This window comes from Microcebus murinus, chromosome 3 (assembly GCF_040939455.1).
Source record: "Microcebus murinus isolate Inina chromosome 3, M.murinus_Inina_mat1.0, whole genome shotgun sequence".
In the NCBI taxonomy this organism is placed as follows: Eukaryota; Metazoa; Chordata; class Mammalia; order Primates; family Cheirogaleidae; genus Microcebus; species Microcebus murinus.
Genome location: NC_134106.1, coordinates 44,497,500 through 44,742,608, shown reverse-complemented (window position 1 = coordinate 44,742,608; position 245,109 = coordinate 44,497,500). Strand labels below are relative to the sequence as shown.

The 245,109-nt window shown below is 38.4% G+C and overlaps 2 protein-coding genes, 1 long non-coding RNA gene and 1 other non-coding gene across 6 annotated transcripts; 2 read left to right on the top strand and 2 right to left on the bottom strand.

The window, feature by feature from the left end:
* Positions 1-31,741: 31,741 nt before the first annotated feature.
* On the bottom strand, positions 31,742-54,515 carry CIMIP6 (ciliary microtubule inner protein 6). 2 transcript variants are annotated; one of them, XM_012777809.2, is made up of 5 exons: positions 54,375-54,515; positions 50,276-50,486; positions 42,180-42,333; positions 34,490-34,605; positions 31,742-33,516 (listed from the first exon to the last, which is right to left on the bottom strand). In XM_012777809.2, the coding sequence occupies exons 1-5, from the start codon at positions 54,398-54,400 to the stop codon at positions 33,148-33,150; spliced, it is 876 nt and encodes a 291-aa protein (XP_012633263.2). In that variant the 5' UTR covers positions 54,401-54,515; the 3' UTR covers positions 31,742-33,147. The 2 variants fall into 2 exon arrangements, with proteins under 2 accessions (XP_012633263.2, XP_075856880.1); XM_076000765.1 differs by lacking the exon at positions 50,276-50,486 and having other exon boundaries at positions 54,375-54,509.
* Positions 54,516-79,251: 24,736 nt separating this feature from the next.
* On the bottom strand, positions 79,252-242,343 carry ACYP2 (acylphosphatase 2). 2 transcript variants are annotated; one of them, XM_012777806.3, is made up of 5 exons: positions 242,074-242,343; positions 225,557-225,573; positions 223,845-223,954; positions 98,156-98,321; positions 79,556-79,707 (listed from the first exon to the last, which is right to left on the bottom strand). In XM_012777806.3, the coding sequence occupies exons 1-4, from the start codon at positions 242,204-242,206 to the stop codon at positions 98,168-98,170; spliced, it is 414 nt and encodes a 137-aa protein (XP_012633260.2). In that variant the 5' UTR covers positions 242,207-242,343; the 3' UTR covers positions 79,556-79,707; positions 98,156-98,167. The 2 variants fall into 2 exon arrangements, with proteins under 2 accessions (XP_012633262.2, XP_012633260.2); XM_012777808.3 differs by lacking the exon at positions 98,156-98,321 and having other exon boundaries at positions 79,252-79,707; positions 242,074-242,329.
* LOC105878418 (uncharacterized) lies at positions 195,922-197,829 on the top strand. The gene is made up of 3 exons (XR_012918560.1): positions 195,922-196,074; positions 196,594-196,757; positions 197,704-197,829. It is a non-coding gene; the product is annotated as an uncharacterized LOC105878418 (long non-coding RNA).
* On the top strand, positions 203,450-203,511 carry LOC142870335 (U7 small nuclear RNA). The gene has a single exon (XR_012918749.1). It is a non-coding gene; the product is annotated as a U7 small nuclear RNA (small nuclear RNA).
* Positions 242,344-245,109: the final 2,766 nt, after the last annotated feature.

Below are 245,109 nucleotides of genomic sequence, written 5' to 3'. Positions count from 1 at the left end.
TTTCATATTTTACATAAAGAGTATCATGCTGAAAATGGCCTTTTGTAACTTGCTCTTTTCATTCAACTTTGTTTTAGATTAATCTGTATTAAAATATGCATTAGGTTGGTGTGAAAGTAATTGCAGTTTTAGCCTTATTGAAATTTGCCATTTGATACTGGAATACATTCTTAAATAAATGTGGTTATGTTATACATCATTTTAATGTGCATTTCTCACTTTATGGTTTTTTTAGTGACTTATTATTACTTGCTGTTTGTTTTATATTTATTTTAGACTATGGAGATGATGTCAGACAAAAAGCAAATTCGAGTGATTTTCTTATTCAAGTTCAAAATGGGTTGTAAAGCAGCAGAGACAACTCGAAACACCAACACTGCATTTGGCCCAGGAACTGCTAACAAACGTACAGTGCAATCGTGGTTCAATAAGTTTTGCGAAAGAGACAAGAGCCTTGAAGATGAGGAGCACAGTGGCAGGTCATCAGAAGTTGACAATGACCAGCTGAGAGTAATCATCGAAGCTGATCCCTTTAGAACTACACGAGAAGGTGCAGAAGAACTCAACATCAACCATTCTACAGTTGGTCAGCTTTTGAAGCAAATTGGAAAGGTGAAAAAGCTCCATAAGTGGGTGCCTCAGGTGCTGACTGAAAATGAAAAAAAAAAAATCGTCATTTTGAGTGTTGTCTTCCCTTGTACACAACAACAACAAACCATTTCTTGATTGGATCATGACATGCAACGAAAAGTGGATTTTATATGACAACCAGCTCAGTGGTTGGACCCAGAAGACACTCCAAAGCACTTCCCAAAGCCAAACTTGCACCAAGAAAAGGTCATGGTCACTATTTGGTGGTCTGCTACTGGTCTGATCCACTACAGCTTTCTGAATCCTGGCAAAACCATCACATCTGAGAGGTATGCTCAGCAAACTAATGAGATGCGCTGAAAACTGCAGCACCTGCAACCGGCATTGGTCAATACAAAGGGCCCAATTCTCTCCACAACAAACGCCTGACCTGCTTGTCACAAAACCAACGCTTCCAAAGTTGAACGAATTGGGCTCCGAAGTTTTGCCTCATTTGCCATATTCACCTGACCTCTCGCCAACCGACTACCACCTCTTCAAGCATCACGACAACTTTTTGCAGGGAAAATGCTTCCACAACCAGCAGGATGCAGAAAATGCTTTCCCAGAGTTCGTTCACCGACTTTTACACTACAGGAATAAACAAACTTATTTCTTGTTGGCAAAAATGTGGTAAGTATAACGATTCCTATTTTGATTAATAAAGACGTATTTGAGCCTAATTATAATGATTTAACATTTATGGCCCAAAACTGCAATTACATTTGCAACAACCTAAATCAATATTTATCCATTTTAACTGAGATATATTTCATTGTATGAGGTTGAAACCACAATTTTCTGGATATTCAGCCGTCCAACCTATTCACATTACAAACAATGCTGCAAGGTATACCCTTGTATATACCTCATTCTGTACCTGTCTGAGCATCATATAACTGAAGGTTATATTGTTTCCTTGAAGGGTATGAGCATATTCTACATTAACAGATATTGTAAAATTGCTCTTCTAAGAGGTTGTGCAAAATAACACCCTGTCATATTTCAGAGTTACTATTGTTCAACATCCTTGCTAATATTTGGTATTACCAAACTTTGCAATTTTAGTTAATCTGGTAAGCATGAAATGGTGGCTCATTTGTGATTGGCATTTTCCTGACTACTAGATAATTTTTTCATGTGTATTTGTCTTTGGAGGCTGCTCTTCTATTAACTGACAGTTTAGATCTTTTGCTCATTTTTCCATTGGGTTGTCTTTTCTTATTGATTTGTAGTATTTCCTTCTGTTTTGGGACACGAATCTTTTCTTGGTTGAAAATATGAGTTACAAATATCTGTTCTCAGGCTTTGGCCTTTCACTTTATATATGGTGTCTTTTGTCATACAATAATTTTACATTTTAATGTAGTCAAAAACCCATCTTTTCGTTTGTGGCTGGTACATTTTCTGTGTCGCTTAAGAAACCCTTCCCAACTCATCAGACACGGAGACGGAGGCAGTTGTGTAATGAACGAGAGTCTGCACTTAGAGTCAGAATGCTTAGATTTGAGTCTCATATTAGCCTCTTAAATGGTGGGGACACTCATTCTTTTCTAATTCCTGGAATAGTTTGTATTGAATTGGGGTCATCTATTCTTTAAAGATTTGGCAAAACCTAATTTATAAAGTCATCTGGGCCTTGTACATTTTGTTATTGTTGTTGATAGATTCAACCAACAGCTTTATAGAAGTATCATTTATACCATAAAATTCACCTACTATAAATGTACTGTTTGATTTTTAGTAAATTTATATATTGTGCAATCATCACCACAGTCCAGTTTTAGTTTAGTTTTAGAACATTTTTCATCATCCCTAAAAGTTCCCTCATGACCATTTGCTGTCGCTCTTAGCTCCTCTTCTAGCCTTAGGCAATCCCCAGATAGAAATTTGCCTTTCCTAGAAATTTCTCAAAAATGGAGCTATATAGCATGTAGTCTTTGGATTCTTTTACTCAGCATAATGATAAGGAGGTTCATCCATGTTGTAGCATATATCATTAATTTATTCCTTTTAATGCTGAATAGTATTATATTATGGATATTCCAGATTTTATTTACCCATTCAGCAGTTGGTGGACATTTGGATTGTTTAAGTTTTTGGCTATTATGAATAGTGTTGCTATGAATGTTGGACTACAACTCTTTCTAATTGTTCTTCCTTCACAGGTAATTCATATTTTCTTTCTGATTGGTTTTAAGATTTTCTTTTTATCCTTGGCACTCTGCTATTTCATTACAGGGTTTCTAGGGATGGATTTACTTTTGTTTATCCTGTGTGATACTTGCTATGCTCTTGAATCTGAGCCCTCGTGTCTTTCTGTAATTCTGTGGCATTCTCAGTTACTATCCATCCAAGGTCCAATGTTCTCAATTTTTCTCTATTCTCTCTTTTTAGAATTGCCATTACGCATGCCACACTTTTTCATTCTACTCTCTACATCTTCTAACTTTCCTGGGTTGCAGTTTAGAAAATTTCTTTGCCTCTGTCTCTTCTAGATCAAGAATTTTCACTTCTGTTAGGTTGCATTTTCTGTATAACCAGTTCATTAAATTCTTAATTTCAATGACAGTAGTTTTTATTTCTAGTCAGTCTCTTTGGTTCATTTTCAAAACTGCCTTTTCTTTTACTCATTATGTCCTGCTCTCTCCTTGTGTCTATTCCTTTAAAACAAGCAAGCTTTTTAATCACTTTAAACATATGTAATAATCTCTTTACGGTTATCTTATTACCTGCTGTTCTGACAATGTGACTTCTTCCATTTATTGTCTCTCCTGACTCTCCCTTATTATAGTTTATTATCCTGAGTGGTTTATAAATTTTTATTGTGAGCCATTTTTAGCAGATGTTAATTATCATATTTGAGATATTTGTGCCTCCCGAGTTGTGGAATATCACTTTGGGCCAGTTTGGTATTTGTTTCTGTGGACTAGGAGTTTCATTCCTCCTAATCTAGTTTTCTACCTTTATTCCTTGGCTTGGGATTCTGACAACAGACATATGATGTAATCTGGACCTCAGACCTCCACTGACTTGTGGTTTTGATTTCTTATTCGAGAATTTTTTTTGTAATCTTGATTTTTTTTTTTCCTACTCAATGCCCCTGGCAGATGACAAGCTTTCCTGTTGCATCCCTGACCCAGTGAGTAGTTTTTCTAAGCCCTTTTGGAAGGAAGGGCAGCTCTTTGAGGTCCTACTTTTGTGCAAAGGTCCTGATACAGCTTTCCACTGCTCTTAAGCCCCAGGCCACATCTCCTGACCCTTCACTTATCTCCAGGGCCATCCCCTGGCTCGGTAGTCTCCAGGCCCACCATGGGCCAGTTCATGGGCCTGCTCCTCTAGCTGTAGAACCCTTCTCAGTTTCTAGTTTCAACTTTTTCCCTTTCGAGTTTGGCTGTGTATCAGAATTTCCTTTTGGCTGTATCTTACTTAGTGGTCCTATGTGTTTGGGGCAGTGTCCAGGTTGGCTCTAGTTCGGTTGTGCCATGGTGCTGGGTGTCTCTGTCTCTTCCCATCCCCTCCTTGCTCACGAATGTCTGTGATTCAGCCACAGCAGTGACAGGCTGGAGGCGTTACCCTCTCTGGAAAAGGCTTAGGCTTCACTTCTGTTCACCACCCCCCTCCACCTCATTCTTTCTTCCTTCAGGAACCTGGAGAATTCAGGCGTGGCCTGGTTTTCTCAGGGAAGCCCCAGCTATGTCTTCATACTCTCCTTTCCTCTTCCAGGGTGAAACTGTACGGGTACAGAGGAGCACCCTTGAGGGCCAGCATCCCTCTGCACCTTTCCGCATCCTTCTCGTCACTGTCTACCCAAGAGAGACCCAGGCCACCGCCATTCCTTGAGAAGGACTCTCTGATTTCTCTTGTGTTCGTTCTCTTGCCTCTTGCTGAGGGGTGTGGCTGTTCCTCTTATTCTAGTGGCAAAGAACTGAGGCCTGGGTTTGAACTTGGGGATGGAGAGGAAGAGTCAACCCTTCAGTCAGCTTTGGCTTTGGCTATTTAGGCACATGTGAAGCATCCTTCATTAGGTCCAGCCTAGCTCAAGGTAGTGCTCCAGTGAGATTTGGGACAAAAGCTCATTATAAAGGGTTGCTTGTGTTGTTTCCTTCTCTGTGTATCTCATAGGAAGGGGTGGTTATTTAGGAAGGAATTAGGATCCCAATGATCCTAAATCCCTTAGACCCGTGTTTCTCACATCTACCTGCACATTCAAGCCACCTAGGAGACTTCTAAAATAATATGGGTAACCTGCTCTCAACCCAGAACAATCAAGTCAGAATTCCTGAGGGTGGATTCCAGGTATCAGTGTTTTAAAACTCTTCCAGTGATTCTCATTCGCAGCCAGGGTGCCAAGCCACAACGTTAGACAAACACCATCTTGATCACATCCATTGTTATTTCTGACACTTTGAAGTTTAAATCAAGACATCTGCTCTCTTTAAGAATTATTAATTAGCTATGGGGAGAGGTTAAGAGAACTCTATGCAGATATGAAATAACTATTAACACATGTATTTTTAAAAGGCCAAGAGACTGATTATTATGTGATACAACAAAACGTCCAAATCACATGTTTTGCTAAGGTCAGCGAGTTAGGGAGTTCTATATTCCCACTGCACACCCCCTCAATTATTTGATCTTTGTTTTGGTCTCTTTGGAAGACAAAGATACTCAGTCTGTAACATTTTTTGCAGCTGGAAGGGTGGTCCCAGGGGCCTGAAGCCTTTGCTTTATTCTAAGGGTTGCAGTAATGGCCTGGCAAGATGTATAGTATTTTTCTGCCTTGATTACTCCCTTCTCTATTTTCCAATTAATCCTTCCACTCAGGATCTTCACTGCTATGTTGTGCTACACTTTGGGTCCCACAGGGGACCCCTTTGGCACAGGACACCCTAGATCCTATTCTCCAGTGCACCTGTGAGCTTCCCTTGGCTTTGAAGCCTTCTTGAAGGTTGGACCAAATTGTCTCCTGCACACATCACAGAAGAGAACATAGGTTTTTTGAAGATGCTAGGTCTCAGTGGACAGACTGTTTCAAGATTTTCCTTTTAGGCCATTCAGTTCCTCTCTCCAGGAAAGAGGGATGCGATTTCGTTTTTGCAATGGCAGAATGTTCAAATGCAATCTCAGGGATCCTTAGGGTATATGAGCCGGAGGTAACTGGTCTAATTTCAATAGGACATGTGCCAAAGCTCTTGCGAGGAAATGCCTGTTGAAATGAACTCCTAGGTGTTTGCTATCTCTATATGGCAATTAAAATGTACCGATCAATTATGAAAAGCCTGAAATTTCAAATTTTTCCCTCCACCCTTCTCCCAGGTGTACACTGACGTGGTTCGTTCACCATTCCTACCTCAACAGCATCAATTTAAAAATTCAACTACAGCCATGCTATTGACCCTCTTTCCATGTTGAGGACATGAGTCTTTCCTTTATCTTGTTTTCCACTTCATTTCTTATTTCTTTTCTAGAAAGAATGTTATTCTTTATCTCATTCTAATCAGTTTGAGACTTAGGTTTCTTTTTAAAACTTTTTATTTCTTTAGAATTCCCCTCAGAAGGCTTACCTCACATTGGCAAACACTGGTAAACATTGCTGTTACCTCAGGAAGATGGACTTGAAGGAAGACAAGATTATTCACTTTTTCTTTATAAAACTTTGTTTCTTTACTTTATTAAATGGGCAGATATTACTTCAATTAAAAACATTAAAAAATAAATTCAGGCCGGGTGCGGTGGCTAATACCTGTAATCCTAGCACTTTGGGAGGCTGAGGCGGGTGGATCGCTCAAGATTAGGAGTTTGAAACCAGCCTGAGAAAGAGCAAGACCCTGTCTCTACTAAAAGTAGAAAGAAATTAATCAGCCAACTAAAAATATATAGAGAAAAAATTAGCTGGACATGGTGGTGCATGCCTGTAGTCCCAGCTACTCGGGAGGCTGAGGCAGCAGGTTTGCTTGAGCCCAAGAGTCTGAGGTTGCTGTGAGCTAGGCTGACGCCACGGCACTCTAGTCCCGGCAACAGAGTGAGACTCTGTCCCCCCAAAATAAATAAATAAATAAATTCAATCACAAACAAACTAAAAAAGTGTTCCCTTTGTTGGAATTTATGCAATCCCTTAATATGTACATCTTGTTAAAATGTATACATTATTTCTATGTACCTTTATAAATATATACATTATATAGATGTATAAATATATAATATATAAATACATTAATGTATAAAAAGAACTTAGGACACTCTCAGCACATAGTAAACCCAGCATATTGTACCTTAAGAATCAAATATATGTGCCATCATTTAACAAAACAAAGGATTTGCATTAAATCTGTAAGCGAAAGGAAATTGTGAGTTAAGGGTGAAAATACAGTACATGGCCAAGTGTGGAGCATATTCTACTGCTGATGGATAACTTCTGATGTTTTCTTTGTTCTCATTTGAGAAACTGGAATGAGTTAAATTCAAGGAGCATGCTGAGGTTTAACTCATTCCATAGCTCCAGAGCGACACAGGCGTGATTTAAAGCCAGCGAGCCTGCCGAGGTTTTCATTCTTAGTGGAAGTTGTCTGTCTTTGATTGATTATATAGGACCAGGGGTTCTGAACACCTATTGTGACTGACCCGGGGCTGGATGGTTTACTGCATTCCGGTAATTTTTCTGGTTCTAGTCAAAGTCCTTGGATTTGAGCAGCTATTGAATTGATCCAGGACTCTCTGGCTGGTCCTAGACCCTGCACCCACTCCTATGGCCCCAAAGGATCTCAGCTATTTCCAGGTCATTCCAGGGCACCTCAAACCTTGACATGGGCTTTGCTCTAAGCAAAGTCTGCTAGAGTGGGAGGCAGGGCCCACTAGGTGCCCCCACAGCCAGGATGGGCTGAGGCAGACAGAATCCCACTCAACCCCCCACTCCAGCAGATAGGCCAGGCTGCCCTGCCCTGCCCTCAACTCAGTGGGTTCAGCCAGCCCTGAACCAGTTTTGGTTTTGGTCCAATAGGTTGGTGACAATGCTGCTCTTCCAACTTAACGTTTTCCTTGAAGACAACCAAAAATTAGGAGAGAATTACATTTCCAATATATTTTGCAAATGTATTTTTCGGATCTTAATGCTTTGTAGCTATAATTTTTTTTCGTTATTAGAAAAAGAACATCTTTCTGAATTATAAACAAAAAGCTGTATTAAGTGGTTACACATTGGTGGTTGGAAATGGTGATCTTGCTAAATTAAAAAAAAAAGTGTAACTTGCTTTCATTGGAATGGGAAAATCCACAGAGACCTGTGAAAAAGTGCAGGGGCTTCTTTTGTGTTCTTAGGCACTGATTCAAAGAATTCAATTGTTCCTGGATCAATAACGCTACAACTACTATGAATTCTGAGAGAATTCATCCTGCTGAGGTTCTTTAAGTTTAAGGGAAAATATTTTCATGAGGCCCACTTTAATGGGGGGAATTAAGTGTGGATTCGTGACTGCTTAGGGACGGATAGTTTGGGAACTTTCCCAACGACTCCATTCCGAATGAGGAGCCAAGTCCAACCCCTGGGACCACACACTCACATCCTTCCAGCTATTCTGGATACAAAGGGAAGTCCAGAGCACTTCCTGTCCTGAGACAACTGGTTAGGGTGGGACCAGTCAGAAATTACAAAGCGAAAGTACCAGAAGCCCTCGCCACCCTTGTCCCAGGCCTAAATTCTTTCTTGTTTGGCTTGTTTAGCCTCTTTTAGTCCCTTGAATTGGTGCCGTTTGAGGACCTGGCTTTCCCAAAGAGGTAGGAGTTTATTTATAATTACAGAACCACAAAATCAGCCACCCTGGAAATTAACTGAATGCGCATTTAGTATATAAGGAACTTAAACATTTCAGTCTCATTCTTATTTCATTTGGGTTCTCAAAAGACATATCCTGACTAGAATATTGATTGTAATATTCAGAAATGGACACTTCTCTTTATGATTAAGAACAAGTATGTTCATGGTTGAACAGCCATCTCTCTTAAAGCTGTGTCTATCTGATAGCACAGAAGAGATTTAACAAATATTTATTAAATAAATGAAAAAAGAATTGGGGATCAATTCAATTCCATTTTGTAGCATTTATCAAGTGTCTTGCATGTCCAAGAAGCACAGACATAAATACCTGCCCCCCAAATCTGGCCAAGCTCAACCTCACATTGGTGTGTCATCCAAACAATTGAGAAATGATTGTCCCCTCCCCATCTTATTCAGCATAAATTTAGGGTGAATTTCTATGTATTATATAATGGACTCATTTTATCTGTATTAGGGTTTCTCAGCCTGGGACTATTGACATTTTGGGCCCGGTAATTCTTTGTTGTGGGGACTGTCCCGTGCTCTGTAGAATAGTTAGCAATAGCTTCCCTGGCCTTTAACCCTAGATGTTGGGAGGACCACCCCCTTCCCTTGCCCAGTTATGAGAACTAAAAGTGTTTCTAAACTTTTAGTTTAGACATTCTATCTTTAGAATTCTAAAAATGTCCTCTGGGGGGAATCACCCTTAGTTGAAAACCACTGATCTATATAAAAGAATAATATATGGTTATGCCATTTTAAACAATACTAAAATTATAAAAAACCAATAACCTGGGGTTTCCTTTCCAGTTTAGTAAAGGTGTTCTGTAGTATTCCATTCTAAGAAACGTGCACCGAATAGTCTTTTTCCCTGAGAAATAAGGCTTTTTCTTATGAGAACAGTAATCATTGTTTGGGGGCAGAGATTTATAATTATAAAAGTTTCAAAAACTATTCTTTTGAAACAGAATAATAGAAAAACAAAGACCCAAAGATGGTCATAACCATCACCTTGATGAACTCTGATATTAGAAAAGTAAAATTAACAAGCGCTCGTGGTAAAACACTGGTACGAGCCAAGTGTTGGTATGTACCGACACTGGTACGAGCATGAGAACAAACGTCTCCTTCCTCCTGCTCTGGCACCCAGTTCTCTCCCCAAAGTTAACTACTTCAACATCTTTCATTTCAGAAAAAGTGTTTAAGCTTTCCTTTGGGAGAACTGGAATGGACATAGGCCTAAACGTGAAGTGGGGACAGCATGATGTCTTGGGGCGAATAATACCAATTCTGAGCAAGTCAGAAAGGAAGGCCTGGGCTTTGCTTTCATTAAAAGAGTTTGAGACTATTCATTACTTCTCTACCCTCCCTAGGTAGGGATAGTCTCCTTTTTCTCATGGTGCAATGGCTGCATAGTTTGGAAACTTAGCTTTTTTTTAGCTTCAATCTGATAGAGTTTTAACTCCTAGAGCAAGTTTGCTGAGACCAGTTTTTGGCAGCAAGTGCCGTCGTGTCTTTGTCAAGGCTGACCTGCTGTGGTGGTGCCAGAGACTCATTTACTGCCCTTTTTCCTCAGTACACAGGGCACCCACTCTTTCACTGCATTATCATGTTGTTCTGGAGAGAACAATTCAGCCTTTGTCATGCCACTGAGGTTCTCCGGCCAGGCCCTGTGAATGGACACAGGTTACTAGTGAAACCAGCACCTATTGGTGCTGTCACTGTCCTCTCCTTCAAAGGTACCTGCAAGATTTCAGCAGCTTTCCTTAATGAGTCGACTTTTCAGAAAAGTCCTGAATTTCTTTGATGTCCTGAAGCACTCAAAGCTCTTGATCTAAAAATACAGACATTACGAAGAATTTCTTCATGCTCTCCAAGCATGCTTTTCATCCAGTGAATGAGTCTCTTTATGTGTTCTCGCCACTAATACCCTAAAGTTCAGATGCATGCAAGTAAAAAGGGCCATTTGTATGAGGAAAAAAACATTTTAGAACAACAGGATTTTTTGATTCTTTGTGAACTTTCATGACATTTCCACTCAACATATTACTGTGTTCATTCACTTACTCATGCAGTCACAGACGTTAATTAAACAACAGCGGGATGTGAGACACTTTGTCAGGCGCTGTGGGGGATACTGGGATAACTGGGAGGGAGCATATCCCAGTGGCTGAGCTCCGAGTTTGGGAATCAGGACATTTGTCATCTTGACCTCTTCTGGGATATGAGCAAGTCATTTAGCCTCTCTTGGGCTCAGATTTCACCTCTGAAAAATCAGTCATAATGATGTCTACTTTACAGGGTTATTGTGAGAATTAATTGAGATATGTTGGTAAAGCACACACTACCAAGCATCTTGTAATCTCTCATTTGATGTTTGCCTTAGTCTGTCTTGTGCTGCTATAACAGAATTCCAGAGACTGGGTAATTTATAAAGAAAAGAAATTTATTTAGCTCATAGTTCTGGAGGCTGGGAAGTCCAAGATTAAGGGGCTGTTTCTGGTGAGGGCCTTCTTGCTGTGTCATCTTATAGCAGACAGCATAAGGGCAAAAGAGTGCAAAACAAAGAGAGTGTGAAGGAGGCCTAACTCATCCTTTTTAAAATTTTTTAAATTTTTTTTGGGTAAATTTCAGAATATTTCAAGGATACATTTTGGTTACATGAAATGCTTTTTTACAGTTTAAGTCAAAGTTATAAGTGTACCCTTCACCCAGTTAGTGTGTATTGTGCCCATTAGGTGTAAATTTACTTATCCCTTCCTCCCCTCTCCTACTGGCTTGATTTCCATTGAGTTTTACTACCATATGTGCACACTAACTCATCCTTTTATATGAGATCCACTCCTGAAATAACAAACCTACTCCTGAAATAATGGCATTAATCCGCTCATGTGGGCAGAACCCTTGTGGCCTCATCACCTATTCAAGGTATCACTTCTTAATACTGTTACAATGGCAATTCAGTTTCTAACATGTGCTTTTTGGGGGACACATTCAAACCATACCAATATTTCATTTTAAAAAGAAAGCACGTTGCAGACTAGAATAAAAAATATTTATGCAAATAATTATAGATGGTAAAGAGCAATAAATGATATGAGAAGTAAAAAGGAAAGTATATTACAAGGAGTAAGTAGCACTAGCTACTGTAACAAACAAGCCCCAGTTTCATGGTTTAACATGATTGGGGTGGCTTTCTAGGGTGCTACTCATCCAAATGACGCAGGGGTCCTGGCTCCTTCTATCCTATGGCCTTCTAGAGCTTCATAATCATCACTTCAAGGTACAAGAGTAGGCAAAAAGAGTTTGTGTGAAATATTGCATGGAATGTTTCGTAGCTATATGTTATTTATTGATCTATTAGCTTAAAACAACAAATATTTATTAACATAGTTTCTGTGGGTCAGGAATTCAAGGGCAGCTTAACTGGTTCTGGCTTTGCATCTCTCGTGAGGCTGCAATCAATGTTTGCCCAGAGTATAGTCATCTGAAGGCTTGAATGAGATCAGAGGATTTTCTTCTAAGAGAGCTCATTTATGTGGCTATTGGCACAAGGTCTCAGTTCTTTGCTGGCGGTTGCCAGGAGGCCTCAGTTCCTTGCCATGTGGACCTTCCATTGTGCTGATTGAGTGTTCTCACAACATGGCAGCTGGCTTCCCCCAGAGCCCGTTATCTGAGAGGGAAGGAGGGAGGGAGGTGTGGGGAGGAGGGAGAGAGAGAGCACATGAGAGCACACACACAAAGTGGAAGCTCTAATGCCTTTTATGATCTCGTCTCACAAGTCATATGCTGCCACTTCTGCCATATTTTTTTCATTAGAAAAGAATCACTAAGTCCAACCCACACTCAAGAGGAGAGGAATTAAGCTTCATTTTTGAAAGGAGCTGTACCAAAGAATGTGTGGACATACTGTAAAGCCACTATAGTCTGGAAATGACGAATATCACTGCTGTTCACATTCTACTGGCATAAATCAGCCATATGGTCCAATTAAATGAATGTCTGTGAAATGTGGTTTATTTGTGAGCACAGAAAGGAGACGAGAATGGAATACTGGGTAGAAAACATCTGTGTGTTTATTAGCATGTGTGGAGGGGCTAGCTAGAAAACGGGGAGGAGAAGGAGGTTAAGGAAGACTTGATGGAAAAGTGACATTTGAATATAGGTAGGATTTGCGTGGGTAGAGGTAGGGGTGGGGGCATTTCAAGTGGAAAAATAAATAAACAAAAGGGCCTGGAGGCAGGAGATGTGAGACAGCTATAGCATGGTCAAAATGAAGCAGCTGGCCGGGCGTAGTGGCTCACGCCTGTAATCCTAGCACTTTGGGAGGCCGAGGCGGGCGGATTGCTCAAGGTCAGGAGTTCGAAACCAGCCTGAGCAAGAGCAAGACCCTGTCTCTACTATAAATAGAAATAAATTAATTGACCAACTAAAAATATATATACAAAAAATTAGCCGGGCATGGTGGTGCATGCCTGTAGTCCCAGCTACTCGGGAGGCTGAGGCAGTAGGATCGCTGAACCCCGGAGATTGAGGTTGCTGTGAGCCAGGCTGACGCCACGGCACTCACTCTAGCCTGGGCAACAAAGTGAGACTCTGTCTCAAAAAAAAAAAAAAAAAAATGAAGCAGCTAAAGATAAGGTTGGAAAGGCATGCTGGGACCACCAGGAATTGGGCAAAAATGGAGTCTTGTGATAAGTTATAATGCTTTATAATTACTTCTTCATCATTTATGTTGCTTTCCAGGGCATATTTATAATGCTATATTATCAATGATTCTTATAAGTGAATATCTTATTGTACTGGCTTAGTTTCATTGTTCTCAGTCTCCATTGAATATTTACTCTTAGAGCTCTTTGGACATTGATAACAATATAGTGATTTAGAATATTGGGAATTGAATACCACATGGTACTGATATTTAGAGGAATGGTTAAAAGAGAAAGGAAATCATAATGTTTGTTGGCCTTCATTGTTCAGATTTTTATAGCAGGGAATTTGTGCTTTGTAATCAGACTGACTTTGTTAAGTTCTCTTTGGCCACTTACTATGGAGTAAGCTACTTAACCTCTCTAAGCCTCAGCTTCCTCATTTATAAAAACGAAACTGCTCATACTTTGAATATGTTTCAAGGAGTAAATGAGATGACATGAAAAGCACCTAGGCTAGCACAGGTGCCAAACAAATGCCAGCTATCTCTCTGTTCCTTCTCTGTCTGCTTTCTGTGGCCCAGGACCAGCCAGAGAAATAGTCATCTTGGCTCCCTTCCTCAAAGTTTCATCTGGAAGGGAGACAAGAAGAACACCCACTGAACAATTATGGGAAAGTGTCTGACGGTTTACATTCAAGTGTTCAATCAGATGGAGTGCTGAGATGGGCAGATTATGGAAGAGTCATTCAAAGCCTCCAAGGCGTATAAGCTGGAGGGAGCAAAGGTTGGGAAGGTTTCATAACATCATGGATTTTAGGGTTGGAATGGTCTTTGAAGAACAGCATGGCAAGTAGTTGAAAAGAAGGGGTTTAAAATTAGGGAAAGCTGGATTCTAATCCTTTCTTTGCCCCTTACTAGTTATATACCTTTGAGCATTTCACTTGGTCTCTCTCAGTCTCAGTTTCCTCATCTGGAAAATGGGGATAATAATGTCCCCTTGAATGGGTATTAGAAGGATTTGAAACATGTAAAACCCTTAGGGCAATGGGTACAAGGGAAGCCTTAGCAAATGGTAACTCTTATGAGCAATGGTGCCTATTTATGGGGAGTGAAGAAAAAGGCCTAGAGAGATTTAACAACTTGCTCAAAATCACTTAGGGGGTCCATTAGGAATCGGATTAGAACCTAGCATTAGAACCAGCATAAACAGAGGCATAGAGGTTGGAAATACCATCTCGCATGGGTCTGGAACAGAGGTGGCGGGGGAAGGTTTGGGTGCAGAGGGGTAGGGCAATGCCAGCCCTTGAAAGCAGAAGAGGGGCTTGTGCTTGGTGCAGTGAGGAGGGGAATATGATCCTAAATTCTTGGATGGGGAGATTTTATGCAAACATATTCTGGGATTCTGTTGCAAAGAGATGAATGATACAATTAATAGAATAGACTTTGACTCAGGAATAGAAATATAGTTATTCGTCACCAAGCCCAGTGGAGAAAAACCTACTAAAAGGCACCCAGAGGCTTTTCATCATTCTCAACCTGTAGTCAAGGAAACAAGGAGGCTAAAAAAGATATTGCTACAGAAACACTGTTTTGAAAATATCTATAAAGGAAAGAGGAGAACCAGCTACGTATTCCGTGCCCACGTTCCCATGGTAGCACATGTCTGTGCAGAGTGCCTGGGAAGGCAGGGTGTCATTGTGTGTGTGTGCATGTGTGTGTATTGGGGGCAGGTGTGTTGGGAGAGAGGGTAGAAGCACATGGTCTCCCTGTAGCATCCACAGGTGGATGAGGAATTCACAGGAGTTTTTGGAGCTTTTTAACTCTGTGTCAAATGAGCTGCAGAGTGGCATCTCAGAGGTCACTTTGGGTCAATAGAGAAAATTATCAGCTGGAACCTAGAACCTCAAATACATGTATGCAAATGAGAGGATCCTCTGGGTTGGAATGAGGTAGGCAATGTGATGTCATGGGAAGAACTGAGGTCGTGGCATCCGATGTGCTTGCTTTGGAATCTAGGCTTAGGACTAGGAGCCTTAGGTCTGTGGAGCCTTTGGCAACTCGTCTCATTAATATACTAGTGCCCAAGACCCATCACTGAAAGAGAATAATAAAGTCTACCTTTAGTGGTAATGTAAACCTCAAGGTAGGTATTGTAAACACAAGTACCTTGCCTATAGGAGGCACTTGGCACATTCATTTCCCTTTCCTCTTTTCTAAATAAGAGATTCTCATACCTTAGAGTACATAAGAATTACCTGGGAGATGCAGGCCTTGTCTCACCCCCAAAAATCTGATCCAAAAACCTGCAAGAGGGGCTCAGGAATCTGCATATTAACTAGGGCCACAGGTGACCTGTTGAGGTGATGTAACAACCTCACATTACAAAACACTGTCCTAGAAGAGTGAAGGACAAGAGAAAAAAAACAGAAGTCAAAGGATAACATCTAAAATGCATACCAGGCATCCTGTCTTGGCTGTTTTATTATCCACATGGATGATGACAGGTTGTTAGGAGCAGGCAGGTCAATTTCCAGAGATGTCAGTCACAGTGGACCAGGCCAATAAGCCACAGTTACAGCAAGAGCCATGTTTTTAAGTTGCATTAATGAAATTTCCTAGTGTGAGACCAGGCGAGGAAACTGAGGGCCCCAGAATTTGTGTTTTGCCCATATCCATGGTTGTTCATTCATTTGTTGCTTCACTGGTTCATTGACTCATTCACAAGGGGGTGCCTCTACTGGTGAAGCTTACGTAGAAGCTCGAGTGCCTGTCACCTGAGGCTGATGGTACATGCTCTCTGCCCTCAAAACAGAAGATGTTGAAATATGACAATTTAAATCTCTACGAAGGACAACAGTACAGAATGTGATAAAAGTACGAACCTAGGAGTAGAGTGAACAAGTTCTACTGATGTGAAAATTCAAGAGACGTAGGTCCAAAAGGCTTATTGGGGCCTCCAAGAACGAGGCTAGGACTTGCAAAGAGATTTCGATTTGAAATAGAGTGTAGGGGAGGGCATTCCAGTTTCCTCCCCCCGTTAAATTTCTTTTGCTTTATTGTATTGTGAGTTGTTATATATGCCTTAGTTATTTTTGTTGCTGTTCAAACATAATATGCTGCTTCCTGGGAAAGCTTGGCATTCCTCTGTTGCTGCTTTTCTAAACAATTTTTTTGGTAATTTCACCTGCATATTTTCCAAAATACATTTTAGAATGAAATTTTAATGTTCTAAAAAAACCCATTAACGTGTATAAAGCATGTGGTTTGGCCAATTAATTAAGGAAGAATTCAAATTGCTGCAATAGATAGTTTTCCTGTTTAAAAATTTTGTTTTAAACTCTTTTGGGTAGCTTGTGTACAGGCCTAGGACCTGGCTAAGCCACAAAGCTGGGTGAGAATGGGATTTTCCCCAAGAATGCCTAGCACTGGGTTTATAACCTTTAACCCAGAGGAATAATATCACCACAAACCCAGGACAGTTCTATCTGTTGAACCTTCTGCCCTACGATGGCAGCTCTAATTGAGAAGGTTAAACTACTGGCCGTTGCTGGGCACCAGGATGATAAAGTCAGGGTTTCTCCCAGCCTGATGCCCAAATCAGGTGAAAAGGAAAGGAAAGCTGGATTCACCTGCTGTGTTGGGATGCTGCTGGCTTTCCAGGTCTTTCCAAATAGCTCCCATCAATTAGCTGGGGATCTATGGGCGCTTGTTAAAGTGAGAAGGTACTAACATGATTTAAGCTCCTGCTCTCTGCCAGGTGGTTTGCGTGTATAAATCCTTCTACTTCACGCTTGCTCTATGTTTAAGTATAGTCTCTGCCTGCTTTATCTCGTTTTCTTTTTATAACAATCTCACAGGTAGTAAATATTATTACATTATTAAAGTCCAAGGTTTAATTAAATTATATATTGTCACTAGTCTATTGGATTCCAATATCCTTGCCTTTCCTTGTCTGCAACACATTGCACTAAGTCCAAGGAGCCATGAATACAGACACCTCCTGTTGCCATACAAATATATATATATATACTGTTGAAAACAAAGGGAGAGCTGGATTTTCATTAAGAAAATGATGACTGTGATTTTCCCAGGAAAAATAATAGCTATAGCATCTTGCAGTGTAGCAATCTCAGGGGTGTGCTGAAGCTGGCTTCTATTGGCTTGCAAAAGCCAATTGTTAAATTTTTCAGAAATTTTGTGAGGCAGCTGTTAAACTAGCTATTATTAAAAATTAAATTATATAAATTTATGATTAAATAATGTTTAAAATAGTCACAATTAATCTCTTCCTAATCATTTTACTGTACTTTACTATTGCCTCTTGCTCTCAAGGTAGATTAACTATGTAATGGTCCTATATACTATACACATCTCTTCCCAATTGATATTCAGTGATGTTTGGTTGATAGCTTGAAATCTACCATGGGACTTGTAGCTACACTGTGGAAATAGGTAAATATTTCAAACCAAGGTGTAGTTTCTCTAGGGAGCCAATTGTTAAACTTTTACCAGCACACCACGGGCAGTCAGCAGACAAGTGTTTCCATGAATTTCCTTTATAAGGAAATAAACAGTCCACAAGGACTAATGGATATTTTCTGTAAGCCCAAGAATACTCTCTCTCCACTAAAGACTTTGCCAAGAAAGTGAAAGTCAGGAAAACTGAAAGTGTTGGCACATTGCTAAGGTGAGAAGATTCTATACATCAGAAGGACACTTGACCATTCACAAAATTCTGGCATGCAGACTCTTGTGTGAGCTTGACAGTGATCCTAGAAGGTAGCGCTTTTGCCCTTAAGGAAAACCAAACCTAATTTCTTGTGCTTAGAGTGCTCAGCTGACAGAAGTCCTGGGGTGTGGCTAATGCTTTTTCTGGAACACTCCAGCTTCCCGGGCCTCGGTGCAAATGACCAAGCAGTGGCAAGCCTGGCTGGTGAGGTTGTGTGAACACTGTTCACAGCAGGTGGTGGGGTGTAGTCTGCCAGCTTTCTTTATCTCACTCTGTATTACTTTAGACACTGCAAGCCCATTGCCCCGGTGAGTGTGTACTGTTTCTTCCAGTGACTGCCACCAAAGGTCAGATTTATCTCCATGGGAACAGTTGTCTGGAAATGAGTAAGACAGAGTAATTGGGAAGAGGGTCCAAAATGAGACTCGTGGCCTCAGTGTAAAACCATATATCCTGTCCAGTAAAGGAATCTCTATTCCAAGAGAAGGCCCATGAAGTGAATTTGAGATTTTAAGGGAAATATGATATTTTAGGGATCCTTGAGACTTGGGTTGGTACTCATAACAGGAATATAGTTAGAGCGTCTTTGGATATTGTTTTTCTTTAGTTGTTTTCATTAAAAATTCTAAAAACAATTCATGTCATTATAAAAATTTTAAATAATATTGAAAAGCATAAAGTTACAAAGGAAGTTGCCACTTTATCTCTACTTTCCAAGGATAATTCACTATGGTGAGTAACTCTCCAGTGCATTATCTACACACACACATACACACACACACACACACACACACACACAATTTGAAAATTTTAAAATAAAAAATTGGAACATACTATCTATATAAATAGTTTTGAGACTTGCTCTGTTTGTTCACAATATATCTTGGAGAAGATCTAGCCAATGCTTTGAAAGCACACTAAAGAATAATTAATACATTGTGCAGGTGTACCGTAAATGCATTTAAAGAGTTTCATATTGATGATCATTGATATTTTCTTCAATTATTTGCAATTTAAAAATATACCAAGTGAATGCCCTCATAAATATGCTCTTGTTTACTTGTGCAGTGATTTCTGTAGGATAGATATGGAGGAGTAAAACTGTAGGGTAAAAGTGTATGTGCATTTACAATTTTGATCACTGTTGTCAAAGTGCTCTTCTAAAAGGTTGTACCTATTTATACTCCCACAACATTATAGTAAAGTACCTATTTCCTCTCTCACTCTTGCCAACATTGCAAATGAACAATCTCTTCAATTTTGGCCCATCTCATAGGTGTAAACTTGCAACTTATTCTTATTTTAGTTATTTGACAGTATTTACTCTGTATTTCTTCTGTGAATTGCCTGTTCATGTCCTTTGCTGATTTTCTCATTAGTTTGATTGGGTTTATTTTACTGATGAGCTCTTTATATAAAACTCTTAATATCTTTCTATATTAGGGATATTAATAGTTTGTTATGTATTGCAAATATTTTTTCTCTGTTCCCTTTACCTTTCGCTTTTAACTTTATTGAAGTTACATTTTTCTTTGCCATATCAAATTTATTTTTTTGTAGATAAATCTGCTGTTCTGTTCCTTCATGGCTTCTGGGTTTGGGGTCTTGTTTTGGATATTTTTAAATGCTCATAAGGTAATGAGAAAGCCTGAGGGAGAAAAGGAAGCCTTGTAAGATTGACTGATTAATGTCATAAAAAGATAACCAGCATTCATTTAATAATTCACTAGATATTTTATTATGTGTGGAAGCAAAACAAAAATTTCTCCATTAAGATTAAGAAATGGTTTTTGCAGATCAGGGAAGAAAATGCAGGGAGAAAGCTGTGCTGAGCCTTCTGTGCACTGCAAACGTGCAGGGGAGTGGGGTGAGGGAGCCAGCAGGAGACTGAAAGGGTGTCTTGACATGTGCATTTCATCATTTACTCTAGAGGCAAAATTTAGCACTGGCTGATTTTGCTTTTAATTTGCCAAGAAAAAGAAAAGAAAAAGGATTAGGAATCTGTCAAGTGCTCTGCTTTTGAAAAGTGACCGTTATATCCAAGCTCAGGCTTATTCCAGCTTTTTCTTTCTGACACACATTTTGGATAATGTATATCACATTCCTCTGAAGGGACCAACATGTGAACAACTGGTTGATGTTTCAGTTCTTTAAATGGAGACAAACCATCCGGTTATTTTGGAGGAAATGTGCTATTGTTTCTCTATGCATTATTTTACCTTTACTTAAAATTTTGAAATCTTTATGCTCCTTTTGCCCTGAAATAGTTTTTCTTTTTACTTTAAAATGTCAATGACTAAAGGAAATGTCTAATTTTTAAAATCTCATCTCTCAATCAGATAATTCAAATTCAATTACCCAGAATATCTTGTTTTAAAAAGGACTCCCAGTACTTGGGTATATAATTGCTTGAAATAGCTTATAAAAGAATGAGAGAAAAGGAAAAAAAAAAGACTTCCATTTTCAGCATTTTAGGATTCCATCTGTAAGAATTACAGAGTAGAGCAAGAAATGCTCAGCTAAAACCAGAAAGCCAGTTACTATGGAGAGTATGGAGCAGAAGAGAGAAAGGAACATTACAGGCAGGCAAATTGCAGACAAATACAGGCTAAGGTAACTGGAAAGGAGGTGAAACACAATACTGCTGATCTCAGGTGTCTAGACATCATTGCCTAGGCCATGGATAATAAAGCAAGTGAACTTGCCATTTTAATACCAAGAAATAAATAGAACCTTGTGGGCATTTTTGAGACTTGATGCAGACATTCAATGACAGAATAGAGCAATGGAAGAATAGACTGTGTCTAAGAGAAACACACTATTAGGAACATAAATATGTGAGTAGAAATGCACAAACTGAGAACGGTGCCCTGCTGGAGAGTAATGGGTACAGACGAGGAAGGAGGGTCAGAAGCATACAGAGGCCAGCAAGGTGCCAACTTACGCGACTTACTGGGAGACTTCAACTATTTGACCATTACTCAAACCTCCTTCAGCCCAAAGACACAGGTAGGTCACTGATGCCATGCCAAGAAGTTCTGTCTTTATTGAATGGGCAGTCACCTAAATTTTTTAGGGTAAGGTTATCTCTTTGGGGCTGTATTTTAAAAGACAAATTATATTAGGGTGAAGGTTACTGTCTGAATGAGGGCAGCAGCAGAGGAAATCTTGGACGCAAAATCTGCTCCTCAATCTGGGGCCTTACCTGGAGAGACTGGGGTGACTCTAACGGGTGGGACTGAACAGCTGGAGCTGCAACAGCCACTTCCAAGAAGATGTTGTCACTCATGTGCCTGGCACCTTGGTGGGGAAGTCTTGCAGGGTGAGCTCAACCATCACGGCTGGTTACAATGACCACATGTGACCTTCCCTGCACAGCAGCCTCAGGGTAGTCAAACTTCTTCACCTGATGGCTTAGTGTGCCAGACAACAATGCCTTTTATGACCTGGTGGGGAGGGTCGTACCCTCTCATCACTTCTGCTTTACTCTATTGGTAAGCGGTTACAACCCTGCACAAATTCAAAGGGAGGGAACATAGATTTCATCCTCCTCTCCTCCCCTCCCCTCCTGTCTCCCCTCTCCCTCCTCTCCTCCCCTCCTCTCCTTTTTTTCTTTTTTGGCAGTGTCTCACTCTGTTGCCTGGGCTAGAGTGCTGTGGTGTCAGCCTAGCTCATAGCAACTTCAAACTCCTGGGCACAAGCAATCCTCTTGCCTCAGCCTCCCGAGTAGCTGGGACTACAGGCATGCACCACCATGCCCGGCTAATTTTTTCTATATATTTTTAGTTGGCCAATTAATTGCTTTCTATTTTTAGTAGAGATGAGGTCTTGCTCTTGCTCAGGCTAGTCTTGAACTCCTGAGCTCAAATGATCTGCCTGCCTTGGCCTCCCAGAGTGCTAGGATTATAGTCATGAGCCACTGTGCCCAGCCTAGATTCCACCTTTCAATAGGAGTGTCAAAAAGTTGAAAGTCATGTTTTAACCACCACAATGAATGTGAGAGAGTAAAAGCAAGAGGACAAATATGAAACAGACAGACTCTGCAGATCTCAGTGACTGACTGGATTAGGTTAAGGAGGAAGGGAGCCTCAAAGATGCATAGGAAATTTCCCACATTATAATAACACTTTTAGTGGTGGGGTTGGACTCAGACTGCCTGGTTTGAATACCACCTATGCTGTGTGTTTACAGTTTGACCACAGGCAAGTTATTTAATCTCTCTCTGCCCTACTTTCTTCATCTGTTATCCCATTTTCATGGGCATAATGATAGTCACGTACTTTAAAGAGTTGGTGAGGATTCTAGTTAAGACACACACAGTTCACAGAGCAGTGCCAGGCTCGCAGCCCCATTCCATAAATATTGGCAGCTACCATGGTTTACCAAGCACTCCAACATGCATGATCTCATTTATTCCTCCCTGGAACCATCTGATGTAGCTGTTCCCATTATCATCATTTAACAGATAAAGGATCGTGACCCCGAGAGGTCGGGTAGCATTCTCAAGGTCGCACCTCTGGGAAGCGACTGAGCTGTGACTCGGAAACCTGGTTTCCGGCTTCCACGGACTCAGCTTTCCCCACGGCTGCGGCTGCGCAGCTGCTCCCCAAACCGGGGCAGACCCGGACCACTCCTGTGCCCACCCACATTGTGGGATTAGCTTCCTGGCCACCACGCTGTGTTTTTGGCGCTGAAGTCGTCCTCCCGGGAGACGCCGCCCTGGCTGCCTCTGCCCTCGCCCACCACCGGCATGTCTGAAATTTACTAGAAGCAAGATGGGGACAACTGCGACAGCAGGTGTGACGCGACGCCTGCAGGCAGCCGGCCTCCCTGCTCGGAATCTCCAGACTGCTGCCTCTGCTGTGCAATAGGGACGGGGGATAGCCCTTTCCCAAGGCCACGCAGAACCCGGGACCAAACCCGTCAATGCACCTCCCTTCCCCCGGGAGGCGCCAGAGCAGATGCGGGGCCGGACGCGCCCGCCCTCGGTGGTGCGGGGCGTGCTGAGCACGGACAGGCCCGCCATTCCCCTAAAGACCCACTAGGAGCCGGCGCCCCCGTGAGGGGTGGCAGTCCAGGGCCGGTGCCCGCAGGGCCACACCTCTCACTTCCTGGGCCCTCCTCTACTGCCAAAGCTTAGAGCTGGTCCTTCCCTAACCTCCCCAGCTTCCTGTCTGGGGGCGCAAATCAAACAAGGAAATGTTCGGAGCGGGGACATGTGTTCTCTTCCTCCTTGAACAGCCTAAAACATGGATCATCTCTGAGAAAATTAATCTATCAACGCTTCAGCCCCTGCAACTGCCCGGAAAGGAATAACGGTGTCTGCTGCTTTCTGGTGACCCTCTAGGCTCTGAGGAATTTTTCCTGAATTACAAAGAAGGAACAGATCAGATGCCTGTCATAACACACTTCAGAAAACAAGGAGCAACCAGAAGTTCCCATTCATCTAAGGAATCTGTGAAAATCCTGTCTTGGGCGGAGTGACATTTGCTAACAATAAAAACAGTCGGCTTGGCAGGCCGCCCTGGGCATGGCCAAAGCTGACGGGGGCAGACTGTCCCCTCCAGGGACTGTGTCTCACCTATCAAGACTTCCAGGAAGTTCCTGAGAACGTGGGGAACTCTGCGCTGGCCTGGGCAGGCCCCAGAGCACCCCTGCATCCAGGCTTCCTCCCCACCCACATCGCAGGGAGTGGGCTCTGCGGGGAACGTTCTCCTGAACACCAGTGTGGCCGCTTCACCTTTTCCCACGGTTTAAACTGACCAGGGTCAACTTAGGAAGAGCCCCTGGGCAGAACTGCTCACAGGTTTGTGTTTCCAACAAGTCATTTGGATTGCTGCCCAATTCAGATTCTGAGGGAATAGCTGAATAGGGTTTCTGAAACCCTGAATAGCTGAACCAGGAAACAGCAGCTGTGCCGCTACAGGGCTGCATTTCCAAGTCTGCTAGAACTCTATATATGGCTTTTTAAAAAAGCACAAAAATAACTAATATTAGTAATATACCTTTAAAGGAATTTGCAAGGTACTTTTTATAATTAAGATTTTATAATTTCCATAACACTCTGGTAGAGATTGCAGGGAATTTTACTTTCTTCCCTGCTTTCTTCTCTGAAAATGTAATTTTGACTTTTAAAAAAATAGCTGGTAACAGCAAAATATGATATAGGACTAAAGTAGTATAGGATTACTAAGTGTTTTCGTGCTGTATAAATTCACTGGCGATAATAATAGAGGCAAGGTGAAGGAGGGGATACCACTCAGCCATTCTGCAGTAGGGACACCCTTCCTTGCTGTCCCTGAATTCTTTTAATAACTCCAGCAACTTTGGTGTGATTGGTGTAATGAGAAATGTCAGCACACCATTGATTTACAAACTACCCTCTAGGCAAATTATGTATATATTAGAAAACTGTAGTGGTATTCTTTTTCCTCCCTTCAAAACAGTGCTTCACTGTAACCAAGAAATTGTCCTAGTTATTTAACCAACCATTTTCATTTGCCTATTAAAATTTTCCTCGGATCATGACTTCAAAGGCAAAATAATGAAGCCCTACATCTTTCTGTCTGTGGCTTTACAAATTATAAAGCACTTTCAAATCAATTTTCTTTTCCAATTTGGTCCTTATGATCACCCATGACTTAGGCAGAGCTGTTATAATTGTTCTTGCTTCATGGATTAGAAAACTGATGTTTATGTAGATAAGACTGCTCCAAGACTGTCTTGGGACAGATTTTTCAACAGTGTTTGGTCCAAGCTGCCTCCCCAGTGATTTTCAAGATTTTTTTTAGCCTCTTGAGAGAGTATTACTGTTAGATGATATGAGTCAAAACATCTATAAGTTCAGGATCATTCCACTTCAGACACACATACAACCCACATAAATTCCTGGAAGGTTTTGCCTATGCCATTTTTTTGTTGTTGGTAAACTGAGGATTTAAGTGCTTATTATGAGAAAAATAGTGTTCTATGACCCAGTGTGATGGCCGAAGGTTCTTGTGGCCAGGTGTGCTTTGTGCATGACATGTATGCAACACCAACTCAACTTTGAGGTCCCCAAGAATACCCTCATGTTTGATAATTTGCTAGAAAGGACTCCAGAACTCTCTACAAGCACTTATGCTCATCATATGGTTTACTATAATAAAAGGACCAGAATAATATCAACAGGGAAATGAGGCATATAGGGCAGGATCCCAGAGAGTTCCAAGTATGAGCTTCCAGTTGTACTCTCCCAGCAGAACTGTGGTTAGTGCTAACTTCTCTCAGCAATGATGTGTGATAATGCATGGGGTATTGCCAATCGGGGAAATTAGCTGAGCCTTGGTGTCCAGAATTTTTATTGAGCTTTGTCATATAAACATGGTTGGCTGCCACGTGGCTGACCTTAATCTCCAGGCCCTCTAGAGATCAAGCTGACCTCATGTGGCCCAAGACCCCTCACTATAAACCACATTGTTAGTATAGATTATCTGGCATGGCCTAAGGCCCCTAGGTGAAGAAAGATACTCTTACCAGGCCGGGTATTCCAAGGTCTTAGAAGTTACCTTACAGGAGCCAGGGGCAAAGATGATCTCTCTTTGGGCAAGCTTAAACCTTTATTGCAAAGACATGCACCAGGATTATAGAAGCCTAATATTCAAACAGAATGGAGGAAACTTTGCAGGCAGACAGACATCTGATAGGGATTTTCCTTTTGCCTCCTAGCTCCAGTGATATTTTCTAGCATATATAAGAATTACTGTACACAAAACTATGTATCCTGGACATCATAGGCTTTGTAAAGGTACCTTCCCACTATCCCCAACTCCCACCACAATACATAAACTGCTGCTGAGTCTACTATAAAGAAACAAAAACAAAAGTAAGTAAACAAAAACACCCCCCCCCAAAATGAAATCATTTTTACAGAAGAACTAAATCTAACAATTTAGTTTCTGTTATTGTTACAATCAATATTGTAGCCATGAAAATTGTGTTAGTTCATAAGTTTCTTTAAGGCTTTTGCTTATGATTGTGAAACAAAGAGCTAGCAACTCTGGGGACCATTCTTGGGGTGATTCCATCTAGGGTGAAATTGACTAGATAACAAGGAAATTATGTGACCTATAAAGTTACTAAAGAGTAAACTAATGCTTTCTCAATCTACAGAATTAAAAGAGATAGTTTGCAGAGTAATTTGGAGAAATATTTATGATAAAATTATTACAAGTAAGTAGAAAGTAACATGTTTTCTCTGTCTGATGAAATACACCTTGAACTTTGGTGAGCACATAACAGCACTGGGCTCTGCCTTCCTGGCAGAGAAATTGTAGATCATCTTGATATATTTTATCAACCAACGGCACTTTCTCCATAAATCTTTAAGTTGGCAATGAATTTCTGTAGTGGAAAGGGTTTTTTTTCCTGTGTTTTTTACATTTTGATTTATAGCATTCCCTTTGCTGAGGCCATGTTCCTAAGAGAACAGAGATTCAGAACAGAGATTCATGGTTTCATGCAGCCTGTCCTCCTTACATCATGAATACAAATACCCACCCCTCCCCAAATTCTATTATCAATAAATATACATTTTTTGTATGACACAGTAATAAACCTTGCAAATCTATTTTTTTCATGAAAACCTTTGTTGCACAATAGATCCAACCGGTAGTTTCCAGACTTTGGGATTTCACAGACCAGGAAAATTACCAAATTTTGGCAGAGAATTGACATAGAGTTGTCAAATATTTTCTTTTGCCAAACAAAGACACTATAAGGGAAAAAATCTCCTAGATTTTTTCTGTTACCAGAATCATTTCATGAAAGAACATTTTTGTAGTTAATACATAGGTTAATTTGTATGATTTATTTGCCTTCCTTTTCTGCTTACATCCTATTTTTTCTGTCTAGATTTAATATCAGTCTTTTAAATGACATCTTTTAGTGGTTATTTCAGTGGAGATCTGTGGGCAGCTAACTCCATTAGTCATGGAGACAGTGTAACATAATGATTTCCAGGGAGTCTAGCTGGGTGACCATGGGCAAGTTAATTAACCTCCCAGTATCTTTGTTTCATCATCTCTAAGATGGTTACATTATCTACCTCAGAGGGTTGTTGTGGGATTACTAAATTAAAATATATATAGCACTTAGACCAATGCTGTATACAACTGTATTATATAAGTGCTTGCTATTATTAATCTGTGTATGTCTGGAAAAGTCCATATTTTATACTCCTTCTTGAATTATAGCTTAGCATTGAATTTTGTGTTGATCATAATTGCTTTTACCACTTTTGACTCCATTGTTTCCTTGCATCTATTGTTGTAGATGAAAAGTCTACTGACATAATTGTCTTTCCTTTATAGGTTGTCTCTTTTATCTCTGTTTTTAAGTTTTTCTCTTTACATTTCATATTCTGTGGTTTTACTATTGTGTGTCTGTATGTGAATTTAATTTCATTTTTCTAGTTCAAAATTCAGTTTGCTGCTTCAAATCGAAGATTCACATCTTTCTTTAATCCTAGAAAATTCTCGGTCATTGTATAAGTTAGGAGTAGAATCTGCTACAAGTAATTAAAAAACAACAACAACACAAAATCAGAGTGGTTTATATAAGACAAAAGTTTATTTCTCACACCAATTAGGCATCCAGGTGGTGTTTGATAATGTCAGGGGCTCAAAAACCCTTATATTTTATTGTTCCTCTATTTTCAGCAAGATGGCTAAAATCTTAAACTATCACATCTGCATTCCAGCTACTAGGAAGAAAAAGTTGCAGAGAAGCACCTCTCTTCAAAAACATTTCTGGAAGTTGCACATGCTGTTCTGGTTATATCCCACAACACAATCCTACAGTCAGCCCAGCTGCAAGGGAAGCTGGGAAATACTGTCTTTATTCTGATCAGCCAAACTTCCAGCTAAAAATACGTGATTCTGTTAATAATGTAGAGGGGGTGACTGCCTACTGGGGAACAAATAGTAGACTTTATCCTTTTTATTTCATATTTTCTCTCTCATGATCCCTCTATTATAGCCTTCTGGAACTCTTAGTGACATTCTTTTCTCTGTTTCAATATTAAAAAACATCTTTTTGTGTTTTATTCTATGAAGTTTCTTCAGCCTTATTTTCAAACTTACTGATTTTCTCTTAAGCTATGTTTAGTCTAAGTTTTAAAAAAATGATATATTCTTATTTATAAAATTTCCATAGCCTTTTATACCCAGTGTATCTATTTTTTATGGTGTTCTGTTTTTTCTGTATAGTTTTGTTCTTTTTTGTCTTGAGTCTTTCAAAGCATACTTTCTTTAGAGGCTGTTTATTGTCTGTAATTCTTGGTGTATGAATTCTGCTAACTCTCTTCCCTGGAAGTTTTTGTTCTTGCCTCTTGTGTTTTGTTTTGTTTTTTGTTTTTGACCACGACATCTTGGGATGTCTTCAGGATTTCTTTCCATGGTGTCTCATGCATGCAGGATTATTGTCACTATGGGGCAAATTTCATATTTGTCTTTACCAGGGTTCCTTCAAGTTTCCCTTGTTCAAACCAGTTTTTGCATTGCTTTCTTGGTTTGGGTTTCCCACACTACTCATGAATGCACATTTGGACCCTACTCCTGTGCATAGCTCAGTTTGGTATGAGGGCCATCTGGGTGGTAATCAGTCAGCTTCCCCCTCTAAGTCCCAAGTTAATGGGAGGATATAGTTCAAAATTCTTTTCATAGCAGCAAAGCTCTTCTAGGATCTTGGCTCTTTGCTCATCTCCAACCCCACTGCCTATGGGGCCTTCACTCCCACTCCAGCTCAGGCATTAAAATCCCAGCTCCTAAGTGAAGTATCCCAAGAATGGAAAAATAAGCACCACATATACTTACCAGCAAACTGGTATTAACTGAGCAGCACCTAAGTGGACACATAGGTACTACAGTAATAGGGTATTGGGCCGGGGGGAGGGAGGCGGGTATATACATACATAATGAAAGAGATGTGCACCATCTGGGGGATGGTCATGCTGGAAACTCAGAGTTGGGGGGGAAGGGCATTTATTGAAACCTTAAAATTTGTACCCCCATAATATGCCGAAATAAAAAAAAAATGTAAAAAAAACAAAAAAATCCCAGCTCCTAAGTTCATCTTCTCATTCCAATTCTCCAGTTGCTTATTTAGTCTCAACTTCTTGCTTGCTGCTTTTTCACGTTCTCTCTGTTTCTGGCACCTGAGGACTCTAATTTCTTGTTTTAGTGCTTGGTTGTGTATTTCAAATATTTTTGTTTTATTTTATCCAACATTTATCTGTGTTAGGAATGATGGGTGCTTCCTACATCAACTGAGTCCACCATAGTGCTAAAGAACTAACAAAGAGCATTAAATCCCCCAAATCAGTTAAGTCACAGTCTCTCAATAAAAGTGTTGAAATTATTTGCCTTGATATTTCTTACACTATCATTTTTTCATTTATAATGAGCTACCATTGCCTTGTGGGTTGACATCTGGGAATTAATGGAGCGGGCACTGAGAAACTTAGGTTCTAGTCCCAGCTTTGTTCTTTGCTAACTGCAGACTTATGTTCTCCGAGCCTATTAGTAGCTGTAAAATTGAAATATTATTTTCCCTGCTTCCTAGGATTATTATCAGAGTCCCATAAGATAATAGATTGAAAATTCTTTAACACTTAATGCACATTATACAAATTTATGCTATCATTAATAGCAATGTTGGGGTTAAAAGCCATTACCACATTCATTAAGGTATTTTTAAAATATTAAGTTATATGCAGGATCCTGGTTTTGTTTTGTTTTGGGGTTTCTTTTTTTATAATTTAAAAGAAAATCCTATATCCTGGTAAAGGCTATCATTCTACAGAAACAATGAGGGAACTACTTGGAAGCATTCAAATATTGTCGTGAAATTTAAGAGCACTATTTGTACAGGCGGTTATGACTTTAATAGACTATGGAATTCATTTTGGAGAGACACACCCTTAGCATGTAACAGAGACTTAAACCTGGAAATCATCATTGCATTTTATTATGCATTTTCTCAAACAATGGATTCTAAAAGTTCAATTAATATTTTGTGAGGAACCATAAGCTTTTTTTTAATACAGAAAAAATGTCCTTATATTTGAAAAGATTGAGTACCAACTTAGCCTATGGTAGGAGCCCCACTAACTGGGCTATTTGACCCCAGCTCTTCTGCCTCTCAGTACAATATAGTCTCTCTAGAGCAGAAGGACTGTGTCAATCCTCAGTGATGTTTGTCACTGAGGATGTTATGAGGTCTGTTGCAGAGAATTTGTTATTTACTAATGGTTACAGTACTAAGTTTGCAAATGATTTAAAAAGGAAATCAGAGATTAACTCAAGATGGCAGACTGATCATACACATCTGCTGCTTACTGTCTCCTGAAGTCCATAAAAATGTGCATGTAGATAAATATAGACAATAAAATCCATTTTAAAAGAATTGGAAAACAGGGAATTTTATGATCAGAAAAAAACATTTTTTAATAAATTCTGAAAGCTATTGCCAGAGAAGAAATGTTTAAAGGAACAAAACTAAAGGAAACAAAAGCCCAACCTATGTATGGAGATGACCTGGAGGTAGATCCAATAGAACTACAATCCTAGAGTGGATGGATATGAACAGTTGGAGAAGGCCCCGGGGCATTTGTCAACTTGAAGAATTAGGGAACTGCAAATCGGTCATCCCTCCCCTGTTCTGCTTGTGTTAAGCAATGGGCAGCTGTGTCATGAACTGAATCATACACTGGGGCTGGAGAAGCAGGACAATGCCTAAGTAGCTTCTACTGACCCCTAGGTGGATCAAAGAGCCCATCAGATCATTCTCAGATCCTATCTGTCTACATATTATGACCTTGTCTAAAAGTCAAGTTATAGTAAACAGAAATGGTTTATATTGATGATGATCTGGATATCTTATAATCAAAGAGTATAATTTTGATTCACCAAGCATTTGAGAAAAAAATACAATACTAATAGAAGAAAGCAAACAAAAATTTTTAAGCATAACTATAACATTCTAATAGGGAGAAGAGGGGCTATCATATCTATAATATAGGAAGAGTCTTCCTATATAGGAAGAGTATTGAGGAAGCATGTATAGATCTTGGACATTAAAAATAAAATACTGAGTTCCATAAAGGGTCCTTTAAGTTTCAATAAATGGTCTGGCATAACAATGGACATGGCTGAATAGCAAATTAGCTAGAAGAAAGTTAGTATCAACAGGATTCTTATCATTACTTAGTGATAAAGTACCATAAGAAAGAAGATGAGAGAAAAGTTGACGATAGAAGATAGATCCAAATGTCCCAACATTCAGCTAGTAGCTGTTCTGGAAGGAGAGGAGACATAGAGAGAATGGAAGGGTATGGAAATAACAGAAAAAGCAACATGATATAATTTTCTACAGTAGAATAAAAACAAGAATCTTGAAATTGAAAGTGTTTTAATTTTATTATCTCCAGTTTTAAAGTTTCAATCATTCTTTGTACTGCAGACTCTCAGTCTGGTTTTCTTCTTTGTGTAATTTGTGATTTTTGTTTGTGACCTATCTTTAGCCAGGATTACTTTTTTCTTGAGATCATGAAAATATCTCTGGAATGAGGGGTTGTATTTGATTTTGTCAGGCACTGCAGAGTTATCACGAGCAGTGATTTTTGTGTTAATTTTGAGTCCTATGAGAAGTCCTGCCTGTAAATTCATATTCCAAACCATAGTGTGGCACAAGCTTAGGGTTCTACTTTCTCACAAAAAGTTTATTCACTATCTATAGCTCCAGGAAGAGGCCAACTTTCCTGTTGTTTTCTGGGTATATGAGTGGAGAGGAGTCTGCCTTGTACCAACAGGCTAGCCTTTCCAGAGTTCTAGCTTTATGTAGGTTTCAATTCTATCTTTCTACTTCAGAGGCTGTCCATCTCTGTTCCAACATGGATTAGAATTCAAGTCCCTCGCCTTTAAGACCTCTTTCCAAATCTGCTAACCACCTTTCCCCTCCCCACCCTCACCAAAACTTGCATTCTTATTGTTCCTATTATATAGTAACACATCCAAACTGTGGAGGACTATGAAGCTATTAAAATAATGAGGGAGTTGACAAGGAAAGAGCTTCAAGATATACATTGATACACAAATAAACAAGTTCCCTATTTTGAAAGATGAGGGTTTTTCTGTTTTGTGAGCTTGGCTGTATATTTGTTTGGTGTTCCATCTTATTCAGCCTTTCAAGGTGTTTGTAATGCAAAGGGTTCACTATTAGCCTTAATCTGCCGTGTTGTAAGAACTAAAAGTTCCCAACACACAAATATATATAGTAATGACATTTGTTCTTTTGCAGTCTATTTAAGTTTCTTAGCTGTAGTCTTATCAATGCTGCAGATAATAGTGAGCAACTGATATATGAGTATTCCCATGGAAATTCGTAAATACTCTTTACAGCAAAGGAATACTCCATCCATTTCTACTTGTATGTAATATAATGTATCTTATATTGGACACATTGTAGCACACCAAATATACAAAATTAGAATAACTGGTGCAATTACTTCTTACCAAACTTACTCAAAAAGCAAAGGTTGAGTTAGTGCTAGAAATGATCTAAGTAAAATAGAAAAAAATTTAGAAAATATTTTAATATTCTAAGTATCCCTATGTCTTTGAATTAAGTGTGTGTGTTTGTGCATCTTGCATCTTGCACTGGCAGAAATGTTTTTCGATTTTCACACTTTTGATTATATATGGAGGGATTCTAAGTTTTAGAATAAGATGAAAAATTTAAATTTATAAAGGAACATTATCCTTAAATTGAAATTTAATTATACCAATAGTGATGATGTGATTACATTGATAACTGATTGATCAATATGCATAATCTCATGGTCAATAATCTTGCTGTTTTCCTATAAAGTTGCTATTTTCCTAATTTTATAGGTCTAGAGAAGTCAAATAACACCAAGGTCACATGGCTTGTATGAAGTGAAGCCAACATTCCAACTCCAGTTTGTTTGATTCCAGAGCTGCAATTCATGACTGTCTAATAGGGCCTCTCTTCTAAAACTTTTCTTATATTTGTTAATTATGTTCATTTTTGTGCCAGACAACATTGTGTTTTATTGTAAGTAATGTGACATAGCAATAATGTCTCAATCTATCACTCACTGGAGACAACTCTTAAAATTTGGGTGTATTTTAATTGCTTTTTTCCAATTTATGTAAATTGTATGTTCTGAGATTATTGATACCAAAAAGAGCAAGCATGAGGACTTGTGTGAGGATTATGAAATTTCTCTACATTCCAGGGATATTTTTATCTAAAGAAGGTAATTTATCCTGATTTATCCTGATTTTTTATTGGTGGATTTAAAGGCTCAACCCTAGTGAGAAGAGCATCTCCTACAGTTGTTTGAGAGATGCCTGCAGTCTTCTCCCTGCTCTCGGGACTTCTGGGGCATGCCTTGGCTGCCTGTCTGACGTCTGTTTCTGATAAGTGAGTTTTAGTCTCTAACAGCTCTTGGGAATTTTGTCGGCAGAGACCTGGTGAGATCATTTTGCTTTCCGCTGAATTTCCTTTCTCTGTTTTTTTGGACTGTTCTGATGAACATGACCCTGGAGCAGTCAATAATACCTCTGTTCCCTTAGGAACTGTTGGCCCACTCCCTGGTTTTATCTCTCTCTGCACAAAAACTCCATGTCTCTGGAAAGGAAAACAAAGTTGACATTAACCAGGGGAACACAAATTGCTGGAAGATGCAGCTGTGAACTGAGTTCATGGGTTAACTCAAGTTCTAGGGATGCAGGCGCTTATTTTCTGCCTCTTTGCTGGCTGTCACCTTGGTCCAAAGCCAAAGACACCACCATGATAATTACTGGTGAACTTTTTTTAAATTATAAAATAAGGTGCATAGTAAAATTAACAGGAAGAGAAAAGCGGAATGTCAAAGAAGCAGCATCTCATTTACCTTCCATTCTCAACTTTTCTATCCTTTGGTTGTATAAGACTAGTCATATAAAATTTAATTTCTTGCTTTATGGGTTTTGATGAATACAACAGAAACTATAGTTCACAGGCCTAAGGATTTATGATTGTATCCCAAGTGTCTATTAGTTTCAACAAAAGGCTAACTAATAATGAAATATGAAAGCAAACATCTGTAATTGGAAAACTCCAATAATTGACGATTACATTTCTATTTGGCTTCGTAAACTTTTTATGCATCTCCCTGCCACACATGTATATTAAGCATATAAAAAAGTTTACCAAACTGCTTTGATACTACTATTATTATTCTTGTTATAAAGATAGGGTCTCACTATGTTGCCGAGCCTGGACTTGAACTCCTGGGCTCAAGCCATCCTCCCACCTCAGCCTCCCCAGTAGCTAAGACTATAGGCACGAATCATTGTGGCTGGCTATGCTTTGACATTATCTTATTATACAAGTGATTTCAATAATTTAAGTAAACCAAATTCTAAAGACTGATTCAAATTATGATATCATTCCTTAGTTTTACTATGGCATGTGGCTGAGATTCTATCCTTACTAATAAGTATGTTAGTTTGTTTAAATAGACTTTGAAAGATGATTATGACTTGAAAAAGCTTAAAGTTCTATCGTAAGTCTACTTTGTCCTAAAGTATTAAATAATTAATTCTAAATATTGTCTCACCTTTCCTCGGATGGGCTCGTTAGGAGTTTTCCTGGCATCATATTGATGAGTAAAAGAGATGTATTCTACAAAACTGCTTTGAGGTTCTGCTGATGCATCAGGAGAGGCAAGTGGAACTAAGAGAAAAAAAGATTTTGCAAAGTCAGGACAAAAATTAGATTTGTATAATGAAATATAATCAGTATTCATAATATTCATGCTTTATAAAAGATGCTAACAAGGCTGGGTACAGTGGCTCATGCCTATAATCCCAGCACTTTGGGAGGCCAAGGTGGGAAGATCACTTGAGCCCAGGAGTTTAAGACCATCCTGGGCAATACAGCGAGATCCTATCTCTACAAAAAATAAAAAAAATTAGCCAGGTGTAGTTGTGCATGCCTGTTGTCCTAGCTACTGGGGAGGTTGGAGTGGAAGGATCACTTGAGCCAGGGAGGTCAAGGTTGGGTGACAGCCTGGGTGACCGACCAAGACCCTGTCTCAAAAAAATAAATAAATAAATACAAAATAAAAAAGCTAATGGAACCAAATTCTTTAAGTATGCAAGACTATGTATACACATCTACATAATAAATATACTGGATTCACCATTCTTTCTCCATATAAAGAACTAAATCAAAACAACCAAATTAGCCCTACTTGTGGAATTTTTAAAAACTAATATTAAATTAGTATTAATATTAATACAATAATATTAAAAGTCTATTTGTCTTAAAAATCTGTTACATATGCTTTTTACACAGATACCAATAAGTTTTAGGGAAAGCATAAATACAATTTATTTGACAACTTATGTTTTACTACTAGAAAGAATATGATAAATTCTATGCTGAATCTGTAGTTATGGCCAACTGGTTAAGGCAATGGACAAGATATTCTGTGTTGAAGTTACTTCCAACTAGCATTAACAATGCATTGGAAGACTCTAAGGCTGCTGTAATTATAGCTGAACACATAATTCTTTTTACCTTATCCAATGACAAAGGTTCTGAAACTTTGCAAGAGTATCAACAGTATTAAACTCTTTATTTTATTTTATTTTTTGAGACAGAGTCTAACTTTGTTGTTCTGGCTAGAGTGCTGTGGTGTCAGCCTAGCTCACAGCAACCTCAAACTCTTGGGCTCCAGCAATCCTACTGCCTCAGCCTCCCGAGTAGCTGGGACTACAGGCATGTACTACCATGCCCCACTAATTTTTTCTATATATTTTTAGTTGTCCAATTAATTTCTTTCTATTTTTAGTAGAGACAAGGTCTCACTCTTGCTCAGGCTGGTTTCGAACTCCTGACCTTGAGCAATCCGCCTGCCTCGGCCTCCCAGAGTGCTAGGATTACAGGTGTGAGCCACGGTACCTGGCCAGGAGTATTAAACGCTTTAAAAATTACTTTTAAATAACCTTTCAATCTGGGTGATGAGTATATATAGGAGTTTATTATATTGGTCTCTCTACTCCACATATATTTAACATTTTAAATAATTTTAAAAACTCACTTTAGTTTTACTTTCAGCAGACAAAGTTATTTAAAGATTGATAAGGTTTATAAATTTATAGATTTATAAGGTTTTAATTATTAGGTTTTATAATATTTATTAGGTTTAATTCATTGAATTTATAGGAATTATTTAAGTGTTTGGGAAGGTTTTAATTGTCAAAGTTTTAAGTTTTTCTTATAAATGTATTTAAAGTGTTTAAGAAGAAAAACAATATAATTAAATCAACACACTTGTGGTTTCAAATGTAAGTAGAATTTAATTGATGTTTATGTTTTGTAAATGAGTCATTAATAATGATATATGAAGGTATATATCATTTATTCAACTTGAGTTAAAGATCAAAGAAGAAGTGAAAGTTACTGTTATTATTTTATACAATATTTTTAAAAGGCTTAAGGAAAATATTTTTGAAATTTATGTTAAAACTGGAATATTAATTTAAGTCATAAGTAACTATGAATAACTATACATAAAGGCTCTGTTTCAAATTAAAAATCTTATACTGAAACAAATTATTCTCAAAGAATTAACAATTGGACTGTCTACAAACTTGACAGAATAGAATACAGATGACAATGGAGTAAAATCTTCTAAGTGTAAAGGGTAAATAATTGTGAACCCAGAATTCTATACCCAGCTATACTTTCATTCATTAAAGAGTAAGTGTAAAGACATTTTCAGACAAAGGAAGGTGAAGAGTTGGCCACTCCTAAACTCTCAGTGAAAGAGCTATTTAAGGACATTGTTATAATCTGTTACATTGGTGGCCCCATTGAATAGGGCCTCTTCAGTATTCAAATCCTTATATAGTCCCCTCCCTATAAATAGGTTGTAGCAGATGTAACACTGTGCCAGCACCAGGCACAAATCTTAAGAAAGCCTTGCAGCTTCTGCCTTTACATTCTTGGGAGCCCTGAACTGCCAGGTAAGAAGTCCAGTTAGCCTGCTAGAAAAACCACATGGAGACCATAGGGAGAAGGAGAGGCCAGTCATTCCACCATTCCAGCTGAGCCCAGTCCTCAGACCACCTGCCAACTGAATGCAGCCACATAAATGACCACCACCAAGACCACATGAAGATCTTCCTAGCTAAACCCAGCCCACATTGCAGATCATTGAGCAAACAGGATAATGTTTGCTTTAAGCAACTCAATTTGAGGGGTCTTGTCATGCGGATAACTGAAACAGTAATACTTGAGATGGAAGTCAATTAAATATATTAAAATGACTCATCTTTTAAATAGTGATGATTCTAGAACGTCCCAGAATCTCAAAAATAAAAACTTAGAAAAGCATTCATTTTTTCATGGGAACTAATAAAGGAAGAGGAAAGTAATCTGAACTATCACAGAAATTCCTTACCCAGACACTACACTTACAAAATTAGACATACCTACCATGTTCGTTTATGCAAACATATGAGACTTTTAAAGAAGCCCACAGTGGTGAGGAATATCTAAGTGTGAAAACATCAAAGAGGATATTCAGGTTCTTAGTGGTTATTCTACTTAAGAATTCAAATTGTGCCCAAAGTAATTACTTGCAAGAAGCCTTGTTAGATGAGAACTACAAAAAATAATACAAAGTCCATGAAGAATGTTTGAAATCCACTCTCCGTTTCTTGGAAACTTGATCTAATTAAAATAAGAACTTTCCAAACAAGTTGGTATCTAGCCATTTATATTTTGTCAACAAAGCCAGGATTTATTCAGACACACAATTTGCTCCTTATATTGGTGAGAACGTAGCAGTTTTACTTTGAGAAATTTTCTTTTAACTTTTTGTATCTGCTTAAAAAACACTCATCAGTAATATTTTTCTCTTAAGCCCCATTCTTCTTGATGGTGTTTATTTTGATCTTATATAAAAAGATTAATAATGTAAAAATAATAGTATAGATTTTCAAAATATAGTAAAAAAAAAAAGTAACAAACATAATTATAGCAAGAAATTGTTGTTTTACTAGACCTTGGTATAAAAGAAACAACACAAACTAAAACCTATTTTAGAAAATGAATTTTACCACAGTATCTGAATTTGCAATTCAAAGCAACATTAAAATATCAAGTAGTTGGTAAACAGCCAAAGTTTTGTTTAAGTATGAAATATCCTCTTCACAAATTAGATCAGCCTTTCCAATTTATAAAGTTTTATTATAGAAAACCAAATGTGAACACTTATTCTTACAGGGCCTCAGATACAATGGAGCACAGCCATTTGTTAACTGACTGTGGATGGCAGCCAGAAAATTGTGTGCTGGTACAAGACATAAAGGGCACTTTGAATTGTCAGCGCAAGATAACATTGCTGAAATGCCAAAGACCAGGCGTAATGAAGTGGGCTGATGGAACAGAATGACTATGACTTTTAATTGGTATTGGTGTACGTTTATATGCACAGTTTTCTGTTTGTATGCTTATATTAAAAAGCTGGCACATATAGAGTAGTTTATATACATATTTTAAATGCTATATTAAAATATATATTTTAAAAATCATTTTTCATCTAGTACCCAAACCCCACCTAAAATTGAATAAACTACAGGCCTATATTGTGTTGTGCATGTTAGTTTAAATTACATTATGACTTTAAGTTAATCTATTGAATAACATATAATTATCATCCAACTAATTAATAAATATATATTGATTCTAAGCATTATACTAGACCCTAGGATACAATAATGAACTTAGCAATGAGAATACCAATAAAAGAGCAAACAGAAAGAGAATGAGAGACACCATGCCAGGTCCCAAAGCTAAAGTTCAACCCAATACCTAACTTAGTACAATGCTATAATTAATAATAGAAATAACCATAATTTATTATCTACTATGTACCAAACACTGTGGTAGGAACTTATATGTTATTTATTTCTCATAACAATCCTGCAAAGTAAGAATTATTCCCATTTTATAAATCGAGCAAAACAAGATGACAAAATTTAAGTAATAGGCCCAGGATCAAACAACACTAAATACTAAATCAATATTAAATTCCAAGGAAAGTGTTGATGGTTATAAAGCTACTATGATTTCCAGTTAAACATGGCAAATTCAATATGTGAATTTCTCCTGTTCCTTCCCAAGACTCCAGTACAATGACAGTAAAGACATTAAGCGGGCTTAAACCCTTAAGGAGAAAAAGCACTAAATGAGAGCAAAATGTTTATAAATTTGGAAAGCAGATGGATAAGTGGCAATTGACTTGAGTAGACTACAGAAAACCGGAAGCTAAATGCTGTGGGGATGGGGAGGTGGTAAAAATTGAGCCAATTCATGCCTCCACCTTCCAGGAAGGCTCTGGAATTGGGAAGCATCAGATATCGCTGATGCAGGGAGCTTGGGGTAGGTACAAGTTGAAGTTGCAAACAGAGGATTGCTTCAGGGACTTTCTGTCCTCCGCCCGAGGATTGCTTCAGGGACTTTCTGTCCTCCGCCCCAGGTAGGGGTCTGGAGAATTCCTCTCAAGGAAAATTAACTAGCTGAACAGATCTACAGACCCTGATTTGGGGGGATCCCTTACGAAATGGCCAGGCCCTGCCTGATCAACATAGAACAAAGCCCATCTTGCTAGTGTCATCTTCCACCACTCTTCCACATGCCTTCAATTGAGTAGAAACAACTGCTCCTTGTGCAAAAAGGACTGGTTGGTTAACCAAAAAAGTCAAAGCAAAGAATCACATACCATATGTACATATGTTCACTTTAACCAGTTTATTCACCAAATTTTTATTGGAATGACAAGCCACTTTCTTTAAGGAAGTATCCGCTGATTGGAATTCCACTTTGTGTTTCTTATACAACCATACCTCTAATGCATCCTTTCCACTTTCTTTTTCTTTAATACAGAATGAAAACGTAAAGACACACTCGAGGCAAAATGAGTGCAGAATCCTTCAAGATTTTAAAAATTCACTCCAGCTCCTTTTTCCTAGTTATTTTGCCCACACCTAATTGGCATTTTATTTAAAGTTAGTGATTGATCTTTTATCAAGTCTTTGGGCATTCAACTTTGACTATTTTATAAAAACAACTGTTTTCTTTTCATATTCAGATTTTAATTTACAAAAATATGAAGTTATGGAACTATAATAACAAGTTCACAGACACAAATGGGTTTGGAAAGAAGCATGACTTTCAGAGAGCATCACTACCTCCCTGATCTGAGTTATGAATACATGCCCCTTCTCTAAATCCCCATATTATGAACAACAGAAGATAAAGTAGGCAGATTTGGCAGATCAAAAGGGGCCATGTAGGCCACAGTGAGGAATTTGAAATTTATTCCAGGAACAATAAGAAGTAACTGGAAAACCCAGGAGGATAATGACATGATCTGTGTTTTAAAAAGATCCTTCTGATGATGTGGAAAACACCTAATAGGAAGAAAGGCAGCAGGATGACCGTGGCTGCACTACACTGGTTACAGTGAAGATGGAAAGGAATAGCTTGGGGTATATTTTGGAAATAGAGGTGTCAAGATTTGCTGATGGATTGCATGTAGAGGGGGGGGAGGGAAAGAGGAGAGTTTTAGAATGACTTCTAGGTTATCAAAACTTCAGCACCCTGGGGGAATAGAGGAGGCATTCACAGAGATTGGTCGATTGGCTGGGGTTAGATTTGCATGGTAGAAATGAAATGTTTTATTCTAGCCATATCAAGTTTGAAAATGTGATTAGCTATCCACGAGGAGATGTTAAGTAAATGGTATGTGAGCTTGAAGCTCAGTGAAGAGGCCAGGGTTAGAGAGATAAATCTCATTCTTATACTGGTTCCTTTGACCGTTCGCTTTAAACTTTTATTCCTTGTTTCATCCACATTGAGCAGTAGCTCTTGATTACCCATATGTTAAATAATGATATTAGCATCCTTCTCTTCTACTCCCCATCTTCTATCAACTGTGTATTTACGTTTCTTATTAAAACTGTTAACATACATTCTGTTCTGTAATTATCTGTAAACTTTCCATATTATGTCTACAGATTGAGCCTAAAAGTTGAAAACTACTAAACAGCATTTATAATATTACCTAATTACATGAATTTTGTTCACTTAAGGGCTAAATATTGTGCTAGGACTTCATTTCCATCCCAGTGGGTCCTCTGAGATTATCTAAGAGTTACAGATTATCTAATAGTTAGCCCTCTTTATTAACTACCTCTCTTGAGGTAGAAATCATGCTGAATATGACCATTTTCTAAAGTCCTGACCTTCAATATAGCTTCCCTTTGTATCCTTAACTAGACTGACCAAATCACAGAAGCCAGAGGCTAAAAGTAAGTGAGAAACTCTTGACCTTTAAAAGCAATCCTTTGTTGTCCAGTCATATTTTACAGTGGCTTATTTGAAGTTTAGCTTATGAACTTTTATAAGGGGCAAGGACCAGAGTGGGTGCTCAATAATGTAGTTTTGTTTTGACTAGATCCTGCACTTGCTAAATCCTATTCCGGAGAGAGAGAGAGATGACTAGGATGTGGGTTAAGAAACATATACAACTTGAATAAAAAGTGACTTAGTTTATTATAATGACATTGTTAGGTAAAATCAATTTTAAATCTGAAAGTGTTTTATTTAATAGTTTATAAAACAGTGTTTCCTAAATAATGTTTTGGGGGACACCAGTCATGTGTGATGATCAATAAGTGGGGGAAATGCAGCATTCTTCATTCCCCTTCTTGGAAATTCATCATGCTTATATTTTGAATAAGAATTTTGAAAGTTATTCAGCAAAAAAAAAATCTGTTTAACTTCTTCAAGTTCGTTTTCTGCTAAACTTATTTGACCACTTCACCTGTTCTTTTAGGCAGTGTCTGCAAACGCCCTACAAAACTTGTATGACATCAGAGTGCACTTTTAGAGATCTTGCCATTTATTGTCACCTACCATTTTAATAGTTATAATTATTAAAGTTTGGTGTCAACGACAATGAACAGAATACTACTAAGTTTCTAATTTGGAGGCTGGTGTTATTAATGATTGGTACACTTTTCATTACATTATATTAAAAATGTTTGGAGACAAGTTGTCCATGAGGAAGAGATAACAAACTTTTCAAAGGCTGTACTTGCTGTGCATATATTTTCAACTTCTGTCGAAAAGTAATTTTTTTTCAGGAGGTGTCAGCACATCTAATACATCTTAACTTGAGGGCAATAACCCAAAATAATAAAAAGAGGTTTCACCACTGCTAACCTTACCTATTCCACAAGAAGGCTTTTGCATCTTGCTGTGTTTGACTGGCAAAACCAATGGACATGTTGGTTTTTGGAAGTCACTCCTCTGGACGCTCTTAGTGTCATAAGGTGGTCGAAAGGCAGGTTCCAGTGCTTTACCATGTGGCCACCAGTCACCCTTTGTAAAAAAAAAAAAAAAAAAAAAAAATCGGAAACACAAAATTGGATATTGTAGGATGTTTTCATGTGTTTCTTGATGTCTACGAATGTTCAGTAATTCAATGAGTTATTGGATATTCTAGTACTAAAATATAGTTCTGAAATCTAGGAATAAATACCTTTTCACAAGACTTATTTTCTTAAAAGCCACCTAAAAATGAGCTGTCATATATTTTTAGCTAAAATACAGCTGTTAAATTCTTAAGCTACCAATAGCTAGACTAATAAAAATCAACAAAAGTTTGATTTCTGTTTTGTACTCAAATTTTATTATATGCGCACATGTATGTATATGTATATATAATATTAAATATGATATAATGTAAAAATTATATTTTATACTTTTCATTATGACAATACAAATAATGTATTATCATCTAAAATGGTTTCAGAGTTTTTAGTCCATGACCAACACAATGAAATACATTTTATGTCATGCAAGGGTATATAATGCTACACATACATAAAACTGAAACACAAGTTTCACAAAATACTTATTCTTACTATATATTGATTACAGCTCATGTTGATTTATAATTCATTAATGACTCAGCTTGATAAACTTTGTTCTAAAGGGAAATATCTCAAATGTTACTGAATTTTTGATATAAAACCCTAGTACTCAAGAAAGGGAGAACTGATGGATTCTTCATTAGCATGCATGACAATTTGATCTTTCAGAAGTTGAGAAAGCAGTGAGAAGAACCATTGTTCAACTTAATTTTGTTCAACTTAAATCAAAAATTTTAAAACTGGTCGATCAGGTAAAAGTAAGAGAGCCTTGAAGAAAAGCCACTGTGACACCTAGGAGTTCTTGGATATGATCAGGGAATGAAAGTAATCTTCAGTATAATCAAACATCTATTTTGGGCTATAAGGCAGCAGTTCTGTCTTAAAAAAAATCAACTGATTCCATAGTCAACGACTTTTAAAATATGATTCAATGGGGATGAATATGTGGTTCTAAGAAGTAAAAAATTCTGACAATACAATTGAAGCTACATTGGTACAAAAAAGAAGAGGCATCTAAAGAAATCCATGTGGCATAGGGAGTCAGCTCTCAAATGAGCTTATTTTAAAAGACAGGCATACATAAAAGAGATATACAATATCAAATTCAAAAAAAAAATCAATGGAGACAACTTGTCAGAAGATTGTCAAGAAGCTTAGAAATAGAGGAAATTTATGAAACATGCCAAAGGCAGCAAAAATAAGATTTTCTGGAAAAAGAAGTGTTTGTAGCAAGAAACCAAGGAAAGACTAACAATTGAGCTGAAAGTCAGAACTACTCAACTTTAGGTTCTTTGTTAAGGGAAATTACCTTCATACTTAAAAAGATGGGACGAACATGTACCAAAGAGAGAACTAACACCTGAATAGCTGATGAGAGAGTTAGACCTCACTTTCTCATGTTAAATGAATGCCAGTTTTTAGGCCAATGACAAATTGTAACCAGGGGCAATGGAATAATGGGTCATTGTAACCAGGGGTATTTTCTGCAGAGATACAGAAATTTAGGAACTAGGGAATTTTGGAGAATAGATCAGCTAATGCCTCATTTTTCATAATGGGCTAAAAGGTGAGTTAAAAAAAATTAAGATTACTTGATATAGATCCTAGAAGAATTCTAGAACAGATTACCAAACAGATGGTGTCTTTTTACTATCTGGCTGAAGATAGTACATCTTGCTGTTGTCAGAGCGCCTGCTTCTGGCAGCTCTCCTCCATCCCATTTCACAATTCTGATAGTGCTTACTATGCCCTGGGATCTAGGATTTACAGGCCTCATCTCACTTAATCTCAACACAATTCTATGAGGTAGGTAATTCACTTTACAGATGAGAAAACTGCCGATTAAGTAATTTCCCAAAGATATATTACTAGCAGGCAGCAGCACTGCCACCATTCAAACCTCCACCTCTCTGTGCATACCCCCTGATTTCTGTGCTGCACCACTGTATCAAATCTGCTATGGAATGCAAAATCAAATCAGCACAAACTTAATTATCTCCAAAGTAAAAGTAAAGAGGCCCTAAGTAAGTGTCTTAGTCTGTTTTGTGCTACTATAACAGAACAAGTTAGACTGGGTAATTTATAAAGAACAGAAATTTATTGGCTCACAGTTCTAGAGGCTGGGAAGTCCAACATCCAGACACTGGCGGGTTTGGCAATTCTGATTCCAAGATGGCACCTTGAGCACTGTGTCCTCATGTGGTGGAAGGCAGAAGGGCCAAAATAGGGCAATAAAGGACCAAACCTGACCTTTCACAATGGCATTCACTCTACCCATGAGACTGGAGCCCATATGGCCTAATTGCCTCCTAAACATTCCACCTCTTAATACTGTTAAAATGGCAATTAAATTTCATCATGAGTTTTGGAGGAGACAAACATTCAAACCATAGCAGTAAGTGTCCTGAGAAAGTTCTTCTATAATAAGGTTGTGAGGCATACACTTTTTATCATCTACTTTTGTTGATCAGAAACTTTTGCTAATACCCAAGTTATAGGAAAAGCAATTCTGGATAAGTGAACCACTGGGAAATGCCTGGTGGACTTTAATTTTTTTTCTTAAACTGGAGTGTAATACAAAGCTATCCTTAAAGCAGAGATAGTTCACCCTTTGAGCAAACTTTTGAATTGAGAATTTTACCAAAGTGGTCTCTTCAGTTTTACAAAAATAAAGGAAATAATGAACAAGTTTTTTCTAAAAGTATGATTGGTGACTTTAAGACCCTGTAGTTTGTAAAAATGTTCTGATGAGTGTTCTAAATTTCAGCTGAGTGAAATCCTACAGTTCAAAAAATATTATCTTTCTTGTTTCTGGATAATCTTCAATGCCTGAAAAGTATGGCTTGTTCCTGGAAGAGTGAGAGTGTGTACGTGCCCATGGAACATGTGCATGCCTTTTTGGTCCAAGAATTTGCTCATAAAAGATTATGAGATTAAAGAGATAAATGGAGGCTTGTTTTTATCTTTTCTTCACATTGAAGAGAAAAACTAACAAAAAATTTACTGCCTTATGTACCATCATTTGCACTGGATTGTGGGGGGTTGGCATGGAGTACTTTATGATACAGTAAACCAAATTGGGGAAAGTGTGATGGCTTTTTCTAGGTTTTGGCGACAGACCATACCTGGCAGGTTGTAGACACGGTTTTCCCTAAAGAGATAGTTGTTCCCAACTTAAAATTTTGGAATGAGAGAGATAGAGAGGAGGAAGTCCTCCCTCCTGTCTTCTTTCCTGCCCCAGGATATTAGTCCCTGGGCCCCCATGGTCAAAGATGCCTGGAGATTCCTGATGATGGAGCTCCTCCTAATCCTCCAGTCCAGGAAGGCCTGATGGTTGTTGCACTGTGGGCCTCTTAGTCACATTTTAAAGCTGTTATAAGACAGTCTCAATATTATACTCCTGTTATCCCTGAGCTTTCAGAAGTGTTTTAGCAACCATTACTTATTTTCCATTCTGTGGGAAATTAAGGGAGAACCCTCAGAGGAGAAGTAGTAATAGCAAGAGAAGCATCCTGGGGAAGTGTAAGAGATGGTAAGCTGAGCTCCACGGCACTAGCCACAATGGCCTGACCAAGGTAGCTGGTGGGGGTGGTGGTTACTTGGAAACAAAATCATACTTTGGGGATTCCTAGGAAATATGGATAAAACCTACACACAATCACATTTTATTAGTAGAGCTCAGTGGCTTTAAAAATTGAAGTTCTATCACAAACACTAGGCAAGGTCACATTGGTTACACTGTACCTAAGTTCATCTCTATTTTGCTGTGAATATCATGAGTGCTAAAAAATATCTCTTTTGGGCCGGGCATGGCGGCTCATGCCTGTAATCCTAGCACTCTGGGAGGCCGAAGTGGGAGGATTCCTCAAGGTCAGGAGTTCGAGACTAGCCTGAGCAAGAGCGAGACCCTGTCTCTACTAAAAATAGAAAGAAATTATCTGGACAACTAAAGAATATATAGAAAAAATTATCCAGGCATGATGGCGCATACCTGTAGTCCCAGCTACTCGGGAGGCTGAGGCAGAAGGATTGCTTGAGTCCAGGAGTTTGTGGTTGCTGTGAGCTATGCTGACACCACAGCACTCTAGCCTGGGCAACAGAGCGAGACTCTGTCTCAAAAAAAAAAAAAATCTCTTTTGAGGAAATTCATAATGTCCCCCATAACAATTCCAAATTGTGTTCTTTGGAAGCCTAGTTCTCTAGCATATTAATAGGTGTTATACAAAAGAGGTTTCCATAGTTAAACAAATTTGGGAAATAGTGAGATAAGCAAAGTTAAATACATTTATCACAGGATTTCTCAGAAACTTCATATTCTAATGTGAATTATGAAGCTCTGAGAAAGGTATATAAAAATACAGTTTTCTAAAACGTATTTGGCTTTGGAAATTTATTTTAAGCAAGTAGGCAAGGGCCATTGCTCTGAAAAATAAACTTTGTAAAATACTGATGTAGTATAATCTTTTAAAGTACCAATATTTGAAAATACAAGACAACCAAACTAGTTTTCTTTTCTTTAGAAATGACTGTGCTAAAACTCCTTTTGACTTTTTTCTAGCATCCCCAGTGTTCCCAGGTAGAAGTGGATAGGTAGTAGTTTCACTTGAAAATCTTATAAATAAAACCAACCAATCTGGTGTTGCATTCTAAAGATATCTTAGCAAAATGCAAAAAACAACAGATGTCATTTAAAATCTTTAGGCAACTTTATTTTCTTTACTCTTTTTCTAAAGCCAGCATTATTATAAACCAGTTAATTGTTTTCTTAACCAAGCTAACCTTTAAAAAGAAACCTGTCATTTTAAATAAAGGAGCAAAATTTACAAATGTGAAATAAGCATTCTTAACTGCTCCTTGGGTACTTGGAAGTTTGTTGGTTTTCTTTTTTAAACATGAATCTTCCCTTCAATCCACACCCAAATGAAACATGCGTTTAACTCTTCAGTGTCTCTCTGTAACTCCCCACATTCGTATTCACTGCCAGCCTGCCTTAGATGAGCTCCTATTTCACCTCAAACTTATTTTCACCATCTCTTAAGGGTCCAGCACTGGATTCTACTACTACTCTGTCACTTAGTCTTGCTGATAGCAGCTCCTAACTGCTTTGTTCCTTTATTTTTTTCTCAAGACACCTTACAGACTAGGAATGAGAGAAAGTTCGTTGAGAGTAATTTTTTAAAACTTTTATATCTTATATTTGTATTCTTGAACCAGTTTCTTTTCCTTAGTATCTCCAAGATAAGGATGGGCTTAGTTAACAGTTTCTTTTAGATTCAACCCTGAACTTAGGAGAGCCATTCGTTGGCTTTTGTAAGAAATATGAGAATTTCACTTATCTGGGTATCTGTTGCAAATTTACGCCCCTGGTATAGATCTGATCTAACAATAACAATGGATGTCTTTAAAATCTGATAGAATTGGTACAAGAGCACCTACCAGGGCAATTTTATAAAATGATATAGCCTTAAGACTGCCTTTGTAAGGGTTTACTTCAAAATACTGAACATATTTAACCAAGGGAATTCCTGCCCTGAGATGATCTCACACGCATACAGTGCCATGGTGTGCTTGCTGTCTTATGAAAAGAACAGATGTTATCAGTGTGAAGAGAGCTCACAAAAAGCAATCTGCATTTAACTGTTAAGTTAAATCAGACACCTAACTCATGCACTAGCAAGGATGAGGGAAGAAGTGGAGTAGGGCAAGGGTGACATTGCCACAGTCGTCTGAGACCAATCAGATGGTGCACGTTTCCTTTTCCAAATGTCATGCTGGAAAATACCTACATGAGAAGTTATTATTACCTCTGCTGTGGCATATTTTGAATACCATCTGTTGAACACTCACCCGGCCCAGCACCATATAAGGTCCTCTATCATAGAATCTGCTCTCAGCTAAATGAAGATGGTGGGGTCCTCGGTCCCCACAACCGTGCAGAGAGCAGTAGCCTGGGATTCTGCTACCACTGAGAGCTCACGTTTGTGAGTGATTCCTTCGCGTATTAGGAATGCTCTTCTGCCAGGTCCCTCCCTCACCCTCTCTCAGGTCTTTCACTAAAATTTCACCTCAGCGAAGACTTCTCTTTAAAATTGCAGCTCATTACTCCAGTGGATGTGAAGTTAAAAAAAAATAAATAAAATAAATAAATAAAATAAATAAATAAAATTGCAGCTCAGGTTGAGCATGGTGACTCATGCCTGTAATCCTTAGCACTCTGGGAGGCCGAGGCGGGAGGATCGCTCAAGGTCAGGAGTTTGAGACCAGCCTGAGCAAGAGCGAGACCCTGTCTCTACTAAAAATAGTAAGAAATTAGCAGGACAACTAAAAATACATAGAAAAAATTAGTCGGGCATGGTGGCGCATGCCTGTAGTCCCAGCTACTCGGGAGGCTGAGGCAAGAGGACTGCTTGAGCCCAGGAGTTTGAGGTTGCTGTGAGCTAGGCTGACACCACGGCACTCACTCTAGCCCAGGCAACAGAGTGAGACTTTGTCTCACCAAAAAAAAAAAAAAAACAGACAGACAATTACTATCTTTATTATATAGATAAGGAAACTGAAACTTAGATAGAATGACTTACCCAAAGTCACACAGCAAATGTGTAGTTGCTACAAAAAAGAATAAACTAGTGATATATAACACAACATGGATAAATCTCAAATGCATTATTCTGAGAAAAAGAAGACTGATTCAAAAAGCTACATACTTTACAATTCCATTTGTATGACTTTCTGGAAAAGGCAAAACTATAGAAAATAAATCAGGGGTTGTTGGGTAGGGGAAGGGGATGACTACCAAGGGGTATGGGGGGGACTTTTGTTGGTGATAGAATGTCTCACAGCTTAGTTATGGTAGGTAACATGAGTAAACCTTTGCCAAAACTCACGGAATTGTACATTAAAAAAAGTGAATTTTACTGTGTAAATGTGGTAGGCAGAATAATGCTCCCTCTGTCCCCAAAGATATTCATATCTTAATCCCCAAACCTGTGAATATGTTACCTTACATGGCAAAGGGACTTTGCAGATGTGATTAAGGATCTTGAAATGGGAAATTATCCTCAAGTATCTTGCTGGGCCCAATGTAACTACAAGGGTCCTTATTAGAGGGAGGCAGGGAGTCAGAGAAAGATTTGAAGATGCTGTGCTGCTAGAAAGAAAAAGGTGCCCTGAGCAGAGGATTGTGGGCAGCCTCTAGAATCTGAGAAAGGCAAGGAAACCAATTCTACCTGTAGAGCCTCCAGAAAGACCAGGCCTGCTAATAGCCAGTGAAAGTGATTTTGGACTTCTGAGCTCCAGAATGTAAGAGAATAAATTTGTGTTCCTTTGAGCCAGCATTTAAGTTTGTGGTAATTTGTAACAGCAGCAACAGGAAACTAATACAGTAAATTATACCTCAACAAATTTGACTTTTTTAACATCTGTAAGCTATTTCCAATAATACCTCGTAGAAATTGTTGCAGAGATTAAAGGATATAATTTATATAAAACACTTAGCTCATTCCTAGCATTCATACACTTTTAATAAATGGTAGCTATTATTGTACAGAAAGTATCTGGATTATTGAGTAGAATGGAAATTTTTCATATTAGAATCTATGTCACAAATATTATATAAGAAATTTCTTTAGTAACTCCTAAGCACTACTTAGTGGCTATAATCTGACCCAATCCAGAAAAATTATTATTTAGATTCCTTCCCTGTATACATATTGTTTGTATGCAAAAGTTATCTGCCCAAATAGTTCTAGGTTACTGCTGTTAATTATTGGCTTATAAACAGTATTACTCTGAGATGTGTCATATCCTTTAAATAGTCTGTGACCACATTGCCCTGCCAAAGAGCTTCTGAATCTAAATCTGTATTTATATATAATGAACATCTGTCCAACCTGCTTTTCTGGCCCTATTTTGAGATCTATGTAGGGAATTGGTTCATTGTATATTCTTGTATTTGTGTTAATGAATTTAGCACGATATACACGTCCTCTCCCAATGCATGGTTTTGACTGTTGTATGCTTTTTCCAGGGTTTTTTTCATCTTTGATTTCTTCTTTTTTTTCAGTTACATAGACTATACCAGCATCTTCTATTTTATGCTGTCTGAAAAACATAATTAAATAGTAAATCATTCACCCCAATAACCATTTCAGTACTGAGACATATTACATAAAATAAAATTTAAATATATTTTAAACATCAGTCAAGATAATTTAGGCTTTAATAGTTATAAGGGTCTGTGCTATTAAAATTTGGGAGGTTATCTTCTAATTCTAAACCATATAAAAGAGATTTGTGTTAATAGTGATTACTCATATAATATACTAGTGTGGTGCACCAACTCTCATTCGCTTGGAGTAAAGAAAGAATAGTGGGGCCTGGCTCGGTGGCTCATGCCTGTAATCCTAGCTCTCTGGGAGGCTGAGGCAGGCGGATTGCTCAAGGTCAGGAGTTCAAAACCAGCCTGAGCAAGAGCAAGACCCCTGTCTCTACTATAAATAGAAAAAAATTAATTGGCCAACTAATATATATAGAAAAAATTAGCCAGGCATGGTGGCACATGCCTGTAATCCCAGCTACTTGGGAGCCTGAGGCAAGAGGATCGCTTGAGCCCAGGAGTTTGAGGTTGCTAAGAGCTAGGCTGACGTCATGGCACTCACTCTAGCCTGGGCAACAAAGTGAGACTCTGTCTCAAAAAAAAAAAAAAAAAAAAAGAGTAGTGATTTGACATGCTTACAAATCATGTTTTCGGTATTTATGCATGTGGATAAGTTACATGCTAAACTTAATTCATCTTCTTTAAAATTTTATCACCAAAAGATGACTTCCCCCTCTTCCCTTACCTAGGAAATAACCATCTGAATGAGGTGGTTTAAATAATTAAACTATTTAATTTTAAAGGCTCACCTGGCAAACTTTAAAACTACCAAATAACCACCATTATTTATATTTTCAAGGAAAGGCCACTGTGCAGGCAGTAAAAATCAATTCAATTTCATCACTTTTTGCTTCTAGTAACTACACTGCTACAAAAATTAAAATTATTAAAATGAAAAAATATTTTTAAAACGTTTAGAAAAGCTTATCAAATTTTTATTTTAAAGAGAAACAGACATTATAAAAGGCAGTATTTTAAATTTTCACATACTTGAAAAATAATGAAATAAATGAATTTGAATACTTTTTACATTAGAAGCTGTTAAAAATCAAAGCTGTGATCCCACAGAAGGTAAGCCAATAAGATTCAGATACATAAAGTGGATAGTTCTGTTTAAGTTTACACATAGCTCTTAAAATATAACCCCTACCTTCCTTCAAAACAACCCAGGTCTATCTCTTCTATCATGTCATCTTTTCAGTTAAAACCCTCGAGGGGCTTTCCATTGTGTTTACAATAAAATACTGTCTCCCAATTGTAGCTCTAAGGTCCTGTGCAACCTTCTCCAGCTAATATCTTCAACCTCACTCAAGCGTCTTTCCACACTTCTGCAGCCAGCCTACCTTCTTTCAGTTCCTGGAACACACTAATCTCTGTTCTCCTTAGGGCATTTGCACATGTTGTTCCCTCTGCCTGGACAGCCCTGCCCCAGCTCCACCGACACAGCTGGCTTATATTTAGGTCTCAGATTGAAAGTCATCATCTCCTTGGAAGCTTTTTCTAGAGCTCCCTCTCACTGCCCTATGTGTTCTCTATTGTAGTACTTGGTCCATTTTTTTTTATAACACTTACCACAGTTTATATACCTAGTTTTTTGTTTACTTGTTTTTAGTAAGCACTACAAATATCCTTTAGTAGTCAACAAGTTCCATGAAGGTGTAGATTGTTTTATGCATCATTATGTACCCAACATCTGGACAAGTGTCCCATTCATCCAAGGTAAATGGATTGTCATTATAATATTTACATATTTCTGGTGAATTTCCTGGAATTGTTTGTTTTCCCCCTCTAGCTTTGTTTTAGTTGTACACCCTCAACCCTCACTCCAATACACACCAAAATAACATTCAGAATCATTGCATTCTAGTTCCCTGCTTCCCAAGAAAATCACTCTCTATAAAGGATTTGGAAAAACTGATTACCGGTAAAGTGTAAATAACTTCTAAGCCTTTTCTATTAGCTTTCCAGAGATGTAAGTATTTAAAGGTGGAGATTTTGGAGGTCAGTTAATTTATCACTGTGGACTTCTGGCATCAGATTTTTCCACACCTGTTTCTCATAGTTGTAAACCAGCAATACACCAGTACTGGAAACAGGTCCTTGAAGAAAGGACTGTGGTTATTTGCTTGCAATTTTACCCCTTCATTTGGATAAGCCAAGCACTTGTGATGTGCATGGCTATAGACTGATATATGTGAAATACATATTGATAAATGTGAAATACATGACTCTGTAGCAATCTCTTACCTGAAGGAAAACACAGATAAAAACACTAATGGGCTCTGAAGTTGAGTCAGACCTGGATTGAAATCCCAGCTGTACCATTTAATATCTGAGCCTTGATTACCTCATTTGCATGATAAGGACAATAATACCTATTGTGATAGATGTGAGAATAACACGGAATAATTCATTCTTTTAACAGATATTTATTGAGTTAACTATGCCAGGTGTGTGGGAGGCACTGAAGATATAGCATTGACAAAAACAAAAATTCCTGCCCTTACAGAGCTTACATTCTAGCGGGGGAAGGCAGATGAGAAATCAAATAATACAGTCTGTTAGATGGTGTTAAGTCCTAAGGACAACCATAAAGCAGGGAATAGGAAAAGGGAGTGCATGTATGTGGGAGGTAGGATGCATTTTTAGGTAGGGTGGAGGCTGCATTGTGAAGGTGGCAATTGAAAAAAGAAAGAAGGGAGGGAGAGCTAAGTGGATATTTGAGGGAAGGGTAGTCCAACAGAATGAACTGTAACTGCCAAAGCTTTGCAGCAGAAATGTGTCTGTCCTTAGCACAGTGCTTCTCAAAGTGTGGACGCTGGAGTAGCAGCACTGGCATCAATTGTGACCTTGTTATAAATACAAGTTTACGGGCCCCTTTGCAACCTACTAAATCATAATCTTTGGGACTGGGTCCCAGGAACCTGTTTTAACCAGCTGTTCAGCTGATTCTTATACACCTTAAAGTTTGAGAACCACTGTTCAAGGGACAAAAATACAGGGTTTGGAAGCAGGAACCCCTGGTTCTACATCACTCTTAACTAGCTGAACTACTTCGGCTCAATGGTTCTCAAAATTAGGGACTATCAGAATCACCTGGATGCCTTGTTCACCCAACCTCCCCCCTACCCCGAGTTTCTAATTCAGTATGCCTGGGGCGGGGAACCCCCAAGGATATTTATTTCTAACAACACCGACGCTGGTCTGAAGCCAGTCTTTGAGAATCACTGAGATGATAGCAAGGAGGCCCGTGTGCTGTAGCCGAGTCCTGAGAGGGAGGCAAGCTGTAAGGTAAGGAAGGAAGGGGCAGGTTGTGCAAGCCCCATAGGCGTTTATTCTACGACGTCCTGATGGAGAACAGTGACCTAACTTAGGCGGTGAAGACCACTCCACCACTTGGAAGACTATTGCAGCTTCCAGGTAAGAGAAGATGGTACTTGGGATGGCGTGGGGTAGATAATGGAAGTGATGAATAGTGGTGGATTCTGGATAATTTTACAGGTAAAGCCTACAGAATTTGCTAATAAGTTACATGGGGTGGTGGTGGTGGTGGTGGTGTGAGGAGTGGATGATTTCAAGATGACTTCAAGAATGTTAGGCCAGGTAATGCATGTAAAGTGCCTGATACACAGTATGTGCTCAGTAAACGACGTTTTAACAGATTATTGTAAGTGCTCAGCCCCTAGAAATCAGAGGTAGCATGGGGGCTGTCTGAGGTTTGGCTCGGAAGGTCTGGGCTGAGGTCCCATGCCTCGGTTGTCACCTACCCCTCCCACTGAAGGAGTAAAATATTTTTCGAAAGGGGAAATAAAAACCCAAATCCCAGCACTTACTGCTGCGTGTCCTCCTCTCCTTCCATGGGCCCCTAAGGCCTGGCACGAGGCAGCGAGGAGCCTGCAGGAAGAACAGGAACGCAGCCCTGCCAGGGGAGAGGTGAGCAAAGGAAGGCGACTGTGACTCTCGCGTTGCTAAGCGACGGCGGCCTCCAGGCGCTGCCTCGGAAAGGGCGTAGGGCCCGGACCCGGATTGCGCAGGCGCAGTCACCCCAGTTGGCTCCGGGACGGCTGTTGCGGTGCGCGCCTGCGCAGCAGGGCGGGCGGGGGCAGCTGGCTGGGTCTGTAGACGCCCAAGCTTTACACCAGCGTTTGAACTTGTCCTTCCTCCCGTAGGGCTGGGAGGGGTATTTACCAGGACCGACTGGGTCCTCGGGGATCAGCTAGGGGCGGTTTCCGGAGCCTCCCCCGCGGCCCTCGGCTCTGGTGCCGGGGCGGTGCTGCTGGCGTCTCCGCGTCGCCCGCTCTCCAGAGCCCCGCAGGAAGTCGCCCGGCGCTGCCACTGCCGCCCCGGCTGGCTCCACAAGTGCGGGCCGGCAGGAAGGAAACTTGTTTTCTCTTGAACCATTAAATACTGTGCAAGTCGTGATTCGCTGCTCGTACTCACGGGCTGCCTAGCCTTTGCATGAGAAAGCTTGGCTGTCACAGTTTTCCACCATTTCTGACAAAACCTTCCCCTGGCTGGGCGGCGAGGATTAAAATAGAGCAAGGGAACACTCATCTCCTGCAAAGGAGGCTCCCTGTGGCGTGCGCATCTGTTCCAGCCTGAGCCGGTTCAGAATCGGGGTGGCTTAGGCGGCGGGTTGGGGCTTGTACATGTAGCACTTACCAAAAAGTGCAAGCTCCTGGGAGAAGCCGTTGTTGCCTTGAGTCCACCTTCTGGCCTGGAATTTCTTACCTCATTCCACCATTGCCTCCCAATTTCCACTATCGGAGCCAAACGTCTTTGGCATCTGTCATGGTAACTCATGCATTTCCTTGGATAATGGAAAAAGAAAAGTCCTTATTGAGTTGAATTCTGCTGTCCATTAGGCTCTGTTTTGTAATCCAGAGTCAGTATTAGTGTGTATATTTACACTTACCTTGGAGAGAGATGATAGTGGTCCTAGGACTCACTTTACATATGTGGGCTGACGTCTATCAGGAAGAATAGAGTATACGAATAGATTTAACACTTGGTGACCTAAATACCTGAGTGTGGACCTTGTTAAAGATGAGTGTGTGTTGCATGTGTTATTGGCTGTGTATGTTTGGTGAGTAAGGAGTGGGTGGGTAAACAAATATGGGGAGAGTTGGTTGAAAACCTGAAAGCAGAAGGAACTAACATTTATTGTGTTCCCACTTGGGAACCAGGCATTTGCTAGGCACTGTATTAAACACCACCTACTTATTTGGTCTTATCCTAACCATCAAACTGCGATTAGGAGCTTATGTTTGAATGATGGCTCTACCACTTACTAGCTAGTTCACTTGGGCAAATGATCTAACCTCTCTGAGCTCCAATTTCTTCATCCACAAAATGGAGAAAATACCTAAGGTGGTTGTGTGGTTAGATTTAATAAAGACAGAGTGCTGAGGGCAGTGCCTGATACTTAGTAAGTGCTTGGTCCTTAGTAGCTATTATTTTTATTGAGCAATTTTTTCTTTTTTTTAGACAGTCTCACTCTGTTGCCAGGACTAGAGTGCTGTGGCATCAGCCTAGCTCACACCAACCTCAAATTCTTGGGCTCAAACAATCCTCCTGCTTCAGCCTCCTGAGTAGCTGGGTCTTTAGGCATGTGTCACCATGCCCAACTAATTTTATTTATATTTATATATATATAAATATATATAAATACATATATATATATAAATTTTTTAGTTGTCCAGCTAATTTCTATTTTTTTTAGTAGAGACAAAGTCTCGCTCTTGCTCAGGCTGGTCTCAAACTCCTAAGCTCAAACAATCCTCCTGCCTTAGCCTCCCAGAGTGCTAGGATATTGAGCAATTTGATCTACACATGCTGCCACACGTCCTTGAGGCTTAGTCAACTCCTTCATCATTCCCTCTAATATCTATTTCAACCTTGCTAGGGCTCGGAAAACAATACCGTAAAATGAAGGCCTCAAAAGCAGCTTTGGAAGTAAACGTTTTGCTCTGACTTTCCTGCTCTCCTGTCTTTTGGTCCCATTTTCCCCGAGGCTAGCCATAGAAACTAGAATCCTTCTTTCCCAAGGTGGGTCATAGAAACTATGGCCTCTTTTCCCCCAAAGCCAGCCATAAAACCTAAAAATATTATTCTAACATTCCCCTCCATTTCTAGCTGTAAAAAAATTATCTGATATACCTTGTCATAAACCCCCATTCCAGAGAGGGTCCTGTCCCGTGTCTAGAAGGAAGGAATGCATGCTCAGGCCAAGAGGAATCTAGAAAGGGCTTGCTGGGTTTCCCCACTCAGTCTATTAGCATTAGGTCACACCCTTTTTGTGTAGTCATATTTCTACAAGGCTGTTCATACTTTCTGTTAAACCTAAACAAAAAGGACAATTTCCCTTATACCATTGCATCTTCATTCTGAAGGCTCCCACGTACACCTTAAATAAATTTGTATGTTTTTTCTCCTATGAATCTGCCTCTTGTCAGTGAATTTTCAGCCAACTTTCTTCAGCAAAGGGAAAGCTTTTCCTTGGCTCCTATAACCTTCACCAATCTCTTAGAGCTCCTAAAACCACTTACCCTGAGGGACAGTTTCAACTACTTGATAAGAAGAAATGAAGGTGTTTTCTCAACCTTCTCCCCTCAAACCAACAAATTCACCTGGATCCATACAGTATGAGAATTGTTTGCCTCTGTTTTGAGCAATATAGTATTAGTCTAAAATATAAATATATGTATGTCAGTCTCTTTCCAACTGTTAAGCAGTTCTATATATCTAAGATTTATTAAAGGGTATGAGAAATATTAAAGACAGAAATTGGTCCTACTGCAAGGAAATCACAATCTAGTTAGGGATATAAGACATACAGAAAAGTGAGTAAAACGACAATGATATATAACAGCAATATATAAGTAATAGTCACAAGTGTTAAATTTCAATAGTGATAATTAATCTTGGCACCAATTATTCTTGTGCATTCTCTGCAGAGTACTACATAATAAAATGGATTTTATAGTAGTTATTGACTTTGTGTACAGAAAAGCACTGAACTGCTATTAGTGGTTTTTACTGCCATCTGAGTTGGGAGAAAAACTTCTTTGTGCTGTAGATTTTTACTTATAAAAAAGAGGTAGCTTTAGATAATCTTTATGATCTCTTCCAGGTATAAATTACAGTGATTCTATTGGGAAATTTATGTCTGGAAAAAAATCAATGAACTCACTAGCCTAAATAATACATGTAATTTTCTCATTTGTGACAAGTAGCTTGGATACTTGTCAACAAAGTATAATTCAAAGTAGTTACTAATATTGTGCAAGTTAAAAATACCAGTGCTATTTAAGCAAGAGCACCATATGTGAGGGAACACAATAAGATGGAAGTTGCTCATCCAAAATGTTATAGATGCAGAAAATTGTCAACACTTTTTTGGAACCATAGGAAAATGCCAAGAATAAAGAATGGCACAGTTGTATAACCTGATAGGGAAACTGAGGCTCAGGACGATCTGGCTTCCTCTCAGCCCTTCCTCTCAGTGATGTGCTGGTGATTCAGGTGAGGATCTCAAAAGTATGATATAAACAAAAGCTAGCCCTAATTTTCTTTTTTAAAAAATAGTCTCTTTACCTTATATACATGTGTTGTGAGGATTAATGAGAAAATGCATTCAGAGAATTTATCCTGGCACATAGCTCTCATTAAAAGTTAGCTGTTGGTGGGGTGTTGTGGTTCACGTCTGGTCTGTAATTCTAGCACTCTGGGAGGCCGAGGCAGGAGGATCACTTGAGCTCAGGAGTTGGAGACTAGCCCAAGCAAGAGCAAGAGCCCGCCTCTACTGAAATAGAAAACTTAGCCAGGTGTCATGGGCGCCTATAGTCCCAGCTACTTGGAAGGCTGAGGCAGGAGAATCCATTGAGCCCCGGAGTTTGAGGTTGCAGTAAGCTATGAGACGCCACTGCACTCTACCCAGGGCAATGGAGTGAGACACTGTCTCAGAAAAAACAACAAAAGAAGGAAAAAGTTCACTGTTAGTATTCTTCCTATTTTTATAATTAGTAGGATAGAACGTTCATCATATTCATGCATTACGTTATCTTTCATTACCTTAGACTATAACATTTTTTTTTTTTTTTTTTTTTTTTTTTTGAGACAGAGTCTCGCTTTGTTGTCCAGGCTAGAATGAGTGCCGTGGCGTCAGCCTAGCTCACAGCAACCTCAAACTCCTGGGCTCGAGTGATCCTTCTGCCTCAGCCTCCCGAGTAGCTGGGACTACAGGCATGCGCCACCATGCCCGGCTAATTTTTTTTTTTTATATATATATCAGTTGGCCAATTAATTTCTTTCTATTTATAGTAGAGACAGGGTCTCGCTCTTGCTCAGGCTGGTTTTGAACTCCTGACCTTGAGCAATCCGCCCGTCTCGGCCTCCCAAGAGCTAGGATTACAGGCGTGAGCCACAGTGCCCGGCCTAGACTATAACATTTTTATCAAAGCAAAAGAGGCATTAATTTGAGGGCAGTGGAAATGAGAAATGTTAGTGTTAGGTTTGCATATATTTGAGGTCCAAATAAGTAACAGAAAAAAGGGGACCCTGAGTTTTCCTGTGGTCTAAATTCAAAGCTAATTGATTTATATTATTTTTGTTTATTCTTCCATTCATTTATTTATTATTTCAGCATATTATGGGGGCACATATGTTAAGGTTACGTATATTGCCCATGCCTTCCCTCCCCCCTCGAGTCAGAGCTTCAAGCGTGACTATCCCCCAAACATTTCACATCTCATTATGTTTGTATATACCCATCCCCTCCTCCCCCCTCCCACCTGCCCGACACCCAATAAATGTTATTTCTATATGTCCACTTAAGTGTTGATCTGTTAATACCAATTCACTGGTGAGTACATGTGGTGCAAAACTAATTGATTTATATTACACTTTTTTTTGAGACAGAGTCTCACTCTGTTGCCTAGACTAGAGTGCCGTGGTATCAGCGTAGCTTACAGCAACCTCAAACTCCTGGGCTCGAACAATCCTTCTGCCTCAGCCTCCCAAGTGACTGGGACTACAGGCATATACCACCATGACTGGCATATATATATAAAATTAGTTGTCCAGCTAATTTCTATTTTTTAGTAGAGATGAGGGTCTCGCTCCTGCTCGGGCTGATCTCAAACTCCTGAGCTCGAACGATCCTCCTGCCTTAGCCTCCCAGAGTGCTAGGATTACAGGTGTGAGCCACCACGCACAGCCTATATTATACTTTTAAGAGAGACATATGACAAAATAAAAAAGTATGAGTAGTTATATTTCCTAAAAGGTAAAAATTTCTAGTGTAAATTATATAGATCACTTCTGATGTAAATGATCATGGATATATGCATGGGTATGCTTACATTGATATAGATGTATAAATTAAAATCTTAAAAAATGTTATGAGACCTTTTGAAATAACAATTATAGACAACCTGGGTTACTACAAAATTGTTGGAAATTACTAGTTAGGAAATTTACCTAATTGAATGAAGAAACCTGTGTTTTATGAATTTGGAGTGCCCTAGCCGCCTGTATGATTTCATAATTCAAGGTTCATTTGTAAATAATTCCAACTGTCTCGTTGCCTGTATAGAATTTGTATGACTGAAGGATGAATGAAAAGCTGGTCTTGGGTGGGGAGAGCAGTGAAGGGCCATTTTGGTACTGTAGTGCTCATAAAGTAAAGATTGGTTAATGAATGGTTATGAAAACTTAGCTTTTTGAAGAAAGGAATGTTGCAAAATGAATCATGGCCAGGGTGTTGCCACTCTCAGAAGGTTAGGAATCACTAGCTTAAGCTATCTAGTTTTGAAGGTTTTCTGTGTCTCCTAGCTTCTCTTTTTTTTGTTGTTGTTGTTGTCATAGAAAGTGATGAATTAAGTAGAAATTTTATTTCCAAGCTCTTCAAAGATTATGACTAGCACAAATAATGTATCCCTCTAAAAGTGTTCCAATTAAATCAAAGGCACATCATCAAAGTAAAACATTTATGACATTATGAATTCTTTTAGGTTGTAATATTTTCACATTATGTTGTTTTTAACCATTTACAAGGTTCAGTAGGTCACATTTAAATGTTTTTAAAGACATGAAACAATGTAGTATTCTTTTTTTTTTTTTTTTTACATACAACTAGAAAGTAGAGGAACATTAAGAATACAAAGACTGATTCTCCTTCATATACATGATGGGGCAACCTAAAACACAACATAACTTTAATCTTTCCAGACAGGTTTGCTAAGAAATAGCTCTCATGTTTAGTGTTAAAAATAAAACAATCTTCTCATTTAGAAAAATCAAGACATCATTTGATTAGTAAAGCCTATTCTTCTACCCCAATTTTTACTTGTTTGTTTTCATTTAGAAATTATAAATTCATGAGAAAAGAACAAATTTTGTTATGATATAAAAATCTTTGTCAGAAAAACAATTACAAATATTCAATTTTTTTAACAAATGAAAATGTTTTCCTTCCTAAAATGTAAACATCCAGTAAATAAAATATACATGATATTCCAGGTATAGAAACACCAGAAATTCACTTATGAAAGACATGCATTTTGGTATATTTCATGGTAAGGTTTTTGTCTTAAGTATAAAGCACTTCACCAAAAAAAAAAAAAAAAACCAAGCCATTATTATTTAAAACTCTACTCCTTAACTCAGTTTCCTTATTTTAGAGAAACTCATCAATTCCTATAGAATTTTGGCTATAGGAAAGGACTAAATATCTAAAAGTCATTTGGCTAGGGAAAAGTGTTTTCTTGAGACTTGGAGGCAGTCATTCATCACTTTGTACTTGAAGGCATTCCTCAGAGAACTTCTTCCCTAGAGTCTTCAAAGTAAAGCACAGGATCTGGGCTCCCGGAAGGGGTTGCTTCCAGCTGGAACGCCAACCAGCAGGGCATCCTTGCAGGCGTTCTGCATGCAGTACTGCTGAAGCTCTGCAGCCGCCTGAGAAACCGTCAGCACTCAGATCCCTGACTGGTCAGATGCTTGATGCGCTCCACCCGGCCTCCAGCTTGAGCTGCTCCACCAGGCGCTGCAGGGCGCTCGCGCTGGCGCCGCCGGAGGACATGGCGGCGGCGCTGGGCTCCCAGGGCGGCCGGGCCGGGCCTCTCCTAGCTTCTCTTTAAAGCTATTTTCCTTGTTGTATTTGAGGAATTCCAGAGATGTGATCATCTTCCTTACTGCCCATTATGTAATCTTACTATCGAACTGTTGAACAGTCCAGCAAATACTGTGAGTACCTTGTATATTCTAGCCTATTCTCACCGGAATGTGAGGTTTTAGTTTATTCGTTTGAGATCCCCAGCACCTAGAGAAGTACCTTGCAAATAATAGCTCCTGTGAATGAGATAGACCCAGAAAAATCCTTCCTTATATCCTATAAAATACAATACTATTTATTTTTAAGTGTTTCTTATGAACACAGATAATAACTGTTCAACATACTCCTTAGAGAATCTTATTTTTGAAATGATAATTAGAACTTCCTTTAAGCAAAACAAACAAAAAAACCCAAAAACTTCTTCAACTTCTGCCCATAAAATCTACTTTTGATCCCTTTGATAATAAAAATTGCCTTTTTCTGTACTTTCCCTGGGGGAAGAGAACTAATATTTATTGAACTCTGGGGTTAGACCTGAGTTTAAATCCTAGCTCTGTGACATTGGGCAAATTATTTAAATTCTTTGAACTTTACATATTGAATATTTCTCTTGTTAGTCTTTTAAAAACACACAAATAAGACCCTAAAGCATAGGAATAAAAGAACTTAGAGTTGTTGTATTAAATAAAATCATATGTGTAAAGCCCCCGGCACAAAATAGGCATTCAATAAATATTATTTCTCACCACCCTTCCCCACGTTCACCCCTTGTCTAAGAGGACCCAGCTGGAAAGTGCTACAGCCAGCATGTGTTTTTAGATCAGTCTACCTCTCTTTGTCATACATCATTATCATTGCCCCCACATCTAGTTTCTCTAGCTCTTGTTGTAAACCATGGCAATATACATTGAACATAAAATTCTGAATAGCCTTTCTAATGTAGACTAGAAAATATTAGGAACACATGGCATAAGATTGGGCCAAAATAACTAGCAAGAATAAAATTGGCTCAAGTTATATGAGCCCATGGTGAGTGGAAGGCTTCATGACGGGGAATCTGTGATGGGAAGGAAAATATGACAGCCATTCAGCAATGGGGTTGGTGTGAAAGTGAGTGCTCCATCTACTTGTAAAATGTCATCATGCACAGTGCATTCTGACAAATGTGCAGCAGTTAATGTTCCATGGTTGGCAAAACAGAAACAATAACAGTCCAAGAATAAGCACATAATCACCAATCACCACGACTCCAACTCATGACTTTATGTGGTGCCACAGTTTTGAGACTCGGCCACTGAACTGGTAAACAATGGTCATTATATTGATATGGATGGATGGGTAGACCTATGATAAATTTAAAAATGCTTTCCTTCTGTAGCAAAAGTGAACAGTTAGGAGATAACTTAAGATTCCATTGAAAGAACATGAAGGTTTTGACCTAAAAGTTAGAATATACCTAAAAAGAAATCACAGTGAGGTTTTAAATAGGAAAGTGCAACACTTTTAATCAATACAGATTGGTTTAGTTTACCTCAAATATCTCCTCTGGACCTATGTCATTCTTTTCAAAATGGTATGGCAAATAAAGCTTTTGCAAGTCATCGCTTTTAAACTATTATTCTACCCTTTTTTCCCTTATATAATTATAATGGTATTATGTACTTCAAGTTATAGTTAATTACTTCAGCATTTATAAGCTTTTTAAGAGTTTGGAAACTTAGCCATGTTTTTTTATCCTCTTACAGTAAGCCTGGGAGCGAACTATTTAAGTGATTTAAGTTTCCTGGTTGTTTTTTTTTTGCTTTCCCTGCCAACCTCTAAGGCTTTAATAATGAGATTCAGGAAAATAAATTTTATAGTACTTTTCCTATATTTTAAGAAGCATCAGAAAGAAATGTGGCATTTTTGCACTTTTCTTTGCCATGCGGAGAATAGATACGGGAAGAGTGACAGTCTTGACTTCATCTAGCTCATGCATGAATAGGCAACCTCACAGGAACTGCAGGGAAGCCTTGCAAGCTGTCCGTTGCCAAAGGTCTAAGCCTCTCTCTAGCCATTGTTGTCTAAGCCACCACAGTGAATACGGCACAGGATCCCCTGTTGGAAATCCAAATTTGGGGCCGGCCGGTGGTTTTGCATAACATTCCTGAGACCCTTGACAAGTCTGACCTCTTGAGCCTCTTTACGCTGTGATGCTACTAACATCTACCCTACCTACCTCTTCTGTGTGAAAGGAGCAGTTGCATACGAAAGAGCTTTGTTAAACTGCCCTTGGTTAACAAGTGTGAGGCATCATCATTGTTAAATGCAATAGTTGGGCTAATGTCCTAACCTCACCCTCTTGGGATTAGTTTCACAGACGACAACTCCCCATGTATAAAATATAGTTCCCATCAGCATGCACTTTGGCAACAGCCGCCTCCTGCAAAATCTTTACTTGCCTTTGTTTATGTTTTAGGTTCTGTATGTTTGTTGAGTCTGTTATTAATCCTTATTTTAAACCAGATTTTATCTCTGTAGGAATAGTAGGCTGAGGAGCCCTCCCACAAGATAATCTACTCCAAACTCATATTTCTCTCTGCAAAAATGGGCCTGAATTATATAGAAGACAACATAACTAATTTTATACTTTTGCTGTAACTTGATTATGTTTGATTATGAGAACAGAAAGTCTCACCAGTGGGAAAATATAACGATTCTAAGTATTTTATCTTCCTGATGACTGCGTGAGGTTACTTAAAATATATAGAAGTCATATAATTTTATCTTGGACGTACTTCATGGCCTTATAACCCAAACATACTATCTTCTTTCTATCACTTTGTGTTCATATATAGTAATGTGAAAATCATGTTACTTCTTATGGTTACTACTCTTTAAACTTTTTATTTTTACTTTCTCCATGAACACTTTTCACACTTTTTTACTTAGTCTTTTTTTTTTCTGAACCGAATATAGATAGAACTGAGATCTTACTTCCTATTTTTAGTCTCTTCTCATTCAGTATTTGAAGGACTATAGCATATTACCCTGGAGTTGCAGCCACTTCTAGCTACATGATCTTGAGTACGTTTCCTGTTTTTGATAATTCCTTATCTGTAAAGTGATAATAATTATAGTACCTGCCCTCCTCATAGAGTTTTTGTGAGGATAAAATAAGATGGTCCATAGTATCCTTCCTGGCACATAGTAAGCACTCGTTTACGTGTTATCCAACAGCATTATCATCAGAATATAAATGCTTTACAAGTTGAAATTGTTTCTGTTCCTCTCTGTTGTACCCAACCCCGGGCATGGTACCTGGCAGATTCTCAGTAGATATTTCCTGAAGTAATGGCAATATCTAATATGTTTTATCCAGACTCTTTTTTCCCCCCTACCAGCTCACTGGTATCTACCTGCTTCTGGAATTCTTCACTGGAAGTTATGAGTACCAGAGATGGGACTCACCAGGGTGTCCTGAGACCTTGGTGGTAGGCAAAAAAGACTTTGTCTTTTTGATCAGACTGCATATTTTTGGGGTGGTTTTTCAGCCCTTTTCTGGCTTCAGACTTCACACTTGAAAAGTATGAATCTATCTTGACACTGGCCCCACTGGTCTCACAGCATTTGTTTTCTGCAAACCCTTCTGTTTTACTCTGTTTGCTGATCTAATTCAACTTATCTGGAATATCTTTTGTCCTATTTGGGAGAAGGAACTTAGTTTTGCCTTAGCTCATGGATTAGAGGGAAACTGTCACTCCATTTCTGACATCCCTCTCAGATTGTCAGAAGTGGATGTTGATTAAGACCATTTTATTAGAGGGGGGACCATCATATTGAAGGTCAGAGCTCAGGGGTGGTACCCACCCTTGCCCTGTCTTGCACTGCCTGTCTCCAGGGATCGGATGAAGCAGGCAGGGCCTGTCTTAGCTGGCCTTGCCATCTCAACACTCTCTGTTCCACCTGCACCTCGTGGGATCTGACAAACCACTCATCCATAATCATGAGCTATTGGTAGAGGGTATAGAATTCAAGGGAGAAGATACAGGATATCAGAGGGTTCACTTTGGCCTCCTACCCGCAGTCAATTTCTGTAATCTAGTTTTTCCTTTTGTTTCCTTTGTGGAACTGGGTTCTTATTCAGCTAATGAAATCAATGCTTTGTTTGCTATGTGGCTATCATGTCTTGTCTATATGCTCCTTCTGCTGAGAATTCCAGAAGACCAAAGCCACGAGCAAAACCAAATCCATAATGCCATTCTCCATCCAGACCAACCTACTTCACAAACCTCTTCAGACAACCATTATAAGGGTTTTTTTTCTAAAATTGGACCTCTTATAGTATTAAGAAACAGCCTGCTTTAATCACTTCCTGTTCACCCATTGATGGAGGGATTTCTGCCTTAGAGTATGGGAATGGCTGAACACACAACACCTGTCTTTGGGCGGATGTGATTGGCAGTGGTTTATTAGTCACATATGCTAATAGTCAAGGGGAAGAGGACACCATACCATGCAGGGACCACATGGGGGTTGCACTTGAAAATGGAATGAACAACTGGAGGCTATGGGAAGCAGGCTTTGTGGTATCAGGAGGATTTCTGCCATAGGATGTGATTGGCTTGTTTGAATTATTCTGCAGGCTGGCAAGGAACGGACACCTGGTACTCAGTAATAAGCAGGAACTGCATCTGGTCCCTTGATAAGGAGCACTGTTGGGCTATGGGAAATTTTTCTTGGGAGCAGAATTGAAGAGAGGAGACTTGCAGTTAAGCCATTTTTTTTTTTTCCTTCTTCTTTCCTTTTTTGAGACAGGGTCTCACTCTGTCACCCTGAGTAGAATGCAGTGGCATCATCATAGCTCACTGCAACCTCAAATTCTTGGGTTCAAATGATCCTCCTGCCTCGGCCTCCTGAGTAGCTTGGGGCTACAGGCGCCCGCCACCATGCCTGGCTAATTTTTCTGTCTTTTGCTCTTGATCAGGTTGGTTTTGAACTCCTGGCCTCAGGCAATCCTCCTTCCTTACCTTCCCAAAGTGCTGGGATTACAGGTGTGAGCCATCGCACTGGGCCACTTAAGCCATTTGAGACCCACCTGATTTCACCCGATGTCAAGGCAACACATAATAGTGGGCCTTAACTTTAGGATTTGCACCACAAAGATTATAGCACCATAACATCATTTGTTTACTACCTTGGACCTTTCCCCTAGATGTGTGTTTGTGAATGTCTTGTTTCCCAAACTATGGACTATTCAGGGACAGCTAGCATTCAAGTCTTTCACTTAAAAAACAGTGCACATGAAGGTTTGGACAACATGATTACTATTAAAATGATCTGTTTTGTTATATCTCACAGTGACACTTTGAAATTTAATAATATCAAAGCCTTTAACATACCCAAGTTTTGTCTTTGCATACAGTTCTTAAAATGTAGTGAAAATTCTATTACTAAAAAATGTGTGAGGTAGAATTTAAACTTGTGTGAGGAGTCTGAACTGGTCTGAACTCATGGCTGGCACTGATGCCCACTGATACACGTACTGCTGAATTAATCCTCTGTGATGTGCCATGGATTGACAGCTCTAAACATTTGGAGTCACCCAGGTTTGCTGACATTTGAAAATAGCTAATGTTTTTTCCCCCACTCTGTTTTCAAACAATGGGTGAAACAATAAAATGAATGGGACGTTGGCATTCTTTTTAAAACCAGAGTTAAGCTACAGCCTCAAAACCAGAATGCTGATGTCTCAAATGTATTATTCAGATTGCGTATGGTAGGCACTAATGGGACCCATTAAGAGAACTCTTGCTGTTGCTAAATTCAAGCAAATTCATATGGGAGAGGGACGGTAAGGAGGTCACAGACAAATTAGAAGAATTTATAGTATATCCTCCCAATTTTCTAAAAATTTAACATTAAATCTTTTATTCATCTCGAGTCCATTAAACCAATTTTATTTCGTAATCTATAAAATATTTGCTAAATTATATGCAACCACAAACTCAAAGCTCTTTCTCTTTAAAAATTATGATACACTCATTTCACAAATGAGTGAAAGTTTCAACATTTTTGTTTGTTTTCTTTTTATAGATAGAGGGGGTACAAGTGCAATTTCATTACATGGATATATTGCCTAGTGGTAAAGTCTGGGCTTTTAGTGTAGCTGTCACTAAAAAAGTTCACTATTACTATTCAGTGTACATTGTACCCATTAAGTGATTTCTCACCCCCCCTTCCACGTTTCCAATGTCTATGATTCCAATCACAACATTTTAACTTATTGTTATACTTTCAGAGTAATCTATTATGTCTGAGAATGTCCTTTCTTGAATGTCTTACAAATAATCCTATCTAGATTCATCACAGTGCAAACAAAATATTGTAAAGAAACAATTTCATATATGAAAACTTTGATTTACTTTAATTAAAATGAGGTTTCCATTGCCAAATTTTGTTGGCATAAAAATATCCAGAGATAAACACTAATTTTAAGGATTAAGTGCTAATTCAGTTTATATACTATTAAAGTTTAATTCTAAAAGTTTTCTAGTAAAATTATTATTTCAAATTAGTTATTAGGAATTTAATATATAATTTTTCAATAAGCTTTTTTCATATTATAAAAGGAATAAATGCTTATTATAGAAAAATTTGGTAAGTAGAAATATAGCAAAATTTTCCCAGCTGGAGACAAACACGGTTCAAGTTCAGTGAATTCATTTCCATTTCCCCCCATTGATCTATAGCTGTGTGTCCAATATGATAGCCACTAGTCACATGTAACTACTTAAATTTAAATTAGCTAAAATTAAATAAAACTAAAAATTTAGTTCAAATTTAAGAGCTCAATAGGCACATGTGGCTGGTGGAAATAGTATTAGCTCAAATATAGAACATTTTTTTTGTCACAGAAAGTCCTATTAACAGAGCTATTTAGATGTATACATAGACCTACATATCCATATGAAACTTAATTCTATGTATATATATAGAATTCTCTCTAGATATATTCTAAATCCTATACATATACATCTTATGCATGTATATAAAACTACACACACAAAACTACATAGAGCAAAACTATATATAATTTTGATGAAGACACAGTTTTATCTTCTGCTTCTTAACAAAATATACAGGTTTATGATACCAGATTTTAGTTTTCTGAAAATCTGTTTATTTTTTTTCTCTCCCACTTGAAAAATATAGTTCTGATTGATAGTTACTCCCTCCCTATTAATACCTTGAGGTATTATCCCACTTCTTTTCTTGCACAATCAGCTGTAAAACCAATGGCTATTTGGTGACCTATCTTTTCTCTCTGGCTACTTTTAAATATTTTCTCTGTTATTTAAGCTCTACAATTTCATGTTTATGTATGAGTTTTTAAAATATCATTTTGGTTGGAGTATGTTGCACTTTCTGTGTAGATTAGAGGGGTTTTTGGGTCAATTTTTTTCAGTAATCACTATGATTTTTGCTGCTCCTCCTTTCTTACATTTTTTTCTCCCTGAGAATTTGATAAAACATTTTTAAGACACTTCTATCTTCTGCATCTCTAATTTCTTTCATATTTTCAATTTCTCTTTATAAAGTTTTTGGTAATTTTTTCAAATTTGTTTCCTGCTTACTAATATTTTCTTTGGCTCTATCCAATCTTTTGTTTAACATGATCTCTAAAAGTTTATAACTTTGTAATTATATTTTTTCAGTTTTGAAAACTTTATTGTGTTCTTTTTCATATCTGCTTGGCCGCTTTTTAAAAATTAAACATTATTAAGGTAGAATTTACATACAGTAAAATGTACATATTTTAAAATTATAAATTTTGACAAATATTTATATCATATACATCCAACATATATGCATACCTGTGTAAACTTCACCTCAATCCAGATATAGAACATATAGCTGTACTTTTTTTTTGAAGTTATTGCTGTACAGTTTACAGTGTATAAATTTAATTTATCATAATCTGCATTCAAATTATACTTATGTATAATGCAAGACCCTTGCCACCAAATACTTACATTTCTCACTCCTATCCTTGGCACTATTATTGTCATACATATTGCTTCTATATATGTGACAAGCCTATCAATAAATTGCTGTTATTTTTGTTGTGAGTAGTCAACTGTCTTTAACAAAAATTGTTTTTTAATGAGAAAAAAATGTCTTCTTAATTTACTCCCGTGTTTAACATTCCTAGTACTCTTTATTTCTTTATGTAGATCTGAGTTTCCATCTGGTATCATTTTCCTTCTGCTGGAAGAACTTTATATAACACTTCTTGTAGTGCAGGTCTGCTGCTGACAAATGTTTTCAGATTTAGTTTATCTGAAAAAGTTTTTAATTTGCCTTAATTTTTGACTCTCACTGGATGTAGAATCCTAAATTGACAGTTTTTAGTTTTTCATTCAGAATTTTAATGCTGGATATTCTGAAAGTTAAGTTCCTCAGAATCTGGATTTTTTTTTTTTTTTTTTTTTTTTTTTTTTGGGCCTACCTTTAAGGAGTTGTTGCACTTTGTTTTGGCCAGAAGTTATTTGGTAATCACTTTGATCCCTTCTAGTGCTACTTTTATGCTTTCCTAGGGTGAGTCTAGAATGATCACTGAGAGCTAGTTACTTATAGCTTGAACTTCTTGTAGCCCCCTGTTAGCTCTAAGATTTTCTTCTTTTTACAGTTCCCTGGGCATTCTTTGCACAACTTTGTGGACTTTCAGTCTATATATGCATGGCCTAGAATCCAGGAAAAACTCAAGAGAACCCCTGTGCAGATTTCTGGAGCTTTTTTTGTTGTGTGTAGCTTCTTTCTTCCCAGAATTCTGCCCTGCAACTTCCAGCTCTCTTGGTCTCACTGAACTCCATTCTCTGTCTCTTCTCTAGAGCAGGATCTCTAGGCACCGTTTTGACTCTCCCTTCCTGTTCCCATAGTCTGGAAACTGCCACTATGCAGAAAACTAGGGCAATCCTAGGACTCATTTGTTTTATTTGTTTCCCTTTTCTCAGGGATCATAGTTTTGCACTGGCTGTTTTCCAGTGTCTGAAAACAATTGTTCCATGTATTTTGTTCAATGTTCTACTTGTTTACCACGGAGGTTAAATCCAGAGTTTGTCACTATATCGTGGATGATAGTGGAAGATTTTGTCACTTTTTGGATTATGTGAGGAGTTATAATAGAGGCATTTTAGCCATTTTCTATTTATTATAAATATGTGATCTGACTTGTGTCCTCTTAGCTTAAGCCCTTGGAGAAATATTCTTCTCATATTTAATGAAACAAATACTACTGAGCACTTACCATGGCCATGAGCTGTTCTAGGCGTTGCAGATGTAGCCCGGCACTAACTTACGTATTCCTGCCCCAGTGTAGCTTATGTTGGGGTGAGAGACAATGAATAGGGAAACTATGGAATATTACTTCGATGGTGATATGCACCATGGAGAAAGTCAAGGAGAGAAGTAGAGAGTTTGGGGAGTGAGTGTTTGATAATTTAAATAGGGCGATCAGGTAGGACTCATTGATAAGGTGACATTCATCCAAAGACCAGGAGGAAGTGACACAGTGATGATATCTGTGGCTACCTGGGAGAAGAGCATTTAAGTGAGAGAAAATAGTAAGTTGGAAAAGGCCTAGGGGCAGAGCATGCCTGGGCAATTCAAGGAACAGCAAGGAGTTGCACGTGGCTGGGGCAGAGTGAACAGGCGAGAGTAGGAGGAGAGGAGGTCAAAGACAGAGGGGAGGCCAGATCGTACAGGGAGTGGTAGGCCATTGTAATGCTTTTGGCTTTTATTAAGAGTAAAATGGATTGCAATGAAAGGGTTTTTTTTTTTTTTTTTTTTTTTTTTTTTTTTGAGACAGAGTCTCGCTTTGTTGTCCAGGCTAGAGTGAGTGCCGTGGCGTCAGCCTAGCTCACAGCAACCTCAAACTCCTGGGCTCGAGCAATCCTTCTGCCTCAGCCTCCCTGGTAGCTGGGACTACAGGCATGTGCCACCATGCCCGGCTAATTTTTTTTATATATATATCAGTTGGCCAATTGATTTCTTTCTATTTATAGTAGAGACGGGGTCTCGCTCTTGCTCAGGCTGGTTTTGAACTCCTGACCTTGAGCAATCCGCCCGCCTCGGCCTCCCAAGAGCTAGGATTACAGGCGTGAGCCACAGCGCCCGGCCCAATGAAAGGGTTTTGAGCTGGGGAATGACACAATCTGGTTTCTGGGCTTTTGGTTTATTTTATGTTTTACTTTTATTTTAGGGTCTCATTCTGTCATCCTGGCCTGAGCATAGCTCACTATAACCTTGAGTTCCTGGGCTCAAGCAATTCTCCTGCCTCAGCCTCCTAAGTAAGCGGGACTACAGGTATAAGCCACCTACCCAGCTAATTTTTAAATTTTTGTATAGATGGGGTCTCACTATGTTGCCTAGGCTGGCCTTGAACTCCTGGCCTCAAGCAATCCTCCTGCCTTGGCCTCCCAAAGTGCTGGGATTATAGACATGAACCAGCATGCCTGGCTGGTTTCTGTTTAACAGTATCCTTGGATGCTGTGTGAGAATAGACTGAAGATGGGCAAAGGCAGAAGTGCAGGGTTCAGTTAGTGAGGAGGCTACGGCAGTGATGACGGTGATGGGATCAGGGATCTTCCTTAGGGGTAGTGAGAAGTGGTTGGATTCAATGTATATTTTTAAACTTATGGAAAATGTAAACATTAACAGAAGAATAGGGAATAGTCTAATGAACCCCTGTGTATCCACTTTAGAAGATGAGTTATCAACTCATGTTCAATCCTGTTCCATCTATACCTTTGTCTACTTTGTACCCCTTCTCCTCCCAACTCAACCCCTCTGTCTACTGGATTATTTTTAAGCAAATTCCACACATTTGAGGACTGAGAAAACAGGGGCATGAATGCAAGAGAAAAGTCAAAGTTGACTTCAGAGGTGCCCTAAACATCTCAAAAGGTGGCACTGGCATCAGCTGAGGTGGAGAAGTCTGTGGGAAGGGTCATTAGCTCAAGTGGGGAAGCCTATGGGAGGAGCAAGTTTGGAACAGGTGGCAAAGTTTGGGATGTTGAAATTTGAGCTGCCTTTTAATTAGATGTCCAACTGGAAATGTTGAGTAGGCCGTTGGTTATCTGAATCTGGAGTTGAGGAAATAAGCCTGGGTGGGGGATGTACATTTTGGAGTTGACATGTCCATGATATTTAAAGTTATGGGATGGATCGTACTGGCAAAGGGTACAGATGGAGAGGGCCCTGAGCTCTGGGGCCCTCCAACATCAAGAGGTTAGAGAGGTGAGGAGGAATTATCACCAGCAAAGACCAAAAAGGTGTGAAGACTAAGGCAGGAAGGAAGACAGGCAGGAAGGCAGAGCAAGTGCTTGGGCACAAATGCAGGTAGGTGGGTGGATGCAATGGTAGGAGCTTGTGGAAGTTCTCTTCTGATGGAAACAGGAAGCAAGGGCATGGCTGAGACTGCAGATTTGAGGAGTAAGGAGAAAAGTATGAAATGGGCAGCCTGGGGGTGAGAATGGGTTAGAGAAACGGAGCAGTTGATGTGCAGCAATTAGGTTCTTCTTGAGGTGAATGATGGAGCTTTTTGTTTATCTCAAGAAGTATTTTTCAGCCAGGGTTTATGTATGGGCTTCTTTTTAGTAGTTTTCGCTTAAAGCTTAAGTCCTTGCTAGGTTTGTACTTTTGCACTGTACTGTATACTTCAACTCAAGAAAGTCTTCTATCACTACTGATTTTTTTTTTTTTTTCCTTCTGAGTCAATTATCCTGACGTTTTCCCCAGGAATTCCTATCACTGATTTATTATTACTTTGGATATGTGCTCTTTTTTCCAAATTAATTATTTCCTTCCTCACATTTTTATTTCTTTGCTTCTCCCTCTAGTCTCCTGATGAACTTTTTAGATTTATTCACTACACCTGCATTTCCTAAACCTAAGCCTGCCTGGTTGTCAAAATCATCTGGGTATTTTTTTTTCTTTTTAAACATTCAGATTTAGGGACAAAAACCATGGAGGATTCTGATTCATGAGGTCTGAGGGTGGGGCTTGGTAAGAAGTATATTCAAAATGCTCCCCAGGAAATTCGGACAATCAGCTGGGTTTGGCAACTACAGCTCTATATTACTAATTCAATTTTGTGGCTACTAATTCCAGATTGGAATTCTCCTATTCTCTTTCAGGTTTTCCAGTTTGTCCATATTTTAAGTGTGTGTGTTATGTGTGTGTTGCCTGCTCTTCAAACTGTGACCTTTACGTCTCAGCTAATTTTCCTTAATCCATATGTTTTATTTTAATCTATATATAATTTCCCCAAAGGCTCCCTGCTCTTTTATAGAGATCAACTTTCATTTTATGCTCTGAGGACATTAGCAGATGTTGCCTGAAATTTTATTTTTTCCTATAATAAATAATTTTTAGAGGTATGTACTTTCTCTAATTTTAAAGGACAATGTACCTTTTACCTTGGGCTACAGTGTTTTTCATGAATTACAAGGCTGGCTCTTGTTTCCTGTGTATATTCATCTTTTAATGAGGAGTATTTGGTTATATGCTGGTGTTTCACAACAGAGGGTATTCTTCTCAGATCTAAAACCTTAGAATGGTCAATCTGCTGTAATCCAGTATTTTGTTGTTATTTTGCTATATTTCTAGGAGCCATAAATTTTTTAAATTATGAAATATACATATGGAAGGATATATAAAGTATTTTATGGAGTTTAATTATAAAGTGAACACTTATGAAGCTCCCACACAGCGAAGAACTGTCAGATCAACAGCTGGTTCAGGGCCTTCATGTGCCTGTCCTGGATCACAACGCCTTTCCTCTAACCTGGATGTTACCACTATCCTTGTTTTGTGATCATAACTCCATTGCTTGTGTTTATAGTTTTGCTATTGCTGTTAGCACCCTCAGTGCAATTTCTAGCATGCTTTGCCACTGAGGCTCTTTGCTTCCAATTCTAGGTTTTAAGAAAGGGACTACAGGTATGCCACCACCTATGTCCTCCTCATTCCTGTACAGTATGACTTAGGAGTCATATGATCCCAATTAATGGAGAAATAGAGGTAGTTAGGATCAGGAAAGAGAGAGAAATGTTGATTCTTCTTTTGCTGCCTGAGAAAATCATCCCTGAGCAGTAGCACGATTTCTGTTCCATTTTTTTCTGGTAGATGTAGAAACTGCATCTCAAAAATACTATAGGGTATCTACCCACTTTATGCCAATTTCCTGGTTAAGCATTGTGGGCATGTTTTTAATACAGATTAATCTGCACTGAATTTGGTAGAAATTCTGCCTTAATGTTTGCAAATGACCAGATGACTGTGATTCTTGCTTTGTAGAATTGTCTTAAAATAAAAACTACATTTTCAATGTAGTGACTCTCCCGTATCTTCTAACTCTTTCTCTATTGGTCTTCCAATATTTGTAACAAATGAGAACAGAGAGAGAAAAACCATATTAGAGGCTTGTATCCACTGCTACTTGCAGAGTCCATTGTGCCAAACATGAAAAATAAAAAGAAAAGAAAAACATAGTTTGAGGATAAAAGAAGTGTCTTCAACATCTAACCAAGAAAAAATATATACTGGTATTTCCAGCAGAGGAGAAAGCATAAATCAGGCTCCCTAGAAGGTGAAAAAAATCCCACTAAAGAGATCAAACAGTGATCAAACTAGATTTTTTTATTTCTAAAATTTAAAATTTTTATCAGACTTCAGTTTTGTTCAAAACCATTTGAACCAGTTGAAAAAGAAAATTACTTCTTATACATGATTCTAAATGTTAGGTTAAAATCTCCAAGATATTCTTACAAATACTCTTCAATTAAATCATTAGTTATATATTTGTATTTCCTCTTGCATATTTTTCATCTTGATAAGGTAAAAATAGAAACAAAAGACAACAGAAAATCAACTTCAGAAATACTTTAGCCACCATGAAACTTTATGGAAGCCACTATGAAGAATAAGAATTTATTTCCAATAGTATTTTTTTTTATGAATTATAGGTGTTTCCAACAGAAATGTCTTAAGTATAGATATACCATGCTGACTGGACAGGGGTGATCAAGAGAATAGGAAATGCATTTGAGATAAGCATTTATAGAAATTTAGAAAACACCCCAGATATTAAATTCAGTGTCTTTGTTGTTGTTTTTGTTTCTTTGAAGCAGAATTTTTCTCAAAAGATGTGTTATGGATAATTCTGATATATGAAAGAGATGAGGGCAGAGCTACGCTGGCTGCAGCACGGACCAGGGTTCTGGGCCAAGACCAAACTGCCCATCTTTCTCGTTTCTTATTGCTCTTTTTTTTTCTTTTGAGAGTCTCACTCTGTTGTCCTAAGCTGACACAATCATAGCTCACTGCAGCTTTGAACTCCTGGGATCAAGTAATTCTTCTGTCTCAGCTTCCCAGGTTGCTAGGTGTACAGGCATGTGCCACCACAGCTGGCTACGTTGCTCTCCTGGTACTGCTTCCTAGGAGTCCTGGCTCACTGGAATCCTTTTGAAAAGTCCTGATTCAGTCTAACTTCTTGACTTTGCAGTTGAGCTACTGAGACACACAGCTAGCTAGTGGAAGGGATGGGCCCGAAGGCAGGTCTTCTGTGTCCCAGAGCAGAGCTGTCTCTCTTCCCTTACCATGCTGCCTCTTGTCAGCTACTGAAATTAGCTCCAGATGTAAAAAATTTTCCTTTTAACCAAATAAAGAACATTTGTCAATATCTACATCAACAGAGACCAGGGAGAGTTACTCTATAAAATATATTTATAGCCTATATACTTTCAAATACGAACTAATTTGAGGGAACAAATTCTGTTTTTCTGTTGTCCCTAATATTGAGGTTAGAGGTGATGTGCTTCTGAGAGAATTTCCTTTGGTCGACAAAGTTAAAAATATTTGGTTATAAAAATGATAACTGGCTTCTAGCAAAGTCAAACTAAGGGGTATTTTTGCCCATCTCCACTTGCTACCTGTTGATGCTTCCATCAATGTTTTTCCTCATGCCACAAGGACCCGCACTGCATTCCTCAGGCTGTGGGGTACTTCCCCTGCACTCAGAGATCCCCAGTACCACAGGAGACTCTGGGTTGCTGCTCCTTAACCTTAGAAGCCCACACCCTTCCTCATATAAAAATCTCATATCTTCCCACAGCCCTGTCACCCTGATTTGCCCCACTGGGTAAGGAGTCTGTTTTTTGCACATTCCCTCTAGCCAAGATTCCATTGAGCTTTACTTCTTGGGTTGGCGTTTCAAAAAGACATGCATTTTTATACAAATATGAAAATAATAATGTGCTCTTTAAAATCACACCCCTACCCCCAATTCTGATATGTTGCTTCTTGAGGAGGGGCAGTGTGGCCACGTGGAATATTGAGACCCTTGTTTGATAGTCACTGAAGTAGGTATCTATTTTTTGCTTAATTTTTTTCTTGGTTTTTAGAATGTCTAATTCTGACAAAAAGAAACCTTTCAAGTTTTGTTATAATCTAAAATATGTTATTGAAAATTTCCTGTGTAAGTTCAATATGAATTTTGAAATATTAACTTTAGTGTTGAGATGTGTTATCTGGTCTCTACAACACATTTTTATATGGCTTTATGTCTCTTGCTTTCTACTCATTCATGAACACCTATTTTTCATTCATTATCTACATTTTTATGCAGTAATAGAATTCAGTTATGTATTAATCATTAAGTAATCTTGACTAGTGTGATTCACTTTGTGCAGTTAGAAGACTGTTCTAACAAAGTGTGATTTTCTTATAAAGAAAGCTTTGAGCTACCAAAGGATATGAGGATAATAAAAAGTGACATATTGGTGTCACTTCTGAGATTGTATTTTTTTGTAAATCCCTTAGCCTTTCTATGTGTAGAGGGATACAGATTTTGTTTTCAAACTTGAGTGTAAAAAAAAGTCTATTTTATTTTCTCTAAATCAAATGGAGCCTGTTTCAAGCCTCATCCTGTCTAGGGGGTGGATATCTTAGCACTCTCTCTCAGAAGGATCACGCAAAGGTCTTATTCAGGGAGAACATTAAGGAAAGAATTCTGTGATCTCCAGTTACTAGGGGCCGTGGTCCAAGCCACCATGGTCCCTTGTAGCCACCCTGATGCTTGCTGGATGCTTTGCAGCACATTTGGGGACAGGAATCTTGCTAGAGCTGGGAGAGTTGGGCCTGGAATTCAGCTTCTCTGGGTACCACAGCTGCTTCCTTCTCAGATTTAGCCATCCCTGGAGGTGCCCCTGGGGGAAAAGGTGCAGGTCTTCATGATGTGGGAAATCCACAGCCTTTGTTCCCTTTCCAAAGTCTTCAATAATCTCCTCATCCCCTTGGCTGTCACCACTCTGCTTCTCTTTCCCCCCCCAAAGACTCAGTGTTTATCTTTCTCCTCAACCCACAGCATAATTCCCTCTTTAAAAAACAATTTTTGCAAAAAAAGTTTGTCTTCAGGGGGATATGGCACCACAAGCCTCCCTGAGGTAAAGGAACACAAAGACCTACCTACCTCAAACCAGTAATGGGGAGCAAAACCCAAGTGAATATGTCAATAGATTCTCCTATATAGTATTTGACATATGTAATACTTAGTATGAGCATGGTATTAAAATAAGAAAGTTATTTATTCCTTTAAGTATATTTGGAAAAGTCATTCCCTAATGTTGTCTTGGTTTATGTGTATTTGATATCAATATTATCATAATCCATAGAGTTAACCTGTCAAATGAACAAACTCAGCCCACCCTTCTCCACCTCCTCTCAAGTCACACCTTGCAGCAGGCAGATGAGACAGGGGGTTGGAATTTTTTCTCCACATTTAGAATGGTAGTTTCCAACCTGTGCTCCCAGATGATTTGAAATTGTCCACAGACGGAGGGAAAGACCAAGTATGCAGGGCTCTAGGGACTTCCATCCTCATGTCAATTATACCAGTTGTGCTTTTTTTGTTTTTTATTTCTTATATATTCATTTACATATAAAATTTGTTTTAATGAAGGGCTTTATTACTATAAATAATTTAGAAATCTTTGAAGAATATATGCAAGTATATGCCTACAACATTTGAAATTTCCCAGTGCTTTGTATTGAAGATCTTTTTGAATGTTATAACTTTATGATATAGAAACAAACCTTCCCCTTTAAATACTCCATTGCTTAATTATCATTTACATGTGAAGATCTCCAAATGAATAGGCCAAGTTTAGGGGATAGTATTGTATAATTTACTTAGACTCTCAGTTCTGGTTAATGGAACATGTATTTGGGTGGTTGTTGATAAAAATCTTGCTGCTTGCTATACTGAAATAGGGACTTCTTATTAGCCACTGTCACTCAGCCTGAATGTTCACTATACAAAATAGTATAGTTTATGGAAGGTATTAAGTAGCTCCAACCTAAGTATTGCATCATGTTCATATTTAACCAGAATTATAAAATTTTATCGATAAAACTCTATCGATATTATTTTATGGTTATATTGATCATCACATATTTCTAACCACTGGTTCTTTTTAAAGACAAATTATTCAACTTTAAGAACAAATTATTATTCAGAAGATTTTATAGTTCATACAGACAACTGTATATAAAAATAATTTTAAAATGTTAACTTTATTATTTTATGTCTCACCAAATAACATACATGCTATATTGTTCATTGAAATTAAAGATTCCATGAGACAAGTTTAAATTGCATATTAACATTAAGTATTTGTAATGACATTTATCTTAGAATACTATGTTTTTGCTTGTTAAAAACACAGTTGAATAAAATTATTTGTGTCAGACATTTTTAGTGACATGATTTGTAGCTTTCAGAACAGAAAGTTCCCTTTTTTCATCCTACTCTGCTACTATTATTCTAGTATATAGACTTAAGAACATATGGTATCTATTGCACAGTAGAAGCATTACAATTTTTATTTATCTTCTATTAGTATCGAATACTAAAATTAGAGTATTCAAGTTTAGAGATGGTTTTTTCATTAGAAAAGTTGGTGCGGTCAATGCGAGAACTAGGACTCCCAATTTTGCTCAGCCAGGATTTCCTAGAAAAGAATAAATAAATAAATAAATTAGCATATAAAATATATCTGGATCAGCTGAAATGATCGCATAATAGGTATTAATGGGAATTTACTTTATACTATGTAACTTTTGCATAGTGATATATAAATTTGTTTACATTATAAATATCATTCTAAGAGTACCCCAGAGTATAATATATAATTATAGACAAAGAAAAGTTATTAACAAATTAAGTCAATTCCTGATAATTTCATATTAGAATTATCCTCCCTCTTAAAACACTCCAAGGCCATTATTACCTAGCTCTTACACTCAAAAGGATCAAAATATTTTTATAAAGAGGTTAGTGATAAAAACAATTCACCATTGCTTTCTCATTACCCAGCACATGGTAGATGTTTTATGTATTTACACACACACACACGGGGGAAGGGACGGAGAGAGGTCAGAGAGAAAGAGAATAACTGAAAGAATAAATAAAGAATAAACATGTTTTTCCAAAAACATTAAAATAAGAGAAAATGTTTATTTAATTTTATCTATATAAGTATGATTTATTACCATATAAGCAAAGTGACTGCATTGAAGGATGTTAAATGTTTTGAAAATATTTTTCTGCTTATTTAGTGCAATGGTTTATCTTAATTTATTAGCAACATCCCAGTATCTAATTGATGCATTTGGATGCTCACCTGAGATGCTTCCTATGTAATTCAGACCTATCATATATTGCTGACACCTCAGATAATACTGTTGAAGATTTTCCAGAATCTTTCTACCTATTAATAATTAGTTGCGCTGATAGATTTAGGGGGACTACAGGTTAATGATCCAAGGTAGCTTTATACAAATGATGGCTGTTATCCCAGTTGCTGTCGCGGAAATATCCTATGGGTTTTCTCATATCCCAAAGTTATTTCAGGTTGTGAAGAGCTGTATACAGCTGTGCAATATGATGTGTGACAATCATGTATAGCCTTGGATTAAAATATTTTCTAGGCCAAAGTTTGCTGATTAGCTGAAAATTACTCTTAATCAGACTAGATAAGAATTCCAATGGTTCAAATGGCCATTTAACCCTTTCTTTGGTTCTTTTTTGGGACAGTTTTAATGGATGAGGTTAATTTTGACTTTTCTTCTTTTACTTTAACTCATTTAGTTGAAATCTTAAAAATGGAAATTTCATGTGTTGAAGACTAAAACTCAGTTTCTATGAAAAGGAGTGGATGGCTTCGATTTTACTAGTTGAATCTCCTTGAAGCCTTCTAGAAAATGAAAGCCACAGATAATAATGAAAGCACATTTATTAAGCACTATCTGTTCAGCACCATGCTAAGTTCTTTATATATATTATTCCTTTACTCCACAAACGAACTTTGTAAGTCATAGTCTACCATTATTCCCGGTTATCGACGAGGAAAGAGAGAAACATGAACGTTAAGTAACTTGTCCAGGGTGGTTACAGTGGTGGTGGTGAGAGGGAGTCAGATTCTAAGTATATTTTGAAGATATAGTAAGTAGATTTGCTGCCAGATTGACTGTGGGTGTGAGAAAAGGACAGGAGTGAAAGATGACACCAGAGTTTTTGGTTTGAGTAACTAATTAGATGAGGTTGTCATTTCCTAAAATGGAAAGACCGTGAGAGGAGCACATTTGGGGGAAGGGGAATGTTACATTTGAGATGTCTGTCAGACATCCAAGTGAGATGTCGAGTAGGCAGTTGGATCTACAAGTCTAGCTAGAGGAAATAAAATTTGGAATTTGTCAACATAGACAGTATTCAAAGCCATAAGATTGGCTGGGACCATTAAAAAAAAGAATATAGATAGAAAAGATAAGAGGTCAAATGTTAAGGGCTCAGGAAGCAGAGGAAGAACCAGCAAAAGAGGAGAAGAAAGCATCCGGTGTAGTGTGAGAAAAACTAGTGTCCAGGAAGCCCAATGAAGCCCTCATGAAGCAGAGAGGGATCCGCTGGCAGGTCACGTGAGGTGAGAACTGAGAATTGACCGTTGTGCAGGTCACTGGTGACCTTGACGAGCAGTTTTAGTGGCATGAAAGCCATATTTGAATGGGCTCAAGGGAACAAGAAGAGGGAAATTGAAACCAGTGATTCCAAGACTAGGATTAGTAGGCATAGGAACTGCAGTGACTCGCCTACCTGAGCTGATAACTTAATGTACTGATCTAGCTGAAAGACTGACTACCTCCCCGTGTCTCATCCTCAGCACCATCAGGAACTTCTTCACCAGCCAAACGCATGGCCAAGGAGGAAACTATGCCCCTGATGGGGAGAAGGTCATGGTGTTGGCAGACCGAGCCCTGTTTAGCGTGTGGGGAGGATGGCCACTTTGTGTCATGGCTCCAAAGGTTCCACCCCTGTTGCTAGGAGTCACCTTGCCTGACCTGCCTACTCACCTAGGAGTGTCCTAGTCCCCTATCACTTGGCAAGGCCTGAGACCTCACTTTCATGTGCTGCTCTTGCAGTTAGACCTCGATTGGTGTGGCTCAGGTTTAGAGATGGCGGAACTAAATGTTCTGGTGAAAAAATAACTAGTCAAAATATTTCACAAAAAGTTATGTCTAATGAATGAGGATGTATACAGAATAAATATAAGGGTTATTAAGTATGAAATGTCTGATTTCCTTAAATACTAAGTTGGCAGTTGATATCTCTGATATTTCACTTTGACACATTTTATTTTTATTGTGAAGGTACATGCTTAGTCTTTCAAACACACATTTTGGCTTGTAATTACATTTCAAACTGTTTTTAGAGTAATTTTTATGAAACCATGGGTAAGTCAAAATTTCGTGTTATTTTTTAATGTGAGTCCTGTCATGGAACAAATACAGTGCTCATAGCTGGAAAAATCAATGAAGTGTTTGAGAAGGATGTGGCTAATGAATGCACAGTATGTCAATGGTTTGAGAAGTTCCGTTCTAGTGATTTTAATGTTTGGCCACGTGGGTGACCTGAGACCAAGGTGGATAATGATGAGCTGAAAGCTGCAGTGGAACCGAATCCATCTCAACCTATGCGTGAATTAGCAACAAAGTTTGACATTACTATTCTAACAATATTGGACCATTTGAAACATATCAGCAAGGTAAAAAAGCTGGATTAAGTGTCTCTTTCTCTCCAAATCTACACCAACATAATCCTGAAATTGGGAAAAAAAAAACCTGGATAGATGGGTTCCATATGAATTAAATGAGTGTCAGCAGAGAAATCAACTTGAAGCTCGCCTTTCTTTGCTGTCACGACATAAAGGCCAATAATTTCTACACTGTATTGTTACGTGCAATGAAAAATGGATTCTTTTTGATAATTGCAAGCATCCAGCAAAGCTGGATAAAGATGAAGTTGAAACATAGTCCAAAACCAAATATTCATCAAAAAAAAAAAAGCTAATGGTGTCTGTTTGGTGGTCTGGTGCCTGTATTATCTACTATAGCTTTGTGAAACCTGGTCAGTTGATTACAGCGGATGTCTGCTGCATCCACTGGATGCAATGATGGAGGATGGTTGTGATTAAGCAGCGGAGATGGGTCAATATAGACAGGCCAAACCTCTTGCAAGACAATGCTCAATCACGTGTCGCACGAACAGCACTGCTCAAACTACAGAAGCTGGACCTGGAAACTCTGTCATCTACCACATTCACCAGACCTTGCACTAACTGACTACCACTTCTCCCAAGCTTTGGACCACTTCTTTCGAGGAAGAATATTCAATTCTCAAGCTGTGGAAAACACCTCTTGCGATTTCGTTGCCACTCACTCTCTCCAGGCTTCTTTGTTACTGGCATAAACAGATACCATTAAGATGGCAAAACTGTGTGGATAGTTTAGGTGCATACTTTGAAAAAGGTACTGCTTTTTGTTTGAGATATCATAAACTACACTTTTGATTTGAAACCAGACATTTCATATTTAATGACCATATATATATTTTTTCTACCATCCTTAGTGTCATAATCAAACAGTACCAGTTAATTCAATCCAATAAATATTTAAGTAGCACTTTATGCAAGTGATATTCTAGATCCTGGAGGGCATACATAGAGATTTAAAATGGAATTCTTGGCTGGGCGTGGTGCCTCACACCTGTAATCCTAACACTCTGGGAGGCCGAGGCGGGCAGATTGCTTGAGGTCAGGAGTTTGAAACCAGCCTGAGCAAGAGCGAGACCCCCTCTCTACTATAAATACCAAGAAATTAATTGGCCAACTAATATATATAGAAAAAATCAGCTGGGCATGGTGGCGCATGTCTGTAGTCCCTGCTACTCAGGAGGCTGAGGCAGTAGGATTGCTTGAGCCCAGGAGTTTGAGGTTGCTGTGAGCTAGGCTGACGCCATGGCACTCACTCTAGCTTGAGCAACAAAGCGAGACTCCGTCTCAAAAAAAATATATATATATATATAAAATAAAAGAAAAAATAAAATAGACATCTTCCCTTAGTATCTTACAATCTAATAGAAGACTTTGTGAAGTAATAAAAATGACTGTAAGGCAGACCATGATAGGCAAGGTGATTTATATAATGGAGAGAGCAATTGGGGGATTAACTCTGCTCAAGGTACTCAGAGACATCTTTGTGATGGCAATGGCACTTGACCTAAGTTTTAAAGAAAATATTAGTGGTTTTTTCAAGCATTAGAATAGGGAATGCCAATTTAAGCATGACAGAAAACTAAGAAACATAGGAAAAATATTGATAATGGTAACTAATTAAAACATCAGCTGGATGCAGTGGTTCATGCCTATAATCCCAGCATTTGGGGAGGCCAAGGCATGAGGATAGCTTGAGGTTAGGAGCTACAGACCAGCCTGAGCAAAACAGTGAGACCTCATCTCTACCAAAAAAAAAAAAAAAAGAAAGAAAAATTAGCTGGGCATGGTGGGACATGCCTGTAGTCCCAGCTACTTGGGAGGCTGAGGCAGGAGGACTGCTTGAACCTGGGAATGTGAGGTTGCTGTGAGCTAGGATCATGCCACTACCCTCATGCCCAGCAACAAAGTGAGAGGCTGTCTCAAAACAAAAAACAAGTAAAACCTTTGAATGGCCAAAAGAAAGTCTTAAAGCTAAAACAAACAGAAAACTGAAGAACTTATATAGAAGATAGTCATGCAATAGAAAAATGGGCAAAAACAGCAGCAGATGAAAGGGAAATCTAAATAGCCAATAAAAATATGTAGAAACATTCTCTTATCCCTAGTTTAAAAAAGTACAATAAAGCAAGAATAAGATACCATTTGTTACTTATGAAATGGCAGAGATTTAAAAGCTTGGTAATATCTAGTAGTGGCAGTTAGGGCATAGGAAAAGCGGCACTCTTCTACATTGCTGATGAGAACGTAAATTTGTACAGTGTCTTGAAAGAGGAACTTGGAACTACCTAACAAATTATTAAATGTCAATGTCTTGCTGTCATAGGGAGGGTACCCTGGGACATGGGCTCTGAGATGATTAGCATGCAGAAGTTAATTAGGGAGTGCTTTTAGGCTTAACAACTTGTGGGAGGCAAGGAAGGGAGACAAGATAGGACTGAGGGGGGAGCTGGGCAGTGATGCACTCTTGATGGAGACCTCAGCCGACACATGAGGCACTCTGAAGCTGAGAAGACCCTGCAGAGTTGACCTGAGTTAAGGTGAAAGGGCTGGGTTTTCATATCGCCCACGTCAACCAGTCATTAGGGGCGAGGTACTGAGGGAAGAGGATGTGGCCTTCAATGAGGTGACTTTCTTTTGTAATTTCTTCAGAGGGCTGAATGCTGAGGGCCCTCTTTGAGCAGCTCTCCCAGCATTTGGGAGAATGAGTCCTCCCATCCCGAAAGGGAATCTGAGTGGCAAATCACAGCATCCACTACACTACTCTGATGAGTGGGCAAAGGAACGAATTGAGGATGCAGGTAAAGGAGTGGTAATTGGTGGAACAAGACCCAGGGCAGTTCACAGGAAGAGGATCGAGAGATAGGTAGACTCACTGGGTGTAGATAAGAAAGGGGACACATCTCTGTATGGAAGAGAAGACAATGGGTTAAAATATTGGACCATAATTTGGAAAGGAAGAAGCATTCAAAGGAAGCTTAACATAGCTTCCATTTTCTCAGTATGAAGGAAGTAAGGTAATTTCCTGAGAATAAGGGGGGTGGAGAGTGGAGGTATAGTTGAGGGATTAAATAAAGTGAAAATGTGGAATAATTGCTATAGAAGTTAACAGATGTTAACTGAAATGAAAGAATTGCTAAAGAGCAATGAGGGCCCTTGAAGTTAGACCAGATGGCCAGAGAGCAATGTGTTCCTTAGACACCTGTCCTGCAAGCAGGTCCAAACCAGTGTGCCAGGGATCAATGCCTGGGCCAGAGGTTTCTCAGTAGGGACAATCCATGTTGGAGGGGCAGATTTAACAATTCAATCAAATGTCTCCTGGCATGAGTGATGGAGCATGAGACTCCCCATCCCCCAGTCTGCAATGGACTTTTCTTTTGCCCTGCTGCTGAGCTTGGCCTTAGGTTTTCTAAGGTGAGCAGAATAAATCACTTCATCAGGAGCCTCTGATGTTGGTATCTTGATATCTTTTCTCTTGGACTAGTCATATTCTCCAGGGAAGGCATATCCAATTTCCTGCCTAGAGGATCTGAGTCTGGCTATACATGTTCTGAGAATCTGGGAAGAAGGTTAAGGCCTCAACATTCAGCGATTTCACTGAATCCCTGATTTCAGCACTATATCTTTTTTTCAACTATGCCTGTAAGACCATCTCCAGAGGGTCTGAAACTCTGGCTTCCGCCCGGGATGAACAGAATAGCTGCTCTCTAGGCAGGCGTGGGGAAATAACTGCTTATGAAACAGATTTGGAATCAGTCCTGTAATGTTAGCCTCACATTCATGCCCACTCCCAGTGGCCTGAGCCTTGAGGGGTCTCCACTGTGATAACTGGGCCAGTCCTTGGCCCTCCCCACTCCAGGCTTCTAAGTCAGGTTTGCATTACCACCTGCTCATCTGCTTTCTGGTTTCCACGGTTTCATTGCTGCAGCTTTCTCTCCCATTCTTTGTCCTTGTGGGTGTTTAAACCTCTTAAAAAATCCTTTCCACTGATATTTAAGTGGGGTTTAGGAGAAAGAAGAGGTGAATGTATGTGTTCAAAATGTACGATCTTTAACTGAAGGATAAAGTATGGCTTTATCCTTTATATTTAAATCTTTGATACATCTGAAATTATGTGATTGCATTATACGAAAAATTAATTTTGAATGGTTAGACATTTTCCTCAGCATCTTCCACTGAATAACTTACCCTTTTCTGCAGAATTCAAATTCAACTATTATCTAACTATATATTAAATCAGGTATATGCCTTAGTCTGTTTCTAGACATTCTGTTTGGTTCCATTGATATCTTTAGTTAATCCCTAAACCAGTACCAAATCATTTTAATTATCATAGCTTTAGAATGTATTTTAACATCCAATTGTCCCTATACTTCCCTATACGCCCGTCTCCTTCTATTTAGGTGTCCTTGTTCAAACTCTTCACAACCTCTTTTAAATCTAAAAATAATTTAGAGAGAACTGACATTCTAACAATATTTAATCTTGTCATCAATAGCAAAAATTTTCTCCACTTTTCCAATTTTTAAGTTCATCACTAAAATTTTATAGTTTGCTTATTGAGGTCCTATATATTTCTTGAGAAACTTATCGTTATAGTCTATTTTTCTTGCTATTTTGAACAAAATGCTTTTTAATCATTAATGTTTTAAAACTGGCATATAGAACACCAGTGATCTCTTTATATTGTAATCAAGTGACTTACTGAATTTCCTTAGTAGAATAATAGTTTTTTCTTTTCTTTGGAGTTCCCAGGTAAACTATCCCATGAGTTTTTCCTGAATTCATTCTGTTAGTTGATTTTTATCACATTAACTGGATAATTTTAAATTGCTCTTTATTTTAAGCTATCCAGCCAGTTTGGCTACTTTCAGAAAATTGCTGCAGTAACCATATACAGAAGAAGCTACAAACAGTGTTCACCCAAGCCAAGTGGCCAGCATGACCATAATACACTGTTATGGTTCCAGCATATTTTACCTATTAGATTAGTAGACTCAATAAGTATTGAATGGATGAATTATATTTTCTTGAAACAGACTGAAGTCTAACACTTGTGCTATGAAATCTGAATCTGTTTTGTGTGCATATATCTTTCAAGTATTTCTATTTAGAAAGATGACCTACTGATAAGTTTTAAAAAGCAAAAAATAAGAAGGTTCAACTAGTAAAAACAAAAGAATAAATAGGTAAATGGGAAAATTCCATTGACATCATCTTACTTGATAACTATGTTTCCCCCTTCATTCTAATATATTTTCCATGTCTTCTGTAGAGGTTTTGAAAATAAAACTAATTTTTATAATGGTCTTTTATTCCTTTACCAAAATCATGTTGCCTTTAACCATCATAAAGTAAATATATAAGAAGAAATTTCATTGTGGATGCATTTTGTACATGTTCGATAAGGATCATAGCTGTGAAAACAATTTTTTTAATGGAATGACAAAGGACAATGATCTTGCATATATTACTTTTAAGTTTCCTTCAGGCCATCTTTGCATTAAAAAATAAATAAAACAGTGCTGATAAATGTTAAATGACCAAGGAACAATTTATTTGTTTAATAAGTTAGGTATGCTGTATTTTTTGGTCTCCATTCAGGCAGTCACCAACTATTGGTCCCCTGAGGGTTTCCACAGCATTTTCTCTAATTCTTTGGTGCAGATGGCACATATTTAGCCATCAAATATAGTAAGTGCCACATGTTTATGGCCTTGGCAGCCAGCAGAGAGGCCAGCTGTGGCCTTCTAAAATGCACTTAGGTTTTTACCCCGCCCCAGGGCCCCTTCTTTGAGTGCCCCTTGGTGAAAAGGGCCCCACCCCCACTCTGTTGTGTGCATCGTGACAACTATCACTTTCTATAATTACTATGTTTATGTAATTGTTTATGTATTCATTATGTGCCTCTCCACATTAGAATGCATATTCTAAGGAAGCAGGTTCAGAGTTATACAATTAGATTCCCAACATCTAGCATGATGCCTGGTGATGGTACTCAAAGAATACATATCCATAAATAGGTATAATTATTATGTGTCAATCAAAAATAAAATAAAACTTAGAAAAAGGAAAGAAATGAAGACCCCCATCCCCAAAGAAATAAATACTTAATGAATATGTCTTTGTCCCCTGCATGCCTTCTTCAGCTCTATAGCTTTCATGTATGGGAGGAAGGACATTTCTAGGTTCCTATACTGTCTGCACACAGAAAGGAATCCTGAGCATGGCCTTTTAAATCTTTGATTTTATCTTACACAAAACAAAACTGTCACTTTTCTTTTATACTCTTTGCAAGTTAGAGAAATAATTGCTCTTATTACAGAAAATGCTAACATATTTTTCTCACGGTAGTCCCCTATGAGATAACACAAGTAATGACTATATCCATTCTCTTAAAGGACACTGGAGGCCTATGGATCCGACCTAACAACCTGATTATATGCATGTGAACCACGTTTACTTGTACAATCAGTTCATTTATTTTTACTAGCCCCAAATTTTACTGCATTTTGTGATTGTGAGTTTACTCATTATGTAAATAAACATGGTAACTGGCTTCACCCAGAGTTCAGGATGATTCTTAGACACTGCAGGAGGCCCAAGTCCACCCTGCACGCCCAGTCATATGACATGCTGCTACATTCCATCAAGTCCAGTGCACAGTTGTATATGCTCAGATATATTGTGTAAAAATCCTTAGACATTTTTTCTTAGTATGTCAAAGATATACAAACACCTACTATTGTACTTATTGTATTAATTTTGTGATTTTCAAGCTTTTTAAAGAGAAGAATCCTTTCTTCCAACATAATCTTGCACAAAAGCTTCATGCTTATAGCATAAGAAGTGAAGTTTTTCTCTGAAGCAAGGGAATGGTTGGGGTGTGTGTGTGTGCACGTTCAGACACCACCCCACCCAGCCTTCCCCGTCCCCTAGCTACACCTAGAGCACCTCTGGGTAATTCCAAGGGCTTTGAGGAGCTCCATTTTAAAACTGCCCTCTTAACCTATCACTGAGCAAGGATGTGGGGGAGTGGAATGAATGGAGACTCCAGCATATGTAGAAATGAAAATCAACATAGGACTGTCTTTTCTATAATTCAAGTCAATTAGTGTTTCCTACATAGTAAGCTTCTAGGATGATACAAAAAATTCCATTTAACTAATATCCTTGTCTGAAACTGAGGTGAAATTAAAGCACTAGAAAGCCAACACTATCAATAATTCATAGGAGTTCTATTTCCTGAGACTAAAGTGGGGCAGCATAACCCTTTCAGATATCTCTGCAGCACCACTATAAAACATAGACCATAGCAAGAAAGCAGACTAAGAAAAGACAGCTAATGAATTAAAAGCTAATGTGGTGCAAGTTAGAAAGTATTGAGTTGTCTGCCCATTTCAAGCTTTTAAACTGGCATTAATAATGGAAGGATAGTATATAACATTTTTTGCTATTTTTCCTTTAATAAGTTTCCTTATTTGGTTACATGTGGGCAAATAATATCATAGACTTCTTTATTATCAAAACAAATGTTTTAATGGTATTTTGATATAGTGCCTAAAATATGTCAGATATGTAGGTTATGATTAGTGAAGAGTTCAGTGATTATCCAGGGAATCCCAGGACATCCATAATTAACCTAAGACAAGATTCTTCATCTTTAAAATGGTGATACTACTACTCACCCCACTGAGCTATTGAAAGGGCTAGGGAGAATGTATGTAAGTCACTTAATGCAACATCCGGCCATTAATAACCATTGTTACAGCATAGTGGTTCTCCACCTTTGCCAAAGATGGTGGACAGCCTGTTTAACAAGCTCTGTGCCCCTTGGAGTCGCACACTTCCAGTGCAACTCCACCAGTAAGACTTCTTGGTCTTGGCAGCAGTGCTTCTCAGCTGCAGTGGGAAATGGTCATTTGGCCTCCGCATTTGTGTGTGAGAGTCTGAAGAGCCACCCAGGCATGAACTATGCCCAGGATCCTGAGACCAGCCAACTACATCAAAGCAGAGAAGGCAGAACAAGTGAAGGCATAACTATAACCTCCAGCTTTCCTGCCATACCACAGCTTCTAAGTCAACAAAGTGACAGATACATCCTTCTTTCTATTTTATTTAGTGGAACAGAATACTGGCACAATGGTAATGGAAGTGGACTTTGGAATCGCTGTGCTTAGGTGTCAATATAGCTACCACTTTCTACTTGGTTATCTTGAGCAATTTTTTTAAACTGTCAGTGCCTCATCTGTAAAATGGACAGTATACTGCCTACCACACAGAGTTGTGGTGAGGATTAAATTAAATAATCTGTGTAAGTGCTTAACACGGCATCTAGAAAATAGTAAATGCTCAATTTTAAGCTATTTTCAGTATACTCAGGGTACAGTAGCAGGTAATGAAAACCATCTTAGCTATTTTAGAATGGAATTTAATATAGAGAATTAGGTCTTTACAAAATCATTGGAAGAACTAGAAAAACAGATTTAGATTGGGCCTGTTGAAGCAACTCTGCAAAATTGGCTAACGTATAAAATGCTAAAATTGTGATTCTCATGCAAATATAAAATGACATGTGTCAAAGTTTTTATTCAACATGTTAATTAATGAGGGAACCTGTAAGATGTTAGGTCCAGTTCAAAGGAGAAGTTAGACATGTATACATGTGTGTACACATGGATACATGTACATACATGGAATCAGAAATTCTGAAATCAGCTTGCTAATAGATGCAAAACTGGCTAAAATTCCATAAGGCAGGCAGCACTGTCTGATAGAACTGTAATGCAGGCCTCATCTGTAATTTGAAGTTTTCTAGGAGTCACATTTAAAAAATTAAAAAGGAGGCTGGGCGCAATGGCTCACGCCTGTAATCCTAGCACTCTGGGAGGCCGAGGCAGGAGGATTGCTGAAGGTCAGGAGTTCAAAACCAGCCTGAGCAAGAGCAAGACCCTGTCTCTACTATAAATAGAAAGAAATTAATTGGCCAACTAAAATATATATAGAAAAAATTAGCTGGGCATGGTAGTGCACGCCTGTAGTCCCAGCTACTTGGGAGGCTGAGGCAGCAGGATTGCTTGAGCCTAGGAGTTTGAGGTTGCTGTGAGCTAGGCTGACACCACAGCACTCTAGCCCAGGCAACAAAGCAAGACTCTGTCTCAAAAAATAAATAAATAAATAAAAAGGATAGATTAATTATATTGTATTTAATCTAATATAACCTAAATATTAAATATTATTTCAAGATGTAATCAATATAAACAATACATGAAATTAATCATATATTTTATATATTTTTTCATATTGAGTATTTTTAATCTGGTGTGTATTTTACACTTAAAAGACAATTCAAACTTGCCACATTATAAGTGCTCATATCACCACATGCCCATTAGCTCTTATATTAGACAATGTAGCTTTTGGGCAATTAAAAATGTTTGGGTTATCTTTTCTTCAGGGCAAAAATCAATTGTATATCTATCAGAAAAACATTAATTGGCTTTGCTATGGACAAGAATTATTTGCATTTCTACATCTTACTGCAAGCGAATTTCTACCTTACAGAGTTGTAAAACAGCCTAGATGGTAGGAAATTAATCAAAGGTGCACACCCCTGTGGAATCAGAAAATTCCTCGTTTCCACTAGATAATACCCAGAAATTCTCTGAACGACACTCCCGTATCTCTGTCTCCCAGTTCCATGCCGCGGACAATTTTTCCTGAGAGGCCTGTTAGGGGAACTGCTGGGAATCAGGAGCCATTGAAATCACTATGAACACACCCCTCATGGCAGTCCAGGCATCAGAAAGTCACCTCCAGAATCAACCCCAGAGCCAAGTGCCCTAGACCCTTACACCAGCTAAATGTATACCTCAGGCACGGCTGCCTCTCTCCGCACCACACTCGGTTCCAAATTCAAATTTCACGTGAGTCCCTCTGATTGCCGATGACTAAGTCACATTGGAAACCCTTGCTGCAAGGCAGTCAGAAACAGCTCCTTGCTCTGCAGTGTAGGAAGCATGCCAGAAGGAGTTTAGAACAGAGGCTGAGAGAGCCAATGCACCGTGTGTACCACTGCTATTGTTCAGTTAACAACTTCGTGAAATTCTACACTATGGGATTTGGGAGTACTAAAAAAGATTTTAAGAAGAGAGCAGTCAACTTAGTAAAATGACTGAAAAGTATACGTTGTCTCGATGGGTACACTTATAACTTTGATTCAAGCAATACAAAAGTCCATGTAAACCAAAGCATTTGTACCCCTATAATATTCTAAAATTTAAAAAAATTGCACACAGCTCCCTGCCCACCTGTTACCACTGTCCCCACATTCCCTGCCCCCCATTCTACTTCACCCCCTTTTTAGAATTATCACCTGTAACACATTATACTGATATCTATTCATAAGATTGATGATAGATATATTATCTTGTAGAATGCAATCTCCATCAAGGCAGATATCTTGAGTATTTTGTCCCATGATATATTTCAAATGTCTAGAAAAATTTCTGATACCTTTAACTGCTCAAGAAATATTTAATGATTTAAAAAAAAAAAGACTGAAAAGTGCTTTGGGGACCTTAGCGAGATGAGCTGCAGTGAAGTGGTGGGGGAGGAAGCCAGATTAGCAGGGTTTTAGGAGTGAGGGGGAAGTGAAGAAATGGAGACAGCAAGAATAGATCCATCTTCTGAGCTGCCTCTGAAGGGGAGGGAGACACAGAGCAGCTTTATGCATTTTTAAGGTCTTGTTCTTGGCAAGTCAAGCCTGCCTAGATTGTGAACTCGATGCCTTCCGATATTTACAACCGCCTTGTCTCTGAAGAGCAATATTGGAGGAAAATTGTTTTAGGGACACACGGTCCAGGACGCTCTCTAGTCCAGATATGTTGGAATCTACTCCCACGTGGAGCCAAATGCAAAGGGAGCTGGCCAGACACCCCTATAATTTCACCCCTTACACTGACCTGTCCACCTCCCCTCCAAAATGCTCATAAATAAAGAAATTGGGTTCGGGGGAGGGGATGCCATTAGCTGGTAAAGGGCTGCTAGATAGTTTAGAGCCAAACGTGACCCATCCCTAGCAGAGGTCATTGTTAGGCATTGTTTAAGCCTTGTTCCTGGCTCTATTTTATGTCTCCACCCTTGTTTTTAATTCCTTTTCACTTTTAAACGTCTGCTCTCTTGTTTTACATACCCTTTAAATCCTGCTAGGAACAAAGTGAGGTACATACATAGAAAGCTGTGGTTTTTCTCTCCCTTGTTGATACAGTTTCTTTGATTTTTGTAATGGAAATTGGGGGGGGGTGCGTATGTATTTTTGCTTTACAACCGACTTTGCAAGATACCTTTTCCATTAAAGTGAGGCATGTAACGTTCTGTGGTCACAAAAAAGTATCTCCCAGGCAGCTGTCTCTGTCTCCGGGCCACCATTCTGTCTGTGACCATGGACTCCAAGACTGAGAGTGCTCAGCTGGGGGTAGCAAGGGCTGGGTCACTAATGAGCAGAGGCCACCCACGGGCTGTGACCTCCTTGCAGACAGGTGCATGCACAGATTTCAAGAGAAATTCGTGAAATGTCTCCCTGACAGTCCCTTTGAAAATAAATTTGTGCACAGTTGAATCAAAAGAATATTTCAAAGGTAGAATGGAAAGGCAGCTAATGACACAAGAACCACTGGAAGAACGGGAGATTTGCTAGATGGAAAGTCATTAAATTTTAATGGAAAGAAGACTGTTCGACTGTGCTTTAAAGACATCTTCTGTGACAGAATACATTGCACTACCAGTTGTTAACCCTGAAGATGGGGGCTCTCAGAATGCCTTTAAATATTTGACTAGAATCAAAATAGTGAAGATCTTCTTTATGGATATGTCTCATAGATGGGGAAATGGTTTATCTTTCGAATGTCCCAGGATTTAAAAAAAATTACTGTTCTTTTTAGATTCTCATTTTCCCCTAGGAGAGTGTTTTGTCTTTAAATCCAAGAGTGTGACTCAGTTCCACAGGGAGGCTCATGACAGGAGGTTAAGAATGATGTAATAGTTTCAGTTTGTAAGCGGTCGCCTGTAAATGGTACGTTTATGTGAATTATAATACTCTCAATATTTTTTCAGCACTAATGCGTTAAGTGCTCACAAGCTTCAGTCTTTTATGTAGACAGAGATGGTCATAAAAATGTTTTCCTATTTTTGTACTCAAAGCCAGTTTATTTCCTTTTTTAAATAAAAATACAAAACAAAATAGAAAGGAGAAATATGTATCTTCCTAATATTATTATTTTTTGAGACAGGGTCTCATTCTGTTGCCCAGGCTAGAGTGCTGTGGTGTCAGCCTAGCTCACAGCAACCTCAAACTCCTGGGCTCAAGCGATCCTTCTACCTCAGCCTCCCGAGTAGCTGGGACTACAGGCATGCGCCACCATGCCTGGCTAAATTTTTCTATATATTTGTAGTTGTCCAGCTAATTTCTTTCTATTTTTAGTAGAGACAGGGTCTCGCTCTTGCTCAGGCTGGTCTCAAACTCCTGAGCTCAAATGATCCACCCGCCTCAGCCTCTTGGAGTGCTAGGATTACAGGCGTGGGCCCTAATAATTTTTTGGAGGCTATAAAACGAAGTCATTGCTAAATCCCAATAAACATGTTTCTGTCTAAATTCTGAAAACTAAAATTGAGTGTAGTGTCATCCTAGTAACAAAAAATGTAAATAGTCTGGGCCTGTTGGATGATGTAAATCTGCTGTACTTTTCATTAAAAAATATAATTTATTAACAGCTTGATGAGTATTAGACAAATAAAAGGACCTCACAGTATATCCAAGCTGCCCATCTAGTGGGAGGTGACAAAGGGGAAGGAGGAAATATTAGAGGCTGGAAGGGAGAAAAGAGAAAAAAAGATTTAATGGAAGTGGTTGACAGACATGTAATGACCCCCCCTCCTCTAAGGTAAAATTCTACATAATTTTAATATCGCACTCTAAAATGTGCTCAATTTCCATAACATCATTAATAAAATGACCAAAGAATATCTAGTAACCAGAATCAAAATGCAGTTTACATTATATTACATCTCCCTCTTTTGAATTGAAAGCTACTCTTATAGCAGATACCTGTCATTCTTTAGTTTTCCAAATGACTTTTAGACAAAGTAGCTTTAGGCATATAAACCCGAACTCAGAGTCACATCTTTGCATCTCAATAGAATTAAAAGTCTGTGGTCTCAGAAGTTACAACTACAAAGCTAACACCAGAAGATGGGTCCTGCTGTGGAAGAAACTGGGCTCCCTGACGTTGGGTCTAGAAAATGCGGTTTGGGCCTGGCAGTCAGCCAGACGAGTCATCCTTAATGTTTGGGAGCCTCTACTAATGACACACTATTTCCTGCTACTGCTACACTTACATCAAAGAAAGAAAGAATAACTGACTAGCAGCATCCTGTAGAATCCTATGAGGCACCATTGCATTGGTGGAATCGCCAAAAGTTTTCAGTGGTCTAGGAAATTGATCTTAAAAGCATTCTCTGAGATGATCAAGCTTAGGAGAACAGAAGTATGCTAACCAAATTCACAGAAGATCAATTTATAACCTAGAATATCATGTATCACTTCTATTAGGTGTTGTGTGTTTGGCAAATAAATCAGCCATTTATATAAGAATTTTTCTATTGAGGAAGTGCACTAATGAGACCAGAATCACATTAGATTGTTCTCTAGTCTAGGGGAAATCTGGCCTAGAGAGTATTTAATGATGGTACCCTCTTCCTTTGGAGGCACTGAAGAAATGGTGATATGGATCACCTTTTAAAAAAACACACCACCTACTGCTTTTCACTTAACACATAATTGCTTCAGACAAATTAATGAGGCTATAGGTTTTTTTTGTTTTTTTTTTTTTTTTTTTTTTTTTTTTGAGACAGAGTCTCACTTTGTTGCCCAGGCTAGAGTGAGTGCCATGGCGTCAGCCTTGCTCACAGCAACCTCAATCTTCTGGGCTCAAGCGATCCTCCTGCCTCAGCCTCCCGAGTAGCTGGGACTACAGGCATGTGCCACCATGCCCAGCTAATTTTTTGTATATATATGTTTTTAGTTGGTCAATTAATTTCTTTCTATTTTTGGTAGAGACGGGGTCTCGCTCAGGCTGGTTTCGAACTCCTGACCTTGAGCAATCCGCCCGCCTCGGCCTCCCAAAGTGCTAGGATTACAGGTGTGAGAGGCTATAGTTTTTTTATAGTTGTATCGTTCCTGTCCTGATGATCTCCTGGTCACCTCCATTATATGGAAACACAGTCCTGTCTATTAGTCTGTTCCTGTTTCTAGGGCAGAGACAAGGGAAAACCTATCATTTATTGTATTCGATTTACAAACCGTATCTTAAGGCAGTTTGCTTTGAAAGAGGTGGTTTTTGTTTGTTTCAATTTTGGAAGGCAACATTTCTGCTATTTTCCCTAGATTCCGGAAAGCGAGCCCTTTCTAACTCGCAGCTATAGGAGTAGCAGGAGACTGCAGGAATGCCCCTTTCCCCAGAGAGTTAGTCCCAAAGGGAATGAGCAGAAGGGTCATAGTGCTCTCTAAGACAATCAAGGAGCAGCACGTAGAGTCAATAAGCTTATTAGGGCAGGCACTATGGCATGTGCCTATAATCCCAGCTACTCAGGAGGCTGAGGTGGGAGAATTGCTTGGGGCTAGGAGTTTGAGGATAGCCTGGGCAACATAGGCCCTATCTCTAAAAAAAATTTTTTTAATGTTTATTAGGGAATATTCCCATTACTATAGTTGTTCAAACTACCCTTAAACCTAGAGGCTTCAAACACTATCCTGCCTACAAGTCTGCAATCTGGGCAGAGCTCAATAGGGAAAGCTCATCTCTGCCACACAATATTGACAGCAGCTCTAAGTCTGAGGACTGGAATAACTGGGATTCCCTAGAGGTCTGGCAAGTGTTGCTGGGAAAAATTAATCAACTGGGTTCTAGACCAGCTGGGGCTCCCCAGGCATCTCTTTCCATCCCTACATGGCCTCTCCAGCGTGGTGGCTTCAGAGTAACCAGACTTTTTATGTCAGCGTTGTCTCAGGATACAAAAGCACATGTCCAATAGAGAGAAAGAGCCGGGCAGAAGGTGTACTCCCTACTTAGTCCTGGAAGACACTCAGTGTCACCTCTACCACATTCCATTCCATCAGTTAAAAGCCAGTCACTAAGGCCAGCCCAGGTTCAAGGTGAGGGGAATTAGACTCTACCTGCTATGATCTGAATATGTCCCTCAAAATTCATATGTTGAAATTTAAGTGCCAATATGATAGTATTAAGAGGTGGGGCCTTCAGAATCTGGTTAAGTCATGAGGGCATAGCCTCATTCGTACCTTATAAAAGTGCTAGAAGGTGTAATCTGTTCCTTCTGTCCCTTCTGCCACATGAGGACCGAGCATCAGTCTCCTCTGGAGGAGGAAACAGTGTTCCAAGTGCCATCGTGGAAGCAGGCATTGAATCTGCCAGTGCTTTGGATCTTGGACATCGAAGCCTCCAAAACTGTGAGAAATTCATTTATTTGTAAATTACCCAGTCTAAGGTATTTTGTTACAGCAACATGAATGGGGTAAAATACTACTGTTAATGAGAGGAGTGTCAAAATATTGGGAGACATGTTTTAAAATCACCAGAGTAATTTTATATAAAGAATGTGAGAGTATACCATTATTTATTCGTTCATTCAAAAATACTTATGAAGCTTTTATCATATACTACATAAACATGGCTTTTTAAACTTTAAAAAAGATTCTAGATATTCTAGTTGAGACAACTCACATTTGGACATGGTTTTATACATGGAGAAGGTTGGTTTTAGTTTAGGCCTGCCTTTGAAAGTGCTGAAACTAGCACGAGATATCAGATGATGACAAATCATCCATTTGGAAGAGTATAATCTAAATAGCATAAATGGATTTTTATAAGAACTCATTAAAAACCTGAGAAAATGGAAGTATAAATCCTTATTCAATATAAACATTCTAGAAAAGTTATTTGTTGAATAAATTACTATAGAAGAAAATCATTTTTTCTACCAATTTTATACTTTCAGTGACTGATACATAAGAAAAGTTTTCCTTTAGTTCTAAAATATCTCAGGTTGCCCAGTATGAAAAGAAGATTGTTTTCTGATAAAGAAAAGGTAAAATATGAAAGACACAGATGAGTATATTAGTTAGGGTTAGATTCAGCTTTGAGGCACACTAGTAGTAGCTTGAACAAGGTAGTTTACAGACAGTCCCTGACTTACAATGGTTCAATCTAATGATTTTTCAATTTTCCAATGGTGCAAAAGTGATGGGCATTTAGTAGAAATCTTCAGATTTTGAATTTTGATCTTCTCCTAGGCTTAGCACTATGTAGTATGATTCTCTCTCATGATGCTGGGCAAGGGCAGTGAGCAGCAGCTCCCAGTCAGCCATGTGATCACTGATCACGAGGGTGAACAACTGACACTCTACTATGGTGTATGGTGTTGCCAGGTGATTTTGCCCAACTGCAGGGTAAGTGTGCTAAGCACACATAAAGTAGGCTAGGCTGTGCTCTGATATTAGGCAAGTTAGGTGTATTAAATGCATTTTTGACTTATGATATTTTCAACTTACAATGAGTTTAGTGGGAAATAACCCCCTTGTAAGTTGAGGGGTATCTGTATTTCTCTTTATATGATAATATGAAGGAAGCCCGGAGGTGGGTCATCCAGGACTGGTGTGAAGTGTGACAGCTCCATGACCCTTGAGACCTTCCCAGCTCACCACTCAGCTATTTCTAGGATGTCATCTTCCATCCTAATCACCCAAGATGGACCCACCAGAGCCCCAACCATCACATCTGTAGTCCAGGCAGTGGGATGGAGGAGGAGCAACAAAGAGGAAAAGCATGTGTGTCTGCAGTATTTTGAAAAGATTTTCCAGCAGCTGCCATACTATACTACTGATTACCTCTTATTGGCCAGAGTTCAGCTACAAATGAGGGTGGGAAATGGAATCAATGTAGGCTTTATTCTGAGTGGCTACGTGCCCAGTAAAATCACTTGTATTACAATAGAAGGGGAGGATGGTTACTGGAGGGCAGCTAGCAGTCTTAGCCACAGTGTGGAAATGCAGTATTCTGTTTTGGGCACATTAAGCATGAGATGCCTCTTAGACACCCATGTAAACAATAGGATATATGAGCCTGGAATTTAGGGAAGAGATTTAAACAGGTTATAAATTGGGAATTCATTAGCCTATAGGTGACATTTAATGCCATAGGACTAGACAGCAATACATGGGGAATGAATGGAGACAGAAGAGAAGTGGTCAGCAAGAGATGCATCCAGCAGAACAGACTGTGAAGACGTAGCAAGTGAGGCAGGAGGAAAGCCAGGAGGTCATGGTGTCCTGAAAGCCCAGTGCTATAGTCTGAATGTTTGTGTCCCCTGAAATTCATGTGTTAAAACTAATACCTAATGTGATAATATTGAGAGATAGGACTTTTGGGAGTTGATTAGATAATGAGGGTGGAGCCCTCCAGACTGGGATTAGTGCCCTTATAAAAGAGGCCCAAGAGATCTCTTTTCTGCCGCATGAGGGCACAACTAGAAGGTGCAATCTTTGCAGCAGGGAGTGAACTATCACCAGACGTTGACTCTGCTAGTGCCTTGATCTTGAACTTCCCAGCCTCCAGACCTATGGGCAGTATATTTACACTGTTTGTAAATTATTCACCCTGAGGTATTTTGTTACAGCAGCCCAAACAAACTAAGACCCACAGCCAAGGAAGTGTTTCGAGAAGGGAGATTCCATAGTCAGGCTGCTGAGAGTCTGAGCAACATTCAGCCTGAGAACAGATCAGTGGGCTTGGCGAGGAGGCCTGAGTGGGCTTGCTGGGAGGGAGGGAGGAGAAAACAGGAGGATGAGGAAGTGGAAACAGTCACTATAGACAGCATTACCAGGGAGGTGTGCTACAAGGGGCAATAGCTAGAGAAGAATGTGGGATCTAGATGTGGAAAACAATTGTAGATATCAGGGTACGTTTGTATGCTTACGGAAATGATCTAACAGAAAAGGAAAAGGTGACAATGTGGAAGAGCAACAATAGCAGTAGCAAACCAGGACCCAGAGTACAACTGGAGCAACAAGAAGAGAAGACGAAGAAAAGGAGAGAGACTGAGACACACAGAGTTTAGACAAGAGAATGGGATAAGAGATAAGAATTAGAGAGACCACGAAAAAATACTAGGTGAATATATTCCAGCAGTGAAATTGACAGTAGTAAATACTCAAAAGACAAAGAAGACCCAGCTCAAGGGCCACCTGAGTTTGGTGGTGGCTGCTTGGGGCTCTATGTTGAGGACACAGGTGAAGACTTATCCAGGCTCAGTGGGACAAAGTGCAGTGATCAGTGACATGCTCCCTCCCCCTCAGTATTCTGACTTGAATAGCTCATGTAGCCTACTTTGACCTACAAGTGTGTGGATGCCTTTTATGTGTCCAGCTTTGGCTTTTAAGTATGTATTTGTTGGGTTTTTTTTTTCCTAGTTTAAATAACATTATAAGTACAGTTATAATCTTTTCCACTTAATATAAAGATAATTTGTTTTTATGTCAATAGATCAATATCTATATCATTTTAAATGCCTTTCAAGTCTTTCATTATAAAGGTGGACTCATTGTATTTAATCAACTTCCTATTCTTGGAAATTCAAGTTCCAATTGTTAAAATACACTTAAATATTTACTTGTAAACCTCCTCCTACTAGATTATACCTACCTTATGATCTGGAAGGCACTGTGAAGTCATGGTTTAAAAGCATGGGCTGTTGAGAGAGACTCAGCCCTCTGGGGTTCAGATGACTGCTACCCTAGTTCCTAGCTGTGCAGCCTTGGGTAAGTTACTTAATCTCTGTGTCTCAGTGTCGTCTTCTGTAAAAGGGAGTTATAATATTTCTACCTTACAGGAGTATTGTGAAGGTGAAAGGAGTTAATCTATGTAAAATATTGCGCACAGTGCCTGGGGCATGGAAAGTATGCAGTACAGGTTAGCTCATATGACTGAGGGGGGCTTGTGTCTCCCCACCTCTGACCTCAGTGCCCAGCCCAAGGGGTGATAAGGAGAAGGTGCTCAATGAGTTGCTTGTTGAATGAATGATTTGCACAGATCTTTGATAACAATATTAAAAGATTATAATCCTAGTTGTAAAGACAGGACTAAATTGGAAATCTTTAATCGGAATTTTGAGTCAAGATATTAATCCCTAACAGAAGGATTGTAGATAGCAATTGGGATAAATTTCATCTTTTTGTTTATTTTCAGTCATTTATTCAGTGGAAGGATAAAGCCCAAAATGTGTCACAAATCATTGAATTGAAAATGCCACTGTGAAAATTATTTTTTCAAAAAGATTTTCAATTAACCATGCTGTGTCTTAAATTCATGACTTATCCTCCTAAATTTGTCACCTTAAATTTAGGAAAAATCATTTTATTATTTATTAATTAAAACAGTAACATTTGCTCATTGCACAAATTTAAACAGCATAGAAATATGGGAAGCAGAAAGTGAAAGCTCTCCCTTCTCACCTCCCAGCCCCTCTTAGATGTTGCCACTCTTTGAGGGTGGACTCTTTCACACCTTTCCTGTGCATACACAAATATGAGTATACACGTAACTATTAATACATGTGAGCTCACCCATACAGAGGATAATCATCACTTAATTATAAGTCACACCGCTCCAGTATCATATTAAAAAAAAACAACTTCTCAGCAATTTCTATCAGAAAAGATGGTCACCAGTCTGGTGTTCTTATCCACCAAATCCCAGTGATTTCTCTGGGAGTGGGTAGCTCAGCATAGTTAGTTAATCACTTAAAAGCAAATGTTTTTGTTCTACTAATTAGGAAATGAGAATTTAGTACTTTTTCTTAAACATTCATAGGAATAGATGGGGAAAAACACGTGACCCTAAAGTAAGATCACATCAGTCAAAAAATTTCCAAGATCTTGATATTTGACCATAACAGTGATCTGCCTACGGCAGAGCAAAGCAAGTATGGAACAGGGCGAGGACACAGAGGAGGACTGGGAGACAGGCTGGAAATTGTCTGAAAATGTTAAAACAGATTTTTAGCTTCCCATCATCCCTGATGGCAAGATTTGTTGATCATTTATTCATTTTATTTAAAGTCCCCAATCCCTAACTCCAACAGACATGGAAGTATAAATCTTAGGATTTAAAATTGTATTCTTTGAAGGATTTGGAGAAATCATATATTCTTTTGTTTTTTCATAAGAGGTTTTAATTTACTACTTAAGTCAAACTTCTGAGGCAAAAATACTTAAATTAAGATATATTTCATTACCAAGAGAACTGGGGTCTCCTGGGTAATGAATTATGAATAAAAGCACCTAAAATGAATAGCAACAGTCACTTCAGCTCCTTCATGGAGGGATGCAGTAAATAAGTAAATGTGAAAAGAAAAATGGAAATAAACAGTAATGAAGCTTGCTAATTGTGTAGCTTGCTTCTGTTATAACTCATTCATTCTAAAGAAGAAAATAATTAGCTGGTAGGGTATAATTACTATTTTTATAACTCTCATTCGAATAGATTTAATTGAATTTGTGTAGTGGGAAGAAAGTGGAACTTGGTAAAGCATTTTCCATAATCATCTAGGTTCTACGCTGCTGCGATCTATATTTAACTCTTTACAAAATGATCCCACAATTAAGATCTCTTTCCTGGTTCTCTCACCAGGAGTTTTAGGACTCCCCTGTACAAGAATAGTGTTTTGATTTGGACCTTTTAATTTTATTTCATAACATAAGAGCCTAGAATTAGCTTCCACATCACAAAAAAATGGAGCACAAGGGTCTCACTAGACTCTAGCTCTGATGATCACATGGTATCTTTGCTTCTCTAGTTCCAAGGAGATGGGGATTCTCACCCAACTGAAGTTCTGTCTAGCCACCATCATCAGCCCATCCTTACCTGTCCTAGGCATCGGGCAGGCTTATAACCTGCACCTCTCACCTATTGACTGAGACATATGTATCCCCTATATCATCCACTGTGCCTGTGCACTGTGGTAGCACCAATGATTTGCTTTATATGTGGTTCTTAATTTGATAGCTGAATTAAATAGATAAGTTATCTGGCATTCAGGGTGTCAGAATATACACCAATGTCAGGAAAAGGAAATTGAGCCTTGACTTCTGAGCTGCAATGACAAGGTTAATTATAACTAGATTCTAATATTAAGTCACCAAGATTGAGACTAATCAGGTGTTGAGTCAAGATAATAAACTAGAGTTGATAATACAGAGAATAATCTACTTTTGGATAGTGCTTTGCTGTTTTCAAAATGTTTTTAATTATGTTATTTCATTTAAACCTCCAACATTTCTGAGGAAGGTATTATTATTTCCATGTATAAATGAAGAGACTGGGGCTCACAGAAATAAATTACTCTCCCTTGTGGTGATGTTTCCTTTTCCACCTGACTTTAATGCACATTCTATGATCTTGACACCTGGTAGATTCTTTTCAAAGAATTAATAAATCAATGAAGCTAACCACTCAATAGAACATAAACCTACTTTCCAGTTACCATCTCATTTATTTTTCTCTCAATTAAGTTTAAGAGTAAAATCTACTCAATGTCTCTTCCCTATGTCTCACTAACTCTTCAATCCATTGATTTGGGTTTCCAAGCCCACCCCTCCACTAAAACTGCTCTCAGAATGTCACAGACCTCTAACTCCCTAAAGGTAAGGCATACATTTTTATCATCTTACTTGACATTTCTCCTCCTCTCTGCCCCCGGCTTCTGAGACACCAGTCTTTTGTTTCCCTCTCATGTCTCTAGGTGAGCCTCTCAGTGGGGCTTCCCTTATTGTTCAATCCCTTTTGTGATCTCTAGGCTTAATCCCTTGGTTTTTTTAATCTCTATCTACTCTCTGAATGATTTCCATCTAAGTCCAGATTTAGCCCCAAAGTTCCAGATTCATACAACCCACTGCTTGCTGGGTCTCCCCCATCATGCCTCATCCACCTCCACCCACCTCCGTGTCCCTGCCTCCTCTATGGGCTCTTTCTCCTACATTCTGAAACCTGATAGTCTGAGTAGTTGCAGACTTTCAAACATCCCTGCACAGTCAATCAACCTTATGTTCTCTTGACTTTACTTGTCTTTGATATATCTTTCTTCTTCTCCATCCTTATCACCCCTGACTTACATCAGGCTCTTGTCTGTTTGCTGGGAATATAGATCCAGATTGCCTCTGAGGTTTGGGGCCATTATTTAGTAGGTGCAATGAAAAAAAATTGAGATTTGTGTCCTTCCTGTCACACTGTTTGGCTATGGACATCTCCTATTGGATCTCAATGAGGGGTCTTGGTCAGGAATGATGGAAAATTATAAACCACAACTTGCATGTTACCTTCACAGTGGTTGAATTTTATCTTAAAATAGCTACAGAAAAAGATGAGGTGGCAAATGCAAACCATTTAACAAACAGGTATTAGATATGTACTCTGTAATCTGTGCTAGGCCTCTGGGCTACAAAGACAAGTATGGCATGGCCCCTGTCCCCAACCCACTCACAGTCGAGTGGGAAAGGTAAATGCTGACAATCGGGCACGTAAATGCTGACAATCGGGCACGATAAATGTGATGATGAAGGGTATGAGTATTCATTCTGTCCTCACTGCAGTAAGCCTTGGAGGTGGTGGGGGAGGGCGGGCAACCTGCCTGAGAAGGTAGAGGAGGGCTTCCAGGAGAAGTGAAAATGCTCTCTACCTTGCAAAAAACTTACGAGTCCATAGCTCTGGATCCTACCATTGGGGATTCTGGGAATTCTGCTGGTTGTTTTCTCAGATGGCAGAATTATCCCAAATGAGTTACATAACCTCTGTGATACCCAATCTCCATATCTCTAACGTGAAAGGTCGGTTTAAATCAGGGGTTGGCAACCCTTTTCTGCACAGGGCCAGACAGCAAATGTGTCAGGCTTTGTGGTCCATACAGCCTCTCTCACTTTTACCCAACTCTGCCGCAGTAGTGAGCAAGCAGCCACAGACAACACGTGAACAAGAGGGCCTGGCTGTATTCCAGTACGACACTGTTTACGAAAACAAGCAGCAGGCTGGATTTGGCCCACTGGTCCCAGTGACGTCATGATGTCTTCCAGATTTACCATTCTATACGTTCATGAAACAGCAGTCCTTAAGTACTTGATATACTACTTTTATGTTGGTTTTTTAAATACACTTTTGTTGTGGTTGATTAGCTCAGTAAATTTAAATGTGGCATTAAAAAATGGTAAGATTTGGGGTTTGATCTGTCATGGGTCAGTTAGCATCTCTGTTCCATGATCATACACATCAAAGACTTCAACAAATTGATGGCCCTGCGTGGAGCCAGATAGAGCTGTGTGCCTGGACAAATGCCATCCCTCCCTGCTGCTAAGAACACAATCCCAACACACGCCCCCCTCTGATAATGGTACAGCAGTGTCCTCTTTACATACAGACCAACAGCATTTAGTTCCTTTCAAAAGAGCAAATTATTTTTAAGATAAGTTGTCAATATAATATCTGGCATTGGAAACCTATAAGTAAATAGCTATGTCTCCTTAGGAAAACTTAATAAATCAAATTGATTGTTATGGCTACTGAGCAAAAGAAGAGTAAAAAAAAAAATTATACTTTTATACACATAAGCTAAGGCAGAATCAGCAAACTTTATATGTCAAAGAAGCCATCAATCCTCCTTTTCCAATGGTAGATGTTGTTAATCAATCCTAGCACTTTCCCCCACAGCCCCTGAATGTGTTCTCATAATTCTTCCAAACACATTGAACCAGGAAGCTATGCCAAGTTGACTGGCATTACAATGCTAGATGAAGTCTATTGTTATATTGCAACAAAAGTTACTATGCCTTATTTTTCCTATTATTTTCTATTCCTACCAATAAGTTATTCTAACTAAAAAAGATACACATGTAACATTGGTGGCAGCAGCTATAAAATTCAACAATACAAAAATGAAGATAGTATAAATCTCATACATAGAAGACAAGAGTATAAATCACTAAAAACCTTTTATAGACAATAACTTGGCATTGTTTATTAGAAGCCTTAAAATGTGCATACCAGTCGGGCACTTGGGAGTTTATTGTATTCTCCCTCCTTTTTGGGGTATGTTTGAAACTTTCTATAATATGTTTTTAGAGGGTCCAATGAAGATAAAATACCATGGTATATGATAAGTGATATATTATTACATAAGGTAAAATCTAAAGTAATAAAACAGAACTGAAATAATGAATGTTGCTTAACTGTAGAAAGCTTTAAGCCTGTGATGATCTAGCATATGAAATTATCAAACAGATTTCATTATTGAAATCATTTTACTAATTTCTTAATATGCATATTAAAGGATTTATATGTACATACTTATAAATGCATTAAATATCTCTGGAAAAATAAATGGAAACTAGTACAAACAGTTGTCTCCCAGGCAATTTAAATATATAACAATTAGGAATTGTTTAAATAAGTTATTTCCATATAAAGGAATAATAGCCACTAAAATTATGAAAATGAATTTTTAGTAATATACAAAGATGTTTGTAAAACTGCATTAGGTTTTTTAAAAAGCAAGTTGCAAAACAGGATGTATAGTATGGCCCCGCTTTTGTAAGAAAATATATATGGACAGTAAAATATGTGAAAGATGTGCATGAAAGTGATAATAGTGGTTATCTCCTGAAACATGGATGGCTTTCTTTATTCTTTTCTCTTTGCTTATTTTCAAAATCCTCCAATAAATATGTATTAATTTAAAATTAACAAAAGATTTGAGAAAATGCTTAAGGGAGTAAAAAAAAATTTTCTTCCTTTTTGCATATGTGAGAGAACAATCTGAACACAAAGAGAAATATAAAATTTGGCTTTAATGATCAAAGTCAAATTTCAATGCTGAAATTTTATCAACAGTATCAAGTCTTTTCAATGGGTTTAGCTCCACCATGGTAATGCAAACAGTGATTTTTTTTTTCCCCCAGTGTGTAAATAAGTTTTATAACAGTGAAAACTGTTTAGACTAACATATTTAGAATGTGGGTAATTAACAAAGGAGAATGGTGTCTGAAATACCCGGACTAACAACATGGAGACATCAGGCATTTTGAGTGGGAGAGTCTCATGAATTAAAATAGGTTACTGGGGCCATCACTGGGTGGTGAAAGGTCTTGCATGGCTTGCTAAGGATTTGGACCTTTTCTGTAAAAACCCAGATGAAGTTGTATTTTGGGATAAAAACTGAAGATTCCCCCATAAACGATAGTTTAGAGGGGTGGAAATTAAAGACAAGAAGTACACTTGGGGCATTTATTATAATTGTAATATCTTTAAAGGAATTATCCCAACAAGGAAAGGATGAACATGTAAGGTATTTAAGTTCAGCTTTAATTTTTCTTTTCCAGAAAAGGATGTATGATATATAAATGTAAATATAAAGCCCATTACAATTGCTTTGTAAACTAGTATGATATACATATTTAGGGGTATGTTTAATACTGTGTTTTACTGATTAAATAATTAGAAATTATATTAAATCAGAACTTATTTTGCCCTTATCAACTATTCTATTAGGCAAATCTAGTAGGACTTGGATGTTCATCAGAAAACAATACATGCAGACATTCCAAATGCACCTAAATGTAATTCGCTTAATATGTTAGATTCTATAAACCTGCACAATCATTTCTCTGTTCCTGATATTCCTTAGCAAGGGAATTCTTAGATACAAAGTCAATCCACACTCTGATAACCCTCAGTTTCCCCCATGAGAGCCTTGGGAAGCACATCCCTGGGGGTGCTGAAACAAAGCACTAGAATATTTCCCCATTCCTAAATTGTTCCATGCTTTAAAGAATGTTTTCTCTCCTGATCTAATACCAGAAGCTATAAATAGTCAAAGGGTACTATTCTCCTTTTCAAAATAGAAAATTTTTGAAAATGTACTTATGAGATTTTCACCTCTGTCCAATATTCCAATAGCCAGTCCTCAGTCTCCTGTGGTTGGAGGTAAGATAGTGAGAGGCAGTGCAGGTAAATTCCAAATAGTCAGCTGTTCCCAAAACGTGCACCTGGATTTAGGTTCACACTATTCTGTCTCTTTTAGAAATTATAGTTGAATTCATGCAATTTAAGGGTTTACATGAAATTTAACTCAAATACAGAAGAGCAGCTTCATAGTCATCCCGTAAAGCTGGATCATTTTAACTCAAGATCCAAATAAATTTTATTAGAGCTTTTGTTTGAGAAAGGGTTTCACTCTGTTGCCTAGACTGGAGTGCAGTGGCATGATCAAAGCTCACTGCAACCTCCAACTCCTGGGCTCAAGCAAACCTCCTGCCTTGGCCTCCTGTAACTGGGACTACAGGTGTGCACCACAACACTCGCCTAATTTTTTTATTTTTTGTAGAGACGGGGTCTTGCTGTGTTGCCCAGGCTGGTCTCAAACTCCTGGCCTCCCAAAGTTCTAGGATTACAGGTATAAGCCATCACGCACAGCCTATTGGAGCATTTATTAAGACCAAAGTTGGCTGGGCACCATGACTCACACCTGTAATCCCAGCACTTTGTGAGGCCAAAGTGGAAGGATCCCTTGGGGGAAGGAGTTTGAGACTAGCCTGGGCAACATCAACCTCATCTCTACAAAAATTAAAAAATTAGCCAGGCATGGTGGTGCACCTGTGGTCCCAGCTACTTGGAAAGCTGAGGCAGGGGGATTCCTTGAGCCCAGGAGTCTGGGGCTGCAGTGAGCTATGATTGTGCCAGTGTACTCCAGCTTAGGGGACAAAGCAAGACCTGCCTCAAAAACAAACAAAAAAACCCAAAGATATTTAGGTAAGGAGGTTCTTATTTCTTCTTTTTTCCACTTTAAAATAATCCTAGGAAGTCTGAAAGAAACATAGTCTAGAGAATTCAGGACCATCTTAGTTCAGGGTACCATGGCATTTTCTATTAAGTGAGCCCTGTACATTCTTTGGCAGCCTAAAAGAACACTGAAAGTATAAAATGATCCATACTATGAACAAGTTATTACTCAAATTTAATTAGCATGATGTTTTCTTTTTCCTGTACTGGGACAATAAGTTAACCCCATTACAAAGTGGTAAACAAATTTTTGAAAGTAAAGACATTTGTTTGTGACTTTCTTGCCTGTTTGTCAGGTTGAACTTAACTGAATATTTTGATTTAGTTAAATGATATCGAAAGCACCATTCTTTCATGTGGAAGCGCAAACCTGCAGCTGCTATTACATCATTCCCCTTTGTATCCATGTTAGAGAAACTGTCCTTGGCTTATGTAATGTTTTCTCTTTTCCTGCAAATACCATGGCTCATAAGAAACAGTTAGATTTTTTATAGCTTTCCCTCTATGATTCCTTTTATATAAAACTTGGTAAAAAATTTTGACATTCTAAGGTTAAATGATTTTCAACAAAAAATATTTAATTTCCCCCAGATTTTCCTTTTAGTTTCAGAGAATAATTTTATAGTCTCAGTATAATGCTGGTCTTTGTGAAGCTCAAGAGACAAAACCAGACACTTGTGAATGCTGCAAATTCCTGTTTTTAATTCCAAAAATAACTGTTGTAACTATTGGTAGTGTTGGTCTTCCTTCTCTCCCCTCTTTGGCTGGGGATGAGGTGGGGGCAGGAAGTTTGTTGGGATATCTTCTCAGAATTATTCAGCCACAAATATCTTAACTAATGACTTCAATGAGATTTTAAGTTTAAAAACAGCAATTACAAAATCCATAGATTCAATGCCTCTTGCAGGCTGTGTACCTTCCTTTGGTGTTTTGTTTTGTTTGAAAAGTAATATTCTTATTAGATAATGTACTAGTATTGTACATAATTTCTAAGGGTGCATTTAAGCATTGTATGTTTATGTTAAAGACAGAAATGTAAGACTTAGTTTCTTATCACATGCCCAGAGATGTTAAGATACATGTACTATCGTCAGTCCTTTATTCAAAATTGGGTTTGGACAGGCTCTAGTTCATTAAATTTGAACAGTCAGTTTTGTCATACTGTTGCTATAACAGCAGCACGAAGATAAAAATAACCCAAACAGCTTTGTTAGAGAAAAGTCTACCTACCACAGTTCCCACCTTGATCCTTCCTAACAGGGTGAAAATAAGCTGAGCCTGTGCTAAGCATCTTCTTGTGAAAAGGCTCACGACAAATGCAGTATTTATAAAAGATTCCACAATTGAAATGTGCAATGGATGAGACTTTTAGGAGACCCCACAGGGACTTGTGTCTGAGCATTAAAAATCTCTCTTGTGGGAAAAGCATTAAGACAATTTTGTTTCATTCATTCATTCTGTATCTACAAATATTTATTGAGCACCTGTTATGTGCAAAGCAATGTGAGCAATTCAAGGATTCGGAAAGTGTAGTTTCTGTCTTTGAGGAATTGGCAATCCTGAAGAAAAGACAAGATGTGTATAATACACATTCAAGAACAGAGTCAGCCTGTCAAAACTGGACCATCTTATCTGACTCTTCCATATTCAGATGGGAAAACTACAGCTCAGAGAGACATCGCTAGTAGAAGGGAAAGACCACCAGTTATGGAGAAAGCCACTTACTCCATCATCCACTATTTATAAGATCTTATACAAATTCCTTAACTCAGCTGAGCTATGCCAGATCTCTAAGGGTTGACTGGGTTGGAAGGTGGATGAAAACAAAAACACAGACCACCTACAGGACTGCTTTCACTTAGGTTTGCTGTGACCCAGAAATAGGAAATGCAAAGCATATGCACAATATAAGGATGCAAGTGAGCTGATTCAGCTCTGAGAGTCCCTCCCTGCTACCTCCTAGACCCTTGGCTAAAGTTCAAGGTCAATGTAGCCCTTAGGGAGCAATAAACCTGCCTGCCAGGTCACAGGAGCTCAGAGTCACAATCCCACAGCCTTCTGTACGTCTACTACCATAGTTAGCCACTTCAGTGTTCCATTTCTCACTGCTTCTTCAGGCCTAGAATGGGCAGCATATACCTGCCCACTAAATTTCAGTTTCCTCAACTCCGATATTTAATAATTATATACTTTGTAGGTGTGTTTTGTGCCCCGGCAAGATGGCTGATGTCAAGTGCCTAGCATCGTGGGTCGAGCACCAAGCAAGAAAAAGTGCTTCTTCAATGGATGCAGGCAAATTTCTTCACTCTCCAGCCTAGAATTCTTTCTAATAGACAAATGATGGCAACTGCCATTTATTGGGTGTTCACTTTGTGCCAATGGAATGATACAATAAAGGGCGAGATAACACTATGATTATTTGCAGAAAACACTGCATGTCTAGAAATCCTAAGACATTTGTTTAAATTTATTAGCCTATATGAGTTTATCAAAGGACTGGGTTTATAGCAAATTTATTATAATTAGAAAATTTCTTTATTGTGCTAACTACCAGCTCAATAACCCAGTAAAAAAGGAATAAATTCTGTTTTTGGAATAAATTCTAGCTTTGAGCTATAAATCTTCATTGAGATATATAAATATAAAACAAGGTAAACAAATTGAGATATATACCATATTATTATATAGAAAACCAATTTTCACCAAGTTATTTATTATCTGTTAAATATTGAAATTCGATACTAACAAAGAAACTGTCAGTTGTGATGCTGAGCTAGTCTTCAGAATTTCCTCAGGAAATTCTAAAACATTATAAAGTGTAAATTATTAAACTAATTAAATAAAGCAGTGTGGGACATGTGGAAATAAATGTAATGTATGATACATTATCACAAAATTAGGGAAATATTTAATTGCCTAATTATATTTAAATAATTGCTAGTACAACTAGCTAACAATTAAAAACAAAACAAAAAGTGATTTAGATCAGCTCTGACACCACATACCAGAGTAAGATCCTAGTGGATTAAAGAGTTAAATATTAGCTTTATTTTTCAGCAAAGCTAGGAGAAAAAAGAATCAAATATTTATGAAATCTTTAGAGGGATAGTATCTTTGAAATGATTATGGCAACAATGGAAATCACAAAGGATAAAACAGCAAAAACATCAAGAAAAAATGACTATAACATAAAAAACTAATAATGATTGTAACATACAAGAAGAGGAACATGATTGGGAAACATTGTTATTAATGGGATCCAAAGGAAGTTAGTATATATAACAAATAAAGAAGGTACTCAAATCTTCAAAAATATTAAAACCTCCAGAGATAAATGAAACCTCAGAGGACATAAAAATACCATTCACATATGAAGAAATTTGAGTAAATTAGATAAATATAAAAAGGTCTTAGAAAGATACTTATGATAGAAAAAAACTAGAAACAAAAAAAAAGCCTAATATAAATTATAGTACATTAACTCAACAGACTGTTACATAATCATTAGAATTATAATTATGAAAAACTGGAAAACTTTTTTTATTATTTAATGGTGGAGGGGAGCCCAATAATAATTCCACTTATTGTGCATATTATACATATAGACAAAAGTGAAAATTACTATGACATAGAATAATGAAATAATTGCTTTTTTTCCTGTAAATAAAATTGGGGTGTGACTGCTATACTAGTTGTTGAACATTACAGATTTTAACACCTATTGTAGTTTTCAACATACAGATGAGAGCAAAAAGTTTAACAGAAGAAACCAGGAATATTAGTGTCACATGGTAAGTTATTCAGCTTCCTAGAGTCAGGATCTTTCACCTCGCCAGAACTTTACAGAGACCGAATGCTCACGTTTCCCAAAGATGCTGCAGAAGGTGAGGAACACACTGTGAAAGTTACCAAGCGTGTGTGATTATTGCCACACCTTTGTCCATAAAGCCTTATTCTGGGATGTCAGTGTCATCTGTTTGTTTTCCTCCTTCCTGATGCTTTATTTTTACCATAATGATTCTTTTAAGTGCTTGCCTGGATTTAGACAAATGTCTTCATCTATTATAAGTGAATTTATTTCTTGTATGTAATTCCTAATATATTTTAATTTCCTATTTACCATCTCCTTTATGCTTCCCATATAAAAGGCATAGTTTAGACTAGGAGTTAATGGCTGGAATAACAGATGTGGATTAAAATCTGGCTGTGTGTGTGATCTTGGGCAAATTATCTATTATTTGTAAGCCTCAGATACCTTTATCTATAGGATGGAAATAATAACTTACTTTGTTGGGTAATTATGAGATTTAAATTAAAAGAGATAATTTATGTAACATGGTAACTATTGTAGTATTGTAAACTCTCAGGTAATGACATGAATATGTCACTTGAAATACTTTGCAAAATTTTTAATTACTAAGAAAAGAAGAAAAACAACCTTAAAATGGTTCTTCTACTTCTTTCAACACACTTGGTAGATGACTATAAGACAGTCATGGCTGAGGTTTTTGATTTTTTTTTTTGAGACACAGTTTCACTCTGTTGCCTGGGCTGGAGTGCCATGGCATCAGCCTAGCTCACAGCAACCTCAAACTCCTGGGCTCAAGTGATCCTCCTGCCTCACCCTCCCAAGTAGCTGGGACTACAGGCATGCACCACCACCATGCCTGGCTAATTTTTCTATATTTTTAGTTGTCCAGCTAATTTCTATTTTTAGTAGAGATGGGGTCTCACTCTTGCTCAAGCTGGTCTCTAACTCCTGAGCTCAAGCGATCCATCCCCCTTGGCCTCCCAGAATGCTAGGATTACAGGCATGAGCCACCACGCCTGGCCTATGGTTGAGTTTTAAAAAGCATGTTCCCTTATTTTGCTGTCCTGTGTTTACCTTTTTAACGATACCTCAAATCCTTTATAGAATGGAATCATGTATAAATAAATCACTAAAGTCTCCTTAACCATAGCACCTATATGAAACATTTCATTTACTAAAGTTGGAGAGAAGACAAAGAGAAAAATGCATTTATTCAATCCTGGCTTTATGACTTGAATAGTCCAACAACCTCATTTCAACTACTAAAGGCTGCGGAAATGATCAAAACCAAACTATAGAACTATTTGATATAGTTCATATTTAAGGTTTTGAAAATGAAAATGAATCTCAGTTGAAAAGTTCAGGTAGGGAGGAAGGGGCATTGTTAAAGGAATTAAATGTTGTGGCACAGGTTCAAAGCAACTATGCACAGCAGAAAATCAAGGCTCTCCATATTGTGTGTTAGGCAGTGACAGCAACCAGGGTATAGGTTTTTTGTATATGTATTTTTTAAAACTTGAAATTGGTAAGTGTAATATGAGCATTACTTGCACTTTATTTGAATTTATTTGAATTTCAACAGCTACCAACAGATGTGCTTCACATGAATAGGCCCCGATTCCCAAATAGCACAGCATTTCAAATCTATTTTAGATTCTGAAATAAGAGCCAGTTCCAGGAAGATGCTCTGAACCTTTTTCCCAGCTGCAGAAATAACTCCCCCTGTTGTCCCTGTGACCTACACCAAGGGAAGCCGCTTGAAAAGATGTTCTTTGGTCAACAATCATTTTAGCTTTGCAACCCACAAATGGAAAAATAAACTGTTGGCTCCTCTTCAGAAAACCTATTCTCACATCCCCCAGAACCAGGTAGATAAATAAAGGAAGCCATAGAGTCCTTTTAATTCCTGTCTCATTTTCCAAAATGATCTTGATTATTTTTGTTTCCTCCGGGAGACCTGTTGTTCATGGTGCTTATAAAATGGGGTTTATCTACCAATAGTTAGCTGCTATTAATCTTCCCCCAAATAATTTAATCCATCCAGGGAGGTTTCAGGACCACCTTTCTCCCGGCCCCCCAATTCCTCGGGCCTTTGGCTCTACTGGCTGTAATTCCCATTCACCTGAATCAATTCCCTTTCCCTTCTGCTGGCTCTCGGCCCTTCCATTAGGATGTACAAGCCCTTCTCATTTGAAAGTAAAAACTTCTCACCTCAATTCTCCTCTAGCCATTGCCCTATCTTATTTCTTCTCTTTACTCTCAAGATTCCAGAGCTGATGAAATTTCTATTAAGTCAAATGGAATCTCTGACTTTGCTTTCAGACATCATAATGTCTGTATTGGATGCCTCTTTGTGCCAGGCACTCTTATAAGCCTTTAAAAAAACATTTTCTTGATTAAAAATTTCATGAATAATGTATGTTCATTAGAAGAGGCCAAACAATACAGAAACAGATAAAGACAGTATCAATGCCTCCCCTACCCACCAGCTCCATGCCTTATTTGTCTCATCCACCCCAAGAGGTAAGAATTATTGACTCTTATTTTGTAGATGAGAAAACCGAACCTGAGAAGGGCTCAGGGAGTCCCGGTCGAGTTTCAAAGGAAGAACTTTGGGGTCAGATTGCCTGGGTTCGTTTCTTGGCTTTGCCATTTACTACATGTCCATCAGCAAATTACTTAGTATTTCTGCACCTCAGTTTTCTTATCTGCTAACCAGGGCTAATGATAGGGCCTAGTGCACAGTCGCGGTGAGGATGTAGCGTGCCCAAGCGTGAATGTGTTGGAATAAACCCCACTTGGTTGGGGTAAATGATTTTTTTCAGCGTGTTAGATCTTGCTTGCTTGTATTTAATTCAGTATTTTTATATTCACAATATTCACAAGACTAAAAAGTCCTTTATTTGCAGCCTGTAAGTTCTAGTACATGGAGTTTCCAATATTATTGTTTTGTAGGTGTTCTATAATTCTTTTATTTCTTTTTGACCCAAGAGTAGATTCTTTGCTTATATCAGCTATTGTAGAACCATTCCTAGAACATGTCCACACTGTTTCTACTTTTTGCAATGGGTTTTTTTTTTATGTGGCCTAATAAAAGCTCAATTTTTTGTGAATGTCCAGTGGGCATGTGAAAAGAGGAGGTATTTTTAGGATGTGGAGTTCCATAGAGCAAAAATAATGAGAGCTAATATTCATTAAATACTTACTACATGGTAAGCTTTGTTCTTTATAACAATTATGAGAGGTAGGCATTATTATTATTATATCCATTTTACAGATAAGGAAACTGAGGTACAAAAAAGTAACTGAGGTACAAGGTTATTTAGTAAATAAATGCAGCTTGGTATTTGGCTCCACTACTCTTAAGCACTACATTTTCCTGTATCTCATTTATATACAAGATCAACCTCATTAATGTCTTTTAGGTGTTCAATCTTATTTTACCTTTGATGTTCTGTCACGTATTAAGAAAGATAAAGTCATCTTCTATTGAACTTCTATCCTCCTTGTATTTCTGCAAGGGTGTGTGTTTGTGTGTTTTAATGTTGCTTCCACAGGAAACTCATTCTGATTCAGTAATTTAAACAGCATCTTTAAGGAGCTCTTCTTGTCTGGATAAATGGTCAGGCTTTTAGTTTTCTCCCCCCATCTATCCGTGCCCCTCTCCATGATGGTGTTGGGGAGGGGGACAGTTTTGTGATCTCCTGATTATTGGAAAGTGGGAATTCGCACAGTTCTCAGCTCCTTTTGGCTCCATGACAAGAATGCCCCTTGTCTACATGGATCCTGGGCATTTTGCCAGCCTTGATGCTAAAGTCCTTGGCTGTTGAGGGTAACAGGTCTTTCCCCACTGATTCTGCTCCACTTGGGGGAGCTACAAAGTTCTAATTGTGAGTCTCATTCATTGCCAGCCTGGGGATGCTTTATCATCTTTGCTTCTTCCCAGCTAGTCTCTGAGTTTGGTTGGGACTGCTGTGTCTCTTCCTCACTGCAAGAACCAAGAGCAGCTCAGAGTACCAACTCAGGCCTTCTCTTAGTCCATCAAACTGTGCTGCTGCTTTATCCCTGGCTCTGGCCACCTCTGGCATGTGGAGGCACAGTTCATGGTGGGCCTTTCCTGTGGGAAATGGGGCAAAAGCTCCTATGCTCTCAGCTTTCTCTCAGTGACATCCTCTGCTCCCCTCTCTGGACTTTAATCCAAAGAAGGTAGGTCAGGAGACATGTGTCCCATCTCCAACTCCATCTTCTTCACACCACGTCCTCTATGGCTGGCAGGAAGGAGTCATCCCATTTCATTCTCTTGTCTTGAGGGACTTGATTTTTCTATCTTTCCTTCTTCAGCTTTAATGTGCAGGTGAATCACTTGGGGATCTTGTTAAAATGCCTATCTACAGCAAAACTGATCTTTGACAAAGTTGACAAACACATATGCTGGGGAAAGGACACACTTTTCAATAAATAGTGCTGGGAAAATTAGATTTCCATATGCAGAAGAATGAAACTGGACCCCTATCTCTCATCATATACAAAAATCAACTCAAGATGGATTAAAGGCTTAAATGTAAGATCTTAAACTACCAAAATCCTAGAAGAAAACCTAGGAAAAACTCTTCCAGACATTGATCTAGGCGAAGAATTCATACCTAAGACCTCAAAAGCACAAGCAACAAAAACAGACAACTGGGACTTAATTAAACTAAAAAGCTTCTGTACAGGAAAAGAAATAATCTACAGAATGGACAGACAACCTGCAGAATGGGAGAAAGTTCTTCCACACTATGCAACTGACAGGGGACTGATACACGGAATTTACAAGAAACTCAAACAACTCAAAAACAAAAAACAAATAGCCTCATTTAAATGTGGGCAAAGGACAAGAGTAAACATTATTTTAAGAGAAAACATACAAATGGCCAATAAGCATATGAAAAAATGCTCAACATGACTAATCAGAGAAATGCAAATTAAAACCACAATGAGATATCATCTTATACCAATCAGAATTATTAAAAAGTCAAAAAAAAAATAACATGTTGGTGAGGATATGGAGAAAAAGGAATGTTTGTGCACTGTTGGTGGGAATGTAAATTAGTACAACCTTTGAGAATAGTATGGAGATTTCTCAAAGAACTAAAAATAGAACCATCATTTCAATCCAGCAATCCCACTACTGGGTATCTACCCAGAAGAAAAGAGATCATTATATTAAAAAAATACCTGTACTCATGTGTTTATTGCAGTACTATTCACAATAGCAAAGATATGGAATCAATATAAGTGTCCATCAATGGATAATTGGATAAAGAAAATGTGTGTACACATACACGTGTGCATACACACACAGGAACACTATTCGGCCTCAAAAAAGGATAAAATCATGTCTTTCACAGCAATACAGATATAACTAAAGGCCATTATCATAAGTAAAACTTAGACACAGAAAGTCAAATGCCATATGTTATAAGTGGGAACTAAATGTGTACACATGCATGTGGAGTGTGGAATAATAAACACTGGAGATTTGGAAGGGGGGGGTCAGAGATGAGAAATTACTTAATGGGTACAATGTACATTATTCAGGTGGTGGCTACACTAAAAGCCCAAACTTTGCCACTAACCAATCTATCAATGTAACAAAATTGCACTTGTACCATTTAAATTTATGCAAATAAAAATTGTCGACTCTAATTCAGGAGAAGGAGACCTGAGATTCTGCTTTTCTAATAAGCTCCCAGGTAAGTCTGATGCTGCTGGTCTGTGGACCACACTTTGAGTAAGAAGTTCTACATCATGCCCTCTTCCTTCTGAGAGATATCCTCCCTCCACTCTTTCCTGGGTTTTAATGACAGATTGGCTGCTGGGGAACATGACTTATGAGGACAAGGAATTAAAATCACCATCCTACCACTAGTGTAAATACATCCAGTTAGCATTTTCAAACATTGTCTCTGTAACAAGTGTCACTAATTTAATCCTCATATCACCCCAACAGAAAGAAATCTTAGACTCAAAGAGATTAAGTACTTGCCCAAACTCACAACAGGTCATGCCTTGCATTCTTCCCTTTCTTCTTGCTATTTTTTTTCATCTGCCCCATCTGTTATCAAAAGGAGAATGTGATGCTTATCTTTTTTCTCTTCTGTATATTCACTGAATAGTGAAGATGCTTATCTTTTGATCCCCTCACTTTCTATTATATAAATTTTCATATATAGAAATTTGGGTATAGGATTAAACACCCATATATATTCCACCTAGCTAACATTTGCCATATTTTCTTTCCTCCTCTTTCCCTCCCTCACCACCCCAACCCCCTAAATTTAATTGTTTTTGGTGTTATAGTTGAACTTTGTGAAGGTAAGTTGCATGTGTCATAACACTTGGCCCCTAAATACCCACATGACTCTCCTAAGAAGGATGTTGTTTTCCACAACCACCAACAGTGCCATTATCACACCTAAGAAAATTAATATAATTGTATAAAAACATTTAATATCAAGTCCATATTGAAATCTCTTCCACTATCCCAAGAATATCTTTTATAGCTTCCCCGCCCCCAAACCTGGACCAGGATCATATATCTTTTTAAAATATCTTACCATCTTAATTTATACTTACATATTTGAAAGGGCATTGAGATTTCCACTTGTTTCTAAATAACTAGTAGCTTTGAAAGACTTAAAAAAGTGTCTCATAATTTTTAATGGTCACAATACAATATGCACCCACCCATCTCCAGACTAGCAGGCTCTCCCCACCTGCCCTTTTTCGGGGGGGGGGGGCAATTATCTCAGACCTTCTCCGTTTCTTCCTACCATGTTGTTTACCTCTTACTTTGTCACACCGTCTGCCTGGCTCGTCTGTTTCTGCCCTCTTCTTTCTAAGCTCTCTAAGCAGGATCCATTTAAAATTCATTCATCACTAAACATCTGTCACCTCTTTGCCACATAGAAGTTTGTTAATAAGTGTACACTTGCTGCTTTTCCTGTGCTATTTGGATTTGATAGAATCTGGCTTCCTGGTTTTGACTAATGATGATAATATCTTTTCTCAGTATTCTTGCATTTCAGTATTTAGTGTGTGTTTAGATAACAACATTCTGGTATTTTTATTTGTACTCTGATTATCCAATACTCTAATATGTCCTGAATTGTCATCTTGAAACATAGGCAAAGGATTATATGCTATATTAAAATTTGAAAAGAATTGCCGGGCATGGTGGCTCACGCCTGTAATCCTAGGACTCTGGAAGACTGAGGAGGGATGATTGCTCAGGGCCAAGAGTTCAAGACTAGCCTGAGCAAGAGTGAAACCCCATCTCTACTAAAAAAATAGAAAGAAATTAGCTGGCCAACTAAAATATATAGAAAAAATTAGCCAGGCATGGTGGTGCATGCCTGTAGGCCCAGCTGCTCAGGAGGCTGAGACAGAATATTGCTTGAACCCAAAAGTTTGAAGTTGCTGTGAGCTAGGCTGACGCCACGGCACTCTAGCCGGGGCAACAGAGCAAGACTCTGTCTTGGAAAAAAAAAAAATTGAAAAGAACAAAGGAATACCATACTTGTAGAGAAACATTTTCTCTACCTCCACACTCCTCAAAATGAAAAAGAAAATAACAATTGACAATCCAAACCTTCTATCACGTAAATAAGTCTTCTGCTTCTGCTTCTACTTCAAAAACCTTTCAATAAAGTAGAATATGAATGGGACAGGAATTAGGTTGATATAGTTGGACCTGCAACCTAATCTACATCCAAACAGGATGAATTAAAGCATATGAAGATAAAATTAGAAATGCTTTATTTGAAAGAAAAACTGATTTGCCACTCATAAAAATGTTGCTATTTCTAAAATAAAAATGATCAAAAAGAGGGATTGTTTTAAAATGGCAACCCAGAAGAAAATACTAGGAATTAGAGCAAAATTGTTCATCATTCTGCCACTAGTGAGTGTAGAGTTTGAAAGAACTTTTATAGGCCAGGTGAGGTGGCTCATACCTGTAATCCTAGCACTCTGGGAGGCCAAGACGGGAGGATTGCTTGAGGTCAGGAGTTTGAAACCAGCCTGAGCAAGAGCAAGACCCCGTCTCTACTAAAAATAGAAAGAAATCAATTGGCCAACTAATATATATATAAAAAAAATTAGCAGGGCATGGTGGCTCATGCCTGTAGTCACAGCTACTCAGGAGGCTGAGGCAGCAGGATTGCTTGAGCACAGGAGTTTGAGGTTGCTGTGAGCTAGGCTGACGCCATGGCACTCACTCTAGCCTGGGCAACAAAGCGAGACTCTGTCTCAAAAAAAAAAAAAAAAACTTTTATAGAAGATGGAAAACTTTGATAAAAAAATAAATGTTCTTATGGTTGACATAATCAATGCACTTTGTTTCTTACATGCTTGAAGCTCTCACTCGAGGGGGGAGGGGGGCATGGGCAATATAAGTAACCTTAACACTTGTACCCCCATAATACGCTAAAATAAAATAAAAAAAGACTCAATATTTCCTTTTCAATTTTCCATGGTTAACTAAATTTTATTCATTTACTATAGTATCGATTTCATTATTTTAAAATAATTTTATCTAAATTAAGCTAGGTTGATTATTTTTAACATTGAGATATTCTAAACATATTTTACCTGTTTTCTATATTTTTAAATTTTACATTTAAAAAGTTATTTTCATTTTATTTTTTTAAATTTTGAACACTTCTAAAATAAAAGTCTGGATTAAATACTGGTGTTTTGGTACTGTGTAACAAACATTGTAATAGTGGTTGTATCTATTAGGCTGAACCCAGAGGCTGGTGGGAGTTTCCATGGGAACGTTTCCTTTAAACTGGCCCCACCCCCTTGAGAGCCCACCCATAAAAGCCCCAGGTGGCCGCCATTTCCGGCTGACGCCATCTTGGCCTCAGCCAGTCTGTGGCCAGACGTTAAAATAAACCTTTTAACCTTCATCTCGGCCTTGTGTGTTCCTCCCTCGAGGATCTAACAGTATCATTTTGCTCCTGCATTGTAGTCACTGGTGGGACCCTTGGAACTAGCCAGGACAGAGGGCCAGTCACATACCTGTGGCTCTGCCTAGCCCTGGCTGATTTGGGTCACCCCTCTGTGAACAAATGTGAACCTAAAAGAGCCAGTCCTTCACGATGGAGCCTGAGTGGCTAAGTGGGCCTACATTTATAGTAGAGCCAAGCGGGCATGTGCTGAATAGAGGTCACACACACACTGAGTTCCCGGAAAAATTCATACACCTATTCAACTTTGGGACTTCCAGAGCTCACCTTAACCAGCCAGTCAGAGCTCACCTAAACTGAGCAATCAGGGCCCAGCTGCCTCAACCAATCAGGGTTCAGCTGCATCAACCAATTAGAACTAAACAAGTTTGACTCCTTCATTTGCATAAATGGACCTTATTTGGGAACCCAGGCAAGAACTTTCTCTAGGAAAACCAAATATTCCCTTTGTTCTCTGTAATGCTTTTGTTTTATGCTGAAGGCTGCAACTCGTTGGTTTGTAAACTATTCTCTGGACTAAAGTCTCTTTCCTACAGATTCCTTTTGTTTGCACCTGCCACCTGACTCTAATGCTCAGGCCAGGACTCTCTACGCAGACCTTTTAGCCTCTTATAATTTCACCAGACGCAATAATGTATATTTGCTTTCTATGAGCACTGTATTACTAGAAAATGATTAAGTCATAATTACTAACTTTCCCAGGGTAAATCATTATCCATGTCCTGGTAACTCAAATATTTTTCACCTCACTTGACTATATTTGTATTTCTAAGAGGCAGTAACGATGACTGCAGCTGTAAAGCTATTTGGTTAATCACGTAAAGCCTCTTTTTGATCATTCCCTTTGCAAACACAGTTTGATGAACTTTCTATGGGAAAAAGAGAAAATAAACAAAGTATACATGTCCTCCTCTTGTTTACCAGCATTCTTTTGAGTCATAAGAAAGTAATATATTGTATTGAGACCCTCAGCTATCTAAACTGGGTGGCCTAGTTCTAAGAACAATAGTTCTGTATGTTAAATCATGATACAAACAAGATTGTTTGAAGAATTTAAAAGTGAGGGATCACTTTCCAAACAAGAACTGGAAAATAAAATTTGAGGAGTCAAAGAAAAACAGACTATACAATTCACAGGCTCTCTTCATTCATCTTATATTAAGTTTATCTGCGAAAACATCACGCTTTTTCTCTTTCCCAGAAAATTTAAAGACTTAACAATTCTATGATTTCCAGATTTGTGGCTAAATTGTACTCTGCCCAAGAAGCCATCATTCTTCCCTCCCTTATTCATTTTTTTTTTCTTTTTCTTTTTCTTTTTTTTTTTTTTTTTTTTTTTTTTGAGACAGAGTCTCGCTTTGCTGCCCAGGCTACAGTGAGTGCCACGGCATCAGCCTAGCTCACAGCAACCTCAAACTCCTGGGCTCAAACAATCCTGCTGCCTCAGCCTCCCGAGTAGCTGGGACTACAGGCATGCGCGCCACCATGCCCAGCTAATTTTTTCTATATATATTAGTTGGCCAATTAATTTTTCTATTTATAGTAGAGACGGGGTCTTGCTCTTGCTGGTTTCAAACTCCTGACCTTGAGCGAACCACCCGCCTCGGCCTCCCAGAGTGTTAGGATTACAGGCGTGAGCCACAGCGCCCGGCCTCATTTTTTTTCTTAAACCCTTTTTTTCTCTCTTCCTCTCCCCCTCATCCTTTCCCTTTGTCTCTTTCTACACAACTCTATTTCTGACTCTAGTTGACCAGACATTTCAGAGATTTTATGTTACCTCTCTTTATTCCTCCCCTTGAAAAAAATATTTACAGTCAGAGTATTTTAGGCCCCAAGGTTGAAACTGTATTTTGTTCTTTTTCATTAGTTTCTAGTCCATATCCTAGGACACAAGCAGCATAGAACCCCCAAAGAAAATAACATTTCACACAGAACTCAAACAATATAACTACTCATTTTCCAATTTTGAAAAATATCTGTTTTCTTTTTTTTTTTTTTTTTTTTTTGAGACAGAGTCTCACTCTGTTGCCTGGGCTTGAGTGCATGGTGTCAGCCTAACTCACAGCAACCTCAAACTCCTGGGCTCGAGCGATCCTTCTGCCTCAGCCTCCCAAGTAGCTGGGACTACAGGCATGCGCCGCCATGCCCGGCTAATTTTTTGCTTCTAATTTCTTTCTATTTTTAGTAGAGACAGGGTCTCGCTCTTGCTCAGGCTGGACTGGAACTCCTGAGCTCAAAGAATCTGCCTGCCTTGGCCTCCCAGAGTGCTAGGATTACAGGCGTGAGCCATGGCACCTGGCCTGTTCCTTATTTTTGATCAGTTAATATGTGTACACTTCTTCTTGGCACTTTGAGAGAGCATATAGGATCTGTGACATTAAGATATATGAAATTCTAAAAGTATCTGCCTTCTCCTTTTATCCAAAGGTAGTGACTGATCATATACCTTGGCCTCAGAAGACAGACCCAGCTTTGAGATTGCTGTCACTGGTTTAGATCACCTATTGCCCTTCATTGTGTTACCCCCATGTCACTTCCCTTCATTTCTCAAGGATTTTAGTTCATGGCTCATTCTCACTTGTCTCTGATCTTAACTTGAAGTGATCAATATATATATAGGCTATCCTTCCCACCCTGGCCTCTTGGTCCATGACAACCTCCCCTGCAATGACCTTGTCCTTAATCTGCCTCATTAGAGCCCAGCTTGGATGGATGAGTAGGATTCTGGCCAATCCCCTGCAGGCCACTCTCAGACTACTATCTCATCGTTCTAGTTTTCCCTCCCTTTACCCCAGTGACCCTTCAATCCCCTGGATCTTCCAACGCATTGATCAGACTGCCTTTTAACTGACCTTATCCCTATATGTCCTCTGTTCCTTCAGCTTCAATTCTAAGATCAATTATTATAATCATTCCCTTGTCCTTGCTTCAGCTCTCACTAAATCCAACTCTGCTTATTCATGCTGTAACTGTAAGTTGAATATGGCTGGAGAAAAATTCACAACCATGCTGGCAAGCCTCACTTCAAATTCATGACTTTACTGTTGTCTGACAATCACAGTCCAGTCACTCCTCTACTCTCCAGACAACTATGTCATACCTTCTCTGTCCTCAGACTCCCACTGCCTCTTGCCCCATCCTCATGCTCATTTGACAATCTTGCTTTCTATTTCACTGAGAACATTAAAGCAACTAGAAGAGAATTTCATAGATCTCACCATCACTTTCACCCACCTCCCAGCATTCCACACCCTCATACTTTGCCTTCTTACCTGCTATGATTGCTGAGCCTGTCATGTTCCCACCTAAAGTAACTCCTCCTCCATTCAGCTGCTAGATTCCACCTCCTCTCATCTACTCAAGGATATCCCTCCAATAATTCTTTCTGTCTCCTATATCATTCGTTTTTGCTTCCTACTGGATCATTCACATTAACAAATACACATGCTTCTTCCCCCATTTAAAAAATATTTTTCTTTGACTCATTTCACCACCAGCCATTATCTCATTTCTTTGAAGCAAAACTTCTCAAAAGATCCATGTAAACATGTAGTTTTCACTTTCTCCCTTCCCATTTTCTCTTAAACTTATTTTAACCAAGCTGTTATACCACCATTCCACCAAAACCGTTCATGTCAAGTTAGGACTCCGTTTCTTTGTTTTCCCTTTGGAGTAAAATTCTTCAAAAGAATTGTCAATTTTCACTGTGTCCAACTTCCTTTCTCCCACCCTCTTTAAAACCTACCACTCCACTGAAAGAGCTCTTGTTGCATCACCAGTGACTCTGTTGTTGTAAAATCCAGTGGTTCTCAGACCCCATCTTAATTGACCTATCAGCATCACCTGACAGTCAAACACCCGCCTGTGCACATTTGGCTTCCAGCACATCCACTCTCTTGGTTTCCCTTGGACCTCACTGGTTTCTCCTCGGTGTCCTTTGCTGGTTTTTCTTCTTCTTCTTGACCTTGTAATTTTGGAGGCTGCAGGGCTCAGTCCATCAATACTCACTTGTTTGGTGATCTCATCCAGCCCTCTGGAATTAAATCCCATGTATGCTAATTATCCCCAAATGTGTAACCTTGTCCCAGACCTCTTGTGAATTCTAAACTCATAATGCCTACTTGGCGTCTTAGTCCATTTTGCATTGCAATAAAGGAATACCTGACACTGGGTAATTTATAAAGAAAAGGGGTTTAATTGGCTCATGGTTCTGCAGGCTGTACAAGAGGCATGGCGACAGCATCAACTTCTGGGGAGGGCTTAAGGGAGCTTCCAATCAAGGCAGAAGGTAAAGGGGGGAGCAGGCATATCACATGGCAAGAAAAGGAGCAAGAGAGAGAAAAGGAGGTGACAGTCTCTTTTAAACAACCACCTGTCTTATGAACAGAGGGAGAACTCAACACATTACCATGGAAATGGCACCAAGTCACTCATGAGGGGTCCACACCCATGACACAAACACCTCCTACCAGGCCCCACCTCAAACACTGGGGATCAAATTCCTACATGAGGTTTGGAGGGGACAAATATCCAAACTATACCACTTGGTATCTCAACTCTGTTGTTCAATAATCATCTCAAACTTAACATGTTCAAAAGCAAACTTCTGATTTTCCTACAAAGATCTGCCCCATCACAAACTTCCTCATCTCTGCTTCTAGTAGTAACTCCATCCTACCAGTTGCTCAGGTCAAAATCCTTGGAGTCATCCCTGACTTTGCTGTCTTTTACTCCATGCTATGACTTGGATGTAGTTTGTTTCTACAAAGTGCAGGTTAAAATTGAATTGCCAGTGTAACGGTGTTGGGAGATGGGACCTTTAAGAGATGATTAGGTCATTAGATGGATTAATGTTTTTCTTGCAAGACTGTTTTTTTTCTCAAGGGGATGGATTAGTTCTTGAGAGAATGAGTTGTTATAAAGCAGTTCAGCCTCCTTTGTCCCTTCTCTTTCATGTGCCCTTGCTCGCCTTTCCACTTTTCCACCACTCTGCTTCATAGCATGGCACCTTGGACTTCCTAGGCTCCAGAACTGTGAGCTAAACTTCTTTTGTTTAAAAATTCCCAGCATCAAGTATTCCTTTATAGCAACAGAAAATGAACTAAGATACCTTATAGCCAATTCATCATGAAATCATACTGGCTTTACCATCACACTGTATCCACCATCCATCTCCATTGCTACCACTTAGTATGAGAAACATCTTTCACCTAGATTACTGTGATAGCCTCCTAAAATATCACTAAATCTACCATTGCTCCCACACAGACTATTATTCAGCTAAAAGTCAGAGTGATCCATGAAAAATTTAAGTCAGATTTTGTGTCCTTTGCTCAAAATCATATAATGGTTTCCTGTTTAAGAATGAAAGTGAAATCATATAAGACCCTGCTTAATCTAGCCTCCCTCGTTCACTCTCCTCCAGCCACCATGGCCTCCTTGCTCCTTGAACACCCTAGACAAGCTCCTGTCTTAGGGCCTCTGCTTAGCTTTTCTCTCTTCCTGGAATGCTCTTCTCTAAGATTTCCACTTAGCTAACTCCCTCAACTTCTCTGAATCTTTGCCAAAATCTCATCTTTCTAATGAGGCTTCTTCTGACCACCCTATTTAATACTACAATCTGTTACCCACCCATCCCCAGAACTCTCAATCCCTTTACTCTATCTAGTTATTGGTTTTTTTTTTCTATAGCACTTACAGCTTTCCAATATACTATATGGTTTATTTGTTATCATTATCATTTTTTGTCTTTCTCCCCTGCTAAAATGTAAACTCCAAGAGGGAGAAATCTTGGTTCTGTTCACTCATATATCCTAAGAGTCTATAAGAGTGTAGACACACAGCAGGCACATGATATTTTTTTGAAGGTTTAATAAATATAAAAAATTGATTGTGTTCCTTGAAGGTTTGGTAGTATTTGTCTCAAAATCATTTGAGCCTCATGCTATTTTTGTGGAATGATGCTTTTCAAACCCCTGATTCAATTTATTTATTGTTTCTAGGTCTATTTAGGTTTTCTATTGCATATCAGTCAGTGTTGATGAGTTACACATTTCTATGAAGTCAGATATTTCATCTAAGTTTCAAAATGTATTAGCATAAAACTGTCCAACATGCTTTCTTATATTTCTTTAAATCACTACTGTGACTATATTTTTCATTCCAAATATTATTCATACTCTCTCCTTTCATTATCAATCTTTGGTTGATATTCTATGTTGTCTTTCGTAAGTTTTTCCTATTTATCACTACTTTTACTTTCTTCGGCCTAGCTCTGTTGGTCTTTTACCTATTATTCAAGTTATGTTTTGTGGTGAGTAATACAGCAATTGCTAATATTTCCAGTTTCCTTCTCCTTGCAGGCTCAGTAGGAGATCACACTTCCTTGTGTCCTTGAAGTTAGGCAAGGCCAACTGAGCAGCTCTGGCCAATGAAATATGTCACTTTTGATGGAAACATTTAAAAACCTATGAATAGGGAAAAATGGTCTTTTCAATAAATAGCACTGGGTCAATTAGATATTCATATGGAAAAAAACAAATCGTGACCCCATTCACAAAAATCAATTCCAGATGGATGGCAGATATAAATTTGAAAGATCTTGGAGAGACAAGATTTTTTAAATAGGGCACAAAAGGCAAAACATAAACTAAAGGAGAAAATAATAAATTGGAATATATTAAGATTAAAAACTTTTCTTCGGCCAGGCGTGGTGGCTCACACTTGTAATCCTAGCACTCTGGAGGCCGAGATGGGAGGATTGCTCAAGGTCAGGAGTTTGAAACAAGCCTTATCAAGAGCGAGACCCTGTCTCTACTAAAAATAGAAATTACCAGCTAAAAATATATAGAAAAAAATTAGCTGGGCATGGTGGCACATGCCTGTAGTCTCAGCTACTTGGGAGGCTGAGGCAGAAGGATTGTTTGAGCCCAGGAGTTTGAGGTTGCTGTGAACTAGGCTGACACCACAGCACTCTAGCTCGGGCAACAGAATGAGACTCTCTCTCAAAAAACAAAGAACTTTTCTTCTTCAAAAGACACCCTTAAGATACTGAAAAAGTAACCCACAGAGTGGGAGAAGATATTTGTAAAACAAACATCTGAAACAATACTAGTATCTTGAGCATGTATATAGGATTCCTGCAAATCAATATACAAAAGATAGAACGCCCAATGGAAAAATAGGGAGAAGACTTATTATCCACTGCACAAAAGAAGATATCCAAATGGCCAAACAAAAATCATGAAAATCCTCTTACTATGAGAAATAAAGAACCATGCCTACATGTAATAATATGAATCTCACAAATATGATGTTCAATGTAAGAAGCACAACGCAATAGTACACGCTACATAATTCATTTATATATGAAGTGTGAGAGAAGGTAAAACTATGGCGGTAGCAGTCAGATAGTGGTTACTACCAAGAACAGTGAAGGATCTGAGATTTAGTCTCCTTGCAAGTTGACAAGTTAGCTTTCCTAGTTAATGGATTCTAGGTCAAAGGCAAAGGACCTTACAACTCAATAGCCAGAGTGTCAGTATTTGCATCAGTTCCGAGCTTTAATTCCCACAAGGCAACATATAGAAAGCGGAGAGACACCTGCACACACACTGGAATATACTATAGGAGATGGACTCTGGGCTTAGGGAATCTGAATCTTTTATAATGGGCAGTAAGCATGCTTGCCACCTTTGCTTTGAAGGGAGATGATATTATACGGAATAGTATATAAACCTGTCCTTTGCTCTGTAAGAGACGCAATCTGTATTTCCCTGCCCCCCTCCCCGTACTTTCCTTTTATTTTATTTCAAGAAAATATGAGAGTACAAACATTTTGGTTGCATTGTATATCTTTGCCTCTCCCTAGCAAGGGTGAGAGGTATCCCCTTCCCCTTTCACAATCTGTATTTTTCAAGACTATAAGCAAACCTGCCCTTTACTCTGGAGGGAGACACTACATCTTCCAAGGTGGTTCACTATATAAACTTCATTGAAAAGATATTCTGAACACTGACATTGCCTCCGCCCACAAGATGTGCAGAAACATGAGAGGCACATGGAGAACTGTTGGCTTAGGGATGGTACCTATTGATTGGAAGGGAGTACGAAGAAGGTGGATTTTGAAGGGCTAGTGATGTTTTGTCTTGATCTAGGTGCTGGGTAAGTTGGTGTACTCAATTTGAAACTTTATTGAGTTGTATACATGGGACACACACTTTTGTGTATGCATATCATACTTAAATAAAATATGCTTGCTTAAGAAAAACAAAAGAAAAGTCAAAACCAAAAAAAAAAAAAACAATCCCATTATTTTTCTGGAACCTCTATACTAGAATATAGCAATATAAAAGTATGTTTCAGGTCTTTTTGGGTAGGCTGTGAATCCATATATGAGAATTCTAATAGGATCATTTACTATGCCACATTCAAATGGCTAAAATACATTTTCTAAGAATAGAAATGTTCAATTATCTAGATGGGCCATCAACTTTTAGTATTTACAGTGCTCTGCTCATTTTATCAACTGACCTTTATAGGAGTTTTTCACTTATAAACAGTTCATTAATAACGGCTTGTGATGGTTCATTTTCAAATCTTAGTTCTCCAGGCAAATAAATCATAAAATCCATATTATGATTTAGGTCTGTTGTTCAGCAGGATGATGCTGTTCTGAAGACTGGCTCCATCATACACTTGCTTTTTAAGATGGTCTATATTTCAAAGTTTCATTTCTTTTCAGGCCTCCCTCTTTGAAGATAAATATTTTATTTGATAATTAAGAGATAACAGAATTTCAAACCACACCTTTGGCACATGCCATAGAAGATTACTGTATTAATAGCAACAAAATCTTCCATAGAACTATAATGAAATCATTTGGTTTGGCTTATTTGAGGAAAATATTTTCATTTCTTTATACAGCAAGGTATTTGGGGAGAATGAGGCTAATTCAGTGTTAAAAATGAGGTAGTTTTTTGACATAAAGGATATAAAAACATTTAATAATGTATAAGATTAACTTACTGCCTTTGAAACGTAAAGTAGAGTTAACCAGGCTTTTTACAATCAATTCATATCACACAATATAATTTTAAATGGCATCCATATAGAAGGTTTGGCTCTGTATTTTCCAAAGGCAAAATTTTCTCTTTGCTATTGGTAGCTATAAAGCATATGAGATAGAAGATACTTTGATTTATGTAAAGGGGTCTGAATTCAAGTTTGGTCTGTTTTACCAAAATACATGAGAATGGGAAAGGTGGTAGATAAATATTTTTCACATTTAGCATTCAACTGAAATCTAGAGCATAAATAATAATAATAGCAATGCATTGAGCTACAAGTTGGGGCAGGTGGGTTCTAGTGGGCTTTGCCATAACTAGGTATTAACTTCAGCAAACCACTTAATCCCAAGGATATAGTTTTCCTCATCTTTTTAATAACAGGTTTGAAACATTTCTTCTAAATCTGAATATTTACCTACTCCTTAAATATAAGCTTTCCACAGGTTCTATGAGCTCCCTCTGGCTGGCATTCTTTGTACTCTCCTGGGTGGCCTCACCCATGGCCAGAGATTCTGCCATCACCTTTGAGATGAGGGCTCTTAAGTTGGAACCTTCAACCCTTACTTCAGATCACAGTCTGACATGTCCATTTGCACAATGTTTGCAGAACTGCCCCCTTTATTTTCATATCTGTTTTCACATCACTATCTCTTGTCAATATTATTAGAAATCTTTAAACTGCCCTTCCTGAATCTTCTCTCTTCATTTCCCATCAGTCACACTATTGACAAAGTGATTAGGTATCTTTTGCCCAAATATCCTTGTCCAAAGAAAGAAATCCAAATACCCCAGTTCTGTACCAAGCTCCTGTCTAACGTTCTTGTCAGAGTCCACTACATGGACTTCCTTACTATTCCTCAAGTAGCTTAGGTACTGTCCTATCTCTGTGCCTCAGCTCATGGTGTTCCCTCACCCTGGGTTCTCTTACCCACTTTATTACCTATGGAAATCCTACACTCCTTCTAAATTCAACCCAAATGCCATCTTCTCTAAATAACCTCCCAAACCTCCTTCTTCTTGTAGCATATCCTTTGTAGCATTTATTTCATACAAATTTATACTGAAGTTAGTCCTTTATATATGTTAGTAGTTTATATCTTTGTCTTTCAATTTTAAGTTCTTTAAGGGCCAAGATCATGTTTTAGTTACCTTCTTTTCTTCTGTGATGAATAAGACAGTCCCTGTCCTCAAGCAGACTATGGTCTAGCATAGAAGACAATTAATGTACAGTGTGAAAAATACTAAAATAAGTGCAAGCATAGGGTGCTTAGGACTACCTAAGAGAGACATTTCCTTCAGCTGAGGGTTATGAGTATCAAACCATGCTTCCTATAAGAAGTGGCTTCTAAGTTCCATTCTAGACACCATCCTAGACCATAAGTTCCATCCTAGACTGTAAGCTTCTTCAGAGTAGGGAACTATCTTTTCATCTATGTATCTCTAGGACATAGTATTGGATCTAGCACAAAATAGACTCTCCAAAATTACTTAATAAGTATATAAATAAAAGATGGCCAAGTTACTTTTAGCTTTAAATGTGTAGAGTAGGAATCATGTTTAGTCTTTTGTGATACTTTTTTTATTGCACTTATCATATGGTCAATCAATATTTGGCTAATGAAAATGTAATCAAAAAGTTAGTAACATACTTTTAGCCTTGAGGTTTTACATAAGTATTGACACATCTGCCCAAATAATCCCTAAGAAAGAAGAGCCAGAGAGGAGACTTCAGTCAAATCCTTATGTTAGTTCTAAGTCTTAGAAAAGAGGCTGTGTGGATAAATGAGCTGTTTTGCAATTATAGACTCAAATTGAATCAAACTATGCCATTTACTCTTTAATCTCTAAAATTAATAATAAATTAAAGAAAAACACTAGGCTTTATTTCACCCCTTAACAATAAGCTGTAATAATAATAGCTATCATTTATTGAGGCCTTAGGTCATAATAGCTACTGTGCTTAGCACTTCTTATGCATTATTCTCTTCATTCTCACACAACTCTACAAGGCATTCCTGACCCCATTTTGCAGATAAGGAAAGTGAGACTCAGTTTAGTATGTTATTATTACTTGTTTCCAATCACCTGGCCAGGCAGTGATAAAGCCAGAATTCAAACTCAAGTCTATCTGACTCCAGAATTTGATAACTATATGTGGACAGAAATACTATCTTTTATTTTACATTAAAACATTATTAATCAAAATAATTGCCTTAAATTTTTTCCATTTGTATATAATTTATCTTAGCATATAAAACCATTACTAATTCTGATATTTACTAATGAAAGTTATGACATGAGGATGAAAGCAAAATCAGAAGTACAGTACTAATAATACGTAATTGTTCCTATTTTTTCATTTAAATATTGTGAACATATCATGAGGTAATTTCTTTTGAGATCTAAATACTACCCACAAATGAATATAAGATACAATAGTACTTATGACATATCTACTTGCTGGTTAAAATTACCTTGCTAAAGGCACTGTCAAAACTGAAGCATATTTTGAGGTGTTCAGTGGCTCCAATGAGCTTTCTGCTTTAATTCCAGATGTAACCAACAGCATTTGGAGGACAATGCATTTTGTCCAGGAAGAACAAATAGCAAAGAGGTCTTCTGGGGTGGGGAAGGGATTATGTCACTGTCTAGAAATCTCCTTTGATAAACTTGGCTCCTCAGCAATGGGCAGCTGGAGGAAGAATGCACAGCCAAGCAACACATGTGAAGTTCTAGAAATGTAATGGAAAGAGAAGGATAAAATGGAAAAATCTCAAGGAGAGAGCACAATGGAAGAGAAAAATAGTCATAGAGAAATTTTCAATGTTAGTCTAGTATAACCAAAAGAACACTGTTGTGAGACCTAAGAGACAGTGTTCCAGCTTGTCTTCTAATTTTGAGACTTCTGCAGGGGGATTACAACCTCCCAGTGCTTGTAATTTTTACTCATGATATAGGAGGGACGTAGACTAGAGGGTCCTAAGTTTCTTTCCTTTTATTAATAGAGCTTTGATCCTATCATGGAGCTCATCCTATCAAAGCTCAGGGCTTTACCATGATTTAGAAATATGGTTAAACTCAATAAAGTAGAAATAGATGAATACTTTCTTAACTTGATAAAACATAACTTGATCCCGAAGTGACCATCATGTGTACTGGGAAAACACTAGAGTATTCCCACTCAAGTCAGGAACAAAGAAATATGCTCAACAGTCACCACTATTACTTAGACAATAAAATTAATAAGAGAAAGAACCTAGAGATATAAAAATTTAGAGAAGGCAATAACATTATTACAATTTGTGATCAATATGGAAAACTTATGATAGTCAACTGAAAAATTACTATAAACAACAAGAATTTAGGTAGCAGGATACAGGATACAGATATCAATAGATTTCAGATGTACGAACACAGTGAGTTAGAATGTGAAATAGAAGAATCCCTTTATAATAACAACAGTAAAAGATGATATATCTAAGAAAAAACTTAAGAAATGTGCCAGATTTATGAATAAAATTTTAAAGCATTCGTGAAAGACACAGAGACTTACACAAAGAGAAAGGCACACCAAGTTCTTAGATAGGAAGACTCAACCTCATGAAGTTGTCAGTTCTTCTTAAGCTAGTTTAGAAATTTATTGTAATTACAATCACAATGCTAAAAATTGAGGAAGGGTGGGGGTAGAGAATTAGACAAGCAAATTCTAAAGTATATATTAAACAATAAACAACACACAGACCAATGGAACAGAACATAGAACCTATATCTACAACCAATTTTTTGACAAAGGTGCCAAGAACATTCATTGGGAAAAGGACAGCCTCTTCAATAAACGTGCTAGGAAAACTGTATATCCATATGCAGAAGAATGAAACTAAACTCCCACCTCTCATCCTATATAAAAATCAACTCAAAATGGATTAAATACCTAAATGTAGGATCTAAAACTATAAAACTACTAGAGAAAACAGAGGAAACACTTCAGGAAATTGATCTGGGAAAAGATTTTATAAATAAGACCTCAAAAGCACAGGCAACAAAAGTAAACAAAATAAAATAAACAAATGAGATTTTACCAGACTGAAAAGCTACTACACAGTGAGGGAAACAAACTATTCATCTGACAGGGATTAACATCCAGAATATACAAGGAATTCAAACATCTTAGCAAAAAAAAAAAAAAAAAAAAAAAAAAACCCGCAATGTGATTAAAAAATGAGGAAATAATCTGAACAGACATTTCTTAAAAGAAGACATACAAATGGCCAACAGGTAGATGCTCAACATCACTAACCATCAGAGAAATACAAATCAAAACCACAATGACATATCATCTCACCCCAGTGAGGATGGCTATTATTAAAAACACAAAAAATAACAAATTCTGGTGAGGATGCAGAGAAAAGGAAAGTCTTAAAACAATGTTGGTAGGAATGTAAACTAGTATAGGCACCATGGAGAACAGTGTAGAGATTCCAAAAAAAAAACTACACATACAATTACCATTCCTCAAAAAAAAAAAAACCAAAAAAACACTACAAATACAATTACCATATGATCCAAATACATTACTGGGCATTTATCCAAAAATCAGTGTATTGAAGAGAAGCCTGCACCCCCATGTTTATTGCAGCAATATTCATAATAGCCAAGATATGGAATCAACCCAAGTATCCAACAGCAGATGAAGGGAAAGAAAATGTGGTATATATACAGAATGGAATACTATTCAACCATAAAAAAGAATGAAATTCTGTGATTCACTGCAACACGTATGGAACTAGAAGACTTAACTGAAGAACTGTTAAGTGAAATAAGCCAGAAACAGAAAATTTAACACTGCATGTTCTCATTCATGTACAGAAGTTAAAAAAAAAAAATAAGCTGATCTCATAGAAGTAAAAAGTAGAACAGAATACTCGCCATAAAATTGGTACTAACTGAGAGGATCAAGATGGCGGACAAGAAACACCGCCAGAAAGAGTGTCTCTGCAGAAAAGACAGATTCTAGCAGTAATTAGAAAAAAAGAAGCAAGAAGGTGAGCATACAGCAGACGAGGGCCGGAAGGAGGGGTACCAAGACCCCGGGAGACTCCACGGGAGGAGGCTGCGGAGGAGAACTGGAAGCTGAGACTGCCGGAGCAGCCCGGAGACAAGCGGCAAGGGTAGGTGGATAAATCACCTTTCCCTTCCCCTGCATTTGGGACTGCTGGTGGGCTCCCCAGTGGGTGGAGAGACCTGCGGATACCAGCCCAGAGACGGCTGCCGCCAGCCAGCGGTGAGCCTGTAGTGGACGCGCACCAGACTCCCAAATCCCTCGGGGCACCTCCGTGTGCACAGACCCGAGCCGCGCGGCAGGCGCCATATTGCCTCCTTCTCCCCTCGCCGACCCTACCTATGGCTGCCCAGAGAGACAATACAGCCACTAGCCGGAGGCACCTCCAGGGAACGGGACCTTCCCTTTTGGGACCCTACAGCTGACTAAGGGGAACTCAGACTGTGAGCTCTCTACCCGCCAGCCCTCCCAGGTGCTGCTGGCATCGTGTTCCCAGGAGAACAGTGCCGATTCAGAGGCTGAGAGACATAGACCCAGCTTGGGCTCCCTGTGGGTGAATTGGGACCGGAAATCCTCTCCCTGGTGGGGATACAGTTTGAAATCTGGGACCCAGGGACCTGCAGACCAGATCCCGTGCACCGAGGTCTAGCATTGCCCGGGGCACAGAAGAGATATTTGTGAACAACCTGCTGAGGCGTGTGTGCCTCCAGGGGCACATCAGCATCCTAGAGGGCAACCCTACCCCCAAAGGGAGGCCATGCGCCCAGCCCAGGCAGCGTTTCTGCATTTCTGCGCAGGGAACCTCCCCGCCGGCATCACAATCCAGGGAGGCATGGTGGCATGTGGTCTGGCCTGCTGGCAGAGGCCCAGGAGTAGCTGCGGAGTTGGGGAGGGTGGAAAGAAGCGAGGCCTGCTCCAGACTGCGGGTTTCACAGCCCCACCCCCACAAGCAGACTTTCTGGCTGAGCGGGACCATTCCAGCCCCTCCCTGACAGCTTTTCCTGGAAGCAGAGAACAGAACTTTGACCCCTGCTAACGGCATTGGTGGTGCCTGAGGGCAGGCTTACCCAAGCCAGCTCCGCCCAGAACAAGAGCTGACAACAGGACACAAAAACAATAGCATAGCCTGTTCCTCCAAGCAAGCGCCACCTACTGACAGGGATGGCATCCTGCACAGCCTTTTCACAGCACCCACTGACTCATTATACAGGGAGTGGTCGAATCTCACCCACAGACACCACCTAATGGCTCAGAAACTAAACAAGGCATGTGAATACCCAAACAAAAACCTAAAGGAAAGAAACAACAACTGATCGACATGGGAAGAAATCAGCGAGGAACTCAGGAAATATGAAGAACCAAACGGAAAACACACCCCCAAAGAGGAGCACCAGCTCCCTAGAAACGGACACCAACCCAAATCAGGCAACCAAAATGACAGAAGAGGAATTTTGTATGTGGATCATAAGAACACTCACCGAGCTGCAACAACAACTCAATAACCAACACAAAGAAACCACAAAAAGCCTCCAGGACCTAGAACAAAAGTTCACTAAAGAAATAGACACAATGAAGAAAAGTTTAACCGAACTCCTGGAAATGAAGAATCAATTCAGGGAACTACAAAATACAGTGGAAAGTCTCAAGAACAGGGTAGACCAAACAGAAGAAAGAATCTCAGAGATTGAAGATAACACCCTCCAACTAAATAAAACCATCACAGAGATAGAGCAGAGAAACAAGAGAAAAGAGCAAAGCCTACAAGAGATGTGGGATTATGTGAAGAAACCTAATGTGAGGGTCATAGGGTTACCAGAAGGGGAAGAGGACAACACCCAAGGGTTGGACAAGCTATTTGAAGATATAATAGAGGAAAATTTCCCAGGCCTTGCTCAAAATCTCAATATACAAGTTCAAGAAGCTCAGAGGACCCCTGGGAGATTCAATGCAAACAGGAAGACGTCACGACATGCAGTCATCAGACTGACCAAAATATCAACTAAAGAGGCCCTTCTAAGAGCTGTAAGACGAAAGAAGCAAGTGACATACAAGGGAAAGTCAATTCAAATAACACCAGACTTCTCTAATGAGACTTTACAAGCAAGGAGAGACTGGGGCCCCATTCTCACTCTTCTGAAACAAAAAAATGCCCAGCCTAGAATCTTATTCCCTGCAAAACTAAGCTTCATATATGAAGGAGAAATAAAGACATTCTCAGACAAGCAAAGTCTCAGAGAATACACCAAGACAAGACCAGCCCTACAAGAAGTACTCAAAACAGTGTTACGCACGGAACACCATAATAGAAACTCACGAATATAAAAACAACCAAAACCCAGGCCGGGCGCTGTGGCTCACGCCTGTAATCCTAGCTCTTGGGAGGCCGAGGCGGGCGGATTGCTCAAGGTCAGGAGTTCAAAACCAGCCTGAGCAAGAGCGAGACCCCGTCTCTACTATAAATAGAAAGAAATTAATTGGCCAACTGATATATATATATAAAAAATTAGCCGGGCATGGTGGCGCATGCCTGTAGTCCCAGCTACTCGGGAGGCTGAGGCAGAAGGATTACTCAAGCCCAGGAGTTTGAGGTTGCTGTGAGCTAGGCTGACGCCACGGCACTCACTCTAGCCTGGACAACAAAGTGAGACTCTGTCTCAAAAAAAAAAAATTTAAAAAAAAAAAAAACAAAAAAAAAACAACCAAAACCCAAAGATTAAAGGCCAGATAATACAATGGCTCAAGAGAGAAATCAAAGCAACAACATCCAACCCAACAGAATGAACAGTAATCTACCTTACCTATCAGTTCTCTCAATAAATGTGAATGGCTTAAACTCTCCACTCAAGAGACATAGGCTGGCTGAATGGATAAGAAAATATAGGCCAAGTATATGCTGTCTTCAGGAAACACATCTAACCTGCAAGGATGCATATAGACTACAAGTAAAAGGGTAGAGATCAGTATTCCAGGCAAGTGGAAGCCAAAAGAAGGCTGGCACGGCAATTCTAATTTCAGACGATTTAGTTTTTAAACCAACAAAAGTAGTGAAAGACAAAGAGAGTCATTATATAATGGTGAAGGGCATGCTTCAACAAGAAGAGATAACAATTTTAAATATATATGCACCCAACTTAGGTGCACCCAGTTTCATAAAGCAAACCTTACTGGATCTAAGCAAATGGATTAATAGCAACTCCATAATCACCGGAGATTTCAACACCCCACTGATGGCACAAGACAGATCCTCCAAACAGAAAATTAATAAAGAAATAATGGACTTAAACAAAACCTTGGAACAACTGGGTCTGACTGACATCTACAGGACATTCTACCCAAAATCCACTGAATATACGTTCTTCTCATCAGCTCACGGGACATTCTCTAAGACTGACCATATCCTAGGACACAAAGTAAATCTCAAGAAATTTAAAAAAATAGAAATCATACCATGTACCTTCTCAGATCACAGTGGAATGAAAGTAGAAATCAACCCTAACAGAAACTCACATTTCTACACAAAAACGTGGAAATTAAACAACCTCCTACTAAATGATTACTTCATAAATGAAGAAATCAAGATGGAATTAAAAAAAATTCTATACTCCTACACTCCTGGTGGGACTGCAAACTAGTTCAACCTCTGTGGAAAGCAATATGGAGATACCTTAAAGCAATACAAGTGAATCTGCCATTTGATCCAGCAATCCCATTGCCAGGCATCTACCCAAAAGATCCAATGACACTCTACAAAAAAGGCACCTGCACTTGAATGTTGATAGCAGCACAATTCACAATTGCAAGGCTGTGAAACAGCCCAAGTGCTCATCAATCCAAGAATGGATTAATAAAATGTGGTATATGTATACCATGGAGTACTATTCAGCTCTAAGAAACAATGGTGATATAGCACATCTTATATTTTCCTGGTTAGAGCTGGAACTCATACTATTAAGTGAAGTTTCCCAAGAATGGAAAAACAAGCACCACATATACTCACCAGCAAATTGGTATTAACTGAACAGCACCTAAGTGGTCACATAGGTACTACAGTAATAGTGTATTGGGCAGGGGGGAGGAGGGAGGGGGGAGGGGGGCAGGTATATACATATATAATGAGTGAGATGTGCACCATCTGGGGGATGGTCATGCTGGAGACTCAGACTTGTGGGGGGAGGGGGGGAAATGGGCATTTATTGAAACCTTAAAATCTGTACCCCCATAATATGCCGAACTAAAAAAAAAGAAAAGAAAAAAAAAAAGCAGGGAAAAAAGAAAAAGCTGATCAAACTGTAAACATAAAATCTGCACAATTCGCTATATGTATATTACAACTCATTAACAAGATTTTTAATAGGTAACAAAAAACATACATGTGAGAACTAGACTGACTTAAAAAGTGTAAGATATTAAGAAGATTAACAGTAATAAACTATGTAATAAAAATTAAAAAAAAAATTGGTACTGACTGATTAAAACTATGGTGCTCAAGTGGTGATAGTGCCCACCAGGGTTTGGGGGAGGGGGAGATACACATCTTAGGGTTGTGACAAGCATTGTGTGTGATGGGGAGGGAATACCTCTAACCCTTCCTAGGGAAAGGCAAAGATATACAATGTAACCCAAAGGTCAAAAAAAGAAAAAAAACAAAAAACACTTTTATCGGGTGGTGGGCAGATGGGAGGGGGGAGGAGGGGAAGAATTTATACTTACAAAATAGGTGCGATGCTCACCACCTGGGGGTAGGACATGCTTGATGTTTTGGTAAGGTGGGGGGCGGGGGAAGGAATGGCAGGGGCAATATATGTAACCCTAACAATATTTGTACCCCCATAATATGATAAAATAAAATAAAATTAATTTTAAAAAAAAGAATACTAGAGGCTGGAAAGGGTAGGAGAAAAGGAGGGATACAGAGAGATTTGTTAAAGGACACAAAATTACAGCTAGATAGGAGGAATAAGTTCTTTTGTTTTATAGAAATGTAGGATGACTATAATTAACAATAATATATTTTCAAATGGCTAGAAGAGAGGATCCTGAGTGTTCCCAACACAAAGAAATGATAAATATTTGAGATGATAGATATGCTAACTGATCTGATCACTATACATTAAAACATTACTATGTACTCCATAAATATGTATAATTATACCAAAAAATAAAATAAAAATTATACATAAAAGTATTAAACAAAATAAGAATTTCAAGGAAACCTCCAAAAAAGAATAAAAATGAAGGGGACTATTCCTAGCACTTTTTATAAAACAATATTAAAGCTCCAATAATAAAAAATGTGGCCCTGCCACAAGAATAGACAAAAGAATCGATGGAAAAGAACAAGAAGTCTAGCAATAGACACCAATGCATACAGAATTTGGTATATGATAAACAGAGCATCTCAAATCAGTGAGGGAAAGATGGATAACTCAAAATAATGTCTTGAGAAAACTAGAGAAACGTTTTCAGTAAAATGAAGTGGGATTCATGCCTCATGCTGTATACCAGGTAAATTCAAAAGGAGTAAAGATTTCAATTTTAAAAATGAAACAAAAATACTAGAAAAAAATAAGGAAGACTGTCTTTATTAACTTGGAGTGGGGCAGCCTTTCTATTTTAACAATCTAGAGTCATGAAGGATATTCTATTATCAAGCCTGGTTGTTCGATGCCATGTAGATAACAAAACTAACTGCTGCGGACTGCAGCGACTGTGCTAGGAAAGTCATTTCTATACTGCTGTGCATGTGTTTGAACAGATTAACTCAAATATTATGAATACAGCAAACCTGGAGTTACTTTCCCCAAGCATGCAATATAGTCATGGTGTCTAACTTTTATCAGGAATATTATAAATACATATTATAAATACATTCCTTTTATCAGGAATATTATAAATATTATAAATACAGGAATATTATAAATATGGGCTAATTTCTCCCATATGCTATTATTTCATCTGAAAAGTTTTCATACTCTTAACAGCAACACATTTGATAAATAAATCTGGTCTTACAGAAATGTGAGGTATCCCCTGCAGAACTTTATTTGATCATTCAAGAAAGGGCATGACGACCTCCTGTTTCTCCTGAAATAGATGAATCTCTACCTCATAGAGGAAAAATAATTAAACAACATTTTTTGCAATCCCTTCCACTGTTTGACTTCAGATAGAAACAACACAACAATATGAGAGGTCTCAATTAAAGAAATTTGAGGGAAAGTTCAGGGTATTGTGTCTTGAATTTTTTCAGTGAATCTTTTCAAGTTAAGCCTACCTCCTGGGCACCTAAGTACATTTTTCAATACATTTGGTTAGTAGAAGGTTTCCTTTTTGGGCTCAATATCACACTTAAATCAGCTAGAAATTTTAGAACAGTCCAAGAACATACTGTGTTGAAAGATTGCTATTTCCATGGAAATCTGGACAAGGGTCAGCTGGCATATATTATAAATAGTTTCCCATGATATATCTAAGAGATTAATTGAACTTATAATAATTGAATCGACTTAGAGAATGTTTTTCATGACTTGGTATTCACAGGCATTTGGGGAAGGGGCCAGGGAAGGGGCGCTCCATTCTGGTACTCTTTGCTCTAAGGCTGAAAAGAAGATACTCTGGACCATTGTCAATGGCACCGGCTCTCCAGCTAGCCAAAGGAAGAGAAAGGAATACAAATAAAAGCTGCCAAATTACAAGCTAAGACTTTACCAAGAAAAATAAAATGGTATAAAACTCCTTTACCTCAATGAGAAAAGAGATTCATCCCCTCAGCCTATACATCTTCTTTCTAAAATTACTAAAGTAAAATAAAGTACTAGATCTGGGTGACATGTCAAAGGTGAAGGGGACTTTATTTTGTAGCTTACACAAGAAAAACAGCCACGGTCAGACTGTTAGGTAATAGAAGCCCTAGGGCAAGGCCTCAGGTTTCCAGACTCCTATGTCACTATGTCCCTTACCCTGCCTGCTGGAGATTTGGTCATCTCAACGGTGAGTTGCACATCTAAATTGCCACCCTTTGTAACAGAAGCCTCAGTCTCAGAAATTTTAACTTGTCACTGGTGTGATGAGGCAGGAGATTATACAATGACAAAGTTCTGTAGAGCAATAAAAACAGGAAAACTAAAAGTTGGAGAATGAGAAAGTATTGATTTCTTTAGGTGTGTGGTACAGGGGCTCTGATTAGAGAACTTTTCTAAGTTACTAGAAAAAGAAATATCTCTAGAGCAAGAAGAGTGGGTTCACTAAGCCACAAAAGTCCTATGTGCTATTTTTAAGAAAAAAATCCATTTTCCTTTTTGATTCTATGTTTACAAAGAACGGTTCACCACACATGCAGACACATTCTTGCAAGAGGTCTGTTTTCCATTCTATATTAATAAACTGATAATCTAGTTTATTCATCATTCTCTTCTTAGTTAGGGGATTTCAACTTTATCCCCAACCTAAATTTCTAAATTTTTAATTTCTAAAAATGCAACACTAAGATCATGGTGACATCCACCCTCCAAGCCACACACCCTATGGGCATTCTCAGTCCTACCCACTTTCATAACAGTAACTCCAGATCTCTCTCAAACATCTGCTTGGTCACAGAGGGAGGAGTACACCTCTCACTTCATTCTGAGAAGAGATTCCCACGTCTAATGACAAAACTCTAAACCCCTAGACCACTGGAGTCACATTTCCTTCTAGGGAACTCTCTATTTTTTAATTGGTGAGTATATGTACAATTGTTGTTATAAATAGTTTAAATGTAGGGATTATTTAAAAATACTTCTCATAAGAGAATTCTAAAAGCAAAGAAACAAATAAATGAGTATGCAACATAGGACATTGAGAAATATTTACCAGTTTCTTTTTCCCTGTTCTACCACGAAAACAGCATGGTGAGCCAAGACCGAGCCCCTCTGTTTAGAGTTTGTCTGCCATACCACCTGCTTAGGTCACCATGGGTGGTAAAGTAAGATTCTTATTAAATTTTAGTTCAGCTGTGATAATGCTATGCCCTTTATAACCTTGGTGGCTTAGACAACCCCCTGGAGTTTCTTAGTCATTATGAGCTCAGTGTTTCTAACAGGGACATATGGCACAGCCTCAAATACTCCTGTAGCTCACATCAGATGCTAACAACACTATTTCAGAAGTGGGGAATGGGAGGAGCGGTGGGGTGGTGGATGCTTTTCTCCTTGACCTTTCTAAGAAGCGTTTCTTTACATTATTTGCTTCATTCTAGCCCAGAAAATACATAGGCAGTTGGGGGAGGCTCTAGGTTGATGACTTCATCAGTTCCACTTCTGCTTTTAAGCTGGCTAGGTTTGTTTGAAGCTGGCTGAAAGAACAAGACAGAGGCCATTCTTGTTTTCTTTATAAGCAGGGCAATGTCACAGTATGGCCTCTTTTCTTTCAGGCAGGATCCCTTTGAGACATTCCTGGAAAAGCAACACAGTCTATGAACATCAGGAAAGCAAGCTGACCTCAGGCAATCTGGCAAAATACTGTGGGCACCAGTGAAGTCAAAACCTTATTATTAGCAGAGTCAAGACACTAGTCAAGTAGCTTTGCCCTACACTATACATTTCTTTTGAGTAGCTATAATGACTGCATATTTTATTAATATGTAAGTCTAGGCATTATAAGTGGATTTATGATTTATTTAGGGAAAGACATTTAGAAAACCAGAGCTTGGTGTTTTTGTACATAAAAAAAATGATGTATTCATACAAGTCCCTAAAGAGCCACACAATAAATAGATATCCCTAACAACTGCAAAAGAAATAAGCCAGGTAGTACCCAGGTGCTGGCCAGTTTTACCCTTTGTACTTATAAGCACTCATAATATTTTGCCAAAATAATTTAATACATTTTTATGTGTGATCACAATAATTTCATATTATGAAAAACACTGAAAGAATCTTGAATTTATTTATTTATTTATTCTCTGGAAAAAGAGTGCATCTTATTTGGTAGGTGTATTCAAAAAAAAAACCCTCAAATTAAATGTCCTTAAAAATTTGTAGAGCACAAGCCTAACCTAAACGTTGAGATGTCAGTTAATTTAAGCTGATGAAAGCAATATTTTCAAACATATTAATATTTTATTTTTCTATTTTAGGAAACAGTGATGGACAGAAATATGATTTATGATACTATCTTTACATTCGAAAGAACAAAATATCGATAATAAAAATTAAAAGCCTTGCCTAGTTTGTTATTTTTTTCTGTCTACTTTCTTCATTTTCTACAGAGAACCCTATCTCTCTATATGCATCATCTATTAATCGTTCATTCATTCATTCTCCCATGAGTATTAACTGAACACCTACTCTGCTCCACACGCTATTCCAGGGGTTGGGATGTAGCTGTGAGCAAAAAAGTTTCTTCTCTTATGGAGCTTACATTCTAATGGAGGGAGATAGAGATTAAGCAAACAAATATTAAATACATAATGTGTCATATTGTATTAAGTGCTATGAAGAAGCATAAAACCAGGTAAGGAAGAGGGATCTGGGTAAAAAGTGATCAGGGGAAACCTCTCTGATAAGGCTGCATTTGAGTAGAGAACTGAATCATGTAAGGGAATGAGTCTTGGCTGTATCTTTAAAATAGTGGTCCAGGCTAAGGAAGCTATATTTTAAAACCTGGGGGCAGAAGCATGCTTGGCTTATTAGGAAAAAAGCAAGGTAGTTAGAAACGAGTAGTAACAAGACAGAGTGTGGGCTGGGCATGGTGGCTCACGCCTGTAATCCTAGCACTGTGGGAGGCCGACGCAGGCGGATTGCTCGAGGTCAGGAGTTCAAAACCAGCCTGAGCAAGAGAGAGATCCCGTCTCTACTATAAATAGAAAGAAATTAATTGGCCAACTAAGATATACTAGAAAAAATTAGCCAGGCATAGTGGTGCATGCCTGTAGTCCCAGCTACTTGGGAGGCTGAGGCAGGAGGATCGCTTGAGTCCAGGAGTTTGAGGTTGCTGTGAGCTAGGCTGACGCCACGGCACTCACTCTAGCCTGGGCAACAAAGTGACACTCTGTCTCAAAAAAAAAAAAAAAAAAAAAAAAAGACAGAGTGTGACAGAGGGTGGGGTTAGATAGGTTGCCAAGGGTCCATTCATGCATGTCCAGAAAGTTAGGCAGGTAGGTCTCTGGAAGAAAAGGAGAGAGAATGGGGGGAACAGGCGATATTAGAAAAGATAATAGCTGAGGCTTTCTAAAACTTGGCAAAAAGCAGATTCAAGTAGATCTCTGAACCTAAAGCAAGATAAATAAAAGCACAGTGTAGTAAAAATGTTGAAAATCAAAGTTAAAGAGAAAATCTTAAAAGAAATCTGAGAGAAAAGACATTAACTTCAAAGGAGCAAATATTAGACTGACAGCTAACTTCTCAAAAGAATTAAGAGAAGCCATAAGAAAATGGAATGGTATCTTCAAAGTGCTAAAAGAATATAGCTGTAAATCTAAAATTCCCTACCAGTGAAATTACTCTTCAATAATAAAGTGAAAATATGACATTTTTCATTTCATGTAGGGAATTTTTCAATGGTCTAATTTAAAGAGAATACAGCTCTCAGGTGTATTCAGCTCCCAGATGGAAGCTCAAAGATGCAGGAAGGAGTAAAGAATAATGAAAAGGGAAAACGTGAATAAATCTAACTGAATGTAAACTGAATATAGGAATAGTTATATTAGGAGATTTTAAATATATGTAAAATGAAAATATGTGACAATAGCATATAAGCTATATTTATATCAGACAAAGAAGACTTTAAGGCAAAAAACATTACCAGAAATAGGTATATAGCTATCTCTCAGTATTTGTTCGGATTGAGTCCAGGACCTCCTGCAGATACCCATATCTGCAGATGCTCAAGTCCCTAATATAAAATGGCATAGTATTTGCATATGACCCATGCACATCGTCCTACATACTTTAAATCATTTCTAGTTTACTTATAATACCTAATACACTGTCAATGCTATGTAAACAGATATACTATATTGTTTAGGGAGTAATGACAAGAAAAAAGTCTGTATGTGTTTAGTACAGATGCAATTATTTTAAAAATATTTTTGATTCACAGTTGGTTGAACCCACAGATGTGTAACTGATGAATATGGAGGGTCAACTATACTTCAGAATGATAAAAGTTTAAGTTCTCTAGTAAAAGATAATAATTCCATATTTTATGTACCTAATAACGTAGCCCCAAATTATATTTTAAACAATATTGACAAAACAAAATAGAGAAATTTAAAGATCATGGTGAGAAATCTGAACATACCTCTCTCAGGTACATCAGACAAAATAATTTATAAGGACATATAAAGACTTCAACAACACAATTTACATATTTGACCTAATAGTCACATATACAATACTCTACCTTAAAATTGCAAAGTATACAAATTACTTCCAAATATGCATGGATTATTATCAGAATCAACCACATGTGAAAGCAATTGCAATAAATCTCAAAGAACTGAATTCATGCAAAATAAGTTTTTGTCCCCTGTGGACAATAATAAAGAAATACAAGAGAGTAAGCTTACATAACCAGTATCAGAAATAAAAGAGGGGCCGGGTGTGGTGGCTCACGCCTGTAATCCTAGCACTTTGGGAGGCCAAGGCGGGCGAATTGCTCAAGGTCAGGAGTTCAAAACCAGCCTGAGCGAGACCCTGTCTCTACCAAAAATAGAAATAAATTAATTGACCAACTAAAAATATATATACAAAATATTAGCTGGGCATGGTGGCGCATGCCTGTAGTCCCAGCTACTCGGGAGGCTGAGGCAGTAGGATCGCTGAGCCCTGGAGATTGAGGTTGCTGTGAGCCAGGCTGACGCCACGGTACTCACTCTAGCCTGGGCAACAAAGTAAGACTCTGTCTCAGAAAAAAAAAAAAAAAAAAAAGAAATAAAAGAGGGATATCACTACAGAGCTTATAGACATACAAACAATAATAAGAGAATATTATTAACAACTTTAAGTCAATAAAATATTCATTTGTAAAAAAAATCACCAAGCTGTATGCTTATTATGCACCTTACTCTGTCATACTTTAATTTTAAAGTCAAGAAAACAAGCATCTTACAAAAACTGACATCTTACAAAAACAAAATGTCAATAGTCCCATATTTATTTTAAAATTGAAGCAATAATTTAAATCTTTCCAACAAAGAAAACTGGAGGTCCAATAGGTTGCACTGGTTGATTCAAACCAAAACTTAAGAAGAAAAAAAAAAAAACATGTATCTTACACAAATTCTTCCATAAAATGGAAAAGAGGAGATAGAAAATACCCCCCAGATCATTTATAAAATTAGCATAACCTTGATACTAAAACATGACAGCGGCATTAGTAGAAACAATAATTATGGCCCAGCCTCATTCATAAACATAGAAGGTAAATGTTAGTTAAATGAATACAGAGATATGAGGATTCTTCAAAAAGTTCACAGAAAATGCACATTATGCAAAAACTATGCATGGATTTCAAAATTTTCCTTCACCAATTTAAATTCATACTAACTTGTTATATTAATAACATGTCTGAACAGGATCTAGTTTGAGGCACTAAGAAGGATAAGACATCAGTTTGAAAAGAGCCCCTGTCAGAGCAACATGGATTCTGCTAAAAGTGAAGCAAGAACAAACATCACATTTATGGTGAAGCTCAGGTAGAAGAATGGTGAAATCACTGATGCTTTATAAAATACTTATGGTAACAGTGCCCCAAATAAATCAGCAGTTTACTGATGAGACAATGTCAAAGATGAAGCCCACAGTGCAAGACCATCTACATCAATTTGCAAAGAAAAATATTAACCTTGTCCATGCCCTAATTGAAGAGGACCGATGATTAACAGCACAAACAATAGCTAACATCATGGACACCTCAATTGGTTCAGCTTACACAATTCTAACTGAAGGATTAAAGTTGAGCAAACTTTCCATTTGATGGGTGCCAAAACCATTGCACCCAGACCAACTGCAGACAAGAGCAGAACCTTCAATGAATGTTTTAAACAAGTAGGACCAAGATCCTAAAGTATTTTTTCAAAAAACTGTAACAGGAAATGAAACATGGCTTTACCAGTACAATTCTGAAGTCAAAGTACAATCAAAGCAATGGCTACCAAGAGGTGGAAGTGGTCCAATCAAATCAAAAGCAGACAAGAGCAAAGGTCACGGCAAGTTTTGGGAGATGCTCAAGGCATCTTGTTTGTGGACATCCTGGAGGGCGAAAGAACAAAAACATCTGCTTATTATAAGATTGTTTTGAGAAAGTTAGCCAAGGCCTTAGCAGAAAGACACCCAGAAAGCTTCTCCAGAGAGTCCTCCTCCACCAGGACAATGCTCCTGCTCATTCCTCTCACCAAACAAGGGCAATTTTATGAGAGTTTCAATGGGAAATCATGAAACATCCACCTTACAGTCCTGATTTGGTTCCTTCTGACTTCTTTTGCTTTCCTGATCTTAAGAAATCTTTAAAGGGCACACATTTTTCTTCAATTAATAATGTACAAAAGAGTGCATTGACATGATTAAATTCCAAGGACCCTCAGTTCTTTAGGGATGAACTAAATGGATGGTATCATCACTTAACAAAAGTCTCTTGAACTTGTGGAGCTTATGTTAAGAAACAAAGTTTATATTTTTTATCTTTTAATTTTATTTTTTAAATCCATTTTTCCATGAAGTCCCCTCATATGTAAGAAAAAAGCTAAATACATAACAATTAAATTGGATTTATTTCAGAAATGGAAGGTTAGTTTAACATTCAAAACTTCAATCAGTAATGCAACTGATCCACAGTGACAGAAAGTAAATCAATGTTTGCCTGGGGGTGGGTGTGTAGGGGGGTGGGAGGGAAGGGGCTGGAGAGAGGGATTCTAGAAGGAATGAAGAACTGTTGGGAGGGGAGTGATAAATATGTTCATTAATTTGTGGTGATGGTTTGCCAGGTGTACATGTATGTCAAAAGCTATCAAACTATATACTTCAAATATGTGCAGTTTACTGTATGCCATTATACCTAATTAAAGTTGTTTTAAAAATCAGTGTAATTTATCACCTTAACAGAACAGGGAAAAGAATCCACATGATCATCTCAACAGATTTAGAAAAAACAATTGATAAAAGTCAACTTACATTCCTGATTTTTAAAAACTAACTCAACTAATTATGAAAATGACTTCTTTAAACCGATAATGAAGATCTTTTAAAAAGAAACCCTCTAGCAAAATATCATAATTACAAGTGAAATGTTGAAAGCTTTTCCTTTGAGACTGGGAACAAAACAAGCCTTCCCAGCGCCCATTTCAGCTCCTGCTCCTGATGCCTCGTCCGTGAGTTGAGTGACATCGTCCCAATCCAGGTGTAGGTCTGAACTAAGCAGCGAAACACCCTTCTTCTTGTTCAGTGACTGATTCACAAAAGGCAGGGATAAGCCAGTCAATGACACTGACCTCCTGGTCACAGTGATGGGGTCGGAGGAAGCACAAGACCTAAACTGGTCCTGTCAAAGGAAGCTGAGAGCTTCAGTCTGGGAAAATAGAAACTATCCATTCCTACACAGAGTGCAGTATAAAGATGTCATGTCAGGAACTGCTGCAGCCATTTCTAATACAATGACGGAAGCCATGAAGACAGAGCAAAAAGAATGACACAGAAATAGATCCCAGTGAAGAATTATTCAGTTGTGAGAGTGAAAAAATTCCCTTTACTTTTTTGAGACAGATCAAGTCTGGTCCTCTATTATTTGCATCCCAAAGCCCCTGAACTAATATGGTTTAGTTGCCTAAAGTACCATAATTAGCGCAAAGCAATGGATAGAATAGTACAGACAGAAGTCAGAAGAAGACATAGTCTAAAAGAAACATGCATAGGTCAAAGTCATGGTAGAAAGTCAAAAATCAAAAATCTCCTGAAAAGACTGTGGTTATCAAATGAAATAATGTATGTAAATCACTCAGTACAGTGCCGGATGCACCCCAAGCTATCATCATTAACTGCAGAGAGCAACAGCTAATGGAGCAGCAGGCTGTGCCCAGGGAGGCAGGAAATAGACTCTTCTATCAAAGGCAGTTTCTTATCATTTAAAATTATATAGCTCTCTTGAGTGGAATAGTCCTAAAGTTTAGGTGCCAATGAGTGATAATAGTTAGCTTTTATTGAAAACCTATATTTGCAATTTTATATGCAAATATAGGTTTGACAGGTCCGGAAACAAAGTCAGGTGAACAACTTAGCCGAAGTCTCAGCTCATTAAATGGGGGTGTCTGCTTTTACCACGGGGCCCAACTAGAGCCAGTGCTCATTCTCCACCTCAGGCTGCCTGTATAATGTGGGATGAGACTCAAAGAAGCACATAAATTATATCAAGTTAGATAATTTATGTAACAGAAAGACATGGCATTTCTTGGATGCATTCTATATCTTAGTATTTTTCTTTTATATATCTCAAACCCGTTTTCATAATAACAAGGCTATTTACTGGACAAACATGACAAATGACAGATTTAGCAAGAGAAATATTTTTGGATAGAAACAATGTTATATGGATGTCAATCATCTGGAAAACAGCTTCTTTGCAGAAATGAAACTAAATTAGGTTCTTAAAAAAACAGTTCAGGAGACTTTTAACAGTATTTACAACTAGATCTAGGAAGCCATGTGCTTTAAAAAGAATAGATAATTGCATAGTCTTTGGAGCTGTTATAAGATAAAACATGGAGCCAGTTGGATAAACACACTACATGAAAGAAAAAATAAAATTGTTTTTGTTTTTTCTTTCACAGAAAAGAGGATAGAACTAGCAAATGAAAACTATTTAAACATCTCTCCTAAAATACTGCTATTTTGAATGTTTACTCTTTTAAAGATTTAAAGCAAGAGCCCCCAAATCATATGCATTCTGCAAAAGTTACTATAAGACAGAATAAACAGGTGATATAATTAAATAACTATTTCACATCTAATTATTCTTTCTAGTAATCCCCCAAGTGGTTTAGTGAACTCTGCAATCTGTATATTACATAATATTATGTTTTTTAAAAAAAATAACTTAGATTGGGCCATAAAACATATACAAAAGGATGGCTATTAAATTTTGTAATTATAATATGAAAATTCATGTCCCTATTCCACAGTCTTTGGATATCTAATGTCACTCCTTCATGTCACATAGAAGCAGGGGCTGCTATGGTAGAGAAATGATGTTAGTAAAATTAGCCCTTTGGCTGGAACTCTAACCCAGTTGGGTCAATCTGTAATGGCCTACCTGGCTTGGTGCCCTTGTTTCTCTTTCCCTCTGAGCTGAATCTATTAAATTAACGCTGACTTACAGCTATGCGTCTGACTCTGAGGCCAACTTCAGCCCTTAGCAGGGGAGATAACATAAGAAATCCTTTGTCAAGATCTTCCTGCCTCTGCCCTGAATTATTGTTCCTCTGATTTTGCTCTTATTTTATTCCAGTCCACTGTGACTGGTTTCCTTGCCTTCTACGCCAGTTTCCACTGGCTGGATTTCTTACTATGAAGTCTCAGTGTCCTTGTTATGGGTCCCTAATGCTTCCATGGGAGACTCCCACAATATCCAATATCCAGTGCCTATTTGGAATGGACTTTTCCTTCTTATTTGCTTGCTTGCTTTTGGGGGCACTTCCTAAACAATTTATGGCTTGGCTTCAGGGCTATATTCCACCACCCCCATTAAGACCAATTGATGGACTGAATCTACTTTTCAAATTGATGGGAGGCAACATGAATACTAGTTAAGAGTGTGGTTTTTGCAATCAGGTTCTCTAAATCTGAAAGCTAGCACAGTTATGTATGACCTTGAGTAAGTTTCTTAACTTCTGTATACCTTGATATCTTCATCTCCAAAATGGTGATAAAGAGAGTATTTGTCTCACACATGAATAATCTATAGGTAATACATAATATTGTGTCTAATAAATAATGAGCATTCAATAAATGTTAGCTGTTGCTGTTATTGTTATGGTTCCTATATGCCCATCTATGGAATTATAGGCTGCATTACTACCTTTGGGCCTTTGTTCAGTGCTAAAGATCAGCCGGATCCTGTATGTCTATTCCTTTCTGATTGGCTCCCACACTTAGATATAGATTTCCTCCTTCTTAATGCAGTTTATAGTAAATGTGATCACTTTCCCAAATAAAGTAATAAGGGATTGAAATTCATTACTTGCAGCTATGTTTCCTTTTCTTTCAAAGAAAAAGGGGCTATCATTAAACCAGCCTGAACCTGTTCATCCTTCTCTATATCTGTGAGATGCTAATTTTATAGCCACTCAGTCATCAAGGCTTATCTTGAAGAACAGCTGGGTTTAGCTTTCTGAGAACATTTGAAAGTTATGCAAAATCAAGCCAGAATGGTGGTGGCTCTGAGTACTGGGCTGGTCCATCCTACAATACTACTTAGATCCTCAATCCTGGAATTTTTAAACTGTAACCCAAGAGGTGGACTATGAAAATAGACATGGATGGACTTTTGCATCGCATGTCATAGTTCTGAATACTTGCAGAATTTTTACAAAATATAAATATATTTATGAAATATGAATAAATATAAAGATAAAATGGCATACTACTGATTTACATGGTTCTGTTCTTATTCCATGCAATATTTGTATCACTATTCATACATCTAACAATACCTCTGATTGACTTAGCCTTAAAATACCATCATTTATTTCTGATATTTTAAGGCTTTATCACAAAGTATTGCATGTGTGACGTCTTCAGAAGCAAGTGGGCCAGAATTAGTGTGCACATTTTATAAGTGGAATAAAAAATGTGACAGAGAAAATAAGTGATTTATTCCAAACTCTTATAAAGAAGAGTTGAATAACAGTCTAGTCCCAAAACACCTAATATTTTCACTGACTTTGCAAAAATAGAAACTTGTTACTCATTTTTTGAGAAAAGATACTCTAAACATGCACAAGTATTAAGGCTGGATTTAAAACTGCATACATCCTAACACTAATGGTCCAATTTAGAACCCTGAAACAGTCAACTTCCAAATTCAACTCACATTCAATATTTGTACCCAATGGCTTCCAGACAGATCTTCAGAATACATGAACCTTTACCAAAATAACAAGCTCTCACCCTATTCCATTGACTTGGGCAGTTTCTCATTAACCTAGACAAAGGTGTTGATAAAAATTTGAAATCTGGGTAGGAAAAAATATATTACATTTCTTTAAGAATCAAGATGGGTGTGCTACTCCTTAAGAATTGGCCTGGCCAGTAGGAATGCTGTATAAATTTCAATATCATTTCTCAAACTCTATAAATAATTTTGATACTGTGCCTGCAGAGTTACTGATGCATGTTGATTCACTGTGAGGGAGTGGAGGTGAGGACCTAAAGGAGGGAAGTAGCCACTGCCAAATCCAAACCTAGTCCAAGAACATCCCATGGTAAGAGTTAGATGAAAGCAATGCATTCCACTCCCAGGGCTGACCTCTGCCACCTCCGCCAGTATTTACTTCTCCTCTCTTTGGTTTCACTTAGGGATTGATTACTTAAACTCATCTTGTGACCCGGCCTATGAATTACCCCGCTGTTACTTTGCAGGAGTAGATCACAGACAGTACATTCACAGCTGTTTAAAATTAACACTTCTTTCTTATCAGAAATGGCTCCGTTCTTTTCCTGACATCAACACATTATTGAAAGTTCTGTACTGTAAATTCTTTGTCTTTCCTGACTCTGCCCTTTCAGGCCTGCCTACAGCCAGGAATAACAATGGATTGTCTGTCAGAGGAAACTGCGGCCTCACAAATGCACAGAGAAATTCCAGATGCTCAACATCGCTGAAAGATGGGTCCAGACTTATCCAAGAGAATCAGTTTTTACTCACTTGGGTATTTAATATTATTTTTTGTTTTGAATTTTGAATCTGGGGCTGACTACTACCTTCCAAAACACACAGTACACCATATAAATTTATAGTAACATAGTGAGGGCTAGGGCCACACTGGTGCCACTCTGGTGCCACTCTAGGATTTCTGCAGTAAAGACAAACACTGAAGACCGGCATGTTTATAGAAGATTTCATTTTCTCACAAACTTTCTCATATTTTCCCTAAATATTTGAGTTCAAGTAGGCACCGAAGTAGCAACTCTACTAGAGTAAAGCATCAGTTAGATACCATGAGGAATTTAATTCAATATTGGATTAGCCCGCCACCCCCTGGATTTTCTGCATTGAGGTATTAGTCCTAGGTTAGTGCCTTATATTACTTGGCATCTTCTGGAATGTCTCCCCTCACTCCCGCAGCAAGGGAGTTGTATACTCAGAAAGTGAAAGCTTATTTTATTATTTATCTAAGAAAGAAGTAAGTAGGAAAGAAATACTTGAGGCATTCCAGAGCCAAAAATGATTACCACTGACTGGGAGTAATCTTTATCAATGGGCCCTCTCCTTAGTATGGATAATATGTTATCTACTTATTTCCTTTAAAAACTGTCAAAGATAAAGATCACTAGCAGTTTACAAACAATGAAGTTAAAAATGACGTCCAAAGAGTTAGTGTTGCACAACTAGGACACAAACAAGCAATAAAGTAGAATTTCATTGTGACGATAATGTCCCTGAAACCTAAAAGGAACATATAAAAAACCTGAAACATGACAAAACTATAAAGCAGCAGATGCTGGTCCTGTCACTCCTCACATATTAAAAGGAAAAAAGTGTCATTACACCACGTGGTTTGTAACTGACCTTTTAAGACACCCTTGCTATTTTTCTTTTCTGTGTGGCTTTAACACTTAAAAATATCGTGGATTATTTTCAAATCACTCTATTTAATGACAGAAAAAACATGCAAGACCCAGTCACAATAATCAGCTGCTTTTCTGTGCCAGCCATGCTCTGCCAGCCTGTCCCATCCCAGCTCACCCCTTCTGGAGACACGCAGCCATGCTGTCCATGCCAGACTCAGGATTTCTTGAGGGCAAGGACTCTGTCTTCTCATCATGCATGTCCCTAGTAACTAACGTGGTGCCCAGCACATTGTAGACAGTCAAATATTACCTGAAATGACTGGAATTGGCATTCATTAAGGCCAGGTAAAAGGTCCTGTCACTGCTGTGCCCCAGGCTGGTGGTTCCTGCCCTAACCACCTTTCAACTGCTTAGGATTTGAGGACTATCCATTTCCAACCACACTGCAGGACTGAAAATAAGAGCAACCTTCCTTCCCCTCCTCCCTACATTTCTGCCCCGCAAACACAATCACTAGTGTCTATAGGTACTGCACAGTACAAAGTACTTTCACATACACTGCTTTCATCTAACCCTTACAACAATCTTCTAAGGAAGGTAAGGAAGACGTAATCCTCACTTAACAGATAAGAAATGAGAAGTTTACGAAGGTCAAAGAATTTAGTCAAGGTCACACAAGATAAAATGCTCTTTATACAATCTTAGTATTAAGGCTGGCCTAACAGTACGGAATCTTAACCTCAATGTTCCAGTATGGAATCTTGGGACAACCCACTTCCAAGTGCATCTCACACCCAGGACCTGTGTCCTCTCTCTCGTTCTCTTTTATTACTGCTTAGATGTTTAAATATACCCCATTGCAATGCTTTAACAAATAAAATAATGTTTGTCAAATACAAAAACAATGCCGCTATAATCACAGAATATAAGAAAACATGAGTTTCTCAAAAAAAAAAAAAAAATTAAGGCAATGTCTTTGGTAAAAAACTAATGCCTGCCAAATTACTAGGAAAATTGCCTCCTAAATTAAAGATGAACCAATAAAAATTTTATTAGAAATGAGTGAGAACTAAAGTTCTTTTGGGCAACTGGTATTCAGCTTCTTCCCATAAAAAATAATTCTGGCAGGAATTAAAATTTTAGTGGTAAATCATGCAAGACAAGACAGCAGTCTGGGCTTACCCAGAAGCAGAAAGCAGTTCTTCAACCATTTCAAACACAGTACTGTAGAATCAAGTGCTTCAGACTTTTTAAATTTATACCAGTATCTAAATTCTGGGCACATAAACAAATCAAGTTCCCAAACTCTTGAAATTCACTCTGAATAGCTAATGGGAAAAATGGTCTGGGAAAAACTACAGAAAACGCTTACACTCAGATTTATTCTGGAATTTTTGTAAATCACATTTTTGGAAAGAGGTAGGAAGTAAGTAAAATTCTAAAGATAGGCTTTTTCTTAGTTATGTAAAGTCAAGTATCTTATTTCTAATCTAAGAAGGAAAGAGTAACTCTTTCTTATATTAGATGCTTTCAGTTCTCACCATTTAAGGTTAGTTGAGCAAAATTGCCAATGTTGAAAATTCAATGAAATTCAATTTAAAAAATTAAAATTGAGCTAAGTGGGGGCTGTCTGACTGATGGCACTAATTGCAACTTAATGCTGTTTCCCATAAGAATCTCACTATTTTTGCTTGCTATGAGACAGAGACAGGAGAGGCACACACTGATACTCCAGCCTGGGGGAGACGTGACTCCCAAAATTGTCTGGGCTATCAAGGCTTCAAAGGAATGGGAGAGCTACTTTGCAACACCGAAGGTGAAGAATTTGAGGCGGGGTGGAAGATCTTGTGTTTTGCAAGGAGCTCCTCACCAAAATTCAAAAGATGCTTGGTGAAGGTGTGTCCAGTAGAAACCAGAAAGGGTGGAGGTTTACACTCATATTAAAATGACAAATAGGCCGGTGTGGTGGTGGTGGCTCACACCTGTAATCCTAGCACTCTGGGAGGCCAAGGCAGGAGGATCACTCAAGGTCAGGAGTTCGAGACCAGCCTGAGCAAGAGCAAGACCCCGTCTCTACTAAAAATAGAAAGAAATTAATTGGACAACTAAAAAAATATAGAAAAAGTTAGCCGGGCATGGTGGCGCATGCCTGTAGTCCTAGCTAGTGGGAGGCTGAGGGTGAAGGATCACTTGAGCCCAGGAGTCTGAGGTTGCTGTGAGCTAGGCTGACGCCATGGCACTCTAGCCCAGGCAACAGAGTGAGACTCTGTATCAAAAAATAAATATATAAAATAAAATGACAAATAAGGTACAAATGGCCAATGAGGTAGCCTCCAGGGGCACATGAAGGGGACCACAAGAGTATGAGACCTGGCAATTAGTAGAAATTGTTAGGAAGGCTTCAGATTTTCATAGACAATAAAACAGATTTGGGTCTGACCTAACTATCTGTAGATTTCTGAATGCTGAGGTGATTCCTGGTGACATCTGGGCTACGGGGGTAGTAAACAATTAGGGGCAGCACACCAACAAATGTTAGGTAAATCAGTCTGTTAATTCTCTTTTTCTCCTAGTTCCACCCTTACAAACATAAATAATACGATGATAATTAACAGCCTGGTCTTTGAAGACAGGCAGATCTTGGGTCAAATCCTAACTATGCCCTTTCCTAGCTGAGAAACTTAAACGTAACTTCTTTGAGCCCCCGTTTCTTAATTCAGCAAAAATGGGACAACACAAACTTTGTAATGCCTGGCATATAGTAAGTGCTCAATAAATATGTGTTGGCTGCCTGGCAGGTTTGCAATGAAGGGAAGATAAGATATGAATGCCAAACACATGTGTGGCCAGGCCCTCAACAAATATTAGCCTTGGCTCCTCCGTTATTTCATTCTATGATTACTTGCAGTACTAGCCAGGTCTATTTTTTAAAAAACCAGAAGAATCTCAATAATTTATTTCTCAAGTTCCAGTCTGGAAATTTTACTCCATAAAATTTGCAATGGACACTAACCAAGAGAAACTCCCAATTAATTAGTGTTATTTGACATTACTTTTCAATTGATAGAGAGCTGAGAGGTTGGCCATGTATAATTATGTTTTTTCTTAATGAAAATATACAGATTTTTTTTAGTATTAATAGTAATACCATATTATTCAGCTATTACCACAATAATCCTACATAACAAAGCATCCCAAATTCAGTGAATTACACAATAACAAATATTTATTTATTTTTGAGACAGGGTCTTTCTTGCTTGAGCTATAGTGCAGTGGCATCATCATAGCTCACTGCAACCTCGAACTCCTGGGCTCAATTGATCTTCCTGCCTCAGCCTCCTAAGTAGCTGGGACTATAGGCATACACTACCATGCCTGACTAATTTTTCTATTTTTTGTAGAGACAGGGTCTCACTATGTTACTGGTCTTGAACTCCTGGCCTAAAGCGATCTTCCCCTGCCTCAGCCACCCAAAGTGCTAGGATTACAAGTGTGAGTACCTGTGCTCAGTCAACACACATTCATTCGCATGCTCACAGGTCTGTATGTAATCTGCAGTCTGGCTGATCTAGGCTGGGCTTGGTTGGTGACTCTACTTCAGGCTGCAGGTTGGGCTCAGGTTTGTTTCACCTGTTTTCATTCTGGGACCCAAGTTAAAAGGGCAGTAGCTGCCCAGGGAAAGCTCTTGTCACAGTACATTATCAGTGAAAAAACCTAAGCCAAACCATGCAAGCATATTCAAGGCTTTATGTCACATCTAGTAACATCTCATTGACCAAAGCAAGTCCTATGGCCAAACCCAACTTCAGTGGGATGGGGCTGAACAATAAATCAAAAAGTACTTAACGATGAATACTAAAATTTCACCTAGTTGGGAGTAATTGCAATAAACTATTTATATATTTGTATTTTTACATGGAATGAAATTCACATTCATGAGACTCTGAAAGGAAAGATCTTATGGTAATTAAGAACCTCTTCTGGAGAGATGAGGCATTAATTTTGATATTCTGAAATGAAAATTTCTTAATACTCCAAATACTAAATAAATGAGGTAACTTGGACTTCAGATGTTCATTATAATTATATAGGAAATAATTCAAGCATATTTTATGTGTTTCAGTTGAATCAGACTGTCTCTTTATTCCAACTGCTATGTCAAACCACCAAAAGTAATTAATACCATTTATTAAAATAGAAGATAAATTTTCATTATTTTATGAGATTTCCAGTTGAATAAATGCCTGTCATTTAAAAAATTCAGAAGTGTATATGGTGAAATCTCTAACACACTTCACTTATTTAAAAGAAACTACAAGATATATTATATTATGATTGATTTAAAAAGGAAAATAAAACATTTATTCAATATAAAGTGCTTTGAAATTTAAGTATTTTCAATAAACTTAAAATTCTAGGTTTAGAAAATAACAAACAACAAAAGCACTTTTAGTCAAAATACACCAATCTGTTTTCTGTCATCATTTTATAAATTATTCATTGCAAGCTTAGAGAAGTGACTTTAATTATGAAAGATTATATATAGACATTAATATAATAAAATATTCTGACATAACATTTAAAATATATATTGTAATGATAACAGAAACAGAGAATTCCTTGGTAATATAAAAAATAAGTTTAATAGAAAATTTTATTTCTAGAGCTTCACTGTTTTATAACTCAGGGTCCTAAATATAATAATTGTAAAAATCTATTTTAGGTATTGGAGACCTCTTAGAACCAAGTGTTTTGGTCAAAACTGTTATGAACTTAGCTACTAGTTAGGTGGTAGCATTAGAGATTAATTAATTCTAATGAATGAATCTGTGAATTATTCTGTTAAAGTCTAACATATATCATTTATATTCTACTTCCTCATATTTTCCTCTTTTCAGAAACCTCCAATAGATCTGCTGATCTGAACAATCTCAAATCCAAACTCTTCATGGTGGCATTCAAAACTCTCTGTTACGTTGTCCCGACTTATTTTCCAACCTTATTTTCTACTGCCAGATAATATGACTGCATTTTTCTGGCTAAGCCAACTCTACTGATTCAAAAACATATCTTAAACATTTTGTTTCTCACTTGCAAAACAAGCATCCAATGCTGCTGTGTAATATTTGACCCATCTTTTAAGGGTCTGCTCAAGTTCCACTTCATACACTGAAGATTTTCTAGTTGACACCATCTTCCAGGGAGCTCATCTAACCCCTAATCTTTGATAGCACTTTTTGTCTGGCTGTCCATATGGAATTTATCACATAGTTGTCTTGAACTGTTGAACATTTCACTTGTATCTTATCATCCCCTTGTAGCTCCTAATGGTTTTAAGTATAAATTCCATATCCAAGATACATACTCTAGGTTTCCCAAGGTTCATTTTTTTCTTTCTTTGCTCTAAAAAGAATCCCAATAATCCCAATTTTACTTGGATGGAAAGCACCCAGTTAAAAATACTCACCTTCTGAAATTCCGTGGCAGACAGTGATGCCCATGTGACCCTAGTTCTAACTAAAGAGATTAAGTCTATTTGTATAACCCCCCAGAAAAGCTACTGTTTTTCTAATAGAAAGGGACAGAAACATAAATGTGATACCTGGAGATGAAACAGCCTTATGTGATCTCAAAGACAAAGGCTGTGTTAAGGACAGAAAAACCCTGGGACATTGATGACATCATGGTATCACTGTACCAGCCCTACACTGTCTACCTCCAAACTTCTTGCTATATGAGAAAGAAAAAAAAAAATCCTGTTTGATTGAGCTATTCTAATTGGATTTCCATTAAATGCAGCAAAACATGATTATAAATGACACATCTTAACACTATTTTTATGAATAAAAATTTAAAAATAAATTATCAGCTGTTTAATTCTTAGTATTGTGCTAGTACACAGAAGATACAAAAATCAATACATATGATCCATGTTCTCCAAAAGTTATCAGTTGAAGAAAAGACACACAAAACATATACGATTAATACCAGTTGGACTGTGATTCACTTACTAAATATTTACTGACACAGATATACAGTACACACACAGCACACCAGCAGAGGGACCATGCAGGTAGAAAGGTACATTAGTTAAGGATTATTTCCTCAGAGTTTACAATCTAATAGTGATGTTCATAAATAGTTATAGGACAATGTGCAGGACTAAGTGGTATAAAAAGGGCACAGATTAAATACTAGTTTTAATGAATAACAAAACTACTTTTAATTGAGGAGATCAAGAAGGAATTCTTTCATGCAGGAGGTACATTTGTGAAGGACCTTGAAGAATGGGTAAGATCTAGATTGTGGGAATGGGGGTGGGGTGAAGGAGTGTTTGAGTATTAGGGGAGAAGGGAGAGAGAGAATTTTAAAAAGTGATAACAAGATTTTGGACTAGAATAATGGTGGCAATACTAACAGAAATAAGGAACACAGAGAAGTTACATATTTAGGAAGATAAATAAAGAGTTGGATTTGGGTCCATGCTTAGTATTAAAAACAAAACAGACAGACAAAAACAAGCTTTCTTTAAACCCTCATCTCATTTCAGTTATTTTTTTTTTCTTTTTTTTTTTTTTACAATGCTAATGGTTTGTAATTTTTTTTTTTCTTTTGTTTTTTTTTTCATTTCAGTTATTGTTCTCTTCTACTCCCCCCCCCCCAATCCTGCTAAAGGCATGTGTTTGACAATTACCTACATAATACTCTCGCTTTTATCCCATTGTCTTTTCCCAAACCTGGCTTTAACATGTTAAAGATCCATCTGAAATAAATACTCAACATAATAGTGAAAACCTAGTCTCCAACCTAAATTAAATTAATTAAAATTAAATAAAAATAAAATTCAATTTCTCAGTATCATTAGCCACATTTCAAGTGCTCAATAGCCACATGTATTAGACAATGGGAGGACACTCCCATAAGTGCAGATTCTATTGGACATTGATGACCTAGGGCCCCTCTCTTTGAAGTCAGAAATAAGTTAAGAAAATCTTGTTATGACCACAGTTTTTCAACACTTTTCTAGACTAGGTTTGAACCTATGCAATGAGTCAAGAAAGGGAAATGAGCTCTAAATAATAGAATAGTTGTTTCTATGGAAAACCCAATAAAATAAAAACCTATTACAGCAAATAAATGATTACAGATAGGATATAAAACAAGTATAATCAAATTCACATATATTTGTACTACCAATCATCAGAAAATATGAGAAAAGGCTTTCCCTCACAACAGAAACAAAAAATAAAATATTGTGAAACAAACTAAACAAGTATGTGTAATAGCTATATGACCAAAACTAAAAAAAAGTCATTAGGAGCTTAAAAAAAGGAAAAAACAAGAAAGACTTGAATAAATAGAGATATATTTCATATTATTTGATGGAAAAATATTGTAAGTATGCCATTCTCCTCAAATCAATCTTCATATTTAACATAATTCCAATAAAAAAATTTTTGCAATCTAACAAATTATTCTAAACCGAACTGGAAGATGACCAGCCGTCAGACTAGCCAAAAAACTTTGAGAAAAGGAGTTTTGCTCAACTAGTCATCAATTGGACCATATTATAAACCCTCAATAATCAAAACAGTACAAATCTGTTACAGGAATAGATCAAACAGAACTAAATTTAAAAGTCCAGGAAGCAACCAAATTGTTCATCTGAGTTATTGTTTATGAGAAAACTAACATCTTAAATTGGTGGAGGGATGAATTATTTAACAAAGTGTTTTGGAAAAAATTAGATTCCTGCCTCATAGTATGTAATATAAATTCTACATTGGTTAAAGTTTTCAGTGTTAAAATAGAAACCATCAAGTATTAGAAGAAAACAGAGCTGAATAATTTTAAAATATTTGTATTATGTAGGAATTCCTAAGCACGATCCCAAATGCAGAAACCATAACAAGACTGACAGATTGGACACATAGAAATGTAAGACTTATCTTTGGCACTAACTCTACAATAAACAAGTATAAAAGACAATTTAAAAATGTCCTAATTTTCAGGAGCAAGAGCTTTATTAAATAAATGTATTTATTTTATACATCAATATAATAGATCGTCTTATTCAGCCTTAATAATGATCATGGGGATATATATAATGTTTACTGACCTGGAAAGATATTCACAAAAAAAGATTACATACTTAAGTATGCATAGTATGCTTCCAGATTTATAAAAATTATATACCTAGCTATAAATTTACATAATTTATTGTGCAATTACAAGTGTGGAAGAATATATGCCAAAATCTCAATAGCAACTATTGCTAGATGGCATTATAATGGGTATTTTTCTTTGTATTTAATCTATATCTTCTAATTTTTCTAAAAGTAAATATGTATTATCTGAGTAATAAATAAGAAGTATTTTTAAGTTCTTGTGGTAAAAATAACCAAGACATTTTTGGAAAAAAAAAAAAAGTGCGTGGTATCTTCTATTTAAATGAGCTTATTTCTAGGTAGTGACATTGTTAAATTTTTAATTAATTTTTAATTTAAATTACAGGTGATTTAAATTTTCTTCTTTACATAAACTTTTTGAATATTTTTGTACAAGAATATATTTACTTTTTTTGTCAAAATGAAATAAATTTCATTTATCAAATGCATTTGGCTACTGTGCAGCTACAGATTACACACCTACTTCATAACAAGAATGTGCTGACTCAATGGGTGAAATGACTAATGAGGAAAGCTATTAGCTCCTCTGCTTCACATCCTTGCCGCCTGGGTCACACTCGATAAGCTATCTGCGCAAAGGCAGATATAAATCCATTTTCTTTTTATTCTTTTAGTCTTATTACTCCTGTTTTGATGCTGAGAGCTAGAAAGCAGATAGTAAAGCCTGCAAGACAGACTAGTACATTTTATTTATTTATTTTTTTTTTGAGACAGAGTCTCACTCTGTTGCCCGGGCTAGAGTGCCATGGTGTCAGCCTAGCTCACAGCAACCTCAAAGTCCTGGGCTCAAACAATCCTTCTACCTCAGCCTCCCGAGTAACTGGGATTACAGGCATGCGCCACCATGCCCGGCTAATTATTTCTATATATATTTTTAGTTGTCCAGCTACTTTCTTTCTATTTTTAGTAGAGACAGGGTCTCGCTCTTGCTCAGGCTGGTCTCAAACTCCTGAGCTCAAACGATCCACCCACCTCAGCCTCCCAGAGTGCTAGGATTATAACAGACTACTACTAAAATTATCATAGCTGAGTTATTCCAGCTCCAGTACAGCATAAGGAGATGCATTCTGAGGCAGCTGTGCAGGGAAAAGATTACATCTGAGGTCCCAGGATGACAGGTGAACTCAGACTAAAATTGAAAAGCAATACAAAGTAGGAATTCTATGCAATTTGATATGTGACCATTGTTTCCTGTAATGTAAAAGGCAATGAATATCCACTGGGTTATCCAAAGATCATACTTACTCTATGTACATTAGTCAAAGGAATTAACAAATTTTCCCAAAGATTCCTATATCTCCAAAAATAAATAAAAGCTCAGGTAACACAAAGATCAGTAAGACAGTCTCAGCTTCAAATGAAAAACAATCCAAAATTTGCTGCTGCTAAAAACCTAACACTGCCACACCATCACTACTACTGGTACACCAAATTCATTCATTCTTCTTTGTTGATTCCTTCACTCACTTACAATGAACACCTACTATGTGCCAAGCACTATGGCAGGCAGTGGTTGGAGATCACAATCAAATGCAAACATGTTATGCCCATGATTGAAATTCTGTTAGAAATAAATTAGAAAAGACTAAAAGAGAAAGAAAGCAGAGGTCCTGGCATCTCAAGCATACAGATCTGCTCTATTTGCATTTTCAAGCACTGACTATGTTCTACCCCGCTGGTCAATTAGAGATGGAAATAATGAGTCTTAAAGTTGTATAAGAAAGAGAGGGCACTATAATGCAATATATGGACAAAGAAATGGTAGACATCATTTATTTTATTTTATTTTATTTTTGAGACAGAGTCTCACTTTGTTGCCCAGGCTAGAGTGAGTGCCGTGGTGTCAGCCTAGCTCACAGCAACCTCAAACTCCTGGGCTCAAGTGATCCTTCTGTCTCAGCCTCTCGAGTAGCTGGGACTACAGGTATGTACCACCATGCCTGGCTAATTTTTTCTCTCTATATATATATTAGTTGGCCAATTAATTTCTTTCTATTTATAGTAGAGACAGGGGTCTCACTCTTGCTCAGGCTGGTTTCGAACTCCTGACCTTGAGCAATCTGCCCGCCTTGGCCTCCCAGAGAGCTCTGATTACAGGCATGAGCCACCGTGCCCGGCTATATCATTTAGATATTTGAAACACAGACAGGGTAGGAAAAAAACTGGTGAGTCTAGACCTATATTTATTCATTGGTAAGTGAATCACTTCTAATATTTAAATATTAAAATTAAATATAACCAGTAATTCATGAAAACTTGAGCATCATAGTTCCCAAAATAAAATAGAAAATTATATACACAAGCCTAGAACTGACAACACTGACCATAGCCAGGACTAGATACAGAAGACACGAAGCTGAGCTTCCCAGTCAAACTTTTAGCCATGCTGCATAGATCAAGATGCTCAGTAGGTTAGATTAGCAGAGCAAGAACTACCAGCAGTTAGTTTTCGCTCTTAAAACCAATGACATATCAAAATTATTTATAATACATATTTTGTATGCCAGGCCCTGAACATCTGAGTTAAATATCATTGTAATGCTATGTTTTAATAGTGGATTTATAATTGAAAAACTATAAGTTTAAATATACAGAAATTTGGTTTGGACCCCAATTTAAAAAAAAAAAAACTTTTTTATCATCAGGAAACTATTAAGCACTCTGTAGCAGTAGTTCTCAAATTTATGGATCTTCTAATACTTGATGTTTTAAAAAATATTTTTTGTTTTATTTTTATGATAATCCATGAAAAGGAATTTAAAGATAGTCTGCAACTTTTGGATGACCCCATGCAACTGAGTACTGCTATGAGGTTTTTTTGTTTTAATGCCAAGATTTTTATGCAGTGGTTTGTATGTACAACTGAGTTTATGTCATTGACATCAGGGAAACTCGTATGACTGGAAGGCCCTATGATCCAAATAAGCAGAGATGTCAGAGAGACCGGTGTCATCTCTGTGTGTACCAACTCATATCAATTTATTGGAAATAAGTATGGTCATAAATAAGTAAAATATAATTGTTTAATTCCTGATTCCAGCAGTAATTGCATTAGATACTATTTAATGAAGATGTCAATCAGGCTAACTTTACCTTTAGGTGGTGAAGCTTTATAGAGTTACTAAGTGATACATCTTTAATGTGCTATTTGAAATCTATTCATGGAGTTTTACTAAAGATAAGGCTTGATCAGCATAACTTCCAATTAGAAACTAAAAGGTATTACTTTTATTTTGAATAACATACTTATGCAAACAGGCATTTATCAGATAAGTATTGGCAAAATACAAATACAGAAACAGATGACCCACAGAATTGGACTTGTGGCAACATCTTTTTACTATAATCCAAATCAACAACTGTTTCAGCAAAACAGTGACACCCATCCCATTAAATCAATAGATTTGGAATTGAATCCTAATGTTGTTCATTTGAGTTGCAACGGTTTTGTTTCCTATTTATATTTAATCTGTAATTTTATTTTGGTTTTATTTTATATGAAATTAAAAGCATAACAATTACATGCAGTTTTATGTTTGTGCATATTAAATAATATAACAAGCAATATAAGTATTATAAGATTATAATAAAAACAATTTCAGTCAACACTGAAAGTCCACAAGAATTTTATTTTTCTTCAAGAGGATGGGATATATTTCTCAACTTGGGGTACACTGCTATATGGCATACATTAGTTTTATCAAGCATTTAAGAGAAAGGAGTGCAGTACCACGGTTCTACGTTGGCTTTAATCTTACTACTCGATTTCAAAATAAATTTCTCTGCATCCTTGCTTCTGCATTATTCCCCAACATCAAAGCTCAAAGCGGCAGGTACAGAGTGGAAATGGCCAGAAATGGTAGTGCACAATCAGGAAAAGGAACCTCTTTTGTAACGGTCACTCACTAAATTGTAAGCACTTTCATTTTATCTTGAACTGTCAGTTTCTGAAGCGTTAAGACACGGGGAGCCTGCCACCACTGGGAGGCTTAATCTATGTTTGCCAAATGAAGGAATGAACCATTCCAGGTCATTTTTTCAACTCATCTTACGCTAGCCTGGCTTAAAGGAAATATGTGAGAACAATAGTTTAATATTTTCATTACATAAGAAATACTCTATAAGAAGTGTACTTGTTGACTGATCAGAGTCACAGCTGATTATTAAGTATCGATATCCTTGGAGGCTAACCTCTAGAGCAGGCGGCCTCAAACTACGGCAAGCGGGCCACATGCAGCCCTCCAAGGACATTTATCCAGCCCGCCCGCCAGGTGTGTTTGCCGCCGCTGCCTGTCCTGCTTAGCAGCCCACTCGTCCTGGGCCCACAGTGCGCATGTGTGGAATGTGCGCCACTCTCTCCAACAGCCCTCCAATGGTCTGAGGGACAGTGAACTGGTCCCCTGTTTAAAGAGTCTGAGGACCCCTGCTCTAGAGGATGCTCTCTGAATGATAAGAAACAATTCTAAGATGGTATGAACAGTAAGTATCTTCAAGTTTTCCAGAGAAAATAAAATGTAAGCAATTTTTATCCCTCTTCTATTCCAGAAAAATCATTAACTACAAAATAATGAGTAAATAAACCCAAGACAAGAATCCAAAAGCCAATACAGAATTAAGATAAGCAGTACATTAAAAAGCAGTATGAAAAATGAATTAAATACTTAAAAAAAAATCTAATAGTTCACAAAAGTGGAAAGATTCCCTACCTCCCCCTAAATATCAAATTTTAAGAAAACAGATTTTTTTTTTCAATTTCTGGGTGGTACTAACCTAGGAGCCAGCAAACATTCCTAGCTTCATTCTTAAGAACTGATGAAATACATCTGTAAAAATAAACAGTTTGAAAAAGTTGAGTATGCCAAAAAAAAGTAAAAGCAAAAAATTGTTTTTGTCATTTCCTCAATACTTTTCTTTAGTAAAGGAAAAATCAAAGTAAAAGCCAATAAAGTTTAGGATTGCCTCAGTGAACATAAACGCACACACAATCACACAATCGTATGTAAGGATACAATCTGACACACGACTAATCCCATAAAATTGGATTATGACACAGAATATTGCTCAATACTATAATAATACACAATACACAAATAATAATTTTTCTTCTTACTCTTCTGTATCACTGGAACCTCTATTGAGCCCTGAAAAAAAAAAGTCTTTCCTTTTTTCAAAGTCTAAACACAAATTCTTATCAGCAGGCTGTCTAAAGAGTTAAGTCAATCACTAAGCCACTATTTCAATTTGTTCTTCTGAGAGCAAAGAGGTCTTTGGAGCTAAAAAAAATAATTTCTGTTGTATCCTGCTATTCTAGACAAAAACTAATTTCCTGCCCAACCCTGGGACTCACATGATGCTGAACTAATGGAAAGTCACGTAGAGATCAAGCTCTGACAACTAAAAAGAAACACACACACACACACACTCTCCATTTACCATTCTAGGGATTTAAAAAGTAAACTATAACACCGCAGAAAAGAAAAACGTAGTTGACGCCTGCCACATAAAGTGAATATAAGAAACACAAGATTAAGGATAGTATATTATTAACATCACGATCAGAAATGAGAAAATCAGAGAGAAAGAGAGGGGAGAAGTAGGGAGGGAGAGAGGAAGGACCACTTTAGGACTGCAGAGACAAAGAGAACTAAAAAGATTTTTTTCTAGTGTGCATTGAACTACAAAAGACAAATAAAAACTTGGTGACAGAAACAAAATCTGAGGGTGAGTGCAACGAGAAGACCTCCAACTGGATCGTGTGGGCCAGCGGAAAAGCAGGCTTGACATGTCCCTGAGCTGGAGGCACAAACCACATGGGAAACATAACCCAGAAGATACATTTTACGGATCTGTGTGAGGTCCTGGAACATTGTGTGTTGTAACAATTTTAGGATTGCAGAAATTACACAGGATAACAAGTTAATTAGCCTTCTCTCTCTAATCCACATTTTGGCCACTATTCTAAGTATGTACTCAAAGTTGCCCAATATTGAATGCACACAAAGAACTTGAAAGCTAAGTTTCAAAGAACAAATTAAAACAATACCATTGTAGAAGACTGACCCCAAAAATATTCTGGAAAAAATCCAAACTGGTAAGCAGTATGGTTCATGGTTTCTATGTTTCATGTCTCATTCACTCAACTTTGGAGTGCTAAGGTATACATTAGCATCTTTACTACTGCAGAGTTCAAAATATTGAATCCAAGTTACTAAAATACCTAGCTAGCTACCATTATCTTTAATTTGATTCATGCCTACATTGACAATATCACATATGCAAGATGCCAGTGATGGCAAATTTTATGTGTCTAGACTATGTTACTCAACTGTTTGGTTAAATTTTAATCTAGAGGTTGCTGTGAAGGTTTTTTTTTAGTTGTGATTGACATTTACAATCAGTTGATTTTTAAATAAAGCAAATTATCCTCCATAATGTGGGTGGGGCTCATCCAATCAACTGAAGAACTTAAAAGCAAAGACTGAGGCTTCTGAGAGAAGATGGAATTCAGCTTCCAGACTGGAACATAGAAACTCTGCTTGAGTTTCGAGCCCTGAATTCCAACCTGCTTGTTCCCACAATTGCATGAGCCATATCCTTAAAATCTCTTTCTGTTTATATACATATAAACACACAAACATATAACAACTTGAGGTATATGTATTAATATATGTACATATGTACATATATACCCCTATCTATATATTCTCCATATAATACATATATACACATACATATTCTCTCTCTACATATATATATACACACACTATTGGTTCTGCTTCTCTGGAGAACCCTGATTAACACAATGCCCAAAATCATAACAAAAATAAATTTATTGCGTACATTCTAAAATTATGTCAGTTTTGTAACTTGAAGAAAACACTGCTACCATCAAATTTACAGAGTTTTCAAAGCACTCAAAAAACCTGCCTTAAACAAAATGGATAGAACCTATGAATGTTCCCTCTATGGTTTATAGCTTATTATTACACATAGTAAGAGTTTAAAATAGATTGCACCCCCTAGAGGGGAACACTTAGTTTGCATTTCTAAATTATATTTTGGAGCAAGTAGTAGGTGAATTTCATTTACTCTGAGATTATGGAAAAGATCACAAAGAGGATTAGACTGAACTAAAGTGAAAATAGGTTGGTACACCTGTTTCAGGGTAACAAAGAAGAGGCATCAATACCATGGAGAGTTTATAAAATGCTAATAGGCCCCTGGTATAAATAAAGGATGTTATTTGTGAAAACTATGAGTGTTAGGTCTGTCAAATTATAGAGGATAAATTATCTTATTTTCAAAGTGCCTTTTAGTACACTCATTTTGAATCAAACACAATAGAGATATTATTTACTAATTAGACCTTAAGCGAAGTGACTGGCAACTAATTAAGCAAAAATGTATGATAACATGATTTGGATAGAAGCATTTTAGAAACATCATAGGACTTGAAAAAAAAGTTTTAATTGGATAGGAAAATAATTCAAATAGTTTTCCAAGCATGGCCAACAATGGCAGTAAATAACAGATCTAAATTACAATTCATGGTATCTGCCTTTAATTCACAATGTCATACATTTTGAATATTTAGGAAAATGATTTGAAAGCAAATAGAATTATAGTGATATCTTGAGCCCAAGATCCCAAACTTAAAACTCAAATGCCTTCGAGGACAGGGGAGTTAATAGAAACATGGGAAGTTTCAGGTATAAGAAGAGGGTGAGGAGGCAGAGTGTATGTGCCCCATCATATGTAATGTGCCCCAATGTAATGTTGCAAGCTTACATTAAAGCAATGCAATGACAACTTTATTCCCTCCTGATAGGATGCATCAGCCCAAGTAAAAGTCAACAAACAACTGCCAGTTTGCAAGCCTTAGACTAGACAATAGAATAACAAAAGTAAAAACATGAATTAGTTAAGGAGAACATAGCCATAAATTTCTAAGAAATACATATATTCAAAAAAGGAATTTCTGTTTGATAAATAATTACTGTTATTATTTATCAAACAGAATTATAATACATTACTTAACCCTAAAGCAAAGCCTGCATTGCATGAAAAGTGCAAAATTAGCTGCAGATGAGTATCCCTGACCCAATTATACAAGACACTTCCGTAAATCTGTGTAGACCAAAGGCTCTAAGAAGAGAGTTAAACTTCAGAAGAGGGAGATGGGAGGAGAATTTCAGGAAAGGAGATTTATAAAGGAATGAAATTACTTAGAAGAGATTAGTAAAAGGGGATACCTGGAAACGTAAATCTAAGTCACCACAGAGAGAATGTCAAAGGGACGTGTCTGGCCCATCTGAGCCCTGTGTGGAGGTGTTGAAAGAATCCCACAGCAACGGTGCTGTGCCTTATCTTGGAAGAGGAATCACCTCAAGCCCACCTGAAGGAGGTGACTGGGTGTGTAGCAGGAGTGGGTGAGGAGAGTAGATATATAACTGGTATCATAAGAGGATATGCAAAGGTTTTGTGAGAATAACAGAAATAACAGAAAACAGTAGGTCATCCTGTCAGAAACTAAGCCTTCTCTCCCTCACAGATGGGGTATCTGCTTTTCCCTGCGCGGTGTCTCTCCAGGGCTGACTGGCTCCCTCTGGTTGTTCATCTTGCCCAAGATCAAAATGGCCGCTGCAGGCCCATAAGCTGTCTCACGATTGTTTTTAGCTCCGCTCCCACAGGCTATTGGCAATATCCATGGTGGCCTAACAGACTTCACCCACCACACCCACACAGATGCTTGAGGGTACACACTCACTGACCTAAGAAAGCAAAGAAACTTCACAGGCATGTAAGGGCCTTAGCCATTCAAAGTAGGGAAACCAGAATCTATAATGCGCAGCTTCTATCGAAGCCAAATTAATGGTAGAAATAATAAAAAACGTAATAAGGATGTTTAAGGGGATACACACGGAGAATAACTATAAAAATTGGGGAGGGTGCCTAAAACAAACATGAAATCTAGAATTAAAGTTCCAATAGAGGAAGTAAAGTGAATGGCTTGTATTGAAAACCAAACTAGTAAGCCAGAACATGAACTATCTAACTGGAAGGAACTATCACATCACAAAGCAAATATTACGAAGAAATGTAAATCACTGGTGAAAATCGTAAGGCTGGTGGCGGGCCCCCTCCCCTCCCTAGATCAAAAAAGAAAAGGCTCACAAGACCAGACCCGCTAAGGACAAAACTGCCAGACCCTGCTGAGAGGAACCACAGGCAGAATGTCCACCCGGATAAGAAAGTTTTGGCTCCTGGATTCTACAAATACGGCCAGCCCCTCCTATTTCTCAATGACCACCAAAGGTCACCCCAGCTCTTCCCGCCAAAAGTCCCTAGGCCAGCCCAAAGGGTATAAAAGGCTGCACCCCCTTCAAATGAGTACAACTTCTAGGGCTCCCCTTCTCTTGGGGCCCCAGAACCTCGTCTGGGTGCACTAAATAAAGCCACATTGTTTGGCCCCACTCTTTCTCTATGTCTTTTCTTTTTGCCGCTGCCAAAAAACATTACAAAAATATAAAAGGAATGGAGGACAGATACATGAAGCCTGATATGCAAATACCAGGATTTACAGAAAGAGAGAAAAGAAGAGGCAATGATCAAATAGGAAAACTTTAAAGTGAAGAATTGAGTTTTCAGATCAAAAGAACTCACCAAATGCAGAGACAGTTATAATAGGGAAAAAAAGACATTCCTGACATATTACAGTGAAGTTTTGAACTCCAAATATAAAAAACAAGTCTTATATGCTTCCAGATAGCAGTAACAGGACACTTACTTACAAAAATAAAATAATCAGGCCGGGCGTGGTGGCTCATGCCTGTAATCCTAGCTCTCTGGGAGGCTGAGGCGGGTGGATTGCTCGAGGTCAGGAGTTCGAAACCAGCCTGGCCAAGAGCGAGACCCCTGTCTCTACTATAAATAGAAAGAAATTAATTGGACAATATAGAAAAAATTAGCTGGGTATGGTGGCGCATGCCCGTATCCCAGCTACTTGGGAGTCTGAGGCAGCAGGATTGCTTGAGCCCAGGAGTTTGAGGTTGCTGTAAGCTAGGCTGATGCACGGTACTCACTCTAGCCTGGGCAACAAAGCAAGACTCTGTCTCAAAAAAAAAAAAAAATAAAATAAAATAGTCAGGCCGGCATTGGGTCTTTCATATACCATACTGAATCCTGGAAGAAGTATACAGACTTTTAAGAAAAGAGAACTGCAGCCAAGAATACTGTGTCCAGGCACGATATGATTCATAAGGTGAATGAGAGAAATTTCATATTTACAAGAATCCAGAAAGTAAATCACCATTTAACCTTTTTGAAGAAAAAAAGGATTAGAAGAGCACATCCAGTTCGACATAAGAAAACCAATCAATGTAACACACCATATTAATAGAAAGAGGGGGAAAAATCATCTAATCAACTTAATAGATGCAGAAAAAAATATTTGACGAAATCTAGCACCCTTTCATGATAAAAATCACTCAACAAACTAGTAATAGAAAGGAGTTTTCTCAACTTGATGAAGGGCTTCTACAAGAAACCCACTGGCTAAAATGAAATTATGAAAGACCAAATTATTTTTCTTTACAATCAGAAACAATACAAGTATGTCCACTCTTGCCACTTCTATTTGACAATTACTAAAGGCGTTAGCCAGGACAATTAGGCAAGAAAAAGAAAATAAAAGGTATTCATATTGGAAAGGAAGAAGTAAAAGTATCTCTATTTGCAGATGGCATAATTTTATATCTAGAAGACTCTAAGGACTCCACTAAAAACCTGTTAGAAGTAATAAACAGGTTCAGCAAAATTGCAGGATGCAAGATCAAATACAAAAATCAATTGTTTTTCTATATACTTACAAATGAACAACCTTAAAGTAAAATTTAAAAACAATTCCACTTACAATACCATTAAGAAGAATAAAATATTTAGGAATAAATTTAACAAAAGTAGTACAAGATTGTAAACCAGAAACTAAAAATATTGTTGAAAGGAAAATATAATTGAGATGCAAAAGGGAAGCAAGTTAAAGCAATATTTTGTTAACTAGGTTTAAATATAAAAGAAATTCAAGCATGCCTCTGTCCAGATGCTCACTCCACAGGAGGTGGTAGGATCGTCTGGAGAGGTGAGGGAATAATAAGATGGAGAACCATTGCCACCATCACCAGCACCCAACAGGTTGGCTCCCACATGACAGAATAGTGCAATGGTTAAAGGCATGACTTGACTGGGAAGTTAGATTGCCTGGACTGAAATCCTGCCTTTGCAGCTCCCAAGACTTAAGCTTAGGTAGATCCAAACTTCACAACAACTCCAGGTTTCCCTACTTCACAAACTGTTTCTCCTCTAGTCTTCTCCATCCGCCATAAATGACCTCCTATAAAGCCTAGAACTCAGTCGTCCTTGATTTCTGTCTCGTCCCCACTCCCCAGATCCAATCCAACAGCAAGGCTTGGGGAAACTATCTAAATTTAAAACTTACTCATCACTTTCTTTGACTCTACTGTGCCAGCCTAGTCTCCATCCTCTGTCATCTCTCACCAGGACCCAGGCCTGGCTTCATCAGTGCGTGGCCTATGCAGTAGCACTTAGATGGGCCCAGAGCTTGGTTTGAGGCTCTGCTGTCACCATCCTTAAGTTATTAATAATCTTTGTACTTAAGTTTTCTAAGTGAAGTCTTATGAGACCATGAAGCACACACATGAGCAGAGGAGACATGCACCACGTGTGTCTGTTGCTCCTCACTGCCTGTGTGCATCTGCTGTTCACAATGTCCCACAGGGGGTAGGACTCCAGGTCAGCCACGATGCCTGGGAGCAAGTACAAGGTGAGCAGGCTACACCTACGAGTGAGCGAGCAGGAATACTGACAGTGTGGGCAGGCTGCACTTGTCCTTCAAACCAGAATTGATTTTGAACACGGAGAGAAGGCAATGGTGTTCTGAGAAATATAAATGACCAAGGAAATCTATGATATCCTCTTTTATTAGTGTTACTTCCCTGTATTAAACCAACTACTTATGCTGAAAATGACCAGAGAAGGAAAGGGAATCATAGGGCAACCCAAAGCTCCTTTTCTTTGCAAACCTTTCTTACCAGGAAGCTGAAAGAAGAGAGTGTTGGCAGATTGTGCACAGATCAAGAAGTGAAATTAAACAGTTGAGCTTGTTTTGTGCAGCATTTCCACTGTTCTGGTAAGAATAAAATACATATGCATGTGCAAACTATGAAATATGAGTTGGGCAACTTCAGTGTTTCTGGATATTTGATAAATGTTCTCATCTTTTATTTGCATTTAAAACTGGCATTGAACGATAAACAGATGAATGGTAGAATTCATGCTAATAATTTTAAGTTTTAATTTTCTTTACTTAGAATGACATTGCTATAGCTTGGATGTTTGTCCTCACCAACCCTCATGCTGAAATTTGATCCCCAAAGTAGGAGGTAGGGCCTAGTGGGAGGTGTTTGGGTCATTGGAGTGGATCTCTGGGGAGAGGGCGTGAGGGAGTCCTCACTCTATTAGTTTCCTCCAAGAGCTTACTGTTAAAAGAGAAAGAGCCTGGCACTTCCCCCCGCCTTGCTCCTTCTCTCACCACGTGATCTCTGCACATAACCAGCTCCCTTTCACCTTCCACCATGAGTGGAAGCAGCTCAAGGCTTGATCAGATGCCCCAACTTCCAGTCAGGAGAATCATGGGCTAAATAAACCTTTCATCTTTATAAATCACCCAACCTCTGTATTTCTTTATAGCAACACAAACAGACTAAGACAAACAAACATTAAACAACAAATTAAAACAAAAAAAACACCATGACAAGTTTTCCTGGTTTTGAACAAGGGGACCCACATTTTCATTTTGGCTCTAGGCCCCACAAACTACTATTTCATTCTCCCTTCTCCATCATTCTGCTTCCTTGGATCACCTCCCAAAAAATCCATCCACACTCAAGACTACATTGCAGGCTCTGCTCTCAGGGGAATCTAAGCTAAAATAAACTCTAACCCTCATTTTTCTCATCTGTAAAATGAGGACAATAACACTATCTAATATCATTAGTACCTTCTATTAATACAATGTTGTTATAACAAAATGTTACATTATGAGGATTAAATGAGGCAACAGATGTCAAGTTCTCATCATGGTGTCTGACAGTAGTACAAATACAGCCAATACTACACTTTGCTCATAACACCAACAGCAAGCAACACTTAGAGCAATATTGAATCTACAGTGATATACTTTCACAGGGAAGCAAACAGGCAATTTGAATAAATGAGTTACCTTCTAGCACAGTGGTTCTCAACTGGGGACAATCTTGATCCCTGGGTATGTGTGGCAATGTGTGGAGACGATTTTGGTGGCCACAACTGGGCAGTTGCTACTGCCTTCTAGAGGGTGGAGGTCACAGATGCTGCTAAACATCCTAATACAGGACAGCCTCCCCACCATAAAGAATTATCCAGCCCAAAATTTCAGTAATACCAAAGCTCAGAATCCCTGTCTAGCACAAGATCCTGGTTATAAGACCTTAATAAATATTTATTTAATGTAATTCATTAAATTTAAAATGAAAATTTTTTAAATAATCACATCAGAAGAAGAAAATTAATTCTTGGCTAAATGTCTGTTTATGTTGGCCACAGAAACAGAACCGTACAAAGCACGAATCTATGGCTCACTTGGGAAAAAAAGGACAAATAAAAAAAATAGGTTGAGTATCAATGTATGACAGAAATTTCCAGATGCTCATATAACACACATTTAGCCCTTCTTCCTTAGGAATAAATTCCAATTTTAAGTGACAAGATAATGTGCCCAGATAAAAAAAATTTTACCATTCTCTTTTGCAACTAATGAGGCACAAGTCACTGAATGGGACTCATAAGAAAACGCTTTAAAGGCAGTTGACCCAGTCAGTACACAGGTCCTTTTGCCTTTGCCCCTCTTTCTTCTTGTGGCCTGAGCTGTGGATGTTACAGCTGGAGCTGTGAAGATGACCTAGCGGATGGAGTTGGAGGTCCTTGTGAACAGGGAACTGCCATGCCAGCCTTGAACTGCTTTACCTTCAGAATCGTCTCACAGAAGACAAAAACAAGCCTCTCTCGTTTCAGCCAGTATTACTTAGGTTTTTGGTGACATGCAACTACACCTAATCCTAACACTTACACAGGGGATTAAATCTATTAATACAAACCATAGTCATAAAAGATGCCTGAATGTCAAAGGAGATATATCTGAAATGTCATCTCCCAGCTATCATGGCAAAAATGAAGTCTAAGAATCTGAGAAGGCTTGCTGAGGTGCAGGAGTCTGGCTAGATTGGTCTGTGGCTGGCACTGCCTTCTAAACTACAGAATCTAACACTCGCCCCCTCAGAGCAGCAACATTCCCAAAGGAGCTAACAAGGCTAGCAGAAGAGAAACACCAAGCTGTGCCCAGAGCACACAACGTTCTGTGAAGATCAAAAACTACCATTGAACATTCAAGTAAAAAGAGAAGAGTGAAGCGGTTTAGCCACTGAGTTTTCAGGTCTTTATTCTGACCTAGTTTGGGGAGATCCCAAAAATAAGCCAATGCATATGGTTCTCTCTGTTCCTACTTCCACTTGAATATTCATTATCGGAAAACACAACATCCTAAAATAGCTTCTGGAGTTTTCACTAGTGATGCCAGCCCTGAATATATACACTTTTAGTAATATCACAGTCAAGTGACCATCTACTGTGTAGATAGCATTTTAACAAGGTTTATAAAAGAAGAGAATAGTTCATTTCTAACTTCAACAGTTTTCGTATCTAGTTAGGGATATGAAACATTATACTGACAAAGAAATTGGTTATAACATTACGAAGCAACAGAAAAAAATGTCAACATAATTTGTAAATATATAGAAAAAATAACAAAATTAAATGTTGAGGAATAACATAGTCTTTAATGTTAATGATACTTAATACTCAATAGATATAATTTGTACTATATATTCATATAATATATGAAGCTAGACTTCCTGATGAAAGAAAAAAAAAATCAATCAATAAGTATATTTGAGATTTGAATAGCATGCCTCATGGATGAAAAAGCTGGGTTGCACAAAAGCTTTAACTCAATAAAAGTATGCAGTTAATTCTTTTCATTTCCAATTATTGATGTCTTGCTTCCTGTAGAATTGACTAAAACCCATTACTCAGTGTTCCCAAAAGAAAATGCTGATGGAGTGAAAGATGATCAGTCTTGAGGTTTCATATATCATGTCTATTTGAAACTCAGATTTTTAATCTTTTGGAACATAATACAAATAAAATCAAATGAATGGAATATTTTACTGTATAATGTAATTTTAAAGCAAATTTTAATCATATATCATATATCAGAGTGTTTCATATAATTATTACTCAATGAAAATTTGGCCTTTTGGGCAAAACACGAACACAACAGAAAGAAAAAACAAACAGTAAGCTAAGTTTTATTTATTCAGTACATTTTATCTGTGAGTACTCATAATGAATGACTAAGTGTGTGCCGTTTCGGGGAATGTGCATCTGATTCAGACTCACAGTGGCGCCAGCTCTGGGTTCAATCCCAACGCTACCATCTAACAAATAATGTCTATTTGAATAGTGCTTTCCCCCTCCCTAAACTTCCATTTCCTCAACAGTTAACAAAATTTGATAATAATTACCATTTTGTTGACCTGTTTTAAAAATTAAATGAGATAATAAATCCATTAATGTGATTAACACATAAGCATTCAGTAAGTGGTACCCATCATTATTTTTCTATAGTGTTATTATCATCTATGTTGTTATAAAAAAATAAAGCGTAAAAGTGCATTCTTTGATAAACAGGTAATACAGACCTTTTTTCTTCTTTCAAAGGACATTTGAGACTTCAATAGGTCTTAAAACAATTTAAACCAAGACTTCAACTTAAAACCAAGTGTAGCATTATGGGAAAGGCTTTGCTCAGTTCTGTTTTCATGTTTAAGTCATATTTGTAATATGTTTTCTAAGGACTACTATGAAGCCCATATTCCTTCTATTTTAAAAATATTCCAATCTTCCATTTTTTTTAATAAGAAGAGGCAAGACACAGTGGCACCAAGGTTTTCTGACTAATAACACCACTTCTCAGGCTTTTGCTGGAATCAGAACCTTATAGCAACAAAATTGGATATGTTACCTACATTTATATAATATTTTAAGCAATGCTCAGACTTTGGATTTCACAGACCAGTAATTTTTTTTTTAATTTTGAAAAGCACCATAAGGTTGACTTTTTATATTTCAAATTTTTTAAAAAGTTAAAAATAAGTACTGTGTAATATGAATTTTTAAAACAGAGTAATAAAAATAGGAATACTAGGGAAATTTTTAAAACTGTCATGTACTATCTAGAGCATTTAATTAAAGAAAGAGTATTCTGACACTATAAAAGGAAGGACATGCTTTCAAATTCAGGGGAAAATAATCTTTTCCAAGAAAGAATAGCTGGCCTTCTTATGTTGAGATTTTATATATACTTTCATGCTCTGTGTTTTTAATCCTGATTTTTCTCATTTCTCCATGGATCAGTTCTTGGATTTAAATTTGGGAATCATCAAGCACACAGTTTGACAGATTTAAGATTTTATATCATTAGTTACATTTATCAACCACTGAGGAAGGAAACTTTACTACTGAGAAATTCACTCCATAAATACTTATTGGGTGGCTGCCACACTCCAGGCTCTGTGAACAAGAACAGGATCCTGCTCTCAGTGGAGCCCACATTCTTGCGGTTAGAGACAGATAATAGACCAATCAATAAACATATGCTCAGGTATTGATCAGTGCTAAGAAGTGAGATGCAGCAGGTTAAGAAGACAGAGAATAATGGAAGGGGCGGGAGAGTATCCAGAGAAGTCTTCATCCAGGAGACATTTCAGCAGAGCTCAGAATAAAATGAGGGACTCACGTGGACACCTGTGGTAATAGTAATGGTTAATAATTACACAGCATTTGCTCCTGTGGCAATCACCATTCCAACTGTTTCCCATAAATTCATTTAATCCTCTGAACAACTGTACATAGGTACATTTGTTTTCCCCATTTTACAGATCTGGAAGCTGAGGCTCAGAAAGTAACTTGTGTGAGGTCACACAGCTAATGAAGAGCAGAGCTGGAATGTGAACCCCAGAAGGTCTGTCTCCAAAGAATCTTGCTCTTGACCACTCCCTACTATGCTCTACTGCCTGCGAGAAGGAGCAGCAATGCAATGACCTGGAAGGGGTAGTGTGTTTGCTCACCAGGTTCAAGAAATGCCAAGCAGGGGCCAGCATGGCTGGAGCAGAGGGAGTAGGGGGCTGGGCACAGAAGATCAGATCAGAGAGACCATGGTGCAGTAGAGAGCAGGGGGCAGTTTACACGGGGCCTTGAACTACTGCATGGTAAGAACTTTTATTCTGACTGAGGGCGGAGCCACTGAACCACTCTAAGTAGATAGTCGAGATCCAACTTGTGTCTTCAAAGGATCAATCACTCTGGCTGCTCTGCAGAGAACAGAGTCCTGAGGTACAGGTGAAAGCAGAGAGCTGAGTGTGATACTACTGCCACAGTCTCAGAAGAGACAGGACGGTGGTTCGGACTGGGGAGAGGATCATCAGACCAGGAGGATGAGAAATGGATTTTCAGATTCTGGATATATTTTGAAAATAAAACAGAATTTAGTGAAGGCTAGGAGATGGGAGGAGAAAAAAACAGAGGATTCAAAAAAAAAAAAAAAAAACAAACAAAAAAACAGAGGATTCATGGATCACTCCAAGGATGTGACTTGAGCCGCTGTAATAAAGGAGCTGGCATTTGCCCATGTGGGGAATACTAGGTAAGAAACCAGTTGGGGGAGAAAATTAAGAGTTCAGTTTTGAACACACTAAATTTAATTTGTCTGTTAGACATCCAAGAGAAGCAGATGGACATGTGAGTTTGGAGTTCAGATCTAGATATATACACTTGGGATGCATGAGTTTTTAGGTGAGACTTAAAGCCATGGAACTGTTATACCCTAGGACTCCAACCTACGGAGAAACGGGAGATGAGGAGGAAGGAACAGAGGAAGGAGGGGTCGTTGGTAAGACAAGAGGAAAATCATAAGACTAGGGTGTCCTGGAAGCCAAGGAGGAGAGAGAGTTTCAAGGAGAAGCAAGAAATCAACTGTACATGTGGCTGAGATAAGGTTGAGGGCAGAGAACTGGCCACTGGGCTTAACACTTGGAAGTCATCAGCGACTTTAGCAAGAGCAGCAACAGTGGATGAGTGGAGAGAGAAAGTGAAGACAGTGAGCAATAAAAAAGTTTTTCAAGTTCTCCAGGAAATGGAAAGCAAAAAAACTGGGGCAATCTCTGTAGGAGGCAGAGGTCTGGAAGGTGCATTGGGGTTTTGTTTGTTCGTTTTAAAAGATGAGATTGGATATGACACCAAAAGCTCAGCTGCAAAAGAAAAAATAAATAAATGGAACCACATCAAACTAAAAAGCTTCTGCACATCAAAGGAAACAATCAACAAAATGAAACGGTAACCTATGGATTGGGAAAAAATATTTGCAAACCACATATCTGATAAGGAGTTAACATCCAAAATTTATAATGAACTCATATAACTCAATACCAAGAGAACATGTGACCCAATTTAAAAATGGGCAGAGGCCAAGCATGGTAGTTCTCACCTGTAATCCCAGAACTTTGGGAGGCCAAGTCGGTAGGATCACTTGAGGCCAAGAGTTCAAGACTATCCTGAGAGACATAACAAGACCTCATCTGTACCAAAAAAAAATATTTTTTTAAATAGGCAAAGGACCTAAACAGACATTCTCCAAAGATGACATAAAAATGGCCAAAAGGTATAAGAAAAGATGCTCAACATCACTAATCATCAGGGAAATGCAAATCAAAACTACTGTGAGGTACCATCTCACACCCATCAGGATGGCTACTATCAAAAAGACAAGAGATAAGTGTTAGCAAAGATGTGGAATAAGAGAACCCTTACACATTTTTGGTGAGAATGTAGATTGGTACAGCCACTATGAAAAACAGTAGGGAGGTTCCTAAAGAAATTAAATGTAGAATTACCATATGATTCTGCAATCCCTCTTCTTGGTCTATACACAAAGGAAATGATATTGCACTCCCATACTCAGTGCAGCATTATTTCACAACAGCCAAGATATAGAAACAATCAAAACATCTGTCAACAGAAGAACAGATAAAGAAACAGTGTGTGTATGTGTGTGTGCGCACGCACGCGCATGGGGGAAATATTATTCATTCTTAAACAGGAGGAGATCCTGCCATTTGCCACAACATAGATGAACCTGGTGGACATTATGCTAAGTGAAATAAACCAGGCATAGAAAGAAAAACATTGCATTATCCCGTATATATGTAGAATCTTAAAATGTCAAAAAAAAAAAAAGTCAAACATACAGAGATAGAGAATAAAGCAGTGGTTAGGTGGGGGGTGGGGAGGAAGGAAATAGGGAGACGTAGGTCAAAGGACACAAAGTAGCAAATATGAAGGATGAACAAGACCAGAGACCTAATGTACAACACGAGGACTCTAGTTAATAATAGTGTACTGTATCCCAGATTTTTGCTAAATGAGTAGATTTTTGCTGCTCTTGCCATACACACACACACAAAAATGGGTAACTATGAGAGATAATATGTTAATTTGTTTCACTGTAGTAACCACTTTACTATCCATATGTATCTCATAACACCATGTTTTATGCTTTAAATACACACAATACAATGTTATTTTTTAAGAAAAGATGAGAGAGATCACAGCATTTTGTTTGCTGATGGGAATGATCCAGGAAGAGAGAGAGGAGATGAGTGCAGGAGAAAGTCTTGCAATCGGAGGGTGAGTTAGGATGCAGAGCGCAGCAGAGGGGCTGTTTATTTGTAGGAACAGGAGAAAGCAGAGCTCCAGGTACTGACCACTGGGCTGCTGGCAGGAGCATGAAGCCTACATGAGTGCTATTGCCACACCTGCATCACCTGGGGATCTCATTAAAATGAAGATGCTGATTTGGGAGGTCTGGAATGGGGCCTGAGAATCTGCATTTCTATAATTACAAGTACCCAGGTGATGCCAATCCTGCTGGCCCATGGACCACCTTGTAAGTAGCAAGGCTCTACACCAGGGGTCCTCAAACTTTTTAAACAGGGGGCCAGTTCACTGTCCCTCAGACCGCTGGAGAGTGCGTACTGTGGGACCAGGACAAGTTGGCTGCTAAGCAGGACAGGCAGCAGGAGCAAACACACCCGGAGGGCAGGATAAATGTGCTAGGAGGCCTGCATGTGGCCCATGGGCCGTAGTTTAAGGACACCTGCTCTACACTTTGTTTTTAAAATAACAATTTCTTTCTGATTATAAAAAGAAATATATGTTCAGCATACAAAAATAAAAATATCTCATAAAAATTTTAAACCCAGAAATAATCACTGTTAATATTTAGAAGTATTTTTCCAAAGTGTTTAATGTATTTATCTGTTGTTTTGTTTTATTTTGTTTTTGAGAGAGTCTCACTCTGTTTCCCGGGCTAGAGTGCTGCGGTGTTAGTCTAGCTCACAGCAACCTCAAACTCCTGGATTCAAGTGATCCTCCTGCCACAGCCTCCCAAGTAGTTGGGACTACAGGCATGCACCACCATGCCTGGTTAATTTTTTCTATATATATTTTAATTGGCCAATTAATTTCTTTCTATTTTTAATTGAGACGGGGTCTCGCTCTTGCTCAGGCTGGTTTTGAACTCCTGACCTTAAGTGATCCACCCGCCTTGGACTCCCAGAATGCTAGGATTACAGGTGTGAGCCACCACACCCAGCTATATTTACATGTATAATTACCATTATTTTAGAAAATTAGAATAGTACTGTATCCACTGCTAGCTTTTTAACAATGAGCATCTTCTAATTTCCTTAAACATTTTTAAAAATATGATTTCAATGAGATGTGAATATATAGATTCAGATATGGAAAAAAATATATTTATATATTTGTATTGAGTTTGTATACAGGACTATATTTTTCTCTATAGCCCCCATCTCTAGTAACATAGGGGGAAAGAGGGAAGCTTACTTTTTTATACAACAGTTTAGAAAGAATCATTTAGATATTTTTAAAAGGCTTTAAAGAATGTGTTTTAAGTAAATGTGCTATCATCTGGAGGTTCAAGCTGTATATCAGTAATGCATTTTCTCCCTTCCAAAAGGCTCCCTTTTTATTCCTTTTCCCCCAGGATGGCATCTGGGTGTGTCTTAGTCCATTTTGTGCTGCTATAACAAAATACCTGAGATTGGGTAATTTATAAAGAAAAAAATGTATTCCCTCAACAGTTCTGGAGACTGGGCAGTCCACAATCAAGGCTACTGCATGTTAGGGCAACGTCTCTCTGCTTCCAAGATGGTGCCTTGAAGTCTGTGTCCTCCAGTGGGGAGGAATGTGATGTCCTCACATGGCAGAAGAGTGGAAGAGAGCCACTCCCACAAGCCCTTTCTATAGCAGCATAAATCCATTTGTGAGGGCTCTGCCTAAACACCTCCCATTAGGCCCCACCTCCCAACACTGTTGACTGGGAATTAAGTTTCCAACACATGAATTCTCAGGGACACATCTAGAACATAGCAGGGTGCAAGGGAGAGCTTGGCCTACCATGCCAATAGGGGTGGAAGGCCTCTTCTCTGAGTGTGACTCTCTGGGTCCTCACCAACCTCCATGGAGAAGCTCCTTGTCCCTCCAGCTCACCAGGCACCATGCCATTGCTGCCTGCTGTGTAGTGGCCGATTCTGCCAAGACTGCGTGGGCACTTGCCAGCCCTGCTGTATGTGCTTGGGCCGTGCTGTTTGCTCTGTTCTGCCTCCTCATCCATCCCCAAATCTTATTCTGTTACCTGTTCTCTCAGCCCTCTGGTGTGCAGCCCCCAGTCCTGCCTCGCAGGCTCACGCTGTGGGCCCCTGAAGGTAGTGTCTCAGGCCGTCCACCTAGCCACCTCTCTCCAGTGACACTGCCCTGCCACTCCCAAGCTGTTCAGACCGCGCCAGAGAAACAGAGTACCACACCCACGCTCTTGGATTCCCTAGAATCTGCCACCATGGATCCTGCCAACCACATCCCTGACGTTTTTAACCCTGAGAGGGCAAGAGACACACATCCAATCTGAACCCCCACTGCTCTCTGCACCAGGCTGCTGCCCCGAGTGACCTAAAAGGTTTTCGTCCTTCTCGGCTACCTACATCAGATCGCATGTCTCCTTATAGTGTGGCTATAGTAAAAGTAAAAACACTCTGGCTGCCAAACTTTCCTCCTGACATGTTAAAAGGAGCTTTTGGGACTTTAGAAACAAAGCTGGCTTTTACGACTATTGTTTCTCCATGGATTAAAAATTAAAAATCTAATCCGAAACTTAAAACAGGACAATGTCCCTTTGTCCTCTTCCTCCCATGGTGTAATATCTCTAAAATAATAGTCAATGTGAGTTCTTTTTAATTAATGAACAATATTTCATTATATGGATATATTATAATTTAATTCTCTATGCAACTTTTACTATTTTCACTATTAAAAATAACTGTACTTATACATATATCTATGCATATCTGATTACTTTCTAAGTATATATTCCTAGAGTGGAATTATAAAATGAAAGGAAAGGACATGAACATTTTCAAGGTTTTATCTATATACTGTTGGCCTTGCAAAATTTTCATGCCAATTCACAATACAAACTGCAGTGCATGAGACCGCAGATACTTTTCATCCCAGCTATTACCATTCTTTTTTTCCTTTTTCTTAAAAAAAAGGTGAATTGAGATAAATTTCACAAAACATAAAATTTAACATTTTAAAGTCAACAATTACTCAACGATATTTAATACATTCACAATGTTGTGCTCGTATTTTTTTAAATCTTTGCCAATCTGATTGCTGAAAAAAGTTCTCTTTAAATTGAATTTTCTTAACTACTAAGGATATTAAACATTTTTCACATATTTGCTGATCAATGATTTTTCTTCTTTTTTTTTTTTTTTTTGAGACAGAGTCCCGCTTTGTTGCCCAGGCTAGAGTGAGTGCCGTGGCGTCAGCCTAGCTCACAGCAACCTCAAACTCCTGGCTCAAGCAATCCTCCTGCCTCAGCCTCCCAAGTAGCTGGGACTACAGGCATTCGCCACCATGCCCGGCTAATTTTTTGTATACATTAGTTGGCCAATTAATTTCTTTCTATTTATAGTAGAGACGGGGTCTCGCTCTTGCTCAGGCTGGTTTCGAACTCCTGACCTCGAGCAATCCGCCCGCCTCGGCCTCCCAGAGAGCTAGGATTACAGGCGTGAGCCACCGTGCCCGGCCATGATTTTTCTTCTTTTGTGAACTATCCGGCCATTTTTTTCCTATATGGATTTTTTTGCAGTGTTTTATATGTCAAATATTTCATATTATATACTTAAAACATATATATTTTTTCAACTATATTTTAACAATTTACCTTTTTTTTTGTAGACAAGGTCTCACTCTGTTGCCCAGGTTAGAGTGCAGTGGCATCATCATAGCTCACAGAAACATCAGACTCCTGGGCTCAAGTGATCCTCCTGCCTCAGCCTCCTGAGTAGCTGGGACTACAGGCACCTGCCGCCAGGCCTGGCTAATTTTTCTATTTTTTGTAGAGACAGGGTCTCACTCTTGCTGAGGCTAGTCTCAAACTCCTGGCCTCAAGTGATCCTCCTGCCTCTGCCTCCCAAAGTGCTAGGATTACAGAAGTAAGCCACTATGCCCAGCCTATATTTTAACAATTTACCTTTTGACCATAAAAAATTTTATGCTGTTCCTTGGCATATGAAGCTTTCAATACTTCAAGACTACCCTATACCTGCACATTTTATTTGACTTTCAGCTTATTAGGCCCTTACCAATTCCAAAATTTGATATCCATATACTCTTCTAGTTCTTTAATAGTTTGACCTTTTACAATTAACTCTTAATCTAGATAGTTTACTTCCTCCTAGGAAATAAATCCTAACATTATTTTTCCAAATAATTACCAATGTTCTCAGCTCTGTTTTCTAAATAATCCATTTTTATCATATAGTGAGTAAATTATAGTAGGATCTGTTTCTGGACTTTCTATTTCATTGACCTATATTTGTATTAGACCAGCAGTCCCCACCTTTTTTTGCACCAAGGACTGGTTCCATGGAAGACAATTTTTACACAGGCCAGGGTTATGGGGAGCAGGGGGGGATGATTTGGGGATGATTTAAGCACATTACATGTATTGCGCAGTCAGACCTCTCTGCTAACGATAATCTGTATTTGGAGCCGCTCCCCAGCGCTAGCATCCCCGCCTCAGCTCCACCTCAGATCACCAGGCATGAGAGTCTCATAAGGAGTGAGACCTAGATCCCTCGCATGCGCAGTTTACAGTAGGGTTCTTGCTCCTTTGAGAATCTAATGCTGCCGCTGATATGTGGAGAGGCCGAGCTTGCAAATGATGGGGGAGCTTGCCAGCGATGGGGAGCAGCTCGCTCACCTCCTGCTGTGTGCCATGGGGAGGGGCAAGATGAGGGGTTGGGGACAGCAGTATTACACTGCTAAAATCACTGTAGGAATTTAAATCTTTCATTCTTCTATGTAAGTTTTAGAAGCATTTTGTCATTTCTTTATCAAAGAATCTCTAAGAATAAATGATTACTATATCAGCTAAGGTGCTTTAGGCTGCAAATAACTGAAAGTCCAATTCTGAGAGGCTTAAACAATAAAGGGATTCATTGGCTTTCATAACCGTGAGTCCAAAGGCAGATCAGGGTTGCTTGAAACAATGGCCCATCGATGTCATTAATAACCCGTGTATTTCCATTCCCTGCCTCCCAGCTCTCCCATTCACTGTGTCGGGTTCACCCTACAGTGAGGTATCCTCATGGGAATAGGATGACTGCCAGAAGCAACCTCGGTCACTGCATCCTCATTCACATCTAGCAGAAGACTAGAAGCCACCAGCAAACCACTTTTTGTGTGTCATTAGCCTGAATCCTATCATCTACCCATCCTCTTATCAATCCCAACTAAGGATAGAACTATGTGCTTCATCAGGGGCAGCCACAGAAGTGGCATGGAATGGATGTTGGGGAGATAATCACAATTTTCAATACAATTAGAATTGCTTTAAATGCATTAATTAATTTGAAATGAACTTATATCTTTATAACATGGCATCTTTTCATTCAAAACATAACACCTCTTCCCATTTATTCAAGTTTTCTGCTTTTCTAACATATATTCCAGTAAGGGCTTATAGTTGTCTTCATATATACTCTGCACAGAATCTATTTATCACATCTGTTTATTCAATTCTAGATGTTTTCATTTAGGGACCTATCATGAATAGGATCTTATTTTCTGTTATATTTTCTACTTACTTGTATGATTTAGGATTTTTTTCTTTTTTTTTTTTATTTTAAACATGCTTTAGAAATGGGACCATTATCCTATGTGAAGAACCTCAGAAATGCAAAAACAAACATGTGCTCACTCATACCTGGGAGCTAAACGGTGGGCACACAAGACACAAAGAGATGTAAAGGACACTGGAAACCAAGAAGGGGAGAGAGGGTGGGAGGAGAGGGATAAAAACTTACCTATCAGGTACAATGAACACTATTCAGGTGGTGAGCACACGGAAAGCCCTGACTTAAGCACTATGGAAGCTATCCATGTAACAAAAACATTTGTATCCCCTTGACACTTTGAAATAAAATAAAATAAACTAGCTTAAGCAGGAAAGTTTATTGGTACATGTAACTAGAAGTCCTAGACAGTATATGCCTTCAGACCTAAGGAAGAGGCCTGCTGCCTGGGGCTCACACTGTCTAGAGCCCCCACATACAGAGGCACAAAAAAGTTAATTTATTAAGAAATACATGAGTGCCTCTGTCACTCAGGATGTGGCACTTAGAACTGGCAAATGCAATCCTCAATGCTAAACATCCACTCTCTTGACTAGTGCTACTCAGGACCCTGGGAAATGTTTCTCCTTATCTCTCGCCCTGTGTCCTCAAAATAAAAAAAATCACTGTTTCCAAATGTTGTACTACTGTGACTTTGGAGACAGACCCTGCTTCCAACTGTTGGGAGGACCTAAATGCTTAGGGTGAAAGAAATGACAAATTACCTCTTCAAATTCTTCCTCTTGGATAGAACAAATGCAATAGACTCTTGCATAAGGAAGTATCTTTCTAGAAGTGCTGAGCATCTATCATCTTGCTTCTCTTTGGTTTCCAAACTGTGGTTCTAGAGAAATAACTCACATTACTCTTAAATGTGTAAATTTGAAGATATAGCTATAATATGCTCAAGGTATAATACCAATTCTTTACATTGGTCACTAGGTCCTCATGTAGCACCAAAATTAAGAATAATACTATCATGAAAATATAATAAGATTAAATTGTAACATTAAATTTTCAAGTGATCAAATTTTAAACAGATTTATTTAAATAATTTTATTTCAATTTTTCTATTCATTAATTATAATCTGTAGTTCATCTGAATATTGATAATTTCAAATATTTTAGACTAGAAGATAAATGACATTTCTAAAAATATAGAACATTTAATCTTTCAAATGTTTGCAACTGTTTTAATTTATATTTTTGATGAAATATATTTAAATTAGGCATATTTTGAATATAATGTTTTTAAAATATTTTAGATTATTACTGTGACTAGAACAAAAATTAAGTGAATATCTTCATTATAAATAATAAAATTAGTGATTTTGCTGGAATGAAAGCAATGAAACTAAATTTTATAGAATTATGACTCACATTACTTTATATTATCATTCATCCAAAAATGCTAACACATAACACCCAGACATGCATAATCCTTATTAAATCTAATCATTGTTTATATTTTGTTAACTTACAGTCATGTAAAAACCATAGCTTTACAATTTTTATTTATATTTTCAATTTTGTTGTCATGGAAGGTTTATTTACCAAAGCAGGGGTATAGAACATATTTCATTTAACAGCTTATTACCTTAATTTAAAACTCAATATTTAAAAATAAGACCTCCATTCATGCCCTTATCCAGACTCTACACCTGTCAGGGGAGGGCCTGGTCCTGGCTTGTATGTACATGGCCTCACTCATGGCTGGATCCAGCGATCCCATGACATTGTCCAGGTAGGATGGCTGCCATATCCCAGCCCAGCAACCCTAGGAGGAAGCAGGCTTCATTCCCCCAATGCTCATTAGTCCTGCTTGTATCCCATGCTTATCCCCAGGCTAATCACAGCACTCAGGGAATCTGGGGCCATGACCTGACCAGCAGCATTTTGTGCCCACCTTGTGTCTGGGAGCCGGTAGGGGCACATGGAGTAGAGAAGAGGCAGTTCTCTAAAGAAAGGATGGTGGCAGTTAACAAAATTAAATCCATCATATTGAAACCTATGGCAGCTTCTTAATTATGCAAATTTTGTACCTTTTAATCTTACTGATCTCTTATTTTCTGTTGGTTTTTTGTGTTTTTTTTTTAGGTAGACAATACTATAAAATGCAAACAATGTTAGGCCTGTCTCCTGCTTTACAATATTTATGATTACATTTCTTTTGCTTTCCTTATTAGACTGTCTTAAACTCTCCAAACACTGTTAAATGGTGGCGACGGCAAACATCTAAATCTTATTCCTAGCTTGAGTTGGATTTGCCTTTAGTATTTCATATTAAACATCATTCATGGTGATGTTGGCTTAATATAGATACTCTGCATCATTTCCATGTGAGGTTATTTCCAGAGCTACGTGGCCAGGTCTCCCTGGCAAGGGGAACCTGAGTCCACACCAATGTGGGCACTGCCATTGTAGACACACAATACTCCAAGACAAGGAAACCCTTCCACTTGGTTCAACAAACTTATAAACTCAAAGAGTTACTGCCAGTTGTGTGACTCTGCATGATTGAATCGCTGCTTTCTTTCTCCAAGCCTAAGACAATCCAGAAGTCTGTCCAAACGTCAAATGGTGGTCATAAATTTTATCTTCTATTTTTTGGTTCCTTTGTTATTTTTAGTGGGGGGATGGTGGAAGTTTACAGTGGGCACATAAATAATCTTTTAGGGTTTTTCAAGAGAGGGTCCATCAGATTTAAGAGTTATGGCCCATGTTTTATGCATTTTTGCATTTTTATTTCACAACAAGAAAAAAAGTTAAACATAAAATGTGCATACCAACGGGGTAAAAAGTCATTACTGCTAGTCAGGAGAACCACTGATGAGAAATGGCTTTGTGAGTCACAGCCAAATAAGATCAATAAGTAAACCCTGATGAGGCAGGGATAGTATATATTTTATTCACGATTGTATCACAGAGACTGGCACATAGTAAGTGCTCAATAAATATTTGATGAGTCGAATTGATTCAAAGATGTATAAAAAAATTTCCTGAAATTAAGTCATTGGAAAATGGAGATTGCAGAATTCAGGTTATGGTATAATTTTAAGGGAGGAAATTAATATTTATTTGGGGCTTGGTGGAAAGTAATGCTTACAATGCTAGGAATTTTCTCTGATTTAATTCCACAACCACTATAAGTAGCAGGGGTTATCATAACATTCTTGGTTTTGCTATTATTACATTTTCAGTCTGTCATGGTGTTCAGGGAGGTAAAGAAACCTGTACAAGGTCATAGAGCTGGACTTCAAATCTCGCTCTGTGTCACTCTATTCAAGGACACTACCTTCTACAACACAGAATATAAGGTTCGCATTTATCCCTGCCCCTCTTACGCTCTTTCGACATCCTGTTAATTTCGTTCTAGGACTTGTTGCAATTCATAATTACCTTGCTTATTTGTTAATGATCTGATTCCCTTGAGAGATGCAGGTGCTTTGAGAGTAGGAAATTTTTCCAGCTTGTTCATAGCCATATCCAAGTACTTTGAACATAGTAGGTTCTTAGTAAATATTTACTGAATGCAATGAATAAATGAATAGACTCAAGTGCTTTTTATGATACTAAAGGAAGGTTAACCTAAGAGATCTGCTATGGTGTGAATGTTTATGTCCCTCCAAAATTCACATGTTGAAACCTAATCCGCAGTATGAGGGTAACTGGAGGTGGGTCCTTTGGAAGGTGATTAGAATGAGATTAGTGTCCTTAAAAACAGGCCCCAGAGAGCTCCCTCACTCCTTCCTCCATGTGAGGACACAGCAAGAAGATGACTGTCTATGAACCAAAAGGCAAACCCTCATCTGATGCTGAATCTGCCAGCACCTTGATCTTGGACATCCCAGGCTCCAGAACTGTGAGAAATAAACTTCTGTTGTTTACAAGCCACCCAATCTGTAGTAATTTGTTATAGCAGCGTAACTGAGGCAAGATCTTACAAAGGGTCCCTGAGCAATGAAGACAACTAGCAGCCCAGAATTTAAAAGTTTATGGCTACTTTGTTTCAAACTCATTCTCTTTCCTTAAAACACTCCTCCTAGCGTTTTCAATCATGATGCTATTCTTACACAAGCTATGTGGTGCTCAAACTATTAATAACTTCTCTTTCAAATATTTCACACTAAATTATGTGTATTTTTTCTAGCATTACAAGCACACAAGTAATATAAAAAAAAGTCACCAACTCCATTATTCAGTATCCAAAGCAAAATCTGACCCAAAAAACATAAAAGATCTTAGATTCGAGTAAAAGTGTTGTTTACACCAGTTAGTTCAGCTGTCTTAAGGGCCTAGAACTAGAGACTTTACAGTGGTAACTTTGGGGAACACCCTTGCTTGCTTCTGTGGTAGCTACAGAGTACAGCCAGCCAACCATCTTGCAAATAAATACATTTCCTTAGTCATTATGAACACTACACAAAAGAAATCAAATAGATTAGAACAAATGTCTTTTCATTATTGAATAAACAACTCAAGGTTCATCGTCTACTCATAATATTAATAGTCATTTGAAAAAGTATTTACTGGAAGTGTTCAATGGCATAATAAATGCTTTGATATACTGTGATAAAAATCAGCATAAAAACTGTATATACACTTCAACAACAGGGAATTAGTTAAGGAAACACTGGTCGGTCTACATGGAACTGTACACAGACAATAAAAATCATGTTTTAGAAGAATATTTAAGAAGTAGGGAAATGCGTTCACAGTTCATCTTTGTATCAGTCATGGTCCCGCCAGGAACAGATAGCTCTAACAGGTGACTGAGAAGAGTGACTATTTGAAAAGGTGCAGGCAGGGATAAGGAACCCAAGGAGAGATGGTGAAGCCCCCCAGGGCTAGCAACATGGGAGTCCTTACCACTCTTAGGCCTGAAAGAGCAGAGAGGAAGCAACTATTTTTTTTTTTTTTTTTTTTTTTTTTTTGAGACAGAGTCTCGCTTTGTTGTCCAGGCTAGAGTGAGTGCCGTGGCGTCAGCCTAGCTCACAGCAACCTCAAACTCCTGGGCTTGAGTGATCCTTCTGCCTCAGCCTCCCGAGTAGCTGGGACTACAGGCATGCGCCACCATGCCCGGCTAATTTTTTTATATATATATCAGTTGGCCAATTAATTTCTTTCTATTTATAGTAGAGACGGGGTCTCGCTCTTGCTCAGGCTGGTTTTGAACTCCTGACCTTGAGCAATCCGCCCGCCTCGGCCTCCCAAGAGCTAGGATTACAGGCGTGAGCCACAGCGCCCGGCCAGGAAGCAACTATTGAGCAAAACACAGTAACACCTGTAGCTATAAAAGACCGCACGGCAGGAGCTGTGGACTTGGTGGAATGATGCCTCTTCCAACCCACGGCCTGGCAAGGAGGCATCTGGGAAACAAATGCTTCAGTCAGTCTGTCTTCCCACCACGGGATGGCCTATCAGTGCCTTCTTCTGGCAGCATCCATCCCAGAGGGCAAGGGAGCCCTTAGAGGTCAGCCTCCCAGAGCACAGCTGGACGGAGGAGGGCGGAGCGTGGATCTGGAGGAGCAAATGGAGAACACTCCACCTAACACTAAGTGGAAAGCACAGTATTACAATGTAATCCTGAATTTGCAAATATACGCATGATGTCACAGGTCAGGTTCCCTAGCAAAGAGATTGGGAGATTTATGTGCAGGTGTGTCAGGATGCGCTCTCGGAAATAGTACTGGGAGCGGGGAGGCAGGACCGTCAGAGGGAGAGGGGAACTGTGACGCGGTTGCAGCAGGGGCCTTGGTGACGCCCACATGGAGCGCTGGAGCTGGGATGGCCCTTCAGAGCTGTCACAATCGAGGCAAGGAGGCTGGGCTTGAGTAGCCCCCCCAACCACAGATTACTGGATGCAGGCTTCCCTGTGAGGCCAGGGGCGACGCCCGGATAGCACCATTAGCAGCTACGCTCCAGGCACTGGGTGGGTATGTTATCCTAAATGGGCAGGGAGGTTCATCACAACATCCCCCAAGATATCAGTTAACCATGGCTGACTCTGCATGGCAAGTTATGGATATTTTTTCCTTTTTTTTTTTTTTAATACTTTTGTATTGTTCCAAATGTTCTAAAAGAAATATTGTATGTTGAGATACAGAGCAATTCAGATGTCACAGAGAGACTTAGTGGCTTAAATGAATTGGAATGTGTTGGCCTGTCCTACAAGAGTCCAGACAAGCAGTCCACAGCTGGTGTGACAGCTGAACAACCATCAGGGATACTTTGTCCTTCTGTCTGGTTTCTCTGCCACCCTTGATAATGTGGCTTCCATCTCACGGTTCCAGATGGCTGCTCTAGTTCCTGCCTTCACATCCATATTCCAGCAGGGAGGGGGAAGAGAACAGTGGAGGGCACTTTCCCTTCAAGGGCACAACCCGGTTAGGCCCTAAGGGCTCTTCCCTCGTGAATGGGATTCAGGCCCTATGAAAGAGGCTTCATGCAGCATTGTCCTTCTACTTCCCACCTCCATGTGAGCACACAGCATTCTCCCCTCCAGAGGATGCAGGAATGAGATGTCATCTTGGAACCAGGGAGCAGGCCTCACCAGACAACTGGACCTGCCAACACCTTCGTCTCGGACTTCTGAGCCTCCAGAACCGTGAGAAAGTAAATTTCTGCTCTTTATAAATTACCTAGTCTCAGGAATTTAATGAACTAGGAAAATGAATCAAGGTACTTAAATGAATAGAGCATTTGGGATCCCATTAGGTTTACAGAAAGTTTGAATGAACTACTTTGGGTCCCTTGCTAATCAATGCTTGATTAATAACTGCCTGTGTGCGTGCCTGAATTTTGCCTGAATCCTGTTTTTGTTACTACCTGGTAGCTAGTTTGTGAGAGAGTGGCTAAGCACACCACCTTCAACCTCGCTGATAGCTATTATTATTCATCAAAAAGAACCTAAGAGTTATGCATATTTAGCTTCCGAGATCAGACGAGATCGGGCGGGCGCGTTCAGGATGGTGTGGCCGTAGACAAGTTATGCATATTTAAAGTGGCTTAGACTCAATTTGCAACACATACTCTGCTAACCAAATCCTGCGGATATCAAAAGAGAGGATATGATTCTTATGTTTCCAGAATAATCTATTTATTCTGAATTTAGAGGAATATTTTTCTATCATACTTTTAGGCATTTATTAATTTCTACATTTGAAAATTCTACCCTTCCACTCCACTTTAGCAATTCATTCATTATAATAAACCTGCAGTAAGTACCAGCCAATCAATGTTTTTCATCAAGAGTTAGCAGACTCTAGCCTGTAGGCCAAATCTGCCTGCCATCTTTTATATTGCCCACAAGCTAAGGGTGGTTTTTATATATTTAAATAGTTAGAAAAAAATCAAAAGAATAATATTATTCATGGCATGGGAAAATTATGTGAAATTTAGATTTCAATGTCCATATATGAAGTTTTATTGAACACAGCTTCATTTATTTGTTTACATAGCATCTTTGGCTGTGTTGGGGCTACAACAGCAGATTTAAGTAGTTTCAACAGATTTTTGAAGTCCATGAATCCTAAACTATTTGCTATGTGGTCGTTTACAGAAAAAAAGTTTGACAACTGTTTTCTTGATGATAGGGATATACCATTGAATACATCAGTACATAGGCCCAATTCTTACGGAGCATAGATTTTGGAGGGAGACAGACAATAAGCAAATAAATACAAATATCTCCAATGGTAGTTAAGTGCTATGGTGAAAATAAGAGTGAAGTGAAAGGAAGTTGCACCAGCCAAGTGGTGGATCTGAATGAAGAAGACGGCCATGTGCAGATGGGTAAGAACATGCCAGGTGAGGTCCCTCAGGGGACTCCCCAAGCTAGGAGTATAAAAGACACAGCACCAGAAGGAAGACAGGCTGGGAGATCAGACCATCTTCCTCCAGAAGAGGTAGCAACAAATCTGCAAAACCCTCTCTCTCCTCCCACTTTTCATCTCTAAAGTATCTGAGAAAAGCTGTAACTGAGTGGAAATCAGGTCGGGTAACATGTAAATCTCATACTATACAAGGTTCATGAGCCACAATTCGTAGGTACAGGAGCAAGAGAGTCCTGAAGTTCAGTTTCAGCGACTCAGCAGCAGACAGCTCCTACTCCGGGTGTGGGAGCCACGTTTGTCTCCACACCCATTCCCTGTCAGACCTCAGCCAGCCTGCTCCACAATGTGGGGACAAGGAACTTCAACCCAGGCCATCACTTCTGTTGCTACAAATGTGTTCACGAATAAAGCACGTGATCACACCAACCAACTTCAACCTTAAAAGCTTTGCTTAACGCACCCAATTTTTGTGTTATCTGCAAGTATATATGTGTGTGTGTGTTTAAATATTAAACCATATTTAATGACCATGGTTAGAGGGAATATGAATTTTTAAAACCAATATTCCAATTAGCACAGGCAAAGAAAGCCACTGCTTTTTAAAGAAAAACAAGCCTCTCGAAAGAGGAGAAAGAAATGTAATTAGAAATGTATTAAGGACCAAAAAGCTGTTTTTAACTCGTTTCCTAAGAAACCAAAAATAGAACTGACAAGTACAACTTCCAAAGCAGCTTAGATCTACTTACTCTATTATTAAAGTTTCCAGTACAAAATTTTTAGAATCACTAGTGAAAAAAGATCTCACATGGAATAATATTAAGTTCTTCTAGTTAATTTTGTTTGTAATGCTTCTACTAGTGAAAATTAACCTTCATGAGCAAAGAAAATGCCAGGGTTTCTCTCAAACAGGTTAGTAATATATTTAGCAACCAACATCACATTGTAATTCTTATATAACCACAAATGACACCAAGATAGTCTGCTAAATTTGTAGACATAATAGCTTTCTGGCAGTTAAATTTACTTAATAAAAAGACATAAATTTGATCATCAGGAATTAAAACTCTTAGTAGACAGTAACAGCTCCTTCCTTGACAACATTCCCTATTCCAGTGGTTATCTTCCGTGCTGGGAGGAAACGTGTGACTGCAAACTGAGCTCCTGTATTTCTTCATGTTTAAGGCCCTTGGGGGCAGTTTCATGAGATGGAAAGGGTCCCTATTTGGGGCTGGACAGCAGACATGAAGGACACAGCCATTCCCCAACAAAGCAGCTCTGGGGGCAGAGGCTGCACGAGGTTAACCGTGAGAGGGACTCCCACTCGGAGGGCCAAGCGGGGATCACACACACAGAGCGCACGTGCCCAGGGGCAGCTCTGAGAGCATGCAACACGTAGCCCTCCGAACCGTCTTGCCGGCCCCCCCCCCATAACCAGCTGCTCCAGTAAACGACGGAAGTGACTCTGGAGTTTGTACCTGTGACTGACCTGAATGGGGCTGCACCTCACAGGGCAGCGAGGTGGTGGCTGTGTCAGGCAGGAATTACTGAGACCTGCAGCGGGTCTGCAGGACAGCAAATTAGGACTCTAGGAGACCCTCCCCCAACCTTTGCCTGTATAACTGTGTTCCGTGCAAGGAGTTCCAGGACCTCAGACGATAAGGTCAAGAGACCAAGAGTACAAAGCATATCCTCCTTCCTTTTGCCTATCCAAATCCTAATCTTTCCTTCTCACATTCCCTGTTATGAAACCGTATCACAGTCCCTGCCCTTCAAGACTCTTCTGTCTAGCTGGAGATACGAACACGCTTCCTACCACCTAAGAGATTGTGTCTCTTCTGTGATTGAAAACTGTTTTAATAAACACTTTTGTAACAGGATTTGGGGATAAAACTTTTCTGATTGCCTAGAATTGGCAGCCAATTATCATTAGGTGTCACCAAATTCTTGGGTACAAATATACAATTAGACAGGGGAAAAAAAGGCCTAATGTTCTATAGATCAGTACAGCTAACACAAATCTATTGTACATTTAAAATAGCTAGAAGACAATAATTGGAATCTTCCTAGCATAAAGACAAATATGTACGGTGATGGATATCCCAATTACCCTGATTTGATCTTTATGCTTTTCAGCAGTCCCCAACCTTTCTGGCACCAAGGACCAGTTTCATGGAAAACAATTTTTCCACGGATGGGGGTACGGGGGCAGGGGAGACGGAGCTCAGGCAGTGACGCGAGTGATGGGGGTTGGGGGGAGCTCTGTGGCCCAGTTCCTAACAGGCCACAGCCCAGGTACCAGTCCATGGTCCAGGGGCTGCAGACCACTGCTTTATATGAATGTATCAAATTATCACATAAACCCTAAAAATATGTATATCTTATTATGTATCAATTTAAAAAACAGAAAAGTATCACCAAATTCTAACAGGTACCATGAACAGCTGGAACCAGATTCCTCCTTGGGGGCTTCTTAGGAGGCCAGTGAGCAGCTGCACCTTTCCTAGGCTTTAAAGGAGTATGAGGAGGGGGAGCCTTGTAAGTTCCGTGTTCTTGGGGAATACATGACCTCACTTAGCAGTGAACACAATTTACATAATTCTAAAAATATAAAAACTGATTGCTGATGCATTTACCCAAAGGTCATGTATAACCATACGAGGGAAATGAGGGAAGGAAAGAATAGTATAAGTAGTATAAGAGAGTTATATCTTTATCTACCATAATAGAAAGTCAATAGATTCACCTAGCATAATAGAAAGTCATTAGATAATATCTAAAGCTAATGATTCAAGAGATACCAGTAATTTTGAAACTGGGACGAATATCCAAAGAAATCACTAAACAGTTGTTGAAGACTAGGATGGACCAAGTTGAAGAGGGTGTGGTTGGTGTTTTTTGATATGTGACTTATTATTACTTTTTTTTAAAAGAGAGACAGAGTCTTGTTATGTTGCCCAGGCTGAACTCTAATTCCTGGGCTCAAACGATCCTCCCACCTCAGTCTTCCAAGTAGCTGGAACTACAGGTGCACACCACTGTGCCTTGTGACTATTTGACTCTTTTTTTTTTTATTTCAGCATATTATGGGGGTATAAATGTTAAGGTTACGTATATTGCCCATGCCCCCCCTCTTTAAACATGCAAGTATTATTTAAAAAACAAAACTTAGAGAAATAGAATACAATGTTTTGTTTTAGGGGAAAAAACACAATTTTTGTAGACCTTTCATGTGTGCTGTTGGTAAAAAAAAAAAAAGTCTAGAATAACATGGATATGGCTGGTAGCTAGTCTTAAATCAAATTCCTATAGGTTGAGGAGTGTTATTGAGTATTTTGAATAAAGGAGAGGATTTCTATCAGTAATGTCCATAGATTAGAAACTGAAGTCCAGGGGGACTGCGGGGAGGCTCTCATGGGTGTGCTCCAAATGTCACAGAAGCAAATAAAAACCAGATAGACCTAACAAAGAAGAATAACACACAGGGTCACAAAAACTCACGAATGCACTGGCCATTTGGTGCTGGCACAAATGGTGCTACCCATGTTAACTGGCCCTGGAAGATTCACAGCTGAAATATATACTGGAGACATTAAAAAAAAAAAAAATTAACATCTGCTAAATAGCTTCCATCTGGGGGGAATAAGAAGTAAGTGTAACATACTCTGGAAAGAATACCATCTAGACTGGTTTAGGTTGAAAAATTCTTCTGCAACATTCCTAATTAGCTCCTCAGGCAGCAAAACCAACCTTTACAAATCCCAACAAGTTTACAGGAATGGAAACTGATGCCAAAAAGAAAGCTTTGGCTCATCTGACCAGTGTTTCACCTCACCCTGGTTGTCCATATTTATATGCCACTGAGGTGGAAGCACACACTGAAAATTTTCCCTTTGTCATCCTCAGCTATCCAGAAAATGACAATACTTAAAAGTTTATTTCTGATGGTTACAGATACAAACTATATTATCTATAATAATATATCCTCTACAGTACTAGTGTTTTATCATCCATTTTACATTTTTCCAAGAGATACTTTATATTCATTTTCACAGCTCTTTATTAAATTTATTATTTCTTAGTTTAATTCAATGATTACTACCATATCTATTTTTAAATAACTCAGCAGATATATAACAATTAACTCTACTATACCTGTCTAAATATTATCCTAGCAATGTATCTAAATTTATATTAATAACACTTCCCTTGGTGACATCCAATTACTTTTTATGGTTTCTAACTCACCATTTATATGTTGCTTTTTTCCTTTATTGGACACTCTGATGTAGCAGTTCGACACAGTGGTCTTGTCTGGGGAATGTTTGATGGAGCCCATGGGAATAGTGGACATTTTGACAAAATAGTTTTGAGAAATGTACATTGAAAAATATAGATCTAATTTTTGTTACAAATTGCAGTAATAATTGGGGTGGGGAAATGGGATGAAGTTCTAGAATGGCATGGGGCCCAGAAACAGGATGAGGATTCCTGTCTTGCATATTAAATGGCAGTTCTTAAAAGTTGACTTGTTATTTGACTATTCCAGATTCAAATGTATCAGCACAGACTGACAAAAGATTATATAGCCATTAATCGCCAAATTTCTTTAGATATCTCCTACCCACCTCTCTTCCTACTGGATTATTCTTTATGGCAGTATGGAGTATTTTAAATAAAATTATGGACAGCATAACATTTCACCAAAATACTCCAATATACAGCTCTAAAAAATTAAGGACATTTTGCTGCATAACCTTCAAGGAGGTGTCTGGTGTCCTTATTTCCTTATCATACCTAACAAATTTAACACTAATTCTTTAATGTTCTTTAATACCCAGGCCATATTCCAATGCCCCCAATAGTTCCTCCTCCAACTGTCTTTTACAGCTAGGTTTACCCAATATGAAAAAAAAAAAAAATCAGTGTCTATACAGTATTTGTGACACAAATATAGAAAATATAACAACTGTGAAATCTGCCATGGGTGGTATTATGCTATTCCCTCATTTTCCTATGTATTTAAAATATTATTTCCAAAAAATTTGCATCCATTACATCTTTATAAATGTCTATAAATGTATAAGAGGATGGAAGTTTCTAGAGTATGCTACTGGGCCCTGTCCTGTTCAACATTGTCATCAATTATTTAGACAGAATCATACAGAAATCATGATTATCAAAGTTCTCAGTTGATGAGCTGGGAGAAATAATGAATGTGTTACATAACTGAATCAAGATCCAAAAATATTTTGAGAAAATGAAATAACAAGGACTGGTGAGGAAATGAGTGGTGATACACTGGATGTCTTTTTATGTTCTGTAAGAGCTGGAAGCCAAAGGTCACAGGTTGACAGATGCAGTAATGAGGAAGGGTCTTATGGATTACCGTCTAGCACTTGTGATGGCTGGATCAAACATATTTGATTTTTTTTAATGTTTTTAAAATTTTTTTTTAAAGCAATTTTTTTAAAAAAGGGTTACAGCTCTTTTAGAATTTGTGTAGCAGGTTTTCTAGTTTTTACTGGAAAACCCCTCATGAAAAACATTTTAAAATTAAAATAAATAAAATTTAAAATAGGCTCCCTTACCAAGAGGGCCCACTGCCCTCCCAGCCTGTGAGCTGCACGTGTCTGCTCTGTCAGATGAGCATTATCAGGGCTTCAGGGTGGTAAGTGTGAAACCAGGGGATGGGAGAGGGGGTGGTATGGATGGTGGGTGTACAAAAGCCAAATTGCTGTAGAATGTTGATATAAGTTTCCATTTTGATGGGAAAACTTCAAGATGAGTAAGTAGTAAGGTAGCCTAACCCTCTTGCTGGTGGGAGGGTAAAACACCTATTCAGGAGTCCAATTCAGGCACTGGGTCCAGCCCCCCAGGCAGAGATTACCTAGTCTTGTGTTTGACAGATTTCTCAAGACAGAAGTGTCGGCCAAACCGTAGATGCAGATGTGATTTGACCAACAGAACAAAGTCACTGTATCAAAATGGAGATCACCATGGCATTGACAAGGGAAGCAGGAGGATCTCAGTGTCCAAGAAGGGTAAAGTCCTTTACACAGCTCCCAAGACTTTTCTGGATCAAATCCTCCCCGTCTTGCTTCATTCTGTACACATATTCTTCTGTGTTCACCCATCCACCCACCTCAAGTCCTTGAAGGCAGAGACTATATTACTCGTCTTTGTATTCACGGTTCCCAGCACTGCCTGACACATAGTAGATACTTTGTAAACATTTGTGGAATGGATGAATGCTTGCCCGGGGGATACAGGTAATAATCAGATGCAGCAGCTCACACTGTATCAGAGACTTGGCAGAGCCTCTGGTGCTCTCGAGGCACCACCATGGCCAAGGTGAGCATCCCCACCTTGGTCTCCTTCACTGGCCGACCAGGCAGCACAACGTCAACAGTTGAGGCTGCACCTAGATAAGCACAATAAGAATGGGACACTACTGGACCCACAGATCAGGCCCTAACATTGCTGGATGATTGCCTACACTGGAATGTAAACCTTCGAACTTCTAACAGAGTGTCTAGTGAGAATGTTTGGTGGTACTAAGGTGTTTTCTGCAACAAGTCAGGCTGGGTGGCTCTGACTCAATGTGTTCGCTGGGTTCCTAGCACTTTTAAAGAGAAAATTCTCTGCAAAATGGCCAGTAATTGTTGCTGAATAGGCCCTGGATATCCTGCAGAAGAGGTAGGAGGCGGCCCACGGAAAGGCAAGTGCAGGGGCTCTGCCGCCCCACGTCTCCTCTCCAGCCTGGGGCACTGTGGTCGGATCAGATCAGCCTGTGAACCACTTTATGACAGAGGGGGCATGGTGCTACCTGGCATTCATTGTCTTCAAGTGTTTCCTCCGCCTCAAGTCTTAGAGAACTTTGGTTGTCTCTAAACTGTGTGTGCGAGACAGAGAAGGTAGGGGTTGAGAGAGAGAAAAAAAAAGATGCTAGATGACTTCTCAGGTCCCTTCTGGATCTAAAATGTTGAGATGATTGTTCTGAAAGCACTAACAATGGATTTCCAGCTTTGGAATCTGTGACTAGCAGTATTCAAAACATATTCATGATTGCAGGAAGTAAGGCAGAGGATCCCTAAGTGGAGATACAAAACTAAAAAGGAAAGTGCGAGTGAAATATATAAACTTCAAATCATTAGAAAGGCAATACCACTTAAGCCACCTAGTCCGTACAGTGTCTCTAAGATGGTCAATTGGAAAGTAAGGCTCTTTGCTACAAGAGGCACTTAAAAAGGACATATAGTCCCAAACACTCCAGGTTTTCATTTATATAGATTAATTTTTCTTAACTTCTCTTTAATCCACATATATTTTCAGTTTATATTGCCCTTTAGCCAATCGTCTTATTTTATTTCTTTCCTTCAGTCTTTCTTGCACCCCTAAACATCAATGCAGTTGCCTACCAAGTGTTTCTGCCTCTGGTTCATCCTGCATGTTCCACTAATGACTCCTCCCAAATCATCGTTACCCTGCCCCCAGCTCAAAGCATTCTTCAGCGGCACCCTGGTGCACAAGGAATTAAGTCAAAACTCATAAGCCTGGCGGTTAAGTCCTCACTAATCCGGCTCTGGCTCGCTTTTATAATCTTACACAAGAAGTCAAGCTCCACGTAGTCTGGACCACTCCCCAGTCCCGTGTGCACCCCTGGCTCACTCCTGGGAGCTGCGCTGTGGCCCATGCCATCTCTTCTGTTACGGAGCACCCCCCTTCCCTCTCCTCTGAATATCCAAATTCCACCCACCCCACAAAGGGCATAGGTTTTATTTCCTTAGATTGTAATCTCCTCAAGATCAAGGACTTTATATATTTTTTAAAAAATTTCCTAAAGTGCCTAGCACAATGCTTCCCATGGTAGGTGCTTAATAAATAATCAGTAATCAATGAACAATTCCAAACATTTATGAACCACTTTTGAACATTTATGAACCATTTATGAACCATTGTCTGAAATTACTTTTGTCTGAAAACATTCCCAAACTTCAGGATTTTCTCTCTAGCTTCATAATGCTATGAATGAGTTAGTTTCTCAATTAAAAAATACTGCAGTCCTCAAGGGTGGCCACTGCTGATTATAATAGAGCGTCTCCGAGACAGATCCTGGCAAACAATCCCCTCTTGTAGCATTTAATCAGAATGAGTCACTTTAAACTAGACAAGAGAGCATTATATTCCAGAAATTGCCTCTTTGCAATGTGATTGAAAAGGAAAAACTCATTGACTTTAGGCATGCTAAACCAAACGCATAAACTCATAAATTAGAGATGAGACTTCCATATGGGCATGGGTATAGTCTTACCACGTGCCATTTGGGTGGTCAATTTCCTCACTACTCAGAATATGATCCACAGACAAGCAAACTCCACACTGCTTGGGAGTGTGTTAGAAATTCAGAACATCAAGCGCCACTTCAAACTTACTCAGTGAAAATTCTGCCTTTTAACAAAATCCCTGGGTGATTTGAAAAGCCATGACAAACCCAAACTGAGCACACTGACTACACAGAAGGAATTTTTTGATGTAGGTGCCAGTGAGTATATGATTTTTATCCTTTCAAAATAGCCTTTACCAATTTGATTGAACACAAATTGGCAGGCCCTGCTCCCAGGGATTTTGGTTCAGTGTTCTGGGTGGGACCCAAGAACCTGCATTTGGAACAAACTTCCTTCCAGGTGAGGCTGACGGTGCTGCTGCTGGTCTAGGAACCACAGGACTGGTACACCATTTAAACATAACAGGCTTCGGCCAGGCGCAGTGACTCACACCTGTAATCCTAGCTCTCTGGGAGGCCGAGGCGGGTGGATTGCTCAAGGTCAGGAGTTCGAAACCAGCCTAAGAGCAAGACCCCCATCTCTACTATAAATAGAAATTAATTGGACAACTAATATATATAGAAAAAATTAGCCGGGCATGGTGGCACATGCCTGCAGTCCCAGCTACTTGGGAGGCTGAGGCAGAAGGATTGCTTGAGCCCAGTAGTTTGAGGTTGCTGTGAACAAGGCTGAAGCCAGGGCACTCTAGCCCGGGCAACAGAGTGAGACTCTGTCTCAAAAAATGAAAATTTAAAAAAAAAAATTAAAAAATAACAGACTTCATATTTGGGGAATTTTGCTGCAAGTGCACTCCTAATAGGAAAATACCGAGCTAGTAAAAAGGGAAGAGAGGAAAAGAAGTGGCAGCAAATGTTTATGTTACAAGAAGGTAGCTGTTAACACTCCTTTGTACACAATGGGGTAAAAATAGCTGACAGAATTACTATAGCTACAGCTGTATTGCCCCAGAGACTTTCTCTACTGCGTTATTCATAAAGGCAGACCCATCTTATAGAAAGTCTGTTTCAACATTGAGACTTTTCAGAAACAATAAACATCAGAAACTTATCCCATTTGTTAAACACTATGAGATAAAACACAAATTTGAGATGGATTTGAAAATGACTCTCTGAGGCCTGAATTTGGATTTGGTCCAGCAATGAGACAAAAATATAAGTGTTTATATGGCTATGAAACAAGAAGAAAAGGAGAGCTGGGAAATGTTGAAAATATTGTAAATTTTTAAATTTTTTTTAAAAAAATCCCCAGTTTCTTTTTTAAAACAAAGACTCTCGAAATTATAAATAATATATAAAAACCAAAGAGCTCCACCTAGAGTTTGAAAAAAGGGTATTCTTATTATTTATACACACACACGAATAAAAAAGCACTATTTACCCATATGACATCTATATTCTTTTCATTAATATTGACAACATATATTTTTACATGATCTGTATGAAAGGGAAAACTTGCTAAAGTGTGAAATACTGTTAATGTAAAAGAAAACTGAATTTTTATAGCACTGTAACCTATTTTTCTTCTTAAAATTTGGCAATTATGTTTGTCACTGTGAATGATTATTTTAAGGCAAATTATTAAAAAGCTGGGATAGTGTTTAAAGCACGGTGGAGAAGAGAGCTTATAACATTGATTCAGAAGACGCAGGTCTTACCTGAACTTGCTGTAGCTTCTTGAGCAGCTCCTCTTCTAGTCCTGAGTTTTCTCATCAATAGGGCTTAGACAAGATCAGTGGTTCTCAGACCCATCTGCACATGGGAAACGCCTGGGAGCACTGGAAATAACTGGATGCCTGGGTTTGAGCCCCAGAGATTCTGATTTAGTTTTTTTGCAGGGGGGAGGGTTTGCAACCTAGTTGCCTTAGAAAAGTCCCTACATGATTCTAATGTGCAGATTGGCCGCACCAGACTGGATGACCTCCAAACTCTTTTACCCTTAAGTGTCTGCTGCTGCAGTTCAGTGTTCCTCAAGCTTTCCTACAGACCAGAGTCACCTGGAGGGCTTGTTAAATCATAGATTCCTGGAGCCTACCCCCAGGGCTTCGGATTTAGTAGGTCCAAGGTAGAGGTGGAGCCCAAGAGTATGCGTTTCTAACAAGTTGCCAGGTAATGCTTATGCTACTGATCCAGGGTCATAACTTTGAGAATCATTGTTCTAGGTGATTTTAAAATTATATTTTCCAATTTCCCAAATTATTTTTACTCTCCTTTATCAAAGCACAGTAGGATGTGGCTAATTAGTCTCTCTGACTCCAATCTGTCTTCCTCCAGATCTTTGCCCACACTACCAACACAGTTAATAACCTAACCCACAAACCCTATAGTGTCACTCACTGGCCTGAAACTTTTCATTGACTCCCTATTGCTAACAGAAGAAAGGACACATTAACACGACATACAAGGCTTTTCACAGTTTCACCCCAATCCGCCCCAGCTCAATTTCCAATAGTCCATGTCATCCACCTGTGTTCCAGTCACTTGTCCCCAAACACACAACAAAGGCTCCTTCAGCTCAGTGCCTTTGTACCTATTCTCTTCTCCTGGAATGTCCACATTCCACCTTCTCTTTCTTTTTTTATTTTTTTTTTTTTGAGACAGAGTCTCACCTTGTTGCCCAGGCTAGAGTGAGTGCCGTGGCGTCAGCCTAGCTCACAGCAACCTCAAACTCCTGGGCTCAAGTGATCCTACTGTCTCAGCCTCCCAAGTAGCTTGGGACTACAGGCATGCGGCACCATGCCCGGCTAATTTTTTCTATATATGTATTAGTTGGCCAATTAATTTCTTTCTATTTATAGTAGAGACGGGGTCTCACTCTTGCTCAGGCTGGTTTCGAACTCCTGACCTTGAGCAATCTGCCCGCTTCTGCCTCCCAGAGTGCTAGAATTACAGGCGTGAGCCACCGCGCCCGGCCACCACCTTCTCTTTATGACATCCTTGTCGCCACTCATTCTGTGCCAGGAACTATGCCAGGCATTGGGAATTCAAGGAAGAATGGGACAATTCCTGCCTTTAAGGATCTTATAGTCTTGAGAAGTGTGGTAGGCACTGCAAAATGGCAAACCCGACACCAGTCTTAACACTGTCCCCTCCCTCCCCCCCCTTACCTTACCTGTGGCCAGAAACTCTAATCACTGCTAGGGACGACCAATGGCACACACAAGTGCTGCAAGTTCTGGGCAAGAGTTTGCTTTCCAGATAAAAAGGAACAGAGCCAGAGCCATCCTTTCCTCCAGCCTTGAGTGCGGGCGCAATGCTGAAAGCTGAGGCAGCCACTTTGCCACCACGAGGGAAAGGACAAGAGACTCCTAAAGTGGATGGTCAGCTGAGCAAGCACCAACAGCTACTAACCTCCAGGCTCCTTTATATTTGAGAAGAACAAACCACCATTTGTTGTAGCCACTTATTCACAGATTTTCTGTTATTTTACAGCTGAAAGCCATTTGTTTACAGATTTTCTCTGAGGGTGGAGGTAGGGGATACTAAGCAAGTAGTGCTTTCACGGCAGCTGTGCTAAGTGACAGGCGCAAGCAGAGCATGCAGTGAGAGGCTGTGACAGGGAAGCAACCGTCAGCGAGGCCTGAAGAATGAGGCATCCACTCCAGGCAGAGGGAAGAGCTCCTGAGAAAGTCCTAGGGGAGGAAGAGCGCTGTGTAGAAGAAGGACTGAAAAGCCAATGTGAGAAGAGCAGCGAAGAAGCCAGGAGAGGCAGGGCCGGTCTCCTCCCCCAGCACTTGCTTCCCAAACGCTGCCCTTGCACTTTCCATCGTGTGCCAGGCTCACCTGTTTTCCTCTTTCACCCCAGTGAGACTGTTTGGACTGTTCACAATACCCTTAATCATCTTTGTGCCCCCCAGCACGTAACAGAGGGACACGGAAAAACATAATAAATATTTGCTGAATGAAAAAATTCTCACAATAAAATATCTCAACTATTAAAAAAGCATCCTAAAAAGTCATAATCCAATAAGGGAGCTGATGTACGACTATGTTTGAGGCCCGGTCTGCAATCGAGTCCCACTACTGCCCAGGTACGTCATACTGACATGACTGAATGGGAGGCCTTTTCCAATAGGAACTTACTAGGGTTAAAACAGGTAATCTCATGTGAGGAGTATTTCTTGATTTTGAGTATTTTTTTAAATCATGGGGAGCTTGACTTTGGCAGCCCACAGTACCTGCCACAGATGAAGGTCCAACCAGGAGTGGTTTTATTGTAAACTATGACATAACCCTGGGAGAACATCAAACCAAAGATTTAGTTAGCTGACTCTTGCTAACTTGAAGTAAAAAAGTTGCATTGTGCATCAAAATATTATCTATATTTGTTTTCAAACATGTTTATGGGTGATTTTATTTAATTTCCATTTCTTAATTTTTTTTATAATCAGCTTGATTCACTTAAATTACCTAATCAATACGATTTTTTTATTTACAAAAATAAAGAGATCAAAACTTCCTCAGTCACAAATGGCCGAGCATGGTGACTCAAATCTATAATCCTAGCACTCTGGGAGACTGAGGTGGGAGGATCATTTGAGGTCAGGAGTTCAAGACCAGCCTGAGCAAGAGCAAGAACCCATCTCTACTAAAAATAGAAAAAATTAGCCCAGCATGGTGGTGCATACCTGTAGTCCCAGCTACTTGGGAGGCTGAGACAGGAGGATCGCTTGAGCCCAGGAGTTTGAGGTTGCTATGAGCTAGGCTGATGCCATGGCACTCTAGCCCAGGCAACAGAGCAAGACTCTGTCCCAGAAAAAACAAAAACAAAAGCTTCCTCAGCCACAAGTTCTTAGTTTACTCAGTAGTTTTTGAAAAATGCTTCATAATTTCTATAATTAAAAGTGAATCCGGCCGGGCGCAGTGGCTCATGCCTGTAATCCTAGCACTCAGGGAGGATGAGGCGGGAGGATTGCTCAAGGTCAGGAGTTCAAAACCAGCCTAACCAAGAGTGAGACCCCATCTCTACTAAAAATAGAAAGAAATTAATTGGCCAACTAAAAATATAGGAAACATTAGCCAGGCATGGTGGCGCATGCCTGTAGTCCCAGCTACTCGGGAGGCTGACGCAGAAGGATTGCTTGAGCCCAGGAGTTTGAGGTTGCTGTGAGCGACCTTTTCACACCTCACATCAGTGGCATGGAAGGAGAGGGCGACAGGGAGCAGTCTTTCATGGGTTAGAATTGCGGGCACGTGGTGGTAATAAAAAGCAGACCAACTTTTCATTGGTTTTCCTGCCGTTTTCAGGTTCTAGACACACAATGCACCCCTAATGCCTGCACTGGGCAGACGGCCCACCGCCCCGCTGGGTGCACAGCTGCTGGGTTTCCTCTGCCCAGAGCGCTCTTCCTGACTCTGCACTGGCAGCCTCCTCTTCACCATGTCTCTCTCGGCTCAGGGGGCACTTCCATGGAAAGCCTTTCCCCGATCATCCCATCTGGAGTGGGAAAACCACGACACTCTTCCACAAGACCCTATTTATTTCCTTCAGGTCCCTTACCACTATCTGAAAAGATCTAGTTTATTCCTTGTTTGTTTATTGTGGGTCTCCCCACACTAGAAATTAAACCTTTTCTCTTGGTCACTGCTGAATCCCAGCACCTGAAACAGTGCCTGGCACACATAACAGGTACCAGATAAATAACTGTTAATAAATGAACAAGATATATATGTGTACAAGGATGCTCACTGCAATAAGATTCATAATAGCAAAAAACCATAAAAAGCTGAATGTCCAGTAAGAGATGAATGATTAAATAAATTATGATTTGTCAATAAATCAGAATACAGTGATTTAAAATAACATTTACTGCCATGAAAAGATACCCACAATATACAACATTATGAAATTTTTAAAAGTTGCAGAATAGTATATATGTCATGATACCATCTTTATAAATGATAGAGATATATGTAACTATATGGGTATGTATAGTTGTAAGGTTTGTTAGAGAATTATACTATATGTTTTTAAATACATATACATGTTTTTATATGCATAGGAAAAATGCGTAGGACTGGCATTAAGAGAACTGGAAGGACTTACATCTTTTACTACATATAATTCCATATTATTTAAATTTTTAGAACAATCATGTAAACTTTTTATAAATTAAAAAAATTATTATACTCATTCTGTTGTGGGCAGACTAAAATAGGTTTTAAGCTTTTGGAAAATTTGAGATATCTTTAAAAAAAAATTTTATGCTCACATTTTTATATTATAGGTGAACTTTAAGATTATATAAAAAAATAAAATTAATAGGAAACATTTGACTTGAACTACATTTCAGACCAAAGGGACCTAACAGATACACAGAACATTCTAAGAGCAACAGAATACACATTTTTCTCAAGTGCACAGAGAACTTTCTCCAGGATACGTCATATATTAGGCTACAAAACAAGTCTGAACAAATTTATGAGAACTGAGATCATATCAAGTATCTTTTCTGATCACAATGCTATATAACAGGAGAAATTAATAACAGGAGAAATCTTGGAAAATCACAAATATGTGGAAATTAACATGCTGCTAAACAACCAATGGGTCAAAGAAGAAACCAAAGGGAAGTTGAAAACTATCTTGAGACAAACAAAATGAAAACACAACATACCAAAACTTTTGGGATGCAGCAAAAGTAACTGTAAGAGGGAAATTTATAGCAATAAATGCCTATTTCAAAAAAGACAAAAGATCGAAAATAAACAACCTAACATTACACCTTAAGGAACCAGAAAATGAAAAACAAACTAAGCCCAAAGTTAACAAAAGGAAGGAAATGACAAAGATCAGAACAAAAATAAATAAAATGGAGACTAGAAAAACAATAGGAAAAAAATCAATGAAACCAAGAGTTGGTTTTTTGAAAAGATAAACAAAATTGACAAACTCTTAGTTAGATTAAGGAAAAAGAGAGAAAGACTCAAATAAATAAAATGAAAGGAGGAGACATTACAATTGATACCACCGAAATACAAAGAATCCTAAGAATTACTGTGAACAATTATTAATATACACCAATACATTGGATGACCTAGAAGAAATGGATAAATTCCTAGACACATCTAATCTACCAACACTGAATCAAGAAAAAAATAGAAATTCTGAACAGACCAGTAATGAGTAACAAGTCTGAATTAATAATAAAAAGTTGCCCATCAAAGAAAAGCCCAGGATCTGATGACTCACTGCTGAATTCTACCAAAGATTCATAAAGGACTAATACCAATCTTTCTCAAACTCTTCCAAAAAATTGAAGAAGAGAGAGAATACTTGTGAACTTTTTTATGAGCTAGGCCTTGATACCAAAGCAAGGTAAGGACATAACAAGAAAAGAAAATTGCAGGCCAATACCCCTATGAGTACAGATTCAAATATCCACAACAAAATACTTGCAAACCAAATTCAACAGCACATTATAAGGATCATTCACCATGATCAAGTGGGATTTATCCCAGGGATGCAAAGTTAGTTTAACATACACAAATTTATAAATGGAATACACCACATTAACAGAATGAAGGACAAAAGATGCATTATAATCTCATTAGACGCAGAAAAAGCATTTGATAAAATTCATCAAGCACACAGCTAACATTATACTCGACAGTGAAAAGTTGAGATCTTTTCCTCTAAGATCAGGAACAAGACGAGGATGCCCACTCTCACCACGTCTATTCAAGATAGTACTAAAGGTCCTTGTGAGAGCAATTAGGCAAGAGAAAGAAATAAAAGGGATCAAAATAGGAAAGGAAAAAGTTAAATTGTCACTATTTGCTGATGACAAAATCCTAAAGATGCCACCAAAAAAACTGTTAGAATTGATAAACAAATAGTTTAAGTTGCAGGATACAAAACCAACACACAGAATTCAGTAGCATTCCTATGCATTAACAACAAACTATCTGAAAAAATTATAAAGAAAAAACAATCCCATTTACAACACCTACCAAAAAATTAAATACTTAGAAATAAATGTATCCAATGAGGTGAAAGACGTATACACTAAAAAATATAAAATTCTGATGAAAGAAATTGAAGAAGACACAAATAAATAAAAAGATATTCTATGCCCATGGACTGGAAGAATTAATATTGTTAAGATGTCTATATTAGCCAAAGTGATCTACAGATTCAATGCAATCTCTATCAAAATTTCAATATAATTTTTCACAGAAATAGAAAAAGCAATCCTAAAATTCATATGGAACCACAAAAAAACCTGAGTAGCCAAGGCCATCCTGAGCAAAAAGAACAAATCTAGAGGCATCATCACACTACATGATTTTAAACTATATTACAAAGCTGTTATGCTGGCATGGTATTAGCATAAAAATAGAAATGTCAACCAACAGAACAGAATAGAGAGCCCAGAAATAAACCCACACATTTAGTCAACTGATTTTCAACAAAGGTACCAAGAACACACATGGAGAAAAGGCAGTCTTTTCCAATAAAAACTGGGAAAACTGGACATCCACATGCCAAAGAATGAAATTAGACCTTTATCTCATACCATATACAAAAATCAACTCAAAATGGATTAAAGACTTAAATGTAAGACCTGAAACTGGTAAAATAAAATAAAATACTAGAAGGCCAGTAATTCCTGCCTGTAATTCTAGCACTTTGGAAGGCAAAGCAAGAGGGTCACTTGAGGCCAAGACCAGCCTGGGCAACAAAACAAGACCCTATCTCTACATCTCTATGCCTGCAGTCCCAGCTACTCAGGAGGCTGAGGATCACTTGAGTCCAGGAGTTTGAGGTTGCACTCCAGCCCAGGCAACAGAGTGAGACTCTGGAAAAACTATATAACATTGATCTGAGCAATAATTTTGTGGATTTGACCCCAAAACTCAGGCAACAAAAACAAAAATATACCAATGAAATTTCATCAAACTATTAATAAAAAGCTTCTGCACAGCAAAGGAAACAACAGAGTGAAGAGACAAGCTACAGATTGGGTGAAAATGAACTGTCAAGTCATAAAAAGACACGGAGGAACTTTAAAGGCACGTTTCTAAGTTAAGTCAATCTGAAAAGGCTACATATTGCATGATTCCAACTATATAACATTCTGGAAAAGGCAAAACTATGGAGACGATAAAAAGCATCAGTGGTTGCCAGAGGTTAGTGAAGAGGGAAGGAGGGATGAATAGGCAGAGCATATAGGATTTTTAGGGCAATGGAACTGTTCTGCATCATACTGTAATGGTGGAAGCATGTCATTACACATTTGTCAAAGCCAGTAGAACATCAAGAGTGTAACCTCAAGAGTGAACCATAAAATAAACTATGGGTTTCAGTTAACAATGCATCAATACCGACGCATCAATTATAACAAACGTACCATATAATGTTAATAATAGGGAAAACTGGGGGATGTGGTTGGGGGCAGGTATGAGGGAATATATGAAAACTCTCTGTACTTTCCACTCAATTTTTCTATAAACCTAAACCTGCTCTAAAAATTAGTCTTATCAATTTTTTAAAAAGTAATTAGTACCGCATTATGTATTTATTTTATTAAATATGACTCTTACTAAATGCACATATGTAAAATGTAAATGGTAATGCAAAAAAAAAGTATGCATTTAAGTCATCTTAATATAGATGTATTCTATTCCAAAAGAAAAATAAATCACAGTATTTGAAGTTTAAAACCTCGTGTTAGAACTACAACTCTACTATAGATATTTTTCATGTTTCTAGATTCCTATTAATATATATTAACTAGGCTAACCTAAATATTTTTTCTAAAATTACAGCTCCTCAATTAATTTGGTTCCTCTGAAAAATATCAAGTCTTCTATATTTCAATAGAATATCCAATGGAACATTTCTTAATAACTCCATCTATTTATATCAGAAGGACCTTGATGAATAAGATAAATTTTAGCAAAGTACTTTGAGATTCTCAGATGAAAAAGCTAGGAAAAACTAGCAACTCTGGTTACACAGAAATTCATGCCACTAATGGTCTGCCAGAGAAAAGTTATTTTTATAAATTAATATTAAACAATATTAAACAACTTTGAATCTGACACCATCTAATTGTTCACAAAATCCATTGCTTCACGCCAATCTGCTAATACTTTAACAGCTGGAAATTCAAAAAAATGGCATTTCAAAATTGAAGCAGCATGCTATTCAAATTTCATATTTCATATAATGTCACATATTTGTGAAAGAAGTAAATACAACTATATTGGTGAATATGCCTACTTTAATTCTAATTCTCAAACTGTGAACACATTTTAAGTGCACATACATGGGCCACTCTATGCAGAACCACAGAATCTTAGCTGGACAGGACCTCGGGGTTCACCTACTCTTACACACCATCCAGTGAGTGGGACCTTCCATAGTATCCTTGACTTGTCTGATATCTACACAGGTGGCAGCAAACTTTTTATGTAAAGGGCCAGAGAATAAATAATTTAGGTTTTGTGGCCATCCAGTGTCTGTTGCAACAACTCAACTCTGCCCTTGTACCACGAAAGCACTTATAAACAAAATGTAAATAAATGGGTGTGGCTGTGCTCTAATTAAATTTCATTACGAAACATGCAGTAGGCCAGATCTGGCCCACAGGCCATAGGCTTCCAATCCCTGATCTAGACTATTCCTTGTTACTGATAAAATTCCACCATTAGATACATTAGATGACTTTACGAGAAAATTCATTGTCAGGGTGAGCTGAAATATGCAAATTCACCCATTGCTGCAACCAAAATTGTTGCTTTCTGGAACAACAGAGAACATCTACCTTTTCCCATGTATCAGCCTTTCAAATACTTTCAGTAAACTATCATGGTTCCCTCAAGTATTCTTTTCTCCAGCTAAATAACCCCAATGCCTTCAAGCATTCCTTATATTATGACATAGTTTTCCAGCCCATGTAACCATTTGATCATCATCTTGTCTAAATACTCTAGTCCATTAACAATCCTTTGAAGTGCAGAAGACAGATCCATGACATATGGTTTTCAAAATATGTAGCAACCAAGATGTAATTTTAATTTTAGGATTTGGCTTACTTTCTCCAAATACAAATGTGTTTTGTTTTACAAGATTACCATTAAGTCTTTAAGAAAAATATATTTTGTGAGGATTTATTCAAAGGCTTATGCCCAGTGTCATGACTCAATACGTTAACTTAAAATGATGACTAAGAATAGAAAATATTCTTAATTCTGAAAAAACAAAAACAAAGTAAGTTTAATAAAACAACAGATTCAAAACAGTTCCTATGCACCAAAAAATGTTGGCAGAACTCACCTCTACAATTGGAAACATATAGTACAATTTGCAAAAAAAAAAAAGCCATCAGTCATTCTTTCTGAGAAAATAAAACGCAGAAGAGGAAGAAAACACACACATCCACAATGTGTCCTCAGGGGCTGCTGGCTTGGTATCAAGAATGGAGCAGGGAAGGCCACTACAACTGCAGCCAGGCCATCTCCAAATGATGGTCCCTGTTGTATTCCACATTTTCATAACGTGAGAAGAAACCAAGCCTGTGTTTTTAAAGACAATTTAACTCTTATTTCTGCACTTTATTGTCATGGCATTTTTCCAAAAAAGTTTTCTTTTTTTTTTTAAATAACTATAAGAAAATGAGGCATTATTTTTATAGCTACAAATGTGCCACATTTAGTCTGACCTTACAACCTATTTCTGTAACATCTCTTGCCGTGGTTTAATTTTTTGATAATTCAGTTCCTTAAACGGTATATTGCACTAAAGGAATAAATTCACTCTTTAAGCTTAATTTACATTCTCCAGTGTCTTCCTCCTGCTTGTTTATCATTATATGAGCTGTCCCTGGACAATCCCATCCATGTAGTGCATGGCTTCAAACACTATCCACATACTGATGACAGCCACATTTATTTCTCTAGCCCAGTTTCTCTGCAGGGATGACCCATATATCTAGGAGCCTCATGGCATTTCCACCTGGCCCATCCAACTGCCACTAAGATAACATGTACAAAGTGGAGCACACGAGTCATATAATGATAGCAAATGCTTATTGATTATTTACTACGGGCCAGGCATGGCACTAAGTGCTTTACTTGGATTTTCTCACTTAATTTTCACAGTGCAGCTGCACATGGCATGTTTATGTCCTTTTACCTGAAACCTCATTAAAATAATAGCATCAAAATATGAAAGATGTAACACTTCGTTCATTGACTACCTAGTACCCATCCCCCTCCTCTTCGTCCTGGCCAAGAGAACACCAATTTTACTCAGGGAATCAATATGCCAGTCTCCCTTGTAGCAAGGAGTAACCATATGACCTTTATGAGCCCATGAAACACAAGTAGATGTCTGTTTGGGGGAGAATCAGGGAAAGCAATACAATCCTTATCCTTCCTGCCTTAATCGTGGGTATTATACGAAGCTGCATGTTTCCTTTTCTGATCACTAGGAAAGGCCAAGACAATCACAGAGACATTGGTCCTGACATCATTGAGCTACTGAACCAAGGTCAGTAATTGTCTACCTCCAGATTTTTTGTTAGGGAAAAATAAAATGAACCCCTATTTGTTTTATCCATTTTAAGTGCAGTTTTCTATTAACTTGCAGCTGAAAATATTCCTAGCTAATATAAAACTATAACCTGAACAAGAGATTGCAACAAATAATTAGAAGGAAAGCAGATGGAGGAGAAGTGACTATACCATGAAACAGAAGATGTTACAGCCTAAGTGCCTGCAAAAACAGTGAGAAACAAGTCAGCTCACCCACACGGAACCCACAGAAGATCAGGATTTGGAAGCACCAGACACTGCAGAGGGCAAGACCTATAGATTGGACGCTTGGAGGTTCCCCAACAAACAGGCCAGCTCCACGCCCCCCACAAGTCACCACCATCCCTCAAGTCCACAGGTCTATAAATACGTTGGAAAATTTCCTTAAAGGCTTATTCTTGGCTGTCTGTTTTTATTTATGACTAAGTTACTAAAAATATGATTCTAAGGAAATCCTGAAATACAAGAGAAGCAAACAAACAAATAAACAAACAAACAAAACAGGAAAGGAGAGGAGGCGGAAAAGAAGAGAAATTTAGAGGAAAAAGAAACAATTCAAAAAGCAGAAGGAAACTTTGAAAAAAAAAACCATACATAATATCCTCAGAGAGATTTGGGAAAAAAAAAAAGAGATGCTGTGAAAGAGAAATGATTAAAACAACAGAACAGGCTGGGCGTAGTAGCTCATGCCTATAATCCTAGCACTCTGGGAGGCTGAGGCTGGAGGATTACTGGAAGTCAGGAGTTCAAGACCAGCCTCAGCAAGAGGGAGACTCCCCCACCCCCGTCTCTACTAAAAAATAGAAAGAATCAACGGAGGGTGGTGGCATGTGCCTGAGGTCCCATCTACTGAGGAGGCTAAGGCAGGAGGATGGCTTGAGTGCAGGAGCTTGAGGTTTCTGTGAGCTAGGCTCATACCATGGCACTCTAGCCCTGGCAACAGACTGAGATGTCACCTCAAAATAAATAAATAAATAAAATAATAGAAAGGTTGAAAGACAAAGTTGAGGCAATTTCCTAGATGACATTTGGAAACTAGGTGAGAAAAGTTGAAAATCAGAGGATCAGCTCCACATAGAAGTTCCAGAAGAGGAGACTCCAAAGGAGAGAGGAAAGGAAACTGTCAAAGAAAAAAATATTCTCCTCCTTCTCAAGAGCCAGCATTTAAACTGAAATTAAAACATGCATGAAGGCAGATGATTGTGAAAATGTAGAAAAGGGAAAAACAGAGTATCTAACAAGCTTCCTGAGAAGAATACACAGGTATAACTCTCAATCTTTTGTATTCAAATGACAGGAATCCTCTCAACAGCAGCACTAGAAGTTATGGAACTACACCTTCAAAATTCTGAGCAGGGCTGGGTGTGGTGGCTCACACCTGTAATCCTAGCACTCTGGGAAGCCAAGGCAGGAGGATTGCTTTGAGTTCAAGGAGTTCAAGACAAGCCTGAGCAAGATTGAGACCCCTGTCTCTACTAAAAATAGAAAAAATTAGCCGGATAATTAAAACTAGAAGCAAAAAATTAGTTGGGCATGGTGGCACACACCTATGGTCCCAGTTACTCAGGAGGCTGAGGCAGGAGGATTGCTTGAGCCCAGGAGTTTTTGAGGTTTTTGTCAGCTAGGCTGATGCTAAGCCTCTCTAGCCTGGGCAACAGAGCAATACTCTGTCAAAAAAAAAAAGAAAACTGTAAAATTATATTGAAGGATAAATTTTAAAGTCAAAGCAAATGGAAAGACACCCATGCACTTAGATGGGAAGATTAAATATCATTAAAATGTCCACTCTAAAAGCAAATAAAATAATGGGATAAGCATAAAAAGGACAACAGGCAAAAACTGAGGAACTCTGAATAAAGTATGGATTTTAGTTAGTACTAATATATCAATATTGGTCCATTAATTGTAACATATGTATAATATTAATGTAAAATGTTATTATAATAGTAAGAAAACTAGGTGAGGAGTATATGAAAATTCTCCATACAATCTTCACAATTTTTCTATAAATCTAAAACTGTTCTCAAAAATAAGGTTTATTTTTAAATCATATGTGTGAGACCATCAGGGAAGGTTTTTTTTAAAAATATATATATAATAGAATTCCAGTTAAATGGATAAAAGTATCTTAAAGTTTAGAGAGAAAATAAATACCCAGGAAAACAAATAAAAGAATGAAAAAGAATAGTGAGAGAAAATATACTATAAAGCCACTGTAATTAAATCGATACAGGGTACTAATATGGAAATAGATAAATAGATGAGTGGAACAGAACAGAGAATGCAGAAATAAAATCCAGTTTACATGAGATTTTAATATATGACAAAATGTAATTCAATTCAGTAGGGGAAAGAGTGATCATTTAATAAATGGCGCACTGGCACAATTGGCTATCCATTTGGTAGAAAATAGTTCCCTATCTCTTGTTATAAATAAAAAACAAATTCCAGATGGAGTAAATGCTTAAGAGTAATAAATAAAGCATCAAAAGTTAGAAGGAAACCTAGGAGACAACATTTACAATCTGTTTCTTAACCAGAGAGAAAAAATAGCCATATTTGTGTCAATAAAATTAAAAACAATTTGTTTCAAAGCTACCATAGACAAAACTAATAGGCAAATGATAGATTTGGGGAACTACTTGCAAAAGAGATTATAGATAATGGACTAGTAATCCTCACCAATATGCAAAGAGCTCTTAAAAATTGGCAAAAGACAAGCAACTTAATAGAAAACGGGATAAAAGATGTAAAAAGGGAGTTCATGAAAACAAATCACATAGCCACAAGCATGAAGATACTCTAACTAGCAATTAAAGAAATGTAAATTATAATAAAAAATAATCATCACTCTATAGCCAATCAGATAAAAGAAAAATTAGAACATAATAAGACAACATCAATTGACAACAGGATAAGGAGGAAAAAATGTAAATTGTTTACAGCTGTTTTAGAAAGCAGTCTGAAATATTTCTACATATTTTTACACTTCAACCAACAAATCACACTTCTGGGAATTTATCCCATAAAAATAAAATCACCAATAAAATGTTTATTGCAGCACTGTTCTTATCGCAAAAAACAAGAAACAAAAAAATGAGTTCCTAGAAATGAGGTAATAAATACATCTATATATTGTGGGATATTAAGCAATCATTAAAAAGAATTGAATTAGAGCTATACTATTTGACTTGGAAGGATTTTCCTGGATGTATCTTTGAGTGATAAAAGTGAATTGCAGAGGTTATATGCCATGGTTTTTAAAAAGCAAATATTGATCAAAACCCATAAATGTACGTGCATACGTGTGAGAGAGAGGGAAAGAGAGAGAGAGTGAACTTCGAGACAAATGGAAGGATACAAACGAGCTTGCTAACATAAATTATTATACTTGAGAAGGAGGCTGGAGAATGTAGGAGTTGAAAAGAAAAATGAACAGAATGTATGATATGATTCCGTTTGTTAAAGTAAATTAATCAAAGACCTGCTATAACGTGGACTAGGAATATAACTTGATTGGCATGAGCTTCCATCCTCCTCAGTCTCCATTCTTAAACTACCTTATCATCATTTGGCATTTTCCCGTCCATTGAACTATTAGTTCTGTACAACATAAATCCCATAATCTTTTTTTTTTAACTAGAATTTGAATTGAATCCAGCCATAATTCCCATAATCTTTTGTGCATTTTGTGACAATCTTACTGAAAAATATTGTTTTTCATTAACTGTTACCCTGAATTTTATGGAACTGAATTTTTAGACACCACTTTTCAAGTTGGGGTGTGGTTTTACACACAAACACAAGTATGTATCTATATATAAAGAAATTAGAAAAAAGAAGGAGTTAGTTGGTAATTATATAGTTACTGATTGTTGAGAATGTCCATAAAATGAAAATACAAGTTATATAAAATATGCATAAAGTATTCCATTTCAGTAAAAAACAAGCAAAACCTTAATTATAAATGCATACTTAAATATTTTAAGTGAAAGGGAAAACTGTGTCAAGTATTCACAAAGTCATGGCACAAGTTACTTAAAGGGAAGGGAACAGAGAGGAAGGTATAGATGACTAGCTTTGCCTCTATACCTCTCTGCATTATATTTCTTCACTTACTACAATAAGCAAAAACTATTACTTTTGCAATCTGACAACATTAAATAGCAAAAAAAAAACAAATTGTAAACAATAAAATAAAATAAATTGGGTATTACTTAGTAACTACCTAATAGGATCTGTTGCAAAGTCTAAATGAGATAAACCATGTGAAGTGTTAGCATATTGCCCAACATGTTGTAAATGCTCAATAAATGTTAGCTATGTCTTTTATGTTTTTGAAAAAGACTATGTATTCTGACAAGTGACAAAATAAAATAAAATTAAAAGACTACAAAGAGCATTGGAAGTTAGGAAATTAAAAACACAAGGCCTTTGAAAACGACATTGTGTACACAAGGTACTTTTGCCATATTACTTCATCTGTCCTTGTTTGGACTGTAAGGACTCATATTAGGGCAACCAGACACTCTCTCATTGACAGTAAAAATAAAATTACAATGAGGTAAATAAGGTCTTTAAACAATAAAAAGGAGATGAAAACCTTTTTTGCCTTGAAGGCTACTTTAAGAACTTCATGAGCCATCCTAAGGTACCATGCTTCCATGCTTCTGTCACAACACTTCAAATAAGGACTACCTGGGCCCTGGACATTTCCCCCTTGCTGGAAGGGACACAACAGGACAACTTCATAGAGTAATGCAACAGCTCTTCCTGAGGCCTGCCCAAGTTGGAAATCCATTCGCGAAAATATAAACGCCACTCCCAACTCTGAGAATTTCTACACTGGACTGCCTAAAAACATGTTAGTTTGGTTATAATCTACAAACAGTATCTGGTCCATCAATACTATTCTTAATGTCCAACAAAACATTAAAACAGCTTCATAAATGTCATATGTGTGTTACAAGTCTTACTACTCACATGGAATCGACTTTCTCTTCAGGGCCCTGCACTTGGCCTGTCACGGTGCCGTTGCTGGTATTCTTCACCCAGCCAACCACTCCTATTTTCTTAGCTTCACCTTCTGTGTACTGGTTTCAGGAAAAAACAAAAGAGATGAAGTCCATCATCAAAAGTCTGAATTCATAACATACTTGATTCTAACATTCAAAAAATACTAACCTGATAATCATTTTTTTCCCTAAAACATAGCACATGCCAACAATTGTGTAGCTGGCCTATAGTAACACCTCTGTTAATAAGAATCTTCATTTCATTGGTATCTTTTGTTAAATACCACTTTCAGCGAAGACAAGCACATTAAAAAAATAATAATAAACTGATAGTGGGAATTGTTTCAGAAACTGTTTCTATGGTGTGTTTTGGGATCCATAAAATTCAGTTGCATTGCTCTCGTGCCTGCTAACACTAAATTACATTGTGAATCAGGGTTCCAAATGAGGACTAACCCAAGATGCTTAACCACTGAGGGGAAAATAATCACTTATGATCAATAAACAGAAATAGAGACTAAAACATTTAGAAATTTCCAGCAAAAATGGGGGAAATAGTTTTCTTTTAATAAGAAAATTAAACTAGCAAAAACATTAGCCTAGACATGCTGGTTTGCAGCTATTGAAAGATTAAAAGATTCCAATATTTTCTGTTAGCACTAGAGTTGGCACAGAAATGTTATAATTGTCTATGGGTAAATTAATCTCCCCTATTATTCTTAATAGTTTTTTAAATTCCTTTTTCCTAGTTCCAAATTCAGTTATGCTATACAACTAGCAGCACTGTGATTTTGAATTGTTTTAACTACATCATACTAAAATTCCTGTGGATCCAGTATACTAGAACTTTTCAAAACCATACTCTTCTCCTATTTGGAGGACAGGGTGATCAAGATCTCTACCCTCTACATCCCCAACCAGATGAAACAACACAAACCAAAACAGTTGCAGCTAAGACTGATGGAGGAGTAAGTTCTGAAAATAAGTCAAGCTCTTACTAGATGCTAACGAAAAGGGAGGCAATCTGAATTGTGGGAGAAGGGGCTACCTCAAAATACAGAGACTTTACTGGAACCCTCAGGGATTGGGAACCTCATCTAGTGATGCCCAGCTCAGATAGCAGGTGAAAAATACATGCCACAATTAACTTTTAGGAAAGGAATATTTTCAAAGAAAATTGAAAAAATTGTAATTAAAATTTTAATTAAAATTTAAAAAGCAACAAGGTTTTTAGCTTTAAAACCTTGGAACCACCCCTTTATGTAACATCAGCATTTTTCATTTTGCAGTGGAAGATACGTACCCTCACCTAGAGGGTTTTTTTCATCTCCAGAACATGTTTAAGACCCATCCTTGTATTCAATATATCTAATCAAAATGTTAAATTCAAATCACCCCAAGAGAGGTACTTTTGAAAGTCCTAGCAAGTTTTAACTAAAAACTAGGAAAGTTGTAATGTTTTTAGCTTTAATGAAAATCTCAGGGAGAGCACTCTTTCACTTCTACTAAAGTAATTCCAATCAGTAACTTCAAAGAAATACATGTATTTCTTCATTTGCTATCAAGGACAGGAAATAAGCAGTAGACTAGCACTAAGTAGAAAACCCCTCGATCTCTGGGATTAGAAATAACAGCGGGGAAAAAATGGCAAAAATAAATAAACAGATTGTATTGACTTACCATTCTGAAGCAGACGCCTGTATAAAAGAAGGATAAAAAGAAATGTCAGCTTGTCTACCTTTTTAAAAATTATATATTTTCTGACTTAACTTCCATCTACAGTTGTCCCCCTTATCCACAGTTTCATCCCCGAAGTTGCAGTTACCTGCAGTCAACTACAGTCCAAAAATATTACATGGAAAATTCCAGAAATAAGTAATTCATAAGTTTTAAATTGCCTGTGTCCTGAGTGGTGTGATGAAATCTCGAGATGTCTCCCAGGATGTGAATCATCCCTTTGCCCAGCGAGTCCCGGCTGTGCAGGCTCCCCGCCCATTGATAGCTTCGTGGCTGTCTGAGTCATCAGATCGATCTCACAGTACCACAGTGCTGTATTCAAGTAACCCTTACTTTATAATACTTAGTAATGGCTTCAGGCTGGGTGCAGCAGCTCATGCCTGTAATCCCAGCACTTGGGGAGGCTGAGGTGGGAGGATCACTTTAAACCAGGAGTTCAAGACCAGCCTGGGCAACATAGAGAGATTCCATCTCTACAAAAATATAAATAAATAAATACATTTTAAAAAAATAATAGCTTCAAAGCACAAGAGTCGTGACGCTGGCAATTTGGCTATGCTAAAGAGAAACCATAAAGTGCCACCTTTACGTGAAAATGTAAAAGTAAGGGGAAAAAAAATCCTGTGCACAGGATGTATAGGGTATACATTACATCATGTGCATACTTTGAACATATAGGCTGGGTAGTATTGTTGGCCTTTGTTATGTTTTCTCTGCCTAGACTGTGTTAGATCAGGCCGTTCCGTATTGGCCAACTACCATGGTATCTTATACTTTAGTTACCCAGCCTGCAAAACCATGGGAGTCCCATCTCAGACAGAAGTCAAGAATGCTATGGGATTTCATATACTGAACTAATAGATCTCAGGACATTCCTGCAAATTGCAAGTTGGAAGATCCTTGATCCTTGATCCTAAAGGATGCATTAGAACAGGCTTCTTTGGGATAGATATGCCTGACATCTGAGCTCCTACTTGAGAGTTGGTTAACATGGGACTAAGTAAAGAAACATCAGGAATGTGTCAGGTACAGAAATATGGGGCTTATTAGTACCTACTGCAACTTAGTTTTTATTCCCACCCAGAACATACAGGAAATTTGGAAATTTGCTTTTTAGCACCAAAGAAGCCAAATTACAACAACAAAAAACCTTAAATTTAGAGGAAGAGAGGACATAGTAATTTTTTAAAATTGGGAATGGATAAATGACTGTGGTAGATCCACACAAAGGAATACTACACAGCAATTAAAAGGAATGAACTATGGATATAAGCAATGACATGTATGAATCACAAATGCATCATGCAAAGAAAAAGAAGCCAGACTCACATATAATGTGTCATTCTACATTCTGGAAAGGACAAAACTATAAAGACAGAAAGCTGATTGGTAGTTGTCAAGGGCTGGGAGTAAAAGGGAGAGAGTACTATGAGGGGGCACACGGAACTTTTTGGGGTGATGGGACTATTCCATATCTTGATTGTAGTGGCGGTTACACAACTGTGTGTGTTTGTCAAAACTCATTGATTGGACACTAAAAAAGGTAACTGAATATATGTTCTACCTAATTGAAAAATAATTAGTAAAAAATACATTGAGAAGTCAAAGAGGATAGATCTAATCTCCAAAGAGGCCAAAAGACATTGTTTCTATAATACATACAGCAATCGAGTTTGGCAAGAGGATACAGAAGAAAGGATCAGTAGCTTAGATATTTTTATGTCGTTTTATAAGCAGATTTATAATAATGTTTCCTGATGGTAGTATATTGTGATAACAAGTGAATATGAAGAAAAAGAGCAGCAAAGCAATAAAGTTACAGGACAGTATCACAAATGGAATTTTTACAGGGCTATAAAACTATTTTAAAAGATACATGTTTGGCCGGGCGCTGTGGCTCACGCCTGTAATCCTAGCTCTTGGGAGGCCGAGGCGGGCGGATTGCTCAGGGTCAGGAGTTCGAGGCCAGCCTGAGCAAGAGCGAGACCCCGTCTCTACTATAAATAGAAAGAAATTAATTGGCCAACTGATATATATATATAAAATTAGCCGGGCATGGTGGCGCATGCCTGTAGTCCCAGCTACCCGGGAGGCTGAGGCAGAAGGATCACTCGAGCCCAGGAGTTTGAGGTTGCTGTGAGCTAGGCTGACGCCACGGCACTCACTCTAGCCTGGGCAACAAAGCGAGACTCTGTCTCAAAAAAAAAAAAAAAAAAAGATACATGTTAAATGTGGAGGAATGATGAGTAAGAAGAACTGATCTGCAGGAGAATCAAAAAGGCACTCTGTTATAAAGACAGAGGGAAAGACATTATAGATATAAAAGGGATTGGCAAAAAATTCAAGAAACTAGACCACATAGAAGAGAGACACAAAACAGGAGAGAAAACAGGCAGAACTGTGCAAACAAAAGTCTTTTTACCATAAGGGTGAGGAGATCCCAAAACACAGTAAGACGTTGACCAGGTAAGTAGACGGAAGGTTTTGGTGAAGGCTGTATTATGCATATTCCTGAGATCCCCAGCAGTGAACAGCCCCACATATTAGCATTATGAAAAGAGAAAGCACATGCAACTGAAGTAAAGAGAAATTGGAAACATGTGGTCTGTCTCTTTCCTATTTAAAGAGCGGTTCATGAACTGACAACACCTGAGAGTTTTTTGGAAACTCAAATTCTCAGGCCACTTCTCAGATCTACGAAACAGAAAATCTGCAAGTGGAGTCCAGGAATCTGGTTTTAATGTACTTTCCAGGTGATTCTTATGCTCCCTAATGTTGTGACCCAATGGCTGATTCCACCTTAAAGGAAAGTCTAGAAGAGGTTTGAAAAGGGTTTATATTTCAGGTTGAGAATTGCATCACAAAGGAGAAAACTAAACTCTTATAGGGTACTGTAGATCTTATGCTCTTCCCACTGACCCTGTTCAAGATGGTGTTGGTATTAAGTCGTGAACCTGCATATCATTGTTGCCTCACCTACTTTACAAGTCAGCAGCACTACATGGAATAAACCATGTAGTGATGATGAAAAGGAATACCCCTTCTCCTATAGCCTAATTAGACCTGCTGTCCTTCCTAGGTAGCCTGTTACTTAGATTGTTCCCTCCACCCTTCCTACTTACTGCCAGAAATTCCCAGAGGGGGAAACTGACAACATGCCCCCAGTGAAAAGCAACATCCTTTCAACGCTTATGAATCCCAAGGGGCCCTTCCACCATCTATTCACTGATGACAGAAAAAGCCATTAGCATAAGTTGATGGAGTTTGAGAAATTTCTAAAAGAGGTATCAAACACAGATATTCCATTCATTATGTGTTACAGGGTTAAGGAAATTACCTACTCCAATCTATTGATGGAATATTTTTTTCACATAGACATAATCTAATAATCAGGTAACTAACTCAGATGTATTTAATAAACACAGGTAAACATTGATTATTCACAAATATTTTTATTGTCTAATTCTAAGTGTAAAGAACGAAATGAGTAAGATACAGTTCCTGCATCTAAGAGTTTACAGTCTAGTGGGAAAGATATCAAGTAAGTAAACTGGCAATTAAAATATAAAACAATTATGAGCTGTAAGATGCATAAACCTAAATGCAAATGAGAGTTTATGGGACAGACACATGACCCAGTCTTGGGTGCCTTTAGGGCAGAGTTGTTAAAAAATGGGTCTGAGAGCTGAGATTTTAATAAGGACCAAAACTCAGTATGATGAGAGTGGAACAGCATTACAGGTGGAAGAGCATGTGCAAAGGCCCAAAGGTGAGATCAGGGCATATTTGTACACCACACATAGTTAAATATTCAAACCCACGCATCGCACTCATTTTCTAAATTATTTCTAGTCCCCACACTTTACTGAAGACTTCCTGAAAAACAGCTTAATTCTGTCCCAACTCTATCTATAAAAATGGGCTATGTTTTTATACCTAAAGTTGCCATAATCTTTCAACTCATCTACTGCAAAAACCTCCTTAACTAGTCTACCTCTTCCAGTTCTGCCCTCCTACAGTGTGTTCTCCATAAAGCAGCCAAGGGAGGGGGTTTTCTTTTCTTAGATAAAATCAAATCAGTTCCTTCCCCAGCTTAAAACCCTCTAGCTGTTTCCCATAACACTCAAAATAAAATGTATTCTGGTTACCACAGCCTCCATGCCTCTCCCCAGTGTTTCTTCCTCATCTCCTAGTAGCCCCTCTTTTCTCACTCCATTCCAGCCAAACCTGCCTCCTTTGGCTCCATGAACATGCCAAACATATTCCCACCTCATGGCCTTTGCACTGACTGTTCCTTCTGCCCGAAATCCTCTTCCCCTGACATTCTCATGTCTGGCTTATTACTCACACCTCTGCATAAATGGCACCTCCTTAGAGACATTCCCTGACCAATGTATCTAAATCGTCAGTGCACCCCAGTATGTTTTCTGCATATGCACAGTACTCATTACCACAAGGCATTATTATGTCTGTTTACTTTTTTATTTCCTACCTGTACAGTAAACTGTAAGTTCCACGAGGACAGGATTTTTTTCTATCTTGTTTATCACTGTGTCCCCAGCACCTAGACCAGAGCTTGGGACACAGTTCTTGAATAAAGGAATAAAAGAAAAACTAGCTGATAAATATTTCAGTGAAATATTTAACTACCCTAATAATACATTACATTACATGTAATGTAAACATTACAAATATACATATAACCATATTGATTAGAATTTAAGTCTATTTTCAAAGTGATGATGCTAAATTTACTGCATTCAAACCTCTAAAATGAGTCTAAAGAATCCTATGTTGATTCTAGCAGAACTTTACATAGTGATAACATACAGTGATTGAACATATACATGCATACATATTATAGATACATATGTCTACATACAAATCTATAATATATATGTATATTAGATATATATAGTATGCATACTGTATAGGATAGTATACACACTATATATTAGGCATACACATAGTGTTGGTGCTGATCATAATTCCAAGACACATTCTCAAATGCCATAATTCCAAATGTTGAAATCCTAAAAGATCAAAATCCCTAAAGTCTAAAATCCCTAATGTCTAAAAATCCCTAATGTCCTAAAAATCACAATCCTGAAAGATTAAAATCCCAAATGTTAAAAGTATGAAAGCCTGATTCTGAGGAAGGGATTAATGTGTTTTCCGCTGTGTGCAGGACAGCTGCATCATGTTAGTAGCATGATGTAGATAGAACTAACCTTGTTATTGTCTTTGTTTAGAAATTAAGTATGGTTTAAGGAGACATGTCTGGATGCCCAGTTGACAAGGGCTGCATTTGTGGACTTAATTTTAGTCGTCAGCTTGACTAGATTAAGGAACAGCTAGAAACCCGGTAAAGCATTATTTCGGGTGGTCTATGAGTGTGTATCCAGAGATTGCTGTGTAAATCTGAGTGGACTGCGTGGACTAGGTGGGGAAGATCTGCCGCCAGCGTTACAGTGGTTCACAGATCACAGAATAAGTGAAAATGCAGGCAAAAGATACAAGAAATCTTCCCTGCCAAATTATTCAGTCGTGTATGACTTCTGCCCCTTCGCACATAGCACCATGTTTACCTTCAAAAAATGCCCTTCCTTAAAGAATAAAAAGAATTTGACAAGCTCATTGACCTTCTAGACCAAAGATTCTTACCGATATAAAGGTTCCTCCAGTCAGACAAAATACATTAAATGATGAACTATTATTGGTTAGGAATTTGACTGTCAAAGAAGATAGACTTCTTATATTTACCACTAAATCTAACAGAAAAACTAGTGCATGCTTCACTTTGGTTAATGGATGGTACTTTCAAAACTATCCCCATTATTTTTAACAATTCTATACAATTCATATGCCTGTTGGACCCGAAAATTCTAGAAGTTATTCATTCATTTATGTATAAATGACTGGAGAAAAGTGAAGCCCTTTGTAAATACTTACTTAAAGGTTTGGTGAACATTACAGAAGAAAATGGATTTCAATTGAATCTCCAAACCATAATTGTAACCGGCTCCCTGAAAGAAAACACCTTTTTGCAACTTATTATTTTTCAACTTCCCAGGCCAGTGAGATTTGCTGACTAGGATTTTGTAATTTTCTGTTTCACTGATCCCTGCCCTTTTGAGTTGTTTTTTCAGAAACTGTGGACCCTCCTTGCAGTAACAAGATAATCAGAAGGCTTTACACTACCCCACTGTTTAGAGAAGTCAAGATAAGCGGCATTCCAGCACAAATCTTGCCCAAGGATCCGCTGAGCAACCTACTCCCCACAACCCACAAGTGCACAACGCTGCAAGAATGACCAATATTACCCCCTAGCTCATTATACTACTACAATCTCCACCCTGGGAGGGGCTTATCCACCATTTTGATCACGTGATGTACCTGCCAGTATGATTTCTCACTGTGCTTGCGTGCCTTGCACTCCACCCCAAACATGTAATGATGCTCACTCACTTCATGCACTATTCATTTCACCTCTAGAAAAAACCCTGACCCCATAGATAAGGATGGTGAATTTAAGGTAGTCCTCCTACCTCCTGGCTGACATCCTCTGTAGTAAATCTCATTTCTACCTGGACAATCCTCGTCTCAATAATTGGCTTTCTGTGCAGTGAGCAACAGAGGGAACACCCCCCCCCCAGGTTCATTAACATAATGACAGAATTAGGTGCAGTCAAGTCTTCTAAGAGTGAATTTCAAGGTGTTACCAATAAAATGTTTTATCCATTCGGCCTAATGCACTTGGTGGAAAATTCAGATGAGTGGATTGGCCAGAAGAAGCCAAAATGATGAAAACTTCAGCCCATAATCTAGCCCTGAAATACCCTTTTTCATATGTCAAATTTTATTTTTAGTTTTTTTCTTTATTATTTTCTTTTTCCAGTTTTTTCCCCACTATTTTAAATTGCCAATATTATTTTTTACAATTTGCTATGCTATGTATTTCATCTTCCCATCACTTCCAATACTAGAGGTATAAATTCTATAAAGACTTTTAGAGCTTTCTAATTCATTTCATGCATTTTTTGGAAATTTGACTCCATGGAAGTGTGTTATCACAACATTAAGTTTGTGTGTAAGCGATATGCATGTATGTAAAAACGTTGAAACTTCCTTAATAAATGTAGAGATGTCCATTTCACACATCTGCATTTGTGAAAGATAAAATCTTTCAAAATCTCAGCTCTTTGGGCAACTGTGTATGCAGTGGGGACCTATCACAGACTTTGATTGATTGTGAAAAAAGACAGGTTGTCTGTCATGGTATTTCGGATGACCACAGTTATGAAGTTGAGTGCACAATTACCAACCATAATGATATATGTTTATGCATTTTGTTTTTTGACCTATTTCCTTATGAATACAGTTGGTCTGCCCATAGCAATTATATTGTACGACTGTCATTATTATAATAGAGTTTTATATTTGCAAAAATATGTATGTTATTATTGCCTATCTTATTGAGTAAAGTGGTCTGCAAAATGTTGTCATGCTTTTGTTTCTCAAATAAATCTCCTTTTAAAAATGTAAAAAAAAAACAAAAAACAGTTTTTTAAATAACTTTTTAAAATCATTTTTTCCACAATTATGTTTTAGGGATTTTGATCTTTCAGAATTGTGATTTTGGGAATTTTAGACTTCAGGAATTTTGATGTTTCTATATTTCAACATTCAAGATTATGGTGTTTGGGATTGTGTTTTTTGCGATTATGGCCCAAACCCACATAGTATATACATAATAAAGATATAATAACCACAAGAATTTAAGAAAAAATGGTTAAGTTATTTGTCTTATAGAACTTTCAGGATTTGGGCTAGGAAGATGGAGCAGCATGTGGTGACTGCTGCTTTTCATGAACCATTTGCGATTTTTTGAATCTCTGTGCATATGTTAATTTGATTTAAATTTTTAAAGTTTTATATTTCAAAAATATTTATAACTATGAATGGTAAAGACACATATACATATATTTATTAGACATATCTTAAAACAGTAGAGTTACAGGATGTCATTTAAGTTTAAGACACAATTTGAGGCTAAGTTCATACTGCTTGGCAAACTGGGTGAATAATACAAGTGTTACCTATTACTTATGCAGTGATAGATGGAAAAAAAAACAAGACTGAGATAAATCATATGCAAAAGATTCAATATGGACTTAATAGAAATTTAGGTTGCCATGGTTACGGATCTAACCTTTTGTGGTTAAGACCATGAAGATCACAGTCTTTCTGTAATGTGTCCTTTTGTGTCACTACTTGGAAAAGAATACCAAATGTAACAATCATGTTTTTAAATTTATTTACTATATGAATATTTGTGGCAGACACTGCTAGTTGTATACACAAAATCCATTCTCCCCTTCTCTTCTGGCAGAACTCTGATTTTACTTGGAGTAGCAATGTGTCCTTCTATGTGCCTCAGTCTCCCCTACAACGGAGTGGCAATGAGATGTAAGCCATGTCATTGACTGAGGCTTTCAGGACAGCTTTTCAACAGGGGCTGACTCAGCCAGGGGTACAGCACTTGCACCCTCTCCTGTCCTGACTGTAGTGTGATTATCATGATTGGAGCTACAGCAGCCATCTTGAAACCAGGAGGGCAAGGCCACTGACATCAGAGGCTTTGGCCCTCACTTCCCAGAGGTACCTTAACGTGCCAGGGGAAGGGGGAAGTAGAGGGGTTTGGGGTGGGGAATAGGGAATGGGGAATGACTGCTAAAGGGAACAGAGGTGGGGGAGTGGTGGAAATGTTCTGAAATTAGTGGTAATACTATGAAACATTGTGAATAAAACCACTGTGTGTGTGTGTGTATATATATTTTTGTTTGTTTGTTTGTTTGTTTGTTTGAGACACAGTCTCATCTGTTGCCCAGGCTAGAGTGCCATGGCGTCAGCCTAGCTCACAGCAACCTCAAACTCCTGGGCTCAAGCGATCCTCCTGCCTCAGCCTCCCGAGTAGCTGGGACTACAGGCATGTGCCACCATGCCCGGCTAATTTTTTCTATATATTTTTAGTTGGCCAATTAATTTCTTTATATTTCTAGTAGAGACAGGGTCTCGCTCTTGCTCAGTCTAGTTTTGAACTCCTGACCTTGAGCGATCCTCCCACCTCTGCCTCCCAGAGTGCTAGGATTACAGGTGTGAGCCACCACACCGGCCAAACCACTGTATATTTAATGTTATGTAAATTACATCTCAAATATTTTCAATGCCACCAAAAAAAAAAAAAATGAAGTCAGAAAATAGGACTGTGATGTAGTCCTTCCTACCTCTATTTGTAAAAGGAGCAGTCATTCTCCAAGTTTGCTCCAACCTCCCTAACTTTTTCTATCACTGTACACCAAAACACTGTACAGTGCAGACCATCTTAAACTACTGAAAGCAGAACCAAATAATTGAATTCTCTATAGATTTTACAACTTATTTTTGAGGGATAAAGCTCCTTCCTCCCTAGCAAAAGATCCTTCCTAAGGAGGCATATCTGTGGTGTGCCATTCCTGGCTACCCTGTATCTTGCCCCCGGCTCCTCCCCAGGGCCATTCAGTTAGTCATCCAATGGGTAAGTTTAGAAGAAGAAACAGGCATATCCCAGGCACTTCCTCTTCTGCCTTCTGCTGGGAGCAAGTTACCTGTAGGGCTTATACCTGCCTGTGCCTGGGTGGGTACGTTTAAGTCTACAGTATGGAGTATTATGAAGTCGGCTTATAAACAGTTCCCTGTTTTTCAGAACTCCATTTTGAAATTTTTCCTGCCAGTTTCTTGTTATGCTCTTAATGAGGAAATACTGACCTTTACTGTCCTTTCCACCAGGCACTCACTCCCTTGAACAAGTTTCCACTATCTAATTATGTGCCTGCTTAAAAAGTTCCAGAGACTGAGTCTTGAAACAATCCAGACCCCCAGCAGGAGACTGCCTCAAGGCCACAGTTCATCTATACCCCAACAGCCTTTGAGATGGCACCAGCCCATCCACCAGGGGGAGCAATAATTCAAGACAGTCATTGGGACAAGTCACACCAACCAGCACCTCCTTCCCACTCCTGCCGGCCCCCCATACCAAATTCCCTTTTTAAACCCCTACCCTCAGCCCAAGACTTCAAATGGTTTCTCTGAGGCACAAGCCTTGGCCATTTCCCGACTGCTAGCTCTGGAACAAAGTCCCTTTCCTTTCATTCCACCTTGTCCTTGTTATTGGCTCTTGCAGGCAGGGAGTGGCCGAGCCTGTGCTTATGAAGACAAAGAGTTCAGATCTATGCCACATTCCCCAAACACTGCTTTACTCTGTCTTCCTTGTCAGTAACTCACATAATGAAGAGGGGTGTTATTTATTTGGCTCCTCAAACCACAAGCCTTATTTCAAAGCCTTAGAAGGAATGTGCATCAAGGAGTCTCAAGACTTCCAGCCCATAACTCTGCCAGGCAGTGAACCATGCGGGAATCAAATGTTCAAAGCTTCATAACCCACTTGGAATTTTCCCAGAATCTTTCTGAGAGTCCTGAGCCCTAGTTTAAAGCATATAAAACAGAGAGAAAGAAAGGATGAGCTTGGAGACAGATTTTCTGCAATTTATTGGCCTTGGCTGGAACAGAGCCCTCTCGGGACAGGGCCTCTGTAGAAGTTGCATGGATGGGCTTTTGGGGCCGCCCTGCACCGTTTCCACCTCACTTGCTGCAGAGAAGGGAAGCTGATATGACACATGCAGGTTTTTTACAGACACATTGCTCTGGAAACTGGGGCAGACATCACCCCTTCACTGATGAAAGACTCAGGCACAATATGCTGCCCAGTCAAGGTCTAGCCAGCTGCCACTGTACCTCGCTGTGTAGAAAGAGGTGTCAGTGAGAAACCCTGAGGTGAATATTTGCAATGTAAATCATACTTTAAATCTACAAAAGGAATCTATTTAAAGAAACTATATGATGGGTTTTAAACATCAGCATCCTTTCATGTAAAATCAGATTTTTCATATTGTAACGTACCCCTTCACCCGGGGATCTGACTGCATTTGTCAATTTTGAATGCAGGAAGTGATCCAGTCACTGCCTTACAAAGCAGCTTTTAATGATTTCAAACTTCTTTAATTGCTAGAAAGCTTTCCTTATACAGAATAAAATTCTGCCTCACTTAATCTCTCAATATTAGTCCAGGGTCTGTTCCTTGGAGCCATACACCTTGGCACCTTTCAAATAGTTGAAAAGCCGCCACACTACTGTTTCTTCCCCAAGCCACTATTCCCAAGCACCTCGATTTAATTCAAGACACTTTTAAAGTCCCCAGCAGAGGCACAGCCCTGTAGGGGATATAAAAACAAGCTACCGGCTTGACCTTCAGAATCTGATTGTTATTGTCAAGTGAAAGACACAGACATGTATACACAAATAACTGTAGTTGAAGGCAGAATGGTTAAAAGAGGAGGAAAAACAAGAAGTTCAAAAGAACTATAAATGAAATGTTAGAGGAACAAAGACAAGAGAGGGAATTAATCATATTTATGTTCCTTGACTTTAACATGGTACTTAAATTTTCAACCTCTAAAACACAGCTTTTCTATTTACCTGTCCATGTAAGGAAAAATGTGTACATCTAAATCATTTGCTCTCTGACAAAGTCATTTAATAATTCATCCCAGTTTTCAATTTAAGCAATCTTTAAGAAAATTGCTATTTATCTCAGTATTCTAATAAGTTACTCCTATTCTAAAACTGAGTTAATACTGTCAAAAACAGACTGTTAATTTCTAAAGCACATTCAACCTAACAGATGGCCACAATGCATACCTAGGAGTGTCATTAGTAGTCACCTGAGAGCTGGTAAAGCATTACAGCATCTAAATACAGCTTAATCAATTTCCCTCTCAAATTTTCTGGCTATGCTCTTTTAGATGTAAATGCAATGAAACATCTATAGAAACATTATGAGCCAAGTCATAGTTACAAAGGCTCTAAAAACACAGAGGCTCAGTGCCCTGATCCCCTAACTGTCATCCCAAAGTCCCCAGTGCAACAGAAGTCGGCAGGAAAAAACAGTGGAGCTCCTTGAGAATCTGAAGATTTTAAAAAGTAACATATGAGGCCAGGTGAGGGGACTCACACCTGTTATTCTAGCACTCTGGGAGGCCAAGGAGGGAGGATTGCTTCAGGCCAGGAGTTCGAGGCCAGCCTAAGCAAGAACGAGACCTCATCTCTACAAAAAATAGAAAAATTAGCAGGGCATCATGGTGCATGTCTGTAGTCCCAGCTACTCTGGAGGCTGAAGCAGGAGGATTGCTGGAGCCAGGAGTGTGAGGTTGCTGTGAGCTATGATGATGCCACTACACTTTAGCTTGAGCAACAGATAGAGATTCTGTCTCAATCAACCAATAAGTAAAGGATGGAAAGGGAGAAGAAAAAAGATTAACTTCACAGTGGAGAAGCCTGACAAACACTACCACAGCCAGGAGATGAAGGTTAACATCAACAGTGAAAGTCATATTGATGGTATGTACCTTTGATTAGGACTGATTAGAACAGCACCTCACCTCTGTGGTCTTCCTCCCAGTAACCCATAACCCCAGTCTTGTCATGTCATGGCCCGTTTACAGGGCGGAGGATGAACACAGAACATAAAACACAAATGCAGAACACAAAGAAAAACACAGACACACGTACAAACGGTTGACTCAAGTAATAATACACTGGGTCCGTTTTATTTTTATACTCTAAAAGATTAAAGTTAGTTCCTTGTACGTAACCACCCAGGCGTGGCAGCGATAGCCGTAAATTCCGGAATAGCTTTAGGGAAGCAGATATCCCCTGACTCAGAATTTCAAGGTGGTTACTCTAGGCACTAGGCATAGATAAAGGACCGAGGTTAGCAAGGATGGGCAAGGTGAGCCACAGGGGGCATCTCTCATCCCCAGCTTCTCTTAGGGTGACCCCCTAAGATCTTTGGCTGAACCTCAGCGGCTGTGCCTGGCTTAGGTCGCCCCTCCCTTGAGGGGTCTTACCTGTCATTGACTAACCAGCCATCTTATGGGGTGTACGCAGCAATCACAGGAACAATATGTTTATCGTGTGGCTTCCAGATCCCTGATGCCATGGGGCGGGGCTGCTCTTGCTAGTTGCAGCTCAGGTCCTTTGTTATGCCTCTAGGCAACACCTTTGTTTATCACAGGGAGCCTGTCCGGAACAGATTACTTTCAAATGCTCTGGGCAGAACATGTACATTACTCACTAACTTTAATTCTTAAACTAGGAAGATATATGTCAGTCCCCTACATATCATGACAAAAACATCAGACAAATCCCAACTAGGGAGCATTCTCCACAGCACCTGACCTGAAAGTACTCCTCACAACTGCCAAGGCCATCAAAAACAACGCAAGTCTGAGAAACTGTCCCAGCCTCAAGAAGCCTGAAAAAGCAAGAGGCCTACATGTAATGTGATGTCATGGATGGGATCCTGGAATAGAAATAGACATTAGTTAAAAACTAAGAAAATCTGAATAAAGTGTGAGATTTAGCTAATAATAATGTATCAATATTGGCTTATATCAGTTTGTGATCTCAATGCTAACATTAGAATATTAATAATTTTATTTATCAATTCATATTTTGTCCATATTAGATGTTTCCGATTACAGGTTCTTTACTTTCAGAGCCGCTATTTCTAACAAGCCAGTTTTCACTAAGATTTTATTATTCCATACCTTTTTTTGCACACCTTTTAGCTGTGATTATTCCACTTGTAAATTAAAAGTTAACTTTATACTCTCTTTAATTACTGCCCATTTTCTATTAGTAAAGTAAAAAAGTTTTATTTTTGATGATTTATTATTGTCAATTATTTCTGTGTAATCATTATGGCTCAGATAAAAGGCTAATGGTTTGTATTGATTCTTAGGCAATCACAAGAAAATTGTAAGCAGTTTTGTGAGACACACACAGAAATAGTGACAGCCACTGCCAGCAAGACAGACAGAGAGAGAGAGAGAGAGAGAGAGAGAGAGAGAGAGAGAGAGAGAGAGAGAGAGTCGGAGGCCACAAGTTTTTATGAGTGTGTTAACTGCTTACTGAACAGGTCAAACTTCCCTGCACTCAAAAGGACAGTCAAAACATTCTCAGGGACATCTGGAGTGGTCCAAATGGCCATGTCCAAATGGCCCGCTTCAGTCTGTGTGTTCAGTGTATAGGGTAAGAAGAAGGCAAAATTAAGGGTAGAAAGGGTATGAAGAGGAGAACCAATAGAGATAGTGACTAGTAGGATGGGTGATAGTCAGTAAAGACTGTCAGAGTCATATCCCAACTGCCCACTGCTCAACTCCCTTCATAACCTGGGAAAGTTACTTCTCCATGCCTCAATTTCTCCATCTGTTAAATGAGGAAAACAGTTAAAGTCACAGAGATGAGGATTAAATGAGCCAGTGTATGTAAAATATTGAGTACAGAGCCTGGTATACACTAAATTGTCAGGGAATGTCAGCATATGTACATGTGTGCAAATATGTGACTGTGAATTTGTACCACACACTATGCCTTGATAAATAAATAGTGGGCATATACTATCTTCCATTTAACATACTGTGAACTGTAGAAGTTATTGCTGTAAAGCTGATTTTTTTAAACCCCACTATTTATGTATATAATACATTTATCTTTACCATATTTTACTGCTGCCCAAAATTGATCTTCACATACCATATAACCACCACATGCACAAAAGTGCAAATATATAGTTAAAATCAATAGTAATGCATAATGTATTAACAGAAAATATCACATAATGGAGCAGTACAAGTTTTAAATTAGACAGATGTGGTATCAAATCCCATTTGTCAACTAAGGGCTTGTCCATGTTATTGAACTTCTCTGTACCTGTTTTCTTCTTGTTAAAACAGGAATAAGACATGCATCTCACAAAATTGTGATGAGTATTAAGTAAATAATAGCAAGATGTTCAGTATATGGAACACCACTAGTAAATTTCACACGTGTGCATACATACATACACACACACACACACACACACATCCTTAACTAGGAGTGGACAAAATATTTTGTCAAGTGATTTCTGCCACGATTTTCCTGTTTTATGTAATATGTTTCAGTGACTTATTGCGGCAGTTTTCAAATCAGGGTACTATACCAGTGGGTGTACCCAAAGACTTTCTAAAGGGCACAAACTCATGGATAATTTTAAGGGAATTAAGTTCCAGATCTTCAGCTTCCATATATTAATATATTCTTTCCTAAAACTGACCCAAGACCTATCTGAGACCTACCTGCTGTGGTTCTCCTTTCCTACCTCCCTTTTCACAATCACCCTTTAATAATGGCATACTCTCACCTATTCTTGAACTCCTGGCCTCAAGCAATCCTCCTGCCTTGACCACCCAAAGTGCTGGGATTACAGATGTGCCACCACACCCAGCCTCTCTCACCTATTCTTAATCTTACAATGCCCCAAAGTATAAAAACCTCTAGAATAGGAAATAAAAGGATATTTCAACCCTTTCTCTAACCAAGGTTCTATAAATACCCATAGCTTTCTCATTAAGAAATAAATTTCTAATGCAAACTTACCTTAATTTAATAATATTTATCATACTTTTTAATATATGTATATTATTTTCATCAATTGTATTCTAATAATCATCTCAATAGTAACTAATACAGAAGAAAAAAATACTTCTAGCTTTATTGTGAAAAGTATGATAAGGTGAGCGATATGAAACTCTCAAACATAACAATGGGATAAAAGTCTGTGGGGGAAGTGGAATGGATACCAAATTCAAAGAGCAAAAAAGGAACGATGTAAAATTTCCCAATGTTAAAGAGCTTTGTTTTAAATGAATGATGATGGGTATTAAATCACTTCATTTATATTACATGGGCTAAAATTCAAAGAACGATTTAACATTTTCAAGTATCAATATTTACAATAAGCCAGACATTACATCCTATGCAACTATTTAAACTTCTGATAAAACAAAAACTAGATGGCAGCTTAATTCTTTTAAGAGCTACACAGGGTTTTGTTTTTTTTAAAGTTTGACCTCTTTGACCTCTGACAAACATAACCTCAAACATCATCTAGTGTCCTCCCTAAAACACAAGTAAAGCCCAGGAAGTTTCAGTGGCAAGTAACTGGACCATTAGTTTACAGGCCCCCTCTTTACCTACCCAACTCAAACCTTTCCCTCTCTGCCGGACACTCTCATAACCCCTCAACCACCTAGTCTTTCCTCTCCCCCTTCCCTCTTCCTCCTCCTCCCCTCCCATTCCTGTCCTCTAACGCATGCGCACTTCGCCCTCTTCGCCGCCGCCGCTGCTGTGTCATGGCTGAGCGGAAGTCCCCGCCCCACCGGGAAAGGGCATCCTTAAGATGCGTGACGCGTCTCACTGCTCTCTCTGCCCTTCCTTCTGTAACCTTTTTGGCCTCCCACTGTAGAGGGGTGCCCTACCCTGCACTCTCCCGAACACTTCGTAGTCCACGGATTTGAGCGGCCCGGCGGTAGACATGGCGGCGGCGAGCCCTCTGCCGAGGAGCCGGAGCGGTGTTCGGGGCGCGGCGACTGCCAGAGGGAGGGGGCACATGGGACCGCCTGGCGCACCCTGCGCCTGTCTCCGGCCCGGGACCCGAGCGCGCCGGGGTCACGCGTCGGTAACGGCAAATGAGACGGCGGGGCCGCCGGGAAGGACGTGCCCCGGGTGTCGGAGGCCTCCTTTCCCCACCGTTCCCTTCCCACACTGGGAAGAATGCGCCTCTACGCGCGCTTTAATACGATTTAATTCACGGTGCTCATTTCTCAGTGCTGTAAATAAAAACTGGATGCTGTGTTCAAAAGAGGATTGCTTCCCCTCCCCCAGTTTGATTAAAGTATAATTGATAAACAAAAATTGTATGTTTGGTGTACAAGGTGATGTTTTGATATATGTATACACTGTGAAATGATTAAATCAAGCAAGTTAACATATCCATCATCATACTTACCATTTTATTTAATGGAGCAAACACTTAAGAGCTCAAAAATTTTAAGTACACATTGTCATTAACTATAGTCACCATGCTGTACAATAACTGTAACTTTGCACACTTTGATCAATATCTCCCCGTTTCCAACCCATCTTCACTACTCCCAACGCCCCCCTCCATCTTGGCAAGATCTGCTTTGGAAATAAATGACCTACTAGCTTGGTGATTGAAGGTTAACGAGTTAATTATGAAATGCTTAGGCGACTGCCAAGTCTATCTGGTGATTTTGAGCCAACTTTTAAAATGAGGGCTACATCCTCTTCAGCTCTTCTGTAGTCAGAAGGCTTTGGGCTTGAATCCATATTCTAAATGGATTGAGATATTTTCTGGGACAAGAAACTTTTTTAAAAATCTTAAATCTTGGCCAGGTGCTGTGGTTCCTGCCTGTAATCCTAACACTCTAGTAGGCCAAGGCAGGAGGATTGCTTGAGCTCACAAGTTCGAAACCAGCCTGAGTAAGAGAAAGACCCGGTCCTGTCTCTACTGAAAACAGAAAAATTAGCCGGGTGTCCTGACCTGGGCCTGTATTCGCAGCTACTGAGGAGGCTACGGCAGGAGAATCGCTGGAGCCCAGGAGTTTGAGGTTGCTGTGAGCTCTGAGCACTTTAGCCCCAGTAACAGAGGGAGAGACTGTCGCAAAAAAGAAAAGAAAAATTTAAAAATAAAAATAAACATTCGAAAAATATGAACTCCTTTAGGCTAGTGGAAATGTGGGGGGAAAGATTGTGGTCACCTTGTCTGCTGTTCAGTTATATAGGTTTTTTTTAAGTGGTCTTGATTATTGATCAGCAACATCCCAATCACCTAGAAGGTTAAGGCAGAATTTTATTTCCTGATAAGCTATTACAAAATTTTAATATAAAACAAGCCACCACTCCAAAGAATCTGGATACAGCTATTGATAATCTGCCTTCTAGAATTCCAAATCTTTTTACTTGTGAGAATTTGCATTTCTCAATTTATTTGTTGGCCTCAATACCTTACATATTTCTGTGCATCTGGCCACACAGTTAAAATAATCCACTGCAATCTGATTCAATATTATGTGCCAATTCTATTAGGGAACACCAAAAATCATCTAAAACTTAGTTCAAATGTGGTTAAATCATCTTTAAATTAAAATATATTCTGGAGATACTATCTGGATAGTTTTATGTAATGAAGGTCTTGGTTTATTGCACATTCCATGCAGACTCTAGAATCAACATAGATTTTAAGTCATTCTTAAATATCTTCAGTCTCTCTGCTGCAAAACCTAAGGTCTTCAGCCTCCTTTTATTATACCTCTTATTACCTGCTTACCTGAATCCTGCAGTTGCCCTCTAGTCAGGACTCTCTCCATTATTTTGCTGTCTGAACAGAGATTTAAAAAAAAAAAAAAAGAAAGAAAGAAAGAAAAAAAAACCTTTGCTCTTGGCTCTACTTTATCTGGAATACCTCCTTGTACTCCAAAATCTTCCCCTAAACTGCTCAGTTGCCTTTGCAAGTGCTTATCAGATTTCATCCTACTTATTTAGTGTGTCTTCCCTGCTCGTGTAGTCAGCCAACAATATCCATGGGTTCTGCATCCAAGCATTCAACCAACCACAGATAGAAAACATTTTTTACTAAATTGTATTTTGTATTGAACACGTATAGACTTTTGTTCTTGTTATTCACTGAACAATACACTATAACAGCTATTTTGATAGTATTTACATTGTAATAGGTACTATAAGTAATATAGAGATCTAAAGTATATGGGGAAATGTACACAGGTTTATTTCAGGCACTTCAGCATCTGTGGCTTTTGGTATCCTTGGGGAGTCCTGGAACCAATTCCCCTGTGGATATCAAGGAACAACTTACTACTTTGTTTTCCAAGTGATAGGATCTCAAAGGATTGCAACTTAGGTCCTGTCACTGACTGGGAAAGGTGACATTTTCCTTTTTTTAATCAATCTTTGACTTTTTTTCACATTTACCTAAGAGTACCCTTGCCAATTATTATGTGGCTTTATTTTAATTTTAGAAGTGCTATAGCAACAATTGACATTTGCTTAGCTGAAAAATTTACTGTGTCTGCCAACAGCAGAACATTAGCAAATGGAAATTTTTATGTACCATTTCAGCATGGATTGCCAATAACATGTGATTCTAAAACTTAAGAAATTTTAAGCAAATGTCTCTAATACTTAAGCTAATTTCAAATAACAGAAACATTTAGAGAAATTTTGAAAATGTAATTTTAAAATGTTTCATAATCCTAACAACTATTATCATTTTTGTATACTCTTTTTATACATATAGTATATGTTTTAGTATATGTTTTAATTTAAATATATTAGGTTGTGGTAGAAAACCTAAGGTCTAAGGTAATTGCGGTTTTAGCATTGATGAAATTTGTTGTTTGATATTGGAATGCATTTTTTTTTTTTTTGAGACAGAGTCTCACTTTGTTGCCCAGGCTAGAGTGCTGTGGTAT

Coding starts and splice junctions, on each gene's coding strand:
- CIMIP6 (XM_012777809.2), bottom strand. CDS start 54,400: ATGGAAGGAGAGGAGGACACGCAGCA. Junction 34,606..42,179: donor AAAGCCTTCTTGTGGAATAG/GTAAGGTTAGCA, acceptor TTTTTCTCTTAG/TTCCACTTGCCTCTCCTGAT. Junction 33,517..34,489: donor ACGAGCCCATCCGAGGAAAG/GTGAGACAATAT, acceptor TTTCCTTTCCAG/AGACATGGAGTTTTTGTGCA.
- ACYP2 (XM_012777806.3), bottom strand. CDS start 242,206: ATGTGCCCCCTCCCTCTGGCAGTCGCCGCGCCCCGAACACCGCTCCGG. Junction 98,322..223,844: donor GAAGAGAAAGTCGATTCCAT/GTGAGTAGTAAG, acceptor AATTTCTCACAG/TTTTGGAGGCTTCGATGTCC.